Raw genomic sequence first — 288,358 nt, 5'->3', positions numbered from 1 at the left:
AGTGGGTGGGGCAAATGCCCTCCTCTCCTCTCCAGCTCCTCCGATCCCAGAGGGCCCCTCCCACCTGCCTCTCCTGATCTCCCCACCCTCAGGGGCTCTGATCCTCTCTGGCCTCCATTTCTCCTCCCCACTCAGTCCCCCCATGTCCTACCGGTTCACTTGGGGGTTCCTCCTGTCTCCTTGAGCATCAGGGTTCCCCACCAGCAGCTGGCAGGCACCCTAGTTGTGGGAAGATGCTAACTCGGCATGTTCCCACATTGCCATCTTCCATACTAATTCTTTTTTTGAAATATTTTCTTATGGCACCAGTTTAATAAGTAATCACCAATGTTTCACACTGCCTTTAGGAAAGCCAGATTTGGAGAATAATAGGAAGAAGAAAAACTTAAGTTACTTAGTCTTAGACTCCTCTTAAATCTCTCCAATAATTAGTAGACACTGGATTCTCTTGAGTATAGAAGTCAGTAAACTGGGAGAATGGCACCTGATAGATACCAAAAGACCCTTTCTCTTCCCTAAAGTGAACTTTCGAAGCTGGTATTTGTCATATGGCTTAGTTTTTCCTAAAAGTTGCTCACAGTCCACTCTGCTGAAATACTAGGGAATCTCCATGTCATCGTACCTCCCCAACTTGTGATGTGTGCAGTGATATAATTCAAGTGACTTTTTTTTTGCTCAGAGAGCTTAAATTGTCTTATGATGAGAAAATAATATTCTTAGACTTGAATCACACATGTTTACAAATTAATTACATAGCATATCTTTGCTTCACTGGTCTGCACAGTGATCATGTGTAACTCTGAAAGAAATGTGATTATTTTGTACCTGTATTAATTCAGAGCACAGTTGTGTGATCATTTGAGTCCCTAAGACAGAAACATCAAAGTCTAGTCAGTAGCAAGAAATTATAATGCAATCCTTGTCTTCTGCAAGCAGATTCCGTATTCTGCTGGTGATAAGCTGTATTCTGTTGGCAATCAAATGATTGTTCAACGGGACAAATGTGGTATTATTTTCTATTTATAAGCATGAAATTTCCGTCTCTAAGACTTTTAGTGTCCACCAGCCTTCAGCACTTCAGAGCCAGCCACGAGTGCTTATGTAATGGTCGTCTGAGACCAATCACTTACCGGCGACTTTCTTGATGACCTTGTTGGAGGCTTTCCATTGGTAATCGGGGTTGATGGACTCTCGGTCAGCACACAAGTGACAGAAAACACTTCTGTCACTTGAATTCACTCCTTTGATACACAGAGCTCACATTAGAGGTCAAGTAGCCAAAACTGATATTCTGTAGCATCTCAAATTCTATTTCTGTATCCTGCTGGGTGGTCATCTGTGACTGAGTTTGGCAGAAGAGGCCTCATTAGAAGGACACATGGTACTTCCATAGTTGACTTTTTAGCTTGATTTCAATCTCCAAGTGACAGTCTTTTCCCTTTTTGCTGAAAACTAACTGATTAGTCTCATAACCTGCTTATTTTGGCAGGTCATATTCATAGGAACCCTTTCCAAAGAGGAAAGAGATATATGAGGAAAAGTTAAAATGAAGGTAAAGCTATAAACTGCATAGGCTCTGATGTCAGATATTCTGCATTTAAAATTACTCAGCCTCCCCCTTCGGTGAACAGCTCAGGTTATCATGGGCAAGTCACTTAATCACCCTAAAGCTCATGTTTACAGTGGGCATGGATTGCTTTATTTTTCCCTTTTAGTACAAGTAAGATATTATAGGGAGAGCACTTATCATAGGGCCTTGCACTCAGTAAATGCTCAGTGAATATCAGCTATTATTAGTATTATTTTTTTCATATTTTGAATCCATGATGACAAAGTTTTTTCAGGCCAAATGATCTCCTTCACCAAATTTTAAAATCATAAGAACAGTGATAAAGAAATGTGTTTTGCTATACTAGAGCACTGAGCAGGACAGTCTACTTAACTTGGTAGATTATTTAAGATTTGCCTACGTGATGCTAAACCTCCAATTTGGGGATTTTGATTAATATGCTGCCTGTATGTATTTAAAAATTGGTGTAGTGACTTTAAGAACTGGCACTGTGAATGTACAAAGTAAATTTTTCTTAAGTTCCAGTTTCTTCATCAGTAATGTTGGATTGGTAATATCTGTCTTATGATTACATCAACAAGTGCACTAATGATAATGTCAGAGGACTAAACCCACCTCATGGCACACTTGGAGATGATCAAAAAGAGTAACAGCTTGAAGAGAAGGTCAGGATCAAATTTAAATGCAAGTGGCAACAGCTTCCATAGCAAAACATATATATATATATATATATATATATATATATATATATATATATATATATATCTCAGTATATACATAATAACATTTTTCTGCTTGGATAAATTTCCTTCTTTAAGGTTTGAAGACAATCTGACAATCTCTGCCTTGTTTCTGTCATGTTAAGCCCTTTTAATTTAAGTATTAATGTGGATAGATTAATGTCTGTCATCCTGCCAGTTTGTTTTCTATTTGTCTCATCTGTTCTTTGAGTTTTTCTCTTTATTCCCATTTTCTTCTGGATTAGTTAAGTGTTGTAGTAATGTTTTTTATTTCCTCTATTGGCATATTAGCTATAGTTCTCTGTTTTGTTTCTTTTTAAGTGGTTGCTCTAAGCCTTAAAATAAGCATCATTAATTTTTTACCATTTAACTTTGTGTATTATATCATGTTATATATAAAGTGAGTACATTATACTTTTATTTTACCTATTGTATCCTTTTCGATATTTTGCCATATGTTATACTTCTACATATGTTATATATCCCACTATATTATTATTATGATTTAGTCAGTCAACTATGTTTTAGAGAAATTGAAAGAAAAGAAAATTAGTTTATATTTACCAATATATTTACCACTTACAGTGTTAGTCATTCTTTGTGAAGATCATAATTTTTTTGGTAGCAATTTCATTCATGCAGTGCAGGTCTGCTCGTAATTAATTTTTTTCAGCTAATTTCTTTCTGACAATATCTTTATTTTGTCTTCATTTTAAAGGGATTTTTTTTTTTACTGACATTGAGTTCTAGATTAGAAGGTTTTTTTCAAAGCACTTTAAAGGTATACTTTTATTGTCTTCTGACTTTCATCATTTCTGATGATGAGCCTGTACATTCTTATTTTTATTTTTCTTATGAAAGCTACCTTTTTTCCTTCTAGATACTTTTAAGATGTTCTCTTTGTCTTTTGTGTTCAGTACTTTGACTGTGATGTACCTAGGTGTATTGTTTTTTATCTTTATCCTGCTTAGGGTCCCCTAGCTTTTTAGATCTATGTTTATGCTTTTATCGAACACAGGTAAGTTTTGACTCCTATTTCTTCAAATATTTTTCTGCCCCATTTTTTCCTCCTTTTTCTTTCTGGAACCCCAGTTACATTTAGACTGCTTGATGTCACCCCACAGGTCAAGAGTTTATATTTACTTTGTCCAATTCTCTTTATCTCTGATCTTCATATTATAAAAGTTCTACTGATCTATATAAATTTAAACACTTATGTTTGCTGTTTACAATTTGCTGTTAAACCCATACAGTGAGTTTTTAATATCATATATTGTATTTTTCAATTTTATAATTTTCATTGTTTATAGTTTCTGTTTCTCTGCTGATTTCCACCACCTGTGCATTCACTATGACCATCTTTTCCTTTAGGTCCTTGATTATAGTTATAATTACATCTGGATCATGACTAGATCTATTTCCATTAATTAATTTTTTCCTTGATTATGAGTCTTGTATTCCTGCCTACTTATATGTCTAGTATTTTTTATCGTATACAATACAATGTGTTGTGTGGAGTCTGAATTATATTATCTTCCTTTAAAGGATATTGAGTTTTGTTTTGATAGCCAGTTAAATTAATGGTGAATCCTTTTTGTCCTATTAATCTTCTTTATATTCTTATTAGGAGAACCTATTTTGTTTTGAACTTAGTCCTAGGGCATGGCTCTTACTCCAGGGTGTGGCTACTCAGTGAGCAAACTACTCTGATTATACTGGACCTCCAATGTCTCTCATTACTCTGTAACCTCTGGTATTACCATGAAGAGCTCAGCTATATGGCACACAATCTTTGCCAGTCTTTTTAAGAGTCTTGCCTTACAGATACACCCTGCAGATGCATAGCACAGCCCTTGGCCAAGGTTTCAAGGTTTATGCAGATTTATAGGGAGACCCTCAGTGCTTTTCCTACTTCTCTAATATCCTGCTCTGAAAATTCCAGCTGCCTCAGCAGTCTAGAAATCGGTTCTATTCATCTCAGTCCATTGAGACTGCTGTTTTGCCTGGGCTTCCCCTCCCTGCCACAGAAGGAATTTGCCCCCAGGAAGAAAATTGGTGTTATCGTGGAGCTTATTTTGTGTGTTTTCCTTCTCTCAAGGATCATACTTCTCTGCTTCCTTTTTTTCAGTGCCTGAAAGCAATTGCCTCATACATTTTTGTCTAGTTTTATAGCTGTTTTTGGTGGGAAGGCAAATCTCCTAATTGATCTATCAAGGATGGAAGTGTAAGTTCTATATTAAACTTTCATATTCTGATCCAGTTTATCAAGGGTAAGCTTTAAATCCCAACATGATTTATTCTGACACCTTCTTCTCTGGACCAGTCCCTATTTATTATGATTGTGCTTAGGATAAATGAGTCAAAAATAGCTTAAATGTATTTTTTTTCAAGAGAAAACAGTTCATAAGATAAATCTATAAGATATTATAAATATCGACGTCAAATATTAACTATTTTTCTCTGCTTTATTTCTTGATTCTTGTAGATGATTAAGAATGACTATTTTATATGAAATATAATTTTCTAGATCAGCCTTTTGTCTAATGACAGTCTTTTTCTTTTTATGTTCGATAATAGAACTTTGGTCAGAAGACAGTTTTAAATGTCTGCTCACATAACCATCAAACAGAGGTTCTAACACTAATTGTATTGTCCTATAAGAAGATGAGACTTTATGTTGAACAGAATTAATAAGAATCTTGGATTACAAATTCAATATTGTAGAGTTCAGCTTCTAGTCTTGGTGATGGAATGTATTGGCTTCCTAGACGTTCCAATAAAGCTTTTAACCAGCTGTTCTGGTTAACTGTATCCTTTTGTGTGTCTAAGAGAGACAAGATGCTAAAGCTTTAACTTCAGATTTATTTACCTTGCCAAATACACTAGGACAAAAGGTTGAATTTCATAAAAATTCAGCATATCAGTATATTGAATCAAACATGTTTTCATATTACTTGAATTGCAGATTTGCTGGACTTTTACCCTACTGCTACCTAACTCTGTTATGAGGGTTTTAAATCCACAGTCTCCTTGGTTCATTTCTCATATATGCTTTTGGGTCAATTACAAATCTGCCTCACTGCCTGCCTTGTTCTCTGCCAGCAAGATAAACACTGAACAGAGCCTTTTATCCTAGCAGGGCCTCTCCAGATACTGCATTAGAGCAACTTTTCTCTCTTCAATGTATTATTTATGGGATTTTAAGTTTTTCTTTCACTTTGAGTGTGAAACCAAAACTTTCTTATGCAATATAGCAGATGTGGTGATAAGTACAAGTGATTACCTGTCTTCCTGTGACTTCATCTGTGGCACTTCCTTCAGCTAATCACTTTCAGCTGAGTTATTTTTCTGGCACTAACATTATGATCTTGGGTTTACTGGACTTTGTGACTGAGGGATATTTTAAACCAGGCATGTTGAAGGATGACATACAGCTGTTTTGGACAGAGGCTATTTATGGTGACAGCGACCACAGATCCATTCACAGTTGCATGTCATGGCTCTACTTGCCAAGATAACCGGTCACCACATTAGAATGCAAATTGCCTTCTACTTTTTGGTGACTGTTTCCTGAGATGATGTTTCTCAAAGATTGTCCATTGGTCACCTCCCTCTAAATCATCCTGGGCACTATAGCCTGCATGCCAAATTCAGTCTGATGTATCTTATTGTAAATAAGGTTTTATTGGAACACAGCCACACCCAATTGTTTGCATGTTTTCTGGAGCTTTTTTCATCCTCCACCAGCAGTGCAGAGTCAGTACAACCAAGACTGCCTGGCTCATAAGACCTAAAATATTTACTATCTGTCCCTTTACAGAAAATCCTGGATTAGATGGTATCTAAGAGCTATGTTGGAATCTAAAAAATAAAACAAATGAAAGAATATAACAGAGCAGAAACAGACTTACATATATTCAGAACAAAGTAGTGGTTACCAGTGGTGAGAGAAGGATGAGGGGAGAGGCAAGTTAGGGGTAGGGGGAAGAAAAAGAAAAACCCGTGCTTAGTAAATTTTATTTCAAGATTGCTAGATTAAGCTTTGGTGCAAAGCAGCTGTTAGATGTGCAGCCCTGGGACCTGGTGAGGTTTTGCTGATCTGTTTCTGGGAAGCTATGGCAGGGGTGTGGCATATGGGATGAACTCTGAGAAGTCCAGCAGAAGGAGAACAAAGGCGGGGCTTTCAGGGTCCTGGAAGATGATGACTCATCAGACACCTGAGGAGAGAAGGACCTGACTATCCCAAAGGCCCTGACAAATTCTAGGGTTGCTGGTATATCTGAAAGTCATTCATCAAGCTTAGCCTCCTTTAAGAACGTGTATTGCCATAGATAAAAAATCTCACGTGTCATGCTCATTGATTTGAATTTTTTTAATTATTTTTGTCTGGAGCTTCCCTGGTTGCGCAGTGGTTGAGAGTCCTCCTGCCGATGCAGGGGACGCAGGTTCGTGCCCCGGTCTGGGAAGATCCCACATGCCGCGGAGCAGCTAAGCCCGTGAGCCATGGCCGCTGAGCCTGCGCATCCGGAGCCTGTGCTCTGCAACGGGAGAGGCCACAGCAGTGAGAGGCCCGCATACCGCAAAAAAAAAAAAATTATTTTTGTCTGAAAATTTTGTGTTTGAGTTTTAATCTTGTGAATGCACTTGAATAGTTGGATTTTTTTCTAAGTGTGATCCTTGAACAGTGTCCTAGCGGTAAGTTTGTATATGTGTGTGAGGGCAGCAGATTATGTAGATCCGTGTATAGACTTTGGATTTCCCTTCGAGTGAGATGAGAAGCTACTGTAGGAGCCTGAGCAGAGGAGTAACGTATCTGACTTCAGTTTTAAAATGGTAAATATAGCCGTTATGTGGAGACCAGAGAAAAATGGAGTCAAGGTCAGATGCAGGTAGGAAAGGAAGGAGGTTGTTGCAATAAGCTAGGTGAAAAATGATAACAGCCTGGATGAGGATGTAGTAGTGGAGATGATAAAAATGGATGCTTTCTGGATATTTTTTGAAGGTAGGATTTGCTGGTGGATTTTGTGGAGTGACGTAGTATATGAATGCAGAGAGAAGTCGAGCATGACGCCAAGGCTTTGGACCTGAGCACCTTCAGACGTAAGGCTGCCATTTCCTGATGGATAGATGTTCAAGTGTCCTCCGTTTTTAAAGGAAGAGGAATATTAGGACCTCTGTTTTGGAAGTCGAATTTGAGAGGTCTGCTTGGCATCACAACAGTGGAAATGTTGAGGAAGTAATTGGATATATGAATTCAAATTTCAGGATAGAAGTACAACTGAACTGGGATGAATATACGTATTAGTTTAATGAAGTAAGTATGCACTGAATGTATATTCAGTCCAGTTTAGTCAGACTTCTCTATTTCAGGATATACATATACACATGTTTGGGGATAGAATGAATGAACACACACACACATCATCAGCATAAATAATGTTTACAAGCATGAGATTAGAGATCACAAAGGGAATAAGTATACCTAGAAGTCAGAGACCTAAGCCCTTGGGTACACGATGTTTAGAAGTTGAAGAGTTGAGGCAGAATCCATAAAGGAAGTGATGAGTGGCTGGCGGGAAAGGGGGAAAATTACGTGTGTGGAAGCCAAGTGAAGAGCTAGTGTCAGAAGGAGGATGTGATTGGCAGTAAATGGAGATCAGTAGATTGGTCAAGTAACGGAGGACTGGGAATTGACCTTCGATTGCCATGTAGAAATTGCTGGTGACATTGACAAGAGAGTTTCAGGGGCTCAGTATGGACAAAAGCCTGATTGGCATGCATTTAAGAGAGAATTGAAGGAGAAGAATGTACATCATTGGGTGTAGATGACTCTTTTGCCTTTCCAGCCAAAGACCACCAGGGTTACACCATAGTTGAGCAAGTTGGATTTATTGCTCATTACAGTGAGGGAGACCATACACTACAGGAGCAGTGGGCCTCTCAGCAAGGTGTTGGGTAGTTTGGGGGCAGGTATGAGGAACCAGATCTTTGTTCTGGAGTGGAGGCTGTCTGGAATCAGGGATAATTCTGTGCTGGGCTATCTTAATAAATCTGAACAGGAAAACTAGAGTGAGGTCAAAGATGTAGTTAGGAGAGCTGTATCAGTCACTGACATTAGTCAGAAGAGGGGGGTGTTGGATAGTTTTGTGGTTTTCACAGTGACCTTGTTGTTGCCTGTCCTTAGATAAAATGATGAATTGGCCTTTTTTTTTTTGACTGCTTTATCATGCTCACAGAGTGACCTTGTCTGATGTCGATGTTCTGTGAAATTGTTCATGCTCAAAGGAAGAACACCAAGGTCTAGCTGTGAGTGGTGTGCTGTTACACAGACCACCACTGAGGAAGGACTCAGGGAAGAAGTAGGTGACACAAGGTTTGAGTTTTGTAACTGAATGTTATTATATGTGATCCGTCTCTCATTCCCCAAACAAGATAATTAACATGTTTGGTTATTTATTTTTCTTTCTATCTCACTTTTCCAACTCCGAGGTTACAGGTTTTGGGGATTAGCATTTACCTAGCACATGACATTGTGAGTTTCATAAACCGGGCAGAAAATGGTGGTACATGAAATCTAAGCAAAAGCCTAAGTTGTAATGTTAGGGTCTCATTAGCTTTATTTGGCCATAGAAACAGATTATGCATTCCAAACTAATCAATGAGACATGCGAGAATATTTGCTTGAATATATCAAGGCCCCAAGTCTCTGGTTGTGTGGTCTCTTCATGATTGTGTTTCTTACTTGTGAGAGATGTGCTACATTTTCTGTATAATCGGTAAACAAGGTCCCTTAGGCTGTGGGTTAGTACCCATTAACAGCACTGAATTTTATGGAATATTAAATAGTCACTTAAAAATTTTTTTATTTAATTAACTGGTAACACCATCACATTAGTAATAATTTTGGATATTAGAAAGACTTTTATTTTCTTGATATATTTTTGTTTTGTATGTTTGGCAGGAGAATCCAAAAACTATATTCAAAAAGTAAAAATGTGTATAAATTTGCATAAAATTTGTTCCATAGAAAGTTTAATTTTATCTCCTACAGTTAAGTGATTTTTTTTTTCAGCTGTTTTCCAGTTGGATGAACCAAGACTAGTTACCATAACAACTGTGGTTATTACCACTGAGGTAAGTGGTCTTTTCTTACACCAACACATTTATCAACATGTTCACAGTACAAACATTAAAAATTCATGATGTGAAAAGAAAGTCTTCCTCATACCCCCCAGCCACCAGGATCCCTCTCTAGATATATTCATGGGTATCAACTTCTTTTATATCATTCAGAAATATTTAATGCTTATACAAGCATTTACACATATATTCTCTTAACCTTACAGAAATGGTCTGCACTTGTTTTTTTCACTTAACAATATATCTTGGGGCTTGTTTCATTACAAAATATATAGAGTGATTTCATTCTTTTAAGCAGTTAGTCTGTTTTACAGCTAGCAAATGTTATTTCAATAAGTCCCATTATTGGATATTTAAATTATTTTCAACTTTTTACTATCACAAATCATTCATCATTGAACAACTTTATACATGTCCTATGTATCTGAGGAACAAATTTCCAGAGATAAAATTTCTGGGTCAAAGGTCATTGACATTTTAAAATTCAGTGGCTATTACCAAATTTCTATGTACAGAAGTTGTACCAATTTCCACTCCCACTAGCAGAGGATGAGAATGTTCCCATATCATTGCCAACATGCTATGTGAGCAAACATTTTGATTATTACCAGTCTGTTAAGAGAAAAATGTTACTATAATTTCATTTTTCCTTTGGAATTTTAGGCTTTTCTTCTTGATATAAAATTGAATTCTTATAGTAAATATGTTTTCCTCAGTTTGTTATCTTTTGACTTTGCAATGGTTTTCTTTTGAAGACATCTTTTTATTTTTACGGAGTTGACTTAATTTTGGATTTTGTAGCATCCAGCTTTTGTGTCATCTAAACAGGCTTTCCCAACTCTAAAGTTACCAAAAACAAAAGAGGTACATAAACAAGCAAACAAAGCCAAAAATCTTCTTTCATAATATTTTTTCTAATATTTTAATATACGTAAATTTTTTTAACAAAGTTTTTTTAATCTGGATTTTTTGAGGGTATAAAGTGTGAGTTATAGATTCAGATAAAAGTTTTCAGGGGCCAATCTAATTGTTCTCTTATCCTTTATTGATTAATTTATCTTTTCACCTTCTATGTGAAATACAACCTTGATCATATATTAAATAGCCACATGAATTTTGTTGTATTACTGGACTTGCTATTCTGTTACCTTAATCTAACTATTCATGTGCAATGTATTTTAGTATTTAGTAAGGCTAGTTTCCCCTCAGTACTTTTCTTTTTCATAATTTTCCTGGCTATGGAAGTTTTTTCTCCTTTATGTCTTCATGTGGACTTTTGAATGAGTTTACATAATGAAAAGAAATTTTTTAGTAATTTGTTGATGTCATGTTAAATGTTTGCATTACCTTAGAGACAATTTATGTCTTTAGTTGAGTTCTCCCTTCCAAGATCACAGTAGGCCTTTCTATTTGTTCAATTCTTCTCTTGAATAATGTTTCCCAATACTAATGGGTTTTTGTCTGTTTCCAAGCCTTTTCTCTGTTTTATTAACATTAAAACTGTTATCTGGCAAATAGGTACTCAAAATCATCAGATCTTTGTTGTGGATTCCATCTTTTTTCAATTTAAATACATTTAAATTTTATTATTGGGTGTCAGCTTGGGGAAACTTTTTGTTCTGCTCCCCTGTGTGTTCTTTATTCTACTACCAATATTATGATCTCTTAGTTATTACAACTGTTTAATAACCCTTTATATCTGGTAGGACAGTCCCCATCCTATCCTAACATGTCATTCTTCTTAAATCTTAAAATTTTTATGGAACCATAAAAGACCCTGTATAGCAAAACTATACTATACTATACTATAAACTTAAGAAGAAAAAAGCTGGAGACATCATGTTCCCTGATGTTAAACTATATTACAAAGCTACAGCAATTAAATTAGTATGGTATTGGCATAAAAACAGACACATAGATCAATGGAATGGAATAAAGAGCCCAGAAATAAATTCACACATATATGATCAATTAATTTATGACAAAGGAGCCAAGAATATACAATGGGGAAAGAACAGTCTCTTCAATAAATTGTGCTGGGAAAACTGGACAGCCACATGAAAAAGAATGAAACTGGACCACTGTCTTTCATCATACACAAAATTTAACCCAAAATGGATTAAAGATTTATATGTAAGATCTGAAACCATAAAACTCCTAGAAGAAAGCATATATGATAATATCCTTAACATAGGTCTCAGTGTTGAGTTTTTTGACTCCAAAAGCAAACACAACTAAAGCAAAAATAAACATGTGGGACTATATCAAACTAAAAAGCTCTGCACAGCAAAAGAAACCATCAACAAAATGAAAAGGCATTTCGTAGGAGAAAATATTTTCAAATCATATATCTAGTAAGTGACTAATATACAAAATATATAAAGAATTCATACAACTCAATAGAAAAACCCAAATACTTTATTTACAGAATGGGCAGAAGTCTGAATAGACATCTTTCCAAAGAAGACATATAGGTGGCCAACAGGTACATGAAAAAATGCTCTACATCATTAATAGTCAGGCAAATGCAATTTAAAACCACAGTGAGATATCACCTCACACCTGTTAGAATGGCTATCATCAAAAAGACAAGTGATAACAAATGCTGGTGAGGATGTGGAGAAAAGGGAACCCTTATGCACTGTTGATGGGAATGTAAATTGGTGCAGTCATGGTGGAAAACAGTATGAAGGTGCCTCCAAAAATTAAACATAAAACTGCCATATGATCCAGCAACTCTACTTCTGGGTATTTATCTGGAAAAAATGAAAACACTAGTTCAAAAAGATACCTGAAACTCCATGTTCATTGCAGCATAATTTACAATAGCCTAGATATGGAAACGACCTAAGTGTCCATCTTTGGATGAATGGATAAAGAAATTGTGGTATATGTATACAACGGGACATTATTTAGCCATTTAAAAAATGAAATATTGCCATTTGTGACAACACAAATGGACGTTGAGGGTACTATGCTAAGTGAAATCAGTTAGGCAGAGAAAGACAAATTATATGTTGGAGGGGGTGGGAGAAGCGGGTGAACTGCTTTTGTTTTGTTTTTAGTTTAAAAAAAAGAGCTGCTACAAAGCCACAGTAGTTAGAACTGTATGAAGTTGGATCAGAGATAGACTGATAGATCAGTGGAACAGAATACAGAACCCAGAGGTCACTCATACATAATACGGACATTTGGTTATGAGTGGGACAGCAGTGCCCCTTGCACCTTCCACCTCTAGGAAGGAAGCACAGTGCCTGGTAGGCCTCATCAGGTTCTGGAGACAGTATACAGCATACCTGGGGAATCTGTTCCAACTCATACATGAGGGGACGCAGGGCCGGCCAGCAGTGAGTGGGGCCAGCAAAGGGCTCAGCAGCAGGTCCAGACTGTAGGACACACAGCCTTGACACATGGGCCATATGACCTAGTCGACTTTGCCTATTATAGTAAAATTGTCAGAGGTAGCAAAAGATGTTGTGTGGCATTTATGGCAATCCTCAATGCAAAAATTATCACATGATGCCTTGATTTCTAGAGAAAGATATTACAGGAGAATTACAGATGTTTTGATAAACAGCTCCAGGCATGCTACTGGACTCTGTCTGAGACAGAATACTTGACCTTGAATGGCAATGGGCTATGTTCCCAGAAGCTGAACAAGTAACGCAGATGCCATGTTATCAATGATGGCTACACCGTCACCTCTCCCTCAGCTTATATTTATTGCCCAGTGAGGGATCCCTTATGAGCAGCTGATGGAGAAGGAAAAAGCCCAAGCTTTGTTCATGGTTGGCTTGGGTCATGATGTGGGTATTAGGTAAAAATGGACGATGGTTGTATTGACCTGCACTCAGGAATGGCATTGAAAGGCCGTGGCTAGAACACATCCTCCTGGGATGAACATCCAGCAAAGTTTTTCTGCTTTGTGTGCAATGAGAAGCTGCCTTCTCTTTATACAGGTTATAGGTGTAGGTTATAATACAGTTAAGGAACTCCAGAGTAGTGACAAATGGCCAGAAAAAAGATTGGAAGATTGCAACTCACTTTGCTTTCTTTATACCAATAGAAAAATTTGAACACTTATTTAATTGTTTCATCATGGAGTCAACGCAACTCAAAACTCTGTTTTACCTAAAATCATTTCAGTTGAAAAAGACTCACAGTGGTGTTGGTAGTAATCCCAGGATTACTACCAAATTTGTTTTTAGCCAGATTACTATACTTGTGATGAATAAATATTGATAAAATGAGCTAATTTGCACTTACTGCCTCATTGCATCAGATATCCATGGAGCTTTACAATCTCCTTTGCTCTTTTCATTAACAAGGTTATGCATGTATTGAGAGAAGACTTCTGCTTATCCCCCAAAGTCCTCTGGCTAGCCTCTGGACACAGAGGATGTCTCATTTATTTCTTCGTCAAGGTAAATAATCTAATCAAGTACCAGGGCACTCACATGTTGTCAGATGGCTTTTTAAGCGATGTGTCCGAAATTTTACTTACAAAACAGATACATTCATCTTTGACATATAGATTTGGGAAGCTAGAATTTAAAATAATCATATGTTCTTTAAAACAACACTCAGTGTTTCATATTTTTCTAATAAAAGATTACTTTGACCTTTTGATTGGTAACTGATAGTTTAATGCTGATATTTAATGCTTGCATCAAGAACTCTTCTTAGTCTTGTGCTGTCCAGTATGGAACCCACTAGTGACACATGTCTATTGAGTGCTTGAAATGTAACTCATACAGATTGAATTGGGCTGTAAGTAAAAATTATGAATTGGATTTCAATGACATAGTATACAAAATGTAAAATATTTTATCAATAATTTTTGTTTTAATTATGTGTGAGATGATAATATAATATTTGGGGTATATTGAGTTAATTAAGTAAGTATAAACTCCTATAATTACCAATTGTTTAGGGTAAGGTGCAAAATATCTGCACACGCTGGCCTTCAAATTGTGATCCTATCATTTATTTCATCATATTTCCTACCATTATTAAGTATTAAACCCCAAATTTTATACTGATTGTGATTTGTATCCTCTTTACTCCTTGATCCTCATGCTAGACCCACAGATGTGTTAAGTGAAATTTATGGGAAGGGCTGAGGGATCGTCCATGAATGGAACAACAGTGACAACAGAAAAACAAAGTATTGAGATGTGGTTCTACCTCGACTATAGTGATAACATAAAGGCATAAATACCACTCAGGCATCCATTCCAGAGAACTCCATCCATTCCAGGATTCTCCTCTACTTTTTCCCTTCCCCACTTTCCCCCCTAGCCAACCATTCCCACCATTCTGCCTCCCAAGTAACTCTCAAATGTGTGCTTTACCCTCACATCTGTTGCTACTATCTTGGCAAAACCCCTTATTATCTTTCCCGGGATTATTTCAGTGTCCATGGCTTGGGTCCAGAATTCCGAGTCCCTTTGTCCTACTATTTATTCTTCAAAAGTGGACCAACTGTTTTTCTCCTAAAATGCCAATCTGTTCAACTTTTTAATTGAGTCCTGCAAAAATCTGACTGCCCACACGATAAAGTACACACTGCTTAGAGAACATTCCCTTGTGCCGTCTCTCACCATATCATCCCCCGCGTCAGCCATGTTGGACTGGTGTACATCCCCGACAGGCTGTTGCTGCCGGAGACTTTCAACCTATGCTCACTGGCATATTTAATCAGCCTTTAGGAAGTAATGAGGTCATAAGAATGGGGCCCTGATCCCATAGGATTAGTGTCCTTATGAGAGGAGACACCAGAGAGCTCTCCCTTTCTCCCTGCCTCGTGACAGGGACGAAGTCAGAAGGCAGCCATCTGAAAACAGGAAGAGAGCTCTCGCCAGAAACCAGCTTTATTGGCACCCTGATCTCTGACTTTCAGCCTCAAGAACTGTGAAGAAATAAATGTCTGTTGTGTAAGCCATGTGGTCTATGGTAATTTTTTGTGGCAGCCTGAGCTGACTGATAAAAAAGGCTCTGCTCAAACTGCGTCCCTGGAGAGTGTGCTCCAGGATCCAGGCTAGGTGTCTTTCCTCTGCTTCCATACAGCCCCTAGACTCTGTCATCAGAGCCCCACATCCTTCTGTGGTTATTGTCATTTTCATCTTCTGTCCTACCTTGTGAATTCCGTGAAGGCAGAGTACAAGTCTTTTATTCATCTTTGCATCAAAATCCTTGGCACATAATTGTTCATTTTAATGTTGAAAGAGGTACAGAACAGATATGATGTTTTGCTGGTTGAGCATTTAGGAATATTTTGTAAACATCTTCCAAGGCAAATAAAGAGTGTTTGGGGGAATACATTTCATGCAGAGCTCTCACAAGTAACTTCCACCTTGAGGCCACCTGGACAGAGAGAGCAACAGGGATCCCGAGCTGGTCAGCTGGTGTGTCTGGGGAGGTCTTGGGGAGCTGTGTTTCTTGGGAAAGGTACCAACCACACAGTTAATGCTCACAACAGGTGGAGTTATCTCCGTGAGACATCCGTGTTAAAGGGATTTGCTCACTCCTTCTGTGACCTCAAATGCAAATGGTTAAAGACAAGAGAGTAAGGAAGAATCTTTAGTCATCAGAACACGGTGATCCAATGCCTTCGAGAAGCAAACGGACTGTGTCTTCTGGAGGGCTCCGTTTCTGCAAGCACAAGGAATAAAACAATGCTGTAGCACAGTCGTTCAGTTTTCACACATTCCCACTGCAAGAATAACGGGGGCGGTTTTCTCAGGCTTTACTAGGGCTGTACCGTTTATTTCTCCCTTCAGATTACTTTGTGAACCCAGTCAATTCTGTGCAATTTTATGAGATCCTGGGTAGTGGAGATATGATATGATATAGTGTGTGTTCATTGATCTTTCACTTCCATTTTTTTATCTGTCTTTATCAGTTATCTTTCTCTTTTCATTCGTGACCTACTTCTTTGCTGATTTTCCAGGTGTGCCGTGTTACACTGTTTGTACAAATTAGACTTGGCAGGGTTGGGGGATGTCCTGGAGAGTTTTCAGGAGTGGAGGGGTAAGCCTCCAACAGTTACTACTAGCTAGCCTGCTGGAAGAGTGAAAAGGCATGGTTTATCCATGGGGTCACACAGACTTGTTCATAGACAGTCCTGGGTTAGAATGCTGAGTGACATTTATTTGCTGTGTGATCTTTGATAAGCTTCTTGACTTCTCTGAGCCTCAGAATCTGTAAACTGGAAATAACGATGCTTACCTTGCAGTGTCGCAAAGACGAGAGACAGTAGGCACTCAATAAATGTGAACTCTTGTTAATAATGCCCCTTGCTGCCCCATTGTCCTTGGAAGGTATCTACCTCTGTGGCAAGGAAGAGGTAAAGATGACTAAGGCATATAGGAGACTTGGGACATGGAAGGAGCCTGAGAAATTGCTATTTTCATCTAGAGGGATGTCTAAATCATTCACGATAGATAGTTTTGATTTTCTTCTTTAATATCTCTGGGAAAGAGATTTAACTTCAACACTTCACAGCAAAATTCATTCTAGTGTTTCATCATCATAATGAGTAAGAAGTTCTTCCTTATATTCAGCAGAAATCTGTCTGGTTTTAAAGCAAGCTCATTTCCTCACATTCAGACCCTGGGGGAAAGGGAGAAATCTGTTGAGTCTCTCAGTTAAGAAAATCTTCACATATGGAATCATCGCTCTTTTTCTATTTCTCCCCGAGTCTGAATGAGCACAGGGCTGGGAATGGGTCCTCATGGACACGGGTCCCCATCGCTTTGTCATCTTCCACCTTTCATGTGAGGTGGGTTCATTTTCTTCACATCTGGTTAAATGTGTGTCTGTACTCGGCAGAGTCAAACTACTACAGAATAGAAGGCAAGGATGTCTCCTCAAGGCTGCAAAAAAATACAACTTATTTTGATGGTGTACTACCAAATCCCAGAACTTTTAGAAAAGAGTTTCCTTCATAATCAAGGCCTTTACAGAGGATTCTGGTATCTTTTGTGATGGATCATAATAACAGCGTGATGGTTAAGATGAGAGTTCTGGAATCACACAGGCACAGTTGCTGTGTGTGTGACCTGTAGCAGTCATTGAACTTGTCCAGCTCAGCTGTCTGCTCTCTACAACGGGACAGCACACCTAGATGCCCCCGGGGTCTGGAGGTGACCGTATGTTCCAGTTACCAGGACACTGCTCCAGGGTGCTTCCTGCAAGCATCTCTCCTTCACGGTGCGCACCGCAGGGGGGCCCAGAGGAAGGCGGGGAAGCACTCCCTGGGGTGAGGGCTAGGAGCCGAGTGAGCTCTGCCCCAGCCTCGTGCCCAGACCCTCCGCCTGCCTGGTGATCACCCTCCCACCGCTCTCTCCAGCGGAGACCAACGAGCATCCTGAGGTCTCCTGCCCACACTGGCGCCCCGACTCCGCCTGCTGGCCCCGTGGGTCTTGCCTATGCCTGGAAAGTTCCTTCTGAGCCACACTCCGTGTGCACCCCCATGGCACCGGTCGCTGATCGCAGGCACCCTGCCTACTCCAGATGGCTGCCCTCTGCTCCCCGCGACAGCAAACAGCAAACTGCCTGTTCTCTGAGGAGCTGAGCGATTCCCTCTGCAGAGAGGTCTGAGGCCCCAGCCTTGGGGATGGGGTCTTTCCAGTCTGTCCTTCCTTGGTTTCTCTCCAAACCATCTCTCCCCAAGGGCAAAATACAGAGTGTCTTTGTATCTTATAGTAACACTTCGATTAGAGTTTGATTCTTCTTTATGTTAAACCTCCCCCGTTTAACTCACTGTGTGGTTTCTCTCTCCTAATTGGACCCAGGCTGATCAAACATGAAACCGTCCCCCTCAGACCCCTGACTGTAGGAGGTGGTCCTACAGGTGACCCAGCTGCTGTGCTCAGATACCTGTCGATGTACCAGAGCTAAGGAACAGCTTGGTTTTGTTTTCTGGTGAAGAAGTAATAATTATTGTTCTCCTAATTACCATCATTTAGGGACACAGATGTGTTGAGTGGTGACAGCCCTGATTGGTTGTATTTCTAAAACTTTTCATTCATCTTCTTTCTTTACATCTGACCAATAAACACAGAGCCAGCAAAAGCTCCGTTTAGCAAATTGGAATGCTGTATTTCGGTCTCTGGGCTTACTACCATTTTGTTCTGATACATTGAAGAAATATGCAGTAACGTGGTGAGACCTCAGCTTCACATGATACAACCCACTCTGCTCATCTCCGAAGCTGTTTCTAATTCTTGTTCCTCAGACTAAAACCTAGCAAAACCCAATATCTAGGTTCTGTCCACTCTTAGGCTCCCATGGTCCTCATCTGGCATCCTTAGATGATTAGGTATTAGTTTACCTTTTTTTATTGGTAGAAAAAAACATGTGAGTTGTTCACAGTGTTTTTAAAATTAACTGTAAAATCATTTGCTTTCGTGGTTGTAATTCAGAGTTAACAATGGGACTTTCTTCATCTCTGGAAATAGTATACAGATCCGTTTGTCCTACCTCATGGAAGGAAAAACAGACAAGAAATTGGAGACAGTTGGTCTGATCCTGTTTAATGTGACTTTGATACATGACGCTGACTAGTTTATGATTCCCAAGACTTCCCCTCCTTCGGCTCTAAAATATTCTTCAAGGACCCAGGCTACTGAGGGATGTGCAGTAGCTCTCCTGGCCCCATTCTGACATGATTTGTTATATTTCCATCTGTGCAATATTCGGCATCCAGTGCCTTGGTGGCCTGTGTGTGTGATGTATGGTGTCCTATGAATAACTGGTGCCCATTTCCCACTAAGGAGCTGATTGCAAGAGATTTTGCTGTAAGTGAATAAATAATTTCATAAGGTTTGATTCTCCAGGGAGCCCCACTGGATGCATTTGGGACTTTCTAAATTAATTCAGAGCCAGAGCCAGAGAAGGTGGCTAAACATTTTGGCTGATTCAATCACGGCCTGAGTGTTGTGACTGGCAGTGTTCAGAGAGCAACAATTTAACCTCAGCAAGGTACCCTGGATGAGGTGTGCTGTTATGGTAGTTTATTGGTTCGGTCATATTCTCGTTGCAGGAGAAGAGATAATTTTGGTAATTGGGAATATTTCCAGACTTATATGCTCAGCCACATACACCATTAACATAAATGCTTCTTTTCGCTCAGGCCCTGGAAATAGTAGCTGTGATTAATATGCTCATCCATATGCTTTTTTACACCCTTTAAAAGGGAAAGATGAGTTTTAAAGAATTAAACATGGACTGGAATTCATTCTGTAATCGCTCTAACAAATGGCATTTTAAAGGATCTAACAGGAGAACGTTTGTGCTGAGAAGAAATGGCAGCTAAGAAATTGATTTCTTATGACAAAGAGAAGCTTTTGCCGTCTCATTTTCAATGGAATAGAAAGAGAATTCTAAAATATGCAATATAATCAGGCTCGCTCTTGTCTTTGGCTGAAAGCCAAATCTCGATTTTATACTGTCATTCTGGATTCTCTTTTCTGCCTATGCTCCCTTCCTACCCTGGCCTGAGCCTAACCCACAGAGACTCCCTCTTTCCCCGGCAGGAGCATGCTGGGATTTGCAGAGATGTTCCCCTCATCGTGCCTTTACACGACCAACATAGATCTCCAGATGTTTCCAAGTCACGAAGGGAGCTGGGCGCCCTGGAAATGTAAACTCACCTCACCCAGTGGGTTGAGGATGGACTCAGGGTTACTTAAATGCCTCTTGAAAGCCCACGAATAGACTTATGCTGAAGCAAATTTCAGGTGGGCAAACCACACTTTAAAAATTGAATTAACAGTCAATCAGTAATATATTCCTGAATATATTCTTTTATGCTTTCTTTTATGCTCTGGTAAGCCTTGTGTGCCCATCTGCTGCTAGTGTGATTCTTTGCCAATGAGCCCATATCTAATAGACTGTCTTTGATAAAGGGCATGTGTGCTTAGAAAGGTGTATATTAGAGGAAAAAAATATTCAATTTAAATGAATAATACACTACAGATAGGGAATGTGTGTATAAGAGATATTATTTTTGTCATGTCCTGACATGAGAGTGGCCTGTGATGTATTACTGCAGAGAGTGGGAGACGACAGGCCAGAACAGCACATGATGCAGCTTCAAATGTTGCAAATTCCAGTCTGATGTGCAAATGTCAGTGTCACCCAAAAGTTTGTCAGTTGGCCTTGGCTGACCTCTGCTCCCTGGTCTAGATCAGCTCTTCATGTCCTGTGGCCCTCATTTTAGGGCAGTCCTCAAATTTGTCATCCGTGTCCACTGCTGGTGGCACAGGACAGGCTGTGAGCCTCACGATGGCAGGGCTCTGATTTGCTTGTTGCCAGATGCTCATAACTGACATGTGCCTGCCTCTCTAAGTGCTCAATCCGTGCTGAATAAGTGCCATTAATACAGGTGCAGAGACCTAGTAGGCAGCGATCCATGGGAAGGAATGTGGAAGGTCAGAGTAGAGGCAGGTCATGTGTCCCAGGCTGGGGACGAGACTCTGCATCAGTCGCTGAGAGGGAGCTGCCCACGGCATGGCCAGGAGGACTCAGCCTGGGGATCACGGGGATCGGAGACCAAGGCAACGGCCAGCCCTGGGCTGATGGCAATGTGATGATCCAGGGCAAGGGCAAGTTTCTAAGTGGAGTTTAAGGAGGCCCAGCTGTGAGAGAACAAGGGATGTAGGAGCTGAGATCCAGGCTCAGCCTGATGCTCTGCCTGTAATGAAAACCTGTACCGACATAGATGTGGCCATGCTAATTCTCAACTGGTAGCAAGAGGGATGCCCTCATCACCAAATTCTTTGCCTCCCAGTCCTGGCTCCATCAGTAACTAACCACAAGTGGGTCAGTTAGCCATGCCTAGTCTCAAGTTGCTCCTCAGAAAAATGGTTCCAGTAAAGCGCTTCTTACCAAATGAAATAATAGCTTATGCCTGTTTTCAAGACTGTAAAAATTAAAAGGGAAAATTACATTATAAGAAAATACTTTACAATATTAATCACAATGCACTCAATCATTCTCTCAAAGCCACAAATGGCTCAGAGATCAGTTCTTGCCTAGTCCTATTGGAAAAGCTGCCTTGACCCTTCGGTGCCTCTGTAGCTCACCTTCAAGCGCAAGGATAAACCTTGGACGTGTGCTCAGAGCCTGGTGGGGTAGAGAATCAGGATGGAGGGAGGGTGTACAACCCAGGCCTGAGCCGTATTCCCAAAGACCAGTGGAGAGGAGTCAGGGGGCCCTGGGCAGGAGGGTCTTCCTGTGTTGCCTCAGCCGGCTTCCCCCGCTGCACCTCTGCCATTCTGTGGGCAGCAAGGCTTGCGAGCATGTGCAGATGCAGACTTCCCCAGGGGTCAGGCCTCATCTGTCCATTCATCTGTTCACTCGCTTAGGCACAGATATTTGTGAACTCCTGCTACGTGCCAGGCTGGATGGTGAGCCCCGGTCCCAGGCTCAGGAAGCACCACAAATACTCCTTGTGAACCTTCACCAGTGGGCACATGGTGGGCTTCTGTCTTCTCTGGAGAGATCATCCCATTTGTGCTTCCATTTTGGGTTCTGTCATCAACTCAAGTTATTTCATGGAACGCTTTACCTCTCTTACATATTTATATACATTTTAATCCTACCCCTCTTTTCCAATTCGTGCCCTTACCTGAGGAAAATCTCTTTTTTTCCCACAACCTTAACTATAGCTGGTAAATATAAGGCTATCAGTGATGATCCACCTATGTGAGGGGACAGGGAAACCATATAAAATTAAAGTCCCTGTAATTGACTAAATAGATCTCCATCATTTTCGTACTGATCTGTTTTACTACTTCGGATTAATTTATTTCTATCTCAAGAACCAGCCTTTAAGATAATCTATCTCAAATACAAATTTAATTTTTGTTTTGTCCTACTTTTGTTTCATTTAAAATGTACAGTATTTTGGCAACTCAATGATCGATCAAGGGTTTTAGGGCTCCCCTGAGGTCCCAGGCATCATTTATTACATTAGTTGAATGGAAAAATGTGTTTTAAATTTGAAATACATGCCAGTAGGAAGCAGGAGTTTAAACTCATTGTAGACTAAATTGTGAAATTTATTTGCAAATTCATGGTTATAAATCTATAAACTACTGGCACTTTCAGGCTGTTTTAAAACAGATCTCTCCTTTATGTATTAATTCTGTTTTCACATTCCTTGGGCCCCAGCAGACTCCTCATCCTAACAGCTGGGGCAACAGTAGCTCCAGGACTACATGATACCCTGGGATAGAAAGTTTAAAAAATTTCAAAATGCAATCTGCCAAAGAATGTCCCCAATGTCCTCCAGAAAGAAACAGCTGGTTGATTCTAACCTGGATCCAACAAACCCAGAGTGCACAATTTTCTGACTTTCTTTTGTGCTCAAATAGATATGTAAGTACTCTATGGATTTTTGTTCATTCAACACTGAAAGTATAAGTTTCTGAGTCTCATAATACACATTGTATATACTTTTTATTTAACAAACACTTCAAATAGCATGTTGAAGCAAGAAAAGCTTATCTTCTGGAGTTTTCATCATTCCCTCTCTCCAGATGGATCCCAAAATACTTGCCAGGAACACTGCCTTATTCATAACTTAGAATAGAAATACATAGAGAACCATAACAATTGTCCCCACTAAAACTATTTTCTGCAATTATCAACGGAAATAACAAAAATGCTAGGAAAACACATTTTCATCAAAATAGCAGATTTTTTTTTTCTTTGTGAGCTGTAATTAGTTCCTGGGCCAATTTCCATTCTCTGAATTGCATACTCGATGATAGGCATTTTTATTTTTATTTATTTTTTTTTTGTGAGAGAAAAATGAATGTATTAATTCATAAGCACATCCTGACCAGATTACAAATTTGTTTCTCTGGAATGCCTCAGCAATAAACAAAGTCTTTCTGAAAGAGAAGTCCTCTTTCCTAGAAATGTTTATTTGGAAACATTAATCTCCATTCTTCACGTATCACTGCATTTTTTGGTGTATGTTAGTCCCTACAATGTCAGAGAAGAATACAATACACATGCATTGCATGTTGATAGCAGTCATTTCAGGGTAAACTAAGAATTATTTTATTGCAGTAGCCCCTTCCTACTTTGCTCCCCGCTTGGCTTTCACGCCAGTAAATAGAGTGTATAATGAATATGGAAATTTTGGTTCTGTTTTACAATAAAAATTACTGAGCATTTCCCATGTGCTATGCACTCTCCTAGGAGAGTAAAAAGTAAACACAGTAAAATCCCTGCCTCAAGAGCCCCTAGTTTAGAAGGTTCCTGCAACCAACTCCTTCCAGACCCTCCAGGGTTGGGCTCCCCCCAGAAGGACAAGCATTTCCCAGGGGGCTCCAGCCTGTGACTTATGTCCAGCTGCAGAGTGAGAATGGGGTAGGTCTGATAGTGCTAAGCTGCATTTCTCTTATTAAAAGTGCAGCTGAACACATTCTCATGCTTTTGTTTTAAGAGGATTCGTGTTTACTTTTTTTGTGAACCGACACTGTATTGGCCCATTTTCTATTATACCGTTGGTTGTTCTCTTGACATATTAAAGAAATTAGCCCCTTGTTCAATCTGAAGCTGAAACCCCCTTCAGAGCCTTCTCTCAAGGTTCTTCCCCCAGAGTCTTCTCTCCCTGATGGCATCTGAGTGGAGGAGGGGTTTATGGTGGCAGCAGGAGGGGTCTCTGCACAGCGCGCTGCCTTTTCTGGGCATCCTGCGCCAGTGCCCCCTGAGGAGCCCTGCTCTGGCGCCCCTGCCGACCATGTGCCCACAGCATCTCAGGTGGTGAGGGTCCTGCGCTCTGCAGCCTTCCCACTTACCCCATGCCTCTGCCGGCGGCATCTGTTCCTCCTCTCTTGGGGAGGGGGTAGGTTTCTGTTCTCCCTGCAAGAGTGGGTGACAGCCTCTACCCACCCCCAGGTGTCTCTACAAGCTCACCTTCCTTTGGCTCTGCTTGTTGGGCATGGCCTACGCTGGGGCCTTGACAGCCTCTCCGAGTTTGGCCCAGAGGATGCCTGGGCTGTTCCTGGATTCCTTTTATGTCAAGGCTCCTTCATTCCGTGACCTTGTCAACTGACTTAACTTCCTGTGCCTCTGTTTCCTCAGCTGTACAACAGGTGTGAACATAGTACCTGAATCATCATGCCATTCTGAAGAGTAAATATAAGCATTCCCTAGATATTTGCTGTTTGGAAAATTGTTCCACTCTGCTTCCACCTTGAGGATTAGAGAAGCTTCACCTCCCAGACACTTATTGATTGACTGGGCATCTTTAGTGATTTCTTTCAGCAAGTGAACAAGATAGCTTCCTTAACTCCTTCCTTCTGGTACATTTAGATTTAAAAGTGTTTTTTAAAAAATACTTATAATTGAAGCTTTTCATCTGGGTGCAAAATTATTTTAAAAATAAACTTAGGCAGAAACTTCCCCTTCTGGGTCTGACAGACTAAGACCCTCCCTGCAGGATTCCCTCTCTTGGCAGAAAACAACCGTGAAAGCTGGAAATAAAAGCCTGAGGTTCTAGATAGTGAACAGAAGCAGACAGACCCTGCTGGCTAGTGCACGTGTGCTTGCAGGAGAAGAGATGTGGATCTATAGAAGTAAGTTTCCATCTGCATGGCTTTTGGTCTGGGGCTTAAGTGTAGTCTGCCTGGCTCGCATAGTGGTGGCAGGGGTACATACAGAAAACTCAGTTTTTCTGGCCTGAGAAAGTATAGTGAAGCCAGGAAACGGAATGCTGGAGAGAGTAGGGGTAGTCCTGGAAGGAAAAGAGGCAGAGAACGGATCCCCGATCTCTGTCCACATCTCTGATGGACCCCAGAAATATGTGTGCATGGGAACAGACTCAAAGCACCTCAGCTAAAGACAAGAGATCCAAGCTGAGACTGAACTTCCACCCAGGAAACAATTTTCACTTCAAGACCAGCCAAGAAAATTATCTGCTAAAACAAAGAAAACAGCACTATCAGAGAAAATAACAGTATCCAGGATCTGTTAACATTCATAATGTCTAAGTTATAGTCAAAATTATCCAACTTTGTATCGTTGTATAGATACAACTTTGTATCTTTCTTGGATACAAAGATCCAAGAAAATGGAACACATTCTCAGGAGAAAAGAAAATGAATTGTATCTGACCAGGAGATGAACCAGATGTTGGAACTAACAGATAAGGATATTAAAGCAGCTATTATAGCAATAGCCAATGAAGTAAAACAGAACATGTTTTCACGGAACGAGAACCTCAGGAGAGAAATGGGAAATCTCATCAGAGAAGTAAAAACAACAAAATGAGAACAAATGGAAGTCATAGAACTGAAAATTAGAATTATGATAAAAATATTCACTGGAAAAACTTAATAGTCAAATAGACATGACAGAGGAAAGAGTGAGTGAACACAAAGATAAAGCAATAGAAATTGTCCAAGGTGAGAACCAGAAGAAAGATTTTGGAAAATGGATGATGTCTTGTTAGATTGGATAAAATAATCAAACATATAATAGGAATATCAGAAGGAGAAGAGAAAGAGAGAACAGAGCAGAAAAAAATATTTGAAGAAATAATAGCTGAATATTTTCCAAATTTGATGAAAGTTAGAAATGTTTAGATACAAGATGCCATACAAACCAAACCACAGTGAACACAGCAAATCCAAGGCTAAGTTACATCGTGGTAAATTGTTAAAAGCCAAGGACAAAGAATAAATCTTGAACACTGACACATTGTATATAGAGGAACAATGATGATAAATAGCCACCTTCTCATCAGAAACCATGAAGGACAGAGAAGAATGGAATAACCTTTTGAAAATGCTGAAGGAAAAACAACTGTCAACCCAGAATTCTATATCCTTTGAAAGTGTCATTTAAGAATGAAGGCAACTTCCCAGAACAACGGTATATTCACTCAAATCTCTTTGCAAAGCCTTGCACCTGGGATCAGAGCCAGACGTTGTTTCAAGGAGAATTGGAAAGTGTTCTGGAACTGTCTCGAAGAGTTTCCAATTCTGTTGGAGATTCTGTTTATTCAGATTGTCATGGGTGAAGGACCAAATGCAAATTCAGTACTAACTCTCTAAAAGAAGGGAAGAGATAAGACCATATATGTAAATATAGGAAAGATAGATCTGCAAAGACCTCATGGTGACAGCAATGGGAAATCACATGAAAAATTCATTTGTTAAGGAGGTCACATAATTGGATCAATAAACAAAAATGTAGTTGCATGCTGAAATTCTAAGTAGAGGGTAAATGGAATCGAAAGTAAAAAGAAATGTTCAAATACGACTTGCTGTCACTTAGGACATCCTTACCACCTGAGCTCGTGGTTTGTTCTTTTTCTTCTTGAGATTTAATATATATTCTATAAATATGAAGACTAAGAAAATAGCACTACTCTGGCTAGCACCGTGAGCAGAACAGCGAGCTCTTCTTCAGATAATAAAGGAAGACTTCACAGTAGAGATATCTGATACTGTCTATCAAAGTATGAGGATAACATTTCCACTCAAAGGAGGGGAGGAGAGAGGAGAAAACACTTATCATATAGGAAACAAAACATATGCAAAGCACAATATCATTTTAATTAAGCACTCTACCTCATTAAGAAGTTTAGAAAGTCCTTAAAGTGAAGGCTTCAGGTTTCACCTTATTCTGTATTCCTCACACATGGTATTTTTCAAAAATGGGAGCAAAAAATACACTTTCAGATAAAAGAAAATTAAAATAATTTGTCACCAGAAGACCTGAATTACAATAAATGCTAAAGGATGTTCTCCAGGCTGAAGGAAAGTGATAGCAGATGGAAACTTGGATCCTCAGAGGAAAAAAGGAAGAGCATTGGAAATGATGAATATCTGGGTGATGCAAAAGACTATTTTTTGCCCCCTTTCCTTCCAATTTCTTTGCAAACAATTGAACTGTGTAAAATCATAGTTTTGTCTTGTAGCGTTATAACATATGCAGCTGTAACACAGATAACAACTATGACTGTACTCCAGTGCCCTTCTTGTGGTGCCCACCCCACCCCCTGCCATGCACCTGGTGAAATCAGACAGTGGTTTTGCAGAATCATACTCTCAGGTTGTTGTACCACCAAGAGAAATATGTTGCTGTACATGCCTCAAGGTGAACCCAGAAGCTGGCCATGCTAAGACTGCAGAGAAGCCATCTGGACCCACAGCAGAAAAACCATCTGTATGCACCTTCCAAGTCCTCTTTGCTGCTAGGCCATTAAGAGGAAATGTGGCCCAGGAAATACTGCAGTAATACAAGCACAAAATAATCTCATAATGGCCTTCTCCTTTGCACGAGAACAATTCTTTCCCTGTATGTAATGTTTGTATATAGGTATGTATGTGTGTATGTATATATGTACATGTATATGTATGTGTATGTATGTTTACATACATATAATTATGTACGTATGTATTTTTATACATAGTTATATGCACACAGATTTCACTATCCATCAGTCTAGGCCAGTTAATACTGACTGAACATTTGCTATGGATGAAGCACTGTTCTAGTACTTTGTATCTATTAACTCATTTCACCCTCACAAAAACCATATGACGTGGTACTGCATTCACACCCATTTTACAGCCGAAACAGGCTGCTTCTCAACTAGGTACACTGGGCTCCAAACGCCATTCATGATTGTATATGGGAGTTTAAACTTGTCTCACTGAAAATTGCTCTGCATAAAAAATAAATTTAAATGTATAAAGCAAAGTAATACCTGTTCTACAAGTAATTTTTAACTCTTGAATACATCCATATACTATGTCCTGGTATGGCAAACACTTGTTTTTTCCCCATACCATCCTCCTCCATCATGTGTTTCCGTGAAAAAGGACCCCAGCTTGGGCTAAATGGATGGAACATCTGAGTCAGGTTGGGCCAAAACAAAATCTGATTCACTCCATATTCTTCTCCAGGACTTCTGTAATCATAAGTGGTAAGGAGAGGGTGTCTCTCCCAGTTAGGGAAAGAATGTGGGACTTGTGAGCCAGAGACAGCCATGTTTTCTTCCATGTGTTGGAATTCAATGTTCTTTGGGGGAAAAAAGTGAAGCGAATGCCCATTGGTGTCAGAGAGATACAGAGGTCTAGCTGTTGTCAAGACTCTGTTTCCCACTCTTCTTGAAGACCAGATGTGTGTCTACCCCGTCCGTAACTGAGTTGTTCATCCTTTTCTTTGATTATATGGCGTGCCCCCATATAGTCTCTTTTAGCAAATTCCCCTTTTTTACCAAACTACATTAAGCTGTTTTTGTCGCTGGGTATACATAGTAAATTGCATTGTTGTCACAAATCTTCACGGCTCCCCTTGAAAAAAATAATTAACCATATATATCCTTTGCTATGTGACTTGTCTTGCTCCTGGTGGGGATATCTATCCCTGCCCCACTGACTTTGTGCGTGGCCATGTGAACCACATGGGCCAGATATAATGTGAGAAGTGACAGGGGTCGTATTTCACCACTACTCTTTTTTTTTTTTTTTTTTTTTTGCGGTACGCAGGCCTCCCACTGCTGTGGCCTCTCCCACCGCGGAGCACAGGCTCCGGACGCGCAGGCTCAGCGGCCATGGCTCACGGGCCCAGCTGCTCCACGGCATGTGGGATCCTCCCGGACCGGGGCACGAACCCGTGTCCCCTGCATCAGCAGGTGGACTCTCAACCACTGCACCACCAGGGAAGCCCTCACCACTACTCTTGAGTCTCTGCCCTCCACCGTGTGGACGTCAGGCGTCAAATAGGGGCCACTTCTCGAGCCTGGCTCCCAGCGTAAGCAGACGTGTAGAGCTGACCCATCATCCACCTGTTGCCTGCAACATAGCCTCAGGCTCACAGAGCGGCAGTCAGCCAGTTCCGGAAGCGTAACCTGAGTGACAAATAAGCCTTTGTTTTCTGTAAATCTCTCAGATTTTAAAGTTGTTACATGGCATTGTTGCAGCAAGAACTGACTGATATGGGACCTTTTCAGTCTTGATCAATTTGCCTGGTGCAAAGTGCTTTTATCATATGCCTTAAATCTTTCAGGATAGGACTGTTACTATCTCCCATTTTTCAGTTGGGGAAACTGAGTCTTAGAATGTATAAGCAATTTCCCCAAGACTCCTCAAAGAGGTAGGAATTAAATATAGCTAACTCCAGAGCCTGTGCTCTTAAAGATTTTTATACTGCTTCAACCTGTATCACATTTTCCCAATCTGTATACATAGTACATTTAGTTTCTATGTGTGGGGAATATATCTGTGTGACTTGGAATATATCTAAATGAGTGTACTTAATTACGAGATTCTAATAAGTGACTATATGCAATACATACATGCATCCTTATAAGGTCATGCTATTTTATATAGGTGTAACTAGCTTTAAGAAATTCTAAAGAGTAAAATACTGAGAAAATAAAATGGGAAATTTTTATGTGGAATACTTTCTTGCTCCTCCTTTCAAATGGACTCAGCATGGACTTTTTTTTCCGATAGCTCTCCAAGCCCATTTAAAATATTATACAGTTTACAAAATAAAATTAATATGCTTTTCCCCAAAACTTATGTAAAAATTATGTTACATCTGTAACAGACTGAATAACTGCAACAAGTTATGTCAACTGAGAAGGTTTTATGGCAGTTAACAGGTGGCTTTAAAAAAATAATTGATGACTCACTAGCATTCCCAACTATTATTTTTGAAAGAGTTTTAGACATTTTAACAAGCAATTTCCGGGGTAATTGTTACTGTTGTTATTTTTAGAAACATGGCAGAGTCTAAGTACCAATTTGTTCTGCTGTCTACATATTTGCCTAATTTCTACAAGTGATGAAACGTCTCTGTCCTCACAGGAGTTGTCCTTTGGCAGCATGCTGGGATTTCATTCAGGAGGAGGAGAGGAAGGGAAAAATTTGTCCAGGGCAAAGCCTAGCTCTCTACGAATCCATTCATCTATGCACTTTTTGGGATGAAAGCACACCATGTCAAACAGCTTTATAGTGTGCTGATGGAAGGGTGGGATTCTGAAACCACATTTAGAATCCTCCACTCTTAAAAACTTGTCCCCAGAATGTTAGTTCTTTTCAGAGTATCTTGGAAGATTGCCAGAGGCTCTCTACTCAAACTTGTTCTTCCTCTAGGTCAGTAGGATGTTGACTCAAGGACACCAAATCAGTATTTTTTTAATGTGCATTTTTTTACTTGCTGTTGACTGTGTTGATAATTCTTGACTGCCTTTCAAGTTCTTTGAGCCATTAGGGATAAAGTCTTCACTACATGTAAGGGAAGAGTTAATACTTGGTGATAAAACACAACAGACAAGTGAAGGTCTTGAGGCAAGGATCAGAAGGGCTCTGCAGATGGGTTGGAGGCTAGAAATGTTGGAGCTGGGAGTTCTGATTCTATTATCTATCTGTCATCTATCTATCTATCTATCTATCATTTATCTATCTGCTATCTATCCTCTATCTATCTATCTACCTACCTACCTACATACCTACCTACCTATCTATCATCTGCCTTTGCAGTTGGTGAAATATCTTTGCAGCTGGTGAATCAGGTGGATCTGGGAAAGGCATTCTTCTCAGATGGGTCTCTGCACAATCAGAGTTACTTGCTGTGGTCTTTGATCCAATTTTAGGCAAACATCAGACAATGGAAACCAGTGCAGACGTGATTGCTGGGCTACAGAAACAGAATGAGGCTAATATTTGATTAAGGACTGGAGGAATCTAGTTGCAACCACAAATGCAAATGGTAGCAGGTGAAAGATATTAGCAAAGCATGCATGAATTTGAATAAGATATAGTTGGGAGATGGAACTTAGGCACTAACACAAAGCCTCCTTATCCGTCCTGGCATCACTATTTAGGCCACTTTAGGACTGTGCCAGTTTTTCTCAATGGAGCTTTTCAGGATCACACACAATTTTCAGTTCAAACAACCGAACAAGCACTTGTAATTTTCCATTTTTCACGGTCACCTATAGAATGTATTTGGATTTTTCTTTTAGTTGAAGCGAGCTTTGTATCTCTGTTATCTGTTTCATAAGATTTGCCACATCTAATTACTACTTAGAGTTGGGTTTTAGAGAAGGAATAAAAAGATTTTGAAACCATTCTCTTCATTGTCAGTAATATGTTGAAAACATATTGAACATATATATTGAGAAATATATTGAACATCAATTTTAAATGGCAAATTTTCCACAGGTTTAGCCATAAGCTTATTTTCTCAAAGCAAAGGAAAATGTTATTACTGTTATATTTAAGCCCTGGCATTTTATCTTAAAAGAAACCAAGACCATTCTGTGTCTACTCCTTCAGTCTGGAGCCCATGAGTCTCGCTTTCTAATGTTTTCTAGAAGACTTTGTTTGAATCCACATTTATATCGAACTAAGCTGTGGCCTCACATATCTTTAGTCTTTTATTGACAGTACCAGGCTCCAGGAAAAGTGATCACTTATCAAATACACAGAACAACAGCTTAACTGAAGCTGACATAGAAAATATGCAAGGAAACTAGTCAGAGTACAGACAAGCTCATGCCTGTTCTAGTAATCGGTGACATTTTAAACAATAGAGCTGTCAGACCCTCCTGCGAATAAAGGGGCTTAATCATAGCAGGAATTAGTACACGACAGGTGATTATGTGTTGGAGACATGCCAGGACCAGCTGTGATGCTTCACATTATTTGTAATCTCAGTAATTGCAGCTTTGGAAAAAAAATTATTGGAGATTGGAGAACCCAAGGTTGGGGGGAGAAGGAAACAAAAACCACATACAACCCATTTATTTCCACTATAAAGGTCTCTACAAATGGGAAAAGTTCAACCCACATTATAAATTTAAGTCCATCCCCTTTCTCTCCAATTCAACAACATTGCAATATAATCATGTCTTTTTCCCCCCTTTTTCAAGTCCAGTTTTAGTGGCTCCTTGCAAATAAAATAATCCTGCTATAATTTATTTTACTAATTTGAGATGAGAATTCCTTCTAATATTATTTAGGCTACAATATCTAAAGACATCCAGGAAAACAGGGGACCCAGTTGAGAAAGCATTTTCCCATGAGGAATGTTCTGCTATTTAGCTATGATAAATATTTGATTTCTTTCTGTTGGGGTTTATACAAAGAGATAATTCTTTAACTCTGAAATCATTTGTAGAAAATGATTCAGTTGGAACCTGTGATTTGGAGAGTTACAGACATGAGAGGCTGGAAAGCAAAGCAGAAACATGGAAAAAAGGTAAGTAATGAATTTTTACAAGATTAGGAAACAAAATTCCAGTTTCACGTTCTAGTTAACCTGGAAGGACAAGGCAGAGTGTAAAAAGCAGCTTTGTCTTAGCTGTTTATCTTTAGTCTAATTTGTTGATTGCTTTTCAGTGGAAATAATACCTAAAGCCTTTTTATTTTCTTTATACCCATGTGGTTATTACTACAAATGTGATCTTGGAACTACAGCTTTCCTTTACATATGTTTTGTTTTCTTTTTGTACCTTTTAGATTTTATGATAATTTCAAACTTTCAGACAGGTTGCAAGAATAGTGTTAGGAACTCCCTTATCCTGTTACCCAAATTCACCAATTGTTTACGTTTTGTCCCATTTGATTTATCATTCTCTCAGTGTGTATTTATTGACATCTGCATATTTTTTCTGAGCCTTTGCTAATGTGAAGACATTGAGTCTTTTTGCTTCTAAACATTTCAAAGTGTTGGTTATATTTCCCAAGAGCAAGGATATTATCCTATAGAACCACAGTCCAATTTTAAAAAATTGGGAAATTTAACGTTGATACACTACTATCATCTGATCCACAGACAAAACTGTCAGTTATCCCAATAATGTCCTTTATAGCTAATTTTATTTTCTCTTGTAGGATGTAATCCAGAATTACAAATACTTTGTTGTCATGCTAATTTACTCTTTTATCCCCAAACAATCCATCAGCCTTTTAAAAATCTTTTGGACATTGCCATTTTAAAAGAAAACAGGCATTATTTTACAGAATCTCCTTCATTTGGGGTTTGGCTATTTCTCCTTGATTAGATTCTAGTTATGTATATTGTCAGGTTTACCACAGAAGTGATGCTATGTCCCTCTGAGTGCGTTTTATCAAGAGGCACTTGGTTTGTCCCAGTATTGATGGTGTTGACTTTGATCCTTCAATTTAGATGATGCGGTCCATTGTAAAGTTACTATATTTCTCTATAATTAATAATCCCTGGGGAGATACTTGGAGACGACTGTAAATATCCTGTTCCTCACCAACTTTTATATCCGTTGATGTTGTAGTCAGCAGTTTGAGCATCCATCAAGGATTTTCTACCTACACTATTTCTTTTACGTTTGTTAGTTGGCATTCTACTGCAAGGACAATCATTCTTAACTTCACACTTTCTTGTATTTATTTATTTACCTATTTATTTATTTATTATGTTAGTATAGACACATAGATTTTTACTTTCTTCAGTGAGTTTTAACCCATTATTTGTTTTGATGCCCTGAATTCCCATCTGGGTAAGTAGAAGCCTCTTCAAGCCAGCTGCTATGTCTTTTTGATATGTTGCCATCATTTTGTACTCTGTTACCGTATCAATTAGGGTTCCACCAGAGAAACAGACTCAGTAGAAGACAGGTAGATGATAGATAGATAGATAGATAGATAGATAGATAATGTATTGCTAAGAATTGACTTAACACTGCTGTAGGGCTGCCTAGGCAAATCTGAAATCTGTAAGACACTCTGGAGAAGTAGAAACTCTTGTGCAGGAGCTAAAACAGCAGTCCATAGGAAAATTTCTTTCTTTTCAGGGAAACCTCAGTTTGGCTCTTAAATCCTTTTAACTGATTGGATCATGTCCATGCAAATTATCCTGCATAATCTCCTTTACTTAAAAGTTAATCACGTCTACAAAATGCCCTTTCCATGACACTTAGACTATCATTTGATTAAGTAACTGGGGCTAGAGTCTAGCCAAGTCGATACATAAAACTGATCATCACACTTATTTTCTGACAGAAGATCTTCCAATTTCAGCTTGTTTTTTCTCTGCCAATCCTGGAATCAGATTTTTCTTGAAGAAGGCTGGCTTCTTGAAGTGGGCAAGGGTACTTAGAAACCAAGATCTAGGTGTCAGATGTGCTCATTGCCTTCATATTATAATTGTTTATAGATTTCCTGAGCAAATAGAGCTAGGAAATATGCGTGTGTGTGGGTGTATGTGTGTCTACATATTCAGAGAGAGAGAGAGAGAGAGAGGACAGAAGAAGTAGTAGGAGGAGAAGGCAGAGACAGAGATGAAGCAAGAGGAAAAGGAAAGAGACAAAGTTCTTTTTCTTTCTTTATTTTGGCCGTGCTGGGTCTTAGCTGTGGCACGTGGTATCCTCGTTGCGGCATGTGGGACCCTTAGTTGCAGCATGTGGACTCTTAGCTGCGGCATTCAAACTCCTAGTTGTGGCATGTTGGTTCTAGTTCCCCATCCAGGGATTGAACCTGGGCCCCCTGCATCGGGAGGGCAGAGTCCTACCCACTGGACCACCAGGGAAGTCCCTACAAAGTTTTACAAGAAGTTAGGAGTACAAGTTAATACTGATACATCCAATTCCATGAGAACAATAAAACCAGAGGATAAATTCTAGTCCTTACCTTCCTGCACTTGTAACTGTCTTCTTCAGCAGGGGGAACTTGAGTCCCAACATTATATGTAGCCGCTCATTTGCTCATTCCTATAATAAACACAAAGTAGTTTCCAAATTGCTAACAATACTAGTGTGGAAAGCAAACTTACTAACTAGAGTTTAATTTTTGCTTACAGAGTTTTCTTTAACATAAAATTTATAGGTAATGATATACACAAGTCTTAAGTGCACAATTTGATGCATTTAATTAATACATACACCTGCCTAATACTTTATCCAGAAATGGAACATTTCCATCACCCTAGAAAGTTCTGTCATGTTGCCTACAGGTGAATTCCTCCCCCTGCCCCCACGCAGAGGCAACACTTTTTCTGATATTTTTTAGACACAAATGAGTTTTGTCTGTTCTAGAACATTCTGTAAACTGAGCCACATCTGGGAGTGAAATTTCTAGTTGATAGGGTAGGTGAACGTTTAACTTCATAATAGGCTGCCAAACCTTTCTCCAAAAGGGGTCACAGGAATTTTTCGGAGATATTGTGGGTTTTATCCCAGACAACCACAATAAAGCCAATATCAAAGTAAAGTGAGTCACATGACTTTTTTGGTTTCCTAGCACATATAAAAGTTAGGTTTATATGATACTGTAGTCTACTGAGTGTGCAATAGCATTATGTCTAAAAAATGCACATACCTTAATTTAAAAATACTTGGTTGCTAACCATCATCTGAGCCTTCAGCAAGTCCTAATCTTTTTGCTGGTGGAAGGTCTTGCCTCGATGTTGATGGCTGCTGACGGATCAGGATGGTGGGCGCTGAAGTTGGGGTGGCCATGGCAGTTTCTTAAAATAAGACAACAGTGAAGTTTGCTACATTGATTGACTCTTCTTTTCATGACTGATTTCTCTGTAGCCTGCAAGGCTGTTTGATAGCATTTTACCCACAGTAGATCTTCTTTCAAAATTGGACTCAACTGCCTCAAACCCTGTGCTGCTTTATCAACTACGTGTATGTAATGTTCTAAATACCTGGTTGTATTTCAACAATCTTCACAGCATCTTCACCAGGAGTAGATTCCATTTCAAGAAACCACTTTCTTTGCTCATCATTCATTAAATGAACTCCTCATTTGTTAAACTTTTATTCTGAGATTATAGTAATTCAGTCACATCTTTGGGCTCCACTTCTAATTCTAGTTCTCTTGCTGTTTCCACCACATCTGCAGTCCTTCCTCCACTGAAGTCTTGAACCCCTCAAAGTCATCCATGAGGGTTGGAATCAACTTCTTCCAAACTTCTGTTGATATTGATATTTTGATCTCTTCCCACAAAGCATGAATGTCTTTTTTTTTTTTTTTTGTGGTATGTGGGCCTCTCACTGCTGTGGCCTCTCCCATTGTGGAGCACAGGCTCCGGACATGCAGGCTCAATGGCCATGGCTCACGGGCCCAGCCGCTCCGCGGCATGTAGGATCTTCCCCAACTGGGGAAGTCCCCTGCATCGGCAGGTGGACTCTCAACCACTGTGCCACCAGGGAAGCCCATGAATGTCTTAGTGGCATCTAGAATGGTGAATCCCTTCCAGAATGTTTTCAGTTGATTTTGTCCAGATCCATCAGAGGAATCACTCCGTATGGCAGCTACAGCCTTACAAAATGTATTTCTTAAATCATAAGATATGAAAGTCAAAATTACTCCTTGATCCATGGACAGCAGAATAGATGTTGTGTTAGCAGGCATGAAAGCAACTTTAATCTCATTGTCCATCTCCAGCAGAGCTCTTGGGAGACCAGGTGCACTGTCCATGAGCAGTAATATTTTGAAAGGAATCTTTTTTTCTGAGTGGTAGGTCTCAATAGCGGGCTTAAAATATTTAGTAAACCATATTATAAACAGATATGCTGTCATCCAGGCTTTGTTGTTCCATTTATAGAGCTCAGACAGAATAGATTTAGCATAATTCTTAAGGACCCTAGGATTTTCAGAATAGTAAATGAGCCTTGGCTTCTTCTTAAAGTCACCAGCTGCACTGGCCTCTAACAAGAGAGCCTGTCCTTTGAAGCTTTGAAGCCAGACACTGACTTCTCCCCTCTAGCTATGAAAGGCCTAGATGGCATCTTCTTCCAATAAAAGACTGTTTCTTCTACATTGAAAATCTGTTGTTTAGTGTAGCCACCATCATGTATATCTTAGCTAGATCTTCTGGATAACTTGCTGAAGCTTCTGCATCAGCACTTGCTGCTTCACTCTGCACTTAGATGTTATGAAGACGGCTTCTTCCCTTAAACCTCACGAACCAACCTCTGCTGGCTCCAGACTTTTCTTCTGCAGCTTCCTTACCTCTCTCAGCCTTCATAGTATTGAAGAGAGTTAGGGCCTTGCTCTGGATTAGGCTTTAGTTTAAGGGAATGTTGTGGCTGGTTTGATCCTCTGTCCAGACCCCTGAGACATTCTCCATATCAAGAATAAGGCTGTTTTGCTTTCTTATCATTTGTGCGTTCCCTGGAGGAGCACTTTTAACTTCCTTCAGGAACTTTGCATCCACAACTTGGCTAACTGGCACAAGAGGCCTAGCTTTTGGCCTGTCTTGACTTTCCAGCCTCCCACATTGTGCTTAATCATTTCTAGCTTTGACTTTAAAGTGAGAGATGTGCGACTCTTCCTTTCACTTAAATGCTTAGAGGCCACTGTAGGTTTATTGATTGGCCTAATTTCAATACTGTTGTGTCGCAGGGAACAGGGGGGCCTGGGGAGAGGGAGAAAGACAGGGAACAGCTGGTCTGTAGGGGAGTCAGAACACACACCACATTTATCAATTAAGTTCGCTGTCTAATACGGGTGCGGTTTGTGATGCCCCAAAACAATTATGATAGTAACATCAAAGATCACAGGTCACCATAACAAATACGTTAACAATGAAAAAATTTGAAATATTGTGTGCATTACCAAAATGTGACACAGAGACACGAAGTGAGCAAACGCTTGATGCACGGCTGCCACAAACATTCAATTGGTAACAAATACGGTACCTGTGATGCACAATAAAGAGAAGCACAGGGCTTCCCTGGTGGCGCAGTGGTTGAGAGTCCGCCTGCTGATGCAGGGGACATGGGTTCGTGCCCCGGTCTGGGAAGACCCCACATGCTGCGGAGCGGCTGGGCCAGTGAGCCATGGCCGCTGAGCCTGCGCGTCCGGAGCCTGTGCTCCACTACGGGAGAGGCCACAACAGTGAGAGGCCCGCGTACTGCAAAAAAAAAAAAAAAAAAAAAAAAAAAAAGAGAAGCACAATAAGAGGAGGTCTGTCTGGACTATGCCACCAGTGAGGTATTTGATTTCCAGTCACTCCACATCTTACCTACATTTGGAGTTGAACTCAAGGGTTTTGTTTTTGTTTTTAAAATTTTAGCCATCACAGTGGGTGTTAGTGGTAATAATTTGCATTTCTCCTTTGGCTAACAGTGTGGAACACTTTTTCATGTGCTTATTGGCCTTTTTAAAATACATTCCATTTTAAAGTGTCTTTCTTTAAAATTAATTAATTAATTTATTATTATTTGTTTTTTTATTGGGGTAGAGTTGTTTTACAATGTTGTGTTAGTTTCTACTGTACAGTGAAGTGGGGTTCCCTGTGCTATACAGCAGGTTCTTGTTAGTTATCTATTTTATACATATTAATGTATATATGTCAACCCAATCTCCCAATTCATAACCCCCCAGCCTGCTTTTCCCCCTTGGTGTCCATACGTTTGTTGTTGCTTCAAGTTTATTTTTCCCCCTTATTTTTTTGGAGTTGTTTGTCTTTTCATCGTAGAGTGGTAAGAATACTTTAAATATTCTGGATATCTTATAAATATTATAATACATAATGTAATGTTTTTTTCTGGTGTGACCTGTCTAGTCATATTCTGATAGTGTCTTCTGATGAGCAGAATTTTTAATTTTGATGAAATACATTTTACCAATATTTCCTTACATGGAGAATGCTTTCTGAATCCTAAGGAATTTTCTCCTACCCCAAGTGTTTGGAGATACTTCTCTATGTTTTCTTCTAGATGTTCCTTTGGAGTTTTAGGTTTACTTTTAGCTCTATGACCCAAATTAAATTACTTTCAGCCAGTTTTTCCATCATAATTTGTTGAAAAAAACTTTCCTTTTCCCACTATATTAATTTGGTCCCTTGGCTAAAGAATCAATTGATCTAAGAATGGGTCTATTCTATTAGGCTATTTATCAATCGTATATCACTGCCATACTATCCTGATTAACATAACTTTGTAGTAATTCTTGAAATCTGGTTGTGAAAGTCTTCCGAATTTTTTTTTTTAAGACTATTTGGCTATTTTAGGTCCTGAGCATTTCCATATAAATTTTGGAGTTAACTTGTGATTATTTACAAAAAATATCCTGCTGGGACTTTAATTGTAATTGCATTGACTCTATAGATCACTTTTGAGAGAACTGGTATTTGAATAGTATTGACTGATCTAATCTGTGAGTATGGATGTTAGTTGTTCCATTGAATTCTGTCAAGGTTGCTTTGTATATTTTTAAGCTCTTCAACTATTGCATAGACTTGATAATCATTATGTCTTTCTGGTGCATTCAGCTTTTATCACGATGAGCTGTCTCTCTTAATCTGTGGTAATAATCCTTGTGAAGACGTCATTTTTCTCCACGTATTAATACAGCCACTCGGGTCACTCTGCATGGTATATCACTTTCCATCCTTTTACTTCCAGCCTACTCAGGCCTTTATATTTCAGGTGTCGCTCTCATAGATGGCTTTTTAAATTCAGGCTGATACTTTCTGCTTCTTATTGGGAGTGCTTAATTCATTTGTATTTAATGATTATTGATATGCTTTGATTTAGGTCCATAAATTTTGTTATTCATTTCTCTTTGTCCCATCAGCTTTATGTTCACTTATTTCACCGTTTCTGCCTTCTTGGATTTACCGAATACTTTTTAGTGTTTCAGTATAAGTCCTCTATTGACTTTGTAGCTATGCTCCTTTGCAGTGTGTGTGTGTGTGTGTGTGTGTGTGTGTGTGTGTGTGTTTGCCCTAGGGATTACAGTATAGATATTTAATTTATCACAATGTCCTTAGTGCTAATAGTGTAGCCTTTCATGTAAAATGTAAGAACCATGCAGCAGTTTAGCACAATTTATTGCCCCACACTAAGTGCTATTGTTGTTGTGTGTCTTACCTCAAGTACGTTATAAATTCCACAATACAGTATTAGTACTTTTATTTTTTTTATTTTCACATGACTTCTGAATATGTTAAGAAAAGCAAAAAATACCCGGAGAGATACACACATACATGCACAAAAAGAGCAAGAGTTTTATATATGTACCCGTCTCAAACACTCTATTTCTTCCTGTAGATCCTAGTTTTCATCTGGTGTCATTTACCTTCCAAGAAAAGAATTTCTCTTAGGATTTCTTATACTGCAGGTTTGCTGGTGGAAATTTCTCTATACTTCCTTTTATCTAAAAATGATTTTCTTCCGATGTCAATTTTTGTATTTTTGCCTGACATAGTGTAACTGAAAGTAGGGTCCGGCTGCTCACCATTCAAAAGCCAATAAAGAGGCAAGGTTGGTGGAAAGGAAAGTTTGCTTTATTTTGGATGCCGGCAGTGGGGTGGGGGGGGAGGGAAGATTTCTGTCCAAAGGCCGACTCCATCCACTGACAACCAGTGGCAAGAGATTTTATAGATGGAGGGAGGGGGCTCCATGCAGAAACAGCACAGTCAACTCTGACCATCATCTTGAAATTGATCCTCGGTGGTCCGACCAGCATCATCTTGATTTATTTTAAGTACAGTTAATCTTCAGTTCCAGGGCTGGTTTGCTCCCATTTCCTTAAGGCCAATTCTTAGAACTGTGGCAGCTTATGTCATGGCTACAGTCTGCTCATCATGTAGTTAACTTCTTCCACCCGGTGAGGGTTTCAGTACCTATAAGACAGCTCACAGGATACGGCTCAGAATATTATCTATAGCCCTTGAGAAGGAACTAAAGGTCCTTGACTTTGCTTACTGACTGAACTATTATTATTTAGTCTTGTTGGACTGTTTTCCTTTGTTTCTGCATTTTCTCACTTCTCTAATTAAACTTATTCTTTGGCTGAAGTTTTTCCACAGACAAAAGTCAGGCGGAGGACATGGTGGGGAAGGACCATAAGGTCTTGCTGTGCTTCAGTAGCATGCTGGCCATTATTGTTTCTGATGAGAAGTCCACCATTAGTTATGTTATTACTTACTTATACATAACAGGACATTTTTCTCTGACTGCTTTCTAGAGTTTCTATTTACTCTTCAGTGTTCAGCAGTTTAACTGATGTGTTTCATATTTACTTCCTCCCTTATTCTCTTTCCTTCCTTCTTTCTTTCTCTTTTCTAAAAATGCTTGGGGTTTTCAGAGCTTCTTGAGATCTATGCCTTGCTGTTTTCAGTACAATTGAAAATCTGTTGGTCATTATTTCTTCACGTTTGTTTTGCCCCACTTCCTCTGTCCTCTCCTCTGGTACTCCAATTGTACATATGCTAATCATTTGCTGTTGTACAGCTAGGCTCGTTCACACTCCTTTCACACTCTTTTTCTCCTTTTTTCACTTTTGATTGATCTTCAGGTTCACTAACATTTTCTTTGGCTATCTCTGATAAGTTGATAAGTGTATACATACAATAAATATTTTTAATTCTATATGTCTTACTTTTTCTCTTCTAAAGTTTCCATTTGGTTCTCTTTTTATAGTTTCCATTACTCTGAAGATTTTCTCCTTGTGTTCATTTATAATGATCATGTACTCCTTTAAGTCCTTGACATATTTATTATACCAACTCTAAAACCCTTGCCTACTAATTACAACATCTGTGTTATCTTGAAGTCTGTTACTATACGCTACCTTTCTTTTAGCAATTGTTCACGTTTTCCTATTTCTTTCCATGTTTATAGTGCACTGCACATTTTCAATGGTACATTCATTTGTAAAGATAGAGATTCTGGATATTTTGGTCCTTCTCATATAACTGTAGATTTTTGTTCTAGCAGTAACTTAACTTTATCAGTATTATTGGACTCAAACCCTAATCTCTATCTCCCCTGGAACTGATAGCAGCTGAAAATGCTCAGTTCTTCCAACTTCCAGCTGTGGCTTTTCACAGGGAATCTTGGTGTTGCTCCATTGCATACAAAGTTCAGGGTTCAGCCAAGGTTTGGACAGAGATCATATGCAGTTCTGAAGGTTCCTCTTCTGTGGCTCCCTAATTTCTGGGATTTCTTACTTATTCCCTATGCGCTCTAGCCTCTCCCAACTCCATACCTTGACTTCTTAAGCCAGTGAGACCAGGTTTCTGCTGTAGTTCTTCTGCCTCGTGACACACAGATGGGGGTGTGCCCTTCAGAAAATGTCATACGAGCACAAAGTTTTATCCAGCAAACTTACTCTCTTTCAAGGACAGACTCCCCTCCAGGTCCTGTGTGCTTTTGGTCAGTCCCCACTGCCTACATATAGTTTATTTTTTAAAACACTTTGTCCAGAGTTTATCATTGTTGTCTGCAGGAGAGTTAGTTCCAATAATACTCCAATAATACTCCAAAAATACTTTGCCATTACCAGAAGTGGAACTCACCAGAAGTGGAGCTCCCATTATATAACTTTTAAAGATGGTATTTTTGGAGGTTAGATAATGTATTCAACTAAATATATAGATCAAAAATGATGCTATTACCTTTTAATGAATATGTGTCACCCATCCAATTATAAGCCCACTGAGGGTTGATGACTCTTGGTCTTCCAGCTTTTTGTGGTCTTATTCCCTATCACTGGTACTCAACCAAGGTTTTGTGATAATGAAGAATGTTTATATTCTTCGTTATATTGCTAAAGAGGCCAAGTGAAGAGTTTTAGTTTTATTATATTCTATAACCAGAAAAAGAGATCTCAGTTTTGAAAATGTGTGTCAGATTTTACTTATAGGATTAGAGATTTCATAGCTCTAGTTTACAAATCAGCAAACTGTAGCCCACAGGCCAAATCTGGCCCACTGACTGTTTTTGTTTAGGGATTTTTATTGGAATGCAGCCACGCTCATTCGTTTATGTATTGTTAGTGCTTGCTTTCACACTACGATAGCAGAATCGAGTAGTTGTAACAGAGACTGAATGGTTGGCAAAACCAAATATATATAGGGTTTGCTCCTTACCGAAAAGGTTTGCTGACCTCTACTTTAAATCAATGTGAAATAATCACCAATATGTAAAAGAAGCAGTTCAAAGTGCATGCTCTATTGCATATCAATATTTTGAGAAGCATCTTCTTTTTTTGTCAATGTGCCAGACAATAGCCTCATTGCAGCAGGCAGTATAGTGGCCCTTTAAAGACCTACGTAGCCTAATCGCTGAAACAGCTGAATGAATATGTTACCTTACATGGCCAAAGGGACTTTGCAGATGTGGTTAAGAGTATGGCCTTGAGATGGGGAGATTATTATGGATTATCCAGGCAGCCCCAATATAATCAGAAGAGTCTTTAAAAGCAAGAATCTCTACTGGCTGTGAAGTGATGGTGGAGGAAGGACTGGGGAGATGTGATGTTGCTTAAAAAAGGGATGAGGGGGTACTGAGCCAAGGAATGCAGGTGTCTTCTAGAAACCGAAAAAGGAAAGACAATGGATTTTCCCTTAGAGCTTCCAGGGCAGTATGCAGTCCTGTTGACACCTTATTTTAGTCCAGTAAGACATGTATCAGACTTCTAACTTGCAGAACTGTAAGATAATAAATGTTTGTTATTTTAAGCCACTAAGTTTGTGATGATTTATTATGGCAGTAATAAAACTAATACATTCACATACTGTAATGCACAAAGGAATGAATTCATTTCATAATTATTGAGAAATTGTATACTAAAATTAGGAATATATTAGCTAACCACAGAACACAGCAGAGTATCTCTCGCTGAATCAGCTTTATTTTTGCAGCAACACTGTTGGAACAGGTACTTTTGTATCTGTTTCTGCCATCTGTGATGTCTGAAGTAATTAGAAAAGAATTCATGTGCAAAAGAAAGGCAGTTCTCTGGGCTTTCATTGAGTTATGGTTGCTGGAGAAACCATTTTACTTAGTGATCAGTATGTCCAGTATGTCTCTATTGCTTTGTGCTTAACTCCCAAAGATACCAGTGCAGAGGGGGGGTGGGTCCATGGAAAACATTGGGGAAGAAGAAAGGAAAACCTTGAAATATTAACTTCAGTGAAAGAAAATCTGGATAACTTATTCCCATGAAAGTAAAAAAAAAATTGAGAAAATTAATGGCTTTGACTTTTGTACAAATTGAATAGGAATGGGATTTATTTTTCTATAGCAAATTGGCAGGTCCTTGGGATTCTCTTGTAATGCCATGAAAGCAAAGGTGCAGCTCACCCAGCAGCAAGCCAAACCCTTTCCAACATTTTTTTTTCTCTGAATTGTCTTTCAATTTAGAAATATGAAAAAATGAAATGGACTTGTAGTTTTGAAGGACTCTGATCAATACAGGATATTAAATTCTGTTCACGGTCCCTTGAATCATAGACTGCTTTATACAGCCAAGGAACTGGAGCCCTAGAGAGACAGAGTAACTTCCTGGAACTAGAGAAAATCAAAGAAATGCTTAGCGAGGGACTCTGAGCACCAAGGGACTGTTTCATGTACTATGTTTTGAGGGCATTAAAGTATTTTTGCTTAAAAAACATGAAGTTGGCTCTTGTCTGCTTGATCACAGCCAGACAATTTCAGGTTGGTGGATAGCAATTTGAGAAGAGAGGAGAAGCATGATAGAATGACACAGTGACCCTTTTATGCAAACACTTTGCAGATTAGCAAAGGCTATTTCTTGAGACATAGTCCAAGTCTTGGAACCTAAGGGATTTAACATTTGCACATCAGTGCAGTTGCTTTTACTTTTTGCATGTAAGTCATTTTGAAATACATTATTGTGAGAATGATTAAATTTGAAATTATCTTGGTCAGAGTGACAGGCAGGCAAAAAAAAAAAAGACACAAAATGATGAAGTAATAGAAGAGCAAGCATAAAAGAGATTTTCAAAATCCCTCTAAGGAAAGTGGAGAATTAACAAGTTCATAAATACATGTATTAGTATCTATGTTTATCCACTTCAATAAGAATTTTACTTTCACATTACTTTTTTTTTTGAGCACAGTGAAATTCTTGAGCTATGTTGTTATGAAAGATAACAGGGTAAAATAAATTGATCTAATTTCTCTTTCAAAAGACGACAGCTAATAAATATAAAAGGTGGAATTTAGATCTGTACCTAATTTTAAGATGGCCCAAAAAGCATGTCAGAGACAGTTTAAATGGAGACACACTAGTAATAAGATTTCTGCACTATTTAAAATAAAGAGGATAAAAAAAAATAAAAAATAAAAATAAAATAAAATAAAGAGGATAAAAATTGCTTACAAGATATTATATATAGGTACTTAAAAATTACTTAAAAATGTATAGTTATGTAGATATATAGTTCCCACATGAGTGTCCCCTGGGGTCTTGCTTTTTAATCCACTCTGACATCCTCTGTCTTTTAATTGGTGTATTTAGACCATTTGTATTTAAAGTGATTATTGATTCTGATGAGAAGACCGCTGTCATCCCCATCCTTGTTTCTCTATAGGTAAAGTGTTCCATTTACCCTAGCTTCTTTCAGGCTTTTTTCTTTGTCTTTGGTTTTCTGCAGTGTGGCTATGATATGCTTAGGTGTAGCTTTTTGGTATTTATCTTTCTGGGTGTTCTCTGAGCCTGCTGACGTTTTGATTTGTTGTCTATCATTAATTTTGTAAAATTCTTGGCCATTTATTAGTTAAAATATTTCCTTTGCTCCATTTCCTCTTTCTACTAGTTCTGATATTTCCATTGCATGTAAGTTATACTTTTTAAAAACTGTCCTACAGTTATTAGATGTCCTGTTTTTGTCATTCTTTTTTTCTATTTTCATTTCAGTTTAGGAAATTTCTATTGACCTATCTTTAAGCTCACTGATTCTTTCTTTGCTGGTGTCCAGTCACCAATGAGCCCATCTAAGGCAATTTTCATTAATTACAGTGTTTTTGACCTGTAGTATTTCCTTTTGATTCTTAAAGTTCCATTTTTTTCTGCTTACATAACGATCTTATCTTGTTGCCTACTTCTTTCATTAGAGCCCTCATAATCTTGATCATGGTTATTTTAAATTCCTTATGTGACAATTCCAAACTTTATGTCCTATCTGAGCCTGGTTTTTATGTTTGCTTTTCGCCTTCAGACTGTGTTCCTTCTGGAACTTTAGCATGTCTTGTAAGTTTTGGTTGTTGAAAACTAGATGTGCTGTATCAGGTCATAGGAGCTGAGGTAAATGGCACTTTAATGTGAGGTTTTATGTTAATCTAGCCAGGATTTGGGCTATGTTTAATGTTTGTTGTAGCTGTAGGGGTCCAAGGGCTTTAAATGACTCTATTGTTCTTGTCTTTGTCTCCCTGTTGTCTTCGGGCTTCCCTAAGTCCTCTTCCTCAGACACGTGCACCTTCCAGTAATGCTGTATCACCCAGGAGCTCTATAGTGTGGTGGTAACGTGGAGGAGGGGCAAAGCTCTATAATCGTATGATTAAATTTTAGGTTTTCAGTGAGCTTGTGTCTGTGGGCTAATACCTTCACAAGTGTTTCTAAAATTACAAAAAGAAAAAGATTTCCCCTCACGTGAGACAGGAAGACCAGAAGAGGGCTGGGGTTGGGTGATTCCCTTTCAGCTTCCAATAAGACAAGGCCCTGGTGATGTCCTTTCCCTGGAGAGGAGGCTTTGTTATCAAGGAGACTTTTTTTTTTTTTTTTGCGGTACGCGGGCCTCTCACTGTTGTGGCCTTTCCCGTTGCGGAGCACAGGCTCCGGACGCGCAGGCTCAGCGGCCATGGCTCACGGGCCCAGCCGCTCCGCGGCATGTGGGATCTTCCCGGACCGGGGCACGAACCCGCGTCCCCTGCCTCGGCAGGCAGACTCTCAACCACTGCGCCACCAGGGAAGGGAAGCCCTCACGGAACCTTTTGACATTTCACAGTGGTGACTCCTCCCCTCCCTCTGCATTGTTGCTGGGTCTGCACCAGGGGATCCTGGTGAGATTCCGGAGTTAAGCCCGCAGAGTGGTTCTGTCTCGCACTCATCCATGCTCTACCTCCAGTAACTCGTCAGAGTTGCCGTTTAGCTGCCCCTCACCAGCTCGTGACCCCTGAAGCTTCTGATCCAGGCAAGCGTGACTCTGGATTCTCTGTTTCTCCAGATTTCAGGGTGGGGCTTGCTCTGAAATCTCAGTTTTCGGATGAGCCCAAGCAAAGTCATTCCTTTTCTGTTTGTCTTTATATTAAGAGCAGGAGTGACAAACTTCTAAGCTCATTTCATGTCAGAGCTGAAACCAAAGTGGCTTCCTATCTATTTGGTTAAACCTAATCTTTAGTTCAAGGTTGCACCTATTGAATAAAATTAAAAAGAGAAAAAGATACTACACAGCCAATTATAAGCCGCTATTTTCAGTATTTTTTGGTGGGGACACAGGCCAGCTCACAATCACATTCTCCTCTTTTCTTTAGGGAAACAGCCTACTGTATAAATTGAAAAATTGTTCTTAAGCATTTCCCCTTTTTTCTTTGCCTCTTTTCCATCTCGTGCCTTTGGTCTCTGGTTCACTGGAATTTGAATTTAGAAAACTGACATTTTACTAGATTTTATTCTCACGTTCACAGATTACCAAAGGAGTCTCTATCAGTCTCTATGATTCTTTCTCAAGAAAAGTCCTCTTTTGCTGTAGCTGGCCCATTGCAGACTCTGCCAGGAGTTCAGAGAAGGCAATTTTCAACGGCCCTCGGTCATTTCGCCTTCAGAGCACCTTGACCTTTATCACTGCTTGTACATTTTCCTCTTAAATTTGGATGGAAATTTTAAACAGTGAACTTGTTAAAGCAAACTTGTTAAAGACCCTGTGTGCAGCTTTGAGTAAAGACCTCTAATCTTCACCTTCACAATGAGATTTTCTTTGTGAGATGAAGTTTCTACTTTTTCACAAAAGCCCCTATTTTTTATGCCAAAAAAAAAAACCTAAAGAAATGTCACAGCTAAGGAAAAGCCTTAGTATGACACCATTTTCCCTTATGTGATGTAGTGTCACTTAATGCTTCAGCCCATTTCATATCTCAGATAAACAATATCCCATCTTTCAACTTTTCATCTCTTTGTTCAACCTGGTCCGGCCCGCTGATACCGTGTGAGAGAATCTGGCTCGTCATGTACAAAATGAGCTGAAAGAAAACTGCTTATGGCAGAATTTGCGTTTTCCTACAGCAAAAATGAGAAATGGAAAAAGCTGTAATAAAATTAATTGTATGTACGTATTGCTAAGAATCTTGATGCTGAAGTGCTTAGCATTAGAAATTCTTCAGAAAGCTCAGCTCTATGAGGAAAAGGGATTTTTCCCTCACATAGCTTTAAATATAATTCAGTCCCCATCAACCCTCTGAAGCTTCCAAAAGCACATTAAAAATTGAAAGTTTTTGAAACCTCAACTCTGTGTTTTCAAATGCTAGACTCTGCATCGGAGCCTTTAGAGTACAGTCAGGTTAGGGGAACTCATTATGGAAAGGTTAAATAGGTTACAAAGTTTTAAAGGTGATGGAAAAGGGAGAGGGGTACAAAAAAGTGACCAATGATATGCTAGGATTATTCATAAAGAACTTTTCAAAGATGACTATGTCTCTCTCTATAAAAGGTAAATGTGGTGGCATTAAATATGAGTGACTAGCCTCACGACTAAAATAGGACCTTTCTCTATCCCGGTGATTTAAGGCCTTCCAGCCATTACCACGTGTGTCTTCCCAGTGTTTCTGCGAGGGGAACACGGGAGGTTCTACCCCCTTCTTAAAGCTGGAGAAGTGAAATTCACCCCACAGGTCTGCTTGTCGATCCATATTTTGGCTCTCACAGTTAAATCTGTTGTAGCCCTGTATTTCCTAATCACTGGTTTGCAAGCAGCACTGGTCTAAGATAGTTTCCTCAAGACCTTGAAAGAAAAGAGTTTTCATAAAGCCAAATTCATTCCACTTGGAAAACTGACCTCTAAGTTGCACTTATGTCCTTTTCCTACTTACTTGGTTCTAGGAAACAAACAAACAAAATCTCTAAACATTAAAAAAAAATTACCAGTCCTGAAATCCCAAAGACTATTTATTGATGCCTAATCTCCAAATTGGAATAGCAATACTGACTTACCTGACAATCAGAAGTAAATAATGAAACACATAGAAGAATACCCACACGTATTACCATAGGTAATGCTTTTCCTACTGATGTTTCTAAGGGTCTGGTCGTTACCTAGTGGACTCTTCTGCTGCTTGTGGCTACTGTATGCTAGGTCAGGTTGTGCCCCTGCTCAGAGAACTCCAGGCCCCAGGTACTCTCCCCAACTTCTCCTGTTACTCTGCCCATCTCTCTCTGCGCCTGCCCACTGCATCCCCACCCTCTTCCCTGTTGGTCCACGCATGCTCCTGTATTTGCTGTTCCTCCTTCTGGAAGCTTCCTCCCCTGCGAGCTTCAGGGCTTGTTCCTTCTTTGTTTGAGGTCTCCACTCAAATGTCACATTCCTAACTGTTCTGTCTAAAACCCCAGCTGCCCTCCCAATGTGTCCGAGGCACTTGCCTTGCTCTATATTTCTCCTTGGCACTTACCCCTATCTGATTCGCTTGCATTTTCCTTATTCATTGTCTAGCACCACAGTAGGATGTAAGCTTTCTGAGGGCAGGGAATTGGGTTTCACTAGTGGGATGCCTGGGGTGTAATAGCACCAATCAAATATCTGTTCAGTAAATTAGTATGTGAACACTCTGTGTGGAATATTACAAGTAGCATGAAAGCACGAGCAAAATAAATGCATAGTGAACAGATAAATTAAGAACTGTCGGGCTTCCCTGGTGGCTCAGTGGTTGAGAGTCCGCCTGCCGATGCAGGGGACACGGGTTCGTGCCCCCGTCCGGGAGGATCCCACGTGCCACGGAGCGGCTGGGCCCGTGAGCCATGGACGCTGAGCCTGCGCGTCCAGAGCCTGTGCTCCGCAACGGGAGAGGCCACAACAGTGAGAGGCCCGCGAACCGCCACCCACAAAAAAGAACTGTCATTGAAAAGGTCAACAGAACTAAGGTATAATTATCATGTGAACAACATGATGATTACAAATAAGATTACAAATTGGGCTTTCACTTTAAGAAAGATCTTTGTGCCTCCCACTTGATATAAAGCCTTCACTTTCAGTATTTCACGTGTCTTCAGAATGTCTCTGGGAGGTGGACCAGGAGCTTTTTTCTTATTTCCTTTATTTAATTGTCAGAGTTCCTTAAAATGCTAATTGAGTCATCCAGATTGTGACCTTGATTTTTCCCTTTGTTTCTGTTGCGGACACAGGCCAGCTGGTTCTTAGTAAATTGAAAAGTGGCCTCTTCAGGGACCCAGGTGATCTTTACAACCTCTTGATCAGAAACTTGGATTCCTGTCTCAGGGTGCAAGGATGGTTTTCCTCTGCTGGGGGCTTTCCACATCATATCATTGCATCCTCTGAAATCAGGCTGATCCTCTCCGCCGGATATAAAGTTAGTAAAAGTCTCTTTGTCGACAGAAACCAGCTTCCGTTTCAGTTTTACAAAGGCCAAAGTCAGAACGAAAAAGTACAGAGGCATGTGAATGAATATTATGACAGAAACAGAGTCTTCTGAAGGTAGAAGGGTGAAAATAACACTAAAGCCAAGGTGCAGACGACACTGTTAGTGGACACTTCCTTGGTGACCGTGCTAAGTGCACGTGGTCAGAGAGGGACTGAAGCAGTGTGGGGATACCAGGCAGATGACAGCACAGCTGCGGAGTCTCCAGACCAGAGGGAATGACTTCATCTTTAATGCTGCTAAACAGCTTTGCTATCTGAGCATCCTTTCTGGGGCCTGTTTTCTAAAATACCTGCGTGAGGCCCTGGCGACTAGAGTAAAACTGAAATCATTTGACGTCGCTATGTTCTATCAGAAGACTATTTTTTTCCCAACTCGATACACATTTTCTCCTGTATTTGTTGGGTTTGTGGGACTAAAGGGTTCATTCCAAGCCCCGGACCCAACAGAAGGCAAACTGGACTGTCTGCTTCCATTTTGCACATTTGCTCACATTTTGAGGGTTTACAAGCAACTCTTTCTTTACCAATGGACCTTTGGTTATTAGATATTAGAATAAATAGAGCTGGATTGAATGTAAATGATTTAATGTTCTGGGACATTATGACCTGTTACAAAGAAAGCAAGTTGGTAAGAGGTAGATCTTAAGCTCCTAAAGGGCACGAAGTGTATGCGATGCAGGCTTGTCTCCCAGGGCGCAAAAACAAATAATAAAGGTGTGTTTTCAGTGAAGAATGAGTGTGATTCCCTGTGAGAACAGTGAGTGTGAGGATGGAGACTTGGAGGGAGGGAGGGTGGGAGGATATGGGGGAAACAGCCAGAGCGGAGAGGCCTGTGTCCAGGCCGGGGCTGGCCCGCCTTAGGGAGGCTGGTCCGGCAGCAGCAAGATTCGACCTGATGGAATTCCATCGCCCTACATGAGTCAGGGGACAGTGCCACCTGCCACCTGGGCAGGCACGTCCTGGACCTGTTGTGTCCTGTTAGAGGAGGAACCAGAAGCTCCAGTCTGTTTCACTCATCACTGGGGCTATTCTGGGAACCACCAGCCTCGAGGAGCCCCAAGATGAGCTTTAATTCCAAGAGTCGGGACTTAGTGTTTTCAAGGTTACCAAAGGCAACTCTTTCTCCGTCAGGAAGGCATAGCCCTGGTCAGAGGGGCCTGAGTGGGAGGTAATGGTGCCCATACTCAGGCTTCGTCTATAGAGAAGTTGATGAGGGGAAAGATACATGCAGAACATGACCCACAAACGTAGAGACCTGAGCGAGTGCGTTTGTGCGTGTGTGTGTGTGTGTGTGTGTGTGTGATTGACAGAGTCAGAGTCAGAGATGAAAACAGAGACACCCGTAGTGCTTAAGATTTGGTTTTCGATAAACTCAAGTGTTTCAGGTTCCTGCTTCTCAGTGGTACTCAGACCAGAAGTAAGACTCAGATGCGAAGCTGCCTCCAGAGGTTTACCTGTCATTGCCCAGGGGGCTGATGTCTTCTCACTTCACGCATTCATTGTCTTCCCTTGGTAGAAAAAGCAGGGCAACCAAACTGGCTTGACCAAAAGCTAAACAATGAGTTACCTGGTCACCTACAGCGGGAGGCCCAGTTTTCCTTTATCACAGTGCTTATCACTGAGGGAAACAGTGCAGATGGGCCCCTGAGAGTTTCGCATTCTATGAATCACCACTCACAGACATTTTACTAAGTGCCAAACTCTTCTCTAACTGCTTTATGTATGCATCCCATGATGTAGAGCCCAGGACAGCTCCAGGAGCTCTGCTTTATTATCCCTTCATTGAGGAATTTGGGATCAAATGTGGGGGACTGCCTTGTCCAAAGTTCCACAGGTGGTAACTGGAGGGTCCAGACAGTGGGGCCCCAAACACCATGCTCTTAGCCACCATGCTGAAGGGCTTCTCCATCTTAGTAGTGTTTAAAAAATCAGAAGGCATAACTTTTGAAAGTAAAACAACCTTGGAGTGTGTAAAGAAAATGCCAGTGTTATCCCCCAGCTATTCTAAGTTAACCTGTGACAATAGATTGGTCTGTCTCTTTCCACACTATTGTCGATGAAAAATTAATCAGTCAATCTAAGAAAGAAAAGGAAAATTTTATTTGAGCCAAATGTGAGGATTATAACCCGGGAAAAGCATCTGAGAAAGCTGTAAGAACTGTTCTGCCCATTAGAAGTCAAGGCACAGTTTTTTGAGACGGAGGGCTGTACAGTAAATGACGTATTGTTGACAGTTTACGCAATCCAGATCTAAGCGTTATTGTGGCCCCTTACAAGATCAAGAAGGAAAGTCATTTTTTTCCCTTGACTTAAATATCACTAATGTTTTTGTCAAATTTGCTTTTCTTTACTTTCTTTTATTTTTTTAAAGTTGAAGTATAGTTGATTTACAATATTGTGCCAATCTCTGCTGTGCAGCAGAGGGACTCAAGTTATATACATATAGACATTCTGTTTTGTATATTCTTTTCCATTGTGGTTTATCATAGGACGTTGAATACAGTTCCCTGTGCTCTATGGTAGGACCTTGTTGTCTATCCATTCTATGTATAATAGTTTACATCTGCTAATCACACACTCTCAGTCCTTCCCTCCCCCATCTCCCTCCCTGTTGGCAACCACAAGTCTGTTCTCTATATCTGTGAGTCTGTTTCTGTTTTGTAAGTAGGTTCATTTGTGCCATATTTTATTTATTTATTTTTAAAAATAAATTTATTTATTTATTTATTTTTGGCTGCTACTCTTTTTTTTTTTTAAATAAATTTATTTATTTTTATTTTTGGCTGTGTTGGGTCTTCATTGCTGTGCGCAGGCTTTCTCTAGTTGCCGTGAGCGGGGGCTACTCTTTGTTGTGGTGTGCAGGCTTCTCACTGTGGTAGCTTCTCTTGTTGCAGAGCACAGGCTCTAGAGTGTGCAGGCTTCAGTAGATGTGGCGCGTGGGCTCAGTAGTTGTGGCTCGCGGGCTCTAGAGCACAGGCTCAGTAGTTGTGGCACACGGGCTTAGTTGCTCCGCGGCATGTGGGATCTTCCCGGACCAGGGCTTGAACCCGTGTCCCCTGCATTGGCAGGCGCATTCTTAACCACTGCGCCACCAGGGAAGCCCTGGCTGCTACTCTTCGTTGCGGTGCATGGGCTTCTCATTGCAGTGGCTTCTCTTGTTGGGAGCATGGGCTCTAGGCGCGTGGGCTTCAGTAGTTGTGGCACGTGGCCTCAGTAGTTGTGGCTCACGGGCTCTAGAGCACAGGCTCAGTAGTTGTGGCGCACAGGCTTAGTTGCTCCGTGACATGTGGGATCGTCCCAGATCAGGGCTCGAACCTGTGTCCCCTGCACTGGCAGGCAGATTCTTAACCACTGCACCACCAGGGAACTCCCTGCCATATTTTAGATTCCACATGTAAGTGATATCTTATGGTATTTGTCTTTTTCTTTCTGACTTCATTTAGTATGATAATCTTTAGTTGCATCCATGTTGCTGCAAATGGCATTATTTTGTTAGTTTTTGTGGCTAATATTCCACTGTATATATGTACCCCATCTTCTTTATCCATTCATCTGTTGATTGACACTTAGGTTGTTTCCATAGCTTGGCTATTGTGAATAGTGCTGCTAAAAATATGAAACTCTTCGTGAATTTGTGTGTCATCCTTGCACAGCAGCCATGCCAATCTTCTCTGTGTCATTCCAATTTTAGTATATGTGCTGTCGAAGCTGGCACAGGAATGTTATGTTTTAAGGAGTTGTCTTGTTGATTCTGGGAGAACGTTGGCAGTTAAGCAGGTTATTTCTGCCGATGGAGGAGTTTGGTCAATGTATAATACGCAGATACATAATGCATAGCTGGAGAGAGAGAAGAGGCCAGAGGGCAGAAAAAAATTCTTATGTTTAAATTTTTCTTGTCTTGCCATAAAATATGAATTTTATTTCACACCATCTTTACTCCATTTCTTTCTGCAGATGCCCAAATGTAAGAATTTTGTTTTCTGTCTTTGATTTTATCATGAGATGACATGATACACATTAAATCAATATTTACTTTTTGACTTAGCAGAAATAATATGGATATTATTTCTAGTCAATAATCATAGATCCAATTCATTCTTTTGGATAGCTGAGGAGCATTTTTTTAAGGACAGAGGTGTGTCATAGTATATTCAATCACTCTTCTAATAGAGATTAAGGTGTGCGAGTTGTTTTTTTTTTGGTGGGGGTTGGCTTTTTTTAAAACCATTGGAAACAATACTGAAAGAAATTCTTTGTACATGTGTCCATAAGTACTGAAATATTTGTTTCTATATGTGGAGCCCACAAATTGAAATCATTAGGTCAAATAGTAAGAAATTTTAAGGTAAAATTTTAATAGATATTGACAAATTTATGGTAATGATGTCTATTTATTTTAGTCTTTGTACAACTCTTTTTTCTATTTCAAAAGGTAACTGAAAGAAGTTTTGATTCTAGAAGACTCTCCCATCTTGTTCTTGGGAAATGAGCAAACAGATATGCTATTGTGAAAATATTTGGAGTATAAATATTAGTAAGGGTTGGCTAACTCCTATACAAGCAACCCCAAACCTCAAAGACTTAACCAAGCACTTTTATTTCTTACTCATGTCACAATCCAATGCCACTCAGTAGGGGACGGGAGGAAGGGAGATGTGACATGTTGTGCCCCATGTAGTCACTCAGGACCCAGGCTCCTTCGATCTAAGGCTCCACCCACTTCTAGGTCCTCTGAATTGTCTCCATTTAGTCAGTGAATAGAAAACAATAAGAATTGGGAGTAGGAGGACTTGATGTGCTAGGCTTGGAAGTGGAACACATCCTATTCCATTGGGTAAGAGTCCATTGTCCCAGGGCAGCTGGAAAAGTACCCCAGCTGAGTGCCCAGAAAAAAAGGGTGCAGCATGGGTATTGTACTTCATTTTCAACCTCGATGGGAGTGAAAAGAGTAGTTGTGAGAACAGGATGGAGAGTTATCATGGTAATCAGTAATGAAACCTGCAATAGGATGTAATTTACTAGTGGTCCAAGACAACAGAGGAGATTTTTTGTGTTGGCTGATTTAGGTGAATATGAAAGGGAAGGTGGGCTAGATGGTGCTAGTGTTAAGCTGAAAATCTAGACATAAGCTCCTCATCTTGGCTCCACCATGAGTTCTCTGGGCAAATCACTCCACTTCTTTGGGTCTCGAGTTCTTCAGCTGGATATAGACTTGGAACAGAAATAGGTAAACTCTAAGATGTCTCACTACTCTTAACGGATTGACTGCTAAAATATGTCCTTTTTACCCATTTAGGTTGTGATATTATTAGCTTTTTGAACAGATTTGGAGACATACACTCCAAAGTTACAAATAACAGTAAACAGTCCAGTGTACCATGTTTACTTCTTGTCGTTTGTAAATTTAAAACACATTAGTTCAAGGCTTAAAAGGACATTGTCTTTTCAATTTAGCTTTCTACTTTAGTTTCTGATCATAATACCTACAATTTATTGAGCACTCACTCTGGGCCAAGCCCTTTACTTAGGATATCCTTACAAAAACTATTGGAGGTAAGTGCTGTTACCCCCATCCTCAAGATGAGGGAATTGAGGAGGGGAGATTGAGGGGCTTGACTTAGTGTGCCACGGAGCGGGGTTAGGGAACAGGCATGTCTAGACTCCCCTTGACTTGGAAAGAGTTTCAACAGCTAACGCAGAGTTACTGAAGGTTCAAGGTGGCCTTTCCATTTCTGAGCATATTTTCTCATACATGTGTTTATTGTTGCTTGTATTTTTCATTAGTATTTTTTAAATCTAAAAATGTTGCTATTCTTGATGCTATTGTTTATAGATGTTTATCAAGCTCCTCACTCTTATTCATGTAATATCCAATATCAATCAATTTCAGGGATGCAAATAATAATCTTACTTAAATCATTACTCTAAATGCAAATTTGAGAACCCTTTATAAAATCAGAACTGTCTAAATGAAATTGGAACTGATTATCTTAATAGTTTAGCAGACAAAAATTCTTGAGATAGGAATATAGATTCCATTGCTTTGCTTTTCCTAACCAAGTCATTTTTTTTTAGTACTGGTTTATTTAGTCTGATAACATTTCCAGAGGAAAAATGATCCTAAAGAAAGTGGAGGCTTTGGTCTTTTTTTTTTTAAGTTTTTTTTTTGTTTTTATGTGGATGATATTTTTTAAGTCTTTATCAAATTTGTTACAACACTGCTTCTGTTTTACGTTTTGATTTTTTGGCCATGAGACATGTGGGGTCTTAGCTCCCCAACCAGGGATTGAACCCGCACCCCCTGCATTGGAACGTGAAGTCTTAACCACTGGACTGCTAGCGAAGTCCTGAAGCTTTGGTCTTTATAGTTATGATTCTTTTGAGATATTCCCCATGTACATTTAAGATTGTTCTGTAGGGAAAGTGAAAGTGTAGTTGAATATTTCCAATAAGTAAGAAAATGTTAGATGCTTTTTAAAGGAGTCAGTGGATTTTGCATAACCAACTAACTAGCTTTTATTTGTATAGTTGGATAATAATATATTGGTATTTTGAATTCTGTTGAAACAGAGTAGCCAATATATTCATTCTGTCTAAAGAAGACCCTTGCTCATACTTTACCACGTTTAAGAGGTAAATTTATGGTTAATTTTCTGTGTAACTAATTGCTTTGGCTTATTTAATATTGATTCACAAAAGAAATGTTCATTTTTCTGCCTTTAGAGACACCCCAAGTAAATTACTCTATAAATATTGAATTGCCCAATTATTTATTATACGTTTTTTGTACGTTTACTTAAAATATAAATATTAGCTACAGGAAGATGTATAGTTGACCCGTATACCCTTGAGCTCACATGTGAAGTTCATTTTCTAAAACTTTCAGAGGTTGCAGATTTAATCAGCCTTCCGCTATAACATTTTCTATGGAGATTCATAATCAGCAGTACCATAAAGTACATCACATAGTTCTTGAAACTAGGCAGAGTAAGAACAGCTTAAATTGGAATTATGTCTTTAGTTGAAATATAGTCTCCAGAGTCTAATTAGTGTCATTAGAATGTGGGGTTGGGATAAGCAGTACGACCACTGTCTGTTGTTGGTGCCCAGACTTGCTTTCCAGGTCATACATCCCTTTGATTCAATCTCTTTCTTGACCGAAAAGGGAGCTGGCCAAGGAGCTGTTTTTACTGTCTATTTTCCATTATCACAATCACACAACCGTAAAAAACTAAGATAAGAAACATTTCAACCCTAACAGTGTCTCAACAATGAGCTACTAAATTGCCATGTTCATTTGTTACCTGGCATGAGACCTTCAGATTACTTTACTATCCTTTCAAACCAGTAAGGATTGTGTTTTTGAAGAAAAAAGGGGGTCTTGTACATTTTGTTTCCCCCTTGGTTAAAAGCATCAATATCAGCAATTTGTATCAGTCGGGAAAGAGAAGATTAAAATTATATGGGGTCATGGAGGAAACAAAATCAGCTTACAATTGAAATGTCAAATTCATGCTTCTCTCCACACATTTGTGAGGTGCCTCATTCCCAGACTTCTAGTCATCACCTCACTGCTCTCTGATGCCCACTTGGCTTCACGCTGAGGTCTGACGGGTATTTGTAAATACAGATTTAAAAACATGAATGAAGTTCTGGGTCCAATGAGAGGCACTATAAAACCTGCCACCATGTGTTAGAAGAAATCTGAAGGGCTGATAGGACAGTAGAAATGTCTTCTTCCACATCACTTGGGGAAGCCTACATTTGTCATCAGAAAAAAAAAAAAATAGCCCCCTTCTGGGCTTCCCTGGTGGCGCAGTGGTTGAGAGTCCGCCTGCCCATGCAGGGGACACGGGTTTGTGCCCCGGTCCGGGAGGATCCCACATGCCGCGGAGCGGCTGGGCCCGTGAGCCATGGCCGCTGAGCCTGCGCGTCCGGAGCCTGTGCTCTGCAATGGAGAGGCCGCAACAGTAAGAGGCCCGCGTACCGCAAAAAAAAAAAAAAAAAAAAAAAAAAATAGCCCCCTTCTTCAACAAGAAATCTTGGTAAGAATCTTTCTAAATACAGCATTTTTCTTCAGCTCACCTCAGAGTGACAACTTTTGTACTCTTTAAAAATAGCGTTTACTAGAAGAAGAAGAAATAATCAGGGATAGAGTTTTTGTTTGTTTGTTCTTGTCCTTCTCTCGGTCTTTGGTTTTGGAAGAGCCAAGACTTTGAGAGTTAAGTAGAGATGGTCAGGTGAATTGGGGTGATTTGCTAGAGCCTACGTAGGGCATCTGATAGGCGCAGTTTTCAGCCGTCTGAGAAGTGGAGGGAAGCGGGAATTATAAGCACAGTGGTTACAGAATGTCGTCTCCCCGTGAGCTAGAGCCGGCCTGGAATCACCGAACTCTCTCATGCTGAGTGTCCAGAAGCCGCCGGCAGGATGAGGCCGGGAAAGCACAGCTGCAGTGCCAGCCCCCTGTGACCACCTATGAGATGGGGGCGCAGAACGCACTTTGCATCAAAGACCTTAATGCGGTCTGTGTCACCAGCAAGAAGAATACATGGGCCCGGGAAGCAGGTGGAGGAGAGTCGGCTCTGCTTACCGTCACTTCCAGTGAGCCGCTCTGGAAATTTGTGCTTCCTGTTCCCACAACTCCAGGTTATAGAAATGTAGAGAGCTTGGTTCTTAAAATTGGATTATTTCCGCTGGAGAATACAGCCTTTGTCCCATTGAATTGTAAGCTGCTTCTGCCTCCTGGACACTTCAGACTCCTGTACCAAGGGACCAACAGGCAAGAAGATGCGTCAGTGTCCTTGGTCACCAGGAGGAGGGAGGGCTGCCGTTACACAGCAGAACACAGAGAGACACATTTGCATCAGGTGGTCCCCTTGGGTGCCCTTTTGTACTGTTGCTCAGCTTTGATGGTAAATGGACAAGTGCACAGCCCTGGCCTGAGAAGTGCGTGGTACCCAGGGGCCGAGGCCTCTCAGGGATGAGAGTCTTGGTCACGCCATCAGGTAAGCTACCGAGACTAGCAGAAGTTCTAGTTGAAGGTGATGGAGTCCAGAATGGAGGGTGGAAGAGGGAAGAGGATGAGGTTCAGTTGCAGCCCTGAGACCAGCAGTCCCGGCAGGGGCTGCGGTTCATGCAGCTGCCCTTCCTCTTCCTCCAAAACCCTGAAGGAGCTGCTTCTCAAGCTGGTATGAAGCAGTAGATCTAATGGGGCATGTACTGCAGAGGACCTGACGGGACACCACCCGGATTGCTTCTGGAGGGAGGACTTGCCGGCCCGTTGTCAGCACACAGCCTCCGGCTGCCAGCTCCTCCAGAGTTTGCTCAGCTCTAGAGGCACCTCCTTCTTCTTCTTGATTCTGCTTCCCCGCCCTCCCACCTCCGGGTGACGATCCCCAGTAAACATCCTGCATGCCTGTCTCCATCGCAGCATCTGCCTCTGGCGACTCCGCCAGTGGCATTTAGCATATCCAAATGCTTTTAAATGTCTCTGGGGAGGAGTTTGATTTCAAATGGCACCTGATCATTGAGCCATTCACACTTCCATGGAAATAACCATGCAGACAAAGCAAAGAATAAAAGTGCACAACATTGATAAACAAACTCTTACCATGTTAGGAACTTTTACTGACTGCAAGGCCAGTGAGACTGGATTGAAATGTTGGGTTGGTACAGTTGAAAAACCTCACGCGGTTTCCTTGGGTAGGTATGGCAGTGGCCGATGCAAGTGATGCACTACCATGGTCATGGCACAGTGGTGTGGCTCACTGACATCTCAGCCAACTGTTCCGGTAAATTACTAAACTATGAAAATGAGTACCTTGCTAAGCCTTGCGTTGCTGGACACTGAGGGCTAGTCCTGCTGCAGACTTTAGGGAAGGTCCATGGAGTGGGTCATTGGGTCCTAGTAAAGGCTTCTTACTGGGGGGAGGGGTGTTGTTGCAGATCCTTTTGAAGGTTTAATAAATGCTTTTGACCTCAGCCATGGACAAATGTACACACTCACCTACTTTTACATAAAACTGAAGTTTGTCTATGATTCTGCCAGGGATCCACGGATCCTTGCTTAAAGAATGCCTGCAATAGGAATTTGACCATTTTTAAGTGTAATTTTCCAATAACAGATATTAATAAAAACTGATCCTGAATTAAGGAATAATCTATTAGATGCTATTTTTCATTTGATGTTTTTCTTGGATTCAAATCCTGACTCTGCCATTTACTTATGGTATGACCTTGGGCAAGTCAGTTAACCTCTCAATGCCTCCCGTTTCCTCAGCTATAAAATAGGGGTGATAATCATTCCTGCTTCACAGGGAGAGTGTAAAAATAAATGACAATACAAGCTTAAAACAACGTGGGCTCATAAGCTCTCCCAGGCTGTCGCCCCCGTTGTGGCTGGCGGTGGGTTGTGTAACCTGCTGCCACTCCTTCTTTGTCCAAGTGAAGATAAAACGCACTTGTAAATTTCTCGTATGTGACAATTTGTAGAGAAAAGGCAATTCTCAATTCCATACTTCACTGCGGTGTTCTGTTATTCAGGACAGCATAGTAAATAGGACTTGGTTTCCATGGACACTGTGCAGGGAGGTTCTGCAAGACGGTACACGTGGTGCCATCAACTACCTCGATGCAATACCAGAAAGTCCAGATTTATTGCACTCCACTCGCCACGATGCAAGTTAAGTGGTTTTACACAGTGATGTGGCAGGTTTTCTGACATCAAGCTGAAGGTAGGAATGAGCCATTAACTAAGTCTTCAAAGGTTATATGAGGCATTAGAAGGGATTTAGGTGGTGGCTTGTTTATTTAATACAACTTCTAAGAAAAAGAAGCCCCTTCTTAAATTTGTCCTTGGGATAATGTGGAAGGAAGCTATCACAATACAGATCTTTTGATTGAAGAAAATCAAACAGAACCCAGTTGGTAAATGGAAAGAGGTGGAGATTAGCTATAATATTAATAAGATGTTCTTTGATTTTAATTACTTATTTAGTTCTCTTCCCCCTGAAAAGGCTTAACTAGACATGGTCTATATAGGAACATTTAGAAATAAAATGAGAGTTTCCAAGGCCTTCAAGATTGTCCAAGAGCACAGAGAAAGAAACGGCAAAGAATATCATACCCACGTTTACCTCCAGAGGGAAATGGAAGAGACAAAATTTCTGTAATTGGATTTTCTCCAGAACACGTCAAGAGTACTTGCTTTTGCAAAAATGTTCATGGGCCATTAATCATAACCTGAGAACTGTATCTCACCTGAAAACCAAAAGATCCTCCTTTGGCCGTGGCCCAAATGAATTCCAAACAGCATAGAACGTTTTGTTTTCAATTCCCCACGTGCTTATTATTGACACAGCTCTGAACATCTCCAAAAATAAATCCCATTTACCCACACGGCAAGCACTTTCACCCTAGAACACTTTTTTCCTTGGCATCAATAGCAAGACCACACTCTCTTCAAATGTTCCCAACATATAGATCCCTTGGGACATGAAACATCAGAAGTGGACCAAGCCCTTCCAGAATGTCCTAGCACTAAGGCCCTGAGTGCCCAGAACCATGGCAAAATGTCAGCTGGAAGACACCCTTCCCTACCTTCTAAGGTCCTGAGAGCATCCTGATGCTTTCTGAAGAGCTGTGCCTACATGTTAGGCTCTCCAAGGACCCCTCCAGAATGTTTATCCAATTCTACAAAGACATCATCTAAGCCATGGGGAGTTTGGCTCTGACCCTTTATTCCATACCCCTCCCAAGGGGCAGGGATTTGGTAGAGGCAGAGGTATTTGAACCTTCCCTTGACAAGCCTGTGTATCCTGTAGAGTAGCAGCTTCTTACCGTCACATTTTGTGTATTTTTTAAAGCCACATATTTTAAGCTTGTTTCCCCAAGTTTTGTCTGAGATGGTGCCTACACTCTTAAGATGGATATAAAATAAATTACATGGAACATGAACGTGTATAGTTTAGAGAGACTTTTATATTTTAGAGTAAGAGCATAGTTTTGTAGTATTATCTTGAACTTCTAGAACCTTCTATAGCTATTTTATAATCATAAAGATTTTACAATCATCTTAATTAGTAATTCCTCTTAATAGTTTGAGAAACCACTTATCATCTGCATCTTGTCCTTGTGCAAACCGCATGTAGAACCAGAAATAGAAGTTGTGCCTTTAAGCTTTCTCCTTGCAATTTATTCCGTCATGCAGGGGTACCTCAGTGAGTCGCGTCTGCCCACAGATCATCACAAAGCTTCTCCAAGAAGGTCTCTTCATTCCCCCAAACCAGATTCCCCTATAGGGAGGCAGTGATGAGAGAAAATGTCAGGACTGCCCATTTATGTTTAAATATTATCTTTACAGGAGCCTGTAAACGAAACCTCCTGGGGTTTCTGGCTGCAAGCGGCTGGAATTTACAATGCTTGGGTTCAGGTCTCTTGATAAACAAGAACTAGGTATGTGGGGCAGTCTGGCTACACTGATTTGTAAGATCAGAAAACACCTAGCCCTGCAGTTTGAAAAATGATGAAATGCTGTTCCTCCAGACAAGGGTTGTGGGTTTATGGCCTATGCTGTCTGTGCTCAGGGTATTTTCACAGACGGTACAAAGCAGCGAAGGAGGTTTCTTCTCTCCAGCCCAGACAGACAGAAGTGATTCCTTTCTCCTTTCTGGTTGGTAACCTAATTACTTTACGTCAGACGCGGCGTCTTTAGCCTAGCATGTTTCACAGCCTTCCGTGTGAGGATGACAAACAGCACTTATTTCACTTCCCAAGTAAATGTGAATCGCCCCCTAGTCCCATCAAGGGAGGTGTTGCACTTTTGTGCCCAGTCTTATTTAAATGAGCCTTAAAATCCTCAGCTGCGTAGCTAATATGGGTCACGATATTGATTCCCTTGGTTTTGGCTGTGAGTGGCTTTTTTATGAAAAGCATTGACTCAGCTGTTCAACTCAGCTGAGCTACTTTACATGCTCTGAATGTGTTGCTATTGCTGCTGAGTAGTGAAAATCAAAGCGGATCCTCTAGTCATTGCAAGTCTCTTCAGATTACTGTGGAGGTTTGAGTTCTGGGAAGAGAAAAATTGCTTTCATCACCCTGGGGTCTGGCTTCTCCACCGCAGAATCACATATTTTGAGGAAAGATTTTGCCATATGTGATTTATTATAAGCTTTCAGGGAGGGTGTTTATAAACCTTTCACTGACCACGTTGGGACCACCATTCTCTTGCACAGATAGCCAGCTCAGCCATGAAGATGAGCTGCTGTGACTTTCTTTGGTTGTCTCTTTTTGATAAAAAAGTTGATCAAAAATTACTGATTAGTCAGGGTGCAGAGATCTTGATAAACATGATTCCACAGTGTGAATAAACAAACAAAAAACACCAAACTATTCACTTTGGGGATGCAGATGGTAAATTCCTTGGGGTCAGAGATGGCTGGGTCAATAATAGTTCGGTGGATACCGGAGGATTCAATAAGCATCTTTATCATTGACATCATGATCAAGCTCTTAAGTACTAGTCTTGGGACCACTAGCGCTAGTGCTCTCGGAGACACTAGTTACCATTAACCATTCTTTGGGAATCAAGCAAGGGCAGTGACTTCCTGCAAAACATTAAATGTAGATGGTGTAATTGACTAAATGATATCAGGTCCTCTGGGAATTCATTCATCTCCCTTGGCTGAGCCCTGGCCTTAGGTCCTCAGGGACTTGACAATAAGGTAAATAGCTGGTCTTGGAGAGGCTCATTTGCTCTTTCTTATTATGGAGATCACATCCTTGAATGCCAAAAGGTTTCCCACTGACAGTTCCCAATATAAGGTTCAGAAAAGTCCAATCTCAAAAATATATACACGTTCCAAAACCTACACAGAAGTGATATGCTTCAAATTGCCACAGGGCTGGACGACGCAGCCTGGCATAGGTCTGGGAATGCCTTCACTTTATCTGGAATATAGCAGATGCTCCAGCGTTAGGATAATTGTTTCTAACCGACTTAAAAACAATAGCTGTACTACAGTAATCTACTCTGCTGCGTTCCAAATATTAGCAGCCATTTATTGGAATGACCACAGGACAGGCACTGTGGACAGTTTTACATACAGTGTTTATTTTAATTGTCACAAAACTCCGGGAGTTAGATGTTATTCTCCCCATTTTATAGAAAAAAAAAAAAAAGAGAAAGAAAAGTTAAGTCTCTGGCCTAAGGCCACATAGCTAATAAGTATACAGTCATGTTCTGAATAAAAATTGATTTGATTCCAAAAACAGGACTTTTATGCTAAACCTGTGCTGTCTGATGTGGAAGCTATGTGACCAATAGCCACCAGTGGCGGCTGAGCCCTTGAACTGGGAAACGTGGCTGGTCCAAGTTCAAATGTGCTGTACGCACTGGATTCAAAGACTTAGTATGAGAAATCTATATGTAGTATCTCAATAATTTTATGAGTTGACATTTACTAATGTTGACATGATAATATTTTGGATATATTAGGTTAAACAAAATGCATTATTAAAATTAATTTCATGATAATCAGGGGACTTCTATGCTTTTCAGCCCTCTCCCTGACGGTGCTTTATTGTGGTCAACTGAGTGTTTACTCCTTAAGACTGAATCCGAACCACCATTTTAAGGCATCTTCAAAAACCTCAGCAAATTTTTCAGATCAGACACCCTGCTCCGTTCAAAAAACCATAATCCTGAACGCTTGCTGATACCACCTGGGGAGACAGGCAATAAAGATCAGTGAGACATGTTCGCTTATCTCTGAGTTGGACATTCTATCTTCAGAAGCATCTTTAACCTGATTCTTAGAGAAAAAGACACGCCCAGGATAAGGCACGGCAAAAAAGCATCACTCTCCAGATTCCAGGCCAGTTGTGTATCTGTCTTCTGTCATTGATTTTATTGTGCGAGGAGTTTGAGTTTCTTTATTGTCATAATGCATATTTTTGCATGTTGTTTATTATTGTTGATCAGATAATTTAATTGTGTTCCACATTCAATCACGGAGGATGAATCCAAGACTTCCAATAATAATGAATCCCCCAAGTTCCGTAATGGATTATTTTCTCTTTACTAACATGTAATGTGGATGAGGCAACTGAATCTGTCTTATTGCAAACCAGTCCAGACCAGAGACTCACCAGCGTGGTCTGGTACAAAGGACTAAAGTGCTAGGTGACTTTCTAAGTCCATGCATAGGAATCAACTATTTTCTAAATAGGAACAAGCCAGCTACCAGAAAATTGAGAATTATTGCCTATAATCCAGGAATATAGAATAAAATCTATATTTTCTAATACAGACTAATGTCCAAGCTAAGGTTCTATGTGGGGTTTTTTCGGTCTGAATGTATGATTACTAGCGTGAATTTTTTTCCCAGAGAAATATTGATTTATAAAATGCTTTCAGCTAACTAAATGGTCAGGCAGCTCCTAAAACAGTTGCTTTGTCCAGCAAGTGCTCATACGATGCTCTCCCTCCAGAGGATTTACTTCTGAAAAGGAGTCCCATAGAAACATTTAACAACCTATTGACTCTAATTCGCAATTAACAATTCCTATGATAAATGATAAATATAAGTGCAATCCCCTTAATTAATTCTTATCACAAAATCTACAGATGATGGGATAGAATATATGAATATTTAACAAGCAGTTCTTGTGGTTGAGGGTTGGAGGCTTGGAGTGATTTGCAGTGTTTAGCTATGTTCTTGGTGTTAATAAACCCACCATGGCTGATTTCAGGCTACCGACATGACCTCACAGATGGTGGAGCTGGGGAGAGATGTACAGTGGCCACCATTAAATAGTATTTCTACCATCTAGATGCAAGTAAAAAGTAAAGAACCTCAAGAGGATAGAGCAGAGTAAAATGACATTAAATAATTAGAAAACGTTGAGTTTTAAGTGTTTGTACCTTTTTATAGAATATAACAATGTAATATTATGTAATCATACAGATTACGTGACTTTTAATGATGGTCATGTCTAACAACCAGTTTGAAAATTTCCTAAAGATTTCACGGTCGGTTCTTGTGCCCTAGAGTGAGCTGGCTCCAGCATATCATGACTTTCAGAACTAAGTCATATTTTTCTTACGAAAATAAGGTTTCATTTTTAAACGATGACAATGTAAAGGGTCTTTGGTTAATGTCCATTGCTGCGTCTAGATTAGTACTTTCTAGACACACTGTTTCACTCAGCAACCCCTTCATTGTTCTTATGGCACCTTTAACACACATCTTCAGTGAATGGGATCTAGTGAGGAAGGACATGATGCCGTGAACAAATGTTTGATCCTCGGTCCTTGGTATTTCGGTATCACCGGCCCTCCCCTGCAGGTTGTACCTACCATGTGACAAATGTGTCCAGTCCCTGTACTGTTCCATTTGCCCCGCCCCATCCATACCACGCCCCCAAGGCTGCCCTAGCTGTCCAGACCAGGGGTGCTTCCCCTTCCAACCCGGGATGTCATGTTCGAAACAGAGACTTCATGAGCCGCTGTAACTTACCTATCCTTTCTCCTCCTCCTTTTTTTGACAAAAGGGCAAATATAAAATAAATTTCTAATTATTAAATGGAGCATTTAACTCTAGGTTTGCCAAAGCCTCTTAAACATCTTTGGGAAACTTCCCAGGATGTAACCTAACACGGCGTCTCTGGAAACACAATTTTATGAAATATTTCATTGGGTGGGTATGGCCATTCGTCTGCTACTCCTCTTTTTCCACATGCTCCCTTAATAGTTTTATACTGTCTTACAAAGCCAACTATGAAGATGGCGTGGATGTTTATAACTCAGAGTCACCATCCATTGTGGTTTGCCTGAATTAGCTCCAATGTATGTTTATTGTCCTGGGGTAATTATTAATCATGTCCAGCACACTCTCAGCGGGGTCCTGGTTTGGATGGAAAGTTATCTACCTGGTCACTCTTTCCCTAACCCAGCCATGATTCCTTTTTCTGACCCCTGACCCTCTTATATGTCTCAAAAGACCTCAAACTCAGTTTACCTTAATCTTAACCCAAATTGTTCTCCAGAATCCTACATTTGCAGGATGCTGTTTGTGTTGATGGTATCTCTAATTTACCAATCAAATTACTGAGGTCCTTTTTAAAAATTTCCCCTTCTTTTCAACACATAGTGACTTATCAACTTCCATCAGCTTTCCATAGATTTACATATCAAGCCTGTACCAATGGCTCGACCCCTTTTCCTACCGCTACTAACTCAGCTTAGGTTTTCTCTCCCGAACTGCCCTCATCATGTTGCTTCTCCAATTCATCCTATGCAGTCTCACTAGACTAACACATCTGGAAGGAAAGGACCATATGAAAGTTGCTGTGTTGCCAGTGTTTGGGGTATACCCAGTACATTGTAGGAACTCAACAACGTTTGTTGAATAAATGAATGAGTAACCATGCGTTAGAGTAATCTCTCTAAACAAGTCACTGTTTGTGCCTAAGACTTATTTAAAAATATTCTTTCAATAGCCCCCTCTATTGCCTAAGAAGAAAAGTCCTTTCTCTACATCCAGGAGCCTCCCTGGCTTAGCTGATCCTCTGCCCATGATGTCTGACCATCTGGGCTCCTGTGCAAGGGTCCTGCCTACAGAAATGCATGCCCTTCCCTGAATGTCTCCCATGCTCTTCTGTCTTAATATTCTCGGTCCTGCCAATCATCTTCCTCCTTAACTTTCCCCACCCCATCTCCCAAGGGTGTTATGGATCACTAAATTAAGGGAGTGATTATTGTGGCCTGCCCTTAATGTTGATGCAAATCACAGTGTTCACCTCTAAGCTTTGCTGAAGACCCGTTTTCTGTTTCCATAGGTAATCTAACTGTGCCTTTGGGGAATGGGTGGAAACCCAGTGTTTCTATTGATACAAACACTGCATTTCATCTTTCTAAAATGAAACTAGATTTAAAAAATGTGATTTTCAAAACAATGATTTATTAACTCAGAAAATCCTCCTTTGCAGTAGCTTTTAGTCTTAAGCTTAATATAAAATACTCCACATGATATGTTTTATGTATTTTTTATGGTTCCATCACTTTATAATAGATACCATAAAGAAAGTCATCACCAAAACATAAGGTTAATATTCATAGGTAAGGCTCCTAATATTAGAATATGGGACAAATTCAAGAGGGCTTTTGTGCCTGAAGTTTTGGAATCAGGAGTCTAGATAATAAAGAAGTAGGAACAAATACCAATAATATTTTAAACAAATGGAATACTAGCAAATATAGAATTGCTGTACTTGTGTACTTCACACATATCTTTTAGAGTTATTTAAGAAATATTAATAATTTTAGTTCCATTTATAATTATTTTGTAGGCTTTGAGAGATAGATTTTATTCCCAATATTTTTTTTCTGTAACTTCTTTTCTAAAAACAGGAATTTTAATAATTTTAGTAGTAAGTATAAATCTGAATTTGAAAGGGCCAATTGTAGTTCAGGATTTGGAAGATAAAATGTTTAAATGAGCCTTAAGCTTAGTGTAACACATATGCTGCTTTGATCCGTTTTGCAGTAATACCTCAGAGCAAATAAAACCAGCTGTGTAAATGGAAAATTCAAATTAGATACGTTTCGAACAGCTGCTAGAAACAAAGAATCCATTTGCAACTCTATTCTGTTCCTTCTGTTACTGAATACAAGCAAATGGACTGGCAAATAAAGCTTCATGAGTATCTGAAGTCAGGACACCTCTAATTTATGACAAACACTAATATAATACAAAGGTTATTATTTAGCAGAGCTAAAGGGTATCAAAAAACAAGTTGATATAGATAGATAGATAGATATCATGGGTTATTGTATAATATTATGAATATAAAATATTATCCTGAGATATACAGTAAACTACAAAGAATTTTTAAAATTGTATATCTGTTTATTGTTTATATATACCTGTATGTGCATAAAAAGTACTTTTTTGTTGTTGTTGTTGTTTTTTGGGGTTTTTTTGCGGTACATGGGCCTCTCACTGTTGTGGCCTCTCCCGCTGCGGAGCACAGGCTCCGCACGCGCAGGCTCAGCGGCCATGGCTCACGGGCCCAGCTGCTCCGCAGGATGTGGGATCTTCCCGGACCGGGGCGCAAACCCGTGTCCCCTGCATCGGCAGGCAGACTCTGAACCACTGCGCCACCAGGGAAATCCCATGAAAAGTATTTTGACAGTTCATTTAATGTTGGCCTAAGAAGTCCTGTAATTGTTTACTAGCTAAATTGCAAATTTTATTCATTAATTCTAGCTAAATAATCTGGCTATAACAAGTAACGGCAGGGTTAACTTAAGATTAGTACTATAAATACAGAATGATGTCATTTCCCTATGAAACACAGAATGTTTGAGAGATTAGTCTACACCCTTATCTTTGAGGAAGTCTGCATACAAGGTCACTCCTCAAAGTAGATGAGCTGTCCTGATACAGGGGAGGTCATTGGTCACAGTTGGCCCCAGGCCTGCAGGAACCCCTTTCCAGCTCACACAAAGATATATGGAGCCAACCCCAGAGAAGCCCCTACTCTGGCATGATCCCCTATTGTACCATTTCCATGGCACAATGGATTGCTCCCAGTCTCGACCTTGTCACAAATCTCAGCCTATGATGGGTAGGCTGGTCACTCTGTTACTTGATAGCCCATTATCAAGTGCTCAGTCTCTACTAGGGCCCAGCAGCACATGGGAGTAGCTAGTCAAACAGTTCCTGCTGCAGAGGGTGGGCCTCACTTCAGAACTCTAGGGCTCTAGGCTGCAACACTTTACCTGGGTGCTGCTACACACAGGCTTCTCCAGCGCTGCTGGGTCTGCTGGGCCACAGAGCCTGAGTGTCAGAACCTAAACCTACAGCAGAGGTCTCCCTTGCTTTGGGCCTCACTCAAAATAGGCCCCCTTCAAGTAATCTGATAAAGGGTGGGAGCAGCAGTCCCAAGTAAGGGGTATGTTGCCTACAGATCCAAGTGATACGGGTGCAAGATGCAACATCTTGTCCTTTACCATAAGGAAGATGATCCGGTTTGCCCAGAACATTACACCCCTTAAAACTTTACAATGCTGCCGGCCACTCTGTAGTAATAAGTTTTATCTCCTACTCTTTGGCACCCTGTTGCTTACTAGGGCACCCAGAGAACTTGGCCATTCCTGTTTACCATGTTCCATCAGCACAGCACCCTCATTGTAGAGGACTAACGTGCCACAGAAATGCACCTTAATATTAATTATGCTAGGTGCTAGTACAATTAACAAGATTTATAACTCAATAGGGTTATAAATATATTTATAAATATATATTATAATATATTATATATAATATATAATATTATATATATTTATAACAAGATTTATAACCCAATAGTTTATGATGTAAGCTGCCTCAAGAGAATAAGAAAACAATCACTGAATTATAACTACCTAATTTATGATTTTTAAGAACTCTGTGTTTTTTAAAACATTTTTCATCTACTACATACATAGTTGTCTTCCACTCTCAAAAAATAAATGGCAGTAAATTTTTTTGACATCTTATTTCTCTTGCCAAGCAAAAACAATGTTGCATATTAATTCTTTTGTCAGAAATGGAATTCTAGCCTGTATCAATACAGCTGGCACATCAGAAAAGCTACTCACTTAAAATATAAGAAATATTTTTTTAGGAAATATTTTGAAATGAATACTTACATAAGACACATGAAGCTCCAGAGACCTCATGTCTGATTATAGTTCCCAGGCTTGGAGGGAAACTAACACAGCAAAATATCTAATTGATGCTTTCTATGAAACTGTGGACTATTACTACATATTCTTCTTGAATTGTTCCTATGAACAAATCTCAACAGTCATTTGGGAAAACTTGATTTTTTTCTTCCCGGAAATATTTGAAGACGGTCGGTCCATTTAAAAATGCTTGCATTCACATGTGCCAGGGACCAGGTAAGCAGTGGGAAATCATTTCGAGAATACCTTCACTACTTTGCATGTCTGAGAACACACCATTTCCTCTGTAGTCCTCACTAACTCCCCAATTAATCTATAAATATAATAGAATTCTAATCAGAATCACTGGGAGATTTTTGGAGAATGGAACAGAATTCTGAAATTCAACTAAAATAATACATGCTCAAGAAGTGAAGAAGGTTTAGAAAATAAAAGTGTGAGCTTGTCTATCAGATACTGAAATGTGAACTTGTAATTACCAGCCGCCGTTTATTAGACACGTACTATAGTCAACTGGCTGCTGAACTGCAGGGGCATTGACCACTGTGAGTCCCGATGGACTGACACATCTTGGGTGGACCAGCCAGTTGTCTGTGCCTGCCATGGAGGAGCAGCAGTTTGTCCCCAGTGGAATACACACAGGTGTTCTGTATTTGGAGTTATCTTCATTCCCTGTTTCTGCCGATACCACTGTCCCTGATTTGCTGAAGACTTTATTTTCTATCATGGTAGCCCGGACAACATGATTTTTGACCAAAGAACTTACTCTACTTCAGTAAGATGACTGTTGATGTCCACGTGATTTACCAGTCTTACCACAGACCCTATGACCCAGAAGCATATTATTGATAGGGTGGCCATATGTCCCATTTTGCCTAGGATGACCCTGGTTTATGCCTGTTGTTCCAGAATAATTCTTCAAAGTACTCTCAAAATGTCCTGCTTTGGATGATAAATTATTCAATCACTCTTCTTATTGACATTTCCATCATAGCTTTGTTTGGGAAACCACTGTTGCAAGTTTGTGGTGCTGTCCTTCAGGATTCAGTGTTAGGTCTGAACCCAGGTCCACATATGGTGCTGTTCTTCCTATCAGTAGAATGCCAGGGTCCAGGAACCTGTGAATGGAAGGTGTGGCATCTCTCATGATTACACTCTGTGACCCTCTTGCATCATTGTTTTGCTTCCCATACCCAAGACTTGGACTCTGCTGGTTGGAGATCTTCTTGTTCAGGGGACATGGATTAGTTACCTCTTGCTGTAGAAGAAGAATTCACTCCAGTACTTAGTGGCTTAAAAAAGTAAGCATCATTTATTATCTAACATGACTTCTTTGGGTAAAAAGATGGGGTGTATTTGACTGGGAGATTGGAATTGCTGTCAGATGGTAGCTGGGGCTGGCTTATCTCCAGAACGTCTTCCTTCACAAGTCTGGTGCCTGGAGTGGGAACACTAGAACATCTGGGGGCCAGAACAGCTGGGGCTCCTTGGGCATCTCACTGCCTGTCACATCTTCATGTGATCTTTCCAGCATGGTAGCTTCAGGGCAGCTCAGAGTTACCAGAGTACATGGGAGGAGGGAGGAAGGGAAGGAGGGAGGGAAGGTGGGAGGGAGGAAAGGAGGGAGGGAGGGAGGTAAGGAGGGAGGGAGGGAGGAAGGGAAGAAGGGAGGGAGGGAGAAAGGGAAGGAGGGAGGGAGGGAGAAAGGGAAGGAGGGAGGGAGGGAGAAAGGGAAGGAGGGAGGGAGGGAAGAGGGAGGGAGGGAGAAGGGGAAGGAGGGAGGGAGGGAGAAAGGGAAAGAGGGAGGGAGGGAGGGAGGGAAAGAGGGAGGGAGGAAGGGAAGGAGGGAGGGAGGAAGGGAAGGAGGGAGGGAGGGAAGAGGGAGGGAGGGAGAAGGGGAAGGAGGGAGGGAGGGAAGGAGGGAAGGAGGGAGGGAGGGAGAAAGGGAAGGAGGGAGGAAGGGAGGGAGGGAGGGAGGAGGAAGGAGGGAGGGAGGGAGGGAGGGTGAAAGGGAAGGAGGGAGGGAAGGAGGGAGGGAGGGAAGGAGGGAGGGTGAAAGGGAAGGAGGGAGGAAGGGAGGGAGGGAGGAAGGAGGGAGAGAGGGAGGGAAGGAGGTGGGGAGGTTCAAGGCAAAGAAGCATAGACCTCACCTCTCAGTGGGGGAGTGTTAATGGCACATTGGCAGATGAGCCTGTGGAATGGAAGACATGCTGATGCAGCAGTAACATACAGTCCACCATAGGACACAATGCTTGTTCCATTGAATTCAAAACTGAGACTTGGGGCTGGATCATGGACACGTGGCCACTACAGTCACGCAGGGCCCCTCTCTTAGAAGGGCCCCATGTCTGGTTCACTGCTCTGCTATTGCCATCTTGAAAGTCTTAATACATTTTTTTAAGGTTCTTTTTGATGTGGACCATTTTTGAAGTCTTTATTGAATTTGTTACAACATTGTTTCTGTTTTTATGTTTTGGTTTTTTGGCTGCGAGGCATGTGGGATCTTAGCTCCCAACCAGGGATCGAACCTGCATCCCCTGCATTGGACAGCGAACTCTTAACCAGTGGACCACCTGCGAGGTCCCATTGAAATTCTTAATACATTTTTAACAAGGGTCTCACATTTCATTTTGCACTGGGCTCTGCAAATTACATAACTGGTCATGCTGAGATTGTTAACCGGCTGTTTCAGACTCTTTATTCACTGGACAAACAGGTAAGAAAATAGGGTTATGAAGCCTAGGGATTCGTTTAGAAACAAGAACTTGAGCATGTAACTGCATTTTATTCCTGGTATTTCCATGCATATATTTATTAACTACTATTCTTCTGTCTTCTCCTTTTATCCATTGTGTGTGTGTGTATGTGTGTATTTTTGTTATTGTTTATTGTCATTGTACCATTTAGTCCATAGGCTACAGAATAAAAAGACAGGATTATGACAGAACTAAAGGAAGAATGAACATAACTTTGGCATTCTGAATCACGATGACTGCAGTAATTAATGAGAATTTGGACTGATCACTTTTGGGGAAGTGGTGAGCATATTTTCAGAGGGTTAATTGCATTATAGTTGCATTTTGTGTGCGTGTGTGTGTGTGTGTGTGTCTTAAGAGTGAGCTGTAGGGCTTCCCTGGTGGCGCAGTGGTTGAGAGTCTGCCTGCCGATGCAGGGGACGCGGGTTCGTGCCCCGGTCTGGGAAGATCCCACATGCTGCGGAGCGGCTGGGCCCGTGAGCCATGGCCGCTGAGCCTGCGTGTCCGGAGCCTGTGCTCCACAACGGGAGAGGCCACAACAGTGAGAGGCCCGCGTACCGCAGAGAAAAACCCCAAAAAACCAAAAAACAACAAAAAAACCCCGTAAACCGTCAGCACATCGTCGGGGCCGAATGAGGAGACACAGCAGAGGAGAGAAATGGGCTCCAAAGTCAGCTCTGAAGCGCCCCACCAATTTTTAAGTTTTGGCCAAGGAAACTGAGAGTGGCCGACAAAGCAGGAAAGTGTGATGCCTTGAAGTGCAAGTAGCCAAAGGCGCCCGAAGAAGGAGGGGCAGGAGGAACGGCAGGAATGTGCCAATTGCTGCTGCAAGCTGAGGAGGAGGAGGGCGGGCTGAGAAATGCCCCTTGCACCCCGCAACCCAGGGGGGCCATGGGCAACGCTGACGGGCCAGATTCAGTGACCTGAAAGTGGGTGCAGGCGTGAAAGGGACAGGAGAAAGCAGAAGCAGAGAACGTGGGCAAATCTGAGAAGTTTGGCTCTGGGTAGACAGAGAACGAGACAGGGTGTCTGGCAGGCTCTGGATCATTCTTGTGTGGTGGTATTTTTAACTTCAGGGATTCCACAGCACGATGAAGGGCTGAGAGGTGGGACCACACAGAAGGCAGGGCCTGAAGCTGCATGGACGTGGGCCCCCGGCGGCGGCAAGCACATCCTCAGGCAATGGGAGGAGCGTGGGGCCAGCTGGAAGGCAGCAGAGGCAGCGCAGCCCGTGCCTGGCCTGCCTGCGTCACTTCCCACGTCCGCAGAGATGTGGACTTGTTCTTTCAGCCCCGCCCGAAAAGTCACCGGACGAACTAATTGCCAATATCTTTGTCAACTAATTTGGGAAGCCACTCGGAAGAAATGGATTGCTTCGGAGGGAGAAGGGAAGAGACTATCACTGAAAAAGGGAGGTACAGCCAACATGGACACGTCCAGTGATGTTGGGAACCAGTGGGCCGGCTAGTGTCAGTGCACAATAAAATAAGGTATCTTGAGCAACATGGAAGAAGATAACATTCCTTTATAATGTGTGCCATATAAGTAATCAGGGAAAAAGGGGTTGGCATAAGATTTTTTCACCTCCTCCATCCTAAGGAATAAATAATTTTTTTCTTAGAAAGGACCTATCATGCCTTATTTTTTTTTAAAGAAGATGTTGGGGGTAGGAGTTTATTAATTAATTTATTTATTTTTGCTCTGTTGGGTCTTCGTTTCTGTGCGAGGGCTTTCTCCAGTTGCGGCGAGCGGGGGCCCCTATTCATCGCGGTGCGCAGGCCTCTCACTATCGCGGCCTCTCTTGTTGCGGGGCACAGGCTCCAGATGCGCAGGCTCAGTAGTTGTGGCTCACTGGCCTAGTTACTCCGCGGCATATGGGATCCTCCCAGACCAGGGCTCGAACCCATGTCCCCTGCATTAGCAGGCAGATTCTCAACCACTGCGCCACCAGGGAAGCCCCTATGCCTTATATCTTAACTTTTCCATGATTGTGATTTCATTAGTTCATCTAGGTACAGAATTTAAACATCTAATCAAGGTGGAAAGAATTATGCACTTTAAAACATTCAAATACTCAATTTGGTATTAAAAATAAACCAGATGACCTGGGATTCAGATGCTTTAATAAGTTCCAAGGTATTATACTATTAGCCATCTGCTTATGCAGCAGACAAATGAAAACGTGGGAATATGGATACATCAAATATTCATGGAAATCAAATAGAAATACATTCTTTAGAAAAAAATGATTGATACTTCTAGATGGTCTACACCAGGCAAATCTGCATGTTTGTCATCAGGTTTGTGTCTGTTAAGGGGACACCACATGCTACTTTGTTTTAGATGTAACCTATGTATGCTGACAGTTTTGACTGATCTGTTCAAAATACTGTCTATTGTCCTTCTGTGGGAGCCACCAGGAGCAAGGGGGCATTTTCAGGTAAATATAATTTTTATTTATGAGCTCTCTGAGTTTTTCTTAGTCTCTTGCTTTAGATCTTTTTGTACGTGGCAGGTGCAGAGGTTCGGTCTTGATAAGCATGAGAAAGTTTGGATGTTTACTTAAACCTCTTGCATCTGCAAAAACTCCAGCGAGGATTTTTTGAGAGCAGCCTTTTTTTGGGGAAGTTTGCCAGCACTGCTGGCTTTCTTTCACACTGACAATCCTAGGTACATTATCTACCTCATGACATTTCATCACTTCTCCTTTGAGCCCTGGCTGCAAAGGAGAGATGCAAGTACTGAGTCAACGTCCCTGTTTTGAGAGAGAAAGGAAGGACTGTACTTTCACCATTGGCTTCATGTGACATCAGTGGATGTACAGGACAAAGGGACAGCTGTGACCGTCTCAGATTTGAGACACTGAGCTGTGATAACACTTCAGGACACTGTGCTTTTAAGTTGTAAATTTTAGTAGTATTAACTTCAATCCTTTAGATTAAAATGTCTTTTCTAGCTCATATACATCACTTTATATGAATCCACGCTTTTGGATTTCATTCATCTAATTGATGTTAATCCCCCACTTGGTGCTGGGCGCTGGATGAAGCACTGGGGATTGATCCATTCTTGGATAAGCTTGCATAAATAACTAACTCAAGGAAGCGCTCCCCTGGGAGGATTCCTTTCTTTCCCCTTCCACTGAGTCAGTACCTTTTTCTATGCCCCCAAGGCACCAGCTTCATTATTCGACAAATATATCTTGAACATTCTGATCATGAGGTATTGCTGCAAAATGACCAGTCACAATTATAAAGCCTCATGACAGACAACAATAAGCTTTTATTTCTTATTCACCCATCTGCCTGTTAGGTGGGTGTAGGCTGACGCAGGCTGGCTATGCTGAGCTCGGTTCTCAACTGTGAAATGGATCTGGGTCCGCTCCATTTACTTTCCGTCTTCCTTAGGTCACTGGATATCCAAGACTGGCAGAAGCACAAGAGGGGCAGGACGAGACATGTGCTGCTCTTGTGATCAGAGCTAGCACGCTGGCACGTTCTATTAGCCAAACTAGCCCCAGGGCCACGCTCACCATCAGTGGTGTGGGGATGGAGGTACACATCTTCCTTGGAGTCTGGCTGGGGAGGGAGGGGATGAGTATCTGTTAAACAATGGTCTCCTCTGTGCCAACCACTGTAAGCTGCTAAAGAGGCAGTGCCTTCCAGAAGTTCAGGGTCTTTCTCCCCCACTGCCCACCCACTACACAGGCAAAGACAACGGGATCAATCAAAGGCAGTAGAGTTGGGGTTAAGAATTTGAGCTCTGAAGTCAGGCAATCTGTGAACTCTGGTTGCTCCATTTATTAAATCTATGATCCTGAACAAGATTGATTAGCCTCTCTGAGCCCCAGTTTCCACATCTGTAAATTCAAAGTGACAATAAGGTACCCAATCCAGAGGGTTCTTGTGGGGATTAAATAAATTATGCATATAGGGAATTCCCTGGCGGTCCAGTAGTTGGGAATCCTCGCTTTCAGTGCCCAGGGCCCAGGTTCAATCCCTGATTGGGGAACTAAGATCCCGCAAGCCTCGTGGCATGGCCAATAATAATAATAATGCGTGTAAAGTTTTAAATGTAGAGTCTGCCACCATGTAAGTGCTCAATAAACTGTCATCATCGACACCAGGCATCCCAAATGGCCAAGAAGAGCACCCTTGCTTTGGAGGTGCTGGGCGGTAAACCCTAAGAGTAAGCTCTATCCTAGTGTCTGTCCAGTTGGGTTCCGGGCATCGGTTGACCCGTCTGCTTTCCCGGCTGCACTGAGAACTCTTCAAGGACAGCATTGAGCCCTCCTTCCCCGGCCGCTGCCACACAGCTGGCACTCAAAACAAGTTGATGACAAACCACTGAAGTCCAGTCCCCTCCCCACTGTGCTTTCCACAGCACCGCTGTTCAAACGATCTGCAGTGAAGGATCCCTTTGGCTTTTTGTTTGTGTGCATTGTTGTTGCTTTCGTTTCCAATCTGTCGCAGACCAGTGTTTTATCTGCCCAGTGAGACGGAGCTCCGGATCAGATGCTTGGATATTGCAGCCACGTCAAGTCACCGGAAATGTTTCTGAACACGGACTCATTGTTTCCGAATGTATCTCTTTGTGAACTAGTAACAAGCATCCTGTAAGCCAGCACCGGTTCCCAGACCGCTCCCCGTCCCTCTTTGAATAGGGCCGCTGGACATTCTGTGAGTGTCCTCCTGATGTCCTTGCCAGGTAAAGTATGCAGATCAGCAGACACACCCTCTGAGAGCCGTCCAGGTACTTAGAGCCAAGGGGCAACACCGTCATTTATCTCGTCAATGGTTTTCTCTCAGATAATTTGGCCTTGCTCTTCTCCATAGCCTGGTTTCCCTCTAGAAACACAACAGAAGCTGGTACACATTCAGGTACGTGAGTCTAGGGTTAGGCCAACTCCAAAGAAATCTCCGATGTGCAGCGGGGGAGCTTCCGAGAATGCTTCAAGCCTGGACGCATTTCCAGCAAGGGACCGTGACCACCAGGAAAAGAGCCTGGCCTGAGCCCGGAACGCGCGAGCACTTCCTCAGAGGCTCCCAGGACTGTTGATAGAATTCGCTGAGAACCCAGGCAGGAGCTTCTGCCTGCGCATCAGGTATTTATGGGCTCTTTCAGCTCCTGTCTGCTTCTGGGTTGTTCTCAAGTAGCTCCTGCACAACCTGAGTGGATCGTCTCAGCTGTGACTTTAGCCTCAGCTCTTTCTAACCAGCCCAGGCAGGAATGGGGAGCTCCAGGCCTGGAACAGGTGTCCAAGACCCAACAGAGACTTTCATAAAACCTCCAGTCCAGCCTGCCTGCTGCGCCACACCACGGCCCTCACCGCTTCCGCCCGGCTCTGGAGCTGCTCTTATTTACCAGGGAGGGGTCAGCACCGCAGCTTGGGTCCCCCCAGCCTCCAGCGGCTAGTGGAGGGGTGCGTAACAGGGTCACCTCCCTCCCGCTCCTCCCCCCTCCCCCTGAGGGAGGGGAGCCTCTCTCGTTCCCCATCAGACTGGATGTGCCTTTATCCTCCAAGGCCCCGATCTCGCCCTGAACACCCCGTTCTCCGCCTGTGGATGCGGGGTGCTCCCTGACCCACCCAGATTCGAGAGCTCGAGGGGACTCCCCCACTCGCCATCTTCCCATCCTGTGCCCCCTTTCTGGGGCCTCATCACTGTGGAAGACAGAGATAGTAAGGGTATAAGTGGATGGGGGTGTGGGGAAGACTTTGGAGAAGAAGCAGGGGTGTGTACGGGGGCTGGTGACGAGGTCCCCCAAGAGGGAAACCAGCCTTGTCTGGTGGCTGAGAAGCCTTGTGCATTTTTCACTGTATAGTATTTTAAAAGAGAATAAAAATTTAAATGGAAAAGAAACCCTGAGGCCCCTCCAACTCACTGTGCTTCAAGCACCCATTCCAATCAGAGGTTTCATTTCTGCTGCCTGGTCTGGGCTCCAGCTCCCTCCCGTGGCCTGTATTCTACAGGGGACATTCCAGACATTCCAGCATCATTTAAACAAACAAACAAAACAACTCCTGAAGCGTGGAGCTTCTGTTAAAAAAAATGATCATTCTTTTTTTTTTTTTTTTTTTTTATTTTACAAATTTAATCAGTTATACATATACATATGTTCCCATATCCCCTCCCTTTTGCGTCTCCCTCCCACCCTCCCTATCCCACCCCTCCAGGCGGTCAGAAAGAACCGAGCTGATCTCCCTGTGCTATGCGGCTGCTTCCCACTAGCTATCTACCTTACGTTTGGTAGTGTATATATGTCCATGCCGCTCTTTCACTTAAAAATGATCATTCTTAAGGAATCCTAAATGGCTACAAAGCAGAGTTCAACTTCCTTAACCCTTATCTACCTTTTCCACACTGATATTCATACACCGGGGCAGGTAACTGAACTGAACGACCAGCGGTCCTTTGTATAAGCCCCATCCTTCCCACCCCTTGTATGTGCTTGTAGGGCCCCTACCTTCCAAATCCCCATGCACAAAGTCTACCAGTCCTTTATCCCCCCACCCATTCGTGTCCTACATTAAACCTTCCTTGATATCCCAGAGCAGAATGCCTTGGGCACGATAGATGTTCATTACATGTCCCACGATGAAGACATTTAAGCAAGAACTCTTTCCTCTTCGGGATGGGGGCAGAGTCATTTTTTTGTTTAGTTCAGGAAATCAAGACTTAGGTTTCTGAGCGCTAGAAGATTTTTATATAATGAAGATTTTTTTGTTAGAGATGTGGCTTTGGAAACTATGGTTCAACTAGTAAATGATTCAACGAATGAATGAATGATTTTGACCTGTTGTCGGGGGACAATGGGAGATTTGCTTGATTTTTTATCGTACTTGGAAGGGTTTGCCTAGTGGGCAAAGGCAAGGAAGTAGGTTCCTTTCTTTTTTCCTGTCTCAAATCTAAGATAATGTAGTCATTTTGTCAAAACATCTGACTCTGAAGGAAATTGCTTCTCTTACAACATTCGTAGCACGTTTCCAAATCACACTACCAAGGAGTGGTTGCGAAGTCTATGAAACAAAAGTTTGGACAGAAGGATCTACTTCGTAGAATCATAGATGAGGCAGGAACTGTCTTTTCCAGACGGGGACCTAGGGCTGCAGAGGATGCCTCCTGTGCATTCCCACCGACGGCTGGTGGCCGAGGCAGCGCAGGAAGGGGCTCGAGTCGGCAGCATGCCTCTCCGTGCACTCACCACTAGGCCTCCTTCCCCGTGTTGGAGCCACTCATTAACCTTTCTTGTGTGTCTGAGGCCTGAGAGAGGCAGCAGGGAGTGGAGGGGAGACTTCGGCTGCAGCTGGACGTCCTGCTGAGACTTTGTAGCCTTGATTGTTGCCAAGTCATCAAATTGCACTGAATCTACTTCCTCGTTGATACTATAGGAATGAGCCTTTCCTATAATCACAAGGTTCCTATGTCACTGGGCTTGTCATGAGAGCAGCGAAAAATCTTTCTGCTCCTTCCGTATTTCAATTCGTATCCCACACAGGCTCTACGTAGATGATGCTCTGTGCTTTTGGAGCATCTTCTCAGGTACCAAGTGCAATTGGTTTGTCCCAACATTACTGATGTCAACTTGGGTCCACTGGTTAAGGTGGTCTCCACTAGGCTCTCCACTATAAGGTTACTATTTGTCCCTTTATAATGAGCTAGGAATTTGTGGGGCGATTCTTGGAGGCTATGTAAATATCCCTGTTCCTCACCAAGCATGCACCCATCAGTTTTAGCATCCTCTGATGACTCTTGCCTGAATCCATTATTGCTGTGTTGGTGGTAAAATGGTAAAATCCGAATCCATCATTGCTTCTGCATTCATTCATTGCCTGAATTGAATTCTGATAGTATAACAGTGAATAAGACAAAGACTTTGCTTCAAGGAATTTACATAGTTTGTTTATTCTTTCAATAAATGTTTGTTATTAACTCTTAGCTACGTCCTGGGAACTGCAGTTAAGCACTGCGGGTACAACAGACAATAAGGCATCACTGCCCCCTCCCCATGGAGCTTACTGTCTAATGCCAGAGGTAAGATGATCAATGCGTGCACAAATGATCGAGAGGAGACAAATCTACAAAAAGTGCTGTGGGGTCCTGAGGGGTGTCAGGGAAGGCTGTGTAATCGCCGTAAGTGGTTTTTAATCTGAGGCGTGAGCAGGGAGCGGGCATTTGCTAGTGAGGGGCTGGGGAGATGAAAAGCACATTCTAGGCCGAGGGGCCCTCGTGGGCAGAGACCGACACAGGCAGCTTTGAGGGAGCCCTTCTAACCCTGGGATGCTTTCCCTCCAACACTATCCCAGCCACCCACCTCCAGCGGGGCTCACATGGGACCAAAGGACACTGTGCCTGAATTCCTGTCACCATGAGAGGACCCTTTGGTTAGCCTGGCCTCTGTGGAGGGAAACAGTGCTTGACCTTCCGCCTCCCGTCCCAGACAGGCCCTGTCAGAGAGATGTGCTTGTGTCTTAGAGGGAGAAGAATAAACAACACACCTCCCTTCAAGTACTGATTGGGTTAGACCTCAACATCCCATGGATTTTACCCCCAGAACTAAGGCCCTGAGATAACACTCTAGATTGAACATGCAGAATCAAAATCCTGCCCAGTGGCCTGTCTCAGTTTCCCCAGCCGGGCAGAGGGGGAATCATACTCTTTTCTCTCAATGTTTCTTCGAGAATTCAGTGCCTACACCTAACTAATAAGATGAATGTACTAAAGGCTGGTTCCCGCTTTTATTTTGTGTTTTTTTTATCATCAGAGACAGGGTATATTTTGATGATTGTTATTAATATGGCATAACTGGCCAACAATTAATATAATATAGTATGGCTGATTACCGAATGCCATGAATATATAATATATCATCACATAATATATTTTATTTCAATGTAGTATTCATTAAAATAGCTATTTGATATAATTTTACATCATGTAGAAAGAAGACTAACATGGTTGTTGAACTCTGTTTAATTTCCAAAAAAGAATTTTAAGAGCTGAGTTTGAACTTAGCATAAAAAACTGATGAATACGACAGATGAATGGATAAAGAAGATGTGGCACATATATACAATGGAATATTACTTGGCCATAAAAAGAAATGAAATTGAGTTATTTGTAGTGAGGTGGATGGACCTAGAGTCTGTCATACAGAGTGAAGTAAGTCAGAAAGAGAAAAACAAATACCGTATGCTAACACATATATATGGAATCTAAAAAGAAAAAAAAAGAAAGGTTCTGATGAACCTAGGGGCAGGACAGGAATAAAGACGCAGACAAAGAGAATAGACTTGAGGACACAGGGAGGGGGAAAGGTAAGCTGGGACGAAGTGAGAGAGTGGCATGGACATATATACACTACCAAATGTAAAATAGATAGCTAGTGGGAAGCAGCCGCATAGCACAGGGAGATCAGCTCGGTGCTTTGTGACCACCTAGAGGGGTGGGATAGGGAGGGTGGGAGGGAGACACAAGAGGGAGGGCATATGGGGATATATGTATATGTATAGCTGATTCACTTTGTTATACAGCAGAAACTAACACACTATTGCAAAGCAGTTATACTCCAATAAAGATGTTAGAAAAAACCCCTGATGAATATAAAAATTGAAGGATAACCTTGCCCCTCATTGCTAATGATTCCAGTTGGGCTTTTCATCAAAGCCTAAGCATTGTCCCTTGTAGCACCTTCCACACCTGGGGCTGAACGGGGTCACCAGGCTCTTTCTGGGTCGGGGCAAGACAAGCCCCATATTTATTGGGTACGTGCCCCCAAGGCTCTTAGACAATAAATCTCTGTGACAGGGGGAGGGACCCGACTCCAGATAGACAATATGTTACATGTTCCCAAGCTAAGGCGACTGGGTGTTTGTGGAGAGATTGCAGTTGTGTGGTGTTACAATGAGGACGGATGCTTCTCAGTAAACTGGCTGGAACACGTACATCTAAGTGAGGCTTAACTTCAGAGCAGTCACTGTGGGATATGCTCTATGCATTCTCACAGAGGTGTCATTTCTAAAAATACTCTGGAGCTCTGTGTTGGGAATGATTCTAAAGATACATTTTGAAAAACCTCCTAAGAACGATCCATGTATCATTTATTCTATAATTATATCTTTTCTAAAATGAAAAATAAAGTTTGATTGCTCCTATTATTTTCCTTCTGTTGTTTCCCAAAATGAATCCAATTTATAAACAGGAGGAGGATGCACCCAAAAGGAGATGTGTCCAATTTCAGATTTGTGGGCCCAGGTTCAAGCTCATACACCAAGGAGGACCCTCCCTGTCTCGGAATGAGGGCCAAGGAGAGCCGCTGTGCAGCTGAGCTTCGATCCTTTGGGTGGAAGGAAGACCCCCTCTTGGGCGTCTTGCGAGAACAGAACCCAGTGGATGAGACCACTGCCTCGGGCATTTAGTGAAGCTCAAAAGCCTAGTGAGTCTCTGAGCCAAGACTGAACGCAAGTCTGACTCCAAAGTCAAGTGCAGTGCAGGACTACACCTGAGCTTCCCCCAACTGTATCCTGAGATGTACCTGAGACACATGGCCAAGCAGGGCTCGGGCATCCAAGGAGGCCTAGCTCTCTGTGTCCAGCAGCCAGTAGCCCCCTTTATCCCTGCGTGCCTTGCATATATGATGTTTTGTGGAGGCTTGGACTGTCTGGAAGCACTGCCTTGTGCTCCACCACTGCATTCCGTACTCACTCACTATTTTAATTGATTACTATCCTTACTGCGATGCAGGCACAGCGCTAGATCTTGGAATTATAAGAGCGAAAAAGACACAGCGCCTTCTGTGTGTTTAAAGGGCATTGGAGGGGGAGACCAGAATTAGCAACCTCTTTACCTAGGCGTACAGTGAGAATTAGGGAGAAGTGTTACTTTGTTTCTTTTTATCTTCTCAGCTTTTTCCAGTTTTTCTATAACTTTGTATCACTTGCATGATCAGAACAAACAAGTTTATGTTTGAAAGGGCCCATTATGTCAGAGGGCGGATCACCTCCTGGGGAGGGGGCCCCCCTGACTTGGGGGGGCCGAGTGGTACCCTTCCGCCCAGACCCTCTTAACACCGGCTGATGCCTTCCCTCTGGACGGTTCTGCTCTGATGCTCTAAGAAGTCTTAATGTGGACGGTTCTGCTCTGATGCTCTAAGAAGTCTTCATATGGACAAATTCCAAGGAGAGCAGGAGTCTAAGAAACTGCCTCCTGTTCTGAGCAAGCATTCACTGTCCTTAAACTAACACACTCGCTCAAAAGACACCATACAGAGGCCGGTAGTCAGAACCTCTCTGAAAGCCACAGAAAACCCCACTCAAACTGATGCAAAAAGGCGGGGGCGATTTTCTTTATTCTTTGCCCACGGAACTGAAAGTCTGCTGGGTGTGGCTGGACAGCAACCTCCCCCTAGGGGATGGCCCAGCAGCTCCAGGCCCCCCAGGGGTTCCTCCCCCCACTTCTCACTGGGGGACCTCAGGCTGGGTCAAGTGGCCCAGGAGTTGGGACCCTGAGTCACATACGAACCCTCTGCTGAGAGTGGATGGGGGGAGGCGCAGGGGTAGCTCGGCGTCTGAAGGAAGGTAGGGGCATGTGTACTGCCGCTGCCGCGACACCAGGCGCGGCCTGTGAGGCATGTGGGCCAGGAGCGTGGCTCACACGGACCGTTTCTAGTTCCCTCTGAGTGAGTGAAGCTGGGGACAGGACACCGGGGCCCCGTGTGTGTCCTGGATCCGAGGCCGTGCTCCGAGGCAGGTACCGGGGAGCCGTGCGGTCCCTGCAGGCCAGCTGCCCCTGCGCTGTGGAGACGCACTCGGTGCTGTCCTGCTGGAGCATCAGACATGATCAACAGCACCTCTGCTGGACAAAACACCGAGGTATTAATTTCGAGAGAGAAGAACACTTGTTAGAGGTTAACCTGCTCTGAGCACTTACGAATCAGAACAACAGCAACAAGATCAAGGCCAAGATCATTACCTGACCCGCTTGGACCTTTGGTCCTGGAAGCGGCCTCGGCTCGCTGCTCTTCCCTTTGTCTGTCTCTAAAGTTCTCGGGTGGGTGTGGGGTCTCTGCTCGCTCCTTCTGCCCCCGACCTCGGGACAGACTCTCCCCTCTGTCCTGCGGGGAGCGCAGCGCCCCGTTGTCAGCCTCCTCGGGATGTACCCGCCTCCACCGAATTCACAAACTGCCGTCATTTAAGAGATGCCACCTCACACAGAGGTCAGTGATGCTGGAGGCTTAACGGGCTCTGCTGGACACCGTGTGCTCTTTGGAGAGAAAAGGCCATTGTTTTTTGCTGGTCTCTGACTGGCCAGTGTGTAGGGAACCGTCTCAGGGAGGGTGTCTGCAGCTCCCCAGGCAGCCTTGTCTTATCTGCAAGGTCTCAGGGTGGAAATGAGATCAGCGTGCCTAAAATATCAGCTCAGATAGAGCAAGAAGCAGCAAACAAAGCCCACAGCGCAGAGGCTTGCACCCTCCAGGCACACTTCCCAATCCCTAAATTACAGAGCAGAACTTCTCTGATGAAAGTATAAACACACACACACACACACACACACACACACACTCACACACCCCTAGAAAAGCATTCACACAGAATCCTTTGGCTGTACCGCTTCTAAGCCTTCCAGTGTTCAATTTCCAACAGTATCTAGAACATCATTCGATCTTGTCTGGTGCTCTTGCAGCCCCTCAGCCCTCCCGGGCCGGCCATAGGAGAAGGATCTCAGGCGAGCTCTGTAAATGTGGTTTTCACTCAGTTGCCACTCTTGGTCTGTTTTCCAGCCAGCTGCCTCCTTCTACTTCACGTCCAGGGCCGTAACACCGTGCTGTACAGCTGAGCTCCGAGCCACGGTGAGTAGGTATAAATGCTTGTCTGCTAGGTAAGGTACGGCGTGCTGCAGAGTTGTAATAACAAATGAGTTCTACAGAAAAAGCTTTATTGCAGCAAGTCCAGCTCACAACTGTATACAGCGCTCAGGGAAACTTCTCTCTCTCTGTCCTTGGTTTCCCTCCCTCCCTACCCCCCAACTGAAGTTCCTATTACTGTACCAGTGCAGCACAATGGAAAACAGAATTTCAAGCAATTAAATGATATTGGACTGCAGGCATTCACAATGATGCACAATGAAAGGAATGGCAACGTTCAATTCAGAGCCTGGATCGTCTATCTAGGTCTTTAATTAACTGCACGTGTGTATGCCTCTACACCCCATTGGAACCACAATTATTTTTAGAACTACAGTTACTTGTTTTTCTTTTTGGCGGTACACGGGCCTCTCACTGCTGTGGCCTCTCCCGCTGCGGAGCACAGGCTCCAGACGCGCAGGCTCAGTGGCCATGGCTCACGGGCCCAGCCGCTCCGCGGCACGTGGGATCCTCCCGGACCGGGGCACGAACCCGTGTCCCCTGCATCGGCAGGCGGACTCTCAACCACTGTGCCACCAGGGAAGCCCTACAGTTACTTTTATAGATAAACCCACACCGGAAAGTCTTAGGAAATCAATTTGCATTTGAGTTAATGTCAGGGCAGCGCGTATGCAAAGTGGGTTTTCTCAGGTGAAGCCGCATTGTGAAAATTTCCATGGGTGGGTTTTCCCATCGCCTTCCCAGTGGGAAAAGTTAAATAGACTAAGGTAAGATTTAAACAACAATTTCCAACAACAAATTGAAACACTACAGAAGACATGCCACAAGGCCACCCATGATTTACTGCCAAATGTTCTGTGCAATGAATAACTGTCATAAGCAGAAGCAAGGCCGCTTCCTGCTGGGAAAGCAAGTGTGGCAGGGGGTGGGGGGTGGGCGGAGCTCCAGACGCGGATGCCCCGCCCTCTCCTCGGCTCACCTGTTTGACTCCTTTCCGGGTTCCAGACTCAGGCCTGCAGTGGTAAGTCTTATGTAAGTGAATGAAAGCCATTTTCCCGTGGCTAATCCTGTCCTAAAGTTCACCCCCTTTGTGGTGACAATACGTTTGGTCCATCCTGCAAGGGAAGAGCACAGCAGGAAGGAGGCGGGGAGGCACCGACCGCTGTGCGCACACATTTAACCCTCGCGCCTACTGAGAAGGAGGCGACAGTGTACCCCCTTCAGAGACGAGGAGACTGAGGCTCAGCCAATGTGAGTGCGTTGATGAAGGTGCGTGGCCGGAAGGGAAGGCGCTGCGAGGGGGCTCCTCCAGCCCCTCTGCTGCCTCTGCTGGGGGTCGGGGAGGGGCCTGGCCCTGCCCAGGAGCAGGTCGGAGGGTGGAGACGTCTCCGCGGGCAGGAGCTGGGAGGCTTGAGCTCTCGGAAGTGCCCCAGCCCCTGTGGTCGGCTCAGCCTAGGTCACTGCCTTTCTGGCTCTAGGAGATTTCACCCTGCTGATCGCTGGTCTCCATGGTTTTGATGGTTCCAGGTTGGGTTTCTCCAGGTTGGGCTGGTGGCTAATGCCTCCCCCAGCTCACCGCTGAGCTCTGAGCTCAAGCAGGGGGACCGGCTTGTACATATACATATACAAACACACATGCACGTATAGGTACATGTACACACACACGTACGTACACACATAGACATGCACAGATACACACACATGCATGTACATACACATATACATGGTATATGTATATACTATATATACATATATTTATAAATATATTTCTAGTACATGTGTGTATAATATATATGTACATTTAGCATAGGTTATATATGTTATATATGTATACTACGTTTATGTATAGTATATGTATGTATGTTACATACATATGTAGGTATAGTATGTGCTCATGTATATATATATACTCACGTATATTTAAGGAAATGTATGTTATATATGTATATATAGTGTATGCTCACTATATATATATATATATATATATACAATTATACACATATGTGTTATTGCTTTATTATAAAGATATGAATAAGGTGTCTATTTGAATTTATATTATTCTGTATTATTTACTTTTCTGTTACACAAATGCTATTAATAAAGAAAATAAAAATAGGACTGGCCAGGGACTTCCCTGGTGGTGCAGTGGTTAAGAATCCACCTGCCAATGCAGAGGACACAGGTTTGAGCCCTGGTCCAGGAAGATCCCACATGCCGCGGAGCAACTAAGCCCGTGCGCCACAACTACTGGGCCTGCGCTCTAGAGCCCGCGAGCCACAACTACTGAGCCCATGCACCACAACTACTGAAGCCCACATGCCACAACTAATGAAGCCCATGCACAGCAATGAAGACCCAACGCAGCCAAATATAAAAAGATAAATAAATAAATTTATTTAAAAAAAAATAGGACTGACCAACAGTACCTATTGGTAGTGAGGAATAGTGGGACTTAGTTCTATTCCTGTGTGTAAGGAAAATGTAATATTTTTATGATGCTCTTTCTGTAGCCTGACACAGCAGCTCCCTCCAGTCCTCCCCCTCTTTCTCTGATGGTTGAATGTCTCAGGCTGGTTAGGGAATGCTGGGGACACAGCTGGGGGCCCTCAAGTCAGCCCGCACAGCCACCCATCCACCCTCCTGTCCCTCAGCTTGCTCTGTGATCTCTACAGAACTGAGTTTCCCCAAAAGTGGTTCTGGACTCACATTCGCTTAGGAAACAGTTTGCACTAAACCTGCCTTTTGGAGATTAATGGCTCGATAAAGATCCCAGAGAACCAGCTTACGTTTGCTTAACCTGGACTTTTCCCTGAGTGGCATCTGATTTCTAGAACATTTTTCTTTCTTAGACACTTACCACTAAACAGCTAACAGGCCCTACCTGACTGATCCCCATGCATTCCCGTTCAGCCCTGTGGGCCAGCTTCCCACTGTGTATTTGCTGCGTCTGCAGCCTGGATCGCTCTTCCCAGGTCTCTGCAAGCGTCCTCCCTCCCTTCCTTCAGTCTTTGCTCAGCTGTCACCCTGAGTAAGGCCACTTCTTATCACTCGCCACTTCCTATCACTCATCCCTGTTTTACTCCTTTCTCCTAAGCATGGGTCATTGTCTAACATTCTATGTAACTGACTTATTTAACTTACTTTCCAAGGGGACCAGAACTCGTTGTGGGTGGGCGTTCTGTCTGGTCGGCTCGCTGCTGTAGCGCCAGGCCTTGAGCCTAGAGCAGACCAGCGACTCACGGCAGGGGAACGAGATGGAGGCGGCCGCAGGGGAGGACAGATGGCACGTGTGTTTGGGAGCCCGGTGAAGGGACTGGGCACAGCTGATGGAGCCCCCTGCTGAGCCTTTCTGGTCTCTCCTCTCAGATTACACCCCTAAAGTGATCCTGGCTTCTCCCCACCACACGTTCCTCCAACAAGCATCAAGCACCTACACCCAATACGCACCCGACAGTTAACCAGACAGCGGTGACCCAGTCAGTAGTGGGGAAAAAAGCGCCTGCGCATGGGGAGGGAACCTACTGGCGGCACGTGTGCAGGGACAGGAGGAAAATCCGGCAGGACCGCATCCACCGCGTCCGCGGGAGGTCTGCCTTCTCACTAAGCAAGGCGTTTGCTCTCCACTTTCTTCTTTCCCCTAAAACTGAAGGTGTGAAATGCAGCTCAATCACCAGGAAAAAGGGTTCAGAGCAAATCAGCACTAAAGAAGAGACGATGCTTAATACTTCCTTTTCACCTTGAAATCAGCCTTCCTATCTGCTGGGCTGCATAGAACTTCAAATCCCTCTGAACAGACCTCCCCCAATCACTAGGATTGTAATTTAAAGAAATAACGGTGATGTAATGTGACCCTCCACACACTGGTCTGGAATAAATTCTTTAAGAAATCCAACGTGTGCATGCACGTGAACACATAATCATTTAAGTGCAGGAAGCACAAAAATCCATTTCAGCTATTAAACTGTATTTAAAAGGCATCAGGTGGTGAAGCTGGGGGTGAAAACAAAACCTCGGGAACCTGAAATGCCGTCCAAATCTCACTTCTCAAATTCTTTCAAGCAAAGAATTCTTAGCAGATGGACGCAAATCCATAAACTCAGAGCAAGGCGCCTTTAGGGGAGAAGGTTGGTTTTATATCACACGCTTGTACACCGAGATGCTCTGGGAAATTCGAAAAGTGGACGGAACACATCAAGCCTTTGCCCAGACCAGGTGGAGTGATTTTCCTGCCGCCACAGACACGAGCCCCGCATTCCTAAACCGGGTGCAGCCGTCCGTTCACTGGGAGAAAATAGGAAGAGCCTTCAGTGAAATAACCACATGCCCTTGAAGTTACTAAATGAATGTTTCACCTTTTTCCACCAAAATAAAATGCTCCGTAGTTCAAGTCCTTAAAACGGCCTAGAACTCAATAGAGGAAAGGCATGTGACTGAAGCATTTGGAAGCCTGTCTGCCGGAAGGTGAGCTCGTGATGCACGTAAAGAACTCACCTGGCTGCTCTTCTTCATCTATTACAAAAGAGAAGAAAAAACTGGAAAAGATTAAGGATGCCTAGAAATCCTCGAAAGCTTCAACCTTATTTACACTTACGAAGGTGAGACCTGTGAAGCCAGGCATTGTCCGACTTTCCTTCCCCAGCTGAAATTCCATATGTTCTCCATTACGAGCCACCGCAGTTTCACTCAGTGGAGGAAGCAGGTGCACTCATGCGTGGCTTGCCTTTTTTTTTCTCCCCCCCAGTGAGCAGAACTGCCGGAGAACAGGACGGTGAACCCATGGCTGAGAGGTCAGCACACACACATTGAACAGTGGGAGGTGTTTCTATGCCTTGGAGACAGTTCGCTAGGAGGCCTTCAATGGTTACTACCCAGCAGCGCCACGTTGACTATGTATTTTCATGTCAGGGGTAAGCTTTTGTATTTTGGCAAAGAAAAGGTATGTACGCTACTCCTTGACCTTTGGGACAAATGAGGGAGTCAAGCTGAAAATCATGTCTGCAGACTTAGATTTTTGTTCCCCTTCCCCTGCCCATCCTAATCCGTAGAGTTTTGAACTATAGTCATGAGTCCTGTTGATGGCAGGTAGTCTTGAATGTATTTTTCATTTCTGAAAATTAGACTCCAAAAGGCTAGCGCTTGTAACTATGACTCTAAAATGTAACAAAGGTATTTTCAAATATCTGGCAACTGTAACATTTTCACCGGTTTTCTAGTTAGTAACACTGAAAGTGGATTATTTGTGAAAGTAGAGACTCCGGAATTTCAAAGCCTAAGACTCTTTTGGAGGGTACTTGTAAAAAAAGAAAGCAGATTCCTAGACCTGGTGTGGTGCTCCGGAATTTGCTTTTTACTGAGAACCTCAAGGAATTCAAATGTGTTTGGGGGGCACGCTTTGAGAAATAATGTGTTAAGCCTGGCCATTTGATTTTGCCCCCTGCTGGAATACCATGGTGGTCTTTCATGTATTTGCTGCCATGTCTGTACTGGTTTTCCCCGGAGGCAACAGTCAGGATGGGCTAGGTTGTGCTGCAGAAAACAAAAAACAATCCTCAAACTCTCAGTGGCTGACGAGGTCCAAGTTCATCCCCTGGGCTGTGGGCAGAGCGCTCTTGCACACTGTCTTCATTCAGGGTCCTGATGGCAGCTCTGCTCTCGGGAACTTTGTTGGCTGCCATGTTTGGGGGAAGAGAAGATGGCAAAGCTGGGACTGGCTCTCCCAGCTCTAACAGGTGTCACTGCCATTCATGATTCATTGGCCACACCTAAAGCGGTGGGGTGTGACCATGCAACCTTCTTGTGAGCCCAGAGGAGAGGTATATGGATATTGGAAACGGTGGCACCGTCTGCCCCAAGGGATACAGGAGGCAGAGGCATCAGGCCTGGAAAGATGGTTCCTAAGCTCTTGTTTTCCAAATTAATTAACTTTAATTCATTTATTTTTGGCTGCATTGGGTCTTCGTTGCTGCACACGGGCTTTCTCTAGCTGCGGCGAGCAGGGGGCTACTCTTCGTTGCGGTGCGCGGGCTTCTCGTTGCAGTGGCTTCTCTTGTTGCAGAGCACGGGCTCTAGGCACACGGGCTTCAGTAGTTGTGGCATGCAGGCTCAGTAGTTGTGGCTTGCAGGCTCTAGAGTGCAGGCTCAGTGGTTGTGGCGCATGGCCTTACTTGCTCCGCGGCATGTGGGATCTTCCCTGACCAGGGTTCAAACCCGTGTCCCCTGCATTGGCAGGTGAAGTCTTAACCACCGCACCACCAGGGAAGTCCGATGGTTCCTAAGCTCTTGGGGAACACAGGGCATCAATGGAGGGTGAGGCACTACCCTAATATCAAAATAGTGGTAATTATTTCCAAAATTGCCCATAACGTCCCTGGAGATATTTCTTAATCTTTTAATAGTATTTTATATCTGCTAGGATGAATTAATAAATAGTTAATGTATGTTAACAGAAAGCCTCCTAATTGAACTTTCTTTAAATAGCTGATAGTTTTTGAGACAAGGAACACAGCGTAGGAACAACAGAGTTTATGGTAATCACGTCGCATGATGGAATTGTTAGTGGTGCCCAGTCCTGCTGCTCCTTGAGCCTGGTACTTAGCGGAGGTGCCAGGGCACCAGGTCCCTCTGCTCTACCCCCATCTGCCACCTAACTGGTCTTCAGCCCTGGCTGAGACCCACCACCTTATTTCTCTGCATCTGTTTCTTCCTCTGCGAACTGAGTTGGAGAGAGACAGTGGATCACTAACGTCTCTCAGAAGAACCCAGAAGCTTCAGTCCTGATGTGATCAAATATGATGAAGAGTTTTGAGTCACTCCCTGTATGGAAAATCACAAACCAGGATATGCAATGGTATTTTAAGCTTCTGAGAAATATTCTCCAAGGTGACTTACTGCAAAGGAGCAAAAATGGCTCCTGCCACCCTAGATGCTAAAAATTCATTGTGGAATGAGTCTTAGGACGTGCTTTATTAACCTGGATTTTCATTTCACTTTTTCCACTTACTGGATGTGTGCCTTCGAGAAGCTGGTTAATCCTCAGATCTCTCATCAGCAAAATGGATTCTAATTTATTTCCGAAGTTCTTGTGAGAGTAACATAAACGATGTGACAACGGGCTTAGCATTGCGTCGAAGACATCCTGATAGCTGTTTCATGAATGTGAAATGAATGAAATGCCCAGCTAGTGAAAGACTGTATCATTATTATTATCATGCTTGGAGCTTTGTACATGGTGTATACCTGGCCACACTGAATTCTGCCAGCTTCCGACAACCTGAAAGTTTTCAGGAGATTCCTTCCATTCAGAGAAGAATCCTTTTATAGACTTTATTTCTTTCCCCAACTAAAACTCGCTTGGGCAGCTGGTGCATGAAATGCCCGTCAGTGACGTGTTTGGCCCCCACCAGGCCTTGCCTGCTGCCCTGCTTGCCAGGACAAGAGCAGCCTAGTCTTCTCTGAATTTTCACTCCTCACACCTCATCCTGATGCTCCCCAAACAGCCCCTAAGAGAACACACACATCAGCTGGTTTCCTCGAATTTCACAGATGAGGGAGTGGAGGCAAGCTTTCAGGCAGATGGGTCTCAGGGACTGAAGGAAGGGGGTTCCAAGGGGCTGTGGACGTCCCTCTCCCTCTGGACTTTGCTTCTGCTGGGTTTCTGCCAAAGCAAGGGCGTGAGATGAACACCCGAGAAACCCTCTGTGCACCTGACTTGTCCAGAGCCAAATGTGTAGCCGCCGAGCCTCTGGCCCCTGGCGGGGCAGCTCATGGACAGCAGAGTGGAAGCCGGCAGAACTCTCTGTCATCCTCTAGGGCTAAGTGGACAAGGAGGGTGGACATTTCACAAATCACGGTGAGGGCTTCCCTGGTGGCACAGTGGTTAAGAACCCGCTTGCCAATGCAAGGGACACAGGTTCGAGCCCTGGTCCGGGAAGATCCCACATGGGGTGGAGCAACTAAGCCCATGCACCACAACTGTTGAGCCCGCGAGCCACAACTACTGAAGCCTGTGTGCTACAACTACTGAAGCCCATGCGCCTAGAGCCTGTGCTCCACAACAAGAGAAGCCACCACAGTGAGAAGCCCGTGAACCACAACAAAGAGTAGCCCCCATTCGCCACAACTAGAGAAAGCCCACGCGCAGCAACGAAGACCCAAACGCAGCCATAAATAAATAAATAAATATATATATTTAAAAATCGTGGTGAGGTGAGTCATCTTTTCTCAGTGAAGAATCTCTTCCATTCCTCTGGAGCACCCTTCACCCATTTATTCCTTCCCCAGTGCATCTTCTGGTCAGTACACACTGTGTACATCCCCAAGGCTGGGACAGGGGAGTGATGCTGATTCACCGAATCATCAAAACTTGTTTCCTGATTGCTGGATCGTGGCCAGACCTTTTCCTCCACTGTTTGCCCTTCTCAAAGTCCTTGATCAAAAAAGAAGGACCAGGCTTCAAAATGGCTCGCTCAAGAATGAAAGAATGCGATTCTATAGCCTTGTCTCTTTGAACTCAGTGGGCTGAAGTCTTTGTTAAAATTTTATTGGTTACCATTTGGGTAAGAGTGAAATTGCTGAAAATCTGACTGTTTGAGACATGCTTGTATACACAGGCGGCAGATAAAATTATCCAGATGAGTTTAAGGGCACTTTGGTTTTTAGTACAACACACTCAGTCCGCCTGTGCTTGCCTTGAGTTGGGCTGTAGGGAGTGCAGAGCAGGAACCACAGAATTGAGTTCAAGTTCCCTTCTGCCACTTACTTCCCCTGGGATCTTAGTTAAGGGGCTTAATCTCTATGGAACTGAGGTTCTTCATCTCTAAAATGGGTCGGTAATGATCACCTTGGGTTCCTTGTGATAACATTTATAGTGTAACTAGTATAGGACTTAAATGTGATAGCTTAAAAATATCAACACTTATTAAGCATCTACTATACACCTTGGGCTTCTGTGCCCGACTCTCGGGCCATAGTTCACATTGTAACCATCAGAGATTTGTGCATTTATTAGGACAGTTTCCCCCCTTCCTCCCTGGGGCAGAAGATAAAATGTTTTGAGGAAAGTATACTGTATCAAAATTCACACAAAGGCACCCATGCAGTCTAGCAAAGCCTGGGTCCATGGCGATCATGACAAAAATGATCATCTAACTGGAAAAGGCAATGTTGAAACTCAAAAATATCGCAGTGGTTGATCGTCGAGTCTGTGAGGCCAAGGAGGGAGAAGAAAGCATTCCTCACAGAATGAGAAGCTACGGCAACTCAGCAGTAATGGTGATATTAAAACAAGTCCACAAATTCTTCGATCTTTCTTCCTTTAAAAGGTGGCGCCTCATTCTCCTCTCCATGAGTGTGGCTGCATTTACACTCTCCTGATGAACTGAGCACAGTGCAGGTGTGTGACTTAGGATGCCAGATCACCGAAGGCACTGTGGCTTCCTCCCTGCCTTCTTGGGTCACTCCCTCTGGGGGAAGCCAGCTGCCATGTTGCAAGGACTCTTGTCAACACCATGTGAGCCGTCTTGGAAGCAGATCTTCTAGCCTTGGTCGAGCCTTCAGATGATGCAGCCCTGGCTGACGTCTTGTCTGCAGTCTAACCAGACACCCTGAGCCAGAACCAACTGGCTAAGCCACTCCAGGATTCCTGATCCACAGAAACCAAGAAGTAAATATTTATTGCCGTTAAGTTGCCGAGTACTGGGGAAATTTGTTACGCAGCCATAGATCACTGATGCAGTGGTAAAAAGTCCCCAGTGGAAACTTCTCTTTGGTTGGAGCCTGGAGGCCTAGGCTGGGTGGCTGAAGGGGACACAGAAGATGAGGAAATGCCCGACTTTCTCTGTCAAAAAGTTAGGATATATCCTATCAGCAACTTATTCAAGCTGGAGGATGTTTTTGCATAGAGGAGTGACATCATCAGAGTTGATTATGATATCCCTGGCATGAAATGGGTTGGGAAGAGGCCGGTTGTGGGGAGGGAGAATTCCAGTTAGAGTTCTAGGAACAACAGTCCAATTAAGAGAAGATGAGAGCCTGAACTATGGCAATGGCAGAGGCAGTGGATATGGGAGGACTGTCTTAAGACATGGTGGTTTGAAAAAAGAAACGACCAGTCTCCAGAGCCATCTAGTGCAATCCTGTGTCACTCTGCACTGTGTGGGGTAATAAAAGTGGGCTGAACTATATTACAGCCGTATATTGACACCAACACACTCAAGATACTTAATCCCATGAGCTACAAAAGTGAGCATTTTTCAAAGAGGACTTCACAATTAGGAAATGTCTTACTCTCAGGATTTAATGTTAAGCATTTGAAATTGTCCTTTATAGAAACTCTAATTTCAAGAACAAAAAGAAAATAATGAACTCCCATCTTCCATAGGAACCCAAAGCCTCACATTTGTCCATGGTATAAAGAGGCCCCAGAAGATTAGACTGAACTATAGTGGGGTGATTTATAGATCTGTTGGAACACAGATTAAAGGTGGTTTTGAAGTGTTGGGAGATTCAAACAAAATCAGCATAGGCAGGGATATTAAATTCGCCAAGTACTCATCTCCCTCCAAAACCAGTTACCTTAGGAAAATAACATCTATCTTAGGTATTTCAATAGCCCCAGAAAGAGATGGATATATAAATGCTAAGCCATGAATATTTTAAATGGCCATATTTCTATCCAAACGGTGAGGGAAGAAAACGTGTGTATATAAAAATATAAAACTTTCATCCTATTATCTTGAATGCATTGTACTATCACCACTCATAGCAGTATTTCAAAGTCTTTCTTATGGAAAGTAGAGCTCTAGTTGAACTAGAAGTTAAGCAGAGAACCAGAAAAATTCAAAGCCAGTGGAAAGCCAAGGAACCATATTTGATTTTCAAAAGGAAAACGTTTGTGAACGGTAAGAGTTGGGAATCAGCGTTTCTGTTTCTGAAACTTTAAAAATAATCCTTTCTTTTACTTTTACATGTTATATGGAACTTTAAAAGAAATGTTAATCTTCAAATAACTTGATTCATTAAATACCTGTTGAATATTCAATGTCCTAATAACAGGAGGTAAGACATGTCCATTGAGAGGAATGATTCTTCTCTTAAAGTAAAAGTGAAAAACTAAGTTCCTTGAGGCAAACACTGTGCTGTTGACCACAGCAGTCCCGGGTCAACGGTGAGGCCTGAAAAGGGGATCACTCAACGAACGCCCTTTTGAAAGAGGAATGGGTGAATGAATGAATGAGTGGACCGGTGTCTGAACACATGTAATGTGAATGACACTGGACTTGTACAAATAAGAACAAGGCTATAAATTTCAAAAGTATGTCTCTACCGTCAGAACTCACAAATATTTACAACTGAAGAGTTTGGTGGAAGATGTGAAAAATTCTGATATTTAAGAAAAGATGAAAATGCTGAAAGTGTGATCTAAGTAAAGCAGCAGCAGCATATTTTAGGAACCTCGATGAAACTATTTTAGCAAAAAGCACACTGCTCTAACTACAATGAAGAACACGGCTGTTCAGAATAATTGTGTCATGGCGAAAATAACTTAATGAAATGCTGCTCCTTCAAGACCATCAAACATCTGCTTCTGGCTCACGGTCCAAGGTGAAAGTTCCATGGAGCGAGCAAAGGAAAGGACAAAGAAACCACCACCGTGAGTGCCTGCACCAGCGCTATTTATTAGAGTAACTTTTCCTTTTTTCCGTCTTAAAGATTTCATAACAATTGAAGTCTGTACAAAGTCTTACAGCATTTACACCGTAGAAAGTGTCCTATTAGCTGATGAAGCCTAAGGCACTGCTGCTGGGAGCTCCAGAGCGTGTCTACAAGAGCAAGGAAGCTGGGCACTGTAGGTGGACCTCTCTGCTACAGCAGCTGATGGACACCTAACTAGACCACCTGGAGGACAGGTTATGGGGGAAAAGGAACAAGCTGATATGCAGCTCTAGGGACCACAGGCTGTTAAAGCTACCTAGAGTTGTGTTTCTAGTTACCTAGAGCGTAACAAAGGTCCACAGCCTGACAGATTAACATATGCGCGAGGGCACAGTCACGCTGCTCAGATCTGGTTCAGCTACCAAAGGTATTGACTTGTGAATGGGAGGCTCTATACCGATATGGCTGCTATCTCCGTTTGTGTTCGTGTCTTCAGAAAGCTCCCACCTGCCCAAGCCCCACTCCCCTCTCCCTTTATCAACAACGACAACAAAGGGAGGTAAGAGAATCCGCATGGGATTAGTTCTTGACCAAAAAGCCAACTTAAAAAAAAAAAAAAAAAAAGACATTCAGTATCAGCTCTAGGGTGGCCATTCTGTCAAAAGATTAACAGTGGAAATTTCTGAATCAACCTAAATCGGAACAGTATCAACAAACCCCGCTAACACCCAACCTCCGGATTTAATCACCTTCATTGTATCTGATTGTCTTTCCTTGGGGTCAGCATTACACAGAACCACCAACATGTACACACCGAATCGGACACAAAACGTACGTAGCACCGTCGCCCCAACCCTTACTTGAGTACGTGGCGAGCGGATGTCAATACCTACATGATTAACAGCGGGGTCCCCACTTTCTTCCTCAGAAAGCCCAGCCCGGTTCTCTCTCGGGTCAGTCACTATCTGTCTGGTAAGCAGACCCCATTTATTTTCCCACTGTTTCGGTCTCCAGTGTAGGCAGATTGGCTTTTTGTTTTTTTTTTTTTTTAATTTCAAAAAGATGCTACTCCCAACTTAAAAGCCAGTGGATAAAACTTTTAATTAAGACACCATAGCGTGGGATATAAAAACACAGGAACCACATAAATATTGAAGACGTTGTATATACCGTTTTCCTTGTAAACAGTTTTGCTGAAGATCGAAGCCCTAGTGTGAATCTGGCCTGGAACTTTTGGCGGATGGCGAGCGATCGGCCAGGCTCTGCAGCGATGGTGGCCGAGGACGCCAGGTCAGTCCCCACGTTGGCGGGCATGCAACTTGAAAGACATTGCACAACAAGCAACACAAAGAGAGTGGAGAAGCTCACAACACCGCAAGGAGACCTCACAACCTCCATAACTGCCGAGGCACGGACAGAGACCCCACCTCCCTCCGCTGCGCGCGCTTCCTCTTACACGTGGGACACCTTCTGCGACTCTCTGGCTTGTTTGATGCTATACAACCACTTGATGATGCGAGCGTTTCTCTCGATCGCGGAGATGCCATAGGGCACCCGGTCATTGGCACTGTCATCGTTTCTAAGGTCACTGTTACTGTCCTGAGACTGTTCACAGTCCGAGCTGATCATGCTGGCGCTGCGGAAGTTGAGGGAGATGATGTCGGAGTTGGCGCGGGCGAAGTTCTCCATGCCCAGGGTTTCCAGCTCCTCGGGGTCCAGTCCGCAGTAGTTGAAGAAGCGCTCCACGTCGGCGTCCACCCGGAAGTACCTGTCGCTCAGGTCCGACTTGGACCGCTGGAGCGAGGGTCTCCGGCCCACCCCGCAGGCCGGCTCGGCCGCCTCGGCCTCGGGGGACCTGACCGCGGCCGGGGCGACGACCTTGGGCTTGGGGGGCAGCGGCGGGGCGGAGCTGCTGCAGGGGATGGCCTTCAGGGGCTTGGCGCCCGTCACCTTGCGGATGTCCGAGGAGCTGTGCGACACGTGCAGGAAGGAGTCGGGGGCGGGCTCGAGCGGCCGCCGGCCCACGTGCGAGCCGCCCTCCTGCGGGCTGCCGCGGCCGGGCGTGGGGCGCACGCGCAGCGACTCGGCGAACGAGTGCCGGTGCAGCTCGGCCGCGTCGGCGCGCGGCGCCGGCCAGTTCCGCGCGCCGTGCTTGTGGCCCGAGCCCGCGCTCGAGCCCTCCGAGCTGTTGAGGATGTTCTTGAGGATCTCGAGCTTCAGGGTCTCGCGCGGCGCGCCGCCCTCGCTCTTGGCGCCGCCGCCGAAGCCCTTGAGCGTGGGGCTGCCGAGCGCGCGCTTGGCGCCCGGGCACACGGGGGGCTTGGCCAGCACGGCCGGCTTCACGGGCTCCTGCTTGGCGTTGATGACCTCCTGGCTCTTGACGTACTTGGCCTTGTCGGCCTCCAGCCGCTCCACGGCGCTGAGTCGCTTGGGGTTGGGCTCCGCCTGCCGGCGAAAGTAGTCGGGCCCCTTGTTGAGGATGCGCAGGGGCACGGCCGACGTGAAGGTGCCGGCGGGGCTGACCGGCTTCACCATGCTACCTGTCTGTAGGCTCTCCGTGGGCATGGCGGGCGCTCTCTCCCCGGCGGCCGTGGTGGATGCTCGTCTGCGCGCCTCCGGATGCGCCGGGCAGACACATGTGCGGGCGGCACAAAGGGCAGCGGACGGTCCGGAACCGAGTGTCAGCGGCGGCGGCGGCGGCAGCAGCAGCGGCGGCAGCGCCTCATCTCCCGGCTCGTTCACCGCCCCGTGGCTTTCGTTTCCTCGCCGCCTCGCCGGCCGCCCGGTGCGGAAAGGCCCCAAGCCCCCAAGTTCCTTTCAGCTGCTTCGCCGCCTCCTTTCTCCTCCCCGAAGGATGTGGGAGTCTCCGCCAGGTCTTTGTGTTCGACTGCAGGCAGAGCTGAAACACACAACAACCAACCGCGGGTTAGGATGGGCGAGTGACATCACGGCTGCAGCAACAGCGGAGCCGCGCGCCCCCGCCCCAGGGCACCCCGCCGCCCGCCCGGGAGGGAGGCGATCCCGGCGGCCGCACGAGGCCCGCGCCCCGCGCTCGGCGAAAGAGCGGCAGAGGGTTCCCACGCGCCAACTCCTCCCGCCGCCTTCCCAGCGGGGAGACCCGCCTCCCGATCACGCCCGGCTGGCATCGCTTGTACCCAAACCCCGGAAACGCTAGACGAGTGCAGAAATGCGGGTCGTTCCCAGTTCCTGAAATGCCAGTGGGTTCCTGAGAATCCCTTTGCTGCTTTAGGCTACAGCATCGGTGACGTCTAATATGCCTCCTTTGCAATGAAGCAAACCTTCAGACTTCTGTCAATCTCTCCTAACACTTCAACAAGCACCCAACTCTTCAAAAACTGAAAAGGTGGGCGAGAAACGGCAGTAGACACGAAAATATTTTTTTAAAAGTCAACATTTTTATCTTATTTTTGCCAACCAATATATTTGAAAACACATTCACCTGCTAATGGAATGTGTATGAAGTTCAACCCATTAAACACAAGCTTATTTTTTAACCAAAACAAACAAAAACCAAACAAAAAGCCTAGAAATACTTCTAGATCAACCATATAAATAGATACTCTGATTATAAATGCTCCACAAATTTTTCACACAATGAGCAGAATCAAGTTGCTTTGTGCTATGTATTTTCCCAGATCCCCTAGAGAACTAAGAACACAATCTTGAGGTGTCAATCATACCTAAATATGTTACTTTATGGAAAAGTTGTATAATGGGTAAGCATTCATGGGGCTTATTTACGGCTTTATGAACAACTTGACTCCCTCACGCCCCCACCCAAGCCCACTATAAGGAAACACTCATCAATACTCCCAATATAAACCTTGAGGGAGGCTTTCTACTTAGAGCTTAACAGTGAAACATTTATCTCTGCAGCCCTCTGAAGTCCAACCACCTCTCTGCCTGTCACTGCTGGCAGAGAGCACTGATGAACGCATCAGCCTTCCAGAGCACTGGTGAAAGACCTTTTCAGCATCTTTGGTTGTAACTAGGAGTATTAAGAGAATAATGTAGTCAACTAACTTGTCAAATAACTAATTTACAAAATAAAGCGGTATTACTATAAAATGATCTGCTTTCACGGGAAGAAAATGAAGTGTCTTAAAATAAGCTTGGGGCGGGGGGCTGATATTTTTCCTTAACATCTTTTAAAACTCTTAATCTCTAAGTACACCCATCGTCCTGTTTCGTTAGAGACCATTTTGGTAATCTGCAAAAGGATTCGTTCTCATAAAAAGATTTTCCTATGCAAGATGTAAGAAGCCCCAAGGCAATTCCTCCGTAATGATTTCCTTTAATTGTGCGGTTCTATTATGATACTTCATTTTAGTTTAAAAAATCACCTTCTCTCACGAAGATGAAATAAGATTGCTTCTTTGAACATATTCTGAATGAAATACCAGAGGAGGAGTGAGGATTCCTCTGCGGATCCTCGGGTCTGCTCATCCACCACCCTGGGTACCTCTCACCCGGAGGACGAGCCTGGTCCTCCAGGAGGGGGCTGGAGCCAGGGCAGGCAGCGGAGCCCGGGCCCCGAGGCAACCCCGCTGGATCTCCCCTAGGGCACCTGAGAGCCCCCAGGATAGGCCTTGTTTCTCCCCAGCGCATATAACATCTTCACTGGTTACCTCTGCAGCTTTCAAAATGTGTCCGCGGAGGGGACAGTGCCAGCAGGTTCAGGGGCAGAGTGAAGGACACCACGGAAATCTGTGCCGGTGACCATTGTGCCCAAGGACCAGGGCACACCCCCAGCAAGTGGGAAGATGGCCCAGCGGGTGGCAGGAGGTAGAGCCTCCCCTCCTTCCGCTGGGGCCTTCGCTCCTCACCTGTGACATGAGTGCTTGGACGAGATTCCCACTAGTCCTTCTCCCTCTAAAAGCACGTGGCCCTGAGGGGCTAAGGACCAGTGAGTTATTTCCAGTTTCAAAAAGGGCCCACGGGAATACTGGCCTGTGAACTCTTCTATGCTTCCGGCGTTCACTGTTCTTAGGAGAAGGTTCTTCACATGATGAGTTGTAGTTATCACGTGACGGTCACTGGCGGTAAAGCGCACGCTGGCCCGCACGACCGTGTTCTTTTCTAATTCCATCATATTCGGACCGGAAGCCCCAAACGGCCACCGCTACTGACCGACTTTCCAGTGTGCCGAGCTGTCTGTCCAGGGGGACTTTGGTGCCGCTCAGAACTCAATGAAAGTCATCTCTCTGCACTCTTAGGACTGAGGACTCCCAGGCTACTTTCTAGGAAGCATTTCCCGGGAAGCTCGTCTTCCTTCCGCCCTGCTTTCTGTCTTCACGGAAAAGAAGGCCTGAGAATGGGTGAACAGAGGCCAGAGCCAGAGGACGGCCCCTCCAAGCACCCCCACTGTGCACGCCATCCACCTGAGGAAGCAGTTACTAGACACAGAACCAGCGTGACAGTTTATGTTAGAAAAACAGTAATCATTTGTAACTAATTTTATTTTATTATTTTTTTTTTGTGGTACGCGGGCCTCTCACTGTTGTGGCCTCTCCCGTTGCAGAACACAGGCTCCGGACACACAGGCTCAGCAGCCATGGCTCACGGAGCCAGCCGCTCCGCGGCATGTGGGATCTTCCCGGACCGGGGCACGAACCCGTGTCCCCTGCATCGGCAGGCAGACCCCCAACCACTGCGCCACCGGGGAAGCCCAGAAAAACCGTAATCATTTGTAACTAATTTACACTCCATTTCCTTTGTTTCTACCCCTCTTCCGTCTGTCTTTCCTTTGTCATTCCCAATTTCCCTAATAACTGTCAACACACTGATGATGTTTAGAAATGACCGTGGTCACAGAAGAAACGTTCTAATTTAAACTCCCGGAGGTGGGAAGGAAAGCGTCTTATTAGAAGGCTGGAAAGCCACGGAAAAAGCTGTAGGAACTGGTTGGGTGCTACAGGATAATAATACGGTACAGTTGATGTTTTCTACCTGTTTTAGCCAACGCACTACTTCAAAAATAATGAAGGTGGCAAAGGCTGCTCCTTCTCTTTGTGACATAATCCTTAACTTCTGCTCTTTTACGTTTTGATGTTCAAACAGTGTTGGCTGGGACGGAGCTGTACAGACCCACCCAGAGTTTTGGAGCGTAGACTTTGGTGTGATGCAGACCAGGTACATTCAAGACATCTGGAAACCTGGAGCTACATCGTGATGTCACAAATATGATAACCATGGCCTGTGTTCAGGGAGCACCAGGCACATGGTCCTCTGCTGATGGCAGCCTTGCCCAGGCCCCTGACATCAGGACAGGCCCGGGCATTGGTGGGAGCAGGCCTGAAGGGGCTTCTATGCCTCTTCATCTTGTTTCAGAAAAATGCGACCTCAGCCACGTGAGGTTTCATCCACAGAAGTAATTATCCGGCCCTGCTTGATCCCTGATGGAGGGCTAAGGAGAGAGAACACAAGCCTGAGGGAAGCTTCCATTCACAGACCATTTTGCCTACATCCTACCCCACTGAATATCCATTTAAAAATTTCATGAAAGCCTAAAATGGATTGGAGAGAAAAATGTGGCAGAACTGAGGGACAGAGTGGCCCTCCGAGTCAGGGCAACGTGAACTCAACAGCAGCCCGGGCGGGGGTCATCGTGGGCAGAGCTCCCCCAGCAGCTCCTTCCCGATGGAGGACCAGGGCCAGAGGGGTCATGTTATCTGCGTGGGGAGGGCGGATGGGGCCCAGAGCCAGCCAGGGGCAGAGGACACCGGGGCAAAGACACGGTGACTCCTGCTGGCTCTAGGGATGCCTCTCAAACTTGAATGTGCCTGTGCATCCGGGGATCTGCTGGACACCCCGGACTCTGCATTTCTCACCAGACCCCAGGTGATGCCCGGGGAGCTGGTCCAGCCTTTGAGTGGCAAGAGGAAATGGGAAGAATCTCACTCTTGTTCCAGCGGGCATCAGAGTCGGTGCTAGAAGCTGGCACGGAGAACGTGAGCCAGGCTTTCTTGTCTCTTACATGAGTAAAAGTCTGGGGCTTTGGGGACATGGAAACAGCAATCCCAGAGAACTGAAACTTCCAAAACCAAAGTGGCCTGGATCCGTCTAACTTCAAATCTGCCAGCTGCTCATGGGGGCAGTTAGGTAGAGACCAGGACCTGGGCTGATGGGCGACACTGGGGAGACCCAGCACGCTGGTCTCAGAGCATTGACAACCCTGGGGGCAGTGAGGGATAGAAAGTGAGCCACCGTACACACAGTTTATGTGAAAGAGGCTTAAAGCCAATTTCCTGTAACCCAGGCAACGTGAGCCTCGGTGCCTCCGAGGTCAGTTGGATCACGGTGACTGTGGCCTGCGTGAAGGGGCCTCCAGCTACGGGGCTGCCGCGGGGAATGGCTTTCACAGTTGACACAGCAAACCCAGATTTCTGTGTGGTGTCTCTTGATTTTAAGATTCAATCATAGAAAACACCGTGGGCCATGTGCTTCTGGTAAAGAGAAACAGACAATTAACGCCTAATTGATCTTTACATTCCAGGCAGGAAGACAGTCCTGCAGCTACAGCAAGCACCCTGGGAATGAACATAATCTCAGATTCACCTGTAGATGTTTCTCAAATATGTGAAAACTGGTCATTTCTCATGTGTTATGGCAGAAAAAAGGTGAAATACTGCTTTAAAGAGGGAGTCTGACTAATTCCACTCTGAGTCACCTAAAATCTCGGTGTCTAGATCTCATCTATGAAAGTGAATGTGTTGAATTCGGTGAGCTTGAAAATGTTTTCTGCTCAAACATTCTTTTTTTGGCTGCGTTGGGCCTTCGTTGCTGCTCACGGGCTTTTCTCTAGTTGCGGCGAGTGGGGGCTACTCTTCGTTGCGGCTCTCATTGCGGTGGCTTCTCTTGTTGTGGAGCACGGGCTCTAGGCACGTGGGCTTCAGTAGTTGTGGCTCCCAGGCTCAGTAGTTGTGGCTTGCGGGCTCTTGAGCGCAGGCTCAGTAGTTGTGGCACACAGGCTTAGTTGCTCCACGGCATGTGAGATCTTCCCAGACCAGGGCTTGAACCCGTGTGCCCTGCATTGGCAGGTGGATTCTCAACCACTGCGCCACCAGGGAAGCCCCGCTCAAACACTCTTGGAGGCAAAAAGCAAAAGAAGCAATTTACCTTTGAGGTTAGTAAGAGCTCTGGAAGAACCAATTCTTCTAGTTTCAGATCACAAAACATTTACAATCTGGGCAAACCTGTCCTATGTTGCTTTCTGATTTTTGGGGGAACAGCATCTGTGCTTACTGACTTTAGCCATAAGATTCCAACTTGACTGGGTCCACCTTCATAACTGTATTCTTGGTTTTTCCCATTTAAGAGCAGAGAAACCTCCTTATAATTGAAGTAAGAATGAAGTCTCAGATGACACCATTAGCTTTTGAATTCTTTACAAATGTAAGAGAAAAGCACTCAAAATCGAAGAGTGCTGAATCTAATTCAGCTTACTGAGTTGTGGGCTGGGTTGAATCCATCGATTAGTACCTAGTGACTGAGCAATTACGTGTAAGATGTAAAGAAACAGGAAAGTCATGGCAATTTAGAAAAAAATATTCAAAACACACACAGTGAATATTAATTAAATAATGTTGATCAGTGTGCAGGACTGTCACAGTGCACTTCCCCACCAACCACTTCTCGGGAGTCAGATGGCAGAGCGGGAGGGAAGAACCCGAGTAAAGGCACGGACGCGGGGCCTCCATCCTCAGGGAAGCCCTCCACTGAGTTCGTGGTTCATTCAGGAAACCGGAAACACACCTGACAGCCGTGCTGGTGGCGGGGGGACGGGGACAGACCTACTGGGGTGAGGGTGGAGCAGGTGGACTTTGGATTTCATGCAGAGCAATGGGGGAGCCCTAGAGGGTGATCATGCATCAGTGCAGGGCCAGGTCTGGAGTTGTAAGAGCTCCCCTGGCTGTGGGGAGGGACCAGGACGAGAGGGGAAGAAGAAGCAGCTGCAGAGAGGCTGGAGAGCTGCCCAGGGGAGGGAGAGGCAGTGGGCTCTGAGCGGAGGCCCCCCGGGCACGGCCCGTGGGTCCGAATCCTGGCTCTGCGCCGTAAGGGCTGAGTAGCCTTGGGCAGGTCACTTCTCCACCCTGGGCCTCAGGTTTCCCATCTCTAAAATGGGGATAATGATACCACCTACCTATTCAGGGCACTTGAGAAAGTTAAATAAGGGCACAGAGGCACTTCTCACTCACGTCACCCTAATGAGGAGGGGGTCTCTGGGGGTGGAGAGAAGTGTGGACAATTTCAAGAGATGCTTAAGACCTGCACTGGGCCGAACTTGGTGTCGGTCTGGTTGTGGAGGGATTCCGGGCTTCCTGCTTGACTGCTGACACGTGGTGTGTGGGCAAGAAGCACACACTCTAGTCTCATCTTCCCTCGCTTCCTCCTCTGCAGCCCAGGCTTGAGCCAAACAGAACGACGGCGGCCCCCCGAACCAGCTGTGCACGTTCACACATCTGCCCTCCCTCTGCCCGAGACGACTGTAACCAGCAGGGTTTCAGAAGGAAACTCGTCCTCTCCTTAATACGCATCGCAAATAGCTAACAATGTTGTGGCCATCGTGAAAAGTATATTTAGAAGCAAGGTGTGTTCCTCAATTAAACGCTTAGTTCTGTAGGTTAAAGGAAGTAACGGCACTGCATTTGGAAGACGTTAACTTATCCATTTTAATTAATACGCCATGTTTTTAACCATTTTCCCTTTTCCTTCCCTTCCTAACGCCATTCACTTTATTAACTCCCTTTATGCTGTGAAAATAACTTATAAATTATGAGTGCAAAAGGAGAAGAACAAAAGTGCAAAGGTAAACGGGGGAGTACCAAAAGCATGTATCCAAAAAGGACTAAATTTGCACACGATAAATTGAACGGAAACTAAGAAATGAGAGGCCCACACATCTGGAAGCGTTAAGTCAAAACCACCGCCCTTACAGGACCTGTTGTTTGTTTCATTTACTGAATGACGTGCCTCCTCGCTTATTGGCTGGTGAAATCCCTCAACATCTATAATCCTGACGGCTGGATCTTCTCTTTTCTGACCTCAGTGTTGCCATCAGCAATCAGCTCCAAGCTGGAAATGAAATAATCCCATTGCCAACAACACTCTCACTTTGTATATTCTTGGAAACCATGGACTTGTCCTAACAACATTTAAACTTTTGATTCTGGTATCCTAGTCATTTTTTAGCTTACTCTTTCAGTTGGCTAGAGTAGGTCTTCAAATGTTACATAATAGAAAAATCCTTGCCCTGGGATTTCATTTTCCACCTGTTGGAAAATGTTCCACCATCTGTCCACTTTTTTTTTTTTTTTTTTTTTTTTTTTGCGGTATGCGGGCCTCTCACTGTTGTGGCCTCTCCCGTTGCGGAGCACAGGCTCCGGACATGCAAGCTCAGCGGCCATGGCTCACGGGCCCAGCCACTCCGCGGCATGTGGGATCCTCCTGGACCGGGACAAGAACCCGTGTCCCCTGTATCGGCAGGTGGACTCTCAACCACTGCGCCACCAGGGAAACCCCATCTGTCCACTTTTCAGCAGGTCCTTTAAGCCTTGTTTCTTTTGACACATCCATTCTATGCAGCCGGAGGAGAGAAATAGACGTTGGAACAGCGAAGAGATGCCGAGAGGCCAACTTTACCTTCTAGGCCTTCGTGGATACGGACCAAGGAGTGATGCCCTCCTAGGGCTCTCCTAGGGTGTGCCGGACACACGGGTGAGCAGCACACACTTGCACAGGCGTTTTGATAAATGCGAGGAAATTCCTGACAGTCGTGTACTGTATTACGGCAGCAGCCTCCAGGTGGCACTGTGAACTGAGCAAATCTGCAGGGAAGCACGGAGTGGGTACAACTCGTTACCCGCAGCACGTTGCCGTGATGTCAGGGAGTAGAGAAGGCGTGGGAGACAATGCCACCCAAGGAGCTGGTATCAGGGCTGACTCAGCTCTTTGCTCAGAGCTGTGGTTTGGACCTTGGCGTGCGGCGACCCGCACCCCAGACAGAGGGCTGGATTCAGGAACCCTTCCCACCTCCAGAGAGCCTGACCCAGGTCTCCTGGAGCTGACGGAGGCTGGCTGTAGCTGGAGTCTGAGAGGTCTAAAGAAAGAGTCTGTGCTGGACCCTCCACCCAGGACATGGGCCAGAGGAAGCTGCGTTTCCACGAGTACAAGGGTTTCCTAGGCCACACGTGAACTTGGGGAGAGGTGGTCTAGGGTTATCTTAAAAGGAACTGAGCCCAAAGAGGCACCCACCTCTAGAAAGCCAAGAGCCCTGCACTGAGGGGGAGGCCGTGAGTACCCCCAGCAGTGGGAGATGTGTGGCTGCCCCCAGGGAACTCGAAAGCTCCCAAAGAGAACGAGCTCTGGACTCCCCCATGCCCAGGGGATGACAGGTGTCAGGGCTGAGAAGAGGACCCCTGTCATCGTCCCCCCACACGTCCACAGACCCCCATGGACCTGCCCCCAGGTTAGAAGCGATGCCTAATACAGAGCCGGAAAGGAGCTGGGAGACCCACAAGGTTTATTCAGCCCCCTCCTCCACCGGGGTTTTGAAGCCAACACAGGCCTGAGCTGGGAGAGCGGGCAGCCCAGCTGAAGCAGGGTGAGAGGCTGGAGGTTTTCAGTCGTTCATGCATGAAACTGACCCGGGGACTTTGAATTATTTAAGATGAACCTGAAGAGGCTACGGGTCGTGTCGAGAGAATTCAGGGTGCGTTCTTAGGGCCTGAGAAAAGAGGTCACTTGCTTCCTGTTCATCCCCTAATGAATCCAGGCCAGACAGTAGAACCAGTCCAGGTGGCATCCTTCGGGGTTTCTGTCTGTTCGCCTGCTGACGCGGAGCCCCTCAGTCCAGAGCCAGGTCCAGGGTTCAAGGTCAAACGCGTTTACTCCGGAGCCCGGCCACTCACAGCTCTGCGACCCTGGGCACGTTCCCCGAGCTCGGTGTGCCTCAGTTTCCTCCTGACGGTACGCTCACCGTAATGACGCCTCCGTGTGCTGGGGCTGCCGTGAGAATTCCGCGAGGGAGCGCGTTGAAGGGCCGGTGTGTAGCATCGCGTCTGGTCCGGCGACGTGAGCTGTTGTTACATTTCATCCCCCATCATCAGGTTTCAAGCTTTACGGTCACTGAATGATCTTTTGTCTTAAAATGATTCCACTGGTCTCAGGTGAGAGCGTGTGTGCTATTTCTGTCAAAGTGGGTCGACCAGGCAGTTTCTATCTACAAGGTCACTCGTGTGACCCCGTTTTTATTTGAGCTACAACAAAAATATGTGGTTTCAAATTTCAAAGCAAACAGTTGTGCGAGTGAAACAGCCTAGAGAAAATAATAAAGCCATTATTAAAAATGAAATCAAACCTAAGGTTGATAGGAGAAAAAGAGCCGGTCAAATCGCAATCTGGGATGGAGTCTTGACTTGGATGTCATTCTCCAAGGTCATTTAGAAAACTCGTTCACAGGCTTCATTTTCATTTGTAAGTAAGTCCATTCTAAAAAGAAATGTCATGGGTTTCTTTTAAAATGCCCTACTCTTATTTAAGACAATTACAGGTAAAATGAAATCGAGAATCAGAAAAAAAAAAATCACATTTCTGGTTCAACAGTCTTCCGTGGCCAAAGGCAGAGAAAGTTTTGCTATAACAGGGCCACCAGCTTGTGTCGATGTCGGGGAGCCCTGCCCTGCACCCGAGATCTCAGAAGCCAGCACCAAAAATCGTTTGGAAATACAATGGCTTGCTTGATGGAAATAACGACAAGTAATGAAGAGCAGGGTGACTAGAATTCCTAATGACAGAGTTCCAATAGGACTGCTTGCCTTGTCCAAACAAACATAAAGTGATCCCATTTACGGCCTCTTTGGCCTCTCCTGGAGGGGGCTTCACTCGGCTCTGTGTTCGGCTGTGAGAACATGCGAGGCACAGCCAAACTCTCAGTGAGCGCCCCGGCCCTTTGCACAGGCTAGCCCCTTCAGGTCCCAGGCTTCGGGAGAACTGCTAGTTAACGTGAGGCTAAGAGTTAGCTGGCTCCCCAGTTAGGGTGACCAGGAGTATCTTCTAGCAGCAGCAATGACATCTCAGCAAACTCGAGGATTGTGAACTTTAGTAGCAGCTCATGGAGACACCGTGCAGGGCTCACACGCCCCATCTCATCCATCCTCACAATTACTCCCTTACGAGGGTTCTGATCCCCCTTACCAGCAAGAGGGTAAATACTTGCAAGTGGCACCCCAAACAGAATCTGGGGCTGCGTGGATCTGGGGACCCGGCATCTGGTTGTCTCACTGACATGGGTTGTAGGCACCCGCAATTTGCATTTTTCTTTGGCTGTGTAAACTTGCACATACTCTATGGCAGCCGTAGCAGGGTGGCAATATAGACAGAACCTTTATTTGTGAAAATATTTTCAATTTCTAGTGAAATAAGTATGTATTAAATATGTGTGTGAATACATGTGTAAATACATATGTGTGTAAATACTCTGAAATAAATATGTGTTAAAACGGTGACATGGGCTTCTCTGGTGGCGCAGTGGTTGAGAGTCTGCCTGCCGATGCAGGGGACGTGGGTTCGTGCCCTGGTCTGGGAAGATCCCACATGCCGCGGAGCGGCTGGGCCCATGAGCCATGGCCGCTGAGCCTGCGCGTCCGGAGCCTGTGCCCCGCAACGGGAGAGGCCACAACAGTGAGAGGCCCGTGTACCGCAAAAAAAAAAAAAAAATTAACCTGTTCATAATGGCCATTTCCTGTTAAGCACATATGATGTACTAAATGCACAGAGAACTGTACTAATGCAGTTTAAAGGTTTTACGATTCAATCCCACCAACATCTCTAAAGCAAGTGTTATTATCCCCACTTTACAGATGAGGAAAGTCATGTCCAAAGACACCAACAAAGTTGTCTAAGATACTTGGCTGCCAGGTGGCTGAGGGCTCCACACCTGATCTGCATACCTACCCCTTGGTCCACCTCTCCATGTCACACCCTCATTCCAGCTCTTAAAAAGATGGGTGTGATGTAGTTCTAAATGGTTTACATTTAAATAATGTAAGTGCATTTACATTAGGAAGCCACACTACTTGTAGTTTAGTCCCGAAGCTCTAAGATCTACTCTCTTGGCCATTCACTGCTGAGTACCGGCTTCCCCTAGCAGGAAGAGGAGGACAAGAAATCGCTTAAACTTTTTCTTACATCAAATAATCATGTTACTTGCTTATAGCTTAAATGCACAAGCAGAGAAGGTGAAATGTTTATCAACTCAGTTCCATTAATTTACTTTTCTTTCTTGACACCAGTGACTGCAGATCCATCAAAGTTAGCTGAGCTCTGATGAAAATCATGAGAGATTAAAAAGAACAACAAGCAACAGAGACTGTGTTTCATTCTGCCTACAACACGGAGCACTTGGAGAGTAGGGAGAGCTCACTTTTTACTGCCATTCCTACTGAAGCCCCCCGCCGTGTACACAGTAGGCACGCACTAAAATGGGCACCCAGCTGAACTAAAATGTAAAACGCAAAAGCCTCAGTAGACTACCTAGCACATTATTTTATATTATAATAGCTCAATGATGCCCTCAGATAAAAAACCCAGGAAGCGAACCTCAGGATGCACTGCTTATAAATTTGAAACAACACTCCAAGTGCCTCCTTTTGATTGGAGAGCTTGGGGCACCGGCACACAAATGCACAGGAACTGTTTATTCACAGCTTGACGGACACATTAGCCCTGAACTGTGCTTAGAACACAAATACGGTCCAAAGGGAAATCAATACAAGGTAGAATTTTAAAGCAGAACCAGTAGGTTCTGCTTTAAAAAAAAAGAATACTGTTGATGTTATTTGCCGAGCAGCACCTAGAATTATTTTCCATCTCTGGAATTAATCCTAGTGCTGGAGAAGTTCAGCAGTTGTTAACACAACGAGTTCTTTGCCTCAAGTGTACTCAGAAAAGACAAACAGTATTTTTTCACTTTTAAGAATTCAGACTGAATTCTGGGACAATTCAAAGTAAGACAGGCAAGTCTGTAGACACCTATTTTTGCAGCACATATTTTAATCTTTAGCACTTAACACGTCTCACATAAACCATTTTCAAGCCTAGAACGGCATGAGGTAAGGCTTCACCACAGTCTACGCTGGAAACGTCATTCTGGGGTCCAAGCGACAAGGAGCTCGGGAGCGGCTGATACGGTCCCTGCACCCTGCCCAGGCCCGTTCCATCTCTGCTCCAAGCTGGCCGGAGCGAACGCAGCGGGCAGGTGGCCAAACTGCTGTGCTCTGCGGCCACAGGCCCTCCCCGCCTGTCCGTCCTCCCCTGCCCCCAGGGCCCCCTCCTCCCGGGCACGCTCTCCGATGCCGGCACCTCCTTATTCTGCTCCCAGCCCTGGCATCCCCCAGCCCTCCTTTGCCTGGCCTGGACCAGAGCCTTCCAAGTGTCCCCAGATGCACTGCAAAGTCTTTTCTGACCTCTCGTTCTGCGTCCCATCCCTCCTGCCCGGCACTGCCTTTCCCCAGCCACGGACACCTGGTCAGTCCAGCGTAGCACCGGACCCTGCGGGACAGCAGAGCTCAGAATCTCTCGTAGGGACCCTTGTCTAACATGTGTCCAGCACAGGATGTGTGCTTGCCCCAATGCAAAAGAATAAAAAGCTAAGGCTTTGCTTACTTCCCCACCTTCCTACTCCTGCTGCCAAAACAAACAAACAAACAAAGCCAGCTCACTGAAGAGTCTCTCTAAGGATGATGATAATAAAAAAAACTATATTAAAATAATCTTGATAAACACTTTAAAAGCTACAGACACTGCTGGATGGACAAAGCAGACCTTCCGTGAGATCTGAAAACTCTGCTTCCATCTTCATTCCAACACAGAACGCTTTTTAACCTATCCCTTCACGCTTGTCTTTTAAAATGAAACTATCTGCCTCTATCTTGATTAACTGTTTGTCATTCCTGTTTACTAAAAAAAAAAAAATGACTCATCCAAAGTGAAAAAAGGGAGTTGGCTTTTAGAAATAGTTTTCTTTTTCCTCAGTCTCTATCATTGTTTAAATTTGTTTAGTGAGAAATGAAATTTTCTATTATTTTTTAAGAAGAAAGGATTATTTTGCTTGGGGCGAGAGGTAGTTGTTGATGTTTACAGCTTCCTGGTATCTGAAGCTTTTGATTCTGGGCGCATCACTTAACGGCTCAGGAGAGAAACGCAGCGGCAACCACTTATGGGGACTCTTCCTTCTGCAACACCTCCGGCCAGATGGGATGGACACCTTAGAATCAACAAGTATCACCTGTCCTACTTAGCAGATGGGGAAACTGAAGCTCGGAAGGTTTAAGTGAGTAGCCTGAAGCTGGTCAGTTGAAGAAGCAACCCCAGGTCCTTCTGTTTTCTAAACCTGTGCCCTGGTACAGCGCTCAAAAGTCATGGAAACGTCCCAGGTACAGCCCTCAACAGTCATGGAAACGTCCCAGGTACAGCCTTCAACAGGCATGGAAACGTCCCATGTACAGCCCTCAACAGGCATGGAAACGTCCCAGGTACAGCCCTCAACAGGCCTGGAAGCGTCCCAGGTACAGCCCTCAACAGTCATGGAAACGTCCCAGGTACAGCCCTCAACAGTCATGGAAACGTCCCAGGAACAGCCCTTAACAGTCATGGAAACGTCCCAGGTACAACCCTGAACAGTCATGGAAACGTCCCAGGTATAGCCCTCAACAGGCCTGGAAGCGTCCCGGGCTGCCAGGGGTGAGAGGGGCTGGATATGGATGGGAGCCTGGAAGGGAGGGAGGAAAGCACATTAGCTGGTGCCTCCTCCCCACGCCTAACTGGAGGCTGCCAGGCCTTAGGCTGCTTCCAGAACAAAGCCCCTTTCCTGCTGTGGTGGCAGAATCTGTGTGCCCACTACCAGAGAAGCTGGAGTTCGCAGTACTTGCTGTGCCAGAGGAGAAAGCAGTGAGCAGGAGTTAAGAGGCAGGAAGATGCTCTGGAAACTCTGTGGGGAGACGGCATTCCTAAAATATAAAGAATCGGCCCACTAAATCCAAGTTGCGGCAGTGACAATAAGAGCCCCTCGGTAAGATTCTCTAAGGAGCTCTCCAAATTTCACTGCTCCCTCTGTGGGAGGAAAGAATTATTCTAACACCTTGCTAAGGAAATGAGAATATCTTCTGAACAGCAGAAAAATAACAATCTAGTCATCACCTGATTCGATAAAAATCAGACTTCCCTGCACTTGCCTGGAGGATTGGGCCTGAATCCTCCAGGCCACGGAGACCCACCCAATACGACAAAGACCACTTCCTGTGATCCTCCCACCCTCAAGGGACAGACCCCCAAGGGGGCATGTTTATACAGACAGAAGATCTAGAACGCGCAAAGCACCAGTTATGTATCTGTGCCTTCAGAAAATAATGTTTACCGAGCATCTACTCATGCCAGGCAGTGAACACAATATGGATGGGGCTCACAACTATGGCAGAAATAAATGCAATATGCAGCATGGTAAGCCCAGGCGCTAAAAAGAAGGGGAGAACCCGGGTTCAGTGAGGTGGAAACTACTGCTGATTTCAAGAGTGGGGGACAAGGGCTGCTGGTGTGTCCCAGGAGCTTCGAGAGGAGGTGAGGGCTGGAGGTGTCAGCAGGATGAACAGAGGGGGTTTTTCTTTAAGACGGTAGAAACGACAGCACATCTGTATGTTGACAGGAGCGGTACAGTGGAAAGAGAAAAACCATCGCACAGGTTGCAGGAGAGAGATTTCATACGGAGGCACTGAAAACAGCGAAATAAAAGTGAGAAGCAGAGACCTTCGCACAGGGGTAAGTTCTGGCTTACAGGCGTCAGGAGGCTCTCCGGGACTTTTCACACCTGGCCCGGGACATCGGAGGAGACCTCTGGAGACGATGACAGTGCTAGAGCAGTGGCAGGGGCCAGCACTCCTGGGGGTGAGGGCAGTACCTGTACGGACCCTCCTCGGAGCCTGAGCTGGGCTCGGGGCAAAGAGCACCTGCCGGGGCCGACGGACGCGAAGACGGGCAGTGATGCTGCTGCGGGGACACAGACCCGGTGAACCAGCAGTTACCTCCTAGTACAGATGCTGAGCTGTCACAGGAGCAACACGGAACAGTGCTGGGAAGCAGCAAGTCCCCATTTGCGTCTCCTCCTGCCAAAAGCAAATCATCGGATGGATTATAATTCTATCTCCGAGCAGAGAGAGGAAGAATGTACTGCTTTTGCACATTTAAGGTTTAACCACGGGGAATCAGAGACCCCAGGGAAAAACAACTAAGTCGTAGAGTATATAATAGCCAAGGAAGGGAACGCAATCCGTCAACAAAGACCACTCAGTGCCTACCATGGGCCAGGAGAGGCCGATGTGCCTGAGACGGAAGCAGTGTGGCCATCACAACATTCACAGTGTGCCAGCTGCAGCCTGCACAGTGCAGTGTCAGGGCGGGGAGATTCCAGGGGACAAGGGCCGGGGAGCACCCGAGTGGAAATGAGCGGACAGTAACCCATAACCATTCCGATGGGGAGATGGGGAAAGGCATCTGGGAAACACAAGACAGAGGACCTAGAGGGGTAAGAAAACAGCAAGGAGAAAGGGGCCTAGAGAGCAGGTGTGACCCTGGAGGACAGCGTCCTGGCAGAGAAGGGGCTGGCGGGCCCCATCCTCCAGGGTCGGGGGTCAGAATACGAGCTCTGCACTCCCAGCTCCACTCTTTACTCCCATGTGACCTCGGGTCTCTGTAACCTTCGGGTTCCTCACCTGCACCACGAGGATGACAGCAGGAGCCCTTCCTGGTGTGTTGGGGGTAATACACGTTAGCCACTGTCCTTTGTAATGAGCTAGAGACAATGCCATCAGAATGTCACAGACTGTAGAGGCAATTTGTAGATCGATTTAAGGAATTTTTTTTTTTTTTTTTTTGCGGTACGCGGGCCTCTTACTGTTGTGGCCTCTCCCGTTGCGGAGCACAGGCTCTGGACGTGCAGGCTCAGTGGCCATGGCTCACGGGCCCAGCCGCTCCACGGCATGTGGGATCTTCCCAGACCGGGGCACGAAACCGCGTCCCCTGCATCGGCAGGCAGACTCTCAACCACTGCGCCACCAGGGAAGCCCTAAGAGAATTTTTAAACAATTAAAACTGTCCCAAACTGGTATTAACTCCTTTGTAAAGAGTGAGCTTTTCATCCCAGAATGGGCCTGTGCAGACGAAGCCTTGCCATCAGCCCAAGAAACTTTAGAGGGGATTCCTGCAGTGGATGAGGGGTGGCAGATGAACAATAAGTCCTGTGATTCTTTGAAACTTTTTCTCACTGTTGATATTTAATTTACTGTGTTCAAAGCAAGAAGACAGGAACACGGGGACAGAGAAAGCATGCAGACAGAAGGAAGGTTTGAAGATAGACTGTATGTAAGGTATTGATCACTGAGCGAAGAATTAAATGGAATATATTAAGAGCGTGAAGTGGATTAAATCTCCCAAGAAACAGAGAGTAAAGAGGAGGAAGGCATGAGTGAGGTGGGGTGGATGGACAGACAGCAGGACCCGACTGTGCTCGGAACGTGGTGGACCTTTCCTTCCGCTCTGTTCTAGTCGCCCCGCATCTGCAACACGGATGATCTCTTATATCCTTTATGGCCTTGAAATTCTCATACTTCTTATGCAGCCTGTTTCTCTATATAGAACGTGCGGAGTTCTTTAAGCAGCGCACAGACTCTGAAACTGCCCATGAGTTTACAGCCTGATGGAGGGAATCACTGCCAGGAACCATTTATGGGGCTGAGGGGTGATGACCAGGGCTGAGGCAGCCTCTCCTGTTACCGAGGGCTGGATGGTCCCTGTAGTAAACATGCTAACAGCAGTTATACTGGCGTGTAATGTGTCAGCCTGTGTTTGCGATCACGTCACCCCAAATTCTTCAGAAAACATTTAGCCGGCAACTACAGTTTAGTAACGGACTTATGAAATTCTGCAGTCAGGACCTGGTCTGTGTGCAAAAGGAAGCCATGGGCTCCTAACTGGGAGATGTTGCCAGAAACCACTTTGGATGCGATGCCGAAGTCTCCAGTCAAATGTATTTGTGTAATTTCTCCTCCATTAGCTTAGAGGGGATCCAACACTTCTGCGACATTGTTTATTCTTTACTGATTGCTACAGAGAGGGGATTGGACTTTTCTCTTTTGTTTAACAGCCTTAAAGGTAGATGGAGGCTTTTAAACATTCATGTTCATCTATTATACTATTTTACTTACTAAGGGCCTCTAGATCACTCCAATCGCTGTTTCTAGAACTCAAGGAGGTTAGAGCTTTCCTGTGTTTATATCTAGAAAGACATTGCAATAAATGAAGCCAATGTATATACCATAAAGACTAAATTGCTCCCTTTATCAAGCTACAATTGACCATTAAAATAAAACTTACCTTAGGGAGACACTGGAAAAAAGAAACTATATAAAAAAGCTATGGTCTATCTCAGAAAATATTTCAGCAGTCCATTTCTAGTCTTTGGTCAGAGAACTACTCAATATTCAACTTCTCATTTTTCAATGCCAGCTTTTCTCAAATATTATGATAAACACTCTAAAGTGACCTACTTCCCCTGACACCTAAGAAAAGTGATGTGTCATTTCAAAATCCATTTCTCCCACTTGCAAGTCAAGCAACAATACTTCTAGAGTCATCCTTCTCTGCCAGATGGGAGAGTCTCTTTTAAATAAAAATTTCAAGAAAAAAAGTTATTCTGAAACGTATCAAATGTTCCCTTCTAGCCGGTAATTTGGAACAGTCCTTGGGTGCAGCTCTCTAGCTGGAACCGGAGTGTAGACTGGGGATCCTCATGACAGAGCCTGGCAGGGAACTAGGCAGTAAAGTGATGTAAGGAGTACAGAGATTCTCAAAAAGCAGGGTTATCTAAGAGGGCACTTGGCCTGAGACCCCTACAGGGACAGGAACACTGAGTGCAGAGCAGATTTTGGACCCAAGTGGGTCTACGTTTGAATCTTGCTTCTGTATCCTCTAGCTTTGTGGCCTGGGGCAAATAAATTCTCTCTAGGTACTTCCATTTTCCTGTCTGTAAAGTGAGGATCCTAACAGCACCTTCCCCACAGGGTGGCTGTGAGATGACGGGGCACAGAGAACAGAAGGCACTCAGCATGGGGCCTGGCTCACAGAAGGCAGGCACTGAATTTTTACAGTAAACGTGATTGAAAGCACTGAAAGTCCCTATAGGTATCACAGGAAAACCATTTCCCTGGTCAATTTATTGTTTTCAAGTCACATAGAAGTTCCAGATGTTCTTGTAAAAAAGAAATGCATCAAAACAGAATCTGTATCTACAAAAGATCTTTCTGGGATTTGGAGAGGCATTGCACTAAATCCGTTTAGCAATGGGGGAGGAATTGACATCTTTCCTGGATTGAGTCTCCCAGTTCTTTAACATGGTATGTCTCTCCATTGATTTAGACCTTCTCTGATTTCTTTCATCAGAGTTCTAGAGTTTTCAGCACATGAGTCCTATATGGGTTTTGTTAGGTTTACACTTAAGTATTTCATTTTTTTGAGCCATTGTAAATAGTTCTGTTTTTTTTTTTTTTTTTTTTTTTTTTTTTGCGGGACGCGGGCCTCTCACTGCTGTGGCCTCTCCCGTTGTGGAGCACAGGCTCCGGACGTGCAGGCTCAGCGGCCATGGCTCACGGGCCCAGCCGCTCCGCGGCCTGTGGGATCCTCCCGGACCGGGGCACGAACCCGTGTCCCCTGCATCGGCAGGCGGACTCTCAACCACTGCCCCACCAGGGAAGCCCCAGTTCGGTATTTTTAACTTTGGCTCCCACCTGCTCATCACTACTATACAGAAATACAACTGACGTTCGCATGTTGATGTTGTATCCTGTGATCTTGCCAAATCACTTTTTTAGTTCTAGGGTTTTTTTGTTTTTTGTCATCTCTTACTATCGAGAACACAACTTAAGGTGCAAACTTTGGCCTCAAAATCAGAAAGACCGGGACTAAGTTTCCTAAATTGCTCCAAAATTCTAAAATGAAACTTTGCTTTGAAAAAAAGTGTTTTTCCCTTATTATGGTTCCGAAGATGGCCTGGGTTGGAATATGTCATTTAAACAGTACTGAAGACAGTAAGGCACTATCATATGAGCTTACTCTTGCCCAGGCAATACCAAGGGGAAGGGGTACGAGCAGATGAGACCAGAAACCAAAGAAAATTAATACATTCCTGGCGCTTCTGAAACAGTTTCTCAAAAGTATTTTCACATAAGGATTCCATCATTCCAACAGAACAATTCCAGATTTCAATAGTTTCCTACTCCAAACTGAAGTGCTTTCCACTTGTTTTGATAAGAGCTTAAGAGGTACAAGCTTCCAGTTATACAATAAATAAGCCATGGGGATGCAATATACAGCATGAGAAATATAGTCAATAATATTGTGGTAACTTTATATGGCGACAGATGGTTACTAGACTTATCTTTGGGACCATCTTGTAATGTACGTAGATGTCCAATCACTACCTAGCACACCTGAAACTAACATAATATTGCATGTCAGCTATATTTGTTAAAAAGTCAGCATCAAAGAACAGGATTTGGGGCAGAACTGACTGGTTGGTCAAACTTAAAAGGAATAAATCATTTTTCTTTTAAAATTCCTCAGTTTCTCTATAGTCTACTAAGAAGAATAAGATTCAGAAACATACTTGACCTTTCCTAAATCTTCTTCATTAATTCTACATTTTAAAGGACCATGCTAATAGAGATGTGTATAAAGTGATTGGCAAAGTTTTAAAAACAACACTCGTTTTGTAAACTTGAGTTCTATTTCAATGTGGAAACCTGTTCTAGAATTAGTGATGCGAAATGAATAAATAAGCAAACAGGTTTCTTATCCTTTGGTAGGTCTCAAAAATGCCCCAGATCAGTTCAGGATGCATCCCTCTTGTTTTCTACCTCCCCTGACACAGGTCACTAGGATATGGGCTATTACACTTTTCTGGGGTTTAAAGAGTGTAAGCAAAGTTAATAAAAAGGTCTAAGGAAAAACGGACTTGTGCAGTGTAATATGGAATCCCAATCTCTATTTAAAGCTAGCCTGTTAGGTCTGTTTGGCTTTGAGGATAAATTTTTCTGGTAGACAGAGCAACCCAAGAACGGATCTATTACAAGTCCACTATGCCTCGCTATCAAGGAAGCAGAGGGTTTCACAGATTTCATAGTCAGAAGGGACTTAAAAGACCCCTCGAGTCCAATTCATCATACTGCAGGGTGACTGAATAATCCAGTTCTGAAGGTTCTGCCAGTATATATGGCCTCTAATCTGTAGAATAAGCTTAAATCTAATTATTAGCCCTGTGGCCAAGAAGATGTCACTTGGGAACCCAGTCCTTTTTTTTTAGGGCTGAATGCTTCCATTTTCAATTTCTCTAGGTTGACACTTTTATTAACTAACCAGGGAGCACCCCACCCCCTCCCCAAAATAAAAAACTGAGATAGATACAAGAGAGATAAGATAAAGCAGATTAACAGAGATGTAAAAGAAGATACAAAATTAAAAACCCTTTTCCTATATGGCTATCAAATCCTCCTCATTTGTAAGGAGTCAGAATAACACATTTTCCATGGAAATAGAACAAAATCGAATCCCTGTCGCAAACACTATTAATTAACTTAGAAATCCGCTTTTATTCTGTCTTCCAAAGGGCGTCTGTACACGAGGAAACTGTATCTCAGAATCTATAATCAGGACAGCAACAAAACCAAGTCTGGCACAACTGACAAATTCTCTCTCAATTAATCTTTATAAAGCAGAAGTCATGTGAATAATCAAATAATTTATAATTACTAACTGTATAAAATCTTTACCATATCATGTTGATGGGTTACACGATTTAGTGTTTTCTGCACAATGGTTTCTAAAGATGGAAGTATCCTAGGGGGTCTATTATTAGCTCACACAACAGATGTATATAATTTGAATAATGTGAAATATACATAAAGAAAGTGAAAAAAAATCCCAAACATTACTTTTGGTTCAAAACAGTAGTGTGGGGCTTCCCTGGTGGCGCAGTGGTTGAGAGTCCGCCTGCCGATGCAGGGGACACGGGTTCGTGCCCCGGTCCGGGAAGATCCCACATGCCGCGGAGCAGCGGGGCCCGTGAGCCATGGCCGCTGAGCCTGCGCGTCCGGAGCCTGTGCTCCGCAACGGGAGAGGCCACAACAGTGAGAGACCCGAGTACCGAAAAAAAAAAAAAAAAAAAGAGGGAATCTTTGGAGTTTTTAACCAAAGTGGCCTGGAAGATGTTTGCAACTGAAGCTGCTGCAGAGCTTGCTAATTTGCAGCTGAAAGTAAGAGCGTGTTGAGTCAAAATCTCCTTAGTGCAGCCTCTCTGGAAGCTTCTCGGCTCCTTGTAGCATGGCCATACATGTCTCCCTGAGGACCCCCTGCTTAGAAGGAATCATCCGTGATGAAGTTTTTCATCCCAGCCAGCCACCTAATAAACCTCCCAGCACAGACCTTCTGATACGGTGCCCTGGTGTCCCATTCGGTCCTGCAAAACAAGACGGCCAGTTTCAGGATGGGAAGAGTGCTTGAAATCTGAACACCCTGGAACGTGAGGCCGGTTTTATCAACCTGCATGGCCCCCGCTAGTGGGATAGGCATTTCCACGACAGAATGAGCTCATTCATCAAAGGCGTGGAAATGATGTCACAGAACAAGGTCGGTGCAGAGAGGAGGAAAGAGAAAAGGAACATGTCCAATTAAGTCCCTCGGGATTATGGAAAAGGCATTATTATCAGTAAAGAGATTGATGATAACTGGGAAACATTTTAAAAACTTAATGACACCTGTGCACGCGGGATATATCATTTTCATACCTAAGGATCTCACTCTAGCATCTTTCTGACACTCGCATGTTGGAGGACAAGAGATTTCCCAATATTGCATAAGTATTTATAAAGACAGATACTTTTTGACTTATTTTTTTAAAATGCTGTCCTGTACTTAATCTCTTTGTGTTTTCTAATGAAAGAGGAAACCTGAGTCTCTATTAAATTTAATGCAGATTAAATAAGGACATTGCAAAGATGCCTCTGGTTATAAAGACAGACCCTGTTTATTGATGTAAGTATTCATTAGGTACCTACTACATGCAGCAATGATCAGAGAAATCACCCCTGGCTGGTATCACTGTGCATCAGGTCAGCTGGAAGGGGCTTTACAAATATTCACACATCAACTCCCCCCAGCAGTTCTATTAAGCAGGAGCTATCATGAGCCTTCATTTTACAAATGAAGAAACCGAGGCCCCAAGATGTTAAGATGCTCAAGAATTTGCCCAAGAAAATGCTCGCTGCCCCTCAGCTAGAAAGAAGTGGAGCTAGAACATGAATGGGACCATGCAGGGCCATGATCACATCTGCCCGATGAAGAAACCAAGGTCCCGAGAGGCTAAGGACACCCCCAAACTTGCTCCCCCCCACTTTTGGCAATAGCTTTGTCTCTCTGGGCTTACACGTAAGACTGAGACCCCTGCGCCTTTCCTCTCTCTAAGTTTCCCCAGCTCTTTTCCTGACTGTTGGTCCACGGGTTGTCCCGCTGGGGAGTGGACTTGAACAAACGGCTCTTTGTTCCTGACTCTGCGTCCAGCTGCCACTAGGAAAGCCCAGCGTAGAACCCTATCGACTCTTCTCATGGAGTCGGCTTGCTTCCTGCTTTGTTAGACTCAGAGAAGTGACTTCACTTAGATTCCCTAATTGGTTTACCTACTATCGATTCTGTTTTATTTTATTTTTCCTGCTTAAGGGATTCTGGACAGAGCTGCACAAAAACGCTATAAAATAAACCTGTTACAAAAGAGGCTCTTTGCTTTAAGCCATCCCATGGGGTCATGAGACATATACTTTCTGGACTTCTCAATTGCTTTTTTTTAGGTCTTGAGGGAGCTGCTAGGCTTAGACTCCTAGAGGCAGCCCCCAAATGCCGTGTGCATCGCATTAAGGAGAAGCTCGAAATGGTTTTGAGTTAACAAACTATTCCGGATGCTTTCCGGTTTGTTATAACCTCTAGCCTCTGGAATCCAGAATCACAAGCCTGAAATGGAATAAGTTCTGTTCTGGACAAGAATAAGGTCATTTACTTGTCTCTTCCGTATCTCTTCCTAAGAGGTTGAATGTTCACTCTTTCATAATCTCTGGGTTAACTGTCATGACACATCCAAATCTCAGTGTCTGCGAGGAAGAGGACTCCCAAGACCTTTGAAACGGGCTGATTTATTATTCTACGGCCAGGTCACAGAACGACCAGAAGTGTGAAGGCACACACATCTGGTCTGAATTTTAGGGCGGGCATGTTTGTATGTTCAATGGCTAAGTCAGTTCCTCCTACGTTCCGGCAAGGTTCTACATGTCAGACAGAAGGGCCTCCCTGGAAAGGGGACATCTCGGCGAAGCTGTGAAGGAGGTGAGGGAGGGATCACAGAGACGCAGGGGGAAGACGAGTGCGGAGGCCCCCGCGTGGCTGGCAAGAGAGGAAGGAGGCGGGCGCCAGGGGCTGCTGCAGGACCACGACTCTCCCCGCACACAGCCGGCGCCACTGGAGTGAGGGCTTGGACTCAGGAGTCGGAGGGGCCCCTCCGATGCTCTGCTGAGAAGAGGCTGCAGGGGCCAGGATGGAAGCAGGGAGCAGCAAACAGGCTCTCACAATGGTCCCAGGGGTTTGGAGCTCTGACAGTAGTGGGGTGGGGAGAAGTGGTCAATTTCTGGATATATAGTAAAGGTGGAGCCGACAGGATTATCGTACAGTTAAGTCCCCTACGTACGAATGAGTTCCGTTCTGAGAGCGCTTTGTTTAAGTCCAACAAAGTTAGCCTAGGTACCCAGCTAACACCATTGGCTATATAGTACTCTACTGTAATAGGTTTATAATACTTTTCACACAGATCATACATAAAACACGAACACAAAAAATAAAACATTTTTAATCTTACAGTACAGTACCTTGAAAAGTACAGTACAGGACCAGCTACATCACCGCTGCTTTTATGCTTGCTTCCGGACATCCTGGGCTTGAAATAAAGATACTGTACTACTGTGCTCGACACAGTACCGCACAGTAAAGTACACAAAAGCACAACCACTTAAAGAGGATGCACGCACGTGGCAATGAACGCCAGACATGTGAACTAACTTACGTGATTGGACCTGAGAACGCATATTTGCATCTTTGAAAGTTTGCAACTTGAAGGTTCGTATGTAGGGGACTTGCTGTATCTTCCTTTGTTCACTGTCTGTCTCCTACACTAGTATTCAGTTCCACTGGAGCAGCCTTTGTCTGTTCTCTGCGTCTCCAGAGCCCAGAGCAGTGCCTGGGACACACACGTCTACAGATACCTGTAGGTGAACCTACCCAAGTTCCAAGCACAGCCAAATGGCCAAACTAGGATTCCAGCCCAGGCTCATCTCACTTCCAAATTCCAGTTCATAATCACTGTGTTGTTTTGCTTCTGCTAACATTACATGCAGAACATTATGAGGACACGCAGGGGAATTCCCTTCTGGAGTCCTAAAGAAAATGGAAAATGAGCCAGGAAAGTCACTTTAAGAAACTGGCTGGGATAGGGTGTGGGGATGGGCACGAGTAGGTGAGCAATGGAATAGTTCAGAAAATAGTGTTTGTCAAGGTGAGTCACAGGTTCTGAGGAAGGTGAAGTTCCCCAGAATTTACAGTGATGCAGCTACAAATTAAAACAGCAACAACAGCACTCGGCCTCTCTGGGGTCTGATACCAGCTAAGACTGTCTCTTGTGCTGCCTGAAACCCGAGGACAGCACAGCACAGAGTCTGGAGAGGCACCTGCTGGGTTTAGATATGGCCTCTACCTGACCAGCTAAATGTCCTTCGGCAAGATACTTCAATTCCCTGTGTCTCAGTCACCTCATCTGTAAAAAGAGATATGACCCATCTCCTAGGAACATGAAATCGGGATGAAAGAAATTAACACGTGCAAAACGTTTAGAACAGTGCCTGACTCATACGGATAATTAACGCTTACTGAACGCTGGTTACTTCACCTGTGGGTTTGTCTCTCACCCCAGTGCCAGCAAATGCATCAAACACCTCCCCGACCCATCCAGGTAACTAAGAAACCTCTTTGTTGTGTGAGTCCCGGAGGAGAAGGCTTGCATCCCACTCCTGAGGTTCAAGAGAGATCGGCGTGAAGTCTCATTTGCAAGAACGGAAACCAGGAAGGCAGTGTGAGGTTCACTGTGATGAGGGAGGCCCCGGGGCTTGTGGGAGGGAGGGAGACGCAAGAGGGAAGAGATATGGGAACATATGTATATGTATAACTGATTCACTTTGTTATAAAGCAGAAACTAATACACCATTGTAAAGCAACTATACTCCAATAAAGATGTTAAAAAAAAAAAAAAGAAAGTCCTGAGAATTCCTGGAAATGTGTAATTTATTCTTGTCTCGTTACCAGAATACAAATCTATTTTACTTTAGGGACAGCAACTATGGCTCCTGGGAGAATCCTCCTGGGCTAATACTATCCCTTGTCATGGAAAGGCGGCCAGTCATAGACAGAATCTGTCAGGACTTCTGAGTCCATCTCACATCACGGCAATAATCTGGGAAAACGGTGTCTCCCTGTACAAATATTAGCCTTGGAGTTAGTAGTGAGTCCTTCCCTTCTTAAGGGACAGGACTTGCTCATTAAAGACCCAGAGGGCAGGCTAGAGCAAACTTATTAAGTTCGTGGATGACTTTGAAGGCAGGGCAGGATGTGAGTTACTTTAAAACATAGAATACCAAAACAAAGATGCTAGGAGTGAGTGGGAGCCTTTTAAAAACTGCTGGAGAAGTCACTTATACTCTCCTCTGACATTTACCTTCTTCCTTTGCTTGCTGAGTTTTAGCCAAGACCTGAGTCCAGAGCAATTGTGGATATAGATACCTATGAAACGCCGTCAAAGATCTGTACCCAGAGGACCCTGCTTTACCAACGAATCACTCTCAGTCAGAGATTTATTTTCTTCTTTTGCAGGAAACTTTAAAAGACCCCTTAAAGCCATAACGCCAGATGATATTTCCTCTGGGGATGTTCCTGGGAACACATTGCTAGAAATTGTTTCCAGGCTGGATGGGAATCAGCACTCATCTAGAATCAGGCTGGATCAGGCAGTCCCAGCAGTGAGGTGTAGCTGCAGGATGCATGGGGGTCCTTATGAGCGATACAAACAAATGTTCAAGGACAGACTGGGGCACTCAGACTTTGGAAGTCTAGCTTACACAAGGTGACCTTACACAAGGTCATCATTTTTCAAGCAAAAGTGAATTAGAACTTACTTGTAAAAATGACTAAGTAAGCTACTGACGGGAAGATGCTAATTTTAAACTTTAATATTGTCATAACTGTAAATTGTACTAAAAACAACCCAAAACAGAGTTATATTTTTTTTACCCATGGCCTTTTGCTGTAAGTGTAACTAGTCCGAGCTATGGCTATCTGGATATCCATGGGTGAATCTGTTTCTTAGTTAGATAAGACACAGAAAATGCAGAGCACAAGGCCAGGGACAAACCTGGCTTCAGTGAATGGCTGAGAGGATGCAATTTTAGGCCCTCCAGTAGCTCCTGGAGTCAGGGAATGAGGGGCCTGTGCGGGGACACAGAAAAGAGAAGCCCTTCGACTGACTCACCACATGTTTATTTAAGGGACTAAACAGTTTGCTTAAAGAAGCATTTGTGGGGGCTTCCCTGGTGGCACAGTGGTTGAGAGTCTGCCTGCCGATGCAGGGGGCACGGGTTCGTGCCCGGGTCTGGGAAGATCCCACATGCCGCGGAGAGGCTGGGCCCGTGAGCCATGGCTGCTGAGCCTGCGCGTCCGGAGCCTGTGCTCCGCAACGGGAGAGGCCACAACAGTGAGAGGCCCGCGTACCGCAAAAAAAAAAAAAAAAAAAAAAAGAAGCATTTGTGATGGGATCTTTTAGAAGTAGTTTATACACTTCTACACCTGTTTATTGATAATTCACGGTGTACTACATGAGTGCAGTACATGTAAACACTGTCTGTAGGTGTCCGCTTTTCCAGATTTCTGGTACTTCTCACAGAACCAGGCCACTAGTTATGAACTGTCTTGTCATTACTCGTGTCCAGAAGTCTCCCAACCCCTTCACAATTCCTTCCTCTAATCTACTTAAGTTCACATTTTAAAAATCCGCATCAAATATAAGTCAATTAGGCACTGGAGGGACAGTTCAGGAGTGAAGAGTGTATTTTCATGGCATTATATTGAGAGGGCCATTTTCTGAGCACAGAATTCTTTTGGTAGATGGGGGTTGGGTCTGGCACAAAATCAATGTGTGCATTTAGAATGTTGCTTTCTGTTTGCAAAAGAGATGCAGAGAATTGCAAATAAACATAAAATTATTTTTATAAGGATTAATAAATTCACATAATTCACAAGTCCAACATTTTTCCTAACATAAAATGTACAAATTGCTATAATCAAGTAACATTATCCAATCAAATCCATTTTAGAGAATTAGAAATAAAGCTATCTTCAGAAAAGTAAAGTTCCAAAATAACATTTAGAAGAGATTTTCAATTTGGCCTAGTATAATTTGGAATCTATTTTCCCATAGCATCTTTCAGAGCTATTTAAAGAGGAACCTTTGATTTGGGGAACAGTAACCACCAGTGTTTCCCCTTCTGTGTCATTCCTTAAAGTGTTTTGGCACAATTTACAGCACCGTTCAAGTGACACATGCAAATGCTTAATACGTAACTGACTTTCTGTGGAAATTTTCACAAAAACTGAAAAAAAAATGCACTTGTTTTAACCTGATTTTCTTCCCTCTGTTGGTCTGCATTTGGAATAAAAAAGGATGTTTAATACTTGGCCAATAACACAGTCCACATCAAGTTTTGATATAATTTTTCCAGAATAAAAAGAATCCTTGGTCCAGGGGCTCTGATTTATGTTAAAGAAAGAAATTATGAGAAAAATAATGCTGCCAGGTAAAATATACTTGCAATACTGTTATCTTTACTTAAAACTGAATTACATTTTCATTTTACGTAAATCAGTATAACATTTCAACTGTTTATTTATTATTTATTTCTTCACTGATTCTTCATAGGAGAAATTTACATCTTAATTGTCTTAACCTGTTCCTTTCCTTTTTGTCCTCTGCAAATTAAAGTGCATCATAATGTCATAAGTACATTTCATAAAGAAATAAAGATAAATTTCTTTTTTCTAATCATAGCATTTAGTAGTACTTTCTGGTTTGGGGCAAATTAGACCGGTAAGTACATTTCCTCCTCCAAACAAGTAGGTATGATAACATGATCGCCTGCGTGGAAGAGTTTCTTGAATAAATACTTCTAAACCATCCATATGTAAACAATGGATATTAAGAAGATAGCAAGTTCAGGGCTTCCCTGGTGGCGCAGTGGTTGAGAGTCCGCCTGCCGATGCAGGGGACACGGGTTCGTGCCCCGGTCCGGGAGGATCCTACATGCTGCAGAGCGGCTGGGCCCGTAAGCCATGGCTGCTGAGCCTGCACGTCCAGAGCCTGTGCTCCACAACGGGAGAGGCCACAACAGTGAGAGGCCCGCGTACCGAAAAAAAAAAAAAAAGAAGATAGCAAGTCCAATTCCTTCTGCATCAGTGTCTGGGCACCTTGCCACTGTCCAGGATCACTGACCTCGTCTTCCTGTCTGTCCTTCAGCCGTGGCGGTGGAGGAGTAGAAAAGCTACTCGAGACACCGACAAGCCGTCCTCCCCAAACTGCCCTCATGTACCACCCGGTCAGTAACCAGAAAAGGGGTCCCACCCAGGCTTCGTACTGTGGAAAACGAAATCAGCAATTTTTAGCGCCCTTAACAGAAACAGCTACCGTGACTTTGTTTGAGATCGATAAGTAAATTTAGCCCTGGGGTCTGTAACATTTCTGTTTACAAGACTCTCACAGGGGCCAAACCTGAATAGCAGAAAATTATTCCTGCACGTATTAGGTTACTTTCGTTAACGTGGATTTTAGTCTTTCTTGCTGATTCTGTTCGGACCATGTGGCTCCTTGGGAACTGACTCAAACTTCCATTCAATCCCTCATCTGGTCCTTTGATAAACTTTATTTATAGAAAGAGGGCTTTGGGCCAATCACGGGGCTGGAGGTTTAGGGTGGAGGCGGAAGTGACAGTAAACAGATAAGACAGAGGACTTTACAGTCTAGGGGGGAAGATAAAAATGAAGCCGGCAGACTACAGTCCTGCCATGTGCACTGTGCTATAAAAGAGGACAGTGCCGCGATTCAAATGCCACTCTACTGGCAGCATCCAGAGCGGAGGAGTTGTTTCCACCTCTGGGAGCGTTTGTCAGAGCTGAATGGGGTCACTGGGTAGTGGAGATGCTGCATATCAGGTGCCTTGGGGCATAACGGGCACCCAATAAACAGGAGGTATCAACGTGGGAAGATTAAATTACTTCCGGCTGGACCCCGGTGAGGAGGTAATGAAGTTCCTGGGAAGGGTGAGGAAGAATCCCTCAGCATTTTCACTGGGGTTCACAGAGTGACAAAGCAGGAAAAGGGGCAGGTGCCCCTGGCAGCAGTCATGACCCACCAAAAGCCAAACCAGGGAGGGTGGGAGTCGCTGCTGTTGGGGCGGGGGGCGGGGCGGTGAGGTGGAGCCAGGGCTGGAGCTGGAGGCCTCCTGGGTACCCGGGCTCCTGGGATCTGTGGGGCTTCCTGGGGCAGCAATGTCCCCAGGAGGGGACACTGTAGTCCAGGAGGCCGACGAGGACCAGAAGCCGATTCCAAGTCGCCCGTTTTCCTGAGTGTGCCAGAAAGCCTCACACAGGACTCAAGCCAGAGGAGAGGCTTCCTGGAAGTTTTCAGATCAAGTCTGAAGTTAAGGCCTGCCCGGAGGTGGCATCAGGGCTGCCTTCTGGGGTCCTGCACCCACTCTGAAGGTCTCCCTGTGTCAGTGCTGGTTCAGGTTCGAATAGCCCCCATTTCCCTCTTCCTGAAATTGCCCTTTGACTTCCCTGGTAGCGCAGTGGTTAAGGATCTGCCTGCCAATGCAGGGGACATGGGTTCGAGCCCTGGTCCAGGAAGATCCCACATGCCGCGGAACAACTAAGCCCGTGTGCCACAACTACTGAGACCGTGCTCTAGAGCCTGTGAGCCACAACTACTGAGCCCATGTGCCACAACTACTGAGTCCACATGCCACAACTACTGAGCCCACGTGCCTAGAGCCCATGCTCCACAACAAGAGAAGCCACCGCAATGAGACGCCCATGCACCGCAACGAAGAGTAGCTCCCGCTCGCCGCAACTAGAGAAAGCCCGCGCGCAGCAACGAAGACCCAACGCAGCCAAAAATAAATAAATTTATTTTAAAGAAAAAAGAAAGAAATTGCCCTTGTTTATGGATGTTAGTAAAAAAATAAATAAACCTCCACAGTCTGAGAATTAGTGAAGGATCTTCAAAATCTTCAAAATCACCGTTTCTGATGCCTTTCTTTACTGATACCGGCAGCTTCATGCTGCTCCTCATGGGAATCTTCACCTCAGGTTCAGGCAAAAGTGTTTTGGAGTAAAAATTTTTGTTGTTTTCTCTATAGAGCTGATGAATAGGATAAAATAAATCACACAAAACACTCTATGAACGTTCGGGTGTATGAGAAGGGCTGACCCCTAAAAGAATGAAATCAGTGAGTTCCTTTGCCACACACGGCCACTGAGGAGGTTACTTTAGCAACAAGTTGGAAAAGGCAGCACAGAAGTCAGTTTTCCCACCCTCAGATTGACTCTGAGCTGTGTTTAAATCAGCTTTGCTCCCTGAGCACAATTAAACCAATCTTTTTTTTTTTTAACATCTTTACTGGAGTATAATTGCTTTACACTGTTGTGTTAGTTTCTGCTGTATAAAAAAGTGAATCAGCTATATGTATACATATATCCCATATCCCCTCCCTCTTGTGTCTCCCTCCCACCCTCCCTATCCCACCCCTCTAGGTGGTCACAAAGCACCGAGCTGATCTCCCTGTGCTATGCGGCTGCTTCCCACTAGCTATCTATTTTACATTTGGTAGTGTATGTATGTCCATGCCACTCTCTCACTTCGTCCCAGCTTACCCTTCCCCCTCCCTGTGTCCTCAAGTCCACTCTCTACGTCTGCATCTTTATTCCTGTCCTGCCCCTAGGTTCATCAGAACCTTTTTTTTTTTTTTTTTTAGATTCCATATATACGTGTTAGCATACAGTATTTGTTTTTCCCTTTCTGACTTACTTCACTCTGTATGACAGATTCTAGGTCCATCCACCTCACTACAAATAACTCAATTTCGTTTCTTTTTATGGCTGAGTAATATTCCACTGTATATATGTGCCACATCTCCTTTATCCATTCGTCTGTCGATGGACACTTAGGCTGCTTCCATGTCCTGGTTATTGTAAATAGTGCTGCAATCTTTAAATGTGCAAACCTTCACCACCCAAGGCTTTTCATGACCGTCTGTGACCCAACACGCTGTTGGCATGCAGCCTCACAGGGACCAGCACAACGTCTTGGGAATGCTGGTGGCACTGGGGACTTTCTCCAAAACTGTAATCAAGGCCCCTTTCTCTTGTACAGACCATAGCACAGGATCTGACTCATTCAAACAACCCAGAGGCTCTTATTATTATTCATTATACTAACATCTCCCCAAAGTAAACAATTTGGAGGCTTTAAATTATAGGTATTCTTTACAAGGTTGAATGATACAAGACAGTTTTAATTATTTTAGGCGTTTTTAAAGTCAGGAGATTCTGCCTGCATACCACAAAACACACAATGAAGCCCCACAGACAGCTTGTTGATTCAACAAGAAAACAAGACTGCATCTCTCACCCCCAAAGAGACGGCAGATATGAACGGTAAATCTAGCGATCATTCTGGAACTGTCAGTATGACTCGCTATGTGTAATCCCGCAACTTGGCAGTCTGCCTATGGAGCATACCAGCGGGGCCTTCTTTTACAATGAAAACAAACAAACAAAACTTTTATAGTACAAAAATATTTCACTAAAAGCACCACGAAAATACACATCTCTCAATATTAACTTCTGGACTCTTTGATAATTAAAAGTAACAAATAACAGAAAGTCAGAGAAGTTCTATAATCACTAAGGCATCTATGACGACATGAATTGCCTTTAAAAGGCTAGGAAAATACTTGCAAATACTTGCAAAAATAGTTGACAATATTAAAATGGATGTGTGAAAAAATTTTTCAGTGACAGACATTCCAAATAGCAACAGGATTTGTTTGACTATTTTTCACTACAGATGGTCCCTCGCTTTAAAAGGTTAGGACTGTAGAAAGAACCAAATACACTGAAGCCGGGCAATGTGTACTCAACAATCAAGAGCAAAAAATGATGGCTCTGTGTGCTCTACCAATTCTTTGTCAAAACTTTAAGACTCTTTTAGTGTTGGTTATAAATGCATAGGGAGAGGAACGCTATAACTTAATATATTTGATTTAGCAACATAAACACACTGGGGATTTGTTGTTTCTTTGTAAGAGCTTATTAAGAGCAGTTTGAATGCTCCATGTTTGCCTTCCTCATTTCATCCCACAGCATACGAACGGGGCGTGCGTCTTCGCTATGCTCCCAAGAACTGTCACTCTCCTAAGTTTGGATCAGCTTCCAACGTTCAGTACTTCATGCTTTCAAAGTCGGGACATCTCTGAGAACTCCTTTAAAGTGAAGTTTTGAATGGTGTCATTTGCTCTGGGATATCTTTGTTCTTGCTGTCACAATCACTCTCCTCGCTTCTCTTCGCTCGGCTTCAGTCGGCATCTCTAGAGCCTGTGGGATGACAGCGGTGTTGACCTCCCCAGAGTCAGCACGGCCTCTACAGACGTCGGATGGGAATCTCACTTCTAGCATCATCACTTTCACGGCTCTGCTGCATTTCCATCTTGGTTGATGGAAGCTCCCTTTTTAAGTATCCATGTTTATAAAATGTCACAGGTTATCACCTTGGGACAAGGAGGAAACACAACTCCATGCTTCCCTGTCTCTGGGTGAACTGACTAGTAACTGTGCAGTGACCCATCACTGTCAGATTCTGAATAAAGTGATGTGACCGGTCATTGGTCAAGATGCACACCTGCTGTTTACTTAGTGATTGATGGGCTGAAGAGCTAGCTGTGAGGTTTGTACTTCATGCAACTAAGGCTAATACACTGCAGTAACTGCAATTTGGACAGTGGCTTTAAGCAACTGGTTTTATTCAGCTAAAACGTGTAACAGAAATTGATGCAGATTGGAACTCCAAAAAGCAAAGAGAAATGATGGGTCAGAATTCAAATGCACCAGACAGTTTTCTTCCAACTCCACGGGCTACAACGGAGTATTTCCTAGTTGTTTAAGCTGGGGCAGCAATCAAGTTCCTAAGGTTTGCATGAACATTCAGAGTTGAAAAAGACATCCGAATCTAGGAAAAATGAAACATTCTGAAAAATAACAACCCATCAGGTACTACAGCTATGATGAAACCCAGGTGGATCCAGCTCCAGAACTTGTTCTCCAACCTTAGGTAACATGCAGCCCAAAGCGATTTTACTGAAATGGCCAAAGTCTTTGAAACAAGCTCCTCCTCGCCCCCATACCAGAGCACCTAGTTCTACTGCTGGTTACAGCTCTCGGCTGCAACGTGTTTGGTTACCCATTCGAGGAAGCTCTCATCTCGCAGGAAAGGCAAAGAAAAGACAGACTTCTTTTTCTGTACAGAACTGCTGGTACCCACTGCCTAATACGTGCCAATAATAGGACAATAATGTTTTCTCCCAGAATGACTGACTTTTCTAAAGCACAAGTCTGATCACGTTACGCTCTTCTTGAACCTCCTTAATAGTTTTGAAGTTTCTAGCCTGAGTGATCAATGTCCATCCTGGTTCATGGAATGCCCAACGTATGAGAAGCAGTGTGTGTGGGAAGGCAGTGGACTGTGTGGAGGTAAGCAGGGCGGGGTGGGGACTTGGGGAAGTTGAGATGCCCCACTGAAAACACACGTGGAATGAGAACAGACAAAAGCACAGCCCGTACTGGGGGTAGCGACAAAGGCACAGCAGCAGGAACGGAAAACAGAAGCTGAGGGCGGAGGCAGAGGAGGGAGCCGCGAGGCACCTGTATTGCCAGGACCCTGGTGGAAATCAACTCATTTAGGCAACGAATGTAACAAGCTATTTGTAGTCATCTTTGCCCAAACAAATACCTTTCCATAACTGAAATCATGTATTCTAGGTTTAAAGTCGTTGGCTACATTTAAAAAAAATTGTTAATTAGTTAATTTAGATATAATCTGAAGCAAAAGTCAGACGTGAGGAATATGTAATTTTATTGAAGATCAAATTATGTAAACAATGGTAAACCCCTAGCATTACAATCAAATTACACAATAAGAAATTAGTACACTGTAGATAGATCATTTCCTATGTTTTTTGCTCTAAAACAGAAGTGAATTGATTTGTGGGAATATGCTTTTGCTGCTCTGTGTCATCTTTTCCAAGTTCTGTTGATCAGAGGTCCTCTTTCTGTCACTGAGGCAGGGTGCCTCACTCTGAATTCCACTGAAGCGGTGGCACCGTTATCTGCAAGCTGCTTCTGTTAACATCCTCTCTCTGCTTTAATGTAACCATGTTATTGAAAAGTGTTGGTGAATAAGTCAGCATTGTTGAAAGAAAGGAAAAGTAAGATGGGCTGGTCTAGAAAATAACTACAAGCAGCGTTAATACAGAAGATTTCCTTTCCTTTCAAGTTTTAGGTACAGGGCCTGAGCACCATTTAAACAGAATAAATACAAGTCAGCAAACGGTATAGCTCCAGCTTTCGGCTTTAGTGTCTCCCCTGGGGAATAAACAAAGCACGTGGCCTGGGACTCAAACTAAGACAGTGACTACTGCCTTCTGGCTGGTGGGCACAGACCTGCAGGATCAAGGAAACAGGTACCAAGGGGTACAAATGATGGTGAGCGGCCAGATACCATTCGCCATTTAGAACCTGGCCGTCTTGCTGGCTGGTGATGTAAATACACCACGATTAAATTACAGTGCAGTAATGCACCATCGAGAAATTAACTCTTGAAACATGAAAAATATTCGATTTTGGAGGAAGTCAGTTTACCTAGATTGGAAATCAATACAGCTCTTAATTAATGATACCCTGTGGTTAATTCTAACTAAATACTCATTAGAGTCAAGGCTATTTGGGGATTAAAATGAAATTATCATTTGATGAAAAGGTTAGAAAGATGTTTAGAGATTTCATTGCCATTGGGGAGTAACAGTTGCTGGCGCAAGTTTAGACACCAATTAATTTACTCTTTAAACGAGGTTAAGCTGGTATGATTAAGAATAAATGGACCCTCCTAGGTCATGAACAAGCAGAGTGCTCAGTGGAGCTGGCCAAGGCATGAATGCTCGGGACTCCGCTTACTAAAGGCATCCACACCAACTGTGTTTGATTTGTATTGTGATCCAAACACAAGATCTGATTGTTGTAAAACTGCTGAACAGACTTAGGATATAAAACAAGTTTTATTGTAACGATAGGTGTTATGGGTGGAATTGTGTCCCTCTAAAATTCCTATATTGAAGTCCAGAACCCCAGGACCTCAGCATGTAACCTTACTTGGAAACCGGGTTGTGCAGATGTAATTGGTTACGTTAAGATGATACAGAGGTGGGAGGGCTCCTAATCCAATATGACTGGTGTCCTTATATAAAGGGGAAATTTGGACACAGACACACACACAGGGAGAGCACCATGTGAAGACGAAGGCAGAGATCAGGGTGATGCTTCCACAAGCCAAGGAACACCAAGAACTGCAGCAGACCATAGAAGCCGGGCGAGAGGCATGGAACAAGGAATGTACGCTGGAGCCCTGACCTAGACTTCTAGCCTCCTAAACTGTGAGGCGATACATTTCTGCTGTTTGAGCCACTCAGCTTGTGGTACCCCATTAAGGCAGCCCTAGGAAACGAATACAGTATGTGAAACGTACTCAACTGATAACAGAATCAACACATAACACCTGCAGGTTGCCCTCTGTGAAGGAGTCTACCCCCCTTCAAAGGGAATAATGATCTTATGGACTAAACGACAAGCCCCCCAAATTGAACTAATGACTATTTTCAAAGTTACAGAGGAAGAGTCAGATTAAATGTAATAAGTGCCATTTCACTATTTGCAGTCTGTGAATGTGTATGTGATGGGCATTACACAGAACCAGGAGAAGAGAGTTTATACCCTCTGAATTCCAAAAAATTTTCCTAGAATCTAAGACACAAGAGGGAAAAAAGGGACAAAGAACAGAGATCGGGGCAGGGAGAAGTTTAGCCAGACAGCATTGCCAGAGCACTTGCGGATGCAGAAAGCCTGGACAAATTCACAAAATGCAACTAGGACACTGAACAAAAGGGCGGTATTCTGAATGCTTAGAAATTAGGTAACAGGAAAGAGAATGGAGGGGCGGACAGAAATCAACAAAAAGTGTTTAAATGAAAATACGCGTGTAAAACATACAGCATTCATTAGGCCCACCTCCATGTAACACCATACACTACATGATAGAAAAAAAAAAACACCACACATTAAGAAATGTTATAAAAAATACCTACTTTTCTCAGGGTTTCAAAACTATATTTAAACACTGAAAATTACTCGTGTTTAAGTTTTAAACTTATTAAGTATTCATCTTAAAAACTACATTTAAATATTTAAGTATATCACAGTTAACTACTCTATAACCTTGAATATTTCCGTACATTCCTTTAGATGTTACTCCCAGTTTAAACTAAGAAATTAGCAGGAATATAGACACCTCACACAAAATCTACTGTCCCGGAGGAACACTGAACAATTATTCACCCTGTCTGGGTAGGGATGGTGGGCACGTCTCCGTAAGGAAGTTGAGATTTAAAAGACAGAAATAGTACATAAACAGCAAAGTATGATTAAATAACATTATGTTCCCCAGATCAATCTAAAGCCAAGCCCAAAGCGATGGAAAAGGAAGGCTCGATTAGCAGCGAGAGAACATGCCGTGTCCTAGCAGGCGTCACTCTGCTTATGTGAAGTATGATTATTAATAACATCAAATGTAATACTTCTCAGATGAGAAGACTATTAGTAATTTGAAATGAATGCTTTCCTTTCAATCACTGTAACTATTCAAAAGCCAGATATTAATCTTAGATACTTTTTTTTTTAAAATACTAGTAGAGAGTTAATGTTCCTGGAACTACCCGGAAGGGCTTAGAGACTAGTAAGCGCGTTTCCATGGTAACAGACCGCTTCACCAGGGAGCGATCATTTCACACATTCCCTAAAACACAACGACCACAAGGGGAGAAGAGAGATCTGCATTTTCGCTTTTCAGGGTCATCACCCATGGTGATTTTGGGTAGAATTTCTATTTTTATGAACGTGCACACGGCATTCAGGCTCAGAAGTTGCCTAGGCTTCCATTTTTCCTCTTCTCCAGTGTGTGGACGACCTGGGATGTGTGTTCTGATGGGGACCCCGGGGATGACAAAGTCACCCACAGATTTCCCTCTGCTTCCTGCTGTGAGTTACAGCACCCCGCTTATCCAGTCCTGACGCTGTGTCTGCAGAGACAAGATGGGCTGAGCTGAAACGCGGGACCTTCACAACAGCCTTCAAGTAGATGGAGCGCACGGTGGCCGCTGTCTAGCAGGGGCTCACGAACACCAGCTGGACAACTGAGTCGTGACCAGTGGCCAAGGGGTCACGAGAAGGAGCGAGCAGAAGGCATGGACGAGGGCAGGCTCACACCCCAACTGCACACAGGTGCAGCGATGCTCGTGACCGCACGCTGACGGTCACCGATCCCTGAACTAAGGCGTCTCCACCAGGGATGCTGCTGGAAGGAAATGCTCCCATTCTGCTTTGCTTCACCGGCAATTCTGGCTGGAGAGGTGAGTGTGACGATGCCCTTCTCTTTTGTCTTACAGAGTTCACCTCTAGAGGGGCATCTTTCTGACCCTCTACAGAGACCTGTGGTCCACCAGAGGGCAGCATTTATTAGGGGGACAAGGGCCCGGCCAGACCTGCAGTCACGGACCTAAGTGGAGAGCAGTCCCATGGGGACGGGACTCGTGTGCCTCAGTTTCCTCCAGGTACAAGGATCTGGACCACGTTGAGGATCAAGTGAGAAAATTCAGGTAAATGCTCAAAAGGGGGCGGAGTGCATGGCATGCATCCAATAAATGTCAGCTGCCGTAACTATTACTGTTCAAGTTATTAGTGCTGTTAATATTAAAAATCAGGCAGAGTCCTTGGCGAGGCCATGTGGAGAAAAACTCAAGTCAATCTTTATAAATGGTGAGAGGAAAACACTGACATTCTTTCAGAGTGTGCACAGACCTCAGCCTTTATTTTTAACAAAACTAATTAACTGGAACTGAATCTTGCTAACGGGTGACACATTTGGGGAGAAGGACAGAATCATACTTCAGGTGCAACAAAGAACAAAATTTTCTAAAAGATGCCATAATGACAAAAATACGTTTTTAAAGTAAAAATTAGTTTTCAATGGTATTTTACTCCTATGAAATGCTTTTTTTTCCCTAAACAATGATCTCCCAATCTGAAAATAAAGAAGAGCCATACGAACTTTGAAAATTAATAACTTTAACTTAGAAGTAAAATTTATCATTAATGCCCCCATATTACATCTACTTCTCAAATTCTCTGTCATATCATTACAATGTTAGGATGTTTATGGTGTTGCTCCAAGTGAGTGTCTTTTCAAATTGTCACATTATTTTGGTCCTTATTTGGGTCATAATCCATTTATCACACCCAATTGAATAATTGCAAAGTGAAACCACAGGTGTTGATAACAACAACAACAAAATGACCAGGGAAAGAAATGTACTTTGAGTAGTAGAAGGTCATGGCTTTGAGTTCAGATTCTATTATGTCTTTTTTTGTGGAAAGCAAAAACCATAAAACTAAGGCACCCACAAGTATATCAAATCACAGAACTAAATTACTGTGAGTCTAAGGCACCATGTTTTGAGCACCACAGCTGAGGGAAGTAGCAGTCAAAGAGAAGCATTAAACAACTAAATAGATCCCCCAATGCAAAGGATAAGGTTGAGAGAGATCGCTCATGTTCTCAGAACTGAAGAAATGACAGCTTAGCCACTGATGGCCTTCAAGTGACGAAATACTTTATGATCCTTGCCCAGTGAAGTTCACAGCTTCACGGGGCCGATGAAGAGAGGCGGCCTATGACGGGCAGCATCGAGACCACGGAGTTGCTGTGAAATAAAACCACTCGTCTGTGAAGGTTTTATTTCAGCTTGTCCCTGCCCTGTGTGGACCACTTGACTGTCATCCTAAAACCTCAAAGCTTTATTGCAGAGTTTCCACCGCTGCTAAAGGAATATTCATGGCTCCGGGCTCTGCACCTGTCAAAGACAGCATTTATGCCCAAGAGAAGATAAAACTGTTGTAACAAGGGAAAATGTGGCAGATTTACAAGGGATCAAATTTACAAGGTAGCAAGTGGAAGGGCCTGGGTTTCACCTTGGGAGCCCTCTGATAGAAAAGCAAGCGTCAAGGCCGCAAAGTCTGTCCTTGATGGGTTTTGGACACAATGTCACTTCCCCTCTTGCACCACCCCGCCCTCTCACTCCGAGGATGAGGGCCTAACTCTGCACTGGTGTTCAGTGTTTTCAAAACGTCCACACAAATTCTAGGGCACGCAATCAACCGAGAACCCTAAATGTTTCTAAAGTTTGGGAAATGGGAGAAATAGAAAGTGGTTTATTAAACCAAGTGTTCATAGTCATTGTACCCCATAAAAAGAAGCATATACAATCGTTCCTCAAACCTCTTCCAAGAATGAAGAGACCACAACCCATTATGGAAAGAAAGAGGAATATTTCACTGAATTCAGCACTTAACTGTGAAGGACGGAGCATTCTGTCTGGAAACATCATTTTACTGCAGGAGTTCTAAACTCGACATGTGACTTGAAAACATCATTTGGGCCCTGGGAATTCAGCAAGTCAGTAAAATAATGAAGACAGCTATGGAGTAACTGGGGTGGTGAGGAAATTCAGTGTTTCATACGGACTCACTGAATATATGTATGCGTGGAGTAGAATGAATTTTAATGGAAAAACTGAAAGTTGTGATTATTGTTTACAATTAATTATGACATTATCTGTCATCCTAGCATACTATACCAGGTGTCAAGCAATTACATATTTTATATTCTGTGCATTGCTTGAAACAGATACCATAATACAATTTTACTTTTTCATTTAATTTCATTTTGGCAAAACAGTTACTGGGCTGCTCCCAGGAGCCAGGTGCTATTCTGACCACAAGGGATACAAAAATGACTGCAATCTGTGCCGTCGTTGAGATCACAGACCAGAGAGAAGAGACTCCATTTGAATGGAAAGGGTCTGTTTCAGGGCAGAAAGAAGGCACACGAGGGGCCATGAAACCACCTGCAAGGGGCGGGCGAGGCTAAGTCACAGGCTCAAGGAAAACAATAAGCCGTCCCGGAAGAAAGGAGGCCCGGAGCAGGCCGCTGAGGCTGTGCCAGGAGCAGGGACAGCACAAGCCCAAGGCCAAGGGCAGAGAGAGCCTGGCATTCACGGGGGCCGTGGGTCCCTTCCCCATCCTGGGGGAAACCCTGTGAGGGAGGAAGACAGAGCAGGAGAGGTGGACAGACGGTCTCAGGGAATCTTGTATCCAAGTGAGGGGACCTGAACTTGACCTTGAGAGTGATGGGAGCCAGTGAGCAGGGAGCAACCTGATGCTTTAAATCTGGCTGATGCTCTGTGGAGCGTGCAGAGCAGATCCAAGAGGGCGAGGAGGGCAGCAAAACTCCAGGGAAGGAGCGACTTGGGTCTGAACGAGGTGCCCCGTACTGAGCTGTGCAGGAGGGAGTTTTCCTTTGAGGGGCGTCTCTTGGCCTCAGTCAACAGACACATTTTTGGAAAGCTGCAAACAAATTTTGTAAGCCAAATAATATTTCCCCATCGACAATTTACTCATGTTTATATTAATTTCATTGATTTAAAAAAGAACTGTCACCGGGCCCGAGTGTGGTAAGAACCTTGGGGTTCAGCCGTCTTTGGAGCATGTTCCAGCTGCAGACGCTTCACCTCAAGTCGAGCTCACTGGGACATCAATGTGTAAAATAGGCCGACGCAGAGGGCCTGGGCTGGAGCAGTGCCTCAAAGCTCAATGCCCCTCAGCCCTGAAGTCCCTAGTACTTGAGAGGACAGAGCTGGAAAATCATCGACGAAGGTGAAGTCATCCGTTCTACAGATTGGCCCACGAGGTGCCGGCCCCAGCAGAGGTCTCCTTTCGGAGCCGGGATGTAGCAGGACACAGAAGGGCTCGTATCCTGGCTCTTCCTGTGTGAACCACACAACTTGGAAAAGTCACCGTCTCCCAGGCATCTGCTGCCTCATCTGCCAAGCTGAGATTACAGTTCCCCCACCCCTCAAGGCTGCTGAAGTGAAAGCACTTTGTGAAATGTGTAAGTCTGTAATCAAAAAGCTAATCGCTACTGCTGACAGGTAGCCTCAAATCAGAGGGCTGGGAGCGAAGCCTGTGACCTGAGTCCCCGGTGACGAGGAGAACCATCACGGTCCCCAGATGAGGACAGAGGTGACGGACACCACTGGTCTCTCCAGGGCCACCATGTGATAAACCCGCTGGAAGGGGAACCTTTGGGTGGCACCTGCAGCAAGTCCTGTGGTTCCGAGAAACCTTCAGTAAATCTAATCTGTCGAAAGAATACAGTTTCTAAATAGGAAAAATAACCCCAAAAAACCAAAAAACAAAACATTTTCCTCCAAAGTCTGAAAAACACCGGGCGCACCAAACCATCACACTCGACGCACTTTGGCAAGGTGAGTAAGGATGGATCTGCAGCCAGACAGACAAGGGCTCGAATCTCACCCCGTGATTACCTGCTTTGTTCAACAACTACCCACGGTGAGAACTACTGGAGGTGACGCACATAAAGGACTCAGCGCCACCCCTGGCCCCTGAGAAGGTGCCCAGCAAATGCCAAGCAAAGCCCCAGCTCCACAATCTCCTACTGGTGCCACATCACGTGCATCCTTACCCTCTGGAGCTCTCCGTCCGTTACCACGCCAGTGCCTTCACTGGGAAATGCACAAGCCCCGAAATGCACTGTAGAGCATCACCCTCTGGTATTGACCTGGCAGGAGACTGGGAACTAAAGGAGGCGGTCTGTAAAGGATTTCACACATCACGGCAATAATGCACATGTCGAAAACAGAAGTAGCGCCCTACGACATATCCTCAGAAGCACACAGCCGTCCTACTTATGCATGAGGCTAAGTGCCAATAAAGTGGCTACGTATTAGTTTAAAATTTAAGAACACTTCACACAGCACTTCAAAACCAGGTTTCAATAGTCTTAAAAATAAGAGATCGATTGGATGCGAATGTCTAATTATCAAAAAGTGCTTTGAAACATAGTCGTTGTATTTAAGATTAATGAGATACACTGCAAACACACATAATGTCAGGTGTCACTAATAAAGTACAATGAGAAACCCTAAAACGCTGCAGATCTGGCATAAAATGTCTTCTTAATTTCTTGGTTCTTAATGGGAGCTTTAAAGTCACAGGTTTATATAGTTTTTCTTAGTTGTACTGAGCATCTCTTATTTGAATGCTTAGTGACCAAAGGGTGTTAAGAGTAAGAGGTTCTCTCCAAGGCTCCTAAGGAGGCACCTGAGTCTGGCTGGCCCTCCTGAAGGCCACTCAGATGAGCTGAACGCCCAGCTGTGAAGTGAGCCCAGTACACAGCTGATGGACACCAATGCTGCATGTGCAAACCAGTGGCGCTCAAGGAATGCAGCGAGGAATAAACAGCTCCACAAAAGCAGAATGCAGCACATTGCATAATGGAGACAGGTCCTGGACTGCTGGCCCTCTTAACCCCCGCGTGGCCATGTCCTGTATCCGCAGACACTGTTGTCACACTTGCATGACAGCAGACGTGAAACCCACAACGGTCCTTTTCACATACAGGATGTCCTTCAGTCCTGTTAAAGCCCACAGACTGTTCTCAGGCCTCTGTCATGTTAGATTCTGTGCTGGATTCTAAAGACACAGAATTAAAACATAATTCCTACCCTCACATCGCTTATAATCGACTAGAAACAGGCGCAGCAACTTCCCGTAACAGAAACCAGACTAATTAGCGCCCTTTATATCCTCAGAGAATGAAAAGAGGACGGGACTGCACGCATAGCCCGGAGGGACCACGAGTACATGGAATCTGTAAATTCTGAATAGACGCAGATTTGGGGATAAGAAGAGTCTCCACGCAGGAGAGGAAATCTGAACTGAGCCCCCCAACTGAGGGGGATTTTGACTGAGTTTCTACTTGTGCTTCTTGCTGTCAGTGGGTCTGTTCCATCTTCCGGAGGAGATGCTGTTACTTTCCTCTTGATTTTGTTAGTACATGTCTATTTAGATATTACTAGATTATGGACATTTAAGAACTGACAACAGGGCTTCCCTGCTGGCACACTGGTTAAGAATCTGCCTGCCAATGCTGGGGACACGGGTTCGAGCCCTGACCCAGGAAGATCCCACATGCCATGAAGCAACTAAGCCCACATGCCACAACTACTGAGCCCGCGTGCCACAACTACTGAAGCCCGTGTGCCTAGAGCCCGTGCTCCGAAACAAGAGAAGCCACTGCAATGAGAAGCCCGCGCACCACAACAAAGAGTAGCCCCCACTCGCTGCAACCAGAGAAAGCCCGCGCACAGCAACGAAGACCCAACGCAGCCAAAAATAAAAATAAATAAAATAAATAAATTAAAAAAAAAAAAAAAGAACTGACAGCAGCTTTCCAGTCTGGGTTGTTGAATAAAATTGTTATTTTTGTGGAGGGCTTCCCAGGTTGATAAATAGCTTCAACCCTCTCCAGGAACTTAATCAGTCCTCAGAACTCTGCTAATGCAGCAAAATGCTCCGCAGTTTCCTCTCGGATTTCAACTCCAGCCCACCTTCTCCTCGTGCGCCGTGTGGACGGCCAGGGTGGCTTGTGTAGTGCTGCTTGTTTATTCATTCTCTCAGACAACTGAGAGCCCGAGCAGTCTTTGCACTAAGGGAAAAATTTTACATCAACTTACCATGTAACTTGAGAATCATATAAACGCTTAAAGCAAAAAATAATTTCAAGACTACTTATAAATGTACCTAGTATGTATTGAATTGTGAAAAAATTTGAAGGAATGAAAGGTAAAAATTCTTGGATTTTGCTCAAAAGACTTTTTTTTTTTTTTTTTTTTTTGGCCATGCAGTATAGCTTGCGGGATCTTAGTTCCCCAAGACTTTTGTTTTAAAAGGAAAAAGTAACTTTTGAAATGGGCCTCAAAGGAACTCCCAGACTCTGAGAGACAGGAATTGATAAGGAATTCCAGGCAAGGAAAAGCTCGTACACTCTGATGAGACAGGTATGTGAAAAACAGGAGGAGAGAAATGGATATTTGTGTTTTTTGGGGGTTTTTTTGTTTGGGTGTTTAATTTTGGCGGGGGGGCATGCTGCACGGCATGTGGGATCTTAGTTCCCCAACCAGGGATGGAACCCGTGCCCCCTGCAGTGGAAGCTCAGAGTCCTAACCACTGGACCACCAGGGAAGTCCCTGGATACTGACTTGATGAGGGTGGGGATCCCAGTTGAGAGGTGGCTTTAACTGCCAGGCTCTGGAATTTAAATCTGATCCATAGGTAACTGGGAGGAAGCAGGATTTTGGAGCAGGGAAGTAACAAGATGAAAACAGTGCTTGCAAAAGACTTTTCTGCTTACCAAGTGGACTGGTTTGAGAGCAAAGACTAAGGCAGGCTCATGAACAGATGGCGAAGTCAGGAATGGAGCTGTCTGGTGACAAAGAGATGACAGAGCCGATGCACGGGACACATGGAGGGTCCGCAAAGCCTGACGCCTATACAGGCACGTGGGGTACAGTCACGCCATGGGGTGTCCTTCCAGAGGAAGGTCCTTCCGCTGACCGTCCTGGTCAAAGCTGACTCTCTTTGACCAAGGATGATGTTGAGCTCAGCTTTAAGTGTGTCCTACAGAGAATCAGACCCACAAGACTCAAGTAACGGCAAGAGATCAATACTTCTGGTCACCGATGGACCAGTGCTCCGTGAAGCATGTCCAAACACAACCCAAAGACCAGGGGCAGAGAAAGTGGCTTCTCCTCCTCAGCTAAACAGGAGGAATTTCCCAAAGAAGAAACGCAGATTAGGAGGATTCTCAGGTTTCTGTTATATCTATGAACACAGGTACGTAACAAAATAACAGAACTGAATATTTAACATACTTTTATCCTACGGGTCTTTGTTATGTTCAGGCTGCTATAACAAAATGCCACAGACTAGGTGGCTTATGAACAACAGACGTTTAGTTTCCACAATTTTGGAGGCTGGACGTCCAAGATCACGGTGCCGGCACGGTCGTGTTCTGGTGAAGCCTCCCCTCTGGGCTGCAGACTCCCTGCCCCATCCTCACGTGGCAGAAGGGGTAAGGCATCTCCCCGGAGCCTCTTCTGTAAAGGGCACTAATCCCTCCCCCATTCATGAGGGGCCACCCTCAGGACTTCAGCACCTACCAGAGGCCCCATCTCCTAATTACCTCCCCATTGGCCACCAGGAGTTCAACATATGAATTTGGGGGGGGGCACACACACTGAGACCACAGCACTGGGCTATCGTGCGTGGACCAGCGTGGAGAGGACACTCCATGTTTCTGAGCTTCGCTGAGTATTCAGAACGCATAAACGCTTTCTCAGTCCGCAGGGATGCAGCAGACACGCGGCAGGCTGGAGAATGAACGTGAAGGTCTAACCCCTCAGCAGGCGTCCTCCTCTCTCTCGAATGGCCATGCTCTTATGGGGCCCTCAACCAACTTTCTGGTTCCATTTATGACCCCATCACTATAAAGAAATCAACTGGTGTGAAAGGTCTGGGGTCTTATAGAAGAGGTGGACCTGGGTTCTACACCCAGTGTGTGTCTGGTCACATGGTTGCCCTTTATATGAGGTTAACCTCTTTGATTCTTGTACCCCTGTCTACACCATGAAGACTCATACCTTCTCTGCAGGCATGTGACGCTTCCAGCAGTGGCGTCCCAGAGCAGGCCTTCCACAGATGACGGCCGTACCTTTTCTGCTGGTCTTTGTAGAAAAGCAATGCCTCCGTTGACAATGAACTGACTTAAAGTGTAACAGCCATTAATAATGAACAACAACAAAGGACGCACACACTGCAACCTACAGAATTTGTCTTTCATTTGATTTCAAAAAACAGCATTTTAAATATGCCAAATAACTTAAACGGTAATTTAGTAATTTAAATTGTAATCAACAGTGGCTTCTTGAACTTCATAATAAATGTGTGTTAAATCCTCACAAACAGAATCTATGTACAGGAGTATTTATTTTATTTTATTTTTTAAATTATTTTTTTTGAATATTTTCTGATGTGGACCATTTTTAAAGTCTTTATTGAGTTTGTTACAATATTGCTTCTGTTTTTTCTTTTGCTTTATTTTGGCCCCGAGCCCTGTGGGATCTTAGCTCCCCAACCAGGGATCGAACCTGCACCCCCTGCATTGGAAGGTGAAGTCTTAATCACTGGACCACCAGGGAAGTCCCGTGGGGAGGGGTATTTATTTTAGAGAGGGAAATATCCTTATATCTATCCTTCCAGAAGCCTATAGGATCTCTGTGAACAAGGGGAATAAAACAACTGAAATCCCAGCTGCTTTTTCCCAAGGATGCCCCCTCCTCTCCCTCTTCTTTTTTAAAAGGCAGCGAGCCCGGTCAGGGGGTCTCGGCAGCGGCCAGCTCTCCCCGGCCCCAGGAGACCTGCTCAAGGTCAGCTGAGCCGGCTTCGAGGAGCCACCTGATGGTTCTGGTGGAACCTGAGCTCTGAGTCACTCTCTTGGCAAAGAACTGATGTGGGAAAAAGCAGAAGTCAGAGATGCTGGCGTGAAAGGTAGATGAGTCATGGAGGGGAAACAGATCCCTCGCTGCGGAGGACCAGCTTCAGGAAACGCTGAGATGGAGAAAAGGTGTTTGTGGCAAGCCAGCAGGTATTCTCGGTCAGGACCATTTACCACACAAACAAAACTGCAAGGCTGCTTTTGCTCCCAGCAATCTCAAGTCCCCAGCACTCACACTATAAAAGAACAAAACTCCATCCCAGAGAAGTTTTGAAAATGGCAACTTTCCGGGAGAAACTGACTTTATCAATTATTTCAGTTTGATTAAGATAATGAGCAACTAAAAACAAGGGAAACATTGTAACTTACTTCCTGAAACTGCAATCACCTGAATAACGCACAGAGGTTGGTAGTTGTGTGTCCCTTGAAAGGTGACTTACATGTACACTACATAGGAGGACTGAGGTTCTAGGTTGAAAAAACTCAAAAGTTTGATTCAAAGCACATTACAAGGTCATTTTATGCCTGCATTTTCTTTTTTAGTTTCCTAAAAGAAGGGATCGCTTTTTTAAAAAGACCCATCTTATACTTTAAAAACATAGTAACCTTAAATACATGTATTGAGGAGTGGTGAAAAATGTTGATGACAATAATAATACATATTCTTTATAAGGCGACTTATCTATCATTTATAAACTCAGAAAAGAACAAGTTTTAAAGAACTTTAAATGTGAAAATAGCCTAAAACAATTGAAAACATTTGGATAACAAGACAACAACTATGCTTTTCACAACAATCTTTAGAGCACCTTTTTGTTTGTTTCTATCTTCTTTAGGGGAAACTGGTATAAAAACGATTTAAAGTAACCAGCACACAGAGACCTGGCATTACTTGGGAATCACACATAGGAGCCCAGATTTAGAGTCTACCTAACCCAGGCGACACTGCGTTAATGAGTGACAGGGCTGAATCCTTTCTAATCTTCCTGATGCAGGGCCTGGCCAAATAATAATATTGACAAAGCTCAAGACGATTATGCCTGTGAAGGCAACTCACTATCTGGTCCGAGAGGGAGGAAGGAGGGGCCCCCGCTTCTCCAGGCCTACCCTCTCCCCGGCACTTCCTGTGGTCATGTGACCTTCCCCAAATCCCTAGGAGCGTGTTGGTATTCTTGCTTGGCACGTGGGAAACTGAGGCTTAGAGGTGAAGTCCAATGGCAGGGTTAGTACGCAGCAGAGCTGAGTATACACTCATGTCTGCTCAACCTTGCAGTTCTTTCCTGGCCACTAGGGCTGCCAATTCACCTGCTGCCAGGAGCCAGCTGGGTGGGAGGAGGGGCGCAGGGAATCCTGAGAGGGAACAAGAGGCCCCTGATTGCTGGGGACTTGTCCTACTTTTAGCACTTGAAAGTCCCATGTTCCAGAAAACCTCTCACTTGTAGGCAAATCGAGATGGGTGGGCTCCTAGAACGAGCAGAGTGGGGAAGACAGGCCCTGTTGGAGACAACCCCCATTAAACCCACCTGTGTGGAGGTGCAATTCTACGAGCTGGGGGCTGGGGATGGGAGATGCTGAGTTCCCTCCAGCCAAGAGGAGCCCAAGGCTTTCATATCAGAACTTCTTATATCTGTGATAAGGGAACACGGTGATAAGATTGATGCATTTCAGCATGTCTCACTGAAATGTGCTGTTGGCTTTTTCTTTAATCCCTCTTTCCACAGACTGCAGAATTCCACCTGGCAGAGGCTGATTCTTATTTGTCAGCCTAAGTTAGATGCTAAGATTCCAGGAGACCAACAACGTCTACCCAACAAAGTTCTTCATGATGGAATGATAAGCAGCTATAAAATGCATGGCGTGCTATCCAGGGAATGGTACGTTACATATGGATGCTGGAAGAGAGGCTCGAGGATAGCCGTCAATCAAACCAAAGCATGTGGTCACGTGGGAACATGGGCGCCGAGGCTAAGACTTGGTGACCTCACAAGGGCTGCTCTTTACCACGTGTCAGGTCCTTGCACACGTGAGTTAACTGGAGAGCTAGCTGTCTGTCAATTTCCTAAACATTCTCAACTTCCTCATTTGGTGACACTGAGCTCTCAGCCCCTCTGTCAAAGGGGAGGAACCATCTGGACCTTGGCCACTGCTCATCCACTTCCTCAGCTCCTTCATGGGAAGATGGGTCTGGCTAAAGGATGTCTCCAGGCTCACCATCAGGAAGGAAGCCGGTGGCGTGGACGTGGGACAAAGCACCCAGCAATGTCCTTTACAGACACATACATTCCCACGTCTGCTGACTGTCCTCCAACACCTGCCCCACCCTCTCGGTCTGTCCCTTGGCTGACATCTAGGTTCTGCCCTCCTGACAGGACCTCCCTAGGGAGGCCATCCTGCAAACATCTCTGTGCCCCAAGCTCCCAGGCATTTGCTGTTGGCCCTACAGCATTAGGGCTGCCAGAAAACACCACCTCACTCCCCAAGCACAGACAGTGTACTTCGCACTGGAGGGTAAAAACGTTCATTTTTTAGATACTGTTTTCGAATCCATGCACGTCTAGATACCAGGGAGATTATGAGTAAATATTACACAGCCCTTAAAAGACCAGAACTGCTGGGAGACACGTAGGCAACATGTCACGGAAACCCCTGGGGAAGGAAATCATCGTCACTGTTAGTTTGGTCCTGCAGGCCCTCAAAGGTGGGACTCCTCTTTTTTTGCTTGTTTTGGTATATGGATCCACCTGAAGATCTGGAAAATTCCAAGATCTCTGACCTGAGCCTTTCTTTAGAGAAATGTTACAGTATGAAAGGTATATTGTTAAAATACTTTTATCACAAGTGCTATCATCATATGCTTCCCTTGGTGTTGAGGACGCCTCTCCTATGTTGGCTTTGGCCAGGGAAGCTGTGACCAATCTCTGTGGACGTGAAGAAAAGGGCTTAGTTTGGTGGCAGTGAGTAACCCCTAAACAGAGCGGCCACTGGGAACCAGACCTCCCTGTGGGGAGTGTGCTTCTACGTGGACATCCATTCACACTGTATTTCACAGCAAACAATAAAAACAAGACGGTTATCTCAAAAAAAAAAAAAAGCAAAATATCTGAAACTTCAGCCTTTTTGTCTTAGTGTAATATGACGTAGGTTTTCAGAGAGAATCAATACCTTCTGCTCAGAATGGATCAAAGCAAAGCAATACACTTACTTGAAAGAGGACTGAGTATTTTACGGATTGCAGGCAGAAGTCACAGGGAATCCTTCCTCTCTTAAAGTACTCTCTGCTGCACGAAATATCTAAAAAAAGAAAAGATCGCTATTGCTTTTTTATTTGACAAAAATAGGCAGGCTATTAAATATATACAACCACAGAAAATGAAGATTCTTTTAAAAATTGGTCAATAAATTAAAAAAACAGATAACGAACACAGAGGTAAACCAAACTGTGCTAGTTTTTACATACACATTTCAGTTAGAAGCTAAGTGTTTTGTTCACCTTGACTAGTTTTTGACGGAGCCATTTAACTGCAGATAGCAAGTATAAAGATAGAAGAATATCAACACCAAGTTGTAGGAAAGTCACACAAATGAAGGTTGACAGGGCATCATCTCATCCTCAGAACTGCTGCTCTACACACGGGAGTCCGCGTGTGTGCAGGGAGTGACAGGCTGTCAGAGTCTTAAAGGGCCTTAGAGCCCACCTGGGACAAACCGCACTTCAGTCCAGGACACAGAGCCCACTCAGGGCGAGGGCTCAGCACAGACCACCCAGCTGGCCGGGGCAGAGCTCCTGACTGCCACAGGGGCAGCCTTCACAGCACTGCAGCCTTCACAGCACTGCAGCCTTCACAGCACTGCAGCCTGCCACGCCAGTAGCCATTCATTCATTCATTCACTCTCCAGGACTGACTGAGCACTTTCTATGGACCAAGTTCTGTTCTAGGCTCTGGGGGTTAAGACCAAGTCTCTGACTTCCAGAGAGTGGAGACTAAATACAACAGATACTGTCTTAGACTGTCCCACTGGAATGGCAGTTGGGGACACTTGAGCATAATCCCGAAGACACTGAGGGAACAAGCCTGGGGTCTACTGGGGGAAGCACCCTCCGAGCAGGGGGGCAGCCGGGGCCCCGAGCAAGGGGAGCAAGGAGGCCAATGTGGCTGGAGTGGGGGCCCTGCGGACACGCAGGAAGGCGGCTGAGTCTCTGTGGCCGTGGATGAACCAACCGATGGAATGCAGGGAACAGGGGGGCTAACGGAGGGCAGAACCTTGGAGAACATCTATTTAAAAGGGGAGCAGAAAAGGCAGCTGGGAAGGAACAGCCAGGGACGGGAAGCCAGCAGGGTTGGCTGCCGGCTCTGCAATCAGCTCTGACGGAGAATACTTCCAGCTCAGCGAGGAGGGCGGGGTAAGGACACAGGGAAAGACAGAGGCTGCTCTTCTGACGGGCTGTGCAAACGTCGGTGTGCAAGCCTGACAGGGCAGAGAACTAGAGCATCTGGAGGGTGTTCTGCCTGCAGGCCCCAAAGTATCGGAGATGCAGGGCCTGGTTCCATGTAGACATTTGCCTGGTGGCAAGAGCTAATGCAAGTGTGAGACCCTTAAGGGGGACTTCCTCTCCAAACCCGGCAAGATTGACAATCCGTCTAAATTCCATCAAATGTATAAGGAGAGCAGAAGGCCTTAATCATAGGAAGGTCAAATGCAAGTGTTATATTCCAAGCCCAGAATTTACAAGCTTGTCTTTAATGAGCACACACAAAATAAGTGACTGAAATAAATAAAAGAGCTAATTAAATAAATAAAACAGTCAACCGGCATCCCATCACAAATGATAACTCCTGGCAATTCAAGCAGTTCCAAAAGCCATCCCTAAATTACTTAGGAGTGCAACAGTGAGGAAGGTGTTTTGTGATGCCTTTAAGATGCATCTTTAAATTACTGAATGCATGTAAAAATTTTTTTCGAATCCCACGTGATATAAATCTATTGCAATAAAAATACTTCCAGGCAGGGCTTCCCTGGTGGCGCAGTGGTTGAGAGTCCGCCTGCCGATGCAGGGGACACGGGTTCGTGCCCCGGTCCGGGAAGATCCCACGTGCCGCGCAGCAGCTGGGCCCGTGAGCCACAACTACTGAGCCTGCGCGTCTGGAGCCTGTGCTCCGCAACGGGAGAGGCCACAACAGTGAGAGGCCTGCGTACCGCCAAAAAAAAAAAAAAAGAAAAGAAAAAAGAAAAAATACTTCCAGGCAGCAATCTAGTGTGCATTCTGAGGAGGGCTGGGAGGAGGAAGAGAAGGCACGACAGTTCCTGTGTATGACATTTACTATTACAGGTCACACATAAGGCAACAGGGAGACTGAGAGTCCCTGTCAAAGAGGAACCAGGTCCGTGGCCCACCCTGACTCCTACCTGACACTAAGAGTGGTGCACGTGGTGCAGAAACCTTCTAGATCAGGCACTACTGCCCTTGCCCTGAAGTCTTCACACCCCACCCCTGGTCACTCCTCCTCAGGATCCCCAAGCTGGCCGCCTCCCTCTGCTCCCTGCACCCGATTATTATTTCTCTCACGGCCTCTCCTCCACAATCTGCCACTTCCTGCTGAGAGGGCTGCGCCTTCTTTCCTTTTTTAAGGCTTAGCACAGAACCTAGCACATGGCAGGTGCCCGTAATTACAGAATAAATAATGAAAGAAAAACTAGACACACTTAGATGAGGCCTAATGGCTCCTCAAAACTTTTTCCAACCCAGGCAGGCTCTGGAGGATCGACCCTGAAATACTTATCAATTGTGTATGACTGGCCTCCCTCAGTGCTTTTGATGCCACAGATGCTAGGGGACCAGCCAGAGAGCCGCCTGCAGGCACCACCTGGCCACTCTTCACCCCATGCCCTGGACTGTCCCCCACTCCTTCCTTTTTCTTTCTTTCTTTTTTTTTTTTTTTTAGCTGTACGCGGGCCTCTCACTGCTGTGGCCTCTCCCGTTGCGGAGCACAGGTTCCGGACACACAGGCTCAGCGGCCATGGCTCACGGGCCCAGCCGCTCCGCGGCATGTGGGATCTTCCGGGATCGGGGCACGAACCCGTGTCCCCTGCATCGGCAGGCGAACTCTCAACCACTGCGCCACCAGGGAAGCCCCCCTTCCTTTTTACTGTAACTTTCAGGCCCTGTGCAACCCAGTTGCCTTGTGGCACATCATATTCTACGTGGAAGGGCTTTTCATTTTTAGACTGATTATCATTTTTCCTGCTGTCATTATAAGCCCCTAGAAGAAAAAGTGAGAAAGTATCTCTTAGAGCAAACAGTGTTTTAATTTTAAAATATTATATGCTTTATACTCTAGTTCATGCTAATAGACCTATTTTTGATTGGTCAGAAATGTCATTCATCAATAAAGAGTTATGGAATTATAAGGATGAGAGAGAACAAAATTATAAAGTGCCCAAGACATTTGTTTTTACTTTCTTATCTCAGAAATACATAAAGATTCCTCTTCGTATAGTTAAAAAAAATGTTAAGATGTGATTCATCTGAAGATAAAAGTGCAGATTTTGTTACTCTGCAAAAACATAAATAACATTTTACTTAGTGCTATTAGAAAAATGCCCCTTTAGTGTATGTTAAAAGGCCCTCCGGGATATCATAGTAAATTACTACACAATATTCACACACGGTTATATTTATATTTACCTTTTTAAGAAGTTCCTTCTAGATACAGAAAGTCTTTTAAGGTCCAACCCTGAGAATCAGCATCAGCCAGAACCACTTCCCACGGCTTCCCGTGACGCACAGCCTCACAACGACGCTTGTAGGGGAGAGTCACACAGCTTGCGTTTGAACAATAATTTACTTTTAAGGCAGCCGACTTCTCAGAATGTTCTAAGACCAGGGTAATTTAGGAAGCGTTTCACGAGATTAAGAAAAGGGAGAGGGACAGACAACGATGGGATCGCATCAGTTTATTCTTCCCCAAGTGAGGGTCTCAGCCCGTCTGTGGATAGGAGGTTATTTTCCACATCTGCACAGGGAGCATCTCAGGCAAAGAATGAAGAAGCAGGAGGGCTCTGGGCAGGTGAGGAAGAGCAAAGCCCAGAACTGAGCTGCGCCCTCCGCTCCCCACCACGCACCCTTGTGAAATGTGACTGGGGCGTGGTTTGCATCATCGGGGCGTCCAAAGAGGAAGTCAGCGTCCCCCACAGGGTGACCCCTCCAGTGCCCATTTCACCAGACACGGCATCTCAAAACCCAGATGCTGGATGACAATGAACCACACTCAACTTTTGTATTACAGGCAACACCCTATCACAATAAAGGACAAACTTTCAGAATATTCCTTGTTGTTTTCTTCAAACTGTTATTTGGGAGAAACAGTACACCCCAGGAATGGAGGAGGGAGGGAATTCGCAGGGGCTGAGGGTGTGGATGGGGAGGGAAGCACAGTTAGGGTTCTGAAGTTTTCCTCGACCAAAGAACACGACGAACCCCTTGAACCAGATTATAGCTTCAAATCAAAGCAGCTACTTTAACCAAATTCTGAAATGGCAATGTCTGTCTTTTCAGGAGCAGGGAGATAATTCCTGACAGCCTTCAGATACCAGCAGAGCTCTCCACGGATCCCAGACGCATGGTGGCAGCCAGCCAGCCGTGTGACTGGTGACTCAATACACAAGTTTCTGTAGTCTCCACCGTCTCATACAGTGAGGACATCAATATTGAAGTTTGAGGGCTAAATGGTGGCAAGGGGCTCTTCCTGAATAAAACAGAACACTACGGAGAAGGTACGCTGAGAAGCAGACGCTCGCATTGCATTTGTTTGCATTTCTCTAAGCTCAGCCTTGGCCGTTTAAATATTTTTCCTTCTGAATGTATCACCTTTATCACAGAATTCAAGATTATTTGCTATTTGATTTGGAAAATCATCCAGGCAACCATGAATAGAAATTTTAAAATGTTGTCAAACATAAGTCAAAGTGGTGAGAACCCCACCTTCTGTGATTTCAACTCCCAAAACAACATCCTTGTTAAACAAAGCCCGAGTCAAAAATTCTGTTCAGCACAGGCCGAATACACACCTAGAAGTGTTTCTGGTAGAACGGGATACGCTAACATCCTCTGTATGAAAAAAGCTTCATGAAAACTACAGAAGGGGAAACAAAGAGAATCATCCAAAATGAAGGCTGCACACATCTTTGAAGAAACAATGGACATTACTTCGGCTGAGACCCTGCGTTGGCACCAGGAGACCCGCTGCTGTCCTAATTAAAGTGTATTTCTCCAAACTCTCCTCCACGGCTCATTATTCAGGAGAGTCCGGACCCCATGCGAACAAAGTCGACAGGGCACTGAAACGCACCTCCAAAGACACCTAAATGGATGCAACATCGGGCTTTCCTAAAACAGCAGAGAACCAATAAGAAGCGCTCCCCGGCACATGCACCCTTGAATCCAGGTAAAAACAAGATTCCTACATGAAGACGGTAGCTGTCTACCAGCCCAGCTTTCTTCGGGAGGACATATTTTACATGGAACGCCGGAGAGCGTGTGATATTAACAAAAGCAAGATCAAATTAAACAGATGACATGATGCACACACTTCATTTCATGCATGGCCGTGTCTTTCAGGCGAGATAAAGACTCAGAGTAATTACCATGAACTGAAACTTCTTCCTTGATCTCCTCTGGCAGCCGGCAGTCGGTGACTGCCTCGCTCTCTCAACAAAGACGATCGCCTTCTCCTCGGTGCCTGATTCCTCCTGTAACGTTACCAGCTAAGCACCTCCACGGTGGCCAGAACGCAGCAGAGTGACTCTGTATCCGTGTCTCCAATGCAGCATAAAGAGTACTGTGGAAACCTATCAAACCGGCGAGCAGCTAGGCTGGCAGCCAATGAGGAGCGGCTCGGGCGGAATCCGGCACATGCTCTCTGAGGCTCAGGCTGTCACCAGCGTTTAGCAGGCTGCTAATCTAATTATAGCTAGTTTGCTAGCACAGAGCAATTGGAGCTGAGCACAGGAGCAAATTAAATTTTAATAAATGAAACCCCGCAGACAGAATCATCTTGATTTCCTGTCATTTTGAGGATTAATGTGTCACCTTATAAACCAGAAGTGGTTTTTAAAGTGCATTCTTGTTTTTCTTCCGATCTAAAGAAACAAAGAGTGGTTAAATCAATGTATGGTATAGCCAGTTTCCTTAAACTTAACAGGTTCCAAAGAATATGAAAAATAATGTATATATATATATATGTATAACTGAATCACTTTGCTGTACAGTAGAAATACAACATTGTAAATGAACTATACTTCTCTAAAATAAATTAAAAAAAACAAACTTCACAGATTCCAGCACTAAAGAATCAATAATAAAGTCAATAGTAGGAAGGTATTAGTGGTGGTGCTATAAAATCTGAGACTTCACTTTATTCACCCTGATTAGCAATTTGCCACTTATTTGTCCTAAAGTTCTAATTAGTGTCTCAATATAGTTTGAAATACCCATCGTGGAAATGTACCAATTTCCACCCATCGTGGAAATGTACTAATCAAGGTGTCAAAAATCATCACCTTGACTACACCGATGAATAATAATTCAGAGGTACAAGAGATGGAAAAGGAATATCAGAAGTCATTGTAAAGGAAAAATTAAGGAAATCTGCCCACGGCACAATTTAATGGTAACAGTAGTTCTAGAAGCTGAATCTCGCAAGAGGCACAGGAGAAAACCATGCATTCCAATAGCCAGGCTGCCTGGATCAGCTATTCCCTCCTGGGTGACTTGGGGCAAGAGACTGGATGTCTCTGAGTCTCAGAGGCAGTCGTGGAAGGCACCTTGCAGCATCACTGCCAGAAGCAATGGGCACTCAGCTCTCAGCGCAGCGCCTGGTGCAGAGTGAGTTCTAAATTAAGCTATTATTAATAGCAGCAATCTTTTCACAATACCATAGTGTCTCCCTTCTTTTCTGGTATCAGACTACTCAAAAAAGAAGTATCTAAACTTCTCCAGTGTGCAGCTTTGTCAGAAATACCCTTTAGAAGTAATGAATGGTGACAAGCCAAGAGCAGACTTGATTAATCATGCAGAACCATTATTGGTATTCACTGTAGTAACAAACATTATTTCACCTACTTCTTTCTGGATATGCATTAGTCACTAATTTCAGTTTATTCTATATGAACCAATCTCAGAAGGAACTTTCAGGAAATTGGGGTTTAAAATTGCATTTCATTAATGATTTGCAATATAGATTAAATGCCATTATACATTTGAGAAAGTGTTTTAGATGGAATATAAATTGGGGCAAGTCTGTAACGAGGAGGTTGATTAAATTTAAAATGATGCATTTATGTGAAAAGGGGAGAGGAGAGAGGTCAGCTAGTCAAATGCAACTTTTGTCCCTATATCCATTTATTTATTTGTTTTCCCTTCAAGTCATTTCTTCAATAGGTTCTACAAAATTAACAGTCCTCCAATGATATTAATCAAATCTGTTAATCTGTTAAACTTCTTTTCTGTAATTCCCCCAAATCAGTATATGTTCTACCAGTCAAGTTCCAATCCAATGATAACATGCAAACTTCTCATTTCTGTAGTTATGCTGTGCTTTGGTTCTTCTTTGAAAACCTTTACAAAAAGCTGACATGCTCAACAGGCATTAATGATTTGCTCTGAGGAACCAAATACTCTCAGGGGTTAATTAGTAGCTGTGGAAAAAAATACTGACTAAGCGGCATCCTTCATCCTTCCATCTTCGGGTACCACAAAGTGGATGGGAAATAAGCTAAGGAAAGGAGCAGCATGGCCCATAAACGTCAGGGGAAAGCACAGAAACTCATGGTCTATACATCCAAAAGTGAAAAAGTGTGTAGAAATGTAGACACAGACACCAACTGTGAGAAAATATGATAGACACAAACTTCCTAAAATGACCCTCACATGTGCTACCTTGAAGCAGTGTCCGTGTGGATTATCAAACCGCCATCACCATTACCAGGAGCTAAAACTTCAAGAGGAATTGGCTTCAGTGCTTTGGCCTAAGGCACCGCTCCCTGGAGGCTGCCAGGATACAGCCTGGTGCCACTCGCAGGCATTCTTCTGGGAAACGCTAACAGCTCTTCCTCTTCATGGAACAGACTGCCTGCTCAAAAAGGGGGCACTTTTAAAAAGCTGTTTGATTAATTTGTCTCGTTCCTGTTTTGTATAAGACATTTAAACAGACACTTTGTAAGAGAAAGAAGCAACTGCTCCTTTCTTAGGTCTCAAGCTGAGAGCCCCTACATTAGTGTGAAACTGAGTAACAGTTAATTGCTGATCCTTCTTACTGCCCCTCTGCCGGGGGAGCCTAGATTTTTAGTTTTATTTTAACCTCTGGAATGAGGGCTTTTGTCTTTGAACTTCAGTCAACTCTGCCTTGATTCTGAAAAATCAAAACTCAATGAAGAGTTTGGGGCACCTACTCTGTGTAAGGACCGTGCTGGACATTGGGGACCCTGCAGGGAGTTGGCAGGGGCCCCGGATCCTCAGTGGAGCTTCCATTCTAATGAGGGATAAACAGTAAGTGATGCATCAACACAGGGGTTAATTATGACGGGGGGGGGCAAAGTGCTGAGAAAGGATACAAGTTGGGGTGAGAGTCTGGTCTGCAGTTGAAGGATGCTTTTGGCTGGAGGGTGGGTGTGACCAAGAGAGCTATGAAGTCCCAGAGAGGCGGATGGAGCCAGGGGACCCAGACGGAAGGTGGAGGTACAGCTGCCAACAGCAGACTCGGGGCGAGGAAAGGGTTTGGTCCGAGCCTCTGGAAAGCTGCGCGCTGAATGTATCCTCAACAGGAAGGATGTATCCTCCAGCTCCCCTTCTTTCTGGTTATCTTCCAAGTCCCACCCTCACTTACCCTTCTCTGCACGAGGCATGAAAACACGTACGTTTCACACTGGCTGCCCGGGGTGGGGTGGGGGGGGAAGGCAGGTGATAGCCACCCAGAAACGTCCACCCCACTGAATGGGGTTCTGCAAGTTCTGTTTTGATTCTCTAACCTTGGAGGACGAGGAGAGGAAAGCCTGTGTATCAAGAAGGGCCACGTACAGAAGTTGAGACACAGATGTACAGAACAAACGTATGGACACCAAGCGGGGAAAACCGTGGTGGAGTGGGGGTGGTGGTGTGCTGAATCGGGCGATTGGGACTGACACGTATACACTGATGTGAATAAAACGGATGACTAGTAAGAACCTGCAGTATAAAAAAACAAACAAACGAAAAAACAACTAATAGTAAACTTTCTTTGGGTTATTTGTATGGAAATATGTTAATGTAAATGTTTCAGACATTACATGAAATTTCTAAAAATCATATATGTTCTGGTATAATGTTAAGTCATAATTCTAGTTATTACTTTAAAATGTATATCAGAAATAACTAAATAATAATAATAATAATAAAAAGAAGGGCCATGCAGAGCGCCGTGACAGTCTTCCTCCCTTGGGAAAGAAATCAGGGTTCACGTACGCAGAACGGTTCTAAGCTCATGGCTCCAAGGTAACCGTAGACTGGTCAGAATATTCCCGCCAGAACCGGCTCAGTTTTGGTGGTTGGTCAAGCTCCGTCTTGCCGGAAGGGACCCAGAGATCTGTCTGTGCTCGGAGCCCCGACCGCGCGCTGGGCCCCCAGGGCTGGCGTGCAGCTCTGCCGAGGCAGGAAGGAGGGACCAGCACCCAGGGGGGTCCCAGGCGAGCCAGAGAGACCCCAGCCCTCGTGAAGCGGGGTGGGCCGGCGACCGCGGCATTTCCACGGTGATCGTTCAGGCCACCAGTGGGAAGTCGCTGCAGCGATGCCAACACGCGGCTCCCCAGCCCACGCGAGGGGCTCCGGGCCGCCACGGACGCCCCTCCAAGGGCGAGACGGGAGGGCCCGGGCTGCAGCAGGCTCCTCCGGCCGTCCGGGCGGGACGACAGGTGAGAAAACACCGGGGCGTCGGCGTCGGGTGTCCCTTCCTTCTCTGTTCATAACACCCGCACTTCCGTCCGCTTTCCTTCTGTTTTCTTTCTCTTTCTTTAGCAGAATGTGGCCTAAGGGGATCTCGATGCCGTTGTACCTACCGTGGCCGGGCTGGGCAAGGCTGAGTCAGGCTGGCTGCCTCCCCGGCAGGGCAGCCCTCAGCTCCCTCCCCTTTCAGGTGCTCAGCGTCCTGCTCCGTTGACCAGGACGTGTCCCCACTGCCTGAACAGGGCCTCGCCTGGGACCCTGTGGAGTGAGTCCCTTCCGGGGCCTCTGGGGAGCCCCCTGCTGAGAGAGGTGACTGTGTTTGGACCATCCTCTTGCCGGGCTCTGTGGGGCTTGGTGTATAATCCAGGTGCACATCTTGTAGCATCTTCTCAAGCCTGGCCCACTCCGTCACCTTTTTTTTTTTTTTTTTTTTTTTTTTTTTTGCTGCATCACTTGGCTTGTGGGACCTTAGTTCCCCGGACCAGGGATTGAACCCATGCCCCCTGAAGTGGAAGCTCGGAGTCTTCTAACCACTGGAGCGCCAGGAATTCCCTCTTTTGTTTTCTTCTAAGGATTCACATTTCCTAGTACTGGTGAAGTACTGGGAATGATTTTAAAGAACCAGTAAGATTCATCCTTAACATCCTCACTTGAAGCTCTTAAGAAATGGAAGTTTAGAATAAAGAAGAGAGAGCTGGGCCTCCCTGGTGGTGCAGTGGTTGAGAGTCCGCCTGCCGATGCAGGGGATACGGGTTCGTGCCCTGGTCTGGGAGGATCCCATATGCCGCGGAGTGGCTGGGCCCGTGAGCCATGGCCGCTGGGCCTGCGCATCCGGAGCCTGTGCTCCGCAACGGGAGAGGCCACAACAGTGAGAGGCCCGCATACCGCAAAAAGAAAAAAAAAAAAAAAAAAAAAAGAAGAGAGAGCTGAGAACCTAAAATACGAAGGGGACACTGCTTCATTAATTCAGGAAATACATACTGAGCACCTGTGACGTGACCATGGCTTGGGATGTGGCCCCTCCCCGAACAGAGCTCACCAGTGAGGGAGACACTGGAGGGGAATGGGCTTCAGAAAAGGAGCCACCACACTAGGACAACACTGAAATGCTGTCTCAGGCCTTCCTGGCAGGCTTTGTCTTCAAATGTGGAATTCTGTCTTTACAGGTCCACTGTGTTCACCACCCCGCTTGGCCAATGACAAAGCTGAGACCTCAGAGACGCGGGCCTGGGGAAACACAGCAAGACAGAAGGTTGGAAGTCAGGTCGAGACCCAACTGGGGACGGTCCTGGAGCCTCACAGCGGGAAGAGCAGAGACCGCATCTTTGTTTTCGGAAGACTTACTGATGTCATCCTCTATATACGCACATAGAAGCATATGGATTTCTCTCCACAAACTATAAAAAATGACTCTTTTATATCTTCACCTCAGACTTTTCACAGAAAATGGGCCATCTTGATATGAATGTTATTCAATGTGGTGTGTAAAGGCTCTTGGCCAAAAAGAAAAAAAAATTATGTAAACCAGAAAGGATTTCCTTAATTTATTCGGCAAACATTGGTGCTGTTTTTTGCGGGGCACTGAAACATGAAGATCAGTAGAACGGCCTTGGCCTCAAAGTGCTGAGAAGGCGGGTCCGGAGGTGGGCAGCCCTGCAGTTAGACACACTCAGAATCAGACGAGGGGCATCCAGCTCCAACACTCACGGGCACCGTGACCGCGGTCAAGTTACTGAGCCTCATGGGTTTCACACTGTCCTCACCCAGCAAGTAAACCGACGTTCTCCCCAAGGTTTCTGTGATGATTCGACGTGAACTCACATGGAAAGCACCGAGAAGGCTGCCAGTCACCGGGCAACACCTGGAGTTGAGAAGTTACGATTCCTCTTCCGCTGGGGCCTGGAACTTACTTGGTTCTCAAATGGGGTTCCTTGGTATCTAGGCTCTTCCTGCATCTCATCATAATGACACTTAACTCGTATTTGTTTAGCTCCTATCATTTTTCAGGTGGTGTGCTAGGATGAGGACATGGACCCTCCAAACCAGGGAAGGAGGCAAATAAAACAACACCAATGATCTGAACCAAGTTTTCAAACTGGCAAGGAAATGTCACATTCACTTTTGCTTTGAGTCTCTCCTAAATGCTGTCAGGGAGGTGTTCTTACAGTTTTTCTCATTTTCGAGATGAGGAAACCAGCCCAGGGCAGTTACCGGTTTGCTCAGGACTCCAGACTCAATTCCTTCCTATTTTGCTTGTCTTTTCACTAAAACCATGTTTGTTCCAACACACACAAAATGAATTATTATAACTCATGGGTATAGATTAAACATTATTAAATATTATTAAGTAATCTGATATATAATTATTATAATCTAATAATTAGATATAATAATAATATTTAGATATCATTATCTAGTAAGAGCTATGAAATTAGGCGGCAGAAGTTCTCCTGAGCTTATTAGCTTCTCTTCTGTTCTCAAACCGTACCATGTCTTCTGAATGCTGCCAGGCATCTTCTAGGACGTGAAAGTGTTTACCTCATGGGTAATCTCTGTACTACCAAAAGGACCAGGATTAGACTCTCTCTATTGACCATCGGATAATTCCTACAAAACCTTGAATTATAATAAGTGGATTAATGTCCTAAATTTCAGCTCTGTCTTCTAAAGTGGAATGCCTACACATTTCAGTTAAATGCAGTTTCCTATAGTTCTAAACAGTTCTGTAAAGCATCAGTACCAGTTCTGGAATGTAACTCTACTACATGTATTGTCCAAAATCAGGGCATATAATCTTGCATGGGTAACGTCTGTAAAGCATCAGTACCAGTTCTGGAATGCAACTCTACATGTATGGTCCAAAATCAAGGCATATAATCTTGCATGGGTAATGCATGCTGCTATTTTAAGTAAAAACTTCATAGAAGAACTTCAAGTATGCATGGCATGAATGTTCATAATTATGTTTTAACATTACTAATTTTGAAAGATTAGGCTCTTATCCAAACAAATATGTAACTACAGAACATAATTTGGTATGAAATTCATCTGGGGTCCTTATGAAACTTTTAAAGTCAGTAGAGGCCAAAGAATAGCTGTCTTGAAAAATGTCATATCAGAACTTCGGAGGTTACAGTCTGAAGGACACTCCTTGAGATAATTACGTTGCTAGAACAATATCATCATACACTTCTCATCTTCTATCCCATTACTTTTTATACCAATCTAGCCACTTTCCAGCTGGTAACCTTGGGTAGATTACTTAACTTCCTCATGCTTGAATTTTCTCATCTGTAACATGACTATGATGATGATGTATAATTAAATGAGTTAATGTATATAGAAAGCATTTAGGGAGTGCTCAGCATTTTGTAAATGTTATCTAAGTTCTCTCCACTTGGCTGATGGCAAAATTAAAACATCCAGGCCAAATGATTTTAATGTAATTAGAAAAACTGACCCTCTGTAGAAAAAGAACGAGATAATAAAAATAAATAACTATCATGCCCTGAGCACAACCCAGATGGGAAATGCTATACTGTTAAGAGTTTGTCAATAACATCTAGAAATTCTGAAACTTATATAAGCGTGACTTTTTTTCTGGGACAATTTGGAAAAACTTCTTGAAAATTTTACAAATATGTATACCTTTCCCCCTGGCCACTCACTTAGGGAAAATCATCCCCAGGAAATAGTTGGGATCATGTGCTAAATTAGAAATGATTAAGGACATGTGCAAAAAAAATACAAGTAAGGAATTTATCACAGTGTCCTTTATAGAGCCAAAAGAAAAGAAACAAAAAAAGAAACAAAAATCTTATTCAACAATAGCTACTACATACATGATGGTGTATAAATAAAATGAATGGAATAGTATGCAGCTATTCAAAAGTGATACTATAGAATATTTATTAAATGGAAATATAGCTGAATATTAAGTGAGAGTCAAATCGATGTATATTATGATACTGTTTTTGTTAAAATTATCTCTCTGTGTATACATGCACATATCTCTGTGACTATATACGGAGAAAACGTCTAGGGGCAAAAGTCACCATGTGAATGGTTTTTATCTTTGCATGGTCAACTTGTCCAAATTGTTTAATTTTTCTACTGTGCTACTCATGCTGAACATAAATTTTTAATTAAAACTTGATATTTTTCTCACTCCCACCCAAGGAAAAGAAAAAACAAGGGGTGGCAAGTTTTCAATGAGTGGCCCCTCTAAAGTCTCAGACTTGGAGGTTCCTGCTGCCTTCCCTGGTCATCGGCTCTGGCCTCCAGCTAGTCTACAGGATGCAGCTCAGCTTTTCTAACCAGCTAGGAAGCAGCAGCCTCAGCAAACACAATTTTGATGTACTAATAGATCCCAGCCAGAACTCAAACCAACAGGGTGGGAACCGTAAATTCAGCCTGGATTGTCAGTCAATCTGCTGATGACTATTAGGCATTAGGGCCTCTGCTGACACTAGAGCAAGTCCTCACTGTAAAGTACTGTACGGCCCAGACATTCCTTCTCTGATTTATTTGGGTAATTCTCTCCTTTTATCTAAAGGCGCTCTTATGCACTTAAAAGATATGTCCAGGTTCCAACGCCTGGAAAGACACCAGTAAGTTTAAGTGACGGAGAAAGAAAGGAAAATAATGTCTTTGGATATAAAGTTAGAAACATTAGCGTCACTGAAGACTGACTGGAACCTTGGCAAGTTTCGGAAGCTTATGGATTGTTACCTACTCTGGTAGGAATCAAGTTTAAAATAAGGTAAAGAAAGCAATCACCTTTCAGTGTGTCTGCCTATACTGACTCTGCTTTGGCTTTCACAGTTTGCAAAGTCTTGTGAACCATAGCTCAGTATCATTAACAGATAATGGTTCCAAGGTTTTGTTAGAAAGATATTTCCATTTATATGTGTATATTTTAAAGGTAATTTTATTATATCTAGGGACCAATTTTTAAAGTTCTACAATAGAAAATAATGTGCAAATGGGATTTATTTAACAGAAATTTGCCTTGAAGCAAACTGAGCTCTGTTCTATCTATACTGTTAAGTGTGTAATTACCTGTAAAGCCAAAAGCCAAGAATTTTTTTTTCTTACTGAAAATAATCACCCCCAGTTGCTTTTTTGAATGTTAAGTTTTTCATAAATGGTTTTCTGAATCTGGATTCCCTAGACTTCTCCTGTTTCTCTTTTCATATGTAGAGATCCTTTTCTACGTTTTCTTTTACAGCAAAGAGACGATTTTTCATTATGTAATCCTGCTCAAGGCAGGGACAATAATTAGGGAAGTTTTTTCATTTAACAAATGTTATTCTCCTGGAAAGTTTACCACTCAGTGATCTGAACAGAAAAAATACTGTGTCCTTCAAGAATGAGGAAGAACTTACTGAAGAGAAAGAATCCTTTGAAAATATGAACATCTGAATAGTTTCTAAATAAAGAAGAAAATCTGTGTCACTTATTTAAGGTTCTTTCTTGGGTTAACAATGTATGCTTTATGGACAAAATAAAGAAAAAAGTTGTCCCTCTAAATGGAACTGAAACAGTTTGTAAATCTCTGGTGATGTTTGCAAGTTATTTCTGCAGATGTGGGTTCTCTCTATGTAGGGCACCTTTCCTAAGCCCAGTATCAGTGTATCAGGGAGAACAAGCACATAGAAAAGATAAGCTTCACTGCATATTACTTTTATCGTGTGTACATTATTAGCTTTGAAACTGGAAGTGATTTGAAGGACATTAATTCACCTTAAAGGAAACTTTCTTGGGCTTCTCTTTTACTTTATTTTCAAAGTCAGATTACAAGCTAATTTAAATTTCAAGTATTCGATTACATTCCTCTTGAATGACTGCTCCTGATCTTTGCCAAGTCAGTGTTCCCATTCAGGGCGAAGCTATTTTAATTCCACTGCAGGCAGGTCTCCTAATGAAGAGGAGAGTTTAAATTCCTCTTACATGGAAGTGCACATGATGAATGTTTTTCATCATAAAGTCTGAGTCAAGCCTACACAAGTGGGTTTTCTTGTACTAAATTATATAGGAGGCTTTTAAAAGAATATCCCAGAGATGTTCTGCCATGGGAATAAATGGCATTTAGGACCTGACAGGTTAGTGTAAAAGCACTACAGGAGTCGGCAGGGCAGCGACAGAAACTGCCCACCTGACGTCTTGATGGCATTTTGAACCTTTTATAGAGTAAAGAAACTTTTGAAGTTTTAATCATCTTCCTCCAAAGGTGTAAACATAATCTTCCCATTTGTTTTTAGTGTTGTTTAAGAACAAAAATAATTTGAATATGTGATGTAAGTCAGTACCAGGCTTTAGAAAGATGGTACCTCACCAGGTTGTCCTGAGAGTGGGGATGGGGGAGAAGTGGGTGGTTCTTAGTTAATTTTATTTTGTCTACAATGGGCACAGCTCATTCACATAGAAGAGTGGATCCTGGCTTCCCTGCCTGAAGTAATTAGAAAATCTGATTGCTCCTCCAACGTTAGTGATGGGTGGTACCACTGATGAGAGTCAATACTCCAACCCCTGGAGATGCTCTCGGTGACGACCAGGGTGCTGCAGAGATGAAGCAAGGGCCTCTTGCCCCAAGCCCTAGCCTGGGACAGGCCAGGGGAGGAAGGAGAGTGAAAAAAAGTCTTTTTTGATTTGTAATTACAACTTTCCTTAAAATGTCCTCATTTTCAGCAATGGAACTTATACAGAATTTTTTCTATTATTTTTTTTTCTTTTTTGAAAAATAACAATTTCTGTCTTCCCCAAAGATGCTGATGCTGTGTACTTTCTGGAAGGATGAAACAAAAAAACCCTGTGTTGGCAACCAAGAGAAAGCAATCGTAAAGCACGGATATTTTAAACACTGGTGAGTCTTAGTTGTGTGAAATTAACTGGAATTTCAATCAACCTATGGTCCTTTTTGATTTACTAGGTTGGAGGCTGTTCTGTAGTCTGTGCTCACTCATGCCTCCATACATGTTTCTTTTCAGCATGACTCTCTGACCTAAATTGCAGTGAAATGGACTGTATGACACCAAATTTTTCATATCTGAACAAACTGAAGTCATCCAACTGCAAAACACAGTTCACCTGCAAAATTCCTGTCAGAGTCATCCACTAGCGATGTTCTGCATTTAGGGGAAATGTGTGCCACACTGAGGAACCCAGACGGTGGTTCCCCTGAGTTCCCATGGATAAGACAGGATTGTCCTCCCAGAAAAGGATGGGAAGCTGTTCCATGAAGACACTGAAATTCCAACACTGTGGTTTAATAAGGATAAACAAGTTAGATCAAGGAGGCAGAAGGGAGAGAGAGCTCAGAAACAGATCCACAGACTTACAACTGACTTTTCACAAAGGAACCCAGACAATTCAATGAAGAATGAAAAGCCCTTTCAACACATGATGATGAACAATTGGATACCCATTTGGAAAAAATAGTAAACTTTGATCCCTACCTCACACCTAAAATATCAACCTGAGATAGATCAGAGACCTAAAAGTTAAAAACGAAAACTATAATGCTTCTGGAAAAAAAACAGAGGAGAATAGTTTTGCAACCTTGGAGTAGGTAAAAATTCCCTAGAGTCACAAAAACACTAAATGTAAAAGAAAAAACTGACAAAATGGTCTTTAAAAAAAATTTCAGCTTCTGCTCACCAAGACACTATGAAGAAAATGAAAAGACCACTAAATGAGAGAAGATATATCCTATACATAGATATGAAAAAGAACTTATAGCCAGAAAAATTGAAGAGTGACTAATCAATAACAAAAGGACATACAATTCAACTTTAAAAAAGGGCAAAAAGTTGAACAAACACTTTGCAAAGGAAGATACACAAAAGACCTGTGAGTATATGTAAAGACAGTCAACGTCATTCGTCATGAGGGAAATACAAATTAAACCCACAATAATACACTATTCCGTAGCCACTTAAATCACTAAAGATAAGAGACAATAGCAAACGTTAGCAAGAATATGGAACAAATGGACTCTCACACACTGCTAACAAGGAAGTCTGAGTTAATCAAACATTGACCCCGTTATCTGGCAATTCCACTAAGGGGTATTATCCAAGGTGGAGGAAAACGTATATCCATAAAAAGACTCATTCAACAATGTTCATAGCAACTTTTATTCACAATGCCCAACTGGAAATGATCCAAATGCCCAATAACAGAAGAATAAACAAATTGCAGTACATGCACATAATGAAATAAATATTACTCAGCTACTGATACAACAACAAGGATGAATCTCAAAGACACGATGAATCTCGAAGACATGATATGGTATGAAAGGAACCAGTACAAAGGGTATTCACTGGATGATTCCATCCATATAAATTTAAAAACACATAAGACTAATTTATGGTGATAGAATAATAATTTTTCCCTGGGTGGAAAAGGGGGATTTGACTAGAAGGTGGCAAGAGAGAATTTGCTGGGGTGATAGAAATGCTCCATATCTTTATTAGGGTGGTTATATAAGTGCATGTATTCATTAGAATTTACCGAATTGTACATCTAAGATCTGTAAATTTTACCTCAAAAAAAAAAAAAAAACCCATACGGTATTAAAAAACAGTAATACCAATATAGTCTTGCTACGAAGTTTTGAAGAAGGTTTTATTACTGATTTGACATCCTAATGAAATTATTTATATCTCAAATTCTTCTGAGCCTTTCAATCTCTTATTTATATGTAGTATGCTGTATATACCTAGAGAAAAAAAGTATAACTCAATTCTACGTGATTTTAAACAACAGTTAAAGTTTACTCATTTGAATGTCATATTGTGCCTTTATATTATTACTTTATCAGAACCTTAGAATATTTTTTTTGATTCATAGGCCCTCAGTTCATTTTAAACCATGAACCGCTGTTAACATCCACTTAAAACACCTTTCTTTTAAGTTATTTTTACCTCTTCAGCTTTTACCAATTTTTGGTAAGGGAGGTCAGCTTTGACCAATTTTTCTTTTATTTGTTTCATGTTTGTCAGAAAGCAGTTTTCCAGAAGATATTAGTATATATTTTATATGAATATAATTATACAGTAGCCTTTTTTTCCCCCAGACTGACTTGTATATCACTCATAAAAGAAACTCACAACTAAGCATCTTCAGGCCAAAGGAGGCTTTAATAACAGTCTTGAGTTTGAATATCCTGTTTTTTCACGAGTTATATGAATTTAGGTTAAATTATTTAATTTCCTTAAGACAGTTTCTTCTTAAATAAAAATGGTTGTACCAATAGCTATTTCATAGCTTCATAAAAAGGAGGGGGGCTGGGAGCTGAGCCCCTGCAGCTACTGAGGAGGTGCCCTGTCTGCAGAGATGTAAACAATAATCATAAAGCCCCTTGCAGACAATTCTAAAGCAGATTGGGAATAAAATACCTGTCCCCATGGGGCAAGCCGTCCCCAAAGTCACACAGCCTGGCAGCCCCTCTGTGGGCCCAGAACAGCTTACCTTCCTTGAACACTTCCCACGAGCCTGGCCCTGAACTAAAGCCCATTAATCATTTGATCCTTGCGACGGTTCAGTGAAGCAGATACCACTGTCACCACTTTTCAGTGGAGGAAACTGGCTGAGAGGTCAGGAACCTCCTGGAGGCTACTCGGGTGGGTGGGGGGATGCGGGTGGGGCTGGCAGTCAGTCCAACACCCGCCTTTGTGCTAGGAAGCCACACTCTTATTTCTGAGCTTTCAGGCATTCACCCTTACGGTGATGGCGAGGGAGCCGGGGTCAGAAGGGGGGGATCTCGATTAAAACAGTTTTGAAGAATTTGGATCCTCAGGCGTGATGCGCAGCAGAACAAGAAAGCAGCACAGTTAAGAGGGCAGAGCCTCCAGTTCTGCTCCTACGCTCTGATCCCCCAACATCAGGAAACAGAGGAGAGCAGCCTTGCCCCAAATGGTGCGCTTAGCTACCTAAATGTGCCTCGTGTGTGTGCGTGTGTGTATGTAGGTGTGCACATGTGTACATGTATGCCTGTATATGTGCATGTGTGTATGTATGTGTGTATATGTGCATGGATTTATGTGTCTCTGTGTGTGGATATATGTGTGCATATGTATGTGTACGTGTGTGTATGCATGTTATGTGTTTATGTGAGTGTATGTTTGTATTGTGTATGTGTACATGTGTATATGTGTATGGATGTATGTGTATGTATTATGTATGTGTATGTGTGTATGTGCACGTGTGTAAGTATGGGTGCATGTGTGTATGTATATGTGTATGTGTGTACATGTGTATCTATGGATACATGTATATATGTGCACATGTGCACGTGTATATGCATGCGTGTAAATGTATGTATGTTGTGTGTATATATGTGTGTTTGCGCACATGTGTAAGCATGCATGTATGTGTATATGTGTGTGCACATGTGCGTGCGTGTATATATGTGTAAGTATGCGTGCACGTGTGTATGTATATGTGTGTATGTATATATGTGTATGTGTGTATATGTACATGTGTGTACATGTGTGTGTACATGTGTGTGCGTGGGCACCCCCAGCCCCTCTCAGGTGCTGTACCAGCAGGCCGAGCCTTTCCTCAGCCTCAATGCTGGGCTCATGGCAGGGGGCCTGCGAGCCGGCTGGTGCTCTCACTGAGGAGAGCCATGACCAACCGAGGGGCCAACAGAGGAGCGCAGAGCCCTCCGGGCAGCCCACAGCCGTCAGAGTGTGTTTTCAAGGTGGTGAACTCGGCCCTCAGCCATGGTGTGTACGTGGCTATAAATCAAGAGGTAATTAGATTTTGCAGCATTTAACCCAACCCTTCTGTTGCCCTCATTTAGTGGCCCGGGGTGGAAAACAAAGGCTGACCCTTCCCACTGAAAACGTAGGCCTCTTCACTCTGGCTTGTGCTCCGCCTTGGCCCCCAGAGCACCAGACAGCCCTGGAAAGCACATTGTCTCAGGGTTCAGGTTCAGTGACAACACCCTGCAAATGCACCAGGGACGGGGATGAAAAGAGTACTGGGAGAAAGGGGTCTGAACTCATCGTACTGGAGCCCACATTAACAACCACAAGCTGGAAAATGCAACAGCGGTTCACATAAACTACGCATCAGTGTGAAAATTTAATTAACCTATCAGAAAAGCACCGAAACCTTCACAGACATGCATACACACAGGAATCTATGCAAAAGAAGCTCACATTTGATTTTAGTCAAAGCAAACGCAGCCTTCAGTGTAAGCTATAAACATATCATCTTGGGCAATTTATAAGGGAGCCCTCGGGAGACGTGTGAATTTTGCCTTCCCAAAGATCTTAGTTTTAAACGTGATCAAGCCCAGTGAAAATGTAATCTGATACTTAGGCTCACACAGAAATGTCAGTGTTCTCTTTTAGTGTGACCTGATGTTTTTATTTTACATTTCCACACATTATGCTTCTTACGTTAAATAAGTTTTGGTAACCTGTAGAAATTGAAATGGTATTAAAAAACATGACAACACTTAAATTTCATTTATTTTAAACCACTGGCTATTTTTCAGACGGCCTTGTCCTGAGAACTTTAAAAAGCTAGAGATATCCATTATTCCAAAATTATTTTATGACTGAACATTTTCAGTTTAAAAAACAGTTATATATTTTAGACCAGAGCTTGGCAATTTTTTTTTGTAAGGGCCAGAGCGTGAATATTTGAGGCTCTGCAGGCCACACAGTCCTCACCTCACCCCGCTACAGCTTGAAACCAGCCGCAGTCAACACTTCAATGCAGGAGTATGACTGTGTCCCAATAAAACTTTATTTACAGAACACCGACAGCTGGACGGATTTGGCCCATGGGCCATCTTTGCCAGCCTCTGATCAAGGCTAGACTAAAATAGTGTGGAATCTGGTCTCTAATGTGTACTGGAAACTGATACTTCAGAGCAAAAAAGAACTATAGAAAGCAACCCCTTGTATCCAGATGTATAATGTTAGATGCGGCAAATGCTTCTCGAGTTTCTGGATGTTACTAATTTACAAGATTTGAAAGTCCACACAGCACATTAATGGGTGTTAATGCTGATCACAGCTGGAAACAGCGTGTCCTGGGTATGATTCGAGATGGCAAAGAAAGGGTTCTACTCACAAGGGAAGGCTTCATCTGACTGGGGCTGGATCTCAACAGGCCGAAGGCACCTGAAAAAGAAAAAGTCACTTCTGTCACTTAAGAGCACAACTGAATCCCTCCGCTCCCAAAGGGCACTGGAAATGCCAGGCTTTGAAAGACACACAAAACACGGAGGAGTCGAGAAGAGCATGACGTGTCCTCAGATGACACAAAAGAATTTGTGTCCACGGATCTAAGGACAATTAACGAAAATGTAATATTTAGATCAGGAATGGTGACTATTTAAATGCCAAAAAAGGAACATAACCCCCAGTGGGGAAAAAGAGACAAAAAAGCTGAAGTAGAGAACTGGGAGAAGAATGCCTATTCAAATGAAGTGGGCTAACACAAGACCCTCGGCAGTGCACCCACAACCAGAGGTCAGCAAAGGCTCCCGGCAGGTAGAGGCACGGCCCTGCTGGACTCCTAACATGGTAAACCACGGTGCCCATGCTAAAATGCTCACTCTCCCGGGTGACAGGGGCTTCCCTGGGCTGGCACCCTCACTATGGAAGGCAAACCACTCAAAACCCAAACTCTCAAAGTTTGCCGTCTGAGTCCTTTCTGGAACAAGAGAGGGTATGAATAATGATCTCAGATTGTATATCACCATCATTGGGAGTCTTTTTTAAAAAGTACTACTTTGAGAAGGTAGCGATTCAGTCCAAGATTCAATGGCCCAGGGCTTCCCTGGTGGCGCAGTGGTTGAGAGTCTGCCTGCTGATGCAGGGGACACGGGTTCGTGCCCCCGTCTGGGAAGATCCCACATGCCGCGGAGCGGCTGGGCCTGTGAGCCATGGCCACTGAGCCTGCGTGTCCGGAGCCTGTGCTCCGCAACGGGAGAGGCCACAGCAGTGAAAGGCCCGCATACCGCAAAAAAAAAAAAAAAAAAAAAAAAAAAAAAAAAAAAAGTTTCAATGGACCATCTGATAACATGGTGTAGAAAATAGAGGAAAAACAAACAAACAAACAAAAAAACAAAGAAGGACTGAGAAGGTGCTGTGAAATAATTGTTAATTTTTAAGATATATGAATAAACAGGTAACCAGTCTGAAAAAGAAAACTACCAAGTAAAACTATTATTTATATACAAACAGATGTATCCACATGTAGAGGTCTTTTGCTTTTGAGGGACACTTCCACCGTCAACCCTGACAGGCCTCCAGCTACAAATATCTCGGTAAATGCAGGTTAAAGTATGGTCCACAGACTCCTCTCAACTGCTCTGATCTTCACAGTCTCCTTCTTTTCCTATTGACTAAATCCCCGGAGTATACCCTCCTCTTCTGTATCTATTTGTTCAGTTATGTCTAAAGAAATACAGCAACTAAACCCAGCTAGCAGTGGGTCTTCTGCAAATCCTGTTTTGGAAAACCACAACGATGGCTACTGATTCTTCAGTCATGCAGTTGAGGACCAGGGCAAGTTACAGAAACGACCTGCTTGCTCTTGTCAGCTGGGGATGAAGAAGACTTGAGACGTACACATCCGTTTGCCTTCAGGAGGAAGGGATCTGGGTGTACACTGCTCCTGGCTGAAGCTAGAATCTTCCTATCAGGATGTGGCAGGAGGACTTTCACACCCAGCTTCACTGCCCCACCTGCCAGGGTGTCGTATCTAATACTGTACATTGAAACCAAACAGAAAAAACTTTAAACTGAGCTGAAGTTCCAGAGAGGGAGAGAAAAATATTGTAAGTCAGGCCAAATATTGAACAAAAGCTTAGAATAAGACATAAGTCACTGAGACACAATAACTGAAGACATCTTCCTGGAGCACCAAGGCCCAGGTCTGAACCCCTTTTCCTGCCTCTCTGCAATCACTGTTCTCGGGACCACGTGGCTCTATGTCCCATCTATGTGTTCCCGGCTCCCACACGTCCATCTCCAGTCCATCTTCTCCCCCGACCTCCAGACTGGTATGTCCAACAGCACCTCAAGGTCTCCATGTGTCTCTCTGCTCCTAGTGAGGCCCTCCCTGGCCCCCCATCTGCATTAATTTCTGTTGCTGTGTAACAAGCACCCCACTCGCTTACTATCACAGTCTCTGTCGAGGCCCAGGCATGGCTTGGCTGGCTCCAACCTAGGCTCAGGTCTCACAAGGCTGCCATCACGGTGTGGTCTGGATGGCCTTCCTCTAAGAATCTCAGGGGGCTCCTTCCAGTTCCCATGGTTGTTAGCAGAATTCAGCCCCTTAAGGCTGGAGCACTGAGGCCCCAGTTTTCCTGCTGGCTGTGAGTGAGGGTGCCACCCTCCTCTCCTAGGGGCAGCTCACAGCTCCTTTCTCCAAGGCCAGCAGGAGAATCTCCACTCCAGTCTGCTGAGACGGAGTCTTACGCGAGGTAACCTGGTAATCACAGCAGTGCTATCCATCACCCTCACCAGACGCTATTAGCCCTACCCACCCAACACAGGGGGCACCTCAGAACTCTTCCAGCCATGCCTCTAAAATGCTGTCCCCGACTCCCACAACATGCATATATACCGCCCCCCCCGCTTTATTTTCCTCTATAGTGCTTTTTACCATTTGAAATAACAAATACCTTATACACTTCCACATTTCTGCTTCATCTCACTGAAATATAAGCCTCACCAGGACAGAACATTTTGCCTGTTTTTGTTTACTGCTATAACCCCAGCCTGTAAAAGAATCCTGCCTGGCTCAGAGCACTTACCCACAAATATTTATTGAATGAATGAATGAGTCACTACCTAGGTTTGCCTAAAAACACATCAGCATCTCATCTCCAATTCCACTGCTAAGCACAGACTTCTGCGACCTCTTTCCACTGTAGTTAGTTGCCTTACATCAGAACTTTGTTTAGTCACAAAAGATCAAGCTAAATGTTATCCTTTCCATGGTCGCAAAGCTATATAGTTTTAGTTTATTTATAGTTTTATCAGCCAACTATGTAGTGAGAATGCCACACTGAATATTTGCAAAACCACCATTTTTAAGCATACGTGAAAACAGATATGTTTAATGTCCGGTTCCCAGGCCCTGAGATGACTTCTGTTTGTTTTTTAATCTTAAAAATAATCTTCAGTCAAACAGTGGAGAAAGTAGGAAGTAAAAGCCAAGCTCCCTTTGAACAATGACTCCAAGAAAACCACGAGTATGTGACTAAGTCGGTGACTGAAAGAAGAGAGAAGTATGGTTTTCAGAGGCAGCGAACATAACTGTGAAATACACGCACTGGGTATCTGTTTTACCCCATGCGCCTGTGGTTAGCAACGTTTTTTTAGGCGATAAAAAAATGTATGCACATAAAACAATACTCATAAACCCAACTGCAAGTTCTATAACAAATTGATGACTTACCTGACATCCGGACTAAAAACCACACACACGTGGCCTCCGCTAAAAGTAACTGAATGCCACTCAGGTGATCGCAGGTTGTAAGAGGCAGGTTGATTGTCTGTTTCATCTTGTTGACTTTCCCCACTCTTGTTTATTTTACTAGCACTACTACTACTAATGCAATTCAAGGAACACAATAAATTTCTAAATCTCCCTCACCAAAGATAAATGAGCATTCATTTCTGCATTCCTGGATGGTTTCTGCTTCTGGCTTCTCTCCTCTAACCATATGTACAGTTTCCAGGTTAATCTGCCAAAAACAGTGATTCTGAGAAGTCGCTCCTCTGGTTATGAACTCAGGGTGGCTCCCTATGGCCTCGCTCCTCAAGTTCACAGCCCTCTCTGGGGTCTCGCTTGTCAAGTTCCTAACCTCGGTTAGGCCTGTAGCCTGGGTCAGTCTGGTTTCTATGTTAACAGCAAGACTCTGACCACTTGACTCCATCCTCACCTGGCCACCACTGGCCTCGGAGTGACTGGCTAAAAGAACACAGATCAATGAATGAAAATCACAAACATCAAACCCTAAGCCCCACTGACTGCAGAGACATTCTTTACAGGGAGGACAGACTGCTTCTCTTTCCCTTAGAAACACAGTAAGGCTAAGAAAGAAGAATGTCCATAAAACATGGTCTTCAGCATCTCAAAGTGAAGCACGATAAAGGTAAATTGAAAGTATTACGGAGGTAAATTTGGCATTTCCCAAGCATCTTTTTTTTTTTTTAGTTGTAGTTTCATTTTTTAGAAATAAGTTTATTCATTTATTTTTGGCTGTGTTGGGTCTTCATTGCTGCACGCTGGCTTGCTCTAGTTGCGATGAGTGGGCTCTTCGTTGCGGTGCGCGGGCTTCTCATTGTAGTGGCTTCTCTTGTTGCAGAGCACGGGCTCTAGGTGCGCAGGCTCAGTAGTTGTGGTGCACAGGCTTAGTTGCTCCACAGCATGTGGGATCTTCCCAGACCAGGGCTCGAACCCATGTCCCCTGCCTTGGCAGGTGCATTCTTAACCACTGTGCCACTAGGGAAGTCCTCCCAAGCATCTTAACTGAGCTTTCTGTGGAGGCAGAATTCCAACAGGGGCCCCAGGAATTCCCAACCCCATGGGGCACAGGTCTGCACAGTCCCAGGACAGTAAACACAGTGGATCTCACTCCTGTGATTAGGAATGTTACATGTCACATTAACCTCAGCTAGGGGGTCTGTCCGGATGGATCCTTCACTCTCATGCATCCTTTAAAAGCAGAGTTTTCTCTGGCAGGTCACAAAAGAGAAAATGAAGCGACTAAGAGCTGAGGGGTCCAAGGCGATGCTGCTGTGATGTTATGACAGGGCCCGGGGCAAGGAATGGCGAGTGGCTTCTAGAAACTTCTAGGAACTGATGGCAGCCTCGGCCTCAGTCTTGCTTACAACCTGAATGAGCTTAGAAACTGATTCCTCCCCAGGGCCTCGATCTAGACCACGGCCTGGCCAACATCTTGACTGTGAGGCCCTGAGCAGATCCAAGTCCAACCAGGAAGGACTTGTGACCACAGGACTCATAGAAGCTGAGAAACAGCTGTTGTTTGTGGAAATGTCATGCAGAAAACCAACACGCTTTCCTCTAAGTGCAGCCTCTGCTCACATGAAACGACATCCTAAAAGCACCTCTAGGACTGTCAACTGTCCTCATGGGTAGGAAGGTATAGCCAAAAAGACAAAGAGAAAGAAAAGCATAAGAGACGTCCAAGGAAATCTCTATCTTTCTTACAAAACCATGAAACCTGGGAACAAGTAGAGTATACAAATCTGTAATGACAGACAGTGCCTGCTCTAAAGATCATCACGTATAAGCAATACTTCTCAGAAATGTTAAAATAGGAATCGTCCCTTCCACGATATTTTACTAACATTAACATCAATAATGGCCGCATGAACATTATAATTTATTCAGGTTCCTATGACGTATATTAGGAAAGGTGTTCATCTTTTATTCATCAAAAGAATAACTGATTACCTACTATATACAGTATCCTTTGTAAGTGCTTATTGACTAATTCCAGGGAAGGCTAAGAAAAACATGCTGTCTACATATTATTACAAGAAAAAGTAAATATTAGAGGATGTTTGCCCACTGTTTTTCTTAACAGTAACCATTAATCACTAAAATACAAATGTTCTGTATTTCATTTTGCTTTTATTAGCAATCTTAATTATTTTAATTTATAGATACTTGTTTCATTTCTACTCCATGCTAGGCTCTCTGCTAGGCACTAAGAAACATAGATAGTAAGTCAGCCCCTGATTTCCAGGTACCCAGAGTCTATTAAGAGAGAGAAACAAGGCTATTAAGAATTGAAACGAGCAATTTCAATCAGTACAATATTAGTGGTATGGGGATTACGTAAGATGCAGTGCAGCCTGGGAATTATGTAATGTTCAATGCAATGGTGCTGAGTAGTCAATTAAGAAAGTGTGAATCTCCACCCATCCATCCATCTGTCTGCCCGTCCGTCCATCCATCCATCCATCCATCCATCTAAGACTCTTACAAGTTAAACAGAAACATCTGCCCGAATTAAGGGCCGTTCTGACATTTGCTGTGTGCCTAAGGACTGTGATCAACTATATTTTTTTAATGAAGGAAAACCAGCTTTTCATGAAATACGTCTACGCACTGTCGTCCACTCAAATATGAAAGGCAGCTGCCAGTTCTTAATCTGTTACAATTGAGTTTACACATTTCTCATACAACAGTTTTAGTACAACAAAACTTTACCCACCCCTGGAAAGGGAACACCATTTTATTCGCTAACCTCTAAAGTTCTGATAGAAAGTGGTATTAAAACCACACTGACTCCCCAGAAGAAGAGTATATGAGAGTTTGGGACCTCAATCTAACCAAACATTTCACCCCTGACTCAGCAATGTAAAATGACAGTAATTGTATTCTTGGAGGGGTAGAGTCATTAAAGTAGAAAATACTGCGTGTTATCGTTTATGAACACACACACACACACACGTGCATGCCTGCGCACACACACACGCACACACAGTATCTATTATACCAGTCCTGCTGGGAGGAAATGAAAATCTCAATCCCCATCACTCTACCAAGGTTTTTCTTAAGTGAGAAATTTCCCCATGATAATGCTTGTCTTATTTGGCGTTTATTTTTAAAAGGATGAGCCGTGACTTTTCATACAAGCTGTTTTCAAATTCCACCCCTTAAAATTATTCCTTAAAGAACTTTCTTAGACTCAGTCGTCAGATGTTTAACATCTGCTGTGCGCTTGACAAAGTCAGGGATGCAAAACACAGTGCTTAGCCATCACAGGCATGGAAAGAACATGCTGACGGGATACAGCTCAATAGGCAGTACGTGACCCCGAGCCATCACGGAGTTTATACGTCGGCTGTAGAGATTCGGTTAATAAGCACGCAAGACATTAAAAAGCAATAATACATGAAGCCACAAGAGAAGCAGAAGGGGGATACTTGCAACAGATGATCCCTGCTCTGTCCCAAAGGGCAGGCAACCCACCTGCCACGAGGTCCCGCAGCTGATCTGTTGTGCGACTTCCCACAGGGGGTGAGAGATGGGGCCTCTTCAGTTTATGAATACCAAATTTTAGTTACTTTAACTTAGTGACTAAGGAGTAACCATTGATTCCCAACTGAAAACAAAAGTCTAAAGGCTGCTCAAAGAAGGCGCTCAGAGCCAGGCTTGGGGAGATGCCGGCACAGCACAGGGGAGCCTGGAGCCATGGTCCCACACGATGCGCCCCCAGGCCCGCCACAGACATTGCATCTGGGTGTCCTGTCTGCCCGAGGGGGATAATGAAAGGGACGGTGACCGTCTGTGGGAAGGGCACCTCGGGCCCAGCGCTGCACTAGGCGCTTGTGAGGAGTGTCACATGTAATTCTCACCAGAACCTTTCGAAGCAGGTGCCAGGAGAACAATCTAGAAATAATAACAGAATGGGGCCAGCAGGATAGGGTCGTTGTGAGGATTAAGTGACAACAATATTTTATGATCATGAGCATTCTGCCGGGCACGCGGTACTTCAAAAACGACATGTATCACCATTACTTGGCTGAATGAAGAAACGGGTCAGGGATCTCAAGCAAAGGAAAAGAGCAGGTTTTGCAGAAACCCTTCGAGAAGAAAGCCTTCGAGACGCCAAGTAGATCCGTACAGCTGAGAAGAGTTCCAAGGAGGAGAGCGGGAATGGCCGGGGAGGTAAATCTGAACTTGACTACGGCTGCAGCTGAGCGCCCAGGGTCCACATGCGTACCTTTTACCCCCATGGTCCAGGGCGGTTAGCACAAGGCTTCTAAAAATGAAGGTGACATGGGATACTATTTCACTGAGATCCACCTACAGGCAACACGGAGGGAAGACTGAAAAGGGAACAGCTAAGGACAGAGGGACTGATCGGAGGCAAAACTACGTGGTAAGAGACGATGGGGGTTCCCTTGGAACGGGAAAGGTAGAAAGCAAAGGGCAAACGTGAAAGAACAAAAATACTTAATGAGCGGATGCTCCAGGGTTTTCCGAAGATGGTTTCTTGGCAATGGAAGCTCAGTCGTACTAGAAGAACAGTGAGAGGATGCTGGCTCCGCAGAAAGATCAGGGAGCCATTCGTGACGTCGCGAATCTGAGTCTGGACTGGAATGTTGATGACGTGGGTCTAGCAAGGGGCATAAAGGTAGGGATAATCAATGGGGAAGCACAGGTGTGGTGTGACGTTCCTGGGCGTAGGGTGAACCACTGGCCAAGCCTGAGCCCTGGGGGATGCAAACCCTTAGGTCACAGGAAGTGAATGGACAGAGAGGGCAGGGAGGAGGCGAGAGACTGTGACCTGGGAGGACCGAGCGGCACGTCCCAAGGTCCTGAGGTGAGGGGGAGAGGAATGAACCAAACACGTTCCTGATTTCTAAATCGGATCAAGAGCCTCGAGAGGGCAGAGCTGAGGGAGGGCAGGAGGGGAAGGGAAAGAAGTGGGAGGAGGACCACAGACAGGACAGGGCGCGGAGAAGAAACACTCCTCCATGATGGGAGGGTGAGGGCGTCAGAGCTCAGAGGGTGAGCGGAGGGAAATTAACACGGAACCTGACGTCAATATCCCCTTTAAAACAAAAAATATTTAGCGCCACCGAAATATTCCCCACCAAACCTGCACTAAAGGAACACTTATGCTTCTATTTTTATCTTCAAACTATGAACAGAAAATTTTCCTGAAAAGAACTTACAGGTGCTTCCGAAAGGGACGAAGAGAAAAACCACTGCAAAGTGCTGTTTGCGAAACAACCCACTGCTGACTGACTCGGTGATAACGAACTGTGCTCAAGCACTCGAGAGCCTCAGACTGGGTTGAAGGATTATTAGGCAAGTATTTAGAATCAACACTGAATTTCAACAGCACATATGTAAACCAAGGAATGTGAGTCCATTAAGCTTTTATGCTAATAACTGTTCTGGAGAAGTTGAAAGAGAGGTAAGCTAAAGTTTAAATTAAGTCCTACTTTGACGTTAAAACTATTTCTTTTCAAAATTCTCACATGGGTCGCCAAGCACACTAACCTCCTCCCTGAAGAAATCTATTTTTTAAAACACTAAAATCTCAATATTCCTTACGCACATTAAATAGTCTCTCAAGTTTTACAAGAGAGCGGTCATTTACCAAAACAAGTATAAACTGTACAGAGACAGACTTCCTCTATTACTGTTTGATTGGAAGTTACCTCTTCACATACTTACTAAGTATCTTGCTTGATTAATGTCAATTTTGAAAGCAAAGAGAGAGAAAGAAAAAGAGGACAATCATTATCTGCAGTCCCATGAGGTCTCCGATGTGTCTCACCAACCACTGGAACTCCGTGCCTGGAACCACATCCCAGGGCCCACAGCCTCCAGGCATAACACGAGGGGATGAGAGAGAAAAGTGCAGCCTCCAGGTCCACCCACACGAGGTTCCAGCCCATGAGTACACTCCCTCGTCCTCAAACGTCACTACGAGCGTCCTATCCAAACACAGACCATGACGCCAAAGCTCAGGTCGTTCATATTTACCTCTTCCCTACAGATCGGCCGGCACGCCTGGGCTAAGGCATGAGAATGACGTCACCACTTGGAATCCTGCAGAACGTTCAGGTCGCTGCTTCCCCAAAACGTAAAGGAGCTCATTCTTCTTGTATGGTCTTCAGTTCTCATAGCAGGGAAGTCTACCAAGTTCCCACTTTCCACCTAATTAGGTTCCCACGGGGAACACTCTTTCAGTATATTGTCTGAAAACACTCCTTGCCATCACCAATATTTTCTCTTCATGACGTCCATCCAACTTTCTTGTGCTTTGAAAGTGTGTTAACATGATGGTTGTCACCAATATCAGCTCTAGAAATCTAAACAGGCTCCTTGGTTCAAGCCATAAGAGCTAAGACCCTATGTACTACTCTCTCCGGCACGTGTAAGGCCACTTGGTGTTGTATATTCAATTGGACCATGATCAATCCAGGATGACCCACAGCCATCCTCTGGCACACAGCACACACCCAGCGCAGTCCAGCATAAGCAAGGAGATGGAGAGTTTAAAACTTACAACTAGTGCCTGCCTGACTTGGCATCAATCACCTTTTTACAAAAGTGAATGTGAGCAGGTGATACACGTTGAAGACTAAGAAACGGTAAGATGTGCACGCACATCTCCTTCAAATCCCTGACCTAAGGGGTTCCCAAAGATGAGCCAGACAGGAAGAAATTATACATGTAGAAGTGGTATTGAGACATTCTGTTTATCTCAGATTCCTTAAAGGGTAACTTGCACTTAGTGAGGATTTTTGGTATATACAGTATAACAGGAAGAACACAATGCATGGAATGACAAGGCTTCAGGTTATATCTGACAGTTAATGTCTGGGCTCCTACAACCTCTCTGTGCCTCAGTTTCCTCATCTACGAAATGGGCACTCCAGAATTGCCACAAAACAACAAATGACTTCTGAGAATCTTGAAGACTGAATTACTAATATTTTATTTTAAAGTCTACATTGTGTATTAATATATAGTAGAGACTAGTTCTGATAATTTAATTGCATAAAATATAAAAATTCAACTATAGTTAATGTGATAATGCTAATTTGGTCATCATGCCCAGGGGGTATCACATTTTACTTTTCTGATGTGAATAAGTGCTCTTAGCTGAAAGAAAAATTCTCCTTAAAGAAACGCCTGCCTTTTGGTATGACAATCTTAATACAATTTCTTTCTTTTTTCAAAAATTTTATTTATTTATTTTTGGCTGTGTTGGGTCTTTGTTGCTGTGCGTGGGCTTTCTCTAGTTGCGGTGAGCGGGGGCTACTCTTTGTTGCGGTGCGCGGGCTTGTCATTGCGGTGGCTTCTCTTGTTGCAGAGCACGTGCTCTAGGTGCACGGGCTTCAGTAGTTATGGCACGTGGGTTCAGTAGTTGTGGCTCACAGGCTCTAGAGCACAGGCTCAGTAGTTGTGACGCACGGGCTTAGTTGCTCTGCGGCACGTGGGATCTTCCCGGACCAGGGCTCGAACCTGTGTCCCCTGCATCGGCAGGTGGATTCTTAACCACTGTGCCACTAGGGAAGTCCCTCTTTTTGTTTTATAAGATGAAAATACTCCTTGGTTTGTGTGCTCCACCATTGCAATGGTTTGCACAGGTGGTCATTGAATAGATGAATAAATGAATAGATGAAAGTGGAATTGCATTAAAAGGCAGCATATGAAGTACAGCTGGTCATGGAAACATGCAAGACCCAGGCCTCCTGAGCACAGAGGGTACCCGGGCAAGGCAGCAAGTGGGTCAGTTCATACACTAGAGCACCCACTGGGGTCAGGCACTGCTCCAGACCCTGGGGACAGAGCTGTCAACAAACATACAAAATGCCCTCACAGCACTTATTACCTCCCAGCTGTACTTGTCAACTTCCTAACTGAACAGCAACACAGCAGCCAGGGAGAGTGTGATCACAGTGTCAGAGATGGGGACACACTGCACCCGTGATGATGTGACACACCGAGTGCTGCTCTGAGGGGCTAAGAGAGCACAATTCCATGGATTAACAACAAGGTCCTACTGTAGAGCACAGGGAACTACATTCAGTATCCTGGGATAAACCATAATGGAAAAGAATATAAAAAATAATGTACATGTATGTATAACTGAATCACTTTGTATACAGCAGAAACTAACACAAACATTGTAAATCAACTATATTTCAATAAAAAAAAATTACCACCAACATATGGAAAAAGAACACATTTAAAAAAAGAGAGAGAGAGACAGAACGCAGTTCTAGTGCCCTGAACCACACATGTGGGAGACCCAGTGCTGGGTCTCCTCCTGCAATAAACGTGGCAACAGACGGCCCGCTGCACAGACCTGCACTCACCCACTTACTGTCAGATGACGATTAATGTCACCTCACTAATTTTTAAAACAACTCTTTAACAGACTATTAAACTTTGACTTTTAATGAATTAAAGCTGCTTTTAAAAAAAGAGCTTTTTATTTTAGCCAGTTAACTCATTATTTCCTAGAACTAAGGAGTATACATGCTATACATCCTATTTAATGTTGAACATATTTAATTCACAAAGCAGCTTGCAGGCTTCATTTCAATTCATCCACACAGTCTTTTGTCCTTGTTTTATGAGAATTTCCAAGTGCTGCCAGATTTTAACCACAGCTGGCACTTTCCTAAAGAGTATCCGTGAATCCCTAAATTCCAACGAGTAAGTGAGTTTTGTTGGCCTGCAGCTAAACGACGGCCAAATTATTTCACACTGGTTTTTATTTTGTGATTCTATTGCGTGAGGTCTATAATTTGCAAAATTACTAAGCTGATTATTTTGTAAGTGTAATATCCACAGCCTGGCCAACTCCATCTACTTTAGAAATTAGCACAGGGATTTATTTTGATTCTTCTGTTGCAGTCCTAGCAGTTTTACTTTCCTAGTAGCTGCTGCTTTCATATAGGAGTTTTAGTGTATGGAAGTTTGCTACATAAAATATTTATTTTTTTCATTCACACATTTTTAACTGAAAGGGAGCTTTGATGCACTAAGATGAGTTTATAAAGCATGAACTCTTTTCATAGGTACAGTATATTCATTTTCTTTCTGTTTTTTTTTTTTTTTTTTTTTTTTTGCGGTACGCGGGCCTCTCACTGTTGTGGCCTCTCCCGTTGCGGAGCACAGGCTCCGGATGCGCAGGCTCAGCGGCCATGGCTCACAGGTCTAGCCGCTCCACGGCATGTGGGATCTTTCTGGACTGGGGCACAAACCCGTGTCCCCTGCATCGGCAGGCGGACTCTCAACCACTGCGCCACCACGGAAGCCCTCATTTTCTCTATGTTCATGAAAGTTTTCTAAACAAAGCAGACAGTGGTACAAGCTGTGTTATACTACTCATCCTTGGAGATGTCATGACCACTGTGGTCCATGTGAGTGGCACCCTAGGACCACATGCCATTCACTTGGTAAGTGTACATGGTGCCTCTGACCACCCAAATGTCTCCATGTGTACCCGTGCTGCTACAGAAAGCAATTCCCAAGTAGCACAGACAGGGCTTTATGCAAGCCCCCCAAAGGTATGTCAGAACTGGACGAAGTGTAGTCATATTCATCAGTTCAAATACCTCCGATGAAAGGGTTCATGTATATTCGCACAATCAAACCAAACACAAAGGAATCAGGTAGCAGTATATGAATTTTTTTTTTGGAAAGACAGAGAGGCATGTCATTTGAGAACGGAATTCTAGAGCCAGTCTGATTGGGTTCAAATCCTATTTCACTACTTATCAGCTGTGTAACCTGGACAAACTATTTCACCTCTCTATGCCTCAGTTTCTTCATCTATAAAATGGGGATAAAGCAGAACTGAACCCAGAGCTGGGATGAGGATTGAATGAGGCGAAACATATAAAGTAGCTAGAACAGGGCCTGGCAATAGTAACCACTATTTAACTATTCAGATTTGGTGTTAGTATTATTGGGTAAGAAAATCAAAGCAGGAAGAGATTAAATAACTTGTCATGGGTTTCAGAATTAGTCAGTGATTTATTCCAGAATGAAAATGAAAGCTCTTGGTTTACAAGAGTTTCCCTGAGACCACGTTTTACATTCCAACTTTTTGAAAAGGTAAAACCTACGACTTGAAGTAACACTTAGGTCTGAAAAGCAAACTCCCATGCACTTCATGGCTTTGATGATGACACAGGTCATCCCTAACGGGCCACCTGGGCTGACATTTACTGGCTGCCTCTCCTCGTGGGGAGGGGCACAGCCAGTGGACAAACAAGTCCAGTGTACGTTATCAGCCGTCGACGAGACTTCAAATCCTAGAGGAGAATCATTCTCAAAAAGCTCTTGCGTCTTGGCCGGGCGAGGCGCCTACTGTTTTCATTCATGTTTTTTAAATATCAGCCAATCCCCAGTGCGCTCAGCTCGCACCTTGGAAAATCATCTCATTCATTTCAGTGCAAACAGTGTCCCTTCCTGGCGTCCCGAGGGAGCCAGGCTTATTTCCACAATGTGAAGTGGGACAGCTAGAAATCAGAAAAGGTCCGGGTGTGTTAACCAGCGGATGCTTTTTATCTATTTCAAATTTGAAACAAGGGTCCAGGGAGATTTGATCACTGATTTTGATGCAGATTACAGCTCTTAGATAATGGAAAACAACATGCACAGGAAAGCAGCTCTTCCCTGGCACCTCCATCTAGTGCACGAGAAAAGTGCAGTCTTGCCTAGAGCACTGCACACGGGCCATGCACACACTGCCCAGCTGTTCCAAAATCGTCCAGAACACCCTCCTCTTGGACTGTTCTCCAGGGGCTGCGTTAACAGCAGCTAACTAACTCCCCTCTCTTAAGAAATGAGATCGGGAGATGGCACTGAGCAAAATTTAAATTTGTAGAGTAAAAAATCCAGATAAACCAGAAGTCTAAATAAGCCAGGAACAGGTATGCTGGGTAAGACAATCTGTGTAAAAGGGCCAAAACCCAAATGGGTCACATGACATCATATCTGAGTGACATTAGCATTTTCACCCACAGTTCTCATTACTGTTGCATTGAGCTAGAAAATGAGGAAAAAGCACCCAAACCCTGTTTCTCAACAGCTTAATAAGGATGCATATATTCTTTTTTTTTTTTTTTTTGCGGTCTGCGGGCTTCTCACTATTGTGGCCTCTCCCGTTGCGGAGCACAGGCTCCAGATGCGCAGGCTCAGCGGCCATGGCTCACGGGCCCAGCCGCTCCACGGCATGTGGGATCTTCCCGGACCGGGGCACGAACCCGTGTCTCCTGCATCGGCAGGCGGACTCTCAACCACTGCGCCACCAGGGAAGCCCCAAATGTTCTATTTTTAAACCAACGAACATCTGTGATTTTCAAATGTCTTCATCATAAATGTAATTAGTGTAATATCCTGGATCAAACATAGAGTATGGTATCTAAAAAGAAGGAATAACATTATTTTCAGTCTAATAGCATCACCTGTTCTAACTTACTGCTTTATTATAACAGTCAAATAAAAAATGATGTCTTATGGAAGCAGAGAAATCCGAATCAATCTCTCTTCAAGATAAATATGAGGAAACTAAGGCTTGGAGAGTTTATACAGCTTATCTGAGGCCAAATCCTGCCAAGGGCTGAAGCCAGACCCCTGCTTATTCTAAACAAGAAAAACCTGGGTACCGGGAAATAAGGTCAATGGTTAGTGCTGCTTCCTGACTTACAGCAGCACTGTAAGTGCTGGTGGTCAGGTCCCTACAGGTTCGTCGAGTCCTGTAGCTGAAAGTGAGAGAGGGGTGATGTGTGCACACTTACCGGTCGGGTCACACCAGGAAGTGTTGTCGACCTGAAGTCCTTCCTCCACCAAAACCCCAATGCCACATGTTTGTGACAGTCGGTGAGCACCCTGATGAGTGAATTTCCCTACCTGGAAGCAATACTCCCCAGCTCACGGCTCACCTACTGGGACTTCCGCTGACTGTGGCTTCCCCCACACACAGGCAGAAGTGACAGAGCAGTGTCAAGTCACTCTGGGGGGCGGGGAGACACCGCATCCTGAAAGAACACTTTCATGTGTTCTGTGGTTGTTGGTTGAAATGTTACCACCAGTTAAGTGACGGGGAACACCAAAATACATAGTCAGGACAGGACGTTTTAAGTTTGAGTGAAAGGGTAGAATAGGAGAAGAGTGGGAAACAGCACCATGGTTTAGAATTAAAGGGTGGTCCTGTTTCTTGTTAAAATGACCATTTCCACTTAATGTTTATTCACATGGTTAAGTTATTGTGTGGTGCCCTAGCAAGTAAGATTTTCCCATTTCTAAACCTCTCTTTAGAAAAACAAAAACAAAACCATGTGCATTTGTCACTAAAATTTATTTTAGCAATAAATCCTGTGCCAACAAAGTTGCTGAAATAAGGATGACAGAGAAAGGAAAAATTGTAAGTGGACATTTAAAGCCTCATTAAAACTGAGTTTACGAAACGCTGGTCCTGATCTGAGGGAGACACTAGAGCACCTAGGGCCCGGGAGCACCTGGTCTCGGCCTCTGAGTGTGTGTCCATCAGTTTCTCTTTGAGTGTATCATTTTGGATGTTGGTAAAATGAAATGCTCAGAGAAAAGCAAACTGCTTCTGCTTGCTAGACAGTCAATAAATTGTCACAGAACACAGATGAATTCACTCTGGGGACAATAATTTGTGCCCCAATCAAGAGTAAGAAAAGGTAAATGTTTTGCAGGAAAAAAAAAAAAAGGAAAGGGACAACCCAAGGAGAGCTGAGGCAAGTCAAAGAAGACGTGACCTTCAGAGAAGGAGACAGACTTCTCTCCAGGCTGCTTGGACCACGGTTAGAGGGCAGAGCAGGACCCAGTTCTGAAATCCCTGGTGTGCTTCCCTCGGCCCAGCAGACAGGCCTGGCTGCGCAGAGTCCATGACATAGAAGTAACTTAATTACTATTTTTAAAATTGTGCAGAAAGAGTTCCAGGTAGTAAAATGCAAGACCAAGCAAACTCAATGTGAGCCCACATTGACAAGGCTTTCTCCAGGGATGGCGGGAAGTTTGAAAGGGAACAAGGAGCTGGTGACAAAGACTTCTGTGCTCATGGGGACACTGCCCGAGGTTCCCTGGGCACCCTCGGCCACTGTCAACCCACAAAGCAGGTGTTGAACACATCACATTCACTCAAATTGAGAATGACGAAAGCCTCTGCATTTTTAACCCGCCCCACTCGCAGGCAGCTCTCACAAGGAGTCATCCTCCAACCATTCCCAGGGCTCATCTTCCCTTCCTAAAGCCAGGCCAGTGGGGAGGGGTCCTGGGATCGTTAACTGTTAACACAGCCAGGTGAACTGTGCCACCAAACTGAATGTGGGTCCACTTGCCCAAGGAGCAGCAAAGCCAGTCTACTGACACCAGGGTGTGATGAAGGAAAGTACAGCACTTGTTGTAGAGCCAAGCAAGGAGAACGGGCAGCCAGTGCTTAAAAGCCCTAAAATCCCCGACAGCTTTCAGGGAAGAGTTTTCAATGACAGGGTGAGGGAGACAGTCACAGGGTGTGTGATCAGCTCATGCTCAATTCTCTGAATGGTTGGTGGTGAGGTAACAGGGAGGTGTTTTGGGAAACTCAACCTTCTGGTTCCAACTGGTCTGGGGTCTGGGTGTTGGTGGTCGGCATGCAGTTACTTCTTCCACCTGGTGGGAGTTTTAGTATCTGAAAAACAACTCAAGAATATGGCTCAGGATATTATCTATAAGCCCTTGAGGAGGAACTAAAGGTCCCTGACTTTGTTTTATGGCTAAACTATTATTATTTTGTGTTGCTTGACTGCTTTCCTTTGTTTCTGCATTTTTTAAACTTTCTGATTAAATGTGTTCTTTGGAACTCAGGGAAGGCCTAGGAGGCTAAAGCTTTTTTACAAATAAGAGACAGGGGGCATGGGGGGTTCTGTCCCTGGGAAGGCCCTGCAGGGTCCTGCTCGGTTTCAACTGGACCCTAATCCCAGACCCTGCAGGCAACACCCTGCAGGATTACCCCAGAAGGACACAGGGAAAATGCCAGTTCGTCAACACTAATGCAGGGCTGGTATGCTTTTTTCAGCTCCATCAGGGAACTTCTATCAGAAAACCTTAGTGGCTCTGTCGAATGTTAAATTTATAGAAATATGGGATCAGGTAACAACCCTGGCAGCTTAGATTAACTGTGCACTTCTTAAGAGCAGGAGCCCTGCCTTCTCACATGGTACTGTGAGTGCCCAGGACACGTCTGCTAAGGGAACTATTAAAGGAGCAGATGCAACCACACGGCCACTTAGGAAACTCCTGGGTGTCAGCCCTGCTCCCAGAGCCCCCAGGTGAAGCACAGCTGTCCCTTACTGGGGTGCATATTGAAGGCTGAGCACTTTCAGTATGACTTAATGCACTAGTTACTTTCCGTAAATATTTTAATTACATGAAGAATACCTATATTAATAACAACAGAAAAAGACATCTTTGCTGCGTTCTTATAAATACATTAAATGGGGGCAACTGTCAAATGGTCTCAGTTTTCTCCCCTGTAAAATAAGGCGTTAAAGTTAAACCTGCAACATCTTAAACACTCCAGGGTTTCATATGGAAAATACAACACAGCTCTGAGTAAACAGCACAGACATCAGTGATGTCCTAGGGTTGATGGAGGCAGTGACCACCCAGAGTGAGCAAGACCTGAAACTTAAAATTTAAGTGAGAAGTGTTGACTCCGTTAGTGTTGACTCCGTGCTTCCACTGCAGGGGGCCCGGGTTCGATGCCTGGTCGGGTAACTAAGATCCTGCAAGCTGTGCAGTATGACCGGAAAAAAAAAAAAATTAAAAAATAAAATTTAAGTGAGAAAAAGCTATGACACATTTATGTGTCATCAGCCATCACAGAAAGGAGAACGACACGCTTTTTCAATACAATCACCCTCCTAAAAGGACCTTTTGAAGATTAAGGAACAAAAATTGGGTGAGTTACTAGGTCAGAACAATCTAGAATTCATTGGGTCCCATACAGCCTGCATCTCAAATCCAGACAGTCCCTGTCTGTGTCATGTTTTGGTGATGCCTATCTGCTCAGACAGAGACCAAAGAAAGAAGCATCCTTTGAGATAAAACGCAAACTGCAGGGTGGACACAGGGGAGGAAAATCAAGATAATGACACTTGGTGGCCCTGAATGACAGTGAAAAAGAGAGAAAAGAAATGTCTGCTTTCCAATTCTAATTAACTTAGGAAACAAGTCAGAACACGTAGCCAAGAACAGTACTCATTGAAAAGAGACGTTACTAAAAAAATTTAAAAGACTATAAACTGCACTCCTCCTTAAAATGGAACATCATCTTTATGAATGAAGTGTGCATCTTAAATTGGAAACATTTTCGGTCAATAAAATAAACAAATTTTCCTTCAGAGAAGGAAAGCCAAATTACACATTTGTGTACAAAAACCTGAAAAAGAGCTAAGTATTGTGTTTCTTTACAAAGTATCATATGTACCAATTAGAAACATTTAATGTAGATAACAGGCTTTGCACAAGGTTAATCAGAGCCTAGGATTAGAGACCAAGTTGGAAAAAATTTTTTTAACATACTTGTACCTTTATGCCGTGAATACATGAGAGGTCTTTCAATTAAAATTAGCTTAATGATCTCAAAAAACCCTCAGAAACCAAAACCTACCATCAGATGTTTTTCTCCTTTAACTCAACAGTAAAACAAGGTAAAAATAAATAAATAAAAGTATGGTTGGATATTAATCAGGGAAATCCAGTCAAGGAAAATCTAAATTTATATTACAGAAATCAAAAAGACAGGACACTCAGTACTTGGAGAAAAAAAATTCAAAGTCTTAGGGTTTGAAGAACCGTATATAACTACATATTGAAATATACTCCTGCTTAAATGGTTTGCTTTTTGATGGTACTCAGGTCAGATCAATGCCAAAAGCAACTAAGGAGGCAAACTCAATGCGAGTTTAAACCAAATGTCACCTCTGGGGGTTGTGTGTCTGCAGGGGAGAGACCCACTCATTTATGCCATTCAGAGCAGCAACTCAACTACTCCAAGATTTGTAGAAACTTTCATTAAGCACTGCTACAAATTTTGAGAAGTAGCTGTATTGTTTTTACTTGTTTATTCTCAGGACAAATCATAACCTATGTGCAACCATGTAACCAAGTCGAATTTTTTTTTTTTTTTTTTTTTTTTTTTTTTTTTTTTGCGGTACGTGGGCCTCTCACTGTTGTGCCCTCTCCCGTTGTGGAGCACAGGCTCCAGATGCGCAGGCTCAGCGGCCATGGCTCATGGGCCCAGCTGCTCCGTGGCATGAGGAATCTTCCTGGACTGGGGCACGAACCCGTGTCCCCTGCATTGGCAGGCGGACTCTCAATCACTGCGCCACCAGGGAAGCCCCCAAGTCGAATTTTTTAAGTTGTGCAAATTTTGAAAAAAAAAAAAAACAACCAACCTAATCAAAGAGGTTAATGTGTGCTGTTGGGAAGCGCACTAAGTCACATCAGAAGTCACAGTGCGAGATTTCTATCGTAGGAATGAGCACTGCAGATAAAAGACTAAGTCTTGATTTCAAAGAGAACATAAAACTTCTGCCTGAACCTGGGTCTCTACTGCTAAACACAATGGTTAGACTGTTCACTGCCACAAAGCAGTGATGCTAATAGCGCAGAATGTTTTCCTCCCAAGTTAGCTGAGAAAAGATAGAGCAAAGAACATTGACAAAACCCTCAGAGAGGTGGGTCTGAGTCAATATCAGGGATGCCCCACCACGGATCGGAACGGAGAGGCACATTGCGCCCTCCCCTGGGTGTGTCACGTATGGAGAGGGGCATCGATCAGAATACAAGTCAGCAGAGAAACGGCAGGGGTGGCATTACTGCTCCAGCCTCCTTACTGCTGGTAGCTGGACTTCTCATCAGGACCCCGGAAGAAGCCCAGGCCACTGCTCGGGAGCTGCCGAGAGAGAGAGAGAGCAGGGACTGACGGGGCCTCAGTCAAGGTCTTTCTCCTAAGCAGGCAGGAGGCGGGGGTAGGGGAGAGGGCAGATGGGGAAGGAGTGGGGTGGGGAGGGAGGGCAGAAAGAAAGAAGAGACAGTCTCCAGCCCACCAGCATCCTAAGCTCAGGACAGGACACGTGCTAGTTCCACTGCATTCAGAAACACACAGAATATCACCCCCCCCCCCACGGAAACGTCTCTATTTACAGTTTAAACTGTATCACAGTAACACTTGAGGTAAATTGAAAAGTCATCATATTCTCAGCATCCTAACAAAGCAGTTTCTGTGCTCCGATCAATCCCCTTGCCACTCCCAGCTTCACTGAGCAAGCTGATGTCAGGCACAGGTGAGAAGATAATAAGGCAGGTCTCCACCTCCAGAAGGGCTCAAAAACCTTTGCTTTCTGAGGTGACTCAGCGTCACCTGAATTATGTTCTCTTTTCTTTAAAAGATATTCTTAAGCCAAGTAATAGCACTTGTTTCAAGTGTACAGAAAGCAAACGTGTAAAACAAATGGTAAGCAATTCTCTAATACACCACGGCTCAATGTTTTTTGGGTTCAAAGTACAGGGAAAAGAATGTCAAAGTGTTTCCTACAAGCATCATTTAATTTAGATAGAGTAGAATCAAATGTTATTAGATTTCCATTGGCTTCCCTTTTTATAGTCTTGGAAGAACCATATAGCATGGCTGATAAAACATTAGTATTCTTCACATTTAAGAGTGATGGAAGAAAGGCACCATCTAAAGAGAGAAACCAAAACAACTACACGTATGTATCATGATCACAGGCAGGTGCTAATGGATTCTAATGCTATTCAACATCTATCATCTTCATTCTTAAGTTACTTTTAAAATTTCATATAAACCCCCAAAACACTGCCCTTTATTTATTTATTTTTATTTATTTATTTATTTATTTATTTTGTGGTACGTGGGCCTCTCACTGTTGTGGCCTCCCCCGTTGCGGAGCACAGACTCCGGACGCGCAGGCTCAGCGGCCATGGCTCACGGGCCCAGCCGCTCCGCGGCATGTGGGATCCTCGCAGACCGGGGCACGAACCCGTGTCCCCTGCATCAGCACGCGGACTCTCAACAACTGCGCCACCAGGGAAGCCCACTGCCCTTTATATTTAAAAGATAAGAATATTGCTAAGAATAAAAGGATTATGGGAGTATGTAACTCTTAACTACTCACTCCAATGGCCAATCACAACCAAAACATTTATGAATTAACTTTTGTGACCAAAGTGTAGACAATGGTCTAATAAACTAAGGTTGAGATTTTAGTTAATAACATAACTTGAGGGCTTCCCTGGTGGCGCAGTGGTTGAGAGTCCGCCTGCCGATGCAGGGGACACAGGTTTGTGCCCCGGTCCGGGAGGATCCCACATGCCGTGGAGCAGCTGGGCCCGTGAGCCATGGCCGCTGAGCCTACGCGTCCGGAGCCTGTGCTCCGCAACGGGAGAGGCCACAGCAGTGAGAGGCCCGCGTACCGCAAGAAAAAAAACACATAACTTGTTAATACACGCACTGCCTGGTTGACAAGCTGAACGGACAGCCGTTTGGGCCCACCTCTACCCTTAGATGTTCGCCACACTTGGGGTCACAACGTCTGCCCTGTTCTGATCACATCTGCTGACAATGTTGTTGCTCTTTTACCTTATCACTGAGGACTGCCACAGGCGGAGGGTGCTGTGCGCCCAGCACCGCCTATTTCACACGCACCCCCTCATTTAACGCTTATAGTAACCACGAGAGATAGATATTATCACGTCTGTTCTGCAGAAGCTGATAGAACAGGAGCTACTAACATGTATTCACCATTCCCCACGCGCCACTCTGCACAGCAACTCATCCTCAGTGCTTGCGACGATCCCACAATGTGGGCACTGCTAGCATCCTGATGTGGCAAGTGGAGAAACCGAGGCACGGACAGTGAACAGCTTTCCAGCATCACGTACCTGACACACGGCCCAGTCCAGACGCGGACCCAGAGCCTCCTGTCACCAAAGCCACCAGCCCCAGGGAGTCTGGCTGTGTCCCACCTATGAGAAGAGCTCCAACAGCAGGCAGGAAGGGGCAAGGGGTGGGTTGGCCAGAGCTGGACTCCCCCACACCCACAAGCCAACTCGTAAATCTGGCTGGGACCGTCCCCCCAAGTTTCCCTGGAAAAACTCACTGTAAGGAAAACATGCCTGCCTCAAAGCAGGCACAGCTCCACTGTTCCTGGAGCTTCTGAGCAGCTTGCAAGGTGTCCCAGGATAGAGTCCTGGTCTGCACGATACCCTATGTCCACCCAACGCGCATCCATCGCTTAGCTCCCACGGCCCACCAGGTGCCGGACCTCCCCAGGCTCTGAGTTACTGAGCAGAACAGGCCATGCATTTCAGCAGAAGTGCACGTGTTTCACAGCCCGGGGGGGCACTCTGGGGACAGCAAGGGGACAGGCAGAAGCCAGGCCAGCCTCAGCCAGGCCTGCAGGCACAGAGCTGGCAGGGACGGCCCTTTTCAGAGGTGGTCCCTCCCATTCCTTGAACAGTGACCCCACAGGGCAGACTCCACAAACGTTTGCTGAGTGAATACATGCAAATAAGGGGGAGGAGGGAGGGGGTACACAGGAGAGAAACGGTGGGAAAATGAGGGAGGGGGACACCCGAATTCCGCTCAACAAATAACGGGTTGTTGATACTTTATGATCATCAGATGTATACACGAATGTAATAATATACTTTTTAACATGTAATTACCTTTGATTTCCCTGTCAGGCCGTAGAGCCTTGTTAACTTCCAAGTGAAGACTCAGAAAGAACAGGAGAGGTGCCCTGGATGTCCAGTTGGAGATGGCTAAAATAAAAGAGCACAGAGTGTTATTATCATTCTGGAGAAGAGAAGTGATGAATTTTTCAAGTATCCTTAAAAAGAAACCGATTTTCACTGAGTAACAGGGACAGGGTATTTCCTAACATACCTGGGAAAAAACTGGGTCCAAATCTTCTTTGCACTATAGCTGCTCTAGTAAACTTTAAATTGATTCAGAGAGAAGACAAAAATCAACTATAAGGTAGGCTATGTGTGTGCATTTAATGGAAAACAACCAAACGAGCCTGTGGGCTGCCACTAGCCCGGAGACCCCGGCAAGCCTCCATCTCACTCCAAACTCCACATCCCCGGGGCAGCAGGGCATCCTTCCAATTCACAAAACCGTGCAGGAAATGATGCAGCCCCCTCACAAGCAACTGCACAACTGCAGTGGCAAAGAATATATTGTTTGTATTGCAGAAACTTTGTTCATGTTTGCAAGGGAATAAAATGTTACAAGTCAGCATTTTCCCTTATGTCCTCCAAATGCAGTTCCTACCCGAGCTCACAGAAACGTGCCTTGTTGTCCCGACTTTCTTTCTCCTGAAGCAAGGACAGCCCTGGGAGGTGACACTGCCCTACTTTTTGAGTATTTCATTTTTAGGAAGGAAATAATTAACATTGACTGGACACATACTCAGGTCCAGAAACAATGTGACTCCACTTTACAAAAGGGGCAAGAAACTGAGGTTTTTTGAAGAAGGTAGTGTCCCCAGGTCTGAGTGACACGTAGGTGTTCTCACTCTATTTGGAGATACTTGGATGAATCATGAAAGTGAATGTTACCTGGACATCTGGCAACTCAAGGAAAATATGTTGGAAAACTTAACGTGTTCTCCGCTAGCATCTGCTTTCATTCGATGCCACGAGCCCAGATAACAACATCTTTTTCTACTTCACAGTGCGAACCAGCAGACAGGGATGGGAGTTGCTCTGACTGCAATAGTTACGTGTTTTGTTGAGATTTACTCATGTTTTGCATGGGTGTAGGAGTAATCAACAGTACAATTTTTAAGGAGGCACTTGGGACTTCAACAGATGACGCCTGAGAACCCCTTCATTAAGGTCGCCGCCAGCTTCCCAACCATCATTAGCTCCTTTCTGGAGAGATGTGTAATGAACAGTGTGCCAGGAGTTTATGAGTAAGGCTGCAAATCTTGACCTAGATTTTGAATAGCTTCAAAAAAATAAAAAGCAAGCCTGAAAATGTCTATTTAAATAACAACTAAGACTGATATTTCCCACTCTCATGTTTAAAACTTTCAAAATAATCTACTTTCTCTTATTACCTAACAATGTCCAGCAAGAACATAAAGCCAGAATTCGTACTAAATTAAAATGAAATATAAACTCCAAGTTCTATGGCTCTTTTTGATTGTTTACTGCCTGCAATTTAAGATTGTATTTTATTTGCCTGCTGAAATATATGGCATTCCAGGAATTCAAATGAATAACATCATAGACATTTATAAGGACATTAATTTTAATCCAAAATATCTCTGGGCCCCATTTAAGTTGACTGTGACCCATAATAACAAAGTAAAAGTTTTGTATTTTACTACCTTGAAAACAGTATTTTTTGTTTTGTCCTAAAATTGTATGAAAAATTCCTTTTCATCTTTATCATTATTTTTGTCTTTTCCTTCTCATACTTTGGAAGAGACAAAGTAACAAAGCGCTGAACTTTTACCCTAACAATTCAGAGACAGAAAAGTTACACAGTTATGATTGGGATGGGGAATAACACCATATATGAAGAACTTCAGGGCTGGAATTATCTTCAAAGTTGTCATGTGACCTCAAAGCCAGCCTAATAGAAATAATTCATAGCACATATTCTTTCAGTTGACTCATTTCAGAGCTGAAATGAAATGAAACCCCAGAGTGGTCAAGTGACCTCTCCAAAATCACACAGCGAAGCTGGTCCTAGATTTCAGATCTGCTGGGTGCCAATCCAGTGCTCTATTAGATCATAGTTTCCATATATAATTTCTTAAGAGCTCATAATTTCATCTATCTTTCTACACATCCATTATCCTACACAGCATGGACCCCCCTTGATGAACCAACTCAACTTTATATTAATACAAGACGTGGCTCAAAATGATCAAGAAATTACCCTGCCTTTGGCTCTATGGATACAGCTAGGTTAAACCATTAAGGCCCATGAGAAATCTGAAACCAAATTTGGGATTCTCTCAGGATATCTAACCTAGAAACATCTACTCTACAAATAGATTTACCCCATCTTATTCATAGCCAAATCATAATCATAGCTTCGCTACAATACATGTTTTCAAGTGGATTTTATAGATAGCTCTCAAGCAAAATGTAGGTATTCTACAGCTTACATTAGCAGTTTCTAAAGTAAGGATTTCAAGATAATTTACTATTAGATCCATCAGTTTAGACAGACTCTTATTCTCTAAAACTCTGGAATCATTCAGGAGCCCTGAATTTACCCAGATCAGCAGCTTATCATCACCAACAGTCACTTGTTGACTCCCCAATAATTTACAGTGTACAGTGGTAGGTGCAAGGGAACCGAAAAGCATGGAAGGATGTCCTTGCCTACTACAGGCTGCCGACTGTGGTCAATTAAGGGGCCTTCACAGTGTCACGGGAGTCAAGGCTTACACATGATTGAAGCACATGTGTGAGAATACGTTTAGAGAGGCAGTTAGTACCTTCACATGTGGTTTTCCCAGAGATTATGAGTTGACAGAATCAGTAAAAAGTACATGTAGCAAAGCAGGCAAGAGAAATTAAAATAGGCCAACAGATGACAAGAGATTTCCCTCTACACGCCCAAAAGAAGAAAGAAAAATGGTGCAGGAAACAAAATATCCATTAAAAAGATTCCTTTCCTGAAAATATGTCAGCAACAAAATACCTCTCTTACAATTTTTCGTATTAACTCATTAATGGTATTAAAACTCAGTGCCCAAAAACGACGTCATGAAAAAAAAGACAATCTAAATGAACACTTTCAACAAAGAAAACAAGCAAATGCCAAGTAAGCACAAGGGCTCATCAACATAATTAGTCAGTAGGGAAATGCAAAATAAAACCTTAATGAGGTACCACTGTATACGTAGTAGAATGGCTAAATTTAAAAGGGCAAAAACATCAGGTGATGGCATGGATCTGGAGCAACTGGGAGCCTCATTATAATGCTGGTGGAAAATTCAAAATGTTGCAGGCACTTCGAAAAATAATTTGGCAGTTTCTTGTAAAGTTAAACATACACTTACCATATGATCCAGCAACTCCACTCCTAGGTGTTTACCCAAGAGAAATGTAAAGATACAAATTCCACTCAAAGACTTGTACAAGAATGTTCACAGGAGTCTTATTTATAATGCCCCAAACTTGGAAGAACTAAAATGTCCATCGACTGGTGAATGGCTAAACAAATTGTGGTGTATGGCACAGGGGCTGTACTTAGTAATACAAATATTACTGAACTACTGATGATACAACAAATAAGTGAATCTCAAAAACATTATACTATGGGAAAGAAGCCAAACGCAAAAGACTAAATATATAAATCCACTTATAGGTAATTTTAGAGAAGGCAAACTATAGCACTAGAAAGCAGATCAATTGTTGCCAGGGGTCAGGGTGGCAGTAAAGGCTGACTGCAAAGAGGCATAACAGACCACACTGGGGAATGGAAAGGTTCTATTTCATGACTGTAGTGGTGAGTAATGACTGTGCTTATTTGTGAAAATTCATTGAATTATTCATTAAAATTAGTTAACTTAATTCATTATATACCTCAACAAAACTGATTAAAAACAAACAAAATGAAATTCAGTGCCACCATCATTTAATTTGAAAATCATTAACTTTATCAATTAGATCTGAAACTCCTTCAGTATCTTCAAATACTTAACCAGGATTAGAGCAATCGGTGATGGCTAAGTAACTGGACACCATCAAGAGAGAAAAGGAAAAACCGAGAGTCAATAATACTGCTTACAGGAAAACTAAACTATCCCCTTGTTCTACAACTTCCTACAACCTCTTGGTTGTGGGCTTTTAATAGATTCCCAAAAAGTGGCCTTATAACGATTAGTCCAAGATAAACCTCCTCAATGTAAAAGGATAACTTTCTTAAAACGATTGATGATCCATGGAGGGTATAAGAGATAGAAGAACAACCAAGAAATGTGTAGAAAAAAAACAAGTGTGGAAACTTAAATAAATGTGGGCCAGATTATAAATCAACTCTAAAACTATTCTTTAAAGCTCTTTGATACATTAATTGGGAAATACTTCTTAAACATCTACAAGACTATCTCCTAGTGCACTGGACATGCTTAGATATGATGTAAATAAAGATATAAAACAGGCTTATCACAATTACAGCTAATCCGAGGTTTAAAATGACTAAAATGTTATATAAAAGAATCATGACCCCAAACGTGTGACAATGGAAAAATTTCCTAATACTAATGTCAAATATAAGTCCAAAAAACCCAAATCGCATTCATTCAACAACTGTTTCCTGAAGGGCTACCATGTATTAGTCACTAAGCTAGATGGAAAAAGGCACCAGGATTAAGTAGGAAAGAGCCCTTGACCTTACAAAGTTCATCATCCAAAAAATGTAAGTAATGCACTCCACGGAAGTTATGAACTAATCAGTCTGGAAAAGACCTACCAGTTTATTTTTCAGCTCTTAGCTACAGCATAAATACTAGTGAAGTTACAGGCTGAACGAAGAGAAGTATTGAATTCAGTGCAAATATACACAAGTACTACTCTGCTCTAAACTGGTTGGCTGGTGTAGGGGTGTGGGTAATGTTCTATTGTGCTCTGGACGTACCCCTCACGAGCCCCCTTCCGAAGGCCAGCTTAGGTGCCTGAATCTTCTGTAGTGTTGCCACCCACCCCAGAACCCCGCCACATGTCTAAGACGATGCCTGAGCCTGGAACTACCCAGTACCCATGACACAATCCAGGCTGGTAAGAGTGTTGAGGACTCCCAGACCTTGACAACTGAGGCTCAAACAGTTAGGGAGGGGACGTAGAAATATTTCAATTAACTGAGGAAGTGCCTGGCGGGGGGGATGGGTGGAAGGTAGACCGTCCTATAGGAGAAGAGACATCATTCTGAGTGGCAGGAGTTACAGAGGCAAATGTGGTTCATGATCAAAGCATTCCAGCCTTGAACAACCTCAAATTTGAACAGGGTGCCTCCTATGGTAGGGAGACCCGGCAGCAGCAAGTTTGCTGAACTGAAAATGTAGCCACACTCTCGTCGTCATATTTCATCATAATGAGGCACCTGGATCGTTATCAGCACCTCCCAACCCGTCTCCCAAAGCCCAGATGGTCAGCCTTCCACGTGGCAGCAAAAATGATCTTTTTATATCGGATTATGACCATGCCCTGCCATCCTCCCACCCCTGCCCACTCCCTCAGTGGCTCTCCATCACCCCCACTCAGCCTCAGCAGCTTAGACCACCCCTCCTTCGAGAACCATCTCCTCGACCTCTCCATGCTTTTACCACTTTGTCCTCTCCATGGCCATGGTGCCTCACCCAACTGCATGCAAACATTCACCCCAGGTAGAAAGATTAGTCAAGGCTGTATCTCCTTGATAAACCATAAACCCCGCCTGGTTATCTCAATCCCTAAGACTTAAACCCTAGGCTCCCAGGATGTGACACTTCATAGATATTTCTGAATGAGTCAGCGATTCTAAGGTAATCCAGTTCTGCATGTCCTGTCTGATCTTATACCCATTGGCAGCGCATCAATGTGGGTTATTCCGCTGGTATAGAATAAGTCAGGGCCAATGTTCCATCATCTTGAGGCTACAGAAGATGGAGATGGGCACCTCTCTAAGGAATCCAGGCAGCCTTAGTTGGGATACAACAGTGGAACCAAAGTGATTACCTGACGGATTCTCTTGAGTATTCTTCCATTGGCTGGGTTCAATCCTGCTTTCACACCTTCAGTAACCATGTGACCTTGAGTAAGTAAACCTCTCAAAGTCCAGATTTCCTGGTCTGAAAATGGAGATAACTATGGCCCTTACCTCAAAGGGTCACTGCAAAGATTAAATGCCAGTGTATTACAGAGCAGTTAGCAAAGGAATCAGTACATGGAGCTCACCTCACTAAATGGGGGCTGATCGCTAAGCAACCTCTTTCTGCCCACTTTTTCGTCAACAATGGAAATAATACCTACTTCGGAGTAAGGTGTTTCAGCAAAAATGTGTAAAAACGCCAGGCACAGAGGAGTCACTTGATTATGAATCACTGATTTTGAAACATTCTAGAAATTTACCTTTTACTTCCAAAAAGGCAGGGTTATACAACTAGAGACATCTTCTTGAGGTTCAAACTAAAAAGACCACAATCACCTCACTATCATGCTCTTCACATGCTGTGAATTCACCTTGAAAAGAGGCCTTTTATGTGCTCCAATAATTCATTTATTTGGACTGAGTTGAAACAGATCCTCTATTTCTCTAGGCTTTTTTTTTTTTTAAAAAAAGAAGTATACTGAAAAGTTTCATTAAATTCACTCAGACGTATCCCATCACTTTTGTTCATTGATTCTTTAGACACAATAACACTTAGCAAACCCACATATATCCAAGACAGAAATTTCTGAAGAATGTCATAATGGAAAAACCTGTAAAACACTTACATCAGTGCCATGATTTTTTTATTTTCAAGGATAAATGCACCTGGTTCTAAATAATACATTTTTAAAAAAGAGTGTTGCACACCTCAAATGTTCATTTTTAACACTATTCAAAATGGGACTCTGACACACAGCTTATTATACAAATACATGGTTTATTTTTAAATTTTGGATTATATTGTACATACTGGGTTTTTTATTTTATTTATTTTTGGCTGTGTTGGGTCTTCGTTGCTGCGTGTGGGCTTTCTCTAGTTGCAGCAAGCAGGGTCTACTCTTCATTGCAGTGCACAGGCTTTCCATTGCAGTGGCTTCTCTTTGTTGCAGAGCACAGGCTCTAGGCGCGCGGGCTTCAGTAGTTGTGGCACGTGGGCTCAGCAGTTGTGGCTCAAGGGCTCTAGAGTGCAGGCTCAGTAGTTGTGGAGCACGGGCTTAGTTGCTCCGTGGCACATGGGATCTTCCTGGGCCAGGGCTTGAACCCGTGTCCCCTGCATTGGCAGGCGGACTCTTAAGCACTGCACCACCAGAGAAGCACCAAATACATGTTTTTAAACCTAGTATGGTATTAACTGGTTACAACCCGATTACGAGTATTGTTATTTTCCAGGGTTTTAATGATTCTGAGTCAGTAGCTGGAAATAATATCTCATTTAGAAAAGATTAGTAAAATAACAAAGCAAACAGAGTTTATAGTGGTTCCTGACTAAACACCAGCAGCAGCTGGGTGGGACTGTTATTTAGATGCAGGAACCTGAACGTAAACAAGAGTGATCTTGCCATACTCTGTGGGACTAGTATAGAACAGAGGAGCTTCCTTCCTTAAACATTTTCAAACTTGCACAACACCAGAGATTTCCTAAATCCAAACTATATTAAGAGAGATTTTCTGTTTGGTCAGCACGGTTCTTCCAAAGTCACTGTACTTCTCATACCATTTACAGAAACAAACTCAAATTGGATTAAAGACCTAAATGCAAGACCAGACACCATAAAACTCCTGGAAGAAACTCTAAGCAGCACACTCACTGACATGAGTTGTAGCAATACGTTTTGATCTGTCTCCTTGGGCAAAGGAAACAAAAGCAAAACTAAACAAATGAGACCTAATCAAATTTAAAAGCTTTTGCATAGCAAAGGAAACCACCAAAAAAACAAAAAAGACAACTTCCTGAATGGGAGATAATCTTTGCAAATGATAGTCTGATAAGGGGTTAATATCCAAAATATATAAATAGCTCATACAACTCAATATCAAAATAACAGACAACCCAATTAAACAGTGGGTACAGGATGTGAATAAACATTTTTCCAAAGAAGACACACAGATGGCCAACAGGTACATGAAAAGGTGCTCAACAGCACTGATCAACAGGGAAAGACAAAGCAAAACCACAATGAGATACCACCTCACACCTGTCAGAGTGGCTACCATCAAACAGACCATAAATAACAAATGTTGGTGAGGATGTGGAAAAAAGGGAACCCTTGTGCACTGCTGGTGGGAATGTAAACTGGTGCAGTCATTATGGAAAACAGTATGGAGGTTGCTCAAAAAACTAAAAAAGCAAAGTTACTATTCTTCTTTACCCAGCAGACACCATTGTACAAAACATGTATTTTCTAGTTACTCAAATTTTTATGTGCAAAATCCCTTACTAACCTACATTATGAAAAATATTTCTTTCAAGAAAAAAAACATAGGAATAAGGAACTCATTACAACCTAAGGCAGAAAGCATTTATCTTATCTGGAGGCTGATCTTTAATTTTTTTTTCAATTTTTCTATTGTGCTAAATACATATAATACAAAATTTACCATCTTAACCATTTTTTTTTTTTTTTTTTTTTTTTTGCAGTATGCCGGACTCTCACTGCTGTGGCCTCTCCTGTTGCGGAGCACAGGCTCCGGACGCACAGGCTCAGCGGCCATGGCTCACGGGCCCAGCCGCTCCGTGGCATGTGGGATATTCCTGGACCAGGGCATGAACCCGAGTCCCCTGCATCGGCAGGCGGACTCTCAACCACTGCGCCACCAGGGAAGCCCAACCATTTTTAAGTGTACAGTTCAGTGGTGTTAAATACATCACAGTGCTATACAACTATCACCACCATCCATTTCCAGAACACTTTTTTTTTTTTTTTTTGCTGTACGCGGGCCTCTCACTGTTGTGGCCTCTCCCATTGCGGAGCACAGGCTCCGGACGCGCAGGCCCAGCGGCCATGGCTTACGGACCCAGCCGCTCCGTGGCATGTGGGACCTTCCCGGACCAGGGCACGAACCCACGTCCCCTGCATCAGCAGGCGGACTCTCAACCACTGCGCCACCAGGGAAGCCCTCCAGAACACTTTTTATCTTGCAGAACTGAAACTCTAGACCCATTAAACAATAACTCCCCATTCCCCCTCCCCCAGCCCCTGGCAACCACCATTCTAATTTCTGTCTCCATGAATTTGCCTAAGTATTTCATATTAGTGGAATCATATGGTATGTCTTTTTGTGACTGGCTTATTTCACTTAGCATAGTCTTCAAGGTTCATCCATGTTGTAGCATGGGTCAGAATTTCTTTCCTTTTTAAGGTTAAATATTATTGCATCATGTGTATCGACCACATTTTGATTAGTCTTTCATCCTTTGGTGGACACTTGAGTTACCTCCATATTTTAGCTATTGTGAATAATGCTGCTATGAATGTGGGTGTACAAATATTTCTTCAAGACCCTGCTTTAGATTCTTTTGGGTATATACCCAGCAGTGGCATTACTGGGTCATATGATAATTCTACTTCTATAAATTATATTTTTTAAATGACTATCTATTAAATAAGTCACTATGTTCCTTGAAAAACAAAAATAGAAATTATGTAATATTATTTAATAACCCTAGAATATCTTGCCAAGAAATTTTGTCAACAAATTTCTGTTTTTCTGCTATGATTATAAACTGGCAATTTTCCATCCTCCTGGGCATCTCTAAATACCAAATAAGAGAGAGCGTTGATGAGATTAAAGTCTCCTCTTTTTTTTTTTCTTAAAATATTAGTCTCCATAGTATAGTCAATGTTGGACTATAGGGGCTCCAAGTATCACTTAAGCTGTTTGAAAGACAGCTTATGCTCATTGAGCACATGAGCACAGCTTTACTACATTATTTTTTGGTCCTCAAGAGAACAAACCTGTTTCACAACCCTGAGGTTTGGGGCTCTCCTGTCTAGGTGAGAAATGTAACTGGTGTCCCCTTCAAGTGCTTTCCAGAGCAGGTGGCAATGATTTCAAGCCGAAGATTCTCTACTTTTAGCTTTCTCTAAAAACAAAGCTATTCATCTCATTAACAAGCAAGTGGAGAACAGTGCCAACATCAGCACTGGTATCTTCTGCTCTCCTACAAAAATTCAGCATAATAGCAATAAAATGTAATACAATCTATGGGGTGCTTTTTTGTGAACACTTAAGCAGGGCTTTATTGAGGCATTCTGTTTTATAGTATTACACTTTTTTAGTCTGGGAAAATACATATAACATAAAATTTACCATTGTAACCATTTTTAAGGATACAGTTCAGTGGCATTAGGTACATTCACACTGCTGTGTGACCATCACATCCATCTCCAGAGCCCTTCATCTCGAAAAACGGAAATTCTGTACCGGTTAAGCATTAACTTCCCATTCCCCTCTCCCCCAGCCCCTAGCAACCACCACTCTACTTTCTGCCCCTAGGAATTGGACTATTCTAAGTACTTCCTGTAAGCAGGATGGTACAGTAGTGGTCCTTCTGTGACCTGCTCACTCCAGTCAGCACCGTATCATCCGGGTTCATCCGTGGGGTAGCAGGTGTCTAATGGGCACCTCTTTACGTTTCATGTCACAGGAAAACAGCTTCAGGATAGAAACGTAGAGCCAGGTGCTCTTCACCTGTGAAGCCCTAAGAATGGAAGGGCTAAATATACACCACTGTGGTTATGACAAGAAGAGCCTGACTGCAAAGGCCTCCTCCAGAACGACGAGTGTCACCAGCCCTGCAGAAGGCTGCTGTCAGCCCCCTTCTCCCTGGTGCAACCCTCAAACCTTCAGCGCTGCCCCCCAGCATGTGAGCAAGGGGAGGTGTGAGCCAGGCTACTGGCACGTCTGTAAAATAAGTCAGGGTGAAGTTTCACCGAGGACCGAACTTTTCATCTTCAGTGTCTGCTATAGGCTACCTTTAGGGCTTTGAGAAATGAACGTCAATAGGAAGGACTGGCAGGGAAAGAGGGACGCTATGAGTAAACATCAAATTAATGGCTCTGTTACATTTAAGGCAGTTCTGCTATCTTAATGGCAATACTAAAGGGCATGGTAAGAAATACGGCTTGCTCCATAAAATAGGGCATTTAGTATATGATCGTTTGTAGCATTTTTTGGCTGTTTGGCTCTTTTATGTAACCCTTACTTTTCTAACTAAATTGTATGTTTCACAGTCTTTGAATTCTTTTATGTCCATCATGTTCTACTCTCAAATCAATGTCCACAATAAAGTAGGTGTTAGATTAAAATATTATGGGTTGATCAAAAAGGGATTGATAGGACAATCTAAAACATAAAAAATAAATTGATTAATCATCAAATAAAGTGGTTAAACCAGGTAGTATTTATATCTTGGTGGTTAAAGGTATACTTGTTCTGAATTAAATGACAATATATTTAACTCCACTGACTTGGAACCTGAAATATGGTAAATAATCCATCACCTTTAAACCATTAGTAGTAGGACCGTTATTGCAATGGACTGAATGTGTTCCCCCCAAATTAATATGTTAAAATCCTAAACCCCAATGTGATGGCATTGGCAGGTGATTAGGTCGTGAGGATGGAGCCCTCAGGAATGGGATTAGTGCCCTTATAAAAGAGACCCCAGAGAGCTTCCTTGCCCCTTCTGCCAAGAAAGGACTCAGAAACAAGATTGTTCTCTATGAACGAGGAAGCCAGCCTTCATGATACACGGAATCTGCCTGCACCTTGATCTTGGACTTCCCAGTTGCCAGAACTGTGAGAAGTAAATGTCTGCTGGGCAAGCCACCCAGTCTGGGGAGCCACCCAAAGAGACCATGACCGCTATGAATGCACTTTATGCCCGTATCTTTAACTCTTCCTGTTCTCTGACCTACACTTGATTAGGCAACTTCATAACTGAAAAGGAGTTTGTCTCGGGGCAAGTCCTAGAGAACACTGCTTGATTTTATTTTTTATTCCCTTTCAGATATCTTGTTCTGTTGGCAGTTATCAGTAACCAGTGGTGGCCCATTAGAATAACACAGATATCACAAATTTTAGTCTTGAGAAAAGGAAAAATTAGAAGAATGTCACTCAATACATTCAATTGGGTACTGATCTTCTGCCACTGCTCTCCATGGGTCAACCCAGGGCCACAGGGCAAGGGAACTCACTGATGGACTTCATACTTTCAGGCATTTACAGCCATAAAAGGAAATTGAGTTATTTGTAGTGAGGTGGCTGGACCTAAAGTCTATCATACAGAGTGAAGTAAGTCAGAAAGAGAAAAACAAACACCATATGCTAACACATATATATGGAATCTGAAAAAAAAAGGTTCTGAAGAAACTAGAGGCAGGACAGGAATAAAGAAACAGACGTAGAGAATGGACTTGAGGACACAGGGAGGGGGAAAGGTAAGCTGGGACGAAGTGAGAGAGTGGCATGGACATACACACACTACCAAATGTAAAATAGATAGCTAGTGGGAAGCAGCTGCATAGCACAGGGAGATCAGCTTGGTGCTTTGTGACCACCTAGAGGGGTGGGATAGGGAGGGTGGGAGGGAGACGCAAGAGGGAGGATCTATGGGGATATATGTTTAGGTATAGCTGATTCACTTTGTTATAAAGCAGAAACTAACATACCACTGTAAAGCAATTATACTTCAATAAAGATGTTTAAAAAAATGCATGTACGACTTCCATTTCCAGTTAAGATACAGGGCACATGAAAGGCCTTTGATCTCATGGTAAGAAGAAATTTCACCTGGACAAAATGAAAACATACTTTTCTATGAGTCTAGGAAAGAGGAATAAATACAAAGGAGCCTTAATGATCCTAATTTCAACAAGAAGAAAGGCCTTTGCAGGAGAGCTGAAAGCCCATGGATGTTCCATATCTGAGGGCTGTGCCCTGCCAGCCTGGGTCAGGGGAGGAGGAGCCCTCAGAGAGACTCGGCAGGTACGGGATGGACAGACAAGCCTGACACAACAGTGGGAACTGGCAGAAGAGACTGGAACCTGCAAGAACAACAAATGAAAAGCAAATCACCTTTCCTAGAAAGTCTGCCCCAACCCCCAAAATTACCTGAGAAAGTAACGGTATAAAGTTTAGAAAACAGAGAGAAATCACACAACCTATACATTCTTATGATGCTTCCATCTCTGAAACCAAAGGCAAATCAAAAATGGCTACACCTGTAGTCCTACCCTCTCCAAGCCGAAATACTGACAACGATGAAAAAGGCAGATTGGGTGGACTCAAACTAGTTAGAAGTGTAACTCTGACTTTAGCTCGATTCTGAAGGATCTGAATGTCCGCTTCTCACACCACCCTTGCACTCTCCGACAAGTGAAACAAAATATTATACTTCAATCTAGTACATTATGCGCAACCCTGGTCATACAATTTTTAAAATTACAAAACATATAAGTAAATAGGAAACTGTGATCGATGATTAAGAATTAACACAGTTAATGAGAACAGAATCTCAGATGACCCCATTAATGAAATTAATAGTTAGTACTTTAAAAGAACTATAATCAATATATTAAATAATTTATAGGAAAATAAGTATATAATGGGAAAAGAGTGATTATTTTAGGATACAAAAGAAACTCTAACGTAGAACTAAATAAAAATCTAGGAGTAAAAATACAATATTTGAAATTAAAAATGTACTGGATAGACTTGCTAATTGGACATTGCAAAAGAACAAGTCAGTAACCTTACATTTTCCAAATTAAACAGAGAAAAAGAACAGGAAAAAACGAACTAAGTATCAGTGACTTGGGAATTAGTATCATTTATTGTGATTTAAAATATGGTAATTAGAGAAGAGGAAAGAGAACAAGAGGATTAAAAATATTTGAAGAAATGTGAATAAAATGTACCATATTTGATAAAAATCATCCCACCAACCCAAGAAGCTCAATGAATCCCAGGTAAATACAAGGAAAACCAGACCTAGGTACATCATAGTCTAATTGCTGAAAATAAAACATAGAAAGAAAAAACTTTTAAAAAGCGGCAGGGGTGGGGGAAGACACACTAGGAACAAATATAATGATGGCCAACTTCTCATCAGGGACAAGGGAAGCAGAATGGAACAGCATAGTTAAAATGCGAAGTGGAAAAAAACAGCTACCATCCTAGAATCCTATATGTGGCAGAATTACCCCCCAAAATGAAGGCAAATTAAAGAAGTTTCCTGTTAAATGAAAGCTGAACACTTTGTTACTAGCAGACCCACATTACAATAAATGATTGAAAAAGTTCTTCAGGTTGAAGGGAAATAGTACCAAATAGAAAAACTCACATATACAGGAAGGAGTGAAGAACACAGACATGATAAATGTGGGGATAAATGTAAAAAGGTATCTTTTTTAAAACTTTTTTTAAAAAAAGGTAATTGGCTGTAAAGCAAAGCATAATAATATATTGTGGAGTTTATAGTGTATGTAGAAGTAAAATATATAACAACAGCACAAAGTATGGGAAGAAAGTAAATGGAAATATATAGTAGCAATATTCTTAGATTAAATGTTAAGTAGTAATATTAATTCAGTGTAGACAATGATTTTACATGTTGGTATATATACCCCTTGAGCAGCCAGTAAAATATAAAACCAAACCTTGGCTAAAAAGCCAAGGAGGTAAAATAAAATACTAAAAAATACTTGATTAATTCAAAATGAGGCAGGAAAGAAGAAAAAAACACATCAGACAAACAGAATACAAATAATAAGAGAGCAGACTTAAAATCAGCCATATCAATAATTATATTAAATGTAAATGGAGAAAATCCTCAATTAAAAGGGAGAGTTTGTCAAGACTGGATAAAAAAGCAACATCTAACTATATGCAATTTATAAGAAACATCCTTTAAGTGTAAAAACCAGGTAAGTCAAAAATAAAAGAATACAACATATATATATATTTATAAAATATAGTAATACGATATATACTATATCATGCTATATATCATGGTGCATGACTGTGTGTATATCCATAGGTATCTGTGTCTATATATCTAGAGATACACAGATAGATATAGATAGATATCATGCACCACGAATCATAAAAACTGGTATGGCTACATTAAGATCAGAAAAAGTAGACTCCAAGACAAGAAGTCTCCCCAGAGATAAGGAGGGCACGTTACATAATGATGAGTCAATTCAATGCAAAGACATTAAGATTTCTAAATGTATATGCACCTAATATAGAACCTCAAACTAAATAAAGCAAAAATTTACAGAACTAAGGAGAGAAATAGACAAATCCACAATCATAGTTGGATAGCTGGAGATTTTCAGCTCTTCATACAATGACTGATAGAAGTAGACAAAAAAAATTGATAAGGATATAACAAATATGAATATATTGGTTTGAGCATTTAAAAACATAATAATTAACTAGTGTTCTTTTCTAAATAAACTTGAAATACAGAGCAATCCTTAACACCAAAGTACCTTTTTAAAATAATTCTTAGGAATTTACTCTTTACGGTTTTCTCTAGTTCTAAGGAAACCCAGGACATTAATACTGGTCTGGGCTCTTGTTTTCAGGTATTTCTCAGCTTTTGGTTCCAGTATATGTATCAAATACCTCATTAGCACCTTTCAGCTATTCACTCAAATGAAATATCAAATCAAACCAAATGACAAATACCAAATCAAATCAATTATCAAAAATCAAATGGTGTGTTGCTTTCCACATACTGAAGCTTATGGGTATCTTCTTTCACAATTTATTTTTTAGAAACTTTGGAAATCTTTTAGAAGAAAATACTCCTGTAATGTCACTCAGAATTTTCCCAATAAATCCTTTGGTCTCCATGCCTCTCAACCCATATATAACCTTCCCTCTCCCCCAATTCTCCCACCCACACTGAGACAAAGTCCCAGCCTAAAGCAAAGCTAGGCTCTCAACTCCCCCAATTCTCAGTACCCCCGAGGCCTTTCCCCTACAGATAAATAACTCTAAGGTGGAGCTGGAACTCTTTGTTTTAAATATGTGCCTCTGGTGATTCTTATGAAAAACGAGTTTGCATTTAACTCTACATTTTCACATGGAGACATATAAACCCTCAGCCGGTGCTCACCAGCCCCATGAACTAGCGCAAGTCAATTCACCTCCCTCAACCAGTCTCTCCTCTGCAAGATGGAGACATGTCCACCTCGAGGGAGTAAGGGGCGCGGTGCAAAGCCTTAAAACTTGTAGATGCTCAGTCCTTAGTCAAAGGAATGATGAGACAATGCACACAATGAACAATGTGACCACGCATCCACACTGTGTGGCTCGGAAGCGCGGAATTACAGGATGAGGTGCAAGCCCTGCACCTGCCGTGCTAGGTTTCTCCATTCCCCGACTCCTTCTGCAGCTCAAACATTTCACCTCACACAGCAAATCTAGACTACCAGAAGCACCTCAGGCTTGCTCTGCCATTTCACGCCTTAATCCCTTGACTTGGTCCTACCTACCTGGCTAGAATTTCCCTCTGAATCTCTCCCCGACCAACGGCCTTCAACCAGCCTATCCCTTCACCGACCGAACACCCACCTTTCCCTAAGAGGTAGGAAAATCTGACTGGGCCCAGATGGGACCCGCTTCAGAAAAGCCTCCCTGGGCTGGATCCCTCCCACACCTGCGCATCTGCTCAGGGCATCGTCTCACTGGGGGCACGGAACATGGTGCCTGGTACTTCCTGGCACAAGGTGGCACCTCAGGACAAATATGTGAAGCTGGGCAGTGAGCCAGTCTGGGACACTGCGAAGGATCACCCGTTTGGTGCTTCCCTGGCCAAGAAGTTGACCTCTAACCAAAACAGTTCAGAGAGTGCCAGGAAAGGTCCCAGGTGAGGGTGAACCCAGCTCTCCCGACCCACCTAGAGCAGCATCAACCCACCTGCCACCCAGCTGGGCCACCTCGGATGCAGCTCCTCCAGGCCCGTCCCACCTCCAGGTGACTGGACCCAGCAACCCCCTAGACACCCGAATGCCACAGAAATGTGAAGATGGGAAACCTTTATCATTTGGGGACACTACGTTTTGGGGTCACTCATTATGCAACAGTAGATAATACAGATTTTACTTCAACTCCTAGTGTTCTTTTTGCCCAGTGTAATCATTTATCTAAAAGTTTCTATTTCATAGATAAAAAGATCATCAAAGGGACACAGAGAATACATGTTCTGGTTCCCTCTGGCCACACTCACCAAAGGGACAGCTGATTGCTCAGATTCTAAAATAGTTTAAAAGATACCCTAGTTTCTGTTTTGTGAGGTACTCAGATTAAATGGGTCAACTACATAATTAAACCATAAAAATAGAATGCATTGAATGATATAATAAGAAATAGTTCAACATTCTACCTATGAGTCAAATTTGTTTCCAAATGGGACTCATTTTAATTATAGAATATACATTTCACTAGATGTCACTTTAAATCCCTGTAACTAAAAAAAAAAAAAAAAGTTTCAGCTCACTGAGGGCAATTTTACTTAAGGACCTAAGACTAAATTTAGAAATTATCTTCACTATATTCATTTAAATATAATCAATTTAATTGTACCTACATTAATTTTTGTTGAAATAAGAAAAAGTGTTCCAAGAATGTAAATTTTATGTACTCTAAAACAATTTTAAAAGAACCAAGCTGTCTGAAAGCAGGAACAGCACTAACTCGGCTAAAAAAATTAAAATTCCCAAGACAAGGATATTATCATAAAAACATTTTTTTAATCTAAGGAAATAAAGTACATTTTCACAGTCCAAAGTCTTGATGTTAATTAACAAAGATATCTTATACTCACTTCATTTAAAAATATTTTATAAAAGCTGAATATACTCCAAGAACAGATTTCCATTAAAATTCTTTTCTTTTAAAATAGAATATGAAGCTCATAGTTTTGCTTCCAGATGTCTTAAAATGCTTAATAAATGGTACCCCCCCAAAGCAAACCATAAAGGAACTGATATTTTAACTATGAAAATGCACACGGACTAAAGACAAATGCAAAGTGGCTACAGAAAAACATACACATCCCTGGCTTATTAAGCAGAAGTGTTACATTAAAAATTATCCACTCTGTTTCAGATTCTTGGTGAGAAAGTTAAAACCTGTGACACACAACTCATCTCCTCGGGGTGAGCTTATAACCCTTTCTGTCTTCCCAACATTTTCCCTATAAGACATCCACCCTCAATCACCCTCCCTCCAGCCCAGGATCCTGCAAAGTCTTCTGGTGCCTGGGGGCTCTCAAATCAAGCACCACGCATCTTTAAGAATGAGGACTTCCCCCATATCAGGTTCAACATCGCCAGGGAATCCATGAAAAATGCAAATTCTCAAGCCCTCCAGGACCTAGTGAATCAGAAACTCTGGGAACAGACCAGCAATTCGTGTTTAACCCTGCAGGTTAACTCTGATGTGCTAGAGTCTGGGAATCACTGGCCCAGATCAAGGGCTCCTAAAGCCACCTGTGCATCACTGTCACCCCCAGAGGCAACCTGGGTGCTCCCCCAGTTCCCACTCGGATGCTACAGAATCCCAGGTGTCCTTAAGGGGTCCACGGTGGGGACCACTGGAGCAGGCAATCTTTTTTTTTTTTTTTTTTTTTTTTAGTTTCTGCTTTATAACAAAGTGAATCAGTCATACATACACATCTGTTCCCACATCCCTTCCCTCATGCATCTCCCTCCCTCCCACCCTCCCCATCCCACCCCTCCAGGCGGTCGGAGCAGGTAATCTTGAAGGGCCTTTCGAGGAAGAACTGTGACACCAAGTTCACCCTAAGAGTTCCCATTTTGCTTGGCCCTTTGCCAAGCCAGAGAGAACAGAGGGCAAAAGCATAACCCTGCACACAAGAGGCCCGGATCTCAGTGCACAGAAAACCCCCGTCCCCAGGAGACACAGGTCCCGGCCTCCTTCCCAGCACGGGAACAAACACTCCAGAGCTGAAGGCCGAGACTTCGCTCCTCTTATAAGCATTTATCAGTTTGTCTTGGTGTTAAAGAGAGAGGTGACCTTGTTTTCCAGCAATGTGCCCCTGAGACAGCGCCCTGAATAGACTCTGTTAAATCTACTGTGGAGCCGACTCAGGGCTTCTAAACGAGATGGAATACACCCAAAATGAGAAGTAAAAAAAAGATGGTGCTAGAAATGGCAACAGCAACAGCAGGTTATGGGTGAAGCTGACACGTGTCAGGACGGAAATCATCTGGGCCTCGGCGTGGCAGACAGAGAGCTGACTGTCCAGCCCCTTCTGGACCCCAGCCCTGCCATCCCATCAACAGCCCCTCTAGGCCTGGGGAGGGCGGGTGGGCAGAAGTGACAGCCCAGGGTAGAGTGGACCTCAGGGCCTCTGGGAGCAGCCCCGGGCAGGGAGCTCTGGCCGGGGAAGACAAAGGTGGGGATGTTTACTGCACCCTGCCAGCCCAGGTCGGGGGTGGTGAGATGCACGACCCCAGGAAAGGGAAGGCCAGGCCAGGAGGGCAGTGAGGGCCTCTCTTTCCGCTCACGGCCAAGGCCACAGCCCTGGCTCCCTGAGTGCAGGCACTAGACCAGCTCTGCCCCTCGCCAGCACCTTGAAGATTCCACCTCAGCTCTCAGCACCGAGTTAGGTGGGACAGTAGAAACACCAACCCTGCAGGCTATTCTGAGAAAGGTATGGGATAACCCCAGGGGACCCCGAGCATCCCCACACAAGCACAGGAGCCCAGAAGCCTGCCTGCCAGGTACTGCGATCACCCAAACACGCCCAGAGAGGGCCCCATTCATGGCCCAGAAACATAACCAAACTTCTCTTCGAGATTTTCTACCCAAGAGATAATTAAGTTGTAAGAATCCTGCCCCTCCCTTCCTCCACACAAAGGTAACAATAAGTCTTGTAATTCTGAATGGAAAAAAAAATGTAACCTCTAAATATTTTTCTCATCTACAAAAAATATATATAAATAAAAAATTGGAAAGCTGCCCACTGCTGATCTAAATAGGTAATATGAAAGTCTTGATACAGTCAAATATAAAACTCCTACCTTCCCAATGTAAAGAGTTTAAATAACCATTAAGAAAGCGTCTAGTTTTACTTTACGCCTTGCTTTCTTTCACAAAAAGATGTGAGATACCTTCAAGAAAAAAGAAAAAAAAAATCAGAGACAAACAGAAAATTAAAATTTCAGGACTTAGGGAAAATTAAAGCATAGAAACAGGACAAGATAGAGAAGAAACCGGCCATAATTTCCTACTAAGTTGTTATAGTCGAGCTTCAATTTTGCCTAAAGTTTACCATTTATCATCAAATGATTTGCCTTGCATGTTTCTGACAAATTGGTAAGTGTGTAAGTTGTTGAGCGCACTGAGTGATAACAATGCAGGACATGCTGACAGCATCTCCACCAAAGTACAGGCAAAGGTGTCATGTGGCCGCTTCTGGAACCACATATCCTCCAACCACAGTGGAGAGCAGGATGGACCAGAGGGCTGCTCGGTCAGGAAGGCCATTCTAGGAGGGTCTAAGATAACTCCTTGTCACCTAAACTCTGCCTACAGCTACTTCCTACACACATGGAAGATGAACGTTGAGGGAAACAGAGCAGTGGATGGGCTGCATAAACGTGAGAAAGAACTTCCCACAAGCTTCAGATTGTGAAGAGCTCAGAAGGTCCACACCTTTCAACTAAAGTTCAAAAACCCTGACCAGATGCAGAACCATCCACTTCTGTACGGATGCAGCCAAACAGGCACCTAGTGGGCAAAGCCAGAATGTTCTTTCAGAAACAACAGTTTGAAGGTCACTCTAGAGGTCAAGGACAATACATCATTAGTTCTCACTCCCAGCACCCAACCAGCGAGGTGCCTGGGCACACATATCCTCAACACACGTGCTCAGTGAATGAGTTCCAGACCACAGCTGGCACGGGTAACCTTTTCCAGACTACGCAAACCTGGTCAAACTTGACCTCTTCATAAATGACCTTTGTTTATGAAACAAGCTCTTTGGGAAGCCTGAGAGCTTCCCCCAGCCTGTTCCCGACACCACCATCAATATATACGACCTTCTGGGAACTGAGTTCAATCAGCCACAGACACAGCCATGGCATCAACCACAACTCCACGTTCCCTAAATCGCCCTCGAGCTCATCAGAGGAAGTGTTTCAAATATGAGTCTACAGAACTGTTCTGATCTTCTAGCCTCGTAACCTTACGAAAAACAAATGAGGTTGGCTTGGCATGATTTGTTCTTCGGGAAACTATCCTGCTTTTAGCTCTGACGACTTCCTTTCCTACAAGCGCTCAGCCATCTGTTCCACACTGTGCTGTAGGATGTTGCCAAGGATGTGAAGGAAAAGCAATGAATCGTAGAGTCGAAAACAGCACCCTCCCAGGGAAACAGAATGCAAGCCACAAATGTGAACCGTATACGTTCTTTTAAGTTTTCTTGTAGCTGTAGTAAAAACTTAAAAAACAGGTGAAATTATCTTGATGATATATTTTACTCAAAAACTTGATAATATATTTTACCCAATCCGTCCAAAATAGTATCATGTCAACATGCAACGTAAAAAATTATTCAGGAACTATTTTACATTCTCTTTTCAAGCAAATCTTCAATATCTGGTACTTCACGCTTAGAGGATACAGCAATTCAGGCCAGCCACATGGTCAGCAGCCAGCACACTGGACAGTGCAGGGCTAGGATCTCTTGGCGTCTTCTGAAAATTCAGGGCATTTATTTTAATTCTGGCACCCCCTGTCTTCTCCACGATCTCTCAGGATATTATCAACAGTGCAACCTTGATCCCATCTGCAAACTCCGTCCGCAACTGAGAGGCCCTTGACCTCAATCTTGAGATGCAAACCACTCTCAGGGTAGCAGAGTGGACTAAGACTGAAGCAGATTCTCACGAGAGGCTACTGGGTTGGATATGATTCCCGTCCCTCTATCGAGGGACGAGGCAGAGACATACTTTTACGCCTTTGCATTCACCTTACTTGAGCATCACGAAAGGCATGATTGTTTCCTCTGTTCTTTCTATTCAGACCACAGAAGTCAAGGAAAAGCATCAGAGAGGAGGCGTGACAGAGCCGTTTAGGATGACCAGGACTTCAGGAAACAGAGAGAGAGGGAACGCCAGGCGCAGTGGACGGGAGGCGCCCAGGGAAGGGGCTGGAGGGGCCCCGGTGCCAAGTCAGGGAGGCCTGGGCGGTGGGTTGACAAGACTTTGTCCTGGGCACCTGGGGAGGGGCCTGGAACAGCTGAGCAACGTGACAGACGGGCAACGCAGATGATTCCGGAGAAAGTGCCCCAGAGGCAGGAGAGGGACGAAGGCTGAGGCAGGGGATCAGCCAGAAAAGAAGAGAGGATGGAGGTCTGGGGGTCGGGGAAGGTACACCAGGAACGCAGAGCTGGGCCGGGCAGGAGAGACATTTCAGAATCAGATGGAGGGCAAAACCCAGAGAGGATGTCCAAGGGGATGAGAGTCCTCCTTTCAGGATGGGGTGACGGTGAGCCGCTAAGCCTCAGCTGGCAGGAGCACAGGCTGGAGAACATCGACCTGCCTCCTGCCATCAGCCCGGAGGCTTCTCCCACTCACAGGGTGGCAGCGTCCGTTCAGATGCAGGGGCGGGTGGATAAGTCACCCCTTCCCAAAGGCAAGCATTCCATGGCTCCTACACTGTTGCTTCATTAGACCACAAAGCATTTAACATCTACGAGCACAGACAACAGTTGTCTTGCTTGCTACTAGGTCTGCTATTTTAGGTTTGAGGAATTCACTCACGCTCTTATCGGTAGAAGGCAGTTTCTTACAGGAGCTTTGCTGCTACTTCTCCAAATGCAAGAAGAAACTACTTTCTGACATAATCTTCTCTTGGTACTTTTTGTTCAACGAGGAGATAGAGGGGCCAGAAAGGAACGGTAAAAAGAACAAGGGCCGAAGCTGTATGTTTCTCGTAGAATAAAAAGACGAACCTTCGCTTCACGGATGCTGCAGTCCCCACGTCAAGTGGGCAACACTGTGAATCACGGGACCCCACTCACAAGGAACGCTGACAATTTCAACAAGAGCAACAGGGCATTTCAGAGGACGGACGCGTCTGGAAGCACCCTGAGGTCACATCAATTCTCCATGACAGGCAGGAACTTGGGGTCAGAACTGAGGAAATGACGTTCTAAGAGATGGCCGAGATGAGGCTGAAGTTCTAAGGGAGGAGGCCCATAGGCTCGGAGCCACCCAGAGCTTCAAGACGAGTGAAGACGCGACGTCCACCCAGCCCGGTAGCAGCACGGTCCCTGGCAAACAGCAGGCGCTCAAGCACGTATGTGTTGGAATGGAAGTGGTGCCAGTGGCTAGTGACACCAGTAGTCCCTGCGTCAGCTGACCAACATCTGAACACGGGTTTGGGAAAACAGCTCAGTGAAGCGTGGCGTCCACGTCCTAATGGCGAAACGTGGCAGGTGAGAAGATTGTAGCTCTAGGTACCTTGGCCTCAGCCAGTTTTATCTAAGGAGATCAGGATACGAGATAAAACTCTCCTCTGGGGTCTAGTAAAGACCTGAAAGTCAGCCTATTGGAACCTGCCAAGGTCGCCCACCATTGTCAAGGTCACCAGGCCCTGTACCAAAGCCCAGACCATTCTAAACAAGTCAATCTAAAAGTGACCTCTGGAGGGCTTCCCTGGTGGCGCAGTGGTTGAGAGTCCACCTGCCGATGCAGGGGGCACAGGTTCGTGCCCCAGTCCGGGAAGATCCCACATGCCGCAGAGCGGCTGGGCCCGTGAACCATGGCCGCTGAGCCTGTGCGTCCGGAGCCTGTGCTGCGCAACGGGAGAGGCCATAGCAGTGAGAGGTCCATGTACCGTAAAAGTGACCTCAGGGAGAAATTAAAGTTTTAGTTATAGGCAACTGATCAGTTACTTACCTCTTAAAGCTCAATGTCACTGAAAAACATAAGCATAAATGCATCAACTATTTCAACTAGAAGACAGCAGAGCCATCACGCAAATACAAAGAATATAGGTAAAGCGCTGAAAAGAGTGATGGGTTGTACTAAACACTGTATGAGGGTCTGACTTGATATCGTATCATTATCACTGACTACACAGCTAAGGCAGGGAAAAATCAGAGGTATGAATAATCCTATAAAAAACCAATATTGCACTCAATTCCTTCCTATATTCACTAGGTTATGCAACAATAAATAGTATCTACCATCAAATCTAAAAACTACCTTCTGCTGAAACCAGAAAAATGTATGTTTTCAAGTTTCTTCTTTCAATTTTTTTTTTAATTGGAGTACAGCTGCTTTACAATGGTGTGTTAGCTTCTGCTGTACAACGAAGTGAATCAGCTCTGCATGTACATACGTCCCCTCCCATCTCGGACCTCCTTCCCCCCAGCCTCCCACCCCCATCCTACCAATCGCACTCATCACAGAGCACCAAGTTTTGAGACATTTCGCCAACAGGTTGAAATCTTGAGACCAAATAAGAGTGAGGGGAACTCTCTTAACAAAAGGCACCTATCTTTCATTCAAAAAAAAAAAAAAAAAAAGGGAGGCAGTCTCCTGGTGGCCTAGTGGTTAGGATTCCAGGCTTGCACTACTGTGGCCTGGGTTCAGTCCCTGGTTGGGGAACTGAGATCTCGCAAGCTGCGGCCCAAAAGAAACAAACTGGAAATCAGACATAATTACACAAGGTAACTGCTTTAAACTTGGACGTAAATTGTGTCGGGGATCAACCATAAGGTGGAGACTTAGGCCTCTGTGCTCACGGCTGTGAAGGGCATCTCCATGAGTGTGGGCTACACCGGGACCACACAGAGTAGGGAGAAAAAGGGGTGTCAGCGACACGACCGTGTTTCCCTCGCGCAGGCGACACGCGTGCGGAGAAATACACACAGTGCCTCCATCCCTGATGAACTCACTGTCTCACTAAAGGAACCAGGAACCAAGAACACATCGTAAAATACAGCGATCAACTGAATGAGTGCAGGAAGTGCTGGCCGGCAAGGCACAGGCGCAGCGTTGCAGGTCCTTCTGGGAGAGCCTTCATGGAGGTGGGTCCCTGGCCTTAGCACTCCGGGGGGTAGTTCACTGAACAGGCTTGGGAAACAGAAGTTCTACAAAATGTTTTCACAACAGCTCATCTAGTTCCTGAAATGCTTTGGTTATACTGGCCACGTGTCGGGGTCAATTTTACGCATCAACTGGACTGGGATTCGAGGTGCCCAGGTATTTGGTGAAACGTGGTGCTGGGTGTGTCTGTAAGGACGTTTCTGGATGCGATTAACATTCAAATTGGTGCACTGAGTAAAGCAGGTGGCCCTCCCCGGTGTGGGCGGCCTCGTCTCATCTGTGGAGGACCTGAACCCAACAAGAGGTGGGAGAGGGAGAGGGAGAGGGAGATCTCTCTGCCCGGCTGAGCTGAGACCCGGGTCTCCACCCGCCCTCACACCGGAGCTGAGCCCTCGTCTCTCTGGGGTCTCCCGCCTGCAGACGACAGGTCCTGGGGCTTCTCAGCCTCCAAAACCGCACGCGCCCATCAACTCCTTATAATAAACTTCCTGGAGATCAAGACCGAGATCCTATTGGTTCTGCTTCTCTGGAGAACCCTGACTAACACCAGGTACATGTGAATAATAAATACTACCTGGTAAAATGAAAAATCCAAGTTAAAATGAAGATCCTTAATTTCCGACACAAAACGTATAAGGATGTTTGATAACGTCTTGGCGCGCTGAATTAAAAGGCTTTGGGATGCAGTCTCTTTATCATTAACTGAACTCACCTAAACACTTTTGAGGAAAGATCCAAAGAAAGGACAGAGCTTTTCAACAGCTGAATGCCTCACGCTGAAAGTACTCTGGAAAAAGCATGTGGAAATAGCAATGGGGAATTAAGAACCAAAGCGGTTCGGTCCCATGCCAGTGGATTCTGAAAGGAAAAATACCTGTGGGAGAAACCCGATAAGCACATCAGGCCACGTGAGCTGGAACCCTTCAATGCTGGAGCGAGGGCAGGGCGGCTTCTAACTGGGGAATCGTGGCCCGTGGGAAGCTCACACTGAACACACGGCTTAGAGCTGGAGAAGTGAAGTTCTCATACACACACACACACACACACACACACACCCCAACTATGGGACATGTGTGGGACTCCCATCACTTATATGGAAAGTTCTCTTAAAACCAAATTCCAGACTCTACAGATAAACCACAAATCTCCTCTAGCACGACCTAACAGAATATTCCAACTTCCCACAGAATACAGATTTATATGACTCTATAATACTCTCCCCCTATAAGAACTGTAAATATAAATTCACTAACAAGGATTAGAAAAAAAAACTCTGTTAAATTAAATAACTAAGTTACTAGACAGCCAGTCTATCCCCTAAAAGACGGTGGCCACTTTGACCAAAAACTGTCGGAAGGCTTGTAGTCACACACCTGAGTCCTGTTGTAAGTTAAAACAAAGCTTACAGAAGCTGTGAAGAGCACCCAGGACTTGTCAAATTCCAAACCAACACAACGATTTCTCTTCTTCCTTCATGGTCACTGAACAAGAACAAAATTTACTGGGAAGAAAAACATCTGATTCTTAAAAATCACAACATTCCAATCAGTGATCATTTGAATGAGCAATGGCCAGGGATAGATGAAAAGGATTTGAAAAATCCCCAACTCAAGTTAAGTGCACAGGGAAACTCCCAGTTCACCTTGTTCTAACGATGTAGTCAAAACACAGAAGTGCTGTCAGGATTCACTGGTACTTCCCGACACCACTGAGTTTCCCGTTTCCACCTGTCCGTTTCTGACCCCCTAGTGGAAACGGTGCCCCCCACCGGTAGCCAGGGATCAGAAGATGATAGTTTGCACATGTGCAAATAAACAGGCTCACACCTCTAGGATGGTGGAGTGTTTGCACAAGGATTTGAAAATACGTCTCTACATTTCATTCACTAAACTTCACCCAAAGACTACAGCCAATAAGCAAGTACTGGGAAAGATGAAAGCCTGGAGAAGAACATATACATATTCTTATTTCTAAAATGGGTACGATTTCCTTTTGAAAAATACAAAAATATAGAATCAAAATCAGCGCACCAACAAGCGTCATTATAATGGGACACAGTTTCATTAGTGACAAGATATGACTTGGAAACGGGGGGGAATAACCCATGGTCCAGGGTGCTGAGTAGGCAGGTCCACCAGGTTGCCAGCTCTGGCCCTGATTTCAGTGCCCGCTTCTGGGGGCAGCGGGGAGGCTGAAGTGTGACAAGCACGGTCCCTTTCACAGCGGGTGCACCTCCCCACCATGTTTCCTCCTGTGGTTTACAGAAGGAGGTGGGTGCCTCTAAGCTGGCATCTCAGGTATTAGGCAAGCCCCCGCTGACATTTATGGATGAAGCAGGTGACACCCTCTGAAGTGCCGGGGTAAGGCCATAAGCGTGTCCCACTACCCCAAGAAACCCACGTTTCCAGATACCAATTCTCCCTCTCCTCTGACCCCCGTCCCCAAAATGCTCTCTCAAGGCCGGCTTGGAGCCTGCCCACTGGACCCCGGGTTTATACACCTGGGCTGGAAGGCCCATCATCTCAGCACAAAAAACAGAGTCAGAGAAGAACCCTGCCTGAGAACAGGCCTTTCTGCTGCGCCTTTGGCTCCCGTGGGGAGGACCCCATAGTCAGCCGTGTCACCTGCACAGTCGGTTGGTAACTAAGTCCCGGCCCAGGCCCTGCGGATACAGCAGCCGACACGACAGCGACCCTCTCAACCGGGAGAAATGTACTAATAACAACGTGTAAGCAAAGTACACAATTTCCCTTAGGAATGAGGGCTGTGAATAAAATAACATAGGACTGGGGGACACAGAGTGGCTGGAGGAGGGGCAACCTTAGCTTCAGCAGTCAGGGTGAGTCTCTGAAAAAGTGCCTTTCAGCCTGTTACCCGTGTGATAAGAATATACAAGACGGATGGAGGGATGGGTGACATCCACGAGACAGTAACACCCACAGCAACCAAACTCCGTGGAGTGCCCGGCACTTTGCAAGCATCATCCTCCTAAAACCTCACAACGATCCCATGAAGTAGATCCTGCAGTTTTCCCTATTTTACAGATCGGGACACTGAGGTGCCAGAAGCCTGGGTAACCTGTTCAACCTACAGAGCCGATCTTTGTGCCCAGACAGGCTCAACTAGAAATGCGTCCCCTCCCAGGCCCTTGGGCACTGACTTACCTATTTGCTGGGACAGCTAAATGTTTGGCCTGGAATCCCTGCAGAGGTGCTCAAGCCCTCACCCTGCCCCGCCCCAATGGGGTAACAGAGACAAACAAAGCTCAGAACTCCCAAGGGATCTGCCACCCATTCTGAATGTGCTCACGGTGTCTGTGACTCCCCTTGAACCTGACAAATCCAGGCTGTCCCAGTCTCCTTAATCTCTGACACCATCAGCCTTCAGTGCACCTAGAAGCAACGGCATCTGCGAATACCTTCTCATGTGGTTTGTAAGAATCAGTAAGACCACCTGCACAGGATGCAGGTTTCCACTGCAGCTTCCAATCCAGAGGTGGCCTACAAGGGAGGCCCTGCTGACCTGGCTCTTCTGCCACTGTCTCCTGTTCCTCACAAAGGCCACAGGGCCTTTGCACAGGTTGTCTGTCCTCTCTGCCCAGAGGCCTTCCAGAGGTTGCCTCTTTCTTTCACATATGTCTCAGCTCAAACATCCTCCACGAGGCCCTCCCAGACCACCCAGCCCAGATGAGAACGCCACCCTCACTCTTGACTGCAATTATTACTGCTTCGAGTTAGCTTTTCATTTGCTTGTTTACTTTATCATCTATTTTGCCCCACTTGACACTAGGATGCCTTAGAGAGGCAGGGACCTTGTCTTTCCTGGGCACTGCTTATCCCCAGCACCTGGCACACAATCAATCTATAAATATCTGTTTAACGTAACAATCATCAGGACTTACCTGGTGGTGCAGTGGTTAAGAGTCCACCTGCCAATGTAGGGGACACGGGTTCGAGCCCTGGTCTGGGAAGATCCCACATGCCACAGAGCAACTAAACCCGTGCGCCACAACTACTGAGCCTGCGCTCTAGAGCCCATGAGCCACAACTACTGAGGCCCACGGGCCTAGAGCCCGTGCTCTGCAACGGGAGAGGCCACCACAATGAGAAGCCCGTGCACCGCAACGAACAGCAGCCCTCACTCACCGCAGCTAGAGAAAGCCCACATGCAGCAGCGAAGACCCAACGCAGCCAAAAAATAATAGATAAAGAAAAAATATATAACAATTAAGAAAAAATATATAACAATCATAATAGAAGAAATTACTAAATTACATTATTTCACATAATTACTTCCTTTTCATCACAGTCCAGTCAATGGGACAAAAAACTTGCTGTCAAGAATGACCATTTTGAAGGATATCAGTGATTCTTCCTGAAAAAGACAAAAAGATGCAACTAACTTCTAAAGGGGCCCTGAGGGGTAAAATGCACTACAACATAACTACTCCAAAATTTCCCATATGCTTCCAAATTGTATTTTGAAAAGCTTTACCCGGAACTGGACAATTTCAAAACCTACTGATCTTGCTCTGCTGTATAAAATACAGCACAGAATTCTTATAATTCTTCCAGAAAGCTCTCTGTCAAATGACGTAATGTTTCCTTGGGCTGAGTATTCATCTTTGAACTTCTCCCTAAAGTGTTTACAATTTTAAAAATCCCATCTTTAGTGCCAGTTCCACTTTAGAATTGTTTAATCATACTGGAAAAAGGAAGTAATTTGTTTCACCTACTAACATTTCCTTAAAAAAATTTTTTTTTAATTTTTTAAAAAACAAGTCTGATGTCTTCAAATGCTGTGTTCTTATGTGATTCTCCTTGTGAGACTCAAACCACAAAAAGTTAAAAATAGGAAAATCCCATGCAGGCCCTTCTCACAAGTAGGAGGGAACCAAACATGTCACAATAGGAGTGAATATGCATGACTTAAGTTCATTAATGTTGTATTACAAAAGATCATCCAGAAACAAACCCTGGTTTAAAAACAGGATGAAAATGTATTCTGCAATACATTTCCTTGCCAGTAACTAATTACCTGCAATTAATTATTTGGACCATGACATCCATGAACAATGAGAAACTAAATTTCTTAACTACTATTCTCCAAAATCTTCCATGCAAATCACCCTGTAACTTATCCTGACAAAGCTCAGAATCAATGTTACATTTAGCTTCTTCGATGAATATTTTTGGGCATAATTTGTGTTCTCCTCTGAACAATTCTCAAGCATTACTTTTGTGTGTTTCTATAACGCTTTCAATACCAAACAAGATCACCATTACAACATGAAATCAGCTTTGCTTCTTCTGAGCTCCGTGACTCAGCCGAGTCACCTGCCTCACCTGCAGCAAGGAGATAAGAGCAAGGACCCCGCGCTGGAGGAGTTAAGGGAACGCACCGTCATCTCTCTGGGACTGGACCGGTCCCCGCGCCAGCCGCAGAGATAACTCCCATCACAATCCACAAAACCCTTCTTCCGAGCGCACCTCCTCTCCTTGGTGCTGTACTAAGTAGAATGAATATATGTTTTCGTGGATGAGTCATGGCTTTGCAGAGCTCCAGAGCCTTCAGCCTGAATTGCAATTCTCACTGCATCATACTTGGAGGCAGAATGGTGGTAAAAACCAGAATAAATGAGAATTCACCCTGGGAAGTTGTTGTCTTAAATAAAGTCAAGAAGCAAGTAGGTTTCTTATCATTTGTTTCTCTCTCCTAGAAGTTAAATACTGAAAAAAAAAAAAAAAAAAGTCCAGGATTGTTGGAGATCCCTAACGCTCAGAACAGTCAATCTTACTCTTTTATGGGCAAATAAGAGTAAAGGGTACAGTCGACTAAATAATATTTTGACAATGTTTGTCTTAACACCTGGAATACTCTGGCTTTCAGAGAGAAAAATCTGGCCAATATTCTTTAAAAGTTGAAAAGACAAAGGACAAACTTTTTAAAAAGTTTATTCCTAAGAATATTGTTAGGAAGTGTCAGTGCAGACAGAGTATATTTTGGGGAGAGGGCAAGCAATGAAATTGCTAAAGGAATCCCTGCAGTTTTTCTTGAGCACACGTCTGTCCACCAGCATTATCCACAGCACCATCTACTGCCCAACTGTCCGCACAGCAGCCCTGGCTCTGCAGGGCCCCCAAGAATTAATGCCAAGCCTCGGCTTAGCTAAATTAACTGTTTAGGAATGAAAAAGATGTCACTTCAAAGTTAAAAGCGGGGGCGACCTCAGAATGAAGGTAAACTCCTGACAATCTTCTCAAATATCTAGACAGCAAACATAATCTTTTGGTTACTAACATACAACAATTAAGTAGTTTTATTTTTTCTTGGCTAGTTACACTATAAACTCTGCTCTGCAGATTTTAAAGCATGGGTAAGATTTATATGTTCTGGTTGATGCATGTATATACAGTACATATATTTATCTTTTATTACCTTTTGACATGGTAGGAGTTACCTAACCGCTGTTGCTAGCAGCAACGCGGAATGCAAAGTATGATCTTCAACCTATAGAACAAGGGGATTCAGGGAGGGGCTCAGAGCCCAGGTTTCTCCTAATGTCTAGGCTTTTCCTTAGACAGGTAGGCCCTTCAGGATAATGAAGTCTCATGAAACATACCGGCATACGACCCGATGCAGGGCTGTGTTCTCGTCCTCACAAATCTGCTATACTTCATACATAAGAACACACAGAACAGCTCGTCCGTCATAAGCAAAACAACAACCTAACCTCAATTCTGATCTAAAATTAAACTGCAGACTTAAAATAGACCATGATTTAAAAGATCTGGGACTTAAAAAACCAAAACAACCATTTTCCAAAGAGAAAAAAAGCACATGAACTGGTAATACAAATTAAAACTAAAACCAGCTGGCACCTAGCACCGTGTTCCGCAGGGAGGGCACTATTCTAAGCTCTTTACAGATTATCAGGTTGTCAAAATACCATCTATAGTAATACCATAAATTAAGTACCATAGGGTAAGTCAGTGGAATGTTAACCCGAGGAAGAAGTCTGGCTTACCATTAACTCACCCTTATGTTAAAAAAAACTATGCTTAATAAATAGCTCATTGGAACGACCAGGGGTGGTGATGTCACAAAACAAGTACAAGTTAATACAGGTATTTTCCATGGAATGACTCTAAGTGTAAATTGGGGGGGAAAGGCTAAATAAATATCTTCACCGCCAACAGGGGAAATGAAGAAAATGGAAGTCATTTACAGTCATTTACTATTTATACTGCAAAAATGCTTAGTCTACTATCATATTCCCCTTCTCAGAATCACACCCGTGTGTAGTCCACACCACGCCAGCCATGCAGTGTTGTCACAGATGTGAGCCAGATTTTGCACAGGACGTGGCCGGGAGGAAAAGCGCAAAGTTAGCTTGCATCTCCTGCGGGAAATAAAGCCTGCTTATTTTTGTGGCTCAATACATCTGAATACCAACTCGAAAGGGTTAAAAAGCCGGGCACCTGGTGTTCGCTTTCCACTCTCCAGAGTGATTTAAGCTTACAGCGAAGTTCTCTCCGCTTCCCTGCCCGGCCTGCAGCCTGCACGGAGGGAGAGCTGTCACCACCGTCTACACCCTGCCGCACGGGTTCTCACCACCAGCGGGGCCCCCGGGCTGGGCAGCGGGCTCGGCGGCTTCCCCCAACCTGCAAGCGCTGGGCGGCCGAGTTCCGAGCTCCGCGGCGTGACGGGGCACGAGTGCGCCAGGGGTCACTTAATTCCATTTCAAATCTGTACGCTTTCAAATAAAGTCGAGACAACGGAGACCACGGATGGAGCTGGAGGGGGCCACCAAAAACAAACTTTCAGAGCCCCTGAATCTGCATTTCTTGCAGGAATTCCCAGTCCGCGACGGGGAGAGCCCGATGCTCCCAAAGCACCCAGCCCCCGAGACGAGAGGCCCTGCGAGGAGCCCTGGCCGAGGGGGTCCACTCGCAGCCCCCCGCCCCGCGCACCCCGCCTGCCCGGCCCCAGCCCCGGCCTCCGCCCGGCCTCCCGCCGACCCTGGGCGCGCGGCGAGCTCGCGGCCCGGAACGCCGGCCGGCGTCGGTCCGGGCCATGCGGCCCCCGGGCCCGGCTGGACCGAGCCCCAGGCCGGGCCGGAGCGGCAGAGACGGACCCAGCGGCTCCGCGGCCGCGCGCGGCTTCCGCATTGTCCGCGATCGGGGCGCGGCGCGGCCCCCCGACCCGGCCCCCGGCCCAGCCTTACCTCAGCCGCGCTCCCCGGCCGCGGGCGGTGCGGCCCGAGCCGGGCTCCGGGCTCCGGGGGCTGCTGGGACAAGGAGTCGGGGCCCGCGAGGGACGGGGGCCGGGCCGCCGGGGCCGCAGGAGGGCGGAGCGCGGACGGGGCCGGCCGAGGGGGCCTGGGGCGCGGGGCGGCTGAGGGCCCGGCTGGCGGCGGCGGCCGCGGCGGCTCGGTCTGCGCCGAGTGGGAGGGCTCGGGCAGCCTTCGCCAGGGCGCGAGGGAGGGAACTTGGAGCGAGTCACCGCGGCCCCCAGCGCGTGGCTCCGCCGAGTGTGCACGCCCCCGAACGCCCCGCCCCGGCCCCGCCCCTCCCCTCGCTCCCGCCCCGGCCCCGCCCCTCCCCTCGCTCCCGCCCCTCCCCTCGCTCCGGCCCCTAAACCCCCGCCCCGCCTCCAAACCCCCCGCGCTCGACCCTCGCTCCCTCCCCGGTGGAGAATCGCCGGACCTCCACCGCCAGGAAACCCCAGATCCGGAGCCTGTTCTGTGAGCGTGATAACCCGCCAGTCAGTCCATCCAGATCCCGGTGCCTGACAACATTCTCTGTTGACTAACTTTCATATACTCAGACGGACCGCCTTAGTATTTGTAGACTAAACTTCTGAAGGCACTTTTAAGACTCCAAAAAAGATTTGAAGAAGACAGTAGAGAATATAGAAAAAACAATCTCCGAGCACAAGGTACTGGCCCTAGAGAATGGGCCAGCTGATGTTTCAAAGTCAAGTAAGCGTTTTGGGGTGCATCCTTATTCATCTCATATTGCATGGTTTGGTAATGCTTTTTCTTTAGATTTGCTTAATAACTTGATTGGGGTTTTGAGGGTTTTACTGTTTTAGGAAGATTAAACCCATCCAGTTGAGTGTTTGCTACTGGGAATTCTAAAAGGCAAAATCTATATTTATCAAAACGGTTGATTTTGAATGCGACACGAATTCACAACATGATTACTTCTCTAAAATATGTAGCAAATATATATTTTGTATCTTTAGTACGTTTGAAATACAGTTGCATTCATCCCATTTTCTCAGAAAGATCATCTATATTTGAATTGTATGACTCTTATTTCACTCTAGTTCAGAAATTATCAAATAAATAAAACTCAGGCTCCCATAATAAATTTTTGGCCATTTACAAGAGAACCATTTTAAGGAAATGACATGATACTGGGTTTTCAATGGAACTTTCCTTTGGCATACTAATGAATTCCATGTGATCACAGATTATGTTGTGGTCTCCTTTAACTCCAAAAGTCCTGTTACAGTAGAATGAAGTTATTTTTCATCATTCCCATAGCAAATGAACCAACTTCTCTCACTCCAAAGTAGTCTATTAAAAAATAATAATAATCACTTCTTTGCCCCAACAAGTTCCTTCTGGGAATTGCTCCGTGCTGTTGTGTGTGACACCCTCCCCCCTGCCATTTCAGGGGCTCATGAACCAGGTCTGCCAACCAGAGTGTATCTCATAGCCCCCCTCCAAGGGGAGAGGGCTGGCACAAGTTCAGAGGCGGGGTGGGGGGTCCTTTTTCTGAACTGATATGGCAGTTTCAGAGACCGTGCCATGTAAGCCTACAGCAGCTGGAGGTAGCCTATTAGAGAAGAAAGCCAAACCAGAAGAAAGCCACCTGCGCCACGGAAACAGGCAGAGTCCTGATGACATTAACAAGCCCCTCCAGGCAGCCATCTCTGAAACCAGTCAAGACTCCTGGACGTCTGAGGAAATGCACCAATAAATTGTCTTTTTAGCTTATTCTGTTTTGAGCTAGGTTGCTTTTCAAAATACTCACTTAAAAAGCCGTGGAAGTTCCTATATGACCCATGCTCTGAAAATCAGGTATGTAACCAGTGAGTTGTAGCTTCCTTGTCACTTAACTTGTGTCTTCATAATAAAGTAGATACCAAGAAGTCCACTTACCAGGAAGCCCTACCTTGTGGCAGGACTAAGGATCTCATTTAGAGAATTACTGTTGCCCAGGGTAGATTTCATATTTTCACATTGTCCTTCCCAAAACCAAAAATTAATAAAAGATGTGGTTAGAAAATGAGAGAGAAGAGAAAAACACATTGAAACTAGAATATCCCAGTAAATGTTTTTGTCTTATCAATTATTCCAATAAAAGTTGTTTTCATAATCCCGAATATTTGCTGATATAAGACCTTTCTTCTTTTCTGGACTCACAATTGTAGGGTCAGCTACAGACTTTTGGGGACTGATGAGATTGGTTTGTTGTGCTGGAATTTTACTGTTGAGGAGAAGTAGTCCATTGGCTTATGCCTGGAATTCTTTTGTCTCACAGAGACTTTTGTCTCTGAAAGTATGTAAAAATATTTGACTAGTACCCTAACGAGCATTCACACACTAATCAGCGTGTTGCTTAACCATTACTCACAGGTCACCGTGAACACTAGGAGTGTTGATGGCAAGGAAGTGGGCTGGATGCACCCAAAGGCATTGTGTTGAGCCTTTGATTCCAAGAGTTTTTTCTTATGGGAACTCTGATCTCAATTCAGAGTTTTCATCAGCGTTTCTTCACATGGATATGTACCCAGTTGTGTGGACAACTAGTGAAATTTCATGTATAAAAGCCCATGAGCCAGGGCTTCCCTGGTGGTGCAGTGGTTGAGAGTCTGCCTGCCGATGCAGGGGACGCGGGTTCGTGCCCTGGTCCGGGAGGATCCCATATGCCGCGGAGCAGCTGGGCCCGTGAGCCATGGCCGCTGAGCCTGCGCGTCCGGAGCCTGTGCTCCGCAACGGGAGAGGCCACAACAGTGAGAGGCCCACGTACCACAGGAAAAAAAAATAAAGCCCATGAGCCAAATAATAATATATCATAAACAGATCTGAGTCCCAGTAAAGAACAGTACACAGAGGTGAACCATCTCCAGAAACATGACAGGGCAGCCTAGGAGGAAAAGTAAAGAAAAAGTCGTTCTGGAATCCTAGCCCAGCTCTGAATGACACATCCAAATGACTGGCTATGATTCTCCAGCGAAAATGTCTATCAAAAATCCAGAGTCTGCCCACATCCCTGTGCCAGATCCAAGTAATGTCTGTGCCATTTCCTTACCCAAGAGTGACAAGAGCAATCTCCCAGTTCACCTGGGCTCCGACAACCTCATCTGTCTGTCCAGAACCCACCCCGGGAACATGGCATACACCACTGGCTTTCGAACCCTGAAACAGAATCACCTGAGTGCTCTTGAATTCCAGGTCTCCAGGTTGAGGGGAGGAGGGACAGACGTGTATTTTTTTAAAAAATTCCCCTAAGAGATTGTGATGATCAGCCAGGATGAAAGTAAATAAGGTCTGTGAATACCTGCTCTTAATTCCACAGGAAGAGACTTGAGAAACCCTCTGATCAGACTGCACTGATTTAGGATTGTATGTAAAATTACAGTTGTTGATTGAACAAGCTCAATTTATCTTTTCCTCTGAACAGCCTTTAGTTCCTCCAAGGTTATAGAAAAAGCAGAGAGGAATGCTCCTTAGGAGGAGGAGGATTTGCTAGAAGCAATCACGCTGAAAAAGGACAGCTCACAGCAAGGAGGAGATAAGAGAATCTCTAAGTAGAAAAGCATGGCCAGTTGCTTCGGGAAGAGGTGACTCCGCCAGGGACAGTTGCCTGGGGTATCTCTTATTGCATATTTCACGGTTTATTACATGTTCATGCTAATGACCAGAGGAGTCAAAACAGTTGAGTTATGTTCGTGAATATAGACTCACATCATTTAATACCAGTAATAGCTCTCATTTATTGAATACTTGGTCTGTGCTAGACTGTATACCTGCCTCATTTTCAGCCATCACAATGGCCCTAAACATAAATATTTTGACCACATTTTATAAAGAAGGAATTCAGGCCCAGGGAAGGTGAGTGACACATCCAAGGTCATAGAGTTAGTAATTAGGGGATTTAAAGGCTGGTCCACATGGTGCCAAAGCCTGTGTATCTTTTACTCTAAACCAAACTTGTCTGACTCCTGTGAATCATCTACCCAATAAGACAGTCCCTGACCATGTGAGCTATTTAGATTTAAATAAGTTAAAATTAGATTGGATGAAGACTTCAGTTTCTCAGGCACACTAGCCCCTTTTCAAGTGCCACTAGCCACGCAATGGAGGAGCAGATAAAAAACATTATCCCAGAAAGCCCTGTTAGACAGCACTGATACTTCACATGTTTGTCTATTTCATCAATGAAGGCAGTGTTCTCTGTGGTTGGATTTTTCAAGTAAATTCTTCCAACTTTATGTTAACTGTTTGGATGGAATTTTTTCTAAAATATGTCATACATTTATGTGCCTGTGTCTGTTTGGGCTGCTGTAACACAAATACCATAGATTGGGTTACTTATGGACCATAGAAATTTATTTTCTCACAGTTTTGGAGGCCAGGAAGTCCAAGATAAAGGCACCAGCAGATCTGGTGTCTGTTGAGAGCCCAGCTTCTCCTTGTGCCCTCAAATGCCCTCAGGGAGCCCTCTGGGGTCTCCTTTATGAGGGCACTAATCCTATTCCTGAGAGTCCCACCCTCATGACCTAATCACCTCCAAAGGCCTCAGCTACAAATATCATCAGCTCGGGGGGGACTAGATTTCAATGAATGAATTTGGGAGTGCACAAACACTGCAGCTTGCCTTAATCAGCAGAGCACACTGAACGAAATGTCTCTTTGAAGCATTCAGGGCAAGGCACCCACCTCAGTGGACCCAAATGGCCAACCCCAAGCCCATGCTTCTCTGTCCGCTGGCCCCTCTGTTTTCCACCTTTACTTCTTGTTTTTCTCAGACTGTCTACTTGCTTTTGGCCACATTCTGGTGCTCACTGATGTTCCGCCCTCAGCCTGCTTCTACTTTTATCCATGCACGCTTCCTATGGGTTTTTTCCCAATTCCGTATCTCCAACTACCACCAGTTTGCCAGTGACTGCAGAATTTTCATCTCTAACTCCCACCCCAGTTTCTGATCTTCAGAACAGTTTCTTTTTCTAGCCCTTTACTGGACTGGTGCTACTCAGAGTGCTGTCTCTGGACCACAGCAGTAGTCTGTGACCACAAGATGGGTTTAGAAGGTGAAAGCCTGTGTTTAGACATTTTTCTAGCAATCTGACACTGCTGGGACATGATTTGTTGTATTCTGTAGTATATATGTAAATAACAGACCGCCATGGATTGGAAATTTAAAACAAACAGACAAACACTGTACTTGACTCCACATCGTTGTCTCCTGGGCCCCCACTGCTCTTTACCTACACTTGTCAATACTGACGTTATTATTGTCCCCTGAGCATGAGTCAGGATCCAGGCAGGAAACAGGGAAGTGAATACAGGGAACCACTTACAAAAATGCTGGAGAAGCTGAAAAGACAAACAAGAGAAGGTGAACCAACCTAGATTTTAGCAGGGGCAGGAAATCCTCCCATAAAGAGAGCAGATAAAGGAGAAGGTGGTGTCACTGGGCCCTGGGATTTGGAGCTGATGAACTGATCAGTTACCAGGAATAACAAGGATTGCCCCCAGGAGCTGAGACCGTACAGGGCATGCAGATGCTCTCTGTTTAACTGAACTGAATTGAATTTCCTATTCTGTTCTTGACACTGAACACATATAAAAATTTCCTGGGGACCTCTTTTTTTTTTTTTTTTGTGCTATACGCGGGCCTCTCACTGTTGTGGCCTCTCCCGTTGCGGAGCACAGGCTCCGGACGCGCAGGCTCAGCGTCCATGGCTCACGGACCCAGCCGCTCCGCGGCATGTGGGATCTTCCTGGACCGGGGCACGAACCCGTGTCCCCTGCATCAGCAAGGGGACTCTCAACCACTGTGCCACCAGGGAAGCCCACTGGGGAACTCTTGATTGCTAAATATTGCATATAACAGGTTAGTGATGCAGAAGTTTTGAAGCTGTTCAGGTCCTTTCCAGCTCTAAAACTGATCTAGGCTTCAGCACTGAGATGCTGTGTCTGCTTCCATGAAATAAATTCATGAACTCTTATTTTCATTTGGCTCAGAACTTTCACTTACTTCAAGATTTTCAACTATTTCAAAAGGATTAAATTGTCAGAATTTGCTTGCATAGTACATGGAATATTAGGTTTATTATGTGCCCTCTGTATTCTCATAGACAGGGTGAAATAATGTACTAAGGATAGTTAAACTATGTGTGACAAGGTGAGCTTAGATTGCTTGCCTACTTCATAGAAATATCCATCTATTTTGTGCGGAGCTCACCAATTCTCATTTTCCCCGGAATCAAAAATCAGAGGTGACACAAATACCTGGAATCTCTAATTTCATTCCAACCTCTTCCTAATCAAATATTAAACCAGTTCATTAGTAGCCAGAAAAATGAACTAATTTGGATTTTTCTCCTCTTTCTACCATTATATCGTAGAGCAGCTAATGAGCAAAATAGATAATAAGCAGGAGAGAACAAGGAGAAAAGGACAAGTAAGGGAATATGAGGTCTCTGAGCCACAGATGGTAAAGATGCTTAATCACCAGTTTCTTCTCTTTAAAACACGTGTGAGTAGGTACACAGACTTCTGAGTCTTAGGGTTCAATGTGTATCTTTTTCCTGAACTCTTTTTAAAATGGATGTTCTCGTTTCTCAATGTTTGATAAAGATATATTCAGAATTTCCTGTAGGCATTCTATTGTTCAGTCACCTGCTATTAATCGTAAGGGTGAGCAATGCTATAACTGACATGTGTAGAAATCACCTGCAAATTATTGGGAAATTTTAACAAAGTGTCAGAATGCTTTGGGGAGGGATGTGCATTTTAGCTAATCCACCCACTCCTTCTTCCCTCACTTACCTGTCACCGAATCTCTCATTGTCAGTGTGTTCACTTGTGCATCTAATCATTCACATCTTACCTGCCCTTAGCACAATAGCTTCCCTGTTCATTGTGTAATCACACAACCAGTCAGACGGATTCTTTGTTACCTCTTCTATGACTATTCTTCCTTTCTCGAAATTGGTAAAAATAGATCTTTTGAGCAGCCACTCAATGATTCCAACTTGTTTCATTTACTCACAAATTCCACATACCCTTAATTTTCTGCTAGTTTCACCACCAGCAGCCAAGACTTCTAAGTAGATATCCTTTTGGAATATCAACATTTGCAAGTTGCCAGCCAGTTTGTCACAGGAGAGGGATGAGGTAGAGGAATGGAGGAAGGGCGGTTGGAAGGCAACAAAATGGGCTGACGGAGGGGGTGTCTCCACTCCCCAGCTCACCATTCCATCCAATCAGAAAAGCTCTGTCCAAACTCAGCTGGAGAACTAAATCAGAGTCTGTTTTGAAGTCTTTTGGGAAAACAAATCAGCGTAGGTCGCCATTTTGGTGCTTCTGACAGAAGTATGGAAACACACACAATCAGCATCGGCTACAAAAATGTCCACGTGTAATTATGGCATTTTATCAGTTTGCACTTGTCTTCCTCTGACAGCCTGTATTTCCTGTTATTTGTTAGCTGAGAGTTTTATGCAAAGTGGTAGGTAGAAAATTTAAATACTAGCCCGATTTTCTCATAATCATAAAGAAGAATAATTCCTTATGAATTTTGCGTTGGCTGCGTTCGCAAACTCTTAGGGAACATCTTACTCATGCTGTTCTTAGAAGGTCTTTCTAGGTTATATTGGATTCGATTGCAGAGTGGAACTCAGATCTCACTACACACCAATAAGTTGTCCAACTCAACTGATGGTATTCGTGTGTCTCCTCCTTAACCTCTCCAGACTGTGAGCTACGTGAAAACAGGGGATGGAGCTGACCCAACTGGTGCAATTTCTCACACTACTTAGCAAAAGCAGAGGCAACTGGCAGAATTTCATCAGACACTCACGGAGCTAAATAGATGCTCCAATAGTGGCATAATTATGATGTCACTTTATAGTCAACAACTTCCAGTCCCCAGGAACTGGTACAAAGTCTGGGCACTGTAACATTTCTTGCACAGTCCTGAGCACAGGAAGTGTTGTCGTCCTGGAGAAGGGCCAAGTCTGAGTGCAGCTACCGAGAGCCAGCAGGACACCTTTCCCAGCTGGCGACACCCATCGGAATCCAGGAGACAATGAGAATAGGGCATTCCAGGAAGATCTAACTCTTCCTTGGATCTGAAAAGATCCATAACATCACACATTTAAGAATATGAATTGCAAAATATTCTTGTTAATCTCCTATGAATAAGGTGTTATTTTTCTCTCAAAGTAAATATTATATTTGAGAAAATAGAATTGTGATGCGAGTTCTCGTACCAAACAAGATACGAGACTCACCCAGGCAGGGTTATGGGGGTGACGGAGGGTCTGCAGGAGAACGGGCTTTTCAGAATGTTGGCAACCTGGAGGCAGAGGTATCCTCTGGGCATGCCTGCCTGTCACCTGACTTGGCTTTCTCCCTCTAGGAGCATATGGTTGTGCTAATATTTTCTGTCCTTTCCCCTCAATTTTATTGAGGTATAATTGACATATTGTATAAATTTAAGGTGTACAGCATAAAGATATGGTACATGTATATATTGTGAAGTGATCTCCACACTAGGTTTAGCCAACACATTTAGTCCAGACTTCACAGCATCCATCTCTATACCCTCTGGTTTCTGCAGGGCTGCCACACAAAACCACACAGCTTCCATTGCCCAACTCCACGGGCCACACTCCAGACACTGCCCTACAAAGGAAGTGCACACACCAACTCTGGTGCTAGAAAATGTTATTTTGTTAATTTTTCTGTCTTTCCCCCCCACAGACTCTGATTTCTGCTCTGGCACAACAGACCCAATGTTGTAACTATAAATGTACTATAAATCATTTGGCAAAGTGTTCTGTGACTTACAGTAACATTAGGCAATAAGCTTATGAATAATAAGCTTCCAATGTTCTATGTGTACACTAGCATCTATCTGCCTATCTCTATGTATGTACACATACTAATAATTTCACTAAGAAAGTCTTTGCTGTTCTTAAGGAGAGAATCGTTTAAACAAGGACAAGACTACTTAAGTGTTGGAGGTTATTGTATTTTAAAGGGCATTTTAATAAACCATTGCATGAGGAATAGATTGGTATATACAGGTTGCGATCTTCTGCCCTGTCGCACCAGAATAAAGCGATTACATAATTTACGGAGATGCACCTCATCAGTAATTGTGTTCTGTCCTAACAAGAGGTTTTACAATGATCACTCACTAAATTGTAGAACATCCATTGTGCATATGATGTAGGAGGGCTGGGAGGAGTCATAGCAAATTATAAGATGGGATTTCTATCCATAAGTAATTTTCAATTTCTTTAAGTAACATAATACACCCATGAAAAAAACTGAGCAGACGAGAAAGGTCTAATAAATATAATGCAGGATCAGTTTCAAATAAGTGCAAACAGATGCTTTATAGAGAAATCAGATGGAGGAAGATTATAAAAGTTTCTTTAAGGAAGTGAAGTTTTAATACGACTTTATATAATGAGAGGGTTAAAAAGAGGAGGGTCGTGTTTTTCTTATAGAGAAATTGCAATTATAAATTAAATAAGGCACAAATTAGGAAAAAATTGATAACTACTCTGAAGAGACTATGGTAGATAGATTTATTAAAGATCTATTAAAGGAAGTTAGTTTGGAAGTAGAGAGTAAGAATCACCAGTGAATGACCAGTAGCACGCCAGCCATTTATTGCTTCTAAACAGTGTTTCCAAAGATTCTAGATAGTCACAAGAGGGTCACTGTTCCTTTATCTCTAACTTTAATATAGAATATTGTTGTTGAGTATTTTTGACCTCTATTGATAGGCATGACTAATTGGTAAAATAAGACTTTCTAATGTACAAATAAAGACAGGATTAGTTGAAGTATACAGTAATATGAATCATAATTATATGATTTACTATTCAACAAATTTTAATATAAAACAGATGTTTTTTGTTTTTCTCGGTACGTGGGCCTCTCACTGTCGTGGCCTCTCCCGTTGCGGAGCACAGGCTCCGGACGCGCAGGCTCAGCGGCCATGGCTCACGGGCCCAGCCGCTCCGCGGCATGTGGGATCTTTCCAGACTGGGGCACGAACCCGTGTCCCTTGCATCGGCAGGCGGACTCTCAACCACTGTACCACCAGGGAAGCCCAAAACAGATGTTTTGAAATTGTACATAAAAAAACAACTATGAGCATTTGGAATAAGAAAGAGTTTTAGTTTATGCTTTTGAAATCACCTTAATTTTATATTCAGATTAGAATGTCTAAATCAGAATATTACAGATATAGCAAAATAACATTAAGTCCCCATAATTCTCAAGATTGCAATGAAAAATAAAGCAGTAGATCTTGAAGACCCTCTTAATTTTCAAGACTAAGTACAGAAAAAAGTGTTTCTTTTTCTTGTTAGTGAAATTGATAACACTATTGAGAGTGTCAGGAACTAAGCCAAATATTTTGATGATTTTACTTTTAAATAGTTCATATTGAAGAATGCAAAACGTGGAACATAACATCTGTAAACACTATACACATTAATTTACACACCCTCCCCAAACGATAGTAGAGAAATGTTGTTATCTGGAATAGAAAAGTTGTCAATTTCCTGTTGTAAGCAAGTCTGGTATAGTTATAACTCAGAATTCTTCCTTTATTTCTTTCTTGATGGACAGATCTTACTTATTCCATATATTCCCATGCATAAATGACTTCAGTAAACCTAAAAACATTTTTTCTCCCACATTTGTGGGGTTGGAACGTTTTCAGTGAAGGTTTTTAGTAAAGGTAAATGTAGAGCAGGCAGAAACATACTTTTTTAAAAAGAGCCTTTATAAATAACAATTATGTTTCTTTAAGTAAGGAGACGTTAATTATTCAGAAAAAACTTCAGCATATTGTGTGTTTATCATTAAATATTTCCAAGAAAGAATAAACCATCTAAGTTACACGATACTCTAACTACACCCCATACAATGAAGCACTTACTGTATTTTTCCACACATTGAGGTAAACCACGTAATGTACAAGTAGTGGAATAACTCCAGCCACAAATATGCCTGCATATTTCCAGCTTCTGTTCCTTTTAATTTACTTGGACTTTTTCTCTGCAGTGATAAGAAAAGCTTCAAAACTCTTAAAAGAGAAGCTAAGACTAGTATTTTATATAAGAGAAATTCCAGGTACGTATAAGTTTAGTTGGACCACAGCAATAGTACGAAGTATCTGTTGCTTCTCCAAATGACAGGCAAAGCCTTCCAATCATTTACAACAACCTGACCAACCAAAGATTAAAAAATCTAGAACACTTATAAGCTGAAGATAATGGTTGTCTGATTGTATGTAAGTAGACTTATAGAATTCACCAAGCAAGATGAGACCTTAGCAGTTATATACTCTACAAACTATAAACATAAATTACATTATGTTGTTTTTACAATAGCAAGTCAATTAGGAGGAATATAGTAAAGGAAAATACAGAAAGGATGGGTACATCATAAAAAGAGTTCACTCATTCATTTATTCATTAATTCACTTGTTTATTCAACCAACATATATTGCTAAGTTTCTGTCTCTGGTAATACAACAGGAAGCAAGTAGACAAGGTGCTTGTACCGTTTTCTCATGGTGGAAGAGCAAAGATCATCAAATGATAATAAATGAATAAGATAAGTTCAGATGGTGGTGAGTGTGTTTGTTTTAAATAGGATGAAAAGGGAGTGGCTATGGAGGTGTGGAGTTGTTAGACCAGGTAGTCAGGAAGGTCTCACTGGGGAGATGGCATCTGAGCTGAGAGCTAAGGAAATAGAAGGAACCAGCCATGCGAAAATAAGGAGAAAGTGCATTCCAGGCAGAAGGAATAACTATTGCAAATGCCCTGCGGTAGGAAGGAGCTAGCTGTGTTTGAGAAAAAGAAAGCCTAGTATAGCTGGATTTTTATTGAGCAAGGGGGGATTGGAGGTGAGGCTGGGGAAGAGGCAAGGTCACGATAAGGAATGTATGTTTTATTTTGCAGGCGGTGAGAACCCTTGGAAGCTGTATAACTTGCCTGTGTTCCTGCAAGACTAATCTAGCTGAGGTGTCACACATTCCCTGAGGTTGCGGGGGTGGGTGAGGGGAGGTGGATGGTGTTAAGAATGGAAGCTGAGAGACCAGTCTGGAAGTTTCTCAGGGGTCTAGGGAAGCAGATGGAGGCAGCTTGCTACGTGGTGGCCGTAATGAAGATGGAGGAATGTGTAATGAACGTGTAATGAATCGAACTTGAAGATGGATTGTATAATGTATTGAATTAGATATAGATACAGAATTTTAAAAAATGGTAACCCTTAATGATAAATACTGACAATAGAAAATACAATATAGGGCTTCCCTGGTGGCATAGTGGTTAAGAATCCTCCTGCCAGTGAGGGGACACAGGTTCAAGCCCTGGTCCGGGAAGATCCGGACCAGGACAGAGCAACTAAGCCCATGCACCACAACTACTGAGCCTGTGCTCTACAACCCGTGAGCCACGACTACTGAGCCCGCGTACCTAGAGCCCGTGCTCCACAACAAGAGAAGGCACTGCGATGAGAAGCCCGTGCACAGCAAAGAAGACCCAATACAGCGAAAAATAACTAACTAAATAAATAAATAAACAAATAAATAAATAAATAAAAGAAATTACAATATAATGCAGGCTAAGGAAGTACTAATAGGAACAGTTTCAGGGGTCAAATAATCTTAGCCTTAACTGTTATGGGATGTATAGTCCAATCTCAAGCCCCAGCTGCCTACTTCATTGTGGGCGGTGGTCACAGAGCTTCTGCTTAAACACTCCAGTAATGAGACCCCGTCTGGAAACCACGGTTCCATTAGCCTCATTCAGCTGATCATAAGTTGCATATGAGACAATTTTGAGACTTTTTGTTTTACAAAAGTCAGTATGATACTGGAAATGTATATTTGGAAAAAATGTTAATTTCGAAGTCTGAGAAATAGCCTTTCCCTCACTTTCTGTTTTGTCGAGTTTTTATTATCACATTTTAAAGATAGCAAAGATAATTTTTTCAGGGAATTAGAAATAAGTCATAGGTGGACTGAGGAGAGAGATGACCCTTAAAATTTATGAGAGTTCGAGTAGTGGGGTGGACAGCAGATTGAGCAATTCCGTATTTCTGTAAAGGACTAGGCATGAAAAAGTGACATCAATTAGTAATGGAAAAATATTCCATTTTGAGATCAGGAAGAACTTTGCAGATTTAAGAAACAAAGTATATTTCACAATTCTTTTGAGTCTTGTATCCCTAGGAGACTAAGAAAACAATTAGCTCAAGGTAATTAAGACCATCTATTGAAAGCAGAGGAACATACGATTCTCTAATGTCAAAACCGGGTTATGTGTCTTCTGAGTGAATTAAAACTCTCCCAGTTGCTTGATATGATTGAGGATAAGCCAAAGTACAACAGAAACACTGTTGATTCCATTTTGGGGTCAGCAAGGATTTTAATCTAGTTTATAGAAAAGAACAGAGGGATAGAGATTTTTATCACACAGATGTGAAACTTTCACAGTTTGTAAATATTTTTCCTAGGAAAAATGATGATCTGCCTTTTAGTAACTTATAACCTATCAGATTAAAAAATGCACAAAAGAATAATTAAATAACATTTCAACAATTTTATTCAAGACTACCTTGAAAAAGAACAAAGTTGGAGGAATTTTACTGTTAAATACCAAGATTTGTTATAAAGGTATAGTAATTAAAACATAAAATAAAAGATTATTGAAATGAACTACATTAAAATTATGAAGTTCAGTTCATCCAAAGGTAAAGCATGAAGTAAGAGAAGACATTTGTAACACACATGACTGACACAAGGCTGATATGCAAAATATGTAAAGAACTCATGGACAACAAAGAAAAATGGGCAAAACATTTGAACAGGGTTCACAAACAAGGATGTCCATATGGCCAGAAAACATATAAGAAAAGTGTGTTCAGCCTCATTAATAATCAGGGGAATGCAAATTAAAACCACAATAAATTATCATTACACAACTATCAGAATGGGTAAAATAAAAAACAAAAAACTGACTAGTTGTGGAAAAACTGCAACTCTGATACATAGCTGAGAGGTGTGTAAGTTTGTACAAGCACTGTGTTAGTGTCTACCAAAGCTGATCATACTCATACGCTAAGACCTAGCAATTCTGCTTTTAGATATATGCCCCAAACAAATATGTACACACATGAAACAAAAGACATGCACAAAAATGTTCATAGTAGTAGTATTTACAAGAGCCAAGTGCTGGAAAAGCCAATGTCCTTCAACAAAATGGATAAGTTGATTGTGGTATACTCATACAATGGTATACTACACAGCAGAAAATAATTTAGCTACTGATCTATGCAACCACAAGGGAGAAACTCACAAACACATAATTAAATAAAAGGAGCCAGATACAAGAGAATCAGTACCATATGATTCCATTTATAAAATATTTAATAATAGACAAAACTAATTTATTATTTCTTTATTTTTAAAAAAATTGTAGTATAGTTGATTTGCAATGATTCAGTTGTACAGCAAAGTGGTTATATATGTATATAATATATATATATATCTCCTTTTTCAGATTCTTTTCCGTTATAGGTTATTACAAGATATTGAATATAGTTGCCTGTGCTATACAGTAGGTCCTTGTTGTCTACCTATTTTAGATATAGTAGAATGTATCTGTTAATACCAAATTATCAATTTATCTCTTCCCCCTTTCCCCTTTGGTAACCATAAGCTTGTTTTCTATGTCTATGAGTCTATTTCTGTTTTGTAAATAAGTTCATTTGTATTATTTTTTTAGAGTCCATATATAAGTGATATCATATGATATTTGTCTCTCTCTTTCTGACTTACCTCACTTAGTATGATAATCTCTAGGTCCATCCATATTGCTGCAAATGGTATTATTTCATTCTTTTTTTATGGATGAGTGGTCATCCATTCTACATATATATGACGTATATATATATATATATATATATATATATATATATATATATATATGACACATCTTCTTTATCCATTCATCTGTTGATTGACATTTAGGTTCCTTCCATGTCTTGGCTACTATAAATAGTGTTGTTATGAACATAGGGGTGCATGTATCTTTTCAAATTACAGTTTTCATCTTTTCCAGTTATATGCCCAGGAGTAGGATTGCTGGATCATATGGTAATTCTATTTTTAATTTTATAAGGAACATCCATACTGTTCTCCATAGTGGCTGTATCAATTTACATTCCCACCAACAATGCAAGAGGGTTCCCTTTTCTCCACACTCTCTCCAGCACTTATTGTCTGTAGACTTTTTGATGATGGTCATTCTGACCGATGTGAGGTGGTATCTCACCATAGTTTTGATTTGCATTTCTTTAATAATTAACAATGTTGAGTATCTTTTCATATTAGGCAAAACTAATTTATAGTTTTAGAAGTCAGGATAAAGGTTACTTCTGGGCAACAGGGTGGTGTTAGCAATTTGGAAGCAGCACAAGAGGGGCTTAAGAGTTGATAGTAATTTGATGTTTATTTAATGGGCTGTGACTACGAGGGGATTCACTTTGTGATAATTCAGCAAGTTTACATTCAAGATTTGTATACTAAGTTATACTCATTAAATATATAGATATGTAAATCTGTATTGTTACATTTTAATTAAATATGTGTAAATAATATCTGCATGTCAGTTATGTTTCAGTTAAAATTGTACTAAAAACATACAAAGAAAGGAATTAAAATAACACTGATAAATTTCTAACTATGAACATTACCTATTATATCTCAAGAAACACAAAGTTGCATCTAATAAAGGGAACAAACTGACAGAAAGAGATTTTTAAAAGATTGCAACAGGTTGGGACAATAAACCAAATCTACAAGATGGAGCTTAATAGGTATAAGTATGAAGTCATTCTCATCTGTTTAAAAGAACCACAAATAACCTCTTCTTATGCAGTCAACAGAACATGTAAAAGTTGTCCAAGGGGTATGAATGGGGGGGTTGAAGTGGTTAAAATGTTGTTTAGATAGTAGCCCCCAAGACCCTGTTAACCCTTCTCTAAAAGAGCAGTAAAGATGCTGATAATAGAATGAAAAGACCAAAATGCCAGTCAACCTATTGCAAAAATCAGACAATTTTCTGGGAAAATTTTCCAGAAGATATATTTTTTTAAAAAAATCAGTGGAGTTTTAAGAATTTCTATAAGATATTTTTTAAAAAATCAGTGGAGTTTTGAGAATTTCTATCACTAGCCTGAAGCTATGTGGTCAGATAAAATGGAGCAAAGCTCCAAGCAAGAATAAATGTTGGAATCCAGCAATTCCTTCCCTCGCTTCCTGCCAACCCAAACAGAAAACAAGAGTTGGCCCTATTCAGAGAGAAGACAATGGCCCCCCTATTTGCTCTCCCCACTGTTACCAGTAGCTCTTTTTCTAGCTTGGAGACTGCAGCTCCCTAAAGAAACGATGGAAGGCAGTTGACTGTGGGACCAGCAGCGTCCACTCTGAGTCTAGGCAGAGCCTAGATGTGAAGAGTCCTGGATGTGTAGGATCTTGGATTTGTAAATGCCTCGAAGAATAATCTTGTCAGAGAAATAGGCATTAGACAAAGGGAAGAATCTGCCGTATTCCAACTGAGCTTCATGAAATGAAAACCTGTTAGACTTGGATAAATGAAATAACAGCAATGATACAAAATGATAAGATAACTCGCTGGTAGTAAGAGGATATTCTGTCTAAGATGGGGTCAAGGAAGCCACTCCAAAGAGGTGATACTTTGAGCTGCGATCTGAATGACACAGTGACACAGTGGATCATTTCTGACAAGAAAAAAACTAGCACAAAGGCCGTAATGCAAGAATTAACTCAGCATGTTTTTGTGTTTGAAGAATAAAAAGAAAATTTATGCAGGTTTATTCTTTTTTAAAAAAATATCTCTGCTAATTGCATCTAATGATCTACCATGACACCATTTTTGCTTCCTTCTTGAATTCTAGTTGGCTATCAAACCTACTTTTTCTCCCAGCTTGATGTCATTTATAAATTTAATAAACTTGTATTCTATTTTTCATTGAAGCTATTACTAATAATTTGAATAGGACCAAATCAAGAATAACCCAAAGAGAGAATCAATTCAAAATCCTATTTCAGGATAACATCCATTAACTAATGGATCAGTTTTGGGGAGGGGTTCACAAATTTACATAACTATACATTTCTTCAAGTTGCCATTATTAATAATTGTGATAATAATAACTACCAGTTGTGAGCAATTAATGCACAAGGGCATGCAGTTAAATTTTTCACAGTTCTCCAAACAACCTCAGAGTATTGTGCATAAGACAAATCTGGGTGTGAGAGAGGTTAAATGAATTAATTGCCTGAGGACCACACAGGAAATAGGACAGTTAGTACTCAGATAGATATGTGCGTGTCATTGCATGCACTAGCATTTCTCAGGGTTTGATGAAAAAAGTTACTTCTTCCGTAGGGGCTGATGTTCCCCAATATTATCTTGTCTGGGGCCATATTAACAACTCTGTACATATTCTGATAATTCTTAAACTAGATCCCTATCATCAGCTCATTTTTTACCTAGAATTTGATTTGCCCTTTTTCTCATCTCTTTGTTATCTACACATTTTTCTAAGACTCTGTAAGTATTATCTCATCTTTACAATGTCTCTGTTTCTCCTACTCCAATAATACCCCTACCCTCACCCCTAGACTAGGCTAGCATGAGAACTGACCACTACTTCTTTTCTTATCAACTTTTTTGAGGTATACTGACCACCATTTCTTTTAAGCTTATTCAGGAAAAACACATGTCCTCCTCATTTGCAATCTGGTCCACACTGCTATCAGAGAGACTTCTATGAATACCACAACTCTAATGACATCTGTCATTTTCCATAAGCTTAAATCTCTGTGATAACTCCCTATTATTTTCAGCATAAAGTCCAAACTGCCCAGCCTGACATGCTCTAGAGGTTAAGTAAAGAGATGCATGAGTCGATAGCTTCCAGAATTTCTGGGCAAGATTGGTCAATAATTCTTCAACTTCAGTCTTCTGGCATCTTTTCCATTTTCCTCAATTTCTAAAAAATTAGACACTAGAAGTTCTAAAATAGAATGTGCTTGGTCTTTCAGTAACGTGGACTTGGAGATATGAGCCTGGGTCAGCATGACGGCGAGACAAGTGAGGTGCCTAGAGCACAAGGTTTAAGGAGGTTCTTGCTCTCAGGATAGTGTAAGTGCCAGCCACAAGGGGAAGGGGAGAATGGATAGGCCCGAGGATTGGAAAATAAATGTGAATCTATTTGTGCTCCATGTGAATGCTTACTAAAGGGTGATCTCAGCAGAGGAGGAGTTTAATAATCAGGTGGAGAGGACGACCCATCCTGGAGATACCAGTCAGCCTCATTCCCCAGCCCCTTGTGTCATCACCCAGTGAGCTCATGAACAAAATGGTCCTAGTGGCAGGGATGGAAGTTCTGCCTGGGCTCAGCAACATGGACTTCTACTCACCAAGACCGGTGTGACTACAGCCACTATGAGTGCCCAGCCTGCAGTGGAGACTAACCCTGAGCACCAGCTATGGCACATTCCCCACAGTGGTCAGCCAGTTACCTGGTGGCAGGTTGATTACTTGGACAACTTCCATCATGGAAGGGGCAGTGCTTTGTTCTCACTTCAATAGTCAGTTACTCTGGATATGGATTTTCCTTCTCTGCCCGCAATGCTTCTGTCAAAACCACCGTCCGTGGACTTACAGAATGCCTTTTGCACCATCATGGTATTTCAGATATCATTGCTTCTGATAAGAAACTCACTTCATAGCAAATGCAGTGCACCTCTGAGCCCCGGTTTTCCTATGTCCCCCAGCATCCTGAAGCAACTGATAAACTGACTTTGGAGACTCACGTATAGCATCATTTATATAGCAGCACTTTGGGGGAGCTGGGGAAATTTCCTCCAGGATACAGTAATACTCCTAATCAGTTGTTTCTCTCATACCCTGGATTCAGGCATCTGGGAATCAGGGATTGGAAATGCCTGACTCTTGGTGATCCATGAGAAAAATATGCACTTCCTGTTCCTTCAAATTTAGACTCTTTATCTGGAGATCTAAATTCCAGTGGGAGGAATGCTTCCATCAGGGAAAACAACAGTAATTCCATGAAAATGGAAGTAGAGATTATTACCTGGCCAATTTGGGATGCTGTAGCCACTGAACCAACAGGAAAAGAAGGTAGTTACTATATTGGCTGGGATGATTAATCATGACCATAAGGAACAATTAGGTTCTACTCTGCAGTGGGGTGAGAAGCAGTGTGGCTGGAATGCACACAGTCCCCTGGAGGCACGTCTTAGTACTTTTCTGTCCTGAGAGTAAAGTCAATGGAAACTACAAAAACCCAATTCAGGCAGGATTGCTAATGACCAGACCATTCCGGAATGAAGGTCTGGGTCACCCACGAGAGCCCAACCACCACCAGCTGTGCACTTCCTGAAGGCAAAGGGAATTTTGAATGTGTGGTAGAAGAACTTAGTTATAATTACCACCTATGACCGTGTACCATTTAGAGAACTGAGTATTGTAATAGTTGAGCATTTTTCCTTACTTTAATACGAATGTTTTTTAATACCAATGTTCTTCTCTTCCCCTTTCCCAATCTTCTAACATAAGATATGTTAATAGTGGTTTATTTATGGCTCAGTATTTAAGTATTTAAGTTACAAGATAGCAAATGAGGAGTTCATCTAGAAGAAAAATAAACATCAACCTAAGACAAAGAGGGGTTTTTGCATTCATTTTTGGGCAAAGGCTTACCTTGTTTTTGTTGTATGCCTCATGTTTTGGAGAAATGTGACTTTGCTATTATTTCTACTTGGAAATGAAGCATGGCTTAAAGACATGTGTATGAGTGGCAAGTTGACAAGGTGTGGACTGGTGTGGTTTTGTAATGTGTCAACTCGTCCAAGATCATCGTTTCCAGGAATTCCCTTCCCTGAATATTTCCAGTCCACGAGGGCCACAAGAGATATTTTCTTCTTTTTTAATTAATTAATTTATTTATATTTTTAGTTTTTGGCCGCGTTGGGTCTTCATTGCTGTGCACGGGCTTTCTCTAACTGCGGCGAGCAGGGGCTACTATTTGTTGGGGTGAGTGGGCTTCTTATTGCAGTGGCTTCTTCTTGCAGAGCACGGGCTCTAGGCACGTGGGCTCAGTAGTTGTGGCTTGCAGGTTTAGTTGCTCTGCAGCATGTGGTATCTTCTGAACCAGGGCATGAACCTGTGTCCCCTGCATTGGCAGGTGGATTCTTAAGCACTGTGCCACCAGGGAAGTCCCTACAAGAGATATTTTTAACTGAGATTTGGAACGCAAAAGTAAAGAAGGAGCCAGTTTGTGTATTTGCTTGAGAAGCTGGAGCAGACACCTTCTGTAGCTCACTCATGCTGGTGTTTATCTGCCGGCTCAGCTCGCTGGTCTGGGGCAATGCCTGGGCCTGCAAATTCTCCACTTTCCCATGAGTCATCCTTCAGCTTCTGCAGGTGTGTGTTTATCTCCATGACTGAGGGTATCACTTCTACTGCAGGACATGCAGTTCATCAAGGCAAAGGCAGTGAGAACTGACAGGGGCCCAGTATGTCCTTGTGGGTTCCAAGCAGCTCATACTCATAAGTTCCAGTTCGGACTCATGGGTTCCAGCTTGTCTTTGCTGTTCCTCACTTTACAAGTATCTTGCATTCAGGATTGCCTGCTCTGTGTCTTCAGGTTTCAGCATTAAACACAAAGACAACAGTTTTAGAGATTCCCACAATTGCATTAGATCAAATTCCTGTTACAAATGTATATATGTATATAATGTCTCTGCTTCTCTGATTGAACTGTAACTGATACAGATACACAGGAATAAATATAACAAAAGAAGTTGAAGCACCCTCCCCTTACACTGTAATCTATAATATATGGCATAGAGGAATTAAAGATGACCTAGGTAAATAAATGAAATGATATATACAATGCTCATGGATTGGAAGACTCAATATTGTGAAAATGCAAGTTTCCCCAAATTGATCTATAGATTTAATACACTCCCAACATATATTCCATTTATTTCTTATACAAATTTAAAAAGCTGATATTAAAATATATATTAAAATTCAGTGGACCTATGATAGATGAAACAATTTTGAGACAGGTAATCAATCTCTCACAAGTAGGGCTTACTCTATTTGATTTTCAGTCTTACCTTACAGTAAATTGAAATATTTTTAAATTAGTGAAAAGATTAACTACAGATCAGTGGAACAGAATATATAAACAGTGTATCTGGAATGCAGGAGATTTGCTGAGGCACTTATTGCTCCCATTTTCTGTGAATAAACCCACACATATATATCAATTAATTTTAGACAAAGATGCCAAGGAAATTTAATGTGGAAAAGGTAAGACTTTTTAACAAATGGTGGTGGATTAACTGGATATTTGTATTAAAAAAAAGAACCTCAACTCTTCACATAAACAAAAATTAACTTGAAATGGATCATAGAGTTAAATATAAAATGTAAAACTATAAAAAGTTCTAGAAGAAAACATAGGGAGAAAATCTTTGAGACCTTAGATTAGGCAAAAATATGTTACATATATCACCAAAAGCATGAAAGACAAAGGAAAAATTGAGAAATTGGACTCTATCATGTGAAAGACACCATTAAGCAAATGAAAAGGCAAGTTTGGGTGTTTTTCAACACCAATAACCAACTCTGATTCTCCAACATCCCTAGTGGTTGTTCAACAATTCAATGCAATTCAGTTCTGATGTTACCTACTCAGGGTTAGCACAGACCCCACAGCTGAAGGGCTCAGCCCCATGAGACCATCCCCCATCTCAGATGCAGCTGCAGGTCCCAGGCCTCCCACACTTCTGACCACCTGGCTATAAGTTGGAGGTTCCCATGACACCTTCCTAAGGTTTGATAATTTTCTAGAATGGCTCACAGAACTCAGGAAAGCACTTTACTTATGTTTACTGGTTTATTGTGAAGGATACAAATGAATAGCCAGATAAAGAGATACATAAGGCAAGGTCTGGAAGGATCCTGGTTCAGAAGCTTCTCACCTCATGCAGCTGAGGCATGGCACCTCCCAGCACGTGGATGTGTTCACCTCAGAAGCTCCCCAAATCTCCATGTTCAAGAGCTTCTATAGAGCTCAGTTTCCAGGTGACTCCCTCCTCTAAGATAGGTGGGTGGGACTTAAAGTTCCAACAATGCTCTAATTATTTGGTCTTTCTGGGGACCCCATTCTGAGGCTATTTACTGGCCTCACCTTAAGCCACCTCATTAGTAAAACTCAGGTGTGGTTGAAAGGGACCTGTTATGAATAACAAAAGACTTCCGTATCACTCAGGAAATCCCAAGGGTTTTAGGAGCTCTGTGCCAAGAACAGGGTACAAGCACCAAATATTTATTTGTTATTATACCTCAGCAAGCTGTAGACTGGGAGAAAATATTTACAGCATATATATTAGACAAAGAACTTATAAGCAGAACATAAAAAGAACTCTTACAGCTAATAACGAGAAGGGAAACAGCCCAATTTAAAAAGATTTGAGTGTACAGTTCTAAAATGGACAGTATACACATTAAAAGATGCTCACCATCATTAATCATTAGGTTTAAATGTAACTTGAAATAAAAATGAGATACCACTGTAGATCAAATAGAATGGCTAAAATTTAGAAGACCTATTATACTAAGTGCTGGCAAGGATGTAGAGCAACTGGAATGCTCATATCCTGCTGATGGGAAAGGGAGAAGGCACAACCACTTTGGAAACAATTTGGAAGTTCCTTTAAAAGTTAAACATAGGGCTTCCCTGGTGGCGCAGTGGTTGAGAGTCCGCCTGCCGATGCAGGGGATGCCGGTTCATGCCCCGGTCCAGGAAGATCCCATATGCTGCGGAGCGACTGGGCCCGTGAGCCATGGCCGCTGAGCCTGAGCGTCCAGAGCCTGTGCTCCGCAGCGGGAGAGGCCACAACAGTGAGAGGCCCGTGTACCGCAAAAAAAAAAAAAAAAAAAAGTTAAACATACATCACCTATATGAGCTAGTCATTCAATTTTTAGGTAATTATTCAAGAAAGACAAAAAAATATGTTCACACAAAGACCTGTACACAAGTATATATAATGACTTTATTTGTAATAGCCTCCAACTGAAAACAGCTCAAAGGTTTATCAACAGTTGAATGGATAAACAAATTATTGGACTTCCATATAATGGTATACAACTCAGCCATAAAAAGCACATCACACTGATGTACACAACAACGTTGATGATTCTCAAACACATTATCTTGAGTAAAAGAAGTCAGGCCACAAAAGAGCCTTTACTGTATGATTCTGCTTATGCACGATTCTAGAACATGCCAACTACTCTATCGTAATAGCAAGCAGGTCTGTTGTTGCCTAGGTGAGAGAAGGATAAATTGCAAAGAAGCATGATGGAGTTTTTGTGGGTGATAGAAATGTTCATTATCTTGATTGTGGTGGTGATTTCAAGGGTGTATACATATGTCAAAATTGATCAAATTGTACATTTTAATATGTGAAGTTTAATGTGCTTCAATGATGCTACAATAAAGTTGTGAAAAAAAAAAATCTATACCTGGAGAGGAGGTTAGCACTGACCTAGCAAAAATTCCAATGCTTTGCAGGCATTTGCAGGAAAAACATAATGTGAATTTTTCACCCTTTCTTCTAAAGCATTTCCCTTTCCTTCGGGTGACTTCTTCCCTCCCAGTCCAGCCATGGTGATGGGGACATGTGATCCTGGCCATGCTGGTCATGTTACTGTCTCTCCTGTCACGGAGATGGGCCTGTAACCCAAGCCAAGCTTCTCGGTGTCTTTCAAGATTAAAATGGAGCTAACAGGGAAGACACCTTTTCTTTCTGCTGTTAGAGCCCTTGGGATGAGCCCAGGGCTGCTGGAAGCCTGTTTTCCCACTACGTGGAGTTGCCTGTCTGCACTTAGAATAAAACTGAGATGAAGAAAGGAAAGATGAAGCAAGGGGCAGAGAGAAGAGGGTTGGGAGGAAAGGAGACAGGAAGAGAGGGAGGGAGGGACTTGGAAGGAAGGAAGGAGGAAGGAAGGAAGGAAGGAAGGAAGGAAGGGAGAGGGAGGTAAGTAGATGTGGTATCAGGCCTCCCCTGAGGCCAGCTTCACCTCTGCCACTGCTGGAGTTTAGATAAACACTGAGCCAATAAACTTCCCTCTGGCTTAGGATGATTCAGGTTTCTGTCACTGCCAACAGAAAGAGTCTTGACTGATCCAATATTTATTCAGTACCATCTTTTAGACCGAGGTGAGAGGTGAGATTTGTATTATTCTCTTTTACCCGCTGCCTTCTCATTGCTTAGAAAGCAGTTCTTTTTGTCCGGGCTAGGTACACAAGGGACAAGATCCATTAGCATACATTTCTTTGAAGAATCTTCTCTCTTTTCTTGCCTATAATGTTCTTTTTCTTTCCCCCTTAAAGTTTCTTTGCTTTCCTGGATGCTCTCTGTATTTTGTACTTGAAGTTTCAGTTTCTGGTGGGTGGGAGGGATGGATGTTTAAAATGAATAGTGAGCAGAAATCGTCATGTTTTCCTTCTCCCAACTATGCTGTACTGGTTTGAGTGTAAGGTGACCCACTATTCTTTTTCTCAGCTGAGCCCTAATACTAGTGAGTAAAAGCTTGTCCTAGAATCTTGGCGTATCATGTTCTGTCATTCTGAGTTTAAGATGCAGATATAAGCTTTCATGGCTTTGTTTGCGTATTGCCTTGGGATATGAATGGAAATTTGGGAAAAGGTGAGTCAAGTGGTGCTCAGATCCTTCCTTGTTCAATGGGAAGCCTGACGACTTGGGCTTTTAACCTATGAGTTATTCCCTTTGTCTATTGGATTTGCTAGTCTTAGAAACATTATTAGCCTTCCAGTGGTGTTTCTTTTTATGGAAACCCAAATAAGTGAAGTTTTCTTTGATGGTGAAATGTCTGTTGTCTTAAGGGGATAAAGGAGAGATATTTCTGGAGAAAGAGCCAGCCTAATATCCCCCAAGGGGCAGTATATATTCAGTCTATTAACTGTGGAGTTGGCCCTGCTTCCAAAAGGTCAGAGAGCAGAGTACAGAGGAATAATATCTGAGGACACTCTGGAAGTCGGGGCACACACCTCAGCAACAGAAAGCTGTGGAAACCTTCCCCAATCTAGACTCGGAGGGTTCCCTCCATGTTTGCTTCTTAGATGCTTTTTGCCAGTTAGCGACCTCCCATGACAGAGCTAGTTGGGGAGGCAAGCTACGGTCAGATAGAGGCCAAGAGGCTGGGAGAAAAGTCGTGGAAGAGGTAACTTGCTCTTGGGATATTTATATTTGGGGTCTTAACATACTTTCTCCCCAGAAGTTCTTGGCTGTATAAATTGAACCTCCCAGTAAGACAATATTCTTACCTGAATTTAGAATTGTTGGAGGGGCAGTGTCTATGGTTTACACCATATTTCTGTAAGTGTCTTATATACCTCCCTAAAAGGAGCAAATGGACTTATTTATGGGCAAAGGAACGTACAGATGGTGTTCTTGGAGCTCAGCTAGGCAGAGTGAGCAGTGAAAACCGCCTCTGAAAACCTGCTGACATCACACCAACCACAGGGCTCTGAGAATCACGCTAAAATTCCACCCATGGTCTTAAAACTCATAAAGAAAAAAACAATGTCATAAAATTTGAAGTCAGAATAATTGTGATAAGTGCTGAAATATTTCTCCCATTATATTCTGTCAGAAAAATCTGCTTTTCATAATGGACATTTAGTTCATTGCCCTGCTGCTGGCTGGCTCCCTTGGTCTTTATACCACTAGGAATCTCTTTTATTTATGCTCAGAAAGATGATCCTTGAAGAGCAGATTTCTACGAACAATGTTTACACTCTGTTGAGTTCAGGACATGGAAGAACGCACAGCAAACTTTTACTCTTTGTTTGTTCTCCTTGTTTCCATATACCTTTCAACTGGAGGGGGAGAATATGACATAGTGATTAATAATCTATGGAGAACTTCTTAAACTTTTGAACACATGTGCATAAAATACATCAAGTGGTAATTAAATTCAGGTCAGCAAGATGGAAACCTTCACAGACCTCTAAAATAATTCTAGGTAAATTTACTAGGGAATTTTGAATATAAGTTTTAATTGGTTTAGTAATATTTCCAGTCACTATTTATTATGTAACTTAAACATTATACAGTACCTGGCTGATGTTTTACAAAGCTATTATTAATATGATTTATTTATTAAAGAAAGTGAGAAAATTGTACTGTTAATCTTCATGACTCAGTCATAAATCTTTACCATTTTGCAATAAAATTCTTTTCAAGTAATGCTGAATATACTTTCCATGATATTTCATTCTCTTGGGCTTTGGCCACTCCACGTTCTTAAGGTTATGAAATATGTCCCCAAATGAACCAAATGTTCTTTAGACTCTGAAATAGAAGGTCTCATGAAAATGTGTGTATGTGTGTGTGTGTGTGTGTGTGTGTTTTCTGCTATATATCGAGAGATTATTTTTTCAAACAGTATAGATACTAAGGATTTTCAATTATTTATTTAATCATTTGTTTAATCCAAGCAGAGTTCTATGAAGAGTTAGCTCTGGACAAAATAACTGTGAGCAAATCAAACTCTTAGAATGTGCTTCCTCAGTCTTTGTGTACGTTCAAACATCCAGAAACCTATATTATGGGCTGGCTTTAATTTATTTGGTAAAACTTTTGAAAATAATACAAAGGAAAATAGATAAGTATTCTTTGCACTCAGAGTTAACAATGGAGCAATACAAAAAATACAACACATGGGAAAAAAACATAATATATATTTAAAGAAAGCATATATACACATGCAAAAGAATTCAAGAAATTTCACTAAGATTATTCATATTTAAAAATTATTTTATGTAGAAATAAACATAGAATTTCAGCATTACCCACTGTTTGAGTTACCTCCTCATAGATGTTTGATATACATTCAGTTGTTAATAACAGTGAACCAGAGGCTGGATCGAAACATGTTTGTGTAGACTTATTTCCTTTATACAGTGCATATCATTTGAAGTACTTAAGATTCATAATGGATTTTCACCACTTCAAAGAGGTGAAATCTTAATTAGAAATACGTGGCACCTCTTAATATATGTTAACGAGAAAAATCTTTTTTAGTTCTCCAGAATGTATTGACTTCTATAATACTTACTGATAAATATGTATTGACCAAACTTTAAGGAATAGTTTCTTTCATTCATTTAAAAATATTTACAGACAGCTTATTATGTGCCAGACATTCTTCTGGGTGCAGATGACACACGAGTGAACGAAACAAACATCTCTGCCTCTGTAGGGCCATCATTCAAGTGTGGGGAAGGGGACATGAAACCAAATAAACAGGAATGTGGTCATTTGAGGGGACAGGTGCTATGGGGAGGCATAGAGCAGGGGAGGAGGACAGGAAGGCCCAGAGGCAAGGCATCAAGACTTGAAGGAAGTGAGGGAGCTGCCCAGGTGGTTTCCAGCCCAAGAGCTTCCTGGACAGAGGGCACAGCAAGAGTCAGGGCCAAATGGCAGGAGTGCCATGTTCAAGGTCCATCGAGATCAGAGTCACATGAGCATGAGACATGGGGGCAGAGAACTGGACACCAGGTGAGGAAGGTAAGTGGGGTGGGGAGGCAGCTCAGGAGGCATGGGCCTCATAAGCCAGGGGAAGACCCTTGGCTTTTACTCTGAATGAGACGGGAAGGCTTCCAGCAGAAGAGAGACACGATGATGATCTGACCTGCATTTTAATAGAATCACTCTGAATTGGCTTCTTCTTTTTTCTTTAAAAACATTTTTTAATTCAAAAACATTTTAAAATATTTATTTTTATGTATATTAAATATTAATTGATACATTATATATATTAAGTATATTATATATTTATTGCTGGATCATATGTTAGTTTTTTAAATATTTTTACAGCCTAAAAATATACAATTTTTATTTGTCAATCACACCTAAATTAAGCTGAAAGAAATAAAAAATAAAAACATGAAAAAATGAATCAGACATGGAATTAAATCCACACTCTACTATTTACCATCTAGTTGTGTAAACTTGGACCTGTGGATTATATTTTCTAAGTGTTGGCTTCTTTATTTGAAAAGTGTAGATAATAAAGCTTCACTCATAAGATTTCAGTGAGAAATAAGTGAAAAACCACATAAAAATCTTAGATATTTTGGTTATTATTATTACTAAATTCATATGCCCATATTTCTAGAAAGATAATAAATCTGACCCAAAATAGAAATAGATTAATATTTGTTTCATAAAGAAGTTCATGATTAAATAAAACAAATACCTCAGCAACTATCTGGGCAACTTAGTCATTAAAAAGCAATTTTACTTTCATTATCTGAATTATGAGGCTAGTTACTTTGTAGCCATTCTTTTTTTTTTTTTTTTTTTTGCGGTACGCGGGCCTCTCACTGTTGTGGCCTCTCCCGTTGCTGAGCACAGGTTCCGGACGTGCAGGCTCAACGGCCATGGCTCACGGGCCCAGACGCTGCGCGGCATGTGGGATCTTCCCGGACCAGGGCACGAACCCGAGTCCCCTGCATCGGCAGGCAGACTCTCAAGCACTGCGCCACCAGGGAAGCCCGGTTCAGAGGTTTAAGAGCAAACAGGTATCAAGTGTTTTGTCTACATCGCAATTATACATGAACATAAAAGTCTGATCAGACAAATGCATTTAGTAGAGTGTTAATAAGAATACAAGACAGCTAAAAGAGAAAACTGAATTTATTACTCTTGCTGGGCAAGAAAGACCTGCATTTGGAAACACCACTCACCAATATAGGAGCAGATCGTACACATACCATCTTGGGTGAATGAACAGGGTGTTGACAGGTTCTAATAGAAGTGGGAAAATTACGATGGGACCTATCAGAGAAGGAAAAGAATTTCATTGTCCCCAGACTGAAGTGAGGCTGTGTCACCATGCTCACCACTCTGATTCGACCCAGCCAACAGCTTATTTATTTTGTTTTTGTAGTCCCTGATATGGTTTTAAACACAAAGTTCTCAAGGTCTTTAACTTTAAAGAATAAGGCTTTTCAGTATAGGTCCTTGAAGCAGACATGACTGAATAGAACAGGGCTTATTAGTGTGCTACTCTAAGACTCATTAACCAGAAGTTGCTACATATTTACATAGCATATACATGTGCCTATACTATCTTGCCCTTAAGTGCAGAAACTTTATCAAAGTATTAAGGAATCACTGAATACGCTGTTGAAGAATGGACATCAAACAATAATGACCCACAAAAGCAAGTTACTTTTTGTTTCTCAGGTTGTAAATGAGAGTAGGTATTCACAAGTGCATGCTTGTACCTATTGTTATTCTTTGATTTAACCTAACACTATTGGAGCTGCATGGTGGTGGAGTTATAATAAACTATTTAGGACACTCTCTACAACTATGTCTGAATTCAGAATATGGCGAGGCCCATCCTGGAGGTTATTCAGCCACTTGGAGGTCATTCATCATTTCCCCGTTTCCTAGGGACAGTTCTGAAATAGAAAAATTTGTAACGACCCTTCCCAAGCTGAACTTTAGCTATAGATTGGGGAATCACAGAAGCTCCAAAATTGCACTGAGCTACACAAAGTTTCCCGGGAAAAGTTTGTAAGTTCAAGCTGACATCTGCAGAGTATGTGTACAGTATCCATGTATGAGATCGGATTTAAGACATATCCCTATATTTGAATTCCAAATTTTCACCAGACTATAGAAATGACTCGTCAGGTTGAAAAACATTATTTGGTAGATATTAATCAGGCTGTGTTTTTGGCATCCATTTAAAAAATTGCATCATCTTTAAATGCATCAAATTTGAGATTTGTGAAAAGTGACTCTGGAGAGGAATTTAAAACTTTAACCTCACCACAACATGCTTGGTTTGTAAGAGGAAGTCTCATGACTCACTTTTTCATTATCTACTTTTGGTAGGTTTGGAAATGACATTCAGATATGAAAATCAAGATTAAGTCCCAGGAATGCATTATTACCCAGGGAAACTTCTTTCTTCTTTATGTAGAAATATTGATTTGAAGGTCAGCACAATAACAATCATAAAAATGAAGTTAGGCGTTGCAATCTGATACTTCAATTTTTACCCAAGAGTGCTCCCCTGAATTTAATGTTGTTCCATAGACCACTAAGAATATTTTCATAAGTGGATTCTTCTTAGCTAAGAACCAGTACATCAACATTTCTACAAAGAAATCCCTTGAAAATATTTTTTTTCTGTTATTTGAATGTAACTCAAGATATCTCAACTTATTTTTCTTTTCCACTAAATGATTGAAATGAAAACAGAAGAGGAGTGTATGTTTAACTCACTGATATTTCTAGTGAATAGCAATTATTAGCATCATTAAGCAAAGTGACATAAACTTTGTAAGCAAGCAAATTATTGTATTACCGATTCTATCTAATTAAGAAATCCAGATTATTTTTTTTAAATGGCATGATTTGAGACAAAAGAATTTGTGACTTCTGTAAGTGAAAATTCATGAATTTGGTTCAACGCGATTTTGGAGACGTCTGCTAAGAATAAGAGCTCTGATTTGAAAATTTTCCAAGTTCCACTGTGCCTGAATTGCTTCCTTGGGGTGAGGAAGTTATTACTAGATGCATTCCTGAGGATGTAGGATAGATGATACTCCCTCTGAACTTTCCAAGTCCTAAATCGTGTGTCCAAGGGGGTTAGGGATTTGGCCAAGGAGGTGTGTGTGGAGGGGGATGATTCTATGTGCAGATAAACTTGCACAGAAGCTACCAGTTCTGCTCGGGGACAAGATTGAGTTTGTCTCTCTCGATGTTCACTGAAAGTTCCTTGCACCAGAATGAGCTTCAGAAGCAGCCTTGGTTTCTGGGGAGAAAATTGGAGCCATGATCTCTCTGTTCATGGGGTGGATGAGAAAGGAAGGAGGAGGAATCCAATGTCCTTCTCTCCTGGCCAGTCTGGAGGAAGCATGGTGAGCTCCTTAGGGTACTTATGAGAAAGAGACTCCAAAACACTGAGGGAAATGTATAATGACTAAATAATTTAGGAACAAAATACAGTAAGTCCCCTACCTACGAACCTTCAAGATGCCAACTTTCAAAGATTCGAACGTGCATCTGGTTCCAGCAAGGAACCAGAACCTGTGCCATCAATGTCAGGCGTGAGTGACATTGCAGGTCGCCCTCCATCTCCTACCATCTCCCACCTCCTCTCCCTCCTCCAGTCAGTAACTCCTCCTGCCTGTTCACTCGATGCCAGCCCCTGGATGCCAGCTGTTATACTGTGCTACTGTACTTTCCAAGGTACTGTACTGTAAGATTAAAAATGTTTTCTTTCTTTTTTGTGTTTGTTTTTTTATGTATTATTTGTGTGAAAAGTATTATAAACCTATTACAATACAGTACTCTATAGCCGATTGTGTTAGCTGGGTACCTAGGCTAACACTGTTGGACTTCGGAACATATTGGACTTACAAATGCACTCTCGGAACGGAACTTGTTTGTATGTAGGGGACTTACTGTAATTTAGACTTGGGATGGAGTTGGGTAGAGGAGGAGCCAAAGGGCAAGAAGAAGGAAAAGAGAGAGAAAGAGAAATGCAGGAGAAAACGCTGAATGGCTGTTTCAGCTCATGCCCTTATAAACTAAAATTTGACTCTCAAAACAAATTTCACTTCAAGTAAGGAAAAAAAAGGAGGGAGAGAATCAGAGAATCTGGAGAACAATCTGAATCAAGTTTCTAATTTATGTACCTTCCTCCTCCTCCCCCAGCCTTTATCTTAAATTCAACTGGAATGAAACCGTTCTTTGATGTTTTTTTCCAGAATTAAGTACTTTTAAAAATGGTAGATTCAAGAGAGTTGCAAAGGTCTGGGATTCATCAACTGGAGATCTAAGAATGTGGGGTTTTATTTTGTTTTCCTTTGTTTTTAAGTTTCCACAAACAACTCTCTTCCATTTTTGAGTTTGGATTGTATACAAAGAGGTGCAAAACATTATAGTAAGAGTTTTCCCACTAATTCTTCTATCTTGGTGAAAAATAGGAAATCTTAGAAAGTTAGGAGGAAAACGGGGCAGATTTAAGCTCCCTCCCATAACTTAGTTTCCACTTTTACAGACCAAACTTTGAGAAGATGTTTGGAGGAAGGGGTCCAGTAAAGGGCCAGCCTGGGAAGTTTTCATATTTCCCAAATAGGTGGAAACCTGGGTAGACAGTGGTTTGCTTTCTCCCCTGTGTTAAAAATTGCATCCATGAACCAAAGCAGGCACTTGCTGAGCAGGCATCTCTGACCTACTAGAAAGTACTGTGAACTCAAGGTGGGTCCCACATGAACCAGAGCCCCCTTCTGTGTCTACTCCATGTACCACTTACAGTTCAAGGGGAAATTCAGTACCACCTGAATTCACCCAGGCTCCTGCTGGCAAAAGTGCTCAACTGGGTTGACTGGTACAAAAGCAGAACCAAGAAATTCTCAGTGAGCAGGGTCACTGGCTGTTTCCAAAAGTTAGGCCCTGAGACAGATTGTCACCAGAGTCCTGAGGCTCTTTAGCCATATCTAACCTTTCCCTTCCTAATAACGAGTGCCAATGGCTCATGGGCCCGGTGGCTCTGCGGCATGTGGGATCCTCCTGGACCGGGGCGCGAACCCGTGTTCCTTGCATTGGCAGGCGGACTCCCAACCACTGCACCACCAGGGAAGCCCACTCCTTCAGTCTTATACTGAATTAAGAATTTAGGAGGGTAATCTCATTGATCCCACTTAATTACCGTGTGTCCCTTCTGTGCAGACAAAAGAGCACTGAACTAAAAGGGAAGAACTCACACCAGGTCTCAAAGAGTTCAGGTTAGCAACTGTTTAACTTAACAGCTCCTACTCTTGCCTATTATACTGATAATAGACTGGGCATGTTAAAAAGCCTGCCCTTTAAGTGAAATAGGACATAACAAGGGAAAGAGGAAAGGTTAGTATTTTTCAAACCTTTGGATTATTTTGTATCTCTCTCCCATTAACCCTCTGTTCAGCCCTGAACACTCATTCACCGAGACTACCCCGTGCAGGGCTCAAGGGTTTATTTCTCCACCAAATATTCCTCTTCATCCTTCACAGATGCTCTTATCAAATACTGAATATGCCAGTGACCTTGCTAGGTCTGCGGCATTTCCAACACCACAGATTTCCCCATTAGAATTAAATCAGTTTTATCGTTTTCTATAAGAACTAAAATAACGGAAAATTATTTAGCAACTGATCTATATGCAACTCCATGAGTCCTACGGAGATGACCATATTTCCTTGTCTTCCTTCTACAGAAAAGTAAACATTTAGAGTCAGGAAGGTGGAACATTATATTGGAGGAGACGCAGAATCCATATAACCACGCCCTCCAGTTAAGCACGTGTGTGGGTCACTTCTCAGGCACCTGGACCAGAGTCTTCACAGCCCAGGGCTCATCACGGCTGTCAGTCCTGTCTTCACCAGTGGCTCAGTGCCACCAGGACTTTGTGCCCTCTGTGAGGCCCCCTGCACATCCCGGGAGCAGAAGCACAGCTGGGCAGGGGTGCACGTCTCCTGACTACATTCTCTGAAAGTGGCATCTTTTCAGCAGTTCTTTGAGATGATTTGTTGACATCGTGGTTAAAAGACTATGATTTAAAAAAACCAACATTAGAGGAAGCACTGCGAAGCAAGATGGTAAGACACATAGGAACGTTTGCCAGCTTGCTGCCTCCTGTCTGGCTGGTTTCCTGGTGTGTTAGAGGTTTACTTCCTCTGCCTGGGGATTCACCCGTTGTCCCTGATTCAATTTCTCAGGTCTGTCACCCCTGCCCAGGGGAACCTCTTGTGCTGTACAGGAGGGACTAGAGACTTTCTTTATCTTCTCTTGGAGGAGGCACAAGCCACAGGGCTGTGACCTACACGCAGGCTGCTCTCCCTGCCTGAGGAATGAAAAGGGAAAAAAAAAAAAAAGATTTCCAGGAGTGAAGGGACCAGGAGGAGGGAACGGTACAAGTGATGCTCCCCACATTGGGGGTCGGGGAGCCCTCTTACCAGCAGGAAGTGGGCTCAGGGCCAGGGAAAGGCAACAGCCCTGCTCTGGGAGGGGGTTGTCATGTCAGCCAAGGACTCCCTCCAGGGACTGCTACCTGCCTGGGTCTTACAAGGGAAGGAGGGCTGCCGACACAGGTCAGACACCTGAAATTTGGAGTGGGAAGAGAAAAGACACCTGGCAAAGACCACACCTGAATCAGGCTTCTCTGAGTCCTTCCTCCCCTGGGTCATCTTGAGACCAAGAGCAAGAATCCTGCTAAGTCCGTTTAGTGAGAATCGCTACCCTCGGTATCTGATCAAATTCCTCATCCTCCAGGTCCCCCGGATGATACGTGATCTCAGTTTAGCCAGAATCCCTTCCACTCTTGATGTTTTGTCTTAGTAATTCTCACCCTGTTTCTTGGCTGTAAATCCTCACTTTTCCTTGTTGTCTTTGGAGTTGAGCCTAGTTTTATACTGAGATTTCTTTTCCCCCATTGCAATAGTTCTTGAGTAAAGTCTTTTTTTTTACCGCTTTAATTCCCGCCCATCTCTAGCTTTTCACTGATACACTCTGTAGAACTATAAAACTAGGTGGAGGACAATAGTTAAGAAAGAGAGCATTGATGGAGAAAGTTCTAAATGATTCTCAAGAAGCAGCAGGCCAGGCCGTAGGTATGGATGAATCTAAAGTGAATCTAACACTTCAATTCAATTCACCAGATAGGAAGGGCTGCTGTGCTCAGGCACCTGGACTAGAGTTTCTACAGTTGGATTACGGAGATTAAGAGATGAATAAGCCTGTCCTTGCTCTCATGAGAAGATAAGAAAATTACTCTGGGGGATGAGAAAAACACATACATGGCTTTTCCTTTTTTAATGAATAGATACCATTTTTATTTTAATCTTTTAAAATCACTAACATTATGTATAATAGTGGAAATGCTAGATTACACAGAAGAGCAAAATAAAGGGAGTAAAAATCACCCATTATTCCACCACCTAAGTATGTACTTCTGGATTTTTTTTTTATTTCTGTATGTACACTTTTAAGAAATCAACGTTACTGAGGTATAATTTACATACAATAAAATACATCCATTCTAAGTGTACAGTTCTGACAAGTATATTCAACTGGGTAATTTCCATCATTATTAGGTCTAGGAACATTTCCATCTTGCCCCACCTGTACTGCAAGCCTTAGGAATGCACTGATCTGCTTTCTGTTCCTATACGTTGCTTCCACCTTTCTAGAATTTCATCCAATGAGGTTATACAGCATTCACTCTTTCGTGTCTGATTACTCTTGCTGAGCCTAATTATTTTAGCTTCATCCATGTTGCTGCATTTATCCGCTGTTCTTTGTTTTCACTGCCAAATAGCATTCTGTTGCATAAGTACACCATAATTTGTTTATGCATTCAGGTATTATTGAACAATTTTGGTTATTATAATGAGCTGCTGAACATTCAAGGACAAATCTTTGTGGGAACACACATTTTCATTTCTTTGGGTAAATACCTAGGAATTGAACTGCTGAGTCATGGTGAGTATATGTCAAACTTTTTTGTTTTGTTTTGTTTTATTTGTTTGCGGTACACAGACCTCTCACTGTTGTGGCCTCTCCCGTTGCGGAGCACAGGCTCCGGACGCGCAGGCTCAGCGGCCATGGCTCACGGGCCCAGCCGCTCCACGGCATGTGGGATCTTTCCGGACCGGGGCACGAACCCGCGTCCCCTGCGTCGGCAGGCGGACTCTCAACCACTGCGCCACCAGGGAAGCCCCTATGTCAAACTTTTTAAGGAACTGCCAAACTGTTTGCAAAGTGTTTATACCACTCTGTAGTCCTAACAGAAATGTACAACTGTCCTAATGGCCCCACATCTTTGTCAACACTTGGCAGAGTCAATCTTTTTAATTTTAGCCATTTTAGTGGGTGTGTAGTGGTATCTCTTTGTGACTTTAATTTGGATTATCCTGATGACTAATGATTCTGAATGACAAACACCTTGGACTCTGTCATGGTTAACCATCTGCTTCTTTTAGACTAGCTTCCATGAAAAACACTGCTATAATGCCCAGAGAACCATAAAGTTAGAGTTTCTGAAAATCATGAAAAATATTTTTAATCATTTTAGTTAGTACCCATGATGTCAGCAAAGCATCTGACAATGTTTCTAATGATATAAATGCAGGTAAGATGGAATCACAGAGTCTCAGAATTGGAAGAGATAATTTCCAATGGGTAACATTTGCATAAACAAAGGTATTCAGATTTTTCTACTGCAGGAATTTTCAAAATCTTTCATGTGCTAACATATTGGTAATCTCCAAGAGGGAGAACTTAGTAAAGGATGTTTTACAAACTTGTAGCATTAATTCATTTTTTCTTCCACAGGTCTAATATTCCTTAGAACCCATTTTGAGAGTTCTGAGAATCCCTTAGAATTCCACGTTCCTTAGAATCCCATGCACAGGGTTAGGGAAACCTGTACCCAAATATGTTTCTACAGTGATTCTTTTGTGTTTGAATGTTATCACTACTTAAATACAAAGCAAAAGGGATTTTCTTATAAGACTATACATTCAGTTTAAGGTCAGCATTAAATTTTAAGTGTTTACCTTATATAATTGATATGTATAATCTAAAAACCATGCAGTTAAGTAGACTTATTGCTCATTGTCTAGTTGTCCTGGTTAATTAATCAATGTCAGCCGACAGGGAGGTTAGTGCCTCACTTAATGGGATTAGATCCAGTCTTGTCATATTTAATACATTTTATCAATAACTTAAAGCAGGGGTTGGCAAACTTCATCTTAAAGGGCCAAAGAATAAGTATTTTAGGCTTTACAAATCATATGTTCTCTGCTGCAACTGTTCAACTCTGCCATAAACAATATGTAGACAAATGAGCTCCCATGAAACTATTTACAAAAACAGGCAGCAGGCCAGGTTGGGGCCATGGCTGTAGTTTCCCAACCCATGACTTAAATGAAGACAAAGAACATAGCTATCAGATGTGCAGATAACACAGATTTATGAGGGATACATATTACTTTCATCTAGTAGAGTGCTAGATACACATAAAATAGTAGCTCTCTTTATTGTTATTGTCATTTCTACCACATGATTGAGTTTCCAAATTACCTTTAAATGGTGAAAAATGAGCAAAAAAGCACAAGGCTAAAATTTGAAAGTATACATGCCTACCTTTTTTGTTTTCAGGGAGTAGATTGGAACATATAAAATATGGAAAAACTTGTAATGAGAGAAGTTAATATGACAAAGCATATGGGTAGTTTCCAATTAAGATGGCGAATTAGACACACGTGTTTATCCATGCACATTGCCAAAACCCTAATAAATTGGATTATTAAAAAAATATGTATACTGTCAAGGACAAAGAAAAGGGAGAGAAGATAACTGGAAGCTAGAAAGCAGATGGATGAATTGTTACTGGTCTAGCAGACTTAAGAAAGCAGAATCTCAGTTGGCTGTGGGAAAGCTGGGAAGCACCTGATTTATGTTGGACAAAATCCCTAAAGCTGAGGATTGACAGCACCAAGTACCCCTGGAAGATGGCTGAGAGGGGAGCTAGAAACTGAAAGTCTCCATGAAAGCGTTTTTAAGAAATTGGTACTCCCAGTGTCCCCTCCTGTTTTGGGAAAGACTGGATGTTAGTATCTGGGGTGGGTAAACTCGTGAATCTCTGGCTGAACTGGAGGACTCCTGGTAGAGCTGAAAGCTGGTGTTCTCTATTGAAAACAGGGGGATTATGTGACAGCATACACATATTGACACTGAGAACCCTCTACCACCAAGTCTTCTTCCCCCTACTAGACCTAGGATGCTGGCCTCTTCACTCTAGGCATGATGATGAAAACTCAGACTCTGTGCACGGGTGCCGAATTGAATCTTGGAGACAGAGTTTTGGGTGAAGTAGAAAAGAATAGCTTTATTCCTCTGCCAGGCAAAGAGGGACACAGCGAGCTCGAGCTCTTGCCCTCAAAAACTGTGCTTCCCAGCCCAGGAGAATTTGGTGAGAAGTTTTATAGCACTGGTTCAAGGATGGGGTTGCTGATAAGATTAGGGCGTGCACAAGTCCTGCGCTCCTTTAATCTGGCCTCAGGTGATCTTCTCTGGAATGAAGAAGGCTGACATCTTCCATTGTTGGGGATTTTAGTTCTGTAAAGAGCTCAAAGATATTGTTATGTGTATCCCTTGAGGGGGAACCAGGCCTCTGCCCTAAGGCTGCACTATTGTTTCTGGGCTGCTCCTCCCTTGTCTCTTTATCCCCTCCCTTCCCTGATTAGAGGCTGCTCAAATCTGCCCTTTGGGATTCAGGGAAGGTCATAGAGGCTGGAGTCTGTTCCCTACGTACAAGAAATGGGGAACACGGAAAGTCTTCCGTGCCCAGGAGCCCCACAGGGTCCTGCTTGTTTTCAGGCAGAGATTAGAAAATTCTTCTCTGTCAAGCCAAATAACTCTAGGAAAAAAGATCTAAAGGTATGAACATTGGAGATTCTCCAGCTAATTGGCTCAGCCAGATGACCTTACAGTGACACCCATAATTGACAAGCCCTTTTCTCTTTTGTAGAGTTTCCAATCAGCTTTTTGGTATCCAGCCAAGAATCACAGAAAATAAGAGGTCAAAAGAAGGGGGTAGAAAGAAAAGCAATTTGGAAGAAACAGAGACAATACAAAAGGAAGATGATAATAATAATAAAAAAGAAACTGTTATCAGAGAGATAAGGGAAGCTATTTCATTGATGAGCTAAGAATAGGGTTCTACCAAAAAAAACCAAAAAACAAAAAAAACCAAAAAGAACATTCACAGATCAAAATAGGTGCTCTTGGAAATTAAAAATGTAATAGCAGAAATGGAAACCTCAATAGAATGACTGGGAGATAAATTTGAACAAAGCTCTCAGAAAGCAGAGCAAAAGACAAAGTATGGAAAATGGATAGAAAAGATAAGAAAATTAAAGTTCTTCCAGAAGTTTCAACATCTGGATAAGAGAGGACTCAGGAGGAAAGAAGTATGAAAATGGAGGTGAAAAAATTATTAAAGAAAGAATTCAAGACAGTTCCAAAACTGAAGAGCTCAAGATTATCTGTAAAAATTCAAGAATCTAACTGGTATCGGACTTTGCAACACTGGAAACTGGAAGACAGGGAGCAATGCTTTCCAAATTCTGAGAGAAAATGATTCCAACTTAGAGTTCTATACTTACAGAAATCATCAATTAAGTGAAAAGGTAGAATAAAGACTTTTGGGACATTTGAAATAGCAAAAGAAATGACTTTCCATGCAGCTGTTTAGGAAGCTACAAAGGAATGTGTTCCACCAAAATATGGGAGGAAACATTTCAAGAAGGAGGATGTCACAGGATCCAGGACACAGGTCAACACAAGAGAGAAGTGAAAAGAATACCCAGGATGACAAAAGAGTTCTGAGTGAGCAGCCAGGTCTGATGAGAGACAGGAGCTCTGGGAAAGATTTCTTAAAAAAAAAAATTGTTAGCCTGATCAATAGAGAATGTATTGAATGAACTGAGAGGAGGTTTATACAACTGGGGATGAGTTTGGGGTTTGTCCAACTGAGGAAGATAAGAATATTGAAAACCAAGGAAATAAACGGAAACAATTACTAACACCAAGGCAAACAAAAAGGTTTTCAGTGATGAATACTACATGACTCAGCTGTGTTGTATTCTTGTCATGATGATGTAAACACTAAATATTTATAAGCTAAATTGTGATCTTGTGAAGTTGGGAGGACAGGAATGTGCATTGTGTAATAGTGAAAAGAGATAAATCTTTACCTCCTGTAGTGGGAAATCAATAGATAATGCTTCAAGCTACAAGATGAAGCCCTATCCACCTGTTGTTTAGGGAGGCATGTACTACAAGAATCAGCAGAAAGGTTTGAAATTTTTGTATCTGGGAAGTGGAAAATAGGGGAAGAGAGGAGCCTGGGGCTTGCTTTTCTCCTACCAAGGCTTTGACAAGACTACTTGACTCTTGATGCCGTTAAATAACTTTGATTTTAAAAACCTAAATTAAAAAAGGTGTGGTTTGAATTCAGCTGATCTTGTATTTCACTTGACTCTTCCCATTTCTTTTCTCACACAGTGTCCTATAGCTGCTTCTACAAACATTGTGCAAAACTGGCTGCATGTGGACTCTATGTAGGAGGCAAGTCACCAGGATCCACAACACATTTAGAATATTATGTCCACGAGGTCCAATATATTTTTATTTTTAATAATACTTGTATTACAAAATTGTACTCTGCACACATCATTATAGAATAATCTAAAAGCAGAAATGGAAAAGAGGAAGAAAATAAAAATAAACCATATTAAACCTCTGAGAGATGATCTTAATATTTCATTGAAGTCCTTTTCAGATTTTCTAAAAATGTAATTATACAGGTTTGTATCTTATTTTTTTATATTTAGAAAAAAAAATCATAACTGTTTTTCTATCAATACATACATATATCATAAATAACTCAATCTAACTTTGGGTATTTAACTTACTCTGGGCCTTTTTTTTGCCTATTATAATCATTACTGCTTTAAACATACATTGAGCTAGATTTTGTGCATATTCTTAACTATTTGCTTGGGACAATTTTCTATAAAGTGAATTGTTCAGTCAAAATATATGCACCCACATTTTTAGAGAAAAATGCTAATAACTGGGCACAGATGTGAAATATACATTCAGAAAAATGCATACAATGTATATGCACAATTTTTTCCTCTTTTTTTAACATCTTTATTAGAGTATAATTACTTTACAATTGTGTGTCAGTTTCTGCTTTATAACAAAGTGAATCAGTTATACATATAAATTTGTCTTCATATCTCTTCCCTCTTGCATCTCTCTCCCTCCCACCCTCCCTAGCCCACCCCTCTAGGTGGTCGCAAAGCACAAAGCTGATCTCCCTGTGCTATGCAGCTGCTTCCCACTAGCTATCTATTTTACGTTTGGTAGTGTATCTATGTCCATGCCTCTCTCTCACTTTGTCACAGCTTACCCTTCCCCCTCCCCATATCCTCAAGTCCATTCTCTAGTAGGTGTGTGTCTTTATTTCCATCTTGCCCTTAGGTTCTTCTGACCCCCAGAATGGGAGAAAATATTTGCAAATGAAGCAACTGACAAAGGATTAATCTACAAAACATGCAAGCAACTCATGCAGCTCAATATCAAAAAAACAAAAAACCCAATCGAAAAATGGGCAGAAGACCTAAACAGACATTTCTCCAAAGAAGATATACAGATTGCCAACAAACACATGAAAGAATGTTCAATATCATTAGTCATTAGAGAAATGCAAATCAAAACTACAATGAGATATCATCTCACACCAGTCAGAATGGCCATCATCAAAAAATCTGCAAACAATAAATGCTGGAGAGGGTGTGGAGAAAAGGGAACCCTCTTGCACTGTTGGTGGGAATGTAAATTGATACAGCCACTATGGAGAACAGTATGGAGGTTCCTTAAAAAACTACAAATAGAACTACCATATGACACAGCAATCCCACTACTGGGCATATACCCTGAGAAAACCATAATTCAAAAAGAGTCATGTACCACAATGTTCATTGCAGCTCTATTTACAATAGCCAGGACATGGAAGCAACCTAAGTGTCCATCAACAGATGAATGGATAAAGAAGATGTGGCACATATATACAATGGAATATTACTCAGCCATAAAAAGGAATGAAACTGAGTTATTTGTAGTGAAGTGGATGAACCTAGAGACTGTCATACAGAGTGAAGTAAGTCAGAAAGAGAAAAACAAAGACCGTGTGCTAACACATATATATGGAATCTAAAAAAAAAAGTATATACACAATTAATGAAAGGTGAATATCATGAAATCACCACTAGAGTCAGGAAATAAAGCACTGTTGAGGGGAATTCCCTGGTGGTCCAGTGGTTAGGGATTCCCCAATTCCACTGCTGGGGGCACAGGTTTGACCCCTGGTTGGGGACCTAAGATCCCACAAACTGCACAACATGGTCAAAACCAAAACAAACAAGGAAACAAACAAACAAAAAAAAACACTGCTGATACTCTAAAACATTCCCTAAACCCAACCCCATGGGCTTCCCTATTCACACCTCATTCTGTCTCAAGAATTAAACACTATAGTAACTTATATAATAATTGTTAACTGGGTTTTCTTTATAATAATATTATCTATATATGCTACTGTAAACAAGATAGATTTTGAATTTATAAGAATGGAAATATAGTATCTTCTTTTGAGCCTTCCTTATGTTACTGAGTATTCTGTTTTTTAAATGTCAATCATATTTTTGACTGTAACTGTGGGTCACTTATTTCATTATTTGGATAAGTTTTTAAAAGAGGGGCATTCACAAAATAAAGAGCATACAGAAATTAATAAAATGGATAAGATGAATGTAAGCCATTTCACATGAAGAAATGATAAAGTTTAAATAAACTGTGTAGGGGAACAGGAGACCTCTTCATATAGGTGAACTACTGTGTAAAAGAAAATGCATGAATGCATTCTCATAAGGTCCTGTAGAAATGACAGTCAGATTCCAGTTAAATATAAGAATAACCTTTCTACCCTGTTTGGGAAAAGCATCTTAGGAACTTGTGTATAAATCAGCGATTTTTAGAAGATGGCTGCTCGGCTACCTATGCTGGGCTTCAGCTACAACATTTCCAGCCTCCAGACAACTCTGCTCGCTTCAGACTGTACCCCACAGTCTGAGTTGGCTCTGGCCAACTATTACTGTTCTGAAATCAGTGGTTTCTGTATACTGACAGACTCCTTGGGTTTGTCTCAAGTCTGAAGTCAAGGGGACATTCTCTCAGCAACCAGGGACCTCTGTTCAGTCCCGAATGGTTTTCCCTCCAATTCCAGGACTTATCCCTATATTTTTTGTGCTCCTAAGTGTTCCTAAGTGTATAGTTATGCCACCCCCTAGATTGCCTACTTGAATATATTATGCAGTGTTAAGTACATTGCACTCTTAAAGCTGTTTTTCCATTTTATCTTTATTTTAAAAATCTGAACATATGGCTAGCATGTACTTGAGTTCATTCTTGGTGAAATTTAAATGATAATAAAATAGTATACCCATAAAAAAAAAGAATAACGTTTCTAACAATTCAAGTCATCTAAACGAGAAATATATTGCTTTAGGGATCACGAATTTCCTGTTCTGGAAGTGTTTGTGCAGAGGCCAGAGGATGGCTGGGGGATGGAAGTTACAGATGGGACCCTGGCCCTGGGTGGAAATTGGATTACATGATTACAAAGACCACTTTCAACTTCAAAACTCTCCACCTCTGTGACCTCTTCAGGTATTGGAGGTGACCTTAAAGACTTGGTAACCCAATGTACACAGAGAACCTATTAGCCAAAGGATTGAGGAGCAGCTGTTTTCAATTTCCATTGTTGACAGGCCAAGAGGAAATGGCCTTTGGTTGCCGCAGTGGAAATGTCAGAGGAGAGGAAACGTGAACACTGAGAGTCTGATGCAGTAGGGTAACTGGGGAGATTTTTGAGAAAGATCGACACTGTCTTTCTGGAATGCTCTAGGCATCCAACACCTAGAGGCTATGTGCCATCAACTCACCAAGATCTTTCCCTATAAGCATCACTGTGCTGCATGTAAAACCTGAAGCAAAATTTAATCATCATGTTGAAATTATTTTTATAGACAGTTTTATTGATAGTAAACAATCCAAGATATTAATACACATATTCATATATTTCATATCATTCATTTCAATTGGTATATTTACACATCATAAAGGGATGTTATAGAAAGTAATCCATCCACTGGTAAAAATGTCTTTTTATTAGAATTATAACTAAATTCCTAGTTTCAGTGTATTTGTTGTTAACAGGTACCTTTGCTAGTATGTTGGAAAATATGTGGAGTAAAAAAATGAAAACACGGGAATTCCCTGGTGGCACAGTGGTTAAGAATCCACCTGCCAATGTAGGAGACACGGGTTTGAGCCCTGGTCCAGGAAGATCCCACGTGCCGCGGAGCAACTGAGTCTGTGCGCCACAACTACTGAGCTTGAGATCTAGAGCCTGCAAGTCACAACTACTGAGCCCACGTGCCTAGATCCCGTGCGCCGCAACAAGAGAAGCCACTGCAATGAGAAGCCTGCGCACTGCAACGAAGAGTAGCCCCCACTCATGGCAACTAGAGAAAGCCTGCACACAGAAATGAAGACCCAATGCAGCCCAAAGTAAATAAATTTATTTAAAAAAAAAGAAAAAGAAAACACATGAGCATTCTTAACTTGTGGTCAAGGAAACATTTTCATGTTTACACTTTGAGGGTCAACAAGGTGTGGCTGGCAGAATTCTAAAGATGCCCCCAGGACTCCTGTCCTCCAGTTATTCAATCAAATGCTAATTTAGATACTGCTGTGAAGGGACTTTTCAGATGGAGTTAAGGTAATTTATCAGTTAATCTTAAAATAGGGAGATTATCCCGGATGATGGGTTTGGGCCCAGTGTAATCCCATGAGACCTTAAATGACAAAAAGGAAAGCAGAGGGTCAGAATGAGGATGTCCAGGAGGAGGTCAGAGAGATTCCAAGTGGGAGAGGGACCCTTTCTGGCTTTCAGATGGAGGAAGGGGGCCGTGAGCTAAGGAGGGTAGAGGCTTCCAGAAGCTGACAGACGTCAGTGCTACAGCTGCAAAAAAACTGCCTTCGGCCAACATCTGAATGAGCCTGAAAACAGATCCATCTCTTGAGCCTCCGTCCAAATAGGGAGGCTGACACCTTGATTTCTGCTCTGTGCAACCTGGAACAGAAAAACAAGCTGAGCCCACCAGGGCTTCTGCCCTACAAACTGTGAGCCAATATTATTTAAGTTCATATGAATTTAAGTTTGTGGTGATTTGTTCAGACAAAGTGCACAAAAATATAACTATTTTGCTACCCTGTAAATAAAAGGAACCAATATGTGAAAAGAAAAAAAAAGAAAAATGAAGAAGAAGAAAAGGAACTAAGAAAGTTACCTTTTTTCCTGAGAGCACATATCCATAGCCACACGGACTGGCAACTTTTCTGTCAGGATTGGAGGAAACCAGGACTTGGGTTTAGTCCCAGCCCTGTATTGCTAAGCAAAAGGCAGGCTGCCCCAAGCTTCTATCCCAGGCCCTGGGAGACTGCCAGAATGGAATTAGTATGATAGTAAGTCTTAACACTCAAAATAAATTTGCATTTTATGAGGCTAAAAAGGGTTAGATTTTACACACACACATGCACATGCACACACACACACACCCTAAAAGAATAACTTGTTAAGGGTGTGGAAACTCTCCACGGATGATTTTGGGTAGTTGGTCAAATACAAAATCTAGGCATGTTCAAGTAATGCCATTGTCTAGTGCATGACAGAGGTGAGGTCATTTAGGATGTACCAGCTCCGTAATCTGGGGTGACCTACCTATCAGTTCTGTGTTTCAGTGTCCTCACTTGAAAGATGGAGATCAGAGTACTACCCACATGAGGGCTGCTATGAGAAAAGACGTGAGTTGATAAACACACAGTGCTTAGAACAGTGCCTGGCACACGCTGAGTGCTGCATATTAGTTACTGTTATGGTTAACTTCCGAAAGGTTGAGAATTCAAATACGAAGAGTCAGTCTTTGTTCTGCATGCACAAGGCTGCTAGGATGTGTGCCAAAAAGTATAGGAAAAAGAGACAACAACGAACTTTCAGAGTTGGGAAAATTCAGGAAAGTTTTCCTGGGGGAAGTGACATTTAGCTAGACATTCCCAGGGTTCTCAAAGAAATGGAAGGGTTGGGTGAGAAGAGCCTAAAACACAGACCTCCCGGCTTCCTAGAATCTGGCCTCGAGCCTACAAATTCTGATCTCACTTAACTTTGAGCAGGCAATTACCAACAAAGCGTGGTTTCTCAAGAACCTACATCAGGGTACTGAAACAGGAGGGAAAGGGGCAGGGCACAACCTTTAGAAGAATGACGCAGCCTGAGGACATGACATAAACTGATTAGAACCAAATGGGTCCAAGATGGCGGACAAGTCGACTTCCAGTAGACCTTGAGCCTCAGTATATGCTCATTGTAACACATCAGCAAGCGGAATGACACACCCACAGGCACCATGACAGTTCCAAGGCAGACCATAAGGATCAAAAAGTGGGCGGTGGCCCAATTCCTGGAAATCCCCGCCCCTTCCTGAAATAGCAGGAATACTCCTCCCACTCATTAGCCTATGAAATTACCCACCCCTATAAAAGCTGACAACCCCATACCCTGGTGCTGCTCTCGCCTTCTGAGATGGCCCACACTCAGTCCGTGGAGTGTGTTTCTCTCTAAATAAATCCACTTCTTACCTATCACTTTGTTTCTCACTGAATTCTTTCTGTGATGAGACATCAAGAATCTGAGTTTCATTAAGTTCTGAAACCAGATGTGTGATCTCAGTTGGAAGACTGTGGGTTTTGGCTAGGTTTGAGTCTGGGCACATGGGTTCAAGTCCCAATCTGAGGTGCATGATTTCAGTACCAGTCCTAATGCTGACTCCTTATAGCATTATTATTATTCCATGACAAATTAGAGCTTTAAGGGATCATTTAACATTTTCAGTAGTTTTTACAGCTAATTTTATTAGTCTAGGCAATTGCCTTCACCTGTTTCAACAGTCAAATTGAATTTTTGCTTTACTAAATTAACTCAGTTCTGAGTAAACTTTTAAAAATGCATATATTTTAAGAAGCAAACAGAAAAATTTTGGTGTGTGTCTTCTGTACCATACATAGAAGCTATTGTGGAAATGTGTGTCAGAATGTTGTCATTAATGCCTTAAATGTGCTATTTCCTTTCCCTCCTCTTCTGGCTCAGTGTGATGGATCTGGGTGGTAGGTTACTGTTGTAATCCTCTTGTTCTTCTCTACACTGTGTCACAGACTCTGTCATTATTTAGTTCCTAATTTATCAGAGGTTTTTTTTTAAAAACTGAAGTAATATTTGATTTACAATGTTGAGTTAGTTTCAGGTGTACAGCAAAGTGATTCAGATCTTTTCAGATTCTTTTCCATTATAGGTTATTACAAGATATTGACTATAGTTCCCTGTGCTATACAGTAGGTCTTTGTTGTTTATCTATTTTATATACAGTAGTGTATATCTATTGTATTAATCCCAAACTCCTAATTTATCCCTCCCCTGGCCTTTCCCTTTATGGTAACCATACATTTGTTTTCTATGTCTATTTGTTATCAGAGTGTTTTTGGTTGGAACATTTTCCCTCACCCACATCTTAGATCTCTTAATGACTGATTTATTTTTCATAATCCATGGGCTCTTCAGAAACCTAAAATCATATTTAACTGGCTTTAGCTGAGAGTCTGTTGACACAGACGATCTCAAATTGGATTATACTTCAATTCCTTGATCCTCAGTATTCATACGAGATTAATAATAAAGATAAATAAAAATATAATGGTGAAATTTATGAGGCTAATGGATATTAATGTTTTTTAAACACAAATATATATTAGGAATATATATTAGAACACAAGTGTCCTTGAGCTAGAACTTGTGTTGGAGATCTTTGAATACTCTGTTTTTTTGGTAAGGCTAAGAGAATCCAAAAAAGAATCACTTTTTATTACCAAGGGGAACGAATGCTGTCCAATTATTATATTGATGATCCTAATTCAAAGCTTCAAAGTGGTTTCTAAGTCAAGTGATAAGATACTAAACACACACTCAGGCACTGTGTTAGAAAATCCTAACATGCAGTTCCAGAAGTAGCGTTTCCCATCTTCCCTTCATGATGTGCTAAAGCAGACTGACAGCATGGGGCCAGGCTCAAAGCCACAGATTTAAGAAATGTTGGGGAAAAACAGCACTACCATTAAAATTGTGTGCAGAAAGTTTAAATTCATTGCTGCATCTTTAAAAGACATTTCCATCAATTACTGGTTTTATTGATTTTGGATTTTTCCCTTTTAGTTTCTAAGGCTGATAAAAATATAATTGAACACTGAGAGAAACTGGAGTTCTAATTCTCATTCTATTTCTGTGCCATAATTAGTTTTTATTACTCTTTCTCTTCAAATCTGGGTTGCTGTGTGAATAACAATCATGTCTTAATACATATGGGTTTTCATTCTATATTTAAAATAATACGGCTATAGGGTTGGGAAGGAAACAACTGGATGGTAAACCTGAAAAAGTACAAAAGCTATTTCCTTCCTTCTAACCTTCCTTTCTCTACATTCTTTAACTGTATTTCATGATCATTTGTAGTTTGACACTAAAGTTAAGGAGAAAGGGCTTACATATTTAGTCTTGCTCCTGAAATCATTGTTTATACTTAAAATATCTCTACCCGGATGATTTGCTGTTATTTCTAAAGGGTCCCTTTTGGGGGGGGACTTCCCTGGGGGTGCAGTGGTTAATCCGCCTTCCAATGCAGGGGACACGGGTTTGAGCCCTGGTCCGGGAAGATCCCACATGTCACGGAGCAACTAAGCCCACGAGCCACAACTACTGAAGCCCGCGTGCCTAAAGCCCATGCTCCACAACAAGAGAAGCCACCGCAATGAGAATCCCGCGCACCGCAACGAAGAGTAGACCCTGCTTGCTGCAACTAGAGAAAGCCCACATGCAGCAACGAAGACCAAACACAGCCAAAAAATAAATAAATAAAGTGTCCCTTTTTTCTTGCCACTAATGCAACCAAGAAGGAATCACTTTAATTGAAAAATTGTAAACTGGCCTCTAAGTACTACACCAGGCATTCAAAGAGATACCATTTATCTGTAATATTTTTTAAGTGGGATTTGCTGTTCCAAACAGTCTTGTTACCAGGGCACGACTTGAGTCTGGTCACTCATTATCAGTTATTCAACATCAGCCTTGAACAGATGGGATCGACGGCATGAGGCCGCCACCGCAGTTGCCGCGAGGTCGGAGCGCCGGGCTGCACCATGGCCTACTGCCGGCACCAAGGGAAGGATAGAATCACATTGGTGACCAGAGAAGACCGTGAAACTCCAAGCAACGCGGAGCTGGTGGCCGACGACCCCAGTGATCCGTACGAGGAGCACGGACCGATCCTACCCAACCGAGACGACATCAACTGCAACTGTCCGTGCCTGCGGGGATGGCCGGCGGCCCGTGTTGGGGAGCAGTTCAAGGTGGCCTTCTCCTGCTTCCATTGCAGCACAGAGGATGTCAAGGGGTTGGACTGTGTAGACCATTCTGGGCCATGCAGGAGTGCATACAGAAGTACCTGGACCTCTATCCCCAGGAGGAGGAGAAGCCAGTGGATGGATCAGAGGAAACGGTGGTCTCTGAGGCCATCGCAACCAAAGAAGAAGAGGGGTCCAGCTAACGAGGGCCCCGGGCACTGGGCTCCAGCCTCCTTCAGAGAGGATGAACCTCTCCTAGAAAGTGTCTCTCCCTCTGTTGTTCTGTGCACTGTAATGTACAAAATAACTTATTGAGCTGACCAGAGGTCTTGGCCTCTTGACATATACACTGAAAAATGGGTTGTATGTATGTGTGTCTCACATGAACCTATCAGCGAATGTAGCTGCCACTTTTGAATTCTCTTCTCAGATTGTCCTGAATTTTGCCACTTTGAAATAATGGGCTGAATAATCTCAGCAAACCAAAATCATTACCTGGGAGTGTCCTGTGAGTGAGCTGATATCTATTCTGATTCATTATATCCCTTTTAGTAGATTTTATACCCAGTTGGAAAGGGAAATAGAAACAAAACATCTTCCTTTAGAAATGCTGGAGGGGGGCCATTCCTTGTAGAAGGGGCAGGATGATCAGACCTTGAGTATTTGACGAAGCGCTCTGTTTCATTTCTGATATATTTTGGTTTCCAGTTTGCACTGAGCTCCAGGTTTTCTACATTTGGAAAACAGAGCTTTGGACCCTCTGAGGGACCCCCTTTGTAAGTGAAGAGAAAGGCTGGTTTTTTCTGTTCTTGCTGTTCCAAGGGCCCTGCTTTGCGGTCTGTGTTCACCATGGCCCTGTCTCAGCCTGTTCAGATGCAGTGTTCTTGAGAGGCGGGCACCTAATCATTACCAAAGTAGCACCCGAGAGAGGAAACCGTGTCAATTAAAAGGAAAACATGATTTAAAAAACAAAAAAAAACCAGATGGGACCACACGTCCTACCCCAGAGGCACGCTCATTCTGGTCTAGTTCATCACCAAAACCCAGCTCAAATGCAGCTGTCAAGGGCATTTATTCCCCAAATGCTGGTAAACTAGAGATGTCAGACAGTGAAATTTGAAGCTCACACACTAAGTGCATCGTGTTCAGTAACCACACAGACACACACAACCGGAGAGAGTTAGGGCTGTTTTGCTGGTTCCAGAGGTGAAGCAACTAAAGCCATTGTTAAACTATTGATATAAGGAATTCCACTATGGTTGCCGCAAAGCCAAAATTATAAATGCTTTAAAGGTTTGACTTTGCCAAGGAAAGAAAGTGACGGTAGGCAGGCAGATACACCGTGCAGGCATCCAGCCCCCTGATGCAGTCCCTCCTTGATCTCCCTGTGGGGAATTCAGCCCCTGCCCTGGAAAGGTTCACAGTCTAGTATGAGGAAGGTGGACACATAAAGAGATGATTGCTATGGGATTGAAATAAGAAAACATTTCTCCTTCCCTGGAAAGAGTGGCCTGGGGGCCAGAAACAAAGCTTTTCCCTTCTCTCCCGGGACTGACCTCCAATGCAGATGATTTAGCTGATAGTCATAACTAGAAAAAGCAGACTGAGCTAGAATTTCAAAACTACACCTGAACCATTACCACTCACCCATTCAACTGGGCTACAGTGCAAATACTATCGCAAGAATTAAGCTGTGTATTGAGTGTGTGTGTGTTCATGTTGCTTAATTCATTATTATCTTTCTAACAGCAGGCATATAGGAATTTCTTATTTTCATTTTTATGGCAGCAGAAGAGAGAAAGAAAAATTGTTTTAGAAGCGCTTTTAGAAGAGAATATGCTGAACTATTTCCTAAGGCATAGTATTCGAACCGGGAGCTGGGCTAATGCAATGCTGAATTCCGAACTAGTTTCCCTTTTAAGACCCCATTTAGATCATAGTTTGGAGTGTCAGGAAGTGCAGCTTGAAAGTTGACGTCAAGTTGAGTAGCAGTGGGTAGGTGAGTTATCTTGCCCACCTAGGGTGTTTAGAACATATTTAAAATACTCTACAATATATATCTATTATCATAAATGCTAGTTCAAGAATATCAAGCCAGTTCAAGAATTGGCTACAGATTGGCCTCTTCCGGGAAGCTTTATTCACTAATGTTCCCACTCCTGGCCCACATGCGTATGATCCCATTCCAGTACTTTGCATTTCCCTCTTTCCACTCTACCTGGGCTGGTGGTTTCAGTGTGTTTACTTAGGACTGTGATGTTTGACTAGATCAGAACTTCTTGAAAACCAGGTCAGCTTCCACGTCCTTCGGTTTACTCAGTAGCACAAAGTGTTGCCTGCTAATTAATTCTAGGTTTTAAGAATCCTATTTTTTTTTTTTTTTTGCAGTATGTGGGCCTCTCACTGTTGTGGCCTCTCCTGTTGCGGAGCACCGGCTCTGGACGCGCAGGCTCAGCAGCCATGGCCTACGGGCCCAGCCGCTCCACGGCATGTGGGATCTTCCCGGACCGGGGCACGAACCCATGTCCCCTGCATCGGCAGGCGGACTCCCAACCACTGCGCCACCAGGGAAGCCCTTAAGAATCCTAATTTTTAAAAAGATTCTTAGTTTACCTTTTTCCTAAGAAAACTGCTTTTTTTTGGATGAGCATACACTGACTTGTCCCTAATTTTCAATTAACAGGTAATGGCACAATTCTAAATAATGAAGTACTGTATTCTCTTGGACCCAGGACTAAAGCTTTGAATAAAACCAGTTGTAATTTCCAACCCAGTATGAGCTGCATAAAGAGAACTGGAGGGACTTCCTTGGTGGTCCAGTGGTTGAGAATCCACCTTCCAACGGAGGGGACGTGGGTTCGATCCCTGGTCGGGGAACTAAGATCCCACATGCCTCGGGGAAACTAAACCCATGCGCGGCAACCAGAGAGAAGCCCGCAACGAAGACTCAGCGTGGCCAAAAAAAAAAAAAAAAAAAAAGAGGAGGAGAAATTGGTTTGTGATTCAGTGAAATGAGCATCAAAAAAGATCAGTGTTTCAGAGAATAAAGTCCTTCATCACCTGGATTTGACAAAACTAGTTGACAAAAATTCAAATGAGTTATTTATAGAGTTGCTATCATGAAAAAATGATACTTAATAGGTTTTTTTTTGACTTAACTTTTTTTTTAGAGCAGTTTTGCTCTTACAGCAAAATTGAGAGGAAGGCACAACGATTTCCCATATAACCTTTGCCCCAGTACGTGTATTATCTTGTAGGATTTTTGCCTTTTGTATTTTAGGTACTTTCAGAAACAGGCTAGGCAGAACCTTGTAAAAGTGGGAGAAAAAACCCCCAACAACTTTACAAATGTCAAAACCTTCAGAGGTTTAAAATAGTGCTGAGTGTGGTTATGGGAGAGGGTTCACTGTAATCTATATTGAAACCAGGCCAATGTCCTTATTTATAACCTATGGTTGCTGAAATAACATTCTTTGTTAGCACTAGAATTTCCCTGAGTGTTTTATGTAGGAAAAGTGACACTTGCAGTCATCTTCTGATTTAATTGCTTCTTCATACTTTTTTTGGGGAGAAAAGCTTATTTTTTAAGAAATGAGGAGCCTCTATAGAAAATTGCGTTTCCCAAGAAATCAATTTATTAACCCAATAAACTTAAGTCTTTGGAAATAAATCAAGTTGGATTTCTATAATAACAAATAGAAGCAGGACTCCAAATACCTGCAAAATATAAATTAGGATAAAACGTGGCTCAGAGTTAAATGTGAAAGAGTGAATAAACCAACGGACAATGGACAGGACAATGGATCTCTGACCCACAGTCTCTGCAGCAAGTGGCCCAGAAAGGTCAGAACTTGGTCAGTGACTGCCAGCTTTCCTAGTTTTGTCCATCCCACCTCCATGTCAACTCAGGGCCAAACACAGAAAGGTACATATGCTCCCCAAACCAATCACATGAGATATCCTCTCTGGTTGGCTCAACTCCACGTCCCTCAGGCCAACCACTTCCAATCAGGGTGCTCCTGAAGCCTTGCCTTGTTACAACATAAAGCTTTCCCACTTCCCTGCTGCCTGCCAAACACAAGTGATGGTGACTGACTCCCGTTGCTATTACAAGCTCTGAATAAATAGCCTCCTTTTGTTCTCATCTGGGTAGTCTTTGTGCATTTCCCCAAATGGAAAATGTGTAGTAGAACTCCAAGGTTTTGAAAATAAGCTGAAAAAATTCTCAGTGGTGTTGGAAAATGTAGTCATGTGCTCTCTTTTTTTTTTTTTTTTTGGCGGTATGCGGGCCTCTCACTGTTGTGGCCTCCCCCGTTGCGGAGCACAGGCTCCAGACGCGCAGGCTCCGGACGCGCAGGCTCAGCGGCCATGGCTCACGGGCCCAGCCGCTCCGCGGCATATGGGATCCTCCCAGACCGGGGCACGAACCCGTATCCCCTGCATCGGCAGGCGGACTCTCAACCACTTGCGCCACCAGGGAGGCCCCATGTGCTCTCTTAATCACTGAAATATTAAAAGCTTATTAGGCTAATTACATGACTTTTTCCTATAGTCAATCAACCAACGAGTATTTACTGAGATTTGAGACTCTGCTCTGCTCTGTTCAGTGGTGGGGAAATTATTCAAGTTGTATACATTAGGGCAAGCGGGTATTAAAGATCAATCACCAGTTAACTTTGTGTTCAGTACCAGTTAACTTTGTGTTCAGTACGTGCCACAGTCAAGACTCAGGCATCAGTTATTCCCGGAATTAACTCGTAGTTTTGCTGTTTAGTAGCTCTGTGACCTTGGGCAAATAACTTTGTTTTCAAATCTCAGAATATTTATCTTTATAATAAATATCTACCATATAGGATTGCTGTTATATTAAGTTAAATAATTCAGCTAGGGCTTCCCTGGTGGCGCAGTGGTTGAGAGTCCACCTGCCAATGCAGGGGACATGGGTTCGTGCCCCGGTCCAGGAAGATCCCACATGCCACGGAGCAACTAAGCCCGTGCACTACAACTACTGAGCCTGCGCTCTAGAGCCCATGCTCCGCAACGAGAGAAGCCACCGCAATGAGAAGCCCGCGCACCGCAAGGAAGAGTAGCCCCCGCTTGCCGCAACTAGAGAAAGCCCGCACGCAGCAACAAAGACCCAAAGCAGCCAAAAATAAATAAATTAAATAAATTAAAAAAAGTAATAATTCAGCTAAAATGCCTCGTAATTTGCTCATAGTAATTACTGTATACTATGTGATAACTCATTATATTACATGCTCTCACTATTTTAAAATGCAGGAGCTGAATAAAGCATACTTTCCATCTTTGGGGAAATTATCTATTGGAAAGGAAATGATGATTTACAGGAAGTTTATACGGAGTGGTTCAAGAACTTTGTGAGACAATGCATCATTAATTTATTATTTATACAGTGTTGAATCGGGTGGCACAGTATTTAAGTGCTTTGAGGGTTGGTTGATGGGAAATGAAAGTGGGCTAGAGTGGTTTGGAAAGAACATTCAGAAGAGGAGGCAGAGAGTGTGGGTCTTGATGGGCGAGACTGGGAGAGCTGGAGGGAAGATCTCCACCTATCTACAATTAAAGCTCCACCTACTCCCCACTCCCAGATTCCCAATAGACCTTGTGAATCTGTGAAGAGCTTGGCTTGCTGGGAAGGGAGAATTTTTATCAACGAACTGTGGGAATTAAGGATAGCTGGATAGGAAGGGCAGATTACGGAGGGTGGTCTTAAGAATCAGACACATCAATGTGTTTAGATTTAGATATCTTAAGAAAGTGAATGCTACTATCAAGTGCTATTTCAGGGAGTTTAATTTAGCTGTAGGGTGCATTAGCAGAAGGGGCAGGGAGCCTAAAGTTAGTAGGAAAGTATCCAACTGTGAGATGATGCCAGCCTGGGTTAAGGTGGTTATGGTAGAAGTGGAGAGAGAGAAACTTTTTGGAGGAAGAATATCTAGGACTTGGCAAGCGAATGGTTACGGAGAATTAAATAACAGTAATAATGACTACTTATTAGCACTTGTATGTGGGAGGTATTATATAAAAGAAATATCCTTTACATAAGTATCTGGTAACAAGACGGAGATTGGCACTTTCTTGAGAATTGTAGGCATTTGAACTCTATGAGTGTGCATGGTGTGGACTTTACAATTCATAAACAAATGGGTGCGCTCACTGTATGCATGAATATTTATGAATAAGAACAACGAAGAATATTAATCTTTAACAACTCACGTAGTAGGTTACTAATACAGAGCCTGCAGTGAAATGTGAAATTAAAAACACTGTGGGCGTGGACATTGCATTTCCCTGAGAGCCTTTCACTGCCCACTGGTTGGTCCTTCACAACCAGCCAGTTGCCCCCAAACGTCCTACTTTGAGAAATTCTGCTCTGGGTCATGTAATCATTTCTCCTCTCAGCCTGGTTGACCAGAAGGTAGTGGGTATAAACCAAGCTGTTTTCTTGTTACTGAGTGTTTCTGTTGAGTCCTTCCTCTGTTAGTTTCCATTGTTCTGTGGCAGCTTACTGGTGCAATTTCAAATTGGCTTACTAACCCCATGGCTTGGTTAAGAAAGCAGGCAATGTTTTCAATAGCCCCTCTTTTCTATCTTTAAGAATGAGAACTTCAATATACTACTTTGGACTCTTAATATGCATCAGGTCCTAATGTTCTATTTACTTCATCTCATTTAACCCTCACAATAGTGCTGCAAGGCCGACTTTTATGTTCCTGGTATTACCAAGGAGTAAACCAAAGGGGAAATTGGTTAAAATAACTTGGTCAGTGGCACGTAACCAACAGGAGGTGGACTCAGGATAGGAACGCAGGTTGATCTGACTTCAAGGTCCAGTTGCTCAGCACTGTACTTCCTCTTAAAGAAGATGTAAAACTGGAGATGACTCCAAGTTCAACATGAGAATGGTAAGGCTGTTGCCAGGGCAAGGTAACCCAAGGAAGAGAAATGGCCAGAGGCAAAATGGGAGAAGGGAACTAGTAAGTTCAGTTTAGAACATGATTAGTTTGGGGTGATGAGTAAACATCCAAGTAAAAACTTACTCTGGAATGTTACTTCCATAACACCAATTTTCAAATAATATGTATCAAGACAATGGCAATATTCACTGACAATCACTATCATGAGATTTTGCATAACTCCGTGTTAAGATCCTAAGGGGGAAATATATATACCTGGAAGGGTTTCTTTTCTTGTCAGACAGACTTAATTTGCAATTAACCACAAAGGACGTCTGCCTACTTCTTCCCTCTTTGCTTCAGTGCTGGCAGCTCTTTCTACCTTGGCTTCTGTTACCTACATTGGAGGTACTTATTACTGTGCTAAGTCACATGGGCTTCGAAGGTTTTGTTCAAATCCAAGAATGGTGTAGATCTCATTAGATGGGCTATTCTCATCTGAAAAGAACCAAGGGAGTCAGAAGAGAGATCCAGTTCAATACTTGCTATAAGGAAATAAGCCGACTGGAGAAGTTCTCCGATTAAATCTAATTCAACATTATTTAGAAAAAAACCCAGTGGAGACATAATTCATCAGTAAGGCTCAGACTAGGATGCCTTGCTATGCCAGATGAATTCAAGGTACAGTGCCACTTTGAAAAGAAAGAATTGGTGCCCAGACTCATGCATAATCACACGGATCAGGGCTGGTTTTATACAGATTGTAGAAAACCTTTCTTCTTACTCACACACTTAGGATGAGTCCATCAAGATAAGATAGATGAAAATTCCTTTTGTGAGGAGAGAGTTTTATGGGAGGATGGGGCTCACTCCTCAATTTTAAAGGTAAAGACTCATCATGGAGAAATAAAACATGTGAAGCCAGCTTTGGAGCTAGTAAAACAAATAAAAATCGCTTGATCGTAAACTGTAAAACGAAGTATCTTATTAGCTGGTATGTGGTTACAGGAGAATTATCACGGGCTTGAGTGTTAGAAAAATCTGGCTTCAACCCTGTGTTTGCCACTTAGTAGCTGTGGAACACTGAGCAGGATGCAAAAACAGAACAACTCGAGTAAGAAATAAGTAATGATACTTTTGGATTATAGACCCAAAATATTTATTTCTATCAATATGAACTCATGGATATCTGTTTTATCTTTGTCCCATAATATGAAATTATTGTTTTTGATTTGTTGCTTAAGTTGTTCTAATGTTGGCCATCGGAAGCTCTTTCAGGTTGGTTCCTATGACTTTTGCAAAGTCCCCATCTTTTCTTTCTTTTCCTTCTTTTTTCCCCTTCTTTCATTCCCTCCTTCCTCCCTTCCTTCCCTCTTCCCTCTCTCCCTCCATTCTTTCCTTCCTTCCCTCCTTCCTTCCTTCTCTTCTTTCTCCCTGCCATTTTCTCTTTCTCTCTTTTTTCAGTTCTTTCTTACTTTCTGTAACCATAAGCTGCTCCAGGCTCACCTTGTATTTT

The 288,358-nt window shown here is 43.1% G+C and overlaps 1 protein-coding gene, 1 non-coding gene and 1 pseudogene across 10 annotated transcripts; 1 reads left to right on the top strand and 2 right to left on the bottom strand.

Annotated features, from left to right (window-relative positions):
* Positions 1-54,437: 54,437 nt before the first annotated feature.
* Positions 54,438-54,544, bottom strand: LOC132501112 (U6 spliceosomal RNA). Its single transcript, XR_009534152.1, has one exon. It is a non-coding gene; the product is annotated as a U6 spliceosomal RNA (small nuclear RNA).
* Positions 54,545-98,856: 44,312 nt separating this feature from the next.
* Positions 98,857-230,648, bottom strand: FAM110B (family with sequence similarity 110 member B). 9 transcript variants are annotated; one of them, XM_060115863.1, is made up of 8 exons: positions 230,503-230,648; positions 197,172-197,267; positions 174,000-174,049; positions 152,130-152,218; positions 150,451-150,554; positions 148,074-148,196; positions 116,925-117,005; positions 98,857-101,728 (listed from the first exon to the last, which is right to left on the bottom strand). In XM_060115863.1, exon 8 carries the CDS (start codon positions 101,392-101,394, stop codon positions 100,282-100,284), a length of 1,113 nt encoding a protein of 370 aa, XP_059971846.1. In that variant the 5' UTR covers positions 101,395-101,728; positions 116,925-117,005; positions 148,074-148,196; positions 150,451-150,554; positions 152,130-152,218; positions 174,000-174,049; positions 197,172-197,267; positions 230,503-230,648; the 3' UTR covers positions 98,857-100,281. The 9 variants fall into 9 exon arrangements, with proteins under 9 accessions (XP_059971846.1, XP_059971845.1, XP_059971847.1 ...); XM_060115862.1 differs by lacking the exon at positions 116,925-117,005; XM_060115864.1 differs by lacking the exon at positions 116,925-117,005 and having other exon boundaries at positions 148,074-148,192.
* A 49,073-nt stretch (positions 230,649-279,721) lies between these two features.
* On the top strand, positions 279,722-280,128 carry LOC132501018 (mitochondrial intermembrane space import and assembly protein 40-like; annotated as a pseudogene).
* Positions 280,129-288,358: the final 8,230 nt, after the last annotated feature.

This window comes from Mesoplodon densirostris, chromosome 13 (assembly GCF_025265405.1).
Source record: "Mesoplodon densirostris isolate mMesDen1 chromosome 13, mMesDen1 primary haplotype, whole genome shotgun sequence".
Lineage (NCBI taxonomy): Eukaryota > Metazoa > Chordata > Mammalia > Artiodactyla > Ziphiidae > Mesoplodon > Mesoplodon densirostris.
This window is presented reverse-complemented; position numbering and strand designations above follow the sequence as displayed.

Bases quoted from the DNA above. Each gene is read 5' to 3' on its own strand.
- FAM110B (XM_060115863.1), bottom strand. From the start codon at position 101,394: ATGCCCACGGAGAGCCTACAGACAGGTAGCATGGTGAAGCCGGTCAGC.